The sequence below is a fragment of the Haliotis rufescens genome, unplaced genomic scaffold, assembly GCF_023055435.1.
Source record: "Haliotis rufescens isolate VD_foot unplaced genomic scaffold, xgHalRufe1.0.p SCAF_1, whole genome shotgun sequence".
NCBI lineage: Eukaryota > Metazoa > Mollusca > Gastropoda > Lepetellida > Haliotidae > Haliotis > Haliotis rufescens.
This window is the reverse complement of record NW_025963779.1, coordinates 46,856,897-47,130,703: the sequence shown is the minus strand read 5'-3', so window position 1 is coordinate 47,130,703 and position 273,807 is coordinate 46,856,897. Positions and strand designations below refer to the sequence as shown.

At 39.8% G+C, this 273,807-nt stretch overlaps 5 protein-coding genes, 4 long non-coding RNA genes, 2 other non-coding genes and 1 pseudogene across 31 annotated transcripts; 6 read left to right on the top strand and 6 right to left on the bottom strand.

The window, feature by feature from the left end:
* Positions 1-30,411: 30,411 nt before the first annotated feature.
* LOC124136463 lies at positions 30,412-45,668 on the bottom strand. Its single transcript, XM_046502379.2, has 2 exons — positions 45,539-45,668; positions 30,412-32,033 (listed from the first exon to the last, which is right to left on the bottom strand). The coding sequence occupies exon 2, from the start codon at positions 31,934-31,936 to the stop codon at positions 30,797-30,799; it is 1,140 nt and encodes a 379-aa protein (XP_046358335.1). The 5' UTR covers positions 31,937-32,033; positions 45,539-45,668; the 3' UTR covers positions 30,412-30,796.
* Positions 45,606-94,935, top strand: LOC124136462 (dolichyl-diphosphooligosaccharide--protein glycosyltransferase subunit 2-like). The gene is made up of 20 exons (XM_046502377.2): positions 45,606-45,726; positions 47,300-47,493; positions 51,961-52,056; positions 54,322-54,430; positions 55,077-55,140; positions 55,375-55,489; positions 55,774-55,863; positions 62,990-63,097; positions 67,248-67,316; positions 67,425-67,552; positions 74,911-75,028; positions 75,192-75,283; positions 75,677-75,791; positions 76,854-76,943; positions 83,207-83,311; positions 83,814-83,897; positions 85,024-85,119; positions 90,245-90,320; positions 93,629-93,758; positions 94,741-94,935. Exons 1-20 carry the CDS (start codon positions 45,717-45,719, stop codon positions 94,751-94,753), a joined length of 1,902 nt encoding a protein of 633 aa, XP_046358333.1. The 5' UTR covers positions 45,606-45,716; the 3' UTR covers positions 94,754-94,935.
* Positions 66,910-67,123, top strand: LOC124136503. The gene has a single exon (XR_006861390.1). It is a non-coding gene; the product is annotated as a small nucleolar RNA SNORA73 family (small nucleolar RNA).
* On the top strand, positions 83,962-84,187 carry LOC124136501. The gene has a single exon (XR_006861388.2). It is a non-coding gene; the product is annotated as a small nucleolar RNA SNORA73 family (small nucleolar RNA).
* LOC124136502 lies at positions 89,795-89,979 on the top strand (annotated as a pseudogene).
* A 24,042-nt stretch (positions 94,936-118,977) lies between the features above and the next one.
* LOC124136464 (tumor protein D54-like) lies at positions 118,978-167,968 on the bottom strand. Of its 6 annotated transcripts, none has more exons than XM_046502385.1 (8): positions 167,820-167,968; positions 156,765-156,889; positions 154,015-154,163; positions 145,378-145,437; positions 135,802-135,903; positions 129,349-129,409; positions 125,175-125,210; positions 118,978-121,195 (listed from the first exon to the last, which is right to left on the bottom strand). In XM_046502385.1, exons 1-8 carry the CDS (start codon positions 167,869-167,871, stop codon positions 121,067-121,069), a joined length of 714 nt encoding a protein of 237 aa, XP_046358341.1. In that variant the 5' UTR covers positions 167,872-167,968; the 3' UTR covers positions 118,978-121,066. The 6 variants fall into 6 exon arrangements, with proteins under 6 accessions (XP_046358341.1, XP_046358336.1, XP_046358337.1 ...); XM_046502380.2 differs by lacking the exon at positions 167,820-167,968 and adding an exon at positions 158,667-159,667; XM_046502382.2 differs by lacking the exon at positions 167,820-167,968 and adding an exon at positions 158,667-159,673 and having other exon boundaries at positions 121,021-121,414.
* LOC125380985 lies at positions 121,602-125,168 on the bottom strand. Its single transcript, XR_007221566.1, has 2 exons — positions 121,920-125,168; positions 121,602-121,852 (listed from the first exon to the last, which is right to left on the bottom strand). It is a non-coding gene; the product is annotated as an uncharacterized LOC125380985 (long non-coding RNA).
* On the bottom strand, positions 125,314-128,361 carry LOC125380986. Its single transcript, XR_007221568.1, has 2 exons — positions 128,092-128,361; positions 125,314-128,057 (listed from the first exon to the last, which is right to left on the bottom strand). It is a non-coding gene; the product is annotated as an uncharacterized LOC125380986 (long non-coding RNA).
* A 5,283-nt stretch (positions 167,969-173,251) lies between the features above and the next one.
* On the top strand, positions 173,252-207,999 carry LOC124136465. The gene is made up of 2 exons (XM_046502386.2): positions 173,252-173,436; positions 205,406-207,999. Exon 2 carries the CDS (start codon positions 205,428-205,430, stop codon positions 206,517-206,519), a length of 1,092 nt encoding a protein of 363 aa, XP_046358342.1. The 5' UTR covers positions 173,252-173,436; positions 205,406-205,427; the 3' UTR covers positions 206,520-207,999.
* On the bottom strand, positions 179,393-179,914 carry LOC124136495. Its single transcript, XM_046502416.1, has one exon. It carries the CDS (start codon positions 179,912-179,914, stop codon positions 179,393-179,395), a length of 522 nt encoding a protein of 173 aa, XP_046358372.1.
* Positions 208,000-232,210: 24,211 nt separating the features above from the next.
* On the top strand, positions 232,211-241,011 carry LOC125380978. Of its 12 annotated transcripts, none has more exons than XR_007221558.1 (6): positions 232,211-232,266; positions 233,137-233,222; positions 233,595-233,687; positions 236,244-236,280; positions 238,756-238,890; positions 240,796-241,011. It is a non-coding gene; the product is annotated as an uncharacterized LOC125380978 (long non-coding RNA). The 12 variants fall into 12 exon arrangements; XR_007221559.1 differs by having other exon boundaries at positions 232,217-232,266; positions 233,140-233,222; XR_007221556.1 differs by lacking the exon at positions 232,211-232,266 and adding an exon at positions 232,364-232,382 and having other exon boundaries at positions 233,140-233,222.
* A 5,440-nt stretch (positions 241,012-246,451) lies between these two features.
* On the bottom strand, positions 246,452-255,849 carry LOC124136452. Of its 5 annotated transcripts, XR_007221542.1 has the most exons (6): positions 255,253-255,526; positions 255,082-255,132; positions 254,598-254,664; positions 253,587-253,686; positions 250,703-250,769; positions 246,452-246,936 (listed from the first exon to the last, which is right to left on the bottom strand). It is a non-coding gene; the product is annotated as an uncharacterized LOC124136452 (long non-coding RNA). The 5 variants fall into 5 exon arrangements; XR_006861362.2 differs by lacking the exons at positions 253,587-253,686; positions 255,253-255,526 and adding an exon at positions 255,781-255,849; XR_006861361.2 differs by lacking the exons at positions 253,587-253,686; positions 255,253-255,526 and adding an exon at positions 255,617-255,774.
* Positions 255,850-273,807: the final 17,958 nt, after the last annotated feature.

Below are 273,807 nucleotides of genomic sequence, written 5' to 3'. Positions count from 1 at the left end.
TCTTAACATTAGCAATATTGACCCATAGCATTCAGATTCTCCTCACAGGTTTGAAATGTTATTTACTATCATCAGCCAAGAAGAAATCTTAATATTCCATTAATTGTAGATTTTAAAGGTGTTATCCCATTTCTGGTCAAGGTTATATGAATAATAATATAGTAAAATAATCTTTTAAAATTAGAAATCTTGACTCAAAGTGTTCAGGCTTTGCTCACAGGTTTGAAATGTTATTTACTGTCATCAGCCAAGAAGAAATCTTAATATTCCATTAATTGTAGATTTTAAAGGTGTTATCCCATTTCTGGTCAAGGTTATATGAATAATAATATAGTAAAAAAATCTCTTAAAATTAGAAATCTTGACTCAAAGTGTTCAGGCTTTGCTCACAGGTTTGAAATGTTATTTACTGTCATCAGCCTAGAAGAAATCTTAAGATTTAATTAATTGTAGATTTTAAAGGTGTTATCCCATTTCTGGTCAAGGGCAGATGAGTGATGATATAGTTAAAAATCTCTTAAAATTAGAGGGGGCACAGGTGGCCGTGTCTGTGCAGAGTTGCGTCCCTTGGATCCGCCAGCAACCTATGATGGTTGGTTCGAATCCCGGTTCACCCCAATAATGCTTCTAGGTTTGTCAGCACCATCACTTGGGCTTTCCTCCCACATTAAGCTGACACACCGTGATATAACTGGAATAATGTTAAAAGTGGTGTTAAACCCAACTCACTTAAAAATTAGAAATATTGACCCATTGCATTCAGAATCTGCTCACAAACTAGAAATGTGCTTTGCTATCAGCAGCCAAGAGAAAATCTTAAGATTCCATTAATTGTAGATTTTAAAGGCGTTATCCCATTTCTGGTCAAGGTTATATGAATAATAATATGGTAGAAAATCTCTTAGAATTAGAAATATTGACCCATTGCATTCAGATTCTGCTCAGAAGTTTCAAATGTTATTTACTATCAGTAGTCCTGAAGAAATCTTCAGATTCCGTTAACTGTAGATTTTAAAGGTGTTATCCCATTTCTGGTCAAGGTTATATGAATAATAATATAGTAAAAAAATCTCTTAAAATTAGAAATCTTGACTCAAAGTGTTCAGGCTTTGCTTACAGGTTTGAAATGTTATTTACTGTCATCAGCCAAGAAGAAATCTTAATATTCCATTAATTGTAGATTTTAAAGGTGTTATCCCATTTCTGGTCAAGGTTATATGAATAATTATATAGTAAAAAAATCTCTTAAAATTAGAAATCTTGACTTAAAGTGTTCAGGCTTTGCTCACAGGTTTGAAATGTTATTTACTGTCATCAGCCTAGAAGAAATCCTAAGATTTCATTAATTGTAGATTTTAAAGGTGTTATCCCATTTCTGGTCAAGGGCAGATGAGTGATGATATAGTTAAAAATCTCTTAAAATTAGAGGGGGCACAGGTGGCCGTGTCTGTGCAGAGTTGCGTCCCTTGGATCCGCCAGCAACCTATGATGGTTGGTTCGAATCCCGGTTCACCCCAATAATGCTTCTAGGTTTGTCAGCACCATCACTTCGGGCTTTCCTGCCACATTAAACTGACACACTGTGATATAACTGGAATAATGTTAAAAGTGGTGTTAAACCCAACTCACTTAAAAATTAGAAATATTGACCCATTGCATTCAGATTCTGCTCACAAACTAGAAATGTGCTTTGCTATCAGCAGCCAAGAGAAAATCTTAAGATTCCATTAATTGTAGATTTTAAAGGCGTTATCCCATTTCTGGTCAAGGTTATATGAGTAATAATATGGTAGAAAATCTCTTAGAATTAGAAATATTGACCCATTGCATTCAGATTCTGCTCACAAGTTTCAAATGTTATTTACTATCAGTAGTCATGAAGAAATCTTCAGATTCCGTTAACTGAAGATTTTATAGGTGTTATCTCATTTCTGGTCTAGGGGATATGAGTAATAAAATAGCAAAAAATCTGTTAAAATTAAAAATATTGGTCAATAGCATTCAGATTCTGCTCACAAGTTAGAAATGTGATTTACCATCAGTAGCCAAAAGAAAATCTTAAGATTACCTTAATTGTAGAGTTTAAAGGTGTTATCCCATTTCTGGTCAAGGCAAGATAAGTAAGGATATAGTCAAAAATCTCTTAAAACTAGAAATATTGATCCAAAGCACTCAAATTCTGCTCACAAGTTTGAAATATGATTTACTATCATCAGCCAAAAGAAAATCTTAAGATTCTATTATTTGTCGAGTTTGTAGGTTTTATCCCATTTCCGGTCAAGGTTATATGAATGATAATATAAATTTTAGTAAAATAATCTCTTAAAATTAGAAATCTTGACTCATAGCCTTCAGGCTTTGCTCACAGGTTTGAAATGTGATTTACTATCATCAGCCAAGAAGAAATCTTAAGATTCCATTAATTGTAGATTTTAAAGGTGTTATCCCACTTCTGGTCAAGGTGATATGAGTATTAATATAGTCAAAAATCTCTTAAAATTAGAAATATTGTCCTATTACATTAAGATTCAGTCCACAAGTGTGAAATATTATTTACTATCATCAACCGAGAAGAAATCTTTAGATTCCATTAATTGTAGATTTTAAAGGCATTATCCCACTTCTGGTCAAGGTGATATGAGTCATAAAATAGCAAAAAATCTGTTAAAATTAAAAATATTGGTCAATAGCATTCAGATTCTGCTAACAAGTTAGAAATGTGATTTACCATCAGTAACCAAAAGAAAATCTTAAGATTACCTTAATTGTAGAGTTTAAAGGTGTTATCCCATTTCTGGTCAAGGCAAGATAAGTAAGGATATAGTCAACAATCTCTTAAAATTAGAAATATTGACCCAAAGCACTCAAATTCTGCTCACAAGTTTGAAATATGATTTACTATCATCAGCCAAAAGAAAATCTTAAGATTCTATTATTTGTCGAGTTTGTAGGTTTTATCCCATTTCCGGTCAAGGTTATATGAATGATAATATAAATTTTAGTAAAAAAATCTCTTAAAATTAGAAATCTTGACTCATAGCCTTCAGGCTTTGCTCACAGGTTTGAAATGTGATTTACTATCATCAGCCAAGAAGAAATCTTAAGAATCCATTAAGTGTAGATTTTAAAGGTGTTATCCCATTTCTGGTCAAGGTGATATGAGTATTAATATAGTAGAAAATCTCTTAAAATTAGAAATATTGTCCTATTACATTAAGATTCAGTCCACAAGTGTGAAATATTATTTACTTTCATCAACTGAGAAGAAATCTTAAGATTCCATTAATTGTAGATTTGAAAGGCATTATCCCACTTCTGTCAAGGTGATATGAGTCATAATATAGTCAAAAATCTCTTAAAATTAGTATTATTGACCCATTACATTAAGATTCTGCTCACAAGTGTGAAATATTATTTACTATCATCAACCGAGAAGAAATCTTAAGATTCCATTAATTGTAGATTTTAAAGGCATTATCCCACTTCTGGTCAAGGTGATATGAGTCATTATATAGTAAAAAATCTCTTAAAATTAGAAATACTGACCCATTACATTTAGACCTTTGTTCACAGGTTTGAAATGTTATTTACTGTCATCAGCCAAGAAGAAATCTTAATATTCCATTAATTGTAGATTTTAAAGGTGTTATCCCATTTCTGGTCAAGGTTATATGAATAATAATATAGTAAAAAAATCTCTTAAAATTAGAAATCTTGACTCAAAGTGTTCAGGCTTTGCTCACAGGTTTGAAATGTTATTTACTGTCATCAGCCTAGAAGAAATCTTAAGATTTAATTAATTGTAGATTTTAAAGGTGTTATCCCATTTCTGGTCAAGGGCAGATGAGTGATGATATAGTTAAAAATCTCTTAAAATTAGAGGGGGCACAGGTGGCCGTGTCTGTGCAGAGTTGCATCCCTTGGATCCGCCAGCAACCTATGATGGTTGGTTCGAATCCCGGTTCACCCCAATAATGCTTCTAGGTTTGTCAGCACCATCACTTGGGCTTTCCTCCCACATTAAGCTGACACACCGTGATATAACTGGAATAATGTTAAAAGTGGTGTTAAACCCAACTCACTTAAAAATTAGAAATATTGACCCATTGCATTCAGAATCTGCTCACAAACTAGAAATGTGCTTTGCTATCAGCAGCCAAGAGAAAATCTTAAGATTCCATTAATTGTAGATTTTAAAGGCGTTATCCCATTTCTGGTCAAGGTTATATGAATAATAATAGGGTAGAAAATCTCTTAGAATTAGAAATATTGACCCATTGCATTCAGATTCTGCTCAGAAGTTTCAAATGTTATTTACTATCAGTAGTCCTGAAGAAATCTTCAGATTCCGTTAACTGTAGATTTTAAAGGTGTTATCCCATTTCTGGTCAAGGTTATATGAATAATAATATAGTAAAAAAAATCTCTTAAAATTAGAAATCTTGACTCAAAGTGTTCAGGCTTTGCTTACAGGTTTGAAATGTTATTTACTGTCATCAGCCAAGAAGAAATCTTAATATTCCATTAATTGTAGATTTTAAAGGTGTTATCCCATTTCTGGTCAAGGTTATATGAATAATTATATAGTAAAAAAATCTCTTAAAATTAGAAATCTTGACTTAAAGTGTTCAGGCTTTGCTCACAGGTTTGAAATGTTATTTACTGTCATCAGCCTAGAAGAAATCCTAAGATTTAATTAATTGTAGATTTTAAAGGTGTTATCCCATTTCTGGTCAAGGGCAGATGAGTGATGATATAGTTAAAAATCTCTTAAAATTAGAGGGGGCACAGGTGGCCGTGTCTGTGCAGAGTTGCGTCCCTTGGATCCGCCAGCAACCTATGATGGTTGGTTCGAATCCCGGTTCACCCCAATAATGCTTCTAGGTTTGTCAGCACCATCACTTCGGGCTTTCCTGCCACATTAAACTGACACACTGTGATATAACTGGAATAATGTTAAAAGTGGTGTTAAACCCAACTCACTTAAAAATTAGAAATATTGACCCATTGCATTCAGATTCTGCTCACAAACTAGAAATGTGCTTTGCTATCAGCAGCCAAGAGAAAATCTTAAGATTCCATTAATTGTAGATTTTAAAGGCGTTATCCCATTTCTGGTCAAGGTTATATGAGTAATACTATGGTAGAAAATCTCTTAGAATTAGAAATATTGACCCATTGCATTCAGATTCTGCTCACAAGTTTCAAATGTTATTTACTATCAGTAGTCATGAAGAAATCTTCAGATTCCGTTAACTGAAGATTTTATAGGTGTTATCTCATTTCTGGTCTAGGGGATATGAGTAATAAAATAGCAAAAAATCTGTTAAAATTAAAAATATTGGTCAATAGCATTCAGATTCTGCTCACAAGTTAGAAATGTGATTTACCATCAGTAGCCAAAAGAAAATCTTAAGATTACCTTAATTGTAGAGTTTAAAGGTGTTATCCCATTTCTGGTCAAGGCAAGATAAGTAAGGATATAGTCAAAAATCTCTTAAAACTAGAAATATTGATCCAAAGCACTCAAATTCTGCTCACAAGTTTGAAATATGATTTACTATCATCAGCCAAAAGAAAATCTTAAGATTCTATTATTTGTCGAGTTTGTAGGTTTTATCCCATTTCCGGTCAAGGTTATATGAATGATAATATAAATTTTAGTAAAATAATCTCTTAAAATTAGAAATCTTGACTCATAGCCGTCAGGCTTTGCTCACAGGTTTGAAATGTGATTTACTATCATCAGCCAAGAAGAAATCTTAAGATTCCATTAATTGTAGATTTTAAAGGTGTTATCCCACTTCTGGTCAAGGTGATATGAGTATTAATATAGTCAAAAATCTCTTAAAATTAGAAATATTGTCCTATTACATTAAGATTCAGTCCACAAGTGTGAAATATTATTTACTATCATCAACCGAGAAGAAATCTTTAGATTCCATTAATTGTAGATTTTAAAGGCATTATCCCACTTCTGGTCAAGGTGATATGAGTCATAAAATAGCAAAAAATCTGTTAAAATTAAAAATATTGGTCAATAGCATTCAGATTCTGCTAACAAGTTAGAAATGTGATTTACCATCAGTAACCAAAAGAAAATCTTAAGATTACCTTAATTGTAGAGTTTAAAGGTGTTATCCCATTTCTGGTCAAGGCAAGATAAGTAAGGATATAGTCAACAATCTCTTAAAATTAGAAATATTGACCCAAAGCACTCAAATTCTGCTCACAAGTTTGAAATATGATTTACTATCATCAGCCAAAAGAAAATCTTAAGATTCTATTATTTGTCGAGTTTGTAGGTTTTATCCCATTTCCGGTCAAGGTTATATGAATGATAATATAAATTTTAGTAAAAAAATCTCTTAAAATTAGAAATCTTGACTCATAGCCTTCAGGCTTTGCTCACAGGTTTGAAATGTGATTTACTATCATCAGCCAAGAAGAAATCTTAAGAATCCATTAAGTGTAGATTTTAAAGGTGTTATCCCATTTCTGGTCAAGGTGATATGAGTATTAATATAGTCAAAAATCTCTTAAAATTAGAAATATTGTCCTATTACATTAAGATTCAGTCCACAAGTGTGAAATATTATTTACTTTCATCAACTGAGAAGAAATCTTAAGATTCCATTAATTGTAGATTTTAAAGGTATTATCCCACTTCTGTCAAGGTGATATGAGTCATAATATAGTCAAAAATCTCTTAAAATTAGTATTATTGACCCATTACATTAAGATTCTGCTCACAAGTGTGAAATATTATTTACTATCATCAACCGAGAAGAAATCTTAAGATTCCATTAATTGTAGATTTTAAAGGCATTATCCCACTTCTGGTCAAGGTGATATGAGTCATTATATAGTAAAAAATCTCTTAAAATTAGAAATACTGACCCATTACATTTAGACCTTTGTTCATAGGTTTGAAATGTTATTTACTATCATCAATCAACAAGAAATTAGAAATCTTGACTCAAAGTATTCAGGCTTTGCTCACGGGCTAGAAATGTTATTTACTATCATCAGCCAAGAAGAAATCTTAAGATTCCATTAATTGTCGAGTTTATATACTTTATCCCATTTCTGGCTGAGGGGAGATGAGTAATGATATTGTAAAAAATCTCTTAAACTTAGAAATATTAACCCATAGCATTCAGAATCTGCTCACAAGCTAGAAATGTGATTTACTTTCCGCAGCCAAAAGAAAATCTTCAGATTCCGTTAACTGTAGATTTTATAGGTGTTATCCTATTTCTGGTCGAGGGGATATGAGTAATAAAATAGCAAAAAATCTCTTATAATTAGAAATATTGACCCATAACACTCAGGTTCTGCCCACAAGTTTGAAATGTGATTTACTATCATAAGCCAAGAAGAAATCTTAACATTCCATTAAGTGTAGATTGTATGATGATATTGTGTATAAAATGTCATAGGTTGATTATGACCTGTGAACATCTGTATAGATTGATGTATTACCACCTTCCATGGATATGTGTATTTGTCTATTTCTAGACTTGCTAAAGCCAAACTGGGGAAAGTGGAAATTGATAGTTTATACTGAAGGGTTCATTGGTCTGTTGAGGGCTCAAACAACTGAATACAGGCGAGCTACTGCTAGCACTGACCTGACACACTAGCCATAAACATGTCACAAGATGATTCCCTAATTACTACTGACTAGTTATCTGTTCAGATCTCTTACTGCTCAAGAGATTGTTGATACTTGAATTCCAAGGAGGAACTATCTCTATGAAGGGTGTGAGAACCTCAGTGTAAATTTAAGCAAGGTCATAAGCTCATATTGTTAATGTTGTAGCAGAAAAAAATAATTTTACTTTACTGGAATTATTTGAATTATACCTTGCTTCAAACCATCCATTCTGTCATTAGCCTTAGATATGTACGAACCCATGTAATCCTGTGACACATTAAAAGCTGCTTCTTCAGCTCTCATTCTGTTTGATAAGATATTGATATGTTGTCGTATTATGTTCACGTCGCTGTCAGGGCGGCACCAAATAAATTGGGTGAGAATTCACCAATCAAGGTAGCAATGCTCTCTTGGAGCGAGTTTGAGAACCAACAATTTGACCTTGAAGAATAATGTTTCTGATCAAAGTAAGCCCTCCTAACATGTCTTTGAAAGTGTCGTCATGTACGCGATAAGTAAAATTCAATATAGCCCTCATATTTTCATCACAGGACATATGATTCGCCTGAAGACTAATTCTTACTAATACTTTGTACACCATGTCTGAACTCCTGAAGCAAAGACAAAAAGAAACTATTCTGCCTGACATAGATTATCAATATGTACATTTTACCTCAACATTCAAGTAGATCTCTACATTAACTATGGTAATAAGCAGTACTTCTTTGTTCTCGTTTCATTTGCCAGGTACTATACTCAACAACAAAAGTTCCTGTGACACCAATATTTTAGTGTATTTTTCAAACAAGTAAAGTTTGGTTTTCAATATTGTAGTACATGTATGGAATCTAGTCACAAAAATGCAACTGCGACAGAAAAGCATGCATTCGATGCAAAAGTTGACTTTTATGCAAGCCCCATGCATTTCACTACCAAAGAATGGGTATAAAAACATGTGCGTTAACTGGATTCCATGTGCATTGTTTAGCATCATGCTGACAACAACTACTCAGAAAAACAACAAAATTACGCAATTATTCCACATTACGAAATGCCACGCTTGTCCGAAAATGAGCGCCTGTGAGCAATTTGGTGTTTATGGCAACATTGGCAACAGACGAATGCAGTCAGACACAATCCTCAGAGTGGCAGGCCATGCGTAACCATCAATCGACAAGACAACTTGATTTGAACAATACACCTACGAAATCGATTCCAGCCAGCAACAGTGACTGCAAGAAGCATCCCTGGCCTTTGACGAATATCTTCACAAACCGTACCTCACCACCTCAGATGTGCAGGGATTGTCGCCAGAAGACCCGCCAGACGTCCCATTTTGACAGGAAACCACCGTCAAGCATGTCTACACTGGTGTAGACAGCGTCTACGCTGGACCGCCATGCAGTGGGGACAAGTTCTATTCACTGACGAGTCTCGTTTTCACCTCAGCCAAAGCGATGGACGGATTCGTGTGTACCTACGTCAAGGTGAATGTTACTTCAATCGTTGTGTTATGGAAGAAGATTGGTTCGGGGGCGGCAGCATTATGGTATGGGGTGGGATTACAGCAAGACAGAGGACCTGTTTGATAGTGGTAGAGGGAAATCTCAATTGACAGCGCTACCGCGACGAGATCATCGGCCCTGTTGTTCTACCGTTTTGTCGTCGTCATGGCCCAGGCATTACCTTTCAACATGACAATGCCCGGTCTCATATTGTTCGACTTGTTCAGGATTCTCTTCAACAAACCAACGTAATTGTCATCCCCTGGCCGGCTCACTCCCCAGATCTCTCACCAATCGAGCACATATGGGATGAGATGGATCGGCGCCTTCGACGTCAACCACGTGTTCCACAGACACAGCAGGAACTTCAAACATGCTCCAGCAGATATGGACAGATATCCCACAGGACTTTGTGCGATGCCTGGTCTATTCCATGAGACGAAGACGTGTTGCTTGCATTGCAGCCAGAGGTGGACACACACACTATTGATTTGTAAATTGACATTTTGGCATGTTCATGTTTTTTATGAAATCACGCATTTTCTATCAATCTTTATTGTATGAAAGGCCATTGGCCCATATACACATACAGATAAACAATATCATTTACAGCTGTACAGCGCATTATATAATTATTGGATAACTAATATGATACTTGACATGTAAAAGAGGTATTGTAATAACAGTGGTAATAACCACAGTGGCAGCAGTAGTAGTATAAAATACAAAAGGAATGGAATGGAAATATGAAGTTTTACGTCGCAAAAGCTTTCAGCCATAGCACGACGTTCAATACAAAAGGATCTATCAGTAATATACTCATCATGTCATGACAATTTGACAATTTAAATGTATATGCATTTCTAGTAGAAACAAACCGACAAAAATGAAATGTAGATACTCCTGATCTAGATGCGAAAGTTTCAAAACAACTAATTATTTCTGGACATATCGGATTTACTAAGTAATTTACTACGCACTCGTAGACTTTGATAGATGTATTGTAATATCTTAGTTAATTTTTTACTAGGGATACCATTAAAAGATAATATTTTGTTCATGGAATAGTGGTTCTTAGTGATATCAGGCATATATTTCAATCTTAGGTTGTCGTAAATTGGACATATAAACAAAAAGTGTAATTCGTTTTCAATATGATTTTCGCAGAATTGACAAAAACGCATATCCTTAGGAATAGAAGAGAAGCGCCCCTGTTGCACATCAAATCATTTAACCCTAGCCTGAGTTTAATAAATGTGTCTCTAATTTTTCTCTCTGTTATAGTATGCAGGTAAACCTCTGGTGTTAGACAATATTTAAAGGTTTTATAGACGTCGTAGCGTGTACTGTTATCTAGTGACGACCTCCAGTTTTGAGTAAACATATCAATTGCTACCTGCTTAAAAGAGCTAAGAAAATACATTTTGTCTCCAACGCTTTGATTTAGCCAAACATATCCAAATCCGTGAGAGAAGAGTAAATGCTTAATGTTTGATGCCCAGGTTACGTAACCAACACTTTCACGATAGACAATCATTTCGTAGCATTTTCTTGGGATTCGTTCCCGCGACATCTCTGTTATTTTGAGCCAGTATCTGAGTAAACGTAAATATGAACAAATATATAACGGGTATCTACCACATTCGCCATAGACCATATGACTTGGAGCTGATTCAGAAACATTTAGTATGACAAATTAAACCATTTGAACATTTACAGGAGTCTTTTATCTGTTGCAAACAGAAATTGTTTCAGATTTGGTAAAAAACATAACTTTGCATTAAATCTTATTTAATGTCACAGGAACTTTTGTTGTTCAGTATATATTATTACTTATATGGCCTTGACCAGAAAAAGGGAGAACACCTGTAAAATCTACAGTTAATGGAATCTTAAGATTTTCTTTCAGCTGATGATAGTAAATAACATTTCAAACTTGTGGACAGAATCTGAATGTAATGGGTCAATATTTCTAATTTTATGAGATTTTATACTGTATTATCATATAATGGGTAGGTTTCTCAGCAGAATAAAGCCAATGGATAAAAACGATATCCGTTGGGGTCATATGCGGATAGAGATGCAATTGTCAAAGGTCAAGTTGGGACTACTTTCACTGTTTATAAACAAACATGGTGATCAAGTCAGAATTAACCATCGGGAATCTGGAGAAATATCAATTACTATGTATTTAACAAGCCAAGGCTCGCTAAATACAATGTTTATTCCTAATACAGGATATTTACCATCCCAAAACACACTCGCGTGATAACCTCTATTTATCACTCATATCACCTCAACCATAAGTGGGGGCGGTCGGGTAGCCTAGTGGTTAAAACATTGGCTCGTGATGCCGAAGACCTGGGTTGATTCCCAATATGGGTACAATGAGTGAAGCCCATTTCTGGTGTCCCCCAGTGATATTGCTGGAATATTGCTAAAAGCAGCATAAAACCATAGTCACTTACTAGCTCAACCATAAATGGAATAACACCTTTAAAATCTACAGTTAATGGAATCTTAAGATTTGTTCTCAGCTGATGATAATAAATAACATTTCGCACTTGTGAGTAGAATTTGAATGCAATGGGTTAATACTGTTAATTTTACAAGATTTTTGACTATATTAAGACTCATATTGCCTCGACCATAAATGGAATAATGCCATTAAAATCTACAATTAATGGAATCTTAAGATTTCTTCACGACTACTGATAGTAAATTCTTGTGAGCAGAATCTGAATGCAATGGGTTAATATTTCTAATTTTAAGAGATTTTTTACTATATTATGACTCATATCACCTTGACCAGAAATGGGACAATGCCTTTAAAATCTACAATTAATGGAATCTTCTTAAGATTTCTTGTCGGTTGATGATAGTAAATAACATTTCAAACCTATGAACAAAGGTCTAAATGTAATGGGTCAGTATTTCTAATTTTAAGAGATTTTTGACTATATTATGACTTGTATCACCTTGACAGAAGTGGGATAATGCCTTTAAAATCTACAATTAATGGAATCTTAAGATTTCTTTTTTGGTTGATGATAGTTAATAATATTTCACACTTGTGGACAGAATCTTAATGTAATGGGTAAATATTTCTAATTTTAAGAGATTTTTGACTATATTATGACTCATATCACCTTGACCAAAAGTGGGATAATGCCTTTAAAATCTACAATTAATGGAATCTTAAGATTTCTTGTCGGTTGATGATAGTAAACAACATTTAAAACCTATGAACAAAGGTCTAAATGTAATGGGTCAGTATTTCTAATTTTAAGAGATTTTTTACTATATCATGACTCATATCACTTTGACCAGAAGTGGGATAATGCCTTTAAAATCTACAATTAATGGAATCTTAAGATTTCTTGTTGGCTGTAGAAAGTAAATACCATTTCACACTTGTGAGCAGAATGTGAATGCAATGGGTCAATATTTCTAATTTTAAGAGATTTTTGACTATTTTATGACTCATATCACCTTGACCAGAAGTGGGATAATGCCTTAAAAATCTACAATTAATGGAATCTTAAGATTTCTTCTCAGTTGAATATAGTAAACAACATTTAAAACCTATGAACAAAGGTCTAAATGTAATGGGTCAGTATTTCTAATTTTAAGAGATTTTTTACTATATTATGACTCATATCACCTTGACCAGAAATGGGATAATGCCTTTAAAATCTACAATTAATGGAATCTTTAGATTTCTTGTTGGCTGCAGAAAGTAAATAACATTTCACACTTGTGAGCAGAATCTTAATGTAATGGGTCAATATTTCTAATTTTAAGAGATTTTTTACTATTTTATGACTCATATCACCTTGACCAGGAGTGGGATAATGCCTTTAAAATCTACAATTAATGGAATCTTAAGATTTCTTCGCGGTTGATGATAGTAAATAATATTTTGCTCTTGTGGACAGAATCTTAATGTAATGGGTCAATATTTCTAATTTTAAGAGATTTTTGACTATATTATAACTTGTATCAACTTGACAGACGTGGGATAATGCCTTTAAAATCTACAATTAATGGAATCTTAAGATTTCTTGTCGGTTGATGATAGTAAATAACATTTCAAACCTATGAACAAAGGTCTAAATGTAATGGGTCAGTATTTCTAATTTTAAGAGATTTTTGACTATATTATGACTTGTATCACCTTGACAGAAGTGGGATAATGCCTTTAAAATCTACAATTAATGGAATCTTAAGATTTCTTTTTTGGTTGATGATAGTTAATAATATTTCACACTTGTGGACAGAATCTTAATGTAATGGGTAAATATTTCTAATTTTAAGAGATTTTTGACTATATTATGACTCATATCACATTGACCAGAAGTGGGATAATGCCTTTAAAATCTACAATTAATGGAATCTTAAGATTTCTTCTTGGTTGATGATAGTAAATAACATTTCACACTTGTGAGCAGAATCTCAATGTAATGGGTCAGTATTTCTAATTTTAAGAGATTTTTGACTATATCATGACTCATATCACCTTGACCAGAAGTGGGATAATGCCTTTAAAATCTACAATTAATGGAATCTTAAGATTTCTTGTTGGCTGCAGAAAGTAAATAACATTTCACACTTGTGAGCAGAATGTGAATGCAATGGGTCAATATTTCTAATTTTAAGAGATTTTTGACTATTTTATGACTCATATCACCTTGACCAGAAGTAGGATAATGCCTTAAAAATCTACAATTAATGGAATCTTAAGATTTCTTCTCGGTTGAATATAGTAAACAACATTTAAAACCTATGAACAAAGGTCTAAATGTAATGGGTCAGTATTTCTAATTTTAAGAGATTTTTTACTATATTATGACTCATATCACCTTGACCAGGAGTGGGATAATGCCTTTAAAATCTACAATTAATGGAATCTTAAGATTTCTTCGCGATTGATGATAGTAAATAATATTTTGCTCTTGTGGACAGAATCTTAATGTAATGGGTCAATATTTCTAATTTTAAGAGATTTTTGACGATATTATAACTTGTATCAACTTGACAGACGTGGGATAATGCCTTTAAAATCTACAATTAATGGAATCTTAAGATTTTTTCTCGGTTGATGATAGTAAATAACATTTCACACTTGTGGGCAGAATCTTAATGTAATAGGTCAATATTTCTAACTTTAAGAGATTTTTTACTATATCATGACTCATATCACCTTGACCAGAATTCGGATAATGCGTTTAAAAGTACAATTAATGGAATCTTAAGATTTCTTTTTCGGTTGATGATAGTAAATAATATTTCAAACCTATGAACAAAGGTCTAAATGTAATGGGTCAGTATTTCTAATTTTAAGAGATTTTTGACTATACATGTATCATGACTCATATCACCTTGACCAGAAGTGGGATAATGCCTTTAAAAGTACAATTAATGGAATCTAAAGATTTCTTGTCGGTTGATGATAGTAAATAATATTTCACACTTTTGGACTGAGTCTTAATGTAATAGGTCAATATTTCTAATTTTAAGAGATTTTTGACTATATCATGACTCATATCACCTTGACCAGAAGTGGGATAATGCCTTTAAAATCTACAATTAATGGAATCTTAAGATTTCTTGTCGGTTGATGATAGTAAATAACATTTCAAATCTATGAACAAAGGTCTAAATGTAATGGGTCAGTATTTCTAACTTTAAGAGATTTTTGACTATATCATGACTCATATCACCTTGACCAGAAGTGGGATAATGCCTTTAAAATCTACAATTAATGGAATCTTAAGATTTCTTGTCGGTTGATGATAGTAAATAATATTTCAAACCTATGAAAAAAGGTCTCAATGTAATGGGTCATTATTTCTAATTTTAAGAGATTTTTTACTATATTATGACTCGTACCACCTTGACCAGAAGTGGGATAATGCCTTTAAAATCTACAATTAATGGAATCTTAAGATTTCTTGTTGGCTGTAGAAAGTAAATACCATTTCACACTTGTGAGCAGAATGTGAATGCAATGGGTCAATATTTCTAATTTTAAGAGATTTTTGACTATTTTATGACTCATATCACCTTGACCAGAAGTGGGATAATGCCTTAAAAATCTACAATTAATGGAATCTTAAGATTTCTTCTCGGTTGAATATAGTAAACAACATTTAAAACCTATGAACAAAGGTCTAAATGTAATGGGTCAGTATTTCTAATTTTAAGAGATTTTTTACTATATTATGACTCATATCACCTTGACCAGAAATGGGATAATGCCTTTAAAATCTACAATTAATGGAATCTTTAGATTTCTTGTTGGCTGCAGAAAGTAAATAACATTTCACACTTGTGAGCAGAATCTTAATGTAATGGGTCAATATTTCTAATTTTAAGAGATTTTTTACTATTTTATGACTCATATCACCTTGACCAGGAGTGGGATAATGCCTTTAAAATCTACAATTAATGGAATCTTAAGATTTCTTCGCGGTTGATGATAGTAAATAATATTTTGCTCTTGTGGACAGAATCTTAATGTAATGGGTCAATATTTCTAATTTTAAGAGATTTTTGACTATATTATAACTTGTATCAACTTGACAGACGTGGGATAATGCCTTTAAAATCTACAATGAATGGAATCTTAAGATTTCTTGTCGGTTGATGATAGTAAATAACATTTCAAACCTATGAACAAAGGTCTAAATGTAATGGGTCAGTATTTCTAATTTTAAGAGATTTTTGACTATATTATGACTTGTATCACCTTGACAGAAGTGGGATAATGCCTTTAAAATCTACAATTAATGGAATCTTAAGATTTCTTTTTTGGTTGATGATAGTTAATAATATTTCACACTTGTGGACAGAATCTTAATGTAATGGGTAAATATTTCTAATTTTAAGAGATTTTTGACTATATTATGACTCATATCACATTGACCAGAAGTGGGATAATGCCTTTAAAATCTACAATTAATGGAATCTTAAGATTTCTTCTTGGTTGATGATAGTAAATAACATTTCACACTTGTGAGCAGAATCTTAATGTAATGGGTCAGTATTTCTAATTTTAAGAGATTTTTGACTATATCATGACTCATATCACCTTGACCAGAAGTGGGATAATGCCTTTAAAATCTACAATTAATGGAATCTTAAGATTTCTTGTTGGCTGCAGAAAGTAAATAACATTTCACACTTGTGAGCAGAATGTGAATGCAATGGGTCAATATTTCTAATTTTAAGAGATTTTTGACTATTTTATGACTCATATCACCTTGACCAGAAGTAGGATAATGCCTTAAAAATCTACAATTAATGGAATCTTAAGATTTCTTCTCGGTTGAATATAGTAAACAACATTTAAAACCTATGAACAAAGGTCTAAATGTAATGGGTCAGTATTTCTAATTTTAAGAGATTTTTGACTATATTATGACTCATATCACCTTGACCAGGAGTGGGATAATGCCTTTAAAATCTACAATTAATGGAATCTTAAGATTTCTTCGCGATTGATGATAGTAAATAATATTTTGCTCTTGTGGACAGAATCTTAATGTAATGGGTCAATATTTCTAATTTTAAGAGATTTTTGACGATATTATAACTTGTATCAACTTGACAGACGTGGGATAATGCCTTTAAAATCTACAATTAATGGAATCTTAAGATTTTTTCTCGGTTGATGATAGTAAATAACATTTCACACTTGTGGGCAGAATCTTAATGTAATAGGTCAATATTTCTAACTTTAAGAGATTTTTTACTATATCATGACTCATATCACCTTGACCAGAATTCGGATAATGCCTTTAAAAGTACAATTAATGGAATCTTAAGATTTCTTTTTCGGTTGATGATAGTAAATAATATTTCAAACCTATGAACAAAGGTCTAAATGTAATGGGTCAGTATTTCTAATTTTAAGAGATTTTTGACTATACATGTATCATGACTCATATCACCTTGACCAGAAGTGGGATAATGCCTTTAAAAGTACAATTAATGGAATCTAAAGATTTCTTGTCGGTTGATGATAGTAAATAATATTTCACACTTTTGGACTGAGTCTTAATGTAATAGGTCAATATTTCTAATTTTAAGAGATTTTTGACTATATCATGACTCATATCACCTTGACCAGAAGTGGGATAATGCCTTTAAAATCTACAATTAATGGAATCTTAAGATTTCTTGTCGGTTGATGATAGTAAATAATATTTCTCACTTGTGAGCAAAATCTTTATGTAAGGGGTCAATATTTCTAATTTTAAGAGATTTTTTACTATATTTTGACTCGTATAACCTTGACCAGAAGTGCGATAATGCCTTTAAAATCTACAATTAATGGAATCTTAAGATTTCTTGTCGGGTGATGATAGTAAGTAATATTTCAAACCTATGAACAAAGGTCTAAATGTAATGGGTCAGTATTTCTAATTTTAAGAGATTTTTTACTATATTATGACTCGTATCACCTTGACCTGAAGTTGGATAATGCCTTTAAAATCTACAATTAATGGAATCTTAAGATTTCTTGTCGGTTGATGATAGTAAATAACATTTCAAATCTATGAACAAAGGTCTAAATGTAATGGGTCAGTATTTCTAACTTTAAGAGATTTTTGACTATATCATGACTCATATCACCTTGACCAGAAGTGGGATAATGCCTTTAAAATCTACAATTAATGGAATCTTAAGATTTCTTGTCGGTTGATGATAGTAAATAATATTTCAAACCTATGAAAAAAGGTCTCAATGTAATGGGTCATTATTTCTAATTTTAAGAGATTTTTTACTATATTATGACTCGTACCACCTTGACCAGAAGTGGGATAATGCCTTTAAAATCTACAATTAATGGAATCTTAAGATTTCTTGTTGGCTGTAGAAAGTAAATACCATTTCACACTTGTGAGCAGAATGTGAATGCAATGGGTCAATATTTCTAATTTTAAGAGATTTTTGACTATTTTATGACTCATATCACCTTGACCAGAAGTGGGATAATGCCTTAAAAATCTACAATTAATGGAATCTTAAGATTTCTTCTCGGTTGAATATAGTAAACAACATTTAAAACCTATGAACAAAGGTCTAAATGTAATGGGTCAGTATTTCTAATTTTAAGAGATTTTTTACTATATTATGACTCATATCACCTTGACCAGAAATGGGATAATGCCTTTAAAATCTACAATTAATGGAATCTTTAGATTTCTTGTTGGCTGCAGAAAGTAAATAACATTTCACACTTGTGAGCAGAATCTTAATGTAATGGGTCAATATTTCTAATTTTAAGAGATTTTTTACTATTTTATGACTCATATCACCTTGACCAGGAGTGGGATAATGCCTTTAAAATCTACAATTAATGGAATCTTAAGATTTCTTCGCGGTTGATGATAGTAAATAATATTTTGCTCTTGTGGACAGAATCTTAATGTAATGGGTCAATATTTCTAATTTTAAGAGATTTTTGACTATATTATAACTTGTATCAACTTGACAGACGTGGGATAATGCCTTTAAAATCTACAATTAATGGAATCTTAAGATTTCTTGTCGGTTGATGATAGTAAATAACATTTCAAACCTATGAACAAAGGTCTAAATGTAATGGGTCAGTATTTCTAATTTTAAGAGATTTTTGACTATATTATGACTTGTATCACCTTGACAGAAGTGGGATAATGCCTTTAAAATCTACAATTAATGGAATCTTAAGATTTCTTTTTTGGTTGATGATAGTTAATAATATTTCACACTTGTGGACAGAATCTTAATGTAATGGGTAAATATTTCTAATTTTAAGAGATTTTTGACTATATTATGACTCATATCACATTGACCAGAAGTGGGATAATGCCTTTAAAATCTACAATTAATGGAATCTTAAGATTTCTTCTTGGTTGATGATAGTAAATAACATTTCACACTTGTGAGCAGAATCTTAATGTAATGGGTCAGTATTTCTAATTTTAAGAGATTTTTGACTATATCATGACTCATATCACCTTGACCAGAAGTGGGATAATGCCTTTAAAATCTACAATTAATGGAATCTTAAGATTTCTTGTTGGCTGCAGAAAGTAAATAACATTTCACACTTGTGAGCAGAATGTGAATGCAATGGGTCAATATTTCTAATTTTAAGAGATTTTTGACTATTTTATGACTCATATCACCTTGACCAGAAGTAGGATAATGCCTTAAAAATCTACAATTAATGGAATCTTAAGATTTCTTCTCGGTTGAATATAGTAAACAACATTTAAAACCTATGAACAAAGGTCTAAATGTAATGGGTCAGTATTTCTAATTTTAAGAGATTTTTTACTATATTATGACTCATATCACCTTGACCAGGAGTGGGATAATGCCTTTAAAATCTACAATTAATGGAATCTTAAGATTTCTTCGCGATTGATGATAGTAAATAATATTTTGCTCTTGTGGACAGAATCTTAATGTAATGGGTCAATATTTCTAATTTTAAGAGATTTTTGACGATATTATAACTTGTATCAACTTGACAGACGTGGGATAATGCCTTTAAAATCTACAATTAATGGAATCTTAAGATTTTTTCTCGGTTGATGATAGTAAATAACATTTCACACTTGTGGGCAGAATCTTAATGTAATAGGTCAATATTTCTAACTTTAAGAGATTTTTTACTATATCATGACTCATATCACCTTGACCAGAATTCGGATAATGCCTTTAAAAGTACAATTAATGGAATCTTAAGATTTCTTTTTCGGTTGATGATAGTAAATAATATTTCAAACCTATGAACAAAGGTCTAAATGTAATGGGTCAGTATTTCTAATTTTAAGAGATTTTTGACTATACATGTATCATGACTCATATCACCTTGACCAGAAGTGGGATAATGCCTTTAAAAGTACAATTAATGGAATCTAAAGATTTCTTGTCGGTTGATGATAGTAAATAATATTTCACACTTTTGGACTGAGTCTTAATGTAATAGGTCAATATTTCTAATTTTAAGAGATTTTTGACTATATCATGACTCATATCACCTTGACCAGAAGTGGGATAATGCCTTTAAAATCTACAATTAATGGAATCTTAAGATTTCTTGTCGGTTGATGATAGTAAATAATATTTCTCACTTGTGAGCAAAATCTTTATGTAAGGGGTCAATATTTCTAATTTTAAGAGATTTTTTACTATATTTTGACTCGTATAACCTTGACCAGAAGTGCGATAATGCCTTTAAAATCTACAATTAATGGAATCTTAAGATTTCTTGTCGGGTGATGATAGTAAGTAATATTTCAAACCTATGAACAAAGGTCTAAATGTAATGGGTCAGTATTTCTAATTTTAAGAGATTTTTTACTATATTATGACTCGTATCACCTTGACCTGAAGTTGGATAATGCCTTTAAAAGTACAATTAATGGAATCTAAAGATTTCTTGTCGGTTGATGATAGTAAATAACATTTCACACTTGTGAGCAGAATCTTTATGTAATGGGTCAATAATACTAATTGTAAGAGATTTTTGACTATTTTATGACTCGTATCACCTTGACCAGAAGTGGGATAATGCCTTTAAAATCTACAATTAATGGAATCTTAAGATTTCTTGTCGGTTGATGATAGTAAATAACATTTCAAACCTATGAACAAAGGTCTAAATGTAATGGGTCAGTATTTCTAATTTTAAGAGATTTTTTACTATATCATGACTCATATCACCTTGACCAGAAATTGGATAGCCCTTTCAAATGTACAAATAATGGAATACTTGTAGCTGATTTTTATTAATTATCGATTAGATATTTACCCTTGTATTACTGTAATTAAGCCGTGCAGAAGCGGCATAACACCTTTAAAATTTATTAACTGTTGAATATTTATAATTAATTTTAGCTTTTGAAAGTGATTAGGACCACAAACTTAGCAAACATTGAGGGAGGTCATGATTGGTACTTTTATAGGGAATATTATACCAGTAAGTGTGTTACACAAGGAGTGTCAGAATTCAGAAATTCTTGTATTTACCCAGTGAGGGTGAAGGTAATACATGGATTCTTACATGAGTTTTGTAAAACAGAATATGTACTGTGTTTATCCACCTTTATCCACGTAATGCCAATCGCCAAGCACGGGTACTATCTTATTCCGTGTATTTTAACTTCCGCTGTCAGGGGTGCAATTGGTTAGCCTATTGGTCAAAGCGTTCGCTCGTCACGTCGAAGGCCCGGTTTCGATTCCCATCATGTGTTCAATGAGTAAACCCTATTTCTGGTGTCCCGTGCCATGATACTCCAGGAATGCTGCTAAAAGCAGTGTAAATACATATTCACCCACTTACTCACTCCTTCTGCAGACGTCTATCCACTAGACCACTCAGGCAGTTGATTTCGTGTAGAAGGGGTCCCCAGCAACACATGCTTAATTTTAATTGTCTTACTAGGTGACTTCATGGATCGGAGGTTCAACGTCCTCCGACGTGCTGGATGTTTGCTTATAATATCCATCACTATTTTGCTCTCTGCCCATGTGGACCAACATTTTACTGCAAGAACCAGTAACAGCAAAGCTGACCATGCAGGTAATATTCACTTGATCGGATGGGGAGTCCGGCTTAGAATCGTAAAATGAGAGGCAACTAACGAGCCTCGGGTAGTCAGGTTCGTTATTTGGTTGATTGCCAGACATCGTACATGTCGGCGTGGGACGTTGTTCATACTTAAACCAATCGTTTATCTACATGTATTTATATCGGGGTACATGACACACAATTAACGAAGTCACTATACAAGCATGCCCACCCGGTCCATGGATTGTGGTGCCCGTGAAGACCCGGGGTAGAATAGGTCTTTTCAGCAACCCATGCTTGCCCTAAAAGGCGACTATGCTTCTCGTAAAAGGCAACTAACGGGATCGGGTGGTCTGGCTCACTGACTTGGTTGATGCATGTCATCGTATCCCAAATGCATGGGTCGATGCTCATGATGTCTATCACTGGATTGTCCGTGTTGTCTGGTCCAGACTCGATTATTTACAGACCGCCGTCATATAGCTGGAATATTGCTCAGTGCGGCGTTAAACAACCAACCAACCAACCAACCAACCATCGATTGTCGCCTAACGTGACAAGCGAAGCGGTGGGTATATTTTAAGCAATGCCCAACATAGACATACACAATGCACTGTCCATGGATCCTCGTGATTTTAGGCTAGATATATAAATATATTATTTCGACTTGCTTCAATATATCTTTCCTTTATTTCAAATTGAAGCTGCCTGGTTCCTAAAACACTATGGAGTAACTATATACTCCTTTCTGTTAGGTCTGGTTTACCGGTGCATGCATGCATGCATGCATGAGGAGTCATATCCGTCTTACCGCTTATATCTGTTAGTTATACATTTATATTTATACATTTATTATAAATTTGCACACCAAACTTCTGAGCTTGCATTACCTGCATCATGTATATGTGATAGGGTTAAGTTAAGGAGGTATTTGAGGTTACCACTAACTTGTATATGTGGGTAGAAAGCCATTCTGAAACAATCGTCAATATCCAGCTTAGATACTTCTTAGCATGTTTCAAAGCTTACATTGGTCTGCATCTACAGCATTCTGAAGTATGTATAATATAATACATCCGATACAAACCCTCTATCGTTATCTATCGTTCTGAGTGATGTATAGTTTATATCCGATATACATACTCCCCCGCGTCTTTCATTTATAATGATGTCTGATATACAACACCCCGCGTTTCATTCTGAGTAATGTATATTTTATGTCCGATGTACCTGTGTACTTCCCCGTAACTTTGTAAAGAAGAATTATAAAACACTTTCATCTTGTGTAATTTTCGCCTCAATCTTCTGGCAAACCATATACAATTAACCCATCAAACTAATTAAAAGAAGTGGAAAGAGCTTGTCTAAATACAGAGGCAAGTGAAATAATTGTTTTGAAATTATATAAATATGATTTCTCACATCTACTCATGTGTGAATTACAAGGATTCCCTTCAGCACAGTTACATTAAATAAATTAATGAGGATACATGTTTTGCATTTCTATTCACATCGTGGGATTGGAGGAGACCGCACGTTAAATTGGCCCACAAACAACAGAATACGGAAAATTGTTTACAGTTACAAACAAAACAAAATCTAAATGGAATGCAAAATGTGTCGGGGCTCTTTTATTTAACGGCCACAATCCGAAATATTTCAGAAACCCCTCGAGTTACCGCTTTTACTTTTGTAATATGGCCGATTCCATTACATTCTATACACTATTGTGACCACAATGTGATGTAGAAACACATCCTTGATTTCAATTATTGATCTAATTATAACATAATTTGTTAAAAGAAATATCGTACAGACACAGTGACATTTGTGCATAAATGTGAATTGCCGCACAGAAAGGCGTGTGAATATTTGTCAAGTACAAAATAACAAATAATAATAATAACTAAAGATGTTTCCAATTTATAGTGAAGAATTTAATGTGCGTTATTTATTTGGAATGGGACATGGAAATATACAAAAGATCATATTCAGTACGGTCCCCCCCAAAAATATAAACTAAATCATATTCCAGATATATATCGCCATGTGTTTTAGAGCTAACCGAAAGCATTACCGCAGTAAATGGGGTTTTGCGAAATTGTGGACCGTTTATCCGAGTTCTGGTCGTATCCCAGTTCTGGTCGCTACAGACGATTACATGCGATCGCACGAAAAGTTGGAAATAAAAACTAAGATGTCAGTTTGGCAACTTTTATAGATATATTTTTGATGATTTTATTACTTTGTAAATAAAGACGTTTCAGCACGTGGAACGTCTTTATTTTGCTGTTTGACATGTTCGAGGAGGACTCATTGTCGAAGTGTGTCCGAGAATTTTATTTTCAATAACATTGCGGGGAAATAGTGTCTAGTGAATACATTTTTGATCTATAGATAAAGAAATGATAAAATCAGACATTGTGAAATGTGATAGATTTAATAAATGAATGATATGACAAGTAGGTTAATATAATTATAAACTATTTTGACGTGACTTGGACGGTCTACCGTGCGGTGTGACTTGTGGCTTTGAACGGCCAACAGTGTTGAAATAGTTAAACTGGTCACCACTGCGCTTTGCGTTGACAAGCTATGATGGTATTAGAGAAGGATCCCAGCAAGAAATATCAGAGTGACTTCTCTTTGCTTTACTCCCGCGAGGAAATGAAATCTTTTTTTTTGTTTGAACTTTTTGTCGAAAAGATCGGCGGTAAAAAAAAAGAGGGTAATTTTCATTTTTTATTTTTTTTTAACATTTGGACTTTGAAAGAGCGGCGCATCCGTAAACCAAGAAATCAAAAAATTGTCGCCTTAGATATATCAAATTATATGCCTTTCAAAGGTGGATCTTATTTAGATTTACCCCCGTATTATAAAAAGAAAAAAGCCATAATTAATGTAAAAAACAATCCGATGACTGTTTAAAAGAATGATGATAAGATCTGCATTGTTCCCCGTAGATTCTAAAATTGCAAATAGACCTTCTAGCTATCCTCAAAACGATGGACTCAACTTTGATGGCATAGACGAACCTACACCAATATCACAAATTGATAGGGTGGAAAAGCAAAATAATTTAGCTATAAATGTTTTCGGACATTCTTCTAAAGGAATTGTTGTACACAGGATAACCTCTGCTCCAGAACATATTCCCAGAATCAATTCATTTCTGATCGAAAAAGATGGAAAATATCATTATACATGGATAAAGAGTTTAAATAGGCTATTATACGATCAAACAAAACATAAGGAAAAGAAATATTTCTGCGAAAGATGCCTGCATGGGTACAGTAGACAAGATCTATTAGAAGCCCATAAAGAAGACTGCATAGGTGTTGGACAGAATGCTATCAGGATTGATATGCCTAAAGAGGGGAAAAAAATATATTAAAATTTGAACATTATTGTAATCAAATGCCAGTACCGTATGTAATTTACGCTGACTTCGAAGCACTTATCAAACCTATAGAAAATACTGAATGCAATACTGATAGTAGTTTTACGTACAAAACTCAAGAACATATTCCTTGTGGGTTTTGATATATAGTTGTAAGTTATGATGGGAAAACAAACCCGCCCGTGATTTACAGAGGTCCCGATGTAGATGTTCCTAGAATGTCTACAAAATGAAGAGAGAATAATCAGGGAAAAGTTATCGCGTAAGAAACCCATGTGTATGACGAGAGATGATTGGAGGGCCTATAAGAGGTCAACGAGTTGTCATGTTTGTAATAAACCCCTGAATGGGGATTCCGTAAGAGATCATTGCCACGTCACGGGTAATTATCGGGGAGCCGTGTACAACGAGTGTAACTTGAAACTAAAAATGAATTCTCAAACAATACCCATCCCCGTTGTGTTTCATAACCTTAGAGGATATGATTCACATCTCATTATGCAAGCTATCTCAAAGACCGACGGCGGCTTAACATGCATTCCTAATAATATGGAAAAATACATATCGTTCTCGTTGACTAAAACTATACATTATACGGACAAGGATGGGAAAGCCAGAATAAAGCAAAGTAATGGGCTTAGATTATCATGATTATAGACTCCGTACAGTTTCTGTTATCTTCCCTGGACAATTTAGCTAATGCAAACAATCCCGATGACTTTGCAATAACAAATCAATATACTGATCGGTTAACTCGTCATTTGTTGCTGAGAAAAGGTGTATATCCTTACAAATATATGGATGATTGGTCTAGATTCGACGAAACTAAATTACCACCTCTTGAATCATTCTATAGTAACTTAACAGAATCTAAAATAACCGATGCCGATTATGAACACGCTCTGACGGTGTGGGATAAATTAGGTTGTAAGAATTTAGGTGCTTATCACGATCTGTACTTAAAAACCGATGTACTGTTACTCGCCGATATATTCGAGATATTTAGAAAGACATGTTTAAAACAATACGGCTTGGACCCGGCATGGTACTATTCCAGTCCCGGACTATCGTGGGATGCATTGTTGAAGAAGACCGGCGTGGAACTAAAACTACTCACAGATTAAGATATGCACTTGTTTATTGAGAAAGGGTTAAGAGGTGGTATATCGATGGTAGCGAAAAGGTATTCTAAGGCTAATAATAAATTAGTGGAAGGATATGATCCGAGTAAACCCGACACGCATATATTATATCTCGACGCCAACAATTTGTATGGATGGGCTATGATTCAACTTTTACCCACAGGTGGTTTTGAGTGGATCGATGTGGATCATATCGAAGTGAATGATGCGAATAAAGGGTACATACTAGAAGTTGACATGGAATATCCAAATTCGTTACATAAAGACCATAACAGTTATCCACTATCTCCCGAAAGATTAATGGTGAATAAAGATTGGATGTCGGAATATCAACACTCCTTGATGGGTAATACTAGGTTAGCTAACGTAGAAAAACTCGTACCAAATTTGTTGGATAAGACAAAATATATAGTTCACTACAGAAATCTCCAGTTATATCTATCGTTAGGTATGAAACTAAAGAAAATACACAGAGTTCTAAAGTTTGATCAAAGCCCTGATATATAAGGCTGATAACAGATTTAAGAAAGATAGCTTCCAGCGATTTTGAAAAGAATCTATATAAGCTCATGAATAACTCAGTATTTGGTAAAACTATGGAGAATCTAAGGAAGCGTGTTGATGTTAAATTAGTCAGATCTAATGAGGAAGAAAGACTCAGGAAACTTATAGCCAGTCCAGCTTTTAACAGAAGCAAGATATTCGATAACGACTTAGCAACGTTGCATATGCAGAAGAGTAATATAAAATTCAACAGACCAGTGTACGTTGGTATGAGTATTCTTGACTTGTCAAAACACTTAATGTATGACTTTTATTACAATGAACTTAAGAAGCAGTATGGCAATAGATGCGAGGTGTTATATACCGACACAGATTCTTGGTTGATGGAAATACAAACCGAGGATGTGTATAAAGATATGGCAGAAAAAATAGATATGTACGACACGAGCGATTACCCAAAGATACTCTGCACAGTGAGTAAATAAAAAGGTATTAGGTAAGATGAAGGATGAATGTGCTGGGACTCCTATAGCGGAGTATGTCGGATTAAGACCCAAGACGTATTCTATAAAGAAGTCCGATAATGGGGAGATAAGAAAAGCTAAAGGCGTTAAGAAGTATGTGGTAAAAAAGCATATCAAACACGAACAGTATAAAGAAGCATTATTCAATGGTAGAACGTTCAAACATGAGATGAACTCTTTAAGAAGTTACAATCATAAGATATATGGATTAAGAATGAACAAGACATCATTATCCCCCTTAGATACAAAGAGATGGATTGATAAGGATGGCATGGTTCCCACTGCCACTGGAAAACCTGGAAATGTGTTGGAAAAATTTCCAGTCAGGGAAATATCAGGGAATTCACTAAAAACTTCAAAATCAGGGATTTATCAGGGATTTTTTGCTCTTGGAACTCATACTCTCTATTATTTAATGGTTGTGGCAGCCACTCAAATTTAAGCAATGGAGTTTATTCGTTTGAAAAAGAGGTATTTGTCAAATTTTACTATATCAAGGTCAAGGTCAATGTGGCTGATAGGGATTTGCGCCCCTTACCTCCAGAGCTAACTAAATTCTAAATTTAAAATATTTTGAGTAAAATATTACATTGCCTTGGTATTAGTTTACCATTTGAATTTCAGAAATCAATTTGAATGTAAAATTTCAAATCTCATAAAGTTCTACTGTTCAAGAACAAACAAAATAATGCAATTAGGATTCTATAAAGCTCTTTGTTAATGAAAAGTGTATCAGTGTTAGATAAATCATTGGAAAAACTTAGGGTGACTTCAGTTGTGGTTATAATTATCTATTCCCTGGTGACCTTTTATAAGTGCAGATGTATATTTGAATGGTTAGTTTGTGAAATGCTGTGCATGAATGTTGCACTGAAAGTAGTGATGGTATTTACTTTATTATAATGTTACTAATTAGTTCATGTTCATGTTTCTAAAGTTGTGAGATCCTAGTCCTGAAGTCCATTTTCAAAAATTGTAATACTTGTTTTGATTAGGCAATGATTGATGGAGTTAATTTGTAGTTTGAACTCTTTAAATGGTGGCAGATGGATGGCCTTAAGGGGAGGATAATTACTTGGTGACTTAGTTTTCCTTAAACCAAACATAACACACTTTTGTACAGAAATATCTAAAAAAAAGACGTTTCCATTGGTCTATTTTAAAGCTGTTTATATAATAAAGTTAAAACACCACTCCCAGTTGTTATAATGGAGGCCGTGTAATGCAGTCTGGAAAAGTTCTAAGTTCTCTGGAAATATCAGGGAAATGTCAGGGAATTTTTCGGAAGAAAAAAAGTGGGAACCATGGATGGTGTAACGACCTATGCTTATGGTTATGGTGGTAATACTGTATCGTCGGGAACTATGAGCAACTCTTCTCGTACAAATGCCCTGCCCGGTCCATCTTTAAGATAATAAAGAATAGGCTCTCCTTCTTTCATAACCAATCGACTAATGTTATATGTCTTGAGGGACCAAATCGGATCGGTTGCGCAACGTAGGCCTCCTTCGAGTTCACCGGGCTGATATAAATATTTTACGCTTACTCTATCCGGAAGTTTTTGTTCTTTGCCTCTCCTCGGCGCTGAAGATTCGGAAGTCACGGATTTCATTTTAATCGCATCGGATGGTTTCTTCCGGATTAATCTCGTTACTTCATTATTCAGCGCTGATACAACAGCTGATAATCGTGTCACCCATTCGGTTGATCTCAATCGTTCCGATTTCATTTCGATCCCATTCTGATAGCCAAACAAACGTTCCGCTAATGTCCGGTTAAATCTTTCGACGATAGCTTCACTACGGTGGGCCTCTTTTTCACCACGCCTGATTTCGACATCATGCTTTGTTAACAGTTTAGTTAACGATCCCATAAACTTGCGACCAGGATCTACTTGAAATAGCTTAGGCCATTTTAGTGGTCTGCGTTTATATATGCGACTCAGTGCATTAGCTACTTCTGTTGAATCTTTTGAGGTTAATGGCTCTGCCTCTTTGAATCGACTAGCCACATCCACTACGGTTAAAGCGTATTTATACGTTTTGGGTCTTACCTTATCATGGGGAAGAAACAAGAGGTCAGCCAGATGAACTTCATTCGTTGTAAAAATATCAAACTTCTTCCTCGGTATATAACGCGGTGCCGGTAAGTATATTTGCCACATCGCTTGTTTCTTTAACCAATCCTCCGGCTACATCTTTAGATACCTTAGACGCCTTGGCTAATTTTTGTATTGCTCCTATACCTTTCCAATATCCTCGTGGGTATAGTAAATTTTATTCATTATTAATTAATATTGATGTTTCTTTTAATACGACTTATGACGATCGTTAAATCACAGTAGCGTTTATGCATAAAAAATTCCCCCTGTAGTGGTGGTATAGGTATATAAATCTGGCTCCAGTGGAGTTGCAGCAGAACCCCCATTACCTATACTACTCCTGTAATTGATAGTGTGAGCAATGATCCATGCCATTGGGGTGCAATGACACTATCAACCAAGTCATGGAATCAGACTACCCAATCCATTAAGTAACGGGTTAGAAAATGTTTTTAGGCGACTAAAGGGGTCGGGTGGTGAGACTCACTGACTTGGTTGATGCATGTCATTGCGAAGATCCATGATGCTCATGATGTCATCACTGGATTATCTTGTCCAGACTTGATTATTTACAGACTACCACCATATAGCTGGAATACTGCCAAATGTGGCATTTAACAACAAACATAACATACTCTCACACCCAGTTTAGGTTGCTGGGACAATCTTTTTATTAAGTGGTCAAGTCCCAGTGTAGGACTCACCATAATAATAGGTTCAGCTATGTAAGATCTTAATATTTTTCACAATATGATTGTTACCAAAAAATAAAGTGTTGAAATAATGCTGTTGGTTTATTTCTGCAGACTATTTCAGAAAAGACCCAATGTGTTAGGGTACACTATCTATATCCCCAGATGTATCGTGAATTTTGAGTGAGTGAGTTGGGTTTAACATTTTTCCAGTTATATCACGGTATGTCAGTTTAATGTGGGAGGAAAGCCTGAAGTGATGCAGGTCTCAGACGTTTACCACTTTGGTGAAACCCACGAGCACGGGTATGGAAACATAATCCCGGGTGAACCGGGATTCGAACCCACAATCATAAGTTTTTGGCGTGTCCAGGGGACGATACTCTGCTCAGCGAATCGGGGCGCCTTAGGCGGCTGGGCCACCTGTGCCCCCTCGTGAATTTTGAGGTCATAAGTTAATGACTGATGATCCATAAAACTTTGGTTCTGGAAAGCTAATAATTAGTTTGGCCTCAAGTCTGAAATTTGTATGTTTAATGGTTTCAAGATGATATAGTTCAGAAACCTGCTTGTGTCATGGATACCAAAGTCATGGCAAAAACAAATGTACTAAATCTGTAGCCTAATGCTCTCCCTAAAAGTTGTCAATAATACACATCAACAACCTGAAACTTCAGGCAAAAGGCAAGAAGAATTACTGGTAAACATATTGTCGGAACCGTTCCTTGCTCATTTTAAGGATTGCAGCTGTCACTGGAATGTGTTGATCAACCAGCAGTTTATACCTCACCTGCAATGTACTGTTCCCAAAACCTAGTACCAGTGCATTACTCATAATGTCTGTTGGTTTTAATTCACAGACATTCAAGAGGAAGTCCAAATTTTGTTTCAACTTTGGCACATTGACAGTGAGAAGACGTCTGTACTGTTGAAGCATATAGTTTAAGTCCTCAGTGGTACAGTCAAGACGGGTTAGAACATAATCAGTTTTATTCTTACAGTTAACCTCCCGAAGGATCTCTCGATCCACCAAAAGGTTGTTCAAACACTTCTGGAAGTCACCTCTGTTTGACTGAATTAGAGTCATGAAAGCTTTAGAGTACTCAGGGTAAAACACTCCTTTCTTTTTCAAAATTGTCAACTGTTCTTCTAAAGTTTTATGGGAACTAATAAGAACATACAAGCGTTCAAGTATTGCTTCACTTGGCACTCCATAATTCTTTAAGATCTCAATATTATTCTTCAATGTGAGAAGCTTTGATTTTCTGAACCAGCCACGGTCCTTGAGGGCAGCTGCCGCTTCTTCACGTGAGCACTCTAACAAACTGCTTAACAAAGCTTCATGATCTTTGAACTCCAGCTCAGCATCCCTATCAATTACCAGTCTATTTACGCGTGTCTTGAACTTGGATGTTGACAAGGTGACAAGACTGAGCCTTGGCTGCATGCCTGACCTCTGCAATGATTCCATGCGCTCTTGCAGTGTGGAAACACTGCATCTGAATACACTTGGGTAGCTGAACATTTCCCTTGCTGTTACCCCATGAGATGTAAGAAGCAAAGAACAAGTTTGAAATTTGCCCCTGCTCATGGAGAATACTTGAAAATTTGATCTCAAGAAATTTTCCATTTCTTTCTGAGGTAGGTGAAAATGTTTTGACAAGAAGGAGGCCCTGTACTCCAGTTCAGACTGCTTTGATGCCTCTGAATGATTCTGAGAGGATCCATTTGTACATTCCACAGGCAACCTGGAAGACTGTCTCAACAACCTTGGCAGGATAGTCAGGAAGCAACTGTCAAGGGGCACAAATCTGACCCGCAGAGCAAGGCTCATTTTTCTCGAAATGGTGAAAATGGTCGCAAAACCATTTCCTAGGGATGATTTGTTGCATGAATTTCCTTCATCCGCATGATGATAGATGACGGTCAATCTGTAAAAGAAATAAGTTCTAGAAGGGTATTTGTTTCAATGTGTGCCACAGGGAACATCAGGAAGATGTTAAGGTCTGCAATTTGGTATTAAAGTGAGCCAACAACAGGAACGCTTTTGATAAAAAAACAACATTGTTATTTGTCCAACAACCGTATTTTCTGGGCCCTTAAGCAGGAAACTATGAGCTGGACAATCAGATGGAATTTAGGAAGTTTGTCCTCCTTCGGTCTCCCTTAGATTGATAATACAGTGATCTCTCACTATTGCGCCATTCGATAAAGTTCCAACTCGTTTACTGCGTGTGGTAATGCATGGCTCCCCAAATTTATGTTCATTCTTAATACTCAAAGTTTTACACCAACCCGATTGTATTGTTGTTCATGTTTCATTTGTACTTGATGGTTCTCAAAGCATATGAATGGAGCCCTAATATTACGCTTGAAAGCAACCGCGACAAGTCCTGGAAATATGATTGTTCTACAAGTTAACTTGTCACACAAAACATCCTTTGATCTTTGAAGTGCATGCTTGCAATAAAAGTGTAACACCATCTAAAGTTTCTGATTCAATGATTATTTTCTGAATTCTACTGAACATCAAGGGTGTTCATATGTTCATCATTTTCCTATATTTTCCTTTGTTTTGTTCAAGTTACCTGCATAAACATGAAAAAAGAACATTTATCACTCGCTCCATATAATACACATCATTACTTATATAATTTTATTTTTGATTTCTAGGTGTGCCCTTTTGGCACAAGGGACATATCTTAATTGTGCCATCTATGATTCTAACTGTACCACCACCAGTCTCATATCGGTGTCTGACATAGCTGCTTGCCCATTTTCCTGTGGCTGGTAACATATCTGTTGGGACAGGTGAAATGTATTCCTTCGTGTCTGACTGTCAAGGAGAAAGGTTCATTGGTACACCATGCTTAGAAATTAATACTTATTTTCTCTAGTCCACACACATGTTCTGCTACAGAGTTGCCTTCTAACTGAGGGTGGGGTGGTGGGGTAGCCTTGTGGTACAGTGTTTGCTCGTCACGCCAAAGGCCCAGGTTCGATTCCCCACATGGGTACAATGTGTGAAACCCATTTCAGGTGTCCCCCGCCATGATACTGCTGTAATGTTGCTAAAGGCAGAGTAAAACCAAACTCACTCACTCACTCTAACTAATGGTATAAGTGGTAGTCTTTCATGACTTTTGCTAGTCTCAGAAAAGTGGAATTATGTCCATTTCCAGCCCTGTACACTGACAGTTATTATTTGGAATCAGACATTGATATTTGGCTCACCTATCTGAGAGCGAAACTTGCAGTTAAAAGCTGTAAATGTTAAAAACAGAAGGAAGAGTAAATGTGAGAAAAATTATGATTATCTACTCAAGCAAGTTTTTACCAGCAACTTTTAAGACAGGCTGATTACTTTCAGGAACCACCAGATCACCTGGCTTGTTGAGAGCAAAAGACATTTCAAACGCTGACTATCAAACAAGGAAATATGAACTTGAATTTACTCTGTTTAATCAGGGTATCATTAGGTGAGGTGAAATTGGGTTTTACGTCGCGTCCAAGAATATCACACTTGTATAGCGATGTGCGTGCGTGCGTGCATGCGGCTGCTCGTACTAGTCCGGACTGATGCCGATTTATAGTGCTAGCTCACTGAGATACCATGCCGCAGTTTAACATGAATATCCCACTCAGACACAGTATACTGACTCCGAGCCGACCAGTCCTTGTTTTATCCCCCTAATGCCAAGTGCCAGACAGGGTAACAACAAGTACCATCTTTTAACATCTTTTAACATCTTTTGGTATGATGTGGCTGGGGATCGAACCCTGGACCTTCCGCTCTCCGGGCGGACGCTCTACCTCTAGACCACGGAGGCTGTCTATCATTAACTACAGGACTGACATAAGATCAAACTAAACCAAGTCTAGTTTCATTGATGTCATATGGAAACAACAGAGGAGGAAAGTTTCTTTTGAAAAAAATAAATCACAATTATTTTGAAGAAATGATTTCATAGACTCAGTGTTAGTCTAGACTGGTATACATGACACATTTGGAGGTTGCAGGCAAAAAGATTGAAGTCAACAAGGAATGTGAGGGAGATGCACTGTGGCAGCCAATCGGAATTCTTTTCAAATGAACAGTTTACTTTGTTATCTTGGTTTTAGCTAGTTCACACTTTTTTAATTTTATGTTTCACAGATTTATTCCAGCTTTTCCACACAGTCGATCAAAATAATAATCAAAATAAAAAAACTTTGTCAAATCATTTATTTATTTATATGAAAGTCATTCTGACATGGAATTAAAACTGCAGCTGCCTTCTTGAATCACTGATTGTGATGTTGAAATGGAATTTGTATATAGCATTTTTCATTGTATAAGAGGGTCTATATTACTAGCAGGAGACATAATATAAATATATATTTTTATGTGTTATTTAATTCTTGGACTGGCTGCTTTTCAGTGGTGATTTGTTTTGTAGATTAGGAACAGAAGAGGTTTTAAGTTTCTATTCTAACAAACAGGTGATGATGGAAGTTAAGGTGAACACACCAAGGTGTTCAAATACACATGAAGATTGAGTCTCAGATATACCATGATAATGATATGAATACATTTGCCTATCTTACTACTTCAATCTGAACCATCCCTAGGCGTGCAACAGTTGATTGAACTGTCAATGACAAGTTCAGATATTGAGAGTTACCATCACTGCTGAGCTACACGGTTGCTTGAACTGTCAATGACAAGTTCAGATATTGAGAGTTACCATCACTGCTGAGCTACACAATTGATTGAACTATCAATGACAAGTTCAGATATTGAGAGTTACCATCACTGCTGAGCTGAACAGTTGATTGAACTATCAATGACAAGTTCAAATATTGAGAGTTACCATCACTGCTGAGCTACACGGTTGCTTGAACTGTCAATGACAAGTTCAGATATTGAGAGTTACCATCACTGCTGAGCTACACAATTGATTGAACTATCAATGACAAGTTCAGATATTGAGAGTTACCATCACTGCTGAGCTGAACAGTTGATTGAACTATCAATGACAAGTTCAAATATTGAGAGTTACCATCACTGCTGAGCTACACGGTTGCTTGAACTGTCAATGACAAGTTCAGATATTGAGAGTTACCATCACTGCTGAGCTACACAATTGATTGAACTATCAATGACAAGTTCAGATATTGAGAGTTACCATCACTGCTGAGCTACACAGTTGATTGAACTATCAATGACAAGTTCAAATATTGAGAGTTACCATCACTGCTGAGCTACACAGTTGATTGAATTATCAATGACAAGTTCAGATATTGAGAGTTACCATCACTGCTGACCTACACAATTGATTGAACTATCAATGACAAGTTCAAATATTGAGTGTTACCATCACTGCTGAGCTACACAGTTGATTGAACTATCAATGGAAAGTTCAGATATTGAGAGTTACCATCACTGCTGAGCTACACAGTTGACTGAACTATCAATGACAAGTTCAAATAGTGAGAGTTACCATCACTGCTGAGCTTTACAATTGATTGAACTATCAATGACAAGTTCAGATATTGAGTGTTACCATCACTGCTGAGCTGAACAGTTGATTGAACTATCAATGACAAGTTCAAATATTGAGAGTTACCATCACTGCTGAGCTACACAGTTGATTTAACTGTCAATGATAAGTTCAGATATTGAGAGTTACCATCACTGCTGAGCTACACAGTTGACTGAACTATCAATGACAAGTTCAAATATTGAGAGTTACCATCACTGCTGAGCTACACGGTTGCTTGAACTGTCAATGACAAGTTCAGATATTGAGAGTTACCATCACTGCTGAGCTACACAGTTGATTGAACTGTCAATGACATGTTCAGATATTGAGAGTTACCATCACTGCTGAGCTACACAGTTGATTGAACTATCAATGACAAGTTCAAATATTGAGAGTTACCATTACTGCTGAGCTACACAGTTGATTGAATTATCAATGACAAGTTCAGATATTGAGAGTTACCATCACTGCTGAGCTACACAATTGATTGAACTATCAATGACAAGTTCAAATATTGAGAGTTACCATCACTGCTGAGCTGAACAGTTGATTGAACTATCAATGACAAGTTCAAATATTGAGAGTTACCATCACTGCTGAGCTACACGGTTGCTTGAACTGTCAATGACAAGTTCAGATATTGAGAGTTACCATCACTGCTGAGCTACACAATTGATTGAACTATCAATGACAAGTTCAGATATTGAGAGTTACCATCACTGCTGAGCTACACAGTTGATTGAATTATCAATGACAAGTTCAGATATTGAGAGTTACCATCACTGCTGACCTACACAATTGATTGATTTATCAATGACAAGTTCAGATATTGAGTGTTACCATCACTGCTGAGCTACACAGTTGATTGAACTATCAATGACAAGTTCAAATATTGAGTGTTACCATCACTGCTGAGCTACACAGTTGATTGAACTGTCAATGGAAAGTTCAAATATTGAGAGTTACCATCACTGCTGAGCTACACAGTTGACTGAACTATCAATGACAAGTTCATATATTGAGAGTAACCATCACTGCTGAGCTACACAGTTGATTGAACTATCAATGACAAGTTCAAATATTGAGTGTTACCATCACTGCTGAGCTACACAGTTGATTGAACTATCAATGACAAGTTCAAATATTGAGTGTTACCATCACTGCTGAGCTACACGGTTGATTGAACTGTCAATGACAAGTTCAGATATTGAGTGTTACCATCACTGCTGAGCTACATGGTTGATTGAACTATCAATGACAAGTTCAAATATTGAGAGTTACCATCACTGCTGAGCTACACAGTTGATTTAACTGTCAATGATAAGTTCAGATATTGAGAGTTACCATCACTGCTGAGCTACACAGTTGACTGAACTATCAATGACAAGTTCAAATAGTGAGAGTTACCATCACTGCTGAGCTACACGGTTGCTTGAACTGTCAATGACAAGTTCAGATATTGAGAGTTACCATCACTGCTGAGCTACACAGTTGATTGAACTGTCAATGACATGTTCAGATATTGAGAGTTACCATCACTGCTGAGCTACACAGTTGATTGAACTATCAATGACAAGTTCAAATATTGAGAGTTACCATCACTGCTGAGCTACACAGTTGATTGAATTATCAATGACAAGTTCAGATATTGAGAGTTACCATCACTGCTGAGCTACACAATTGATTGAACTATCAATGACAAGTTCAGATATTGAGAGTTATCATCACTGCTGAGCTTTACAATTGATTGAACTATCAATGACAAGTTCAGATATTGAGTGTTACCATCACTGCTGAGCTGAACAGTTGATTGAACTATCAATGACAAGTTCAAATATTGAGAGTTACCATCACTGCTGAGCTACACAGTTGATTGAACTGTCAATGACATGTTCAGATATTGAGAGTTACCATCACTGCTGAGCTACACAGTTGACTGAACTATCAATGACAAGTTCAAATATTGAGAGCTACCATCACTGCTGAGCTACACGGTTGCTTGAACTGTCAATGACAAGTTCAGATATTGAGAGTTACCATCACTGCTGAGCTACACAGTTGATTGAACTGTCAATGACATGTTCAGATATTGAGAGTTACCATCACTGCTGAGCTACACAGTTGATTGAACTATCAATGACAAGTTCAAATATTGAGAGTTACCATTACTGCTGAGCTACACAGTTGACTGAATTATCAATGACAAGTTCAGATATTGAGAGTTACCATCACTGCTGAGCTACACAATTGATTGAACTATCAATGACAAGTTCAAATATTGAGAGTTACCATCACTGCTGAGCTGAACAGTTGATTGAACTGTCAATGACAAGTTCAGATATTGAGAGTTACCATCACTGCTGAGCTACACAGTTGACTGAACTATCAATGACAAGTTCAGATATTGAGTGTTACCATCACTGCTGAGCTACACAGTTGATTGAATTGTCAATGACAAGTTCAGATATTGAGTGTTACCATCACTGCCTAGCTACACAGTTGACTGAACTATCAATGACAAGTTCAGATATTGAGAGTTACCATCACTGCTGAGCTACACAGTTGATTGAACTGTCAATGACAAGTTCAGATATTGAGAGTTACCATCACTGCTGAGCTACACAGTTGACTGGACTTTCAATGACAAGTTCAGATATTGAGTGTTACCATCACTGCTGAGCTACACAGTTGATTGAACTGTCAATGACAAGTTCAGATATTAAGTGTTACCATCACTGCTGAGCTACACAGTTGACTGAACTATCAATGAAAAGTTCAGATATTGAGAGTTACCATCACTGCTGAGCTTTACAATTGATTGAACTATCAATGACAAGTTCAGATATTGAGTGTTACCATCACTGCTGAGCTGAACAGTTGATTGAACTATCAATGACAAGTTCAAATATTGAGAGTTACCATCACTGCTGAGCTACACAGTTGATTTAACTGTCAATGATAAGTTCAGATATTGAGAGTTACCATCACTGCTGAGCTACACAGTTGACTGAACTATCAATGACAAGTTCAAATATTGAGAGCTACCATCACTGCTGAGCTATACGGTTGCTTGAACTGTCAATGACAAGTTCAGATATTGAGAGTTACCATCACTGCTGAGCTACACAGTTGATTGAACTGTCAATGACATGTTCAGATATTGAGAGTTACCATCACTGCTGAGCTACACAGTTGATTGAACTATCAATGACAAGTTCAAATATTGAGAGTTACCATTACTGCTGAGCTACACAGTTGACTGAATTATCAATGACAAGTTCAGATATTGAGAGTTACCATCACTGCTGAGCTACACAATTGATTGAACTATCAATGACAAGTTCAAATATTGAGAGTTACCATCACTGCTGAGCTGAACAGTTGATTGAACTGTCAATGACAAGTTCAGATATTGAGAGTTACCATCACTGCTGAGCTACACAGTTGACTGAACTATCAATGACAAGTTCAGATATTGAGTGTTACCATCACTGCTGAGCTACACAGTTGATTGAATTGTCAATGACAAGTTCAGATATTGAGTGTTACCATCACTGCCTAGCTACACAGTTGACTGAACTATCAATGACAAGTTCAGATATTGAGAGTTACCATCACTGCTGAGCTACACAGTTGATTGAACTGTCAATGACAAGTTCAGATATTGAGAGTTACCATCACTGCTGAGCTACACAGTTGACTGGACTTTCAATGACAAGTTCAGATATTGAGTGTTACCATCACTGCTGAGCTACACAGTTGATTGAACTGTCAATGACAAGTTCAGATATTAAGTGTTACCATCACTGCTGAGCTACACAGTTGACTGAACTATCAATGAAAAGTTCAGATATTGAGAGTTACCATCACTGCTGAGCTACACAGTTGATTGAACTGTCAATGACATGTTCAAATATTGAGAGTTACCATCACTGCTGAGCTGAACAGTTGACTGAACTATCAATGTAAAGTTCATATATTGAGAGTTACCATCACTGCTGAGCTACATAGTTGACTGAACTATCAATGACAAGTTCAAATATTGAGAGTTACCATCACTGCTGAGCTACACAGTTGACTGAACTATCAATGACAAGTTCAGATATTGAGTGTTACCATCACTGCTGAGCTACACAGTTGATTGAACTGTCAATGACAAGTTCAGATATTGAGAGTTACCATCACTGCTGAGCTACACAGTTGATTGAACTGTCAATGACAAGTTCAGATATTGAGAGTTACCATCACTGCTGAGCTACACAGTTGACTGAACTATCAATGACAAGTTCAGATATTGAGTGTTACCATCACTGCTGAGCTACACAGTTGATTGAACTGTTAATGACAAGTTCAGATATTGAGAGTTACCATTACTGCTGAGCTACACAGTTGATTGAATTATCAATGACAAGTTCAGATATTGAGAGTTACCATCACTGCTGAGCTACACAGTTGACTGAACTATCAATGACAAGTTCAGATATTGAGTGTTACCATCACTGCTGAGCTACACAGTTGATTGAACTGTCAATGACAAGTTCAGATATTGAGAGTTACCATCACTGCTGAGCTACACAGTTGACTGAACTATCAATGACAAGTTCAGATATTGAGTGTTACCATCACTGCTGAGCTGAACAGTTGATTGAACTATCAATGACAAGTTCAGATATTGAGAGTTACCATCACTGCTGAGCTACACAGTTGATTGAACTATCAATGACAAGTTCAGATATTGAGAGTTACCACCATTGCTGAGCTACACAGTTGATTGAACTGTCAATGGCAAGTTCAGATATTGAGAATTACCATCACTGCTGAGCTACACAGTTGATTGAACTATCAATGGAAAGTTCAAATATTGAGAGTTACCATCACTGCTGAGCTACACAGTTGACTGAACTATCAATGACAAGTTCAAATATTGAGAGTTACCATCACTGCTGAGCTACACAGTTGACTGAACTATCAATGACAAGTTCAGATATTGAGTGTTACCATCACTGCTGAGCTACACAGTTGATTGAATTGTCAATGACAAGTTCAGATATTGAGTGTTACCATCACTGCCTAGCTACACAGTTGACTGAACTATCAATGACAAGTTCAGATATTGAGAGTTACCATCACTGCTGAGCTACACAGTTGATTGAACTGTCAATGACAAGTTCAGATATTGAGAGTTACCATCACTGCTGAGCTACACAGTTGACTGAACTTTCAATGACAAGTTCAGATATTGAGTGTTACCATCACTGCTGAGCTACACAGTTGATTGAACTGTCAATGACAAGTTCAGATATTAAGTGTTACCATCACTGCTGAGCTACACAGTTGACTGAACTATCAATGAAAAGTTCAGATATTGAGAGTTACCATCACTGCTGAGCTACACAGTTGATTGAACTGTCAATGACATGTTCAAATATTGAGAGTTACCATTACTGCTGAGCTACACAGTTGACTGAACTATCAATGACAAGTTCAGATATTGAGTGTTACCATCACTGCTGAGCTACACAGTTGATTGAACTGTCAATGACAAGTTCAGATATTGAGAGTTACCATCACTGCTGAGCTACACAGTTGATTGAACTGTCAATGACAAGTTCAGATATTGAGAGTTACCATCACTGCTGAGCTACACAGTTGACTGAACTATCAATGACAAGTTCAGATATTGAGTGTTACCATCACTGCTGAGCTACACAGTTGATTGAACTGTTAATGACAAGTTCAGATATTGAGAGTTACCATTACTGCTGAGCTACACAGTTGATTGAATTATCAATGACAAGTTCAGATATTGAGAGTTACCATCACTGCTGAGCTACACAGTTGACTGAACTATCAATGACAAGTTCAGATATTGAGTGTTACCATCACTGCTGAGCTACACAGTTGATTGAACTGTCAATGACAAGTTCAGATATTGAGAGTTACCATCACTGCTGAGCTACACAGTTGACTGAACTATCAATGACAAGTTCAGATATTGAGTGTTACCATCACTGCTGAGCTGAACAGTTGATTGAACTATCAATGACAAGTTCAGATATTGAGAGTTACCATCACTGCTGAGCTACACTGTTGATTGAACTGTCAATGACAAGTTCAGATATTGAGAGTTACCATCACTGCTGAGCTACACAGTTGACTGAACTATCAATGACAAGTTCAGATATTGAGTGTTACCATCACTGCTGAGCTACACAGTTGATTGAATTATCAATGACAAGTTCAGATATTGAGAGTTACCATCACTGCTGAGCTACACAGTTGACTGAACTATCAATGACAAGTTCAGATATTGAGTGTTACCATCACTGCTGAGCTACACAGTTGATTGAACTGTCAATGACAAGTTCAGATATTGAGAGTTACCATCACTGCTGAGCTACACAGTTGATTGAACTATCAATGACAAGTTCAGATATTGAGTGTTACCATCACTGCTGAGCTGAACAGTTGATTGAACTGTCAATGACAAGTTCAGATATTGAGTGTTACCATCACTGCTGAGCTACACAGTTGACTGAACTATCAATGACAAGTTCAGATATTGAGAGTTACCATCACTGCTGAGCTACACAGTTGATTGAACTGTCAATGACATGTTCAAATATTGAGAGTTACCATCACTGCTGAGCTGAACAGTTGATTGAACTATCAATGACAAGTTCAGATATTGAGAGTTACCATCACTGCTGAGCTATACAGTTGATTGAACTGTCAATGACAAGTTCAGATATTGAGTGTTACCATCACTGCTGAGCTACACAGTTGATTGAACTGTCAATGACAAGTTCAGATATTGAGTGTCACCATCACTGCTGAGCTACACAGTTGATTGAACTGTCAATGACAAGTTCAGATATTGAGAGTTACCATCACTGCGGAGGTGAACAGTTGATTGAACTATCAATGACAAGTTCAGATATTGAGAGTTACCATCACTGCTGAGCTACACAGTTGATTGAACTGTCAATGACAAGTTCAGATATTGAGTGTTACCATCACTGCTGAGCTGAACAGTTGATTGAACTATCAATGACAAGTTCAGATATTGAGAGTTACCATCACTGCTGAGCTACACAGTTGATTGAACTGTCAATGACAAGTTCAGATATTGAGAGTTACCATCACTGCTGAGCTACACAGTTGATTGAACTGTCAATGACAAGTTCAGATATTGAGTGTTACCATCACTGCTGAGCTACACTATGGATTGATAGTATGTTTGTTCTTTAATGGTGCACTCAACAATATTACAGCTATATAATGGCTGCCTGTAAATAATCAAGCCTTGACCAGACAATCCAGTCATCGAAATTGTGAGCAATGATTCATGTTTTCAGGATACAATGAAACACCGACGTCGGGCCAATTATTGGCCCCTGGACAGGTCTAGATAAATCTCAGCATTACAAAAGAAGAAATAATCTATATTTTTAATTTCCTAAACATTATAGGTCTATCCATAATCCAGTGTATATAATACATCCTATGATGATAAGTACCCTGAACCTCTACGCCCCTATAGTTTTATTTTGAGGCTGATTAAAAAAAAATGGCTCTACATTTAGTACAAATAGCAGTTCAATCAAATGTTACTGGTTATTGGAACTCTGTACAGGGGACACAACTCTTGAATCACACTTTTCAAATACAAATCTATGCCCAACTCTTGTCATTTTGATTGGTTGTTACAAACACATGAGTGAGCGAGTGAGTAAGTTTTGTATATTTATTTCATCCTGGAAGATTATTGTACATCACCGTGTGTCATAACCATGAGGAGGAAAGCCCAAAGTGATGTAGGTCTTCAGTGTTTACTACATTGGCATGGTGCTGATTCGACAAACGCCCCAACCCGACCCCCCCACCCCCATGTATGAGAGAAATTCTTTAGGAGTTGAGAGAGATGGTAAAAACGAAGCAATGGTAGTGAGTGGGTCTATGTAACAGGACTGGGACGGGTACGTCGGGTACTCGGGTCGGGTGAGTACTGAGTAGGACATAGGATATTGTCTAAATACAATAACAATAAAAGTCGCTTATCTTTGCATTTCTTTCTGGCTATGCATGTCTTGTTTCTGACTTTTACATTACAGATATTATATTCAGTGTATGCATGATCTGATCGTTTTATACAGTTTCTAAGTAGCATTTGCCAGGGCTCTAGTAAAACAATTCCTAATTGGACATTATGGACTCAACTCTTGAGACCGACAGTTGGTACCCAGGTAGGGTCGGGGGCCTACCTTTAGAATACAGTACCACAAACTTTTCAAACATGTGACATTACCCTATGACGTAATTTGTAGTATTTTGTTGCCAGTCACACTGGCAAAACAATGCCCTGTGACGTCAGGGGTCATCGAGTGTGCATAAGCTCCTCCCAGTGATCTATCATTTCCTCACATAATGTCATTGAATACGCCAAACGGTGTTGAGAGTTGAAAATTTGTTTACTAAATATAGCCTGTGGTGGGGCATTTTATAGCAAGCGCTAGTTTACGAAAGCTGGGCTTGGATTATGGAGTTACATTTTGGCTGGGCTAACGAGTCTATGCATAGTCCAATCAAAATCCTGCACCAAAATCGAAATCCGGTTCGTAAACTGTCATGCAGAGTTCGGTCGATTGCAGGATTTGCAAAGCATGTGCATCGCCAACTCGTTGTCAACAGATATTTTCCAAATCTTTTCATGTTTTGATGTACTTCACGAAGTAAGAACCGTTTTATCACAAAATAGATCTTGATGGTCGATCAGATCATCTTGACTGGGCGCCACCATTTTGTTTGAAGCAAATGCATGTGATACGAGAGGTGTAATATGATTGGTCCATATGGGAGAGGTATAGAATGGACATAACTCGTAATAGCCACTGGTGGCGCTACGATCGAGCCCAGGAATTCCAGCCAAGTTAGGCAAGGGTGGAAACTGGACTTTTATAGTCAGTTAACTCTCTTGCCTCGGGAAGATGAATTCAAGTGGCTAAAATGGTTATGAATGGGAACTAATATACACATGTTATTTTTTCGGTTCATTAATTTCCATTATTATGCACAAGAATGCAGTTTATTAGGGATATTATATTGGTGCTGAACACATTCAAATGTTGCCAGTGTTAGGGTAGGCTACCCCAAACTCTATCCTTAACCTTGGATCCCCTTTACGATCAATCACCCCTTTACAATCATCAGGGTTAGGTACCCGTTTAGAGGCTAAGTGTCTGCAGACTAAAGTCACGAGACACCATGCCTACCCATAACCTTCATAAGTGTCCGTCACCTATTCAACCCTTTTCGTTCAGTTCCGTAAGGGCGCAGGTATGACTTGGTAAATTCACAGTGTGGACGTAGCTCAGTCGGTTAGGCTAGCTGTCGGGCTAACAATCCGAAGATCGCGAGTTCACGTACAAAAACTGGTTGCTTGTCTTTGAGACATGTGGCCTACGGCAGAGGTCTCGATAACTTGTGGTACTGTATTCTAAAGGAGTTCCGGGTCGGGTAATAGGGAGTCGAGTACCAGGGAGGTAAATTTGGACTCATCCGAGCCCTTCTATGTAACCACATCTGCTGGTGAGAATTGGTCTCCAGCAGCCCATGCAAGTCGTTAGAGGCGACTACTACAGCATATGGTGGTCTGGCTCCAGATTCGCTTATTCACAGACCGCCGTCATAGAGCTAGAATATTGCTGTTTGCGGCGTTAATTTTTTAACAACAAACAAAAATCTGCTGGGGACGAATAATACATTCTCATTGAGTGTTGCTGATGTTGCACTGGCCTTCACGAGCTGTGTTTGAGTGCATATAGTAGAATATAGTAGACATGATTTTAAATGTAACAAAATATGGACATCTTTTTAGAATTTGAATATCTAGCCATGATAGTTGTACGTACGGGTGTTACCCTTTGTGTTAAGTTAATGGACATCTGCCACGTCCCACAAGTTGTCAAACACACTTGCCCTTGTTTCATTCGCAGATGTAAACGTCCTTCAACTTTACCACCGGAAACAACCTTATAATTGACCTCCATGACCTCTTGAATAGACCCCGGATGAAACTCGTGTATCAACATGGCGTCGGGTAGGTGTGAGCGGTCATTTGTGCCGGTTTATTTAGTAATACAGATTTTTGACACGTTAGTCTTTTAAATTTGTCGTACAAGTATTTCGTTTTGACTGCAAAATAGCATTTACCTTCATTTGTGTTTGAAAAGCATCTTCCGAAACCGGCTTTCCGCCATATCCATCAGGCCGTCCGTTTGCCACGTGTAAAACGGAGATTGAAAGTTACATAGATTCTGGTTGAAGAAGTGCAAAATATATGTTTTGATTTAAAGTAATAAATGACATGTAAAGCTTTTTGATTTTACTTATGTGTTTGCATTTTTTAGGCCTTTTAAGAGCAGGCCATCTGATTTACACTTCATATTAGGACTATCTGAAGAGTGGAGTGTCAACGATAAAAGAACCAAGTATCTATTTCACTCAGGATGTCTTTGACTTTTACATATATGCAATACCTGACGTAAATGTTTCTCTTCAATAAGCAAACACCTTTGCATGTGTCGGAGGAATACTACCATTGCCTCGTATTACTTTGTACATGTATGGTGTGGTGTGGGCAAGGCGTCGTTAATTTTCTAATCACAAATTCTAAGTTACGTTTATACAGCGTTAGAAATAGGCACTAGTCCCATAGTCCTTGACAAACTGCCATTAGTCATTAGGACTAGTAGACATTTGCCATTTTTATAGATATTGCTATATGTTATCCTTGTAAGGACTAGTGGACTAAAACTGTTAGTTTCTAAGGGTGTATATATTCATTTTTTGTGATTACAAAAAGGGTTTTAATGAGAATGTGAACACGTTTGTACAGCCTACAGTACAAATGCATTTTGCTGACATGCATGTTTGATTCTAATATAGCCTGACATGACTTTTAAAAAAAGTTCAAAATAAGCAGAAACAATTATTTTTGCATGTGAATGGTTTGATATGATTAAACCACAAAAGTGAATATCAAATCAATTCATATGAATCAAAATTGGACCTCAACATCGAAAAAGTGCTTGAAAATTGAAATGACAGAATGGTGTGCGAAAACCTCATCACCACATGTCAACAAATACATAGTATTTCTCATTAACTTACAAGACCGTGTTCGTGGTCTGGTGGACATAGCGTCTGCTCTAAGAGAGCAGAAGTTCAGTGTTTCGATTCCTGGTCGCGTCACACCAATAGACATTAAAATATGGTACTTGTTACCTTGCCTGGTGTTCAGCCTTAAGGGGATGAAAGTGTGTGATGTTTTTTTCATTTTGAGATGAACTTTTTCGCAGTTGTTGGTTCCAAGTAAAGATTTTAATTATCAATGACTGACATTTTTAAGAGTCAAAGGGTCATGATAAAGCAGCTGCACTAATCCCTACAACTCACATGTTTCTCAAATGAGCCATAATCCCCAGATTGGCATATTATGCACCAATCTGTAGTTATCCCCCTAATCGTAATGTATGTATCAGGTTGACCAATCTGAAGACTCATTTTCCAAAGTGGGGTGCAAGAGCACATACATGACGTTATACAATAATGCTGCTGTTATTCAAGAGCTTTTTCTCTTTTATTAAGGATGCCACTTCTTATATTGACAGGTTTCACAATATTGATCCTCTTTGCGGTAGCAGTTGTTGGTCGTGCATTGACACCATCAACATTCCTCACCACAGTAGACAGACAGAGATTGAAGTCTGTATTCCAGGCTGCTCAACCATTTCAGGATGCAGCTAGCGCCCATTACTCGATTTTGGGACTTCAGTTGCTGGGTGCAACTCTGCCCAATGCTCAGGTAATCAACATGATCAATGATTTCTGTTCTTTTAGCTGTAATGCATCCTTTAGTTTTCATTGTACATGTGTATCAATTTATAGTGTTAATCAGCTTTGTTTATCTACATTGTAAACATGAAGTCAAAAATCCTCTGATCAAGCTCAATCTGAAGCAGTATTCAAAATTTATAATTGTTGGTCAAGATATTTCTTGTGATTTGAACTTGATGAAATTTAGCATGTTATGAAGCCTACTGTGATGTACTCCATTGAGATGAAGTGGTTTTACCTGTCTTGCTTCAGAAATGGAACGATATGGCAATTTTCATGGGTAAATGGCTGGGGCCCTTTCGCAATTAGTTAATTGGCATATATATGACAGTGTGGTTGTAAATCCATATTTTTAAACTTATCCTATCTCACACTTTGCATATCCTCTTCTTCTTAGGTCCTATTTGGAAACATGCTTGAACCATGTTTCCAGCTTCTAAAACAAACACATTCACCCAAACATACCCCAGCATCTCCATAGTTGCGTCCAGCAGCTGGGTCAATTACGTGCTCCCGTGCATGGCATGCTTGTTCGAGCTGACCACGTGTATACCTCTTCCAACTCAGTCTTTCTTATCGCCAGATTGTTGACATGTTTGACAACTTAGAGAATTATTTGTTTGTGTTTGCTAAGTGGCTGTGAATTAACACAGCCTTCACCATAGGTGAAAAGGACAGAGAGCGTCCTTCATGTTCAGAATGCAGAGGCACATACTCTACGTAGGACCCTCACTCCTTGTGCTGTGATTGTTGAGGGCAGTGCTTGTTGGACTGACAAAGTGCAGAGTGTCATTCTGTGTCAGATTCTGCTTTCTGCATCTTCCCCCAGCAGTGTCGTAGGAGATTGTTTGACCGTCATTCAAAGAAATCATCTACGAAACCTAAAGCGAAAAGGATGATAGCTCTACTGTTCGTGCCTCAGCTACCACCTGGGATGCTCCCGATCATCACTCTCAGGATCGTAGGCCAAGAAGACACAGGATCAACGATCGGCTTCTAATGACAAGGATCAACGCTCCTGCTCACATGATCGGCTTTCAATATCAAGTTTTACTCCTTTGTAAAAGTAATTTCTACAGTTTTAGAGCTCAGGTATCTCCCCGACCTCCCAGCCTTCAGATTCGGCTCCAGTTCCAGTTACCGTATATAACCACAGATAAGCCGACCCCGGAGATAAGCCAAGGTATCAACTCATATTGAAAGAATATGAAAGAACATGTTATGACCTGTAGATAACTCGAACCAGGAAGTGAAAGGCAAAGACACACCGCAAAGTTGGACTGCAAGACTATATGGGTACTTGCAGATATTCAATCATATAAGAAGGAAAACGTTGTAATTAAATTGAAAAAGTCCTTATAACTTCTAATGAAGATTTAACAAACCAGTTATCCACTCACCTAATGTTGGAAGCGGTTTCTGTTGTCTTTCTTTTAACCTCATAATGATCGTTATGTTCCCATCAACGAGTTGAATCAGTGTATATTGAATTATGAATGTCTCAGCTTGAGCGACGACTCAGTTTGAATGCACTATTGTGAGCATGGCGTTTTCGTTTCAAACTCATGATGAAAATGTCAGTTAGTAAAAATATACCAACTGTTATACCCCTATGCAGCAACTCACCAATTTGCTTCAATTCAACATCAAACATTGCCGCCACTAATGCATGTTAATCCAATTGAACTAAAAAACTATGAACACATTGAATGACCATCACTTACTCACAGGCTTCTCCAGTTTATTAAACTAATCTCTCGAAAACAAAGAAATATAGCCCCTACTCCCAACACAACCGCTAAGCACCCACAACTTGAAAGTGTTTGTGTAACATAACATATCAATACCAAATCGGCCCCGTTATTATCAGTGCTCATTTCCTTGTGTACCGTGTTACTTTTTCAACAACAGGAAGCAATCAGTGTTCACTGTTTGTGACGTCACAGGAAACAGCTGATCACATGTTTTTGCAAATGGCGAACGGAATAACTTTCTGTTCTCCACTCACTCTCACGTGGACGCATTGCTTCGAAGAGTGATACTCCTTATGCAGGATAAACTCCTGGACCTTCTGGCTCACCATTCTGGTTCCATTACAGCTCTTCTTCCATGACAACATTATACCTGGGAAGATCAATTCAAAGCTAAACTTTACCAACAACTATGGTCTGCCCCCACCCTGTTTGCAGATGCGATCCAGCAGGTGGCTCAAGAGGTCCTGCCTCCGAATAACTGCAGATCTCTGCGACTCCAGAGGCGACAACTGGAAGATCGAGATCAGAAAGAGCGGAACTGTCAAATCCCTGCCCAAGGTGACCTTAGAGAATTTCTCTCCTCCCAGCCTAATTCCTTTTAGGACACAGAAGAGGAGGAGGGGGACAGCAAGGTTCGAGACCCTATGCAGGACGAGCCTTCTCTTAACGGTACATTACTAATAAAGTACATGATTGCATGTCTCAGCCCACTTCCCACAAACCAGGGTTTTATTCTCCCATCTTCCTTCTCCCCAAAAAGGACAGTCAAAAACTCTGGCTCGTTTTCAACATGAAGGTATTCAATGCGACGTACTTAGAAGTTCCAACACATTTTCGAAGGACATCTATCTCGCTTCTTCGCACGCTCATTCATCCCGGCAATTTTGTGGTCAGTCTAGATCTCCAAGATGTGTATATGTACGGTCCCATCCACTGGAATTCTACATCTTGATGCGTCTCGCCATGCAGACTCTCTCCAAAGAGTCTTTTCATCCCACTCTCGACTGCATCTACCTCGGAAATTTACTGAACTGTGCGTTTTTTGGCTGCGCTCCGAGCATATATAGTTTCACTGGGCTGCCTCCACCTACGTCCAATCCTCATGAGACTCGAGCAGTACTTTCTAACATGGCTCGACACAGTAACTGCACCCTCTCAAGTATCATGGAGGGTGCTTCTGGAAGTCCCAATAGTTTCCTCCACTCACAACATTTGCAACATCTCAGTCACAGATGTCCAAGGGCTCCACAAGTTCGGCCCTTTGGTGTTGGCACAACACTGCCTCGCCCCAGCTCATGCAGATAACCTGGTATACACACAGGATCCTTACATGTTTTAGGTTTGTATATACTGAATAAATCACTGAACATTTACTTTGGTGTTGTATTTTTTTATTGTTCAGGTTTTCTCAGATCGAGTCCTTTTTGGAGGTTGGTTTAACTGAGGAGACTTTTTAGTCTTCATCTACGGAGCTGCCATTGGGCCCGGACGTTCATAAAACTAAGAACGGTGTCCCCAAACTTTATTCCGCAACTTTATTCCGCAACTTTATTCCGCTCACCTCTACCTTGGCTATTTGTGATATAGGGTCTTAGTTCAAAGGTCCTTGCTATGGAATATTGTCGATCGTTTCGCTTCATTCACTCGAATGTGTTTGATAACCTTGACGAAGCGTTGAGAGATTTACCAAACCTGGCACACTCATGTGTCAATGGAAGATAGTGTTGTTTTGTTTTGAAGAATTGATGGCTGTCCAGGGTCGGTTTTAAGTAGTCACCCGTTTCGCTTATGTGTTTACAGCAATGCGGTCATTCTATAAAGAATGATGACTTTCAGGGGAAAAAACGTTCGGCATGTTTTCCTGATCTCATGCTGTTTTTTGTTTGAGTAACCTATCAGTATTGTTAACACCCGTTCATGATGTGTTTTTTCCCCCGCTCACGAGTTTGTCTTTTAGACATAAGACAGTATTTTCAAATTTATAAACAAATTCAAAATTACACTGTCCAGAACCAGCTTCTTCATGTATATCTGACGGTTGTAGTCTGTACAGGCTAGGGGGCGGTCGGGTAGCCTAGTGGTTAAAGCGTTCGCTCGTCAAGCCGAAGACCCGGGTTCGATTCCCGACATGGGTACAATGTGTGATGCCCATTTCTGGTGTCCCCCCGCCGCGATATTGCTGGAATATTGCTAAAAGCGGCGTAAAACCATACTCACTCTCTCACTCACTGTACAGGCTAGGGTATCTGCGGCTCACCCTCCAACCATGTGATAAAATGCAAAGTGTGAGATGGATATGTATAAAAATTTTGAAATTTTTGTGTAAATTGTATATTTATATACTTATCCCATCTCACACATGATATGCTTGACCGACCATCCCTGCAACTCAATTCCTCTAGCCTGATAGCTCTGCGAAAGAGAATGGGTTGGCAGAGGTATACATGTGGCCTACCCGAGCAAGCTTGTCTTGCACAGCACTTAATCGACCCAGCGGATGGAAATAACCATGGAGATGCAGGGATGTGTTCGGGTGAAAGTTTTTGTTTTAGAAGTTGGAAACATGGTTCAAGCGAGTTTCCAAATAGGATCGAAGAAGAAGATATGTAAAGTTTGAGATAGGATAAGTATATAAAAATAACAATGTATACTAAAATTTCCAAGGTTTATTTTTCATTCAGGACACATGCAAGACGCTAACATCTATTGTGGATGCAGGCAGCTTAGCATCATTATTCCATGCTTCTACTGCTGCAAAGGCTCTCAGTGGCTGCAAGGTAAGAGGACTTGAGCATACTGAGAAGACAAAGGTTTGAATTTCAAAACATAACAGTTATTGAGTATCTATTGAATTTTTGCAATCAGTAACCAAAGGGACATAAACATGATTGATGACAAATTGGATGTTCATTTAACTGATCAGTTATTAAAAGATGTTTTGTAATTAAACATGTTAATTTTTTAACTTTTCCTGCAACACTCCTTGATGCATTTCTGCTGGGTTCTGACAGAATGACGAAGTTGTGAGAAGTCCAGCTGAAGAAGAAATTGTTCTGACAAGTATTGTAGCAATATCCTCACACAGCTACCATGTGACCTGGAAGTGGTGACGTTACATAAGAGCACATTAGTGCTTAGAACATAACATCTGAAGACTTCGTGGGGAGGTAGCACTGCCACAGGAGGGCACTTAGACGAAGTAATGCAGGATAAGTATACAAATACATACATGCAGGATAAGTAGATGAATACATACAAATATATACTTATCCTGCATTACTTCGTCTTAGTGCCCTCCCGTCGCAGTGCTACCTCCCCTCGAAGTCTTCAGATGTTATGTTCTAAGCACTAATGTTCTCTTATGTGACGTCACCACTTCCAGGTCACATGGTAGCTGTGTGAGGATATTGCTACAATACTTGTCGGAACAATTTCTTCTTCAGCTGGACCTCACAGCTTTGTCATTCTGTCAGAAACAGCAGTGAATGCATTTAGGAGTAATGCAGTATAAATAAACAAATGTAAAAAGATATTTAGATTTAACTAAATGTATTTGAACATAGCATACTGTGTTTTCAATCAAGACATGGTAGAGCCATGTTACCTGTAGATCTATATAAAGGTGCTTTAATTTTTTAACGAAACTGTGATTCACCACTTAAAATATGTTACTAAAAATGACTTTTTCATCAACACAATCAATGTTCTTGCTTACATACATAAAACATCAAAAGTGTGTGACATCACCATCTTTGTTAGCATGCCCTAAAGTAAATAAAGTGAACTTTGCAAGGTATAACTTTGCACTTTATGCCATGATGCTGTAATGACAGATGTCTTGCATTGTGACTAATAGATGTGAAGTCATTGTCCAAGAATATGGAATTTCAAGCTTTCTGGTGTCCTCAAACATTTACTTTCCCTAACAATGTCCATATCCTAAATGTATTACCTTCCAAAGTGATTTGGTCATGATTTTAGCTGCATTCATCAGAGGCAGACCATTGTGACTTGAAACCCGTCATTCAACTTGAGCAGAATGGCTCCCCAGTACCCCATGCTGGTTATATATCTGACATGAGGACCATGTCAGTGTGCCGCTTTGTTGATTGTTCTCTCTCCCTCTTCTGTTGAATATGATGACCCTTTGCTACAACAATCATACCCTAAGGTGTTGATCATTGCTCATGCCGTCATCACTAGTGTCTGGTTTGCCTGGTCCACAGGCATGTCCAGAGTATCGACACTAGAAAAGTAGAGCCGCCATGATAAAGCTGTAGCTTTGCTCACTATCATGTTTGATAAGCAACACTCACTCTCAAAAGCTCATTGACAAATCAGAATCAAGTATGTCCCAAGGTCATGGTGGAATAGATTAACAATGAAAGTGACTTGCAACTTGTCTTCCTTGAATCCTCGAAGTTCCACCCCACAGACAAGAAGTACACATCATGGCCGCTTGCATCATGACACCCCCCACATCATGGCCCCTCACATCAATAGATCTTCAGCAACCCATGCTTGCCAGTAAAATACGACTATGCTTGTCAAAAGAAGCAACTAGCAGGTTTGCTGACTTGGTTGATGCATGGATCGATGTTCATGATATTAATCACAGGATTGTCTGGTCCAGACTCGATTATCTACAGACCTTTGTCATATAGCTGGAATATTGCTGGGTGCGGGGTTAAACAACAAACAAAACATCATGACCCCCCACATTGTGGCCCCTCACATCGTGCCCCCCACACACACACACACATTGTGGCCCCTCACATCGTGGGCTCCCCCCCACTTCATGGTCCCCCCCCCCCCCCCCCCCCCCCCCCCATCGTGGCCCCTCACATTGTGGCCCCTCACATAGTGGCCCCCACATCATGGCCCCTCACATTGACGCCACCCACATCACGGCGCCCCACATCGTGGCCTCATACACATCATGGCCCCTGTACAACTCAGTACAAGTCTTCCTTAAGATAGCAGTGTTTGTGCATGAGGACTGTAATACAACGGAGGCTGTATTAGAATTGTGTTATTTTCAGCTTGGTGTCAGCAATGTACAGAAGCTCTTGCAGGATTCCATAAAGCAGGATGCTGCAGTAGTTGATATCTTCTATGCATTTTTTGCCCTAAAAAACCTGAATTTGAAAGGTAGGTAATTGTGAAGTGAAGACATTATGCATTTTGCATTTATACAATTGGCTTCAAAGATACCCCAAGGTCTAGTATCATGTCTATTAAGAATTTAACATTTCTGGTTAAAATACATCCCTCAATTAAGATAGTCATATAATATTTCATACTTTTGTTTTATTCATCTAGCTGATGGCATGACAATACTTGGTAGATTCCAATAACATCAGTAGAGGATGTACATGTACGCGAGATAAGCCCTGTTACCATAGTTACATGTTCAAGTGACTTCCAGAGAGTCACTACCTGTCCATAGACCACAGATTTCTGCTTGTTGCACAAAATCACAAGCAATTTATCAAATTAATAAAACACGATTAAATACAGTTATTGATAATTATTCCAGTTATCTAATGACATGAATAAAATTGAAAACAAAACAAAAATTCAATGGTTAAATTTGGATTGAAATGTGTGATTTTAGCAATATTAGCAGTTTTTTACAGCAAATTTCTCCTATGTTCATATTTTGCAGAAATGTAAATTCAGTATTTTCTAAAAGCTTATTTATCGTAGGGTTACAATATTGCAATATTTACATGCATCTGTACTTAAAATTCTGAATTTCTATACATTAATCATGTTTATTGTTTTTAACTTTCAGTTGACAACGCTATGATCAGCAAATCATTATTGGAATCATTGAAAAAGGATGATTCTCCATTGAGGCAAGCTAAGCATGTTAAGATCTTGTTTAATAACACTAAAACAAATGTTCTATCAGTACTGAGACATGATATTCATGCTAATCAGCTGTGTGTTATTGTACAAAATTAAAATTTTGAAGAATTGAATAACATAGAACAGTTGCTCACTTAAGACCCATAGACAAAAGGTAAATGATATTCAGTGTCTAGCTATGGAAGTTGGACATGCTCTAAAACATGTACTTTATTTTACAGCCATGGCTATGCATTCTTGGTTGCCTCTGACATGTCAGGGGATGTGAGCAAATTCTTTGACAGCATTGAAGATGTTGTTGCACAAGCTGATGAAGTAGATGAAAAGTATCTCCAGGTGAGCAGTCACTTGATTCAGTCTGCATGTCATTGTGATAAATGTGGCTGTGTCCCTTGAGTGGCTTCCTATTCAGGACTCGCCAAGTATTCTGGCCTAATAAACAAATACTAGAACACAATAATAAGGAAAGGACCAGCCATTGTTTAATCATGTCCATTTGACTGGTAAGTAAAAGAATTCAATTGTCACTCAGTCTTGTTTGTTGTTGTTGAATGTCAAATGTATGAGTACAATTTCCCTATTTTTAAGGTGAAATCTTACGTATAGCTATTTGTTTGTAGTTTGAAGGTGGATTGTTTGTCAGCTCTCTGGTTGTTGATGGGGCATACAAGCTAGCTCAGAAAGCCAACAAGGCCCCTACTATTTCCCAGGTAATGTAATAAAGACTAAACTGTTTATTACTTTCATACGGGCGGTCGGGTAGCCTAGTGGTTAAAGCGTTCGTTCTTCACGCCGAAGACCCGGGTTCGATTCCCGACATGGGCACAATGTGTGAAGCCCATTTCTGGTGTCCCCCGCCGTGATATTGCTGGAATATTGCTAAAAGCGGCGTAAAACCATACTCACTCACTCACTCTTACTTTCATACAGTTTCTGTTCAGTCATGACCTTTCTTTTATCATGTTTTCCCGGGTTCTGGTATGAGGTGGTAGGTTGGATGAGTAATTCTTGTAATTGTTTCTTATTCCAGATTTATCACTACAAAAACTGTCTAGAACAGGCAAACAAAACGGTGTACAATAACAGAAAACATTTGCAGAATAGTTCAGAATAGGTCTACAGTACCGCATGTTTGTCACAAGAAACAATTTTGATGGATTGTTAGGCACTGTAATCTGGCTGTGTCATCACACGTCGTATCCCATTTTTTTATTGTTGGGATAAATCTGGAATATTGCTGAATGCATCTTAAACAGCACTCATAAATGTAATGGCAAATTGCATATGTTTTCTCTCCAGCGGATATAGGGGGGGACTTTCTTTTTGATGAATGTTTTCTAATACAGACCAGTCATTTTATTCGAAAGTTGAGATCCTAGTCACCCATGGATGAATTATCCTCAATTATATTTGTATCACTACTGATATTTTATATAGAATTAGAAGTATCATTAAGTAAATCATGTCTGACAGTAACCACACATCTGATATTTCATTGATGTTTTTTTGTTTTTTTTAAGTCCATTATCATGTTAATGAATTGGAGATTTTGTTGAAACTCGATAATCTTATTTGACACCTAATTGCCAATTTTTAAACTTACCCTGCATTACTCCTTAATGCATATGCTGCTTGTTCTTAGGGACGGTCGGGTAGCCTAGTGGTTAAGGCATTCGCTCGTCACGCCAAAGACCCGGGTTCGATTCCCGACATGGGTAAAATGAGTGAAGCCCATTTCTAGTGTCCTCCGCCGTGATATTGCTGGAATATTGCTAAAAGCGGCCGCAAAAACCATACCCATCATCACTGCTTGTTCTTGACAGAAATAAGAGTGAGTTGGGTTTAACGCCACTTTTAACAGTATTCCAGCGGCTGAAGAAGTGGTTCCAACTGGTTGTGTGGCTAATCCCATCACACAACTCCCACGTGACCACGGAAGTGATGACGTCACAAATCACCACACAACTGCTGTCACTCAGAGAGAACTGTCACCTGCTTTGAGCTCTCAGCTTTATCCTTTACAATCCTTTGCATGTTATTACAACACTATGGTTTGTGTATTCATATATTTCATCCCGCATTACTACCTAAAGCTTCTACTGTTCTTTGACATGGAGGCGGAGCTGTGAGAGAAACTGGCTACAGAAATTGTTGTACCAACCAGTTGTATGGCATACTTCCTCCCACAGCTACCATGTGACTGGAAGTGGTGACGTCACATATAAACACATCACTGCTAGTCATGGGACTGTACAGACGTTTGAGAATGAAGCTCCCATGTTTGAAGAACCAGATACCATCCTTTGGCTATCCTTTTGCTTGTCCTTTGATAACCAATATGTTCACAACTGTATATATTATGGTCTTGTGTACTGGGGTGGTCTTTTCAGGCCCACCTTAGTGTAATTGTTGCCTGACTTTGGCTCTTTCCTGTACTTATTCTAGCGTGTGTTGTACCTGTCGCCATCTTGTTGCCACATTGTCATGTATACATGTCCTGTGCTTTGATAATTCAATATATCTATCTTAGCTCTTGTTCATGTGCTATATACTTTTCTATTCTGGGCTTTTTAGGTGTGTAATTATGCTCTTTATATCATAATTTTCTTGTGAATTTTCTTAATTTAAGACATGCCCGTCTTTCCTTGTTGACATGTGTGTCTATTCTGCTTGCAAAGTTTGTGTATTTCCTTGAAATTGTCACGTTGCTCAAAATACTAGGGCAGTAAATCAGCCAAGGATCCACATCCCCAGTGCGCTGACTGTACGGTTCCCTGTTACTCATCGTCGCAGTGAGATTTTGCCAAGTGATTTCACCTCAGGGTTTTGAGGAAACGACACACCCAACATGCCTGCAGTCATCCCCAGCTGGCTGACCACAGAGACACTTCTCGGAATGATCATATCGACACTAATGGAGCAGTGCCCTTCTTCCCACGCCTGCATGGTCTGCTCCCACAACCACTTCTTCGTCATCGACTCCGGCACGCCCACTGCTGCTGCCTCTCATGCTTCCCAGTTTCAGCTCATTCCCTACACCATATCTGGATCCCGCCTGGGTTCATTGTGGGGGGGGCGGAGGGGGGGGGGGGGGGAAAGACATCTGGAGGACCAGAGTGCTTCCGGGCTGTGGTCAAACAATCAGCTCTGGTGGCACATAAACAATCTGGAATTCAAAGCACTCTTCCTAGCCGTGTCTCACTGGCAGTCTCGGCTTCAGTGCAAAGTAATCACAATATCCAGAGACATTACAGTCAACTGGTGTCTTCGCAACCAGGGGACTCCTCATTCGTCATCCCTACTGTCTCAGACCTTCCGGTTCTTTCAGTTAGGATGAGCTTCATCGTGCAGCACATCCCCGTTGTCGCAACATCCTGGCAAACACACCTTTCCGGTCGGACCAAGTAGCTCCTACAAAGTGGATACTCCAACCTAATGTCTTTGACCCTGGTGTGCCAGTTGTTCGACCTGCCACTGATCGGCCTATTTGCCACAGCCAGAATTATCAGCTCCAGACCAATATCTCCCCAGGCTCGGACCCTCTGGCTTGGGTGGTCAACGCATTCAGTTTTCCCTGGAAAGGCCAAAACGTGTATGCTTTTCAAACACCTGTACTACTTACCAGGGTTCAGCAAAAGATAAAAAACACACCGATTGTATCACTGTTTTCATCACACCTAGGTGGCAGACTCGGAATTGGTTCATGGATCTTCGAGAACTCTCTAGCTCCCAAGGTGGCCATGCCTACTGGTGCTTTCCCACAGTCAGTTGCCACACCCAGCTCCAGACAAGTTTCGTCTGCACATCTCCACCAGGCTAAAGGTGCTAAAGGTTACTCGGCTAGAACGGCGAAGCTGAGCACGTAGACTAGGGCAGTAAATCAGCCAAGGATCCACATCCCCAGTGCGCTGACTGTACGGTTCCCTGTTACTCATCGTCGCAGTGAGATTTTGCCAAGTGATTTCACCTCAGGGTTTTGAGGAAACGACACACCCAACATGCCTGCAGTCATCCCCAGCTGGCTGACCACAGAGACACTTCTCGGAATGATCATATCGACACTAATGGAGCAGTGCCCTTCTTCCCACGCCTGCATGGTCTGCTCCCACAACCACTTCTTCGTCATCGACTCCGGCACGCCCACTGCTGCTGCCTCTCATGCTTCCCAGTTTCAGCTCATTCCCTACACCATATCTGGATCCCGCCTGGGTTCATTGTGGGGGGGGCGGAGGGGGGGGGAAAGACATCTGGAGGACCAGAGTGCTTCCGGGCTGTGGTCAAACAATCAGCTCTGGTGGCACATAAACAATCTGGAATTCAAAGCACTCTTCCTAGCCGTGTCTCACTGGCAGTCTCGGCTTCAGTGCAAAGTAATCACAATATCCAGAGACATTACAGTCAACTGGTGTCTTCGCAACCAGGGGACTCCTCATTCGTCATCCCTACTGTCTCAGACCTTCCGGTTCTTTCAGTTAGGATGAGCTTCATCGTGCAGCACATCCCCGTTGTCGCAACATCCTGGCAAACACACCTTTCCGGTCGGACCAAGTAGCTCCTACAAAGTGGATACTCCAACCTAATGTCTTTGACCCTGGTGTGCCAGTTGTTCGACCTGCCACTGATCGGCCTATTTGCCACAGCCAGAATTATCAGCTCCAGACCAATATCTCCCCAGGCCCGGACCCTCTGGCTTGGGTGGTCAACGCATTCAGTTTTCCCTGGAAAGGCCAAAACGTGTATGCTTTTCAAACACCTGTACTACTTACCAGGGTTCAGCAAAAGATAAAAAACACACCGATTGTATCACTGTTTTCATCACACCTAGGTGGCAGACTCGGAATTGGTTCATGGATCTTCGAGAACTCTCTAGCTCCCAAGGTGGCCATGCCTACTGGTGCTTTCCCACAGTCAGTTGCCACACCCAGCTCCAGACAAGTTTCGTCTGCACATCTTCACCAGGCTAAAGGTGCTAAAGGTTACTCGGCTAGAACGGCGAAGCTGAGCACGTAGACCTTCGACACATACTCTGTATGATGACAAATGGTGTTCCTTTGAATCCTCCTGTAAGGATAAGAAACAGGACTCAATGTAGGCTAAAATTCCTTCTCCATCTCTGCAACAAGCTTCACCTTAAAGGAAGTACATATCTGGTAGCCCTCAATTTCGATGTTGGCAGTTCCTACAGATTGTAGAATGACAAAAATCCCGCAAGTTCAGTTACTATTGCGATTGTTTCATCTGGAAGGTCAGTGTGACAAGCTTCGTCCCCCAGCCTGGGATTTGAACATGGTATTGAAGTCGCTCTGTACAGCTCCTTTTGAACAAATCCACTCTTCGTCTTGCTTCAATCTTACTAAAAAGACAGTGTTTCTCTTGGTGTTAGCTACGGGGCTCAAGTATGGTGATGTCTATCTTGGGCTGTACTGGGATTTCATTGCTAACAATCAACTCCCAGGACAGCCAGACCGATCCTTCACCGTTCCCCTTAACGATAGTGGGTTCTGAGGACGAGGATGAACTACTTCTGTACCAGTTCGAGCCTAAAGGGTTTTCTTCCATTGATCCAAGACACAACATGAATCTCGGAAACGACTTTTCATTCCATTATCGTCTACATCCCAGACAGAAGTTAGTCGTAACACTGTCGCTATGGCTGCACTCCCTTACTCTGTAGGCTTACAACATCGCTTGTATGGAACCGCCTAGACCCAACAAAACTCATTAGATTTGAGCCGTTGCTTCAACCGTGGCTCTCCACAGCAATTGTTCCATCAAATCCATCATGGGTTGTTTTGGGCGCTTGGATACTGTCTTCCCAGTCTAGTTTGGTGTTTGCGTGCTCCCACATTCGAGCCTCTCCAGCTACATCGTTTCATAACCTCACCAAGAAGACAATATTCTTTTTGGCAGTGGCAAAGGTGGCAAGGGTTAGTGAGCTTCATGCTCAAGACATTACCTGTGTATGCACAACGCTGTTCACCTCTGGCTGTGCTGAGATTTCATCGCCGAGAATCGCCTACCAGGACAACCCGACTGGTCCTTCTCGAACCCACCTCTATAATAATAATAATAATAATAATAATAATATCATCGATTGTGGGAACCGAAGACGACGAGGAACTTCTATTGTACCCTGTGCGTGCACTGTGAGTGTACATCCGTCACTCCAGGACTCTGCATGGTGCTCGGACACTCCTATTTATTCCCATCTCCCAGACCTTCATGACTGAAGTCAGCCGCAACACTGTATCATTATGATTGTGCGCCAACCTTGATTCACTGGGAGCTAACAATCCTCATGTGATCCTGGTGGTTGCTTCTACGATGGCTCTAAACAGCCAGTGCTCTATTACAACCATCTTGGAAGGATGCTTTTGGAGATCAGCGCTGTCTTTGCAAGCAATGATTTGAGGATTTGGCCTTGGAAGATGTGGAAGTCGTTCAGTTTTGGCCTTCTGTTTGGCTTGGTAAATCAGTTTCTAGACTTTTAGCGCACACTAATTTATTTGCTGCTTTTAACCTGGATGTCGTCATACTCTTGTACCATATGCGGACAGGATTGGCTGAAGTAGATGCAGATCTGCACAAGAGATGCGCTCAACAACTGCCGTGAACTTATGGAGAGTTTGTCGTTGAGGACCGCATCACTTCCGTGGTCACGTTGGAGCTGTGTGATGTGATCAGCCACACAACAAGTTGGGACAACAACTTCTTCAGCAAGACATCACACAGCACTTGATTCTGTCAAGAACCAGCAGTAAATGCATCAAGGAGTAATGCAGGATAAGTTAAAAAATTGTAATAATGATAAAAATAATGCAGAACAGTATAGATCTATTATTTGATATTTGATAAGTATATAAATATAGAAAATATCTAGATTTTACTAGAGTTGACCGAATGTTTTCCCTTCTTTGTGGTTTGGGGGATTTTAAACGGTTAGTTCCCAGTTAGCTCAAAATCCCCCATTCAGAGTCGATGGACACCCAGTGGTATGATACAGACAGTTCCAATATGTCGTGTCTTTCTGGCTGGTTTTTTGTTTGTGGTATATTGATAGTCAGCATGAGCCAATATTCTATCACCCTTAGTGTGAGGAATAAACTGGACTTGAACTTGGGCGTTTGCCATAATGGTTATGACCTACACTTCGTAACTTGATCTTAACATACCTGGCCGTGATTTTTGCTCACTTTAAGTAGCAGCAACAGATAGTTGATTATCAACACACGAATGATGCACGTGACAGGTAATCAAATCTTTTCTAGGGGATCACCAGAATTCAACTGTCTATTGCTAACTTCACCTTCTAAGCTTTTGAGCTAACCAGTGTTCACCTGTCAGGAACAGAGCCTAATCCCCTTAATCCTCCTAAATTTTAGAACTGAGCTAACTGGGGAGACCCCTTTTAAGGCTATTCAGTTCTAATCTGATTTTTTGGATTGCTTGTTTTCGTCTGAAATAAGGCACATTAATGTTATGTTACTCTGTACGTACCAACGTTGACATCTTATGGTCAGGCGTAGCCTGTTAATAATATAATGGATGTCTGTGTGGCAGATTGGAGCTGAGAGCCCCCTGGGTGTGATGTATATTCCCTTTTCACATCGTTGGAGAACAAACCAGTCCCCCCCATTGTTTGTTGGTTGATGGCTGGCTCCTGCATATTCCATAGACTTCCTTAAGCCAGTGTGTGGCAGTGACAGGGGAGACATGTTAAAAAACTTTGTTTAGGACAAAATGAAACGTTGAGTCTTCTTTTAATAGTAAAGTGGTGTTTTTGTTGTTGTAGGTGAATTTTTACAACATGTGTATGACCATCTATTTTGTGTTTAGGACAAAGTGATTAAATTTTCCAACTACTTTTTGAGCCGCAAACATGTCCACCAACTGCGAAGTGCATACTACTTCTTGTCTGTAATCAGCACTTTGAAAGATAACAAGGTAAGTCTCATGTCAATGAGCTTAATCATATTTGTTCTCTTTATGTATTTGAATAACATTGATAGTAGCGGAATGTTTACCCTGGGGATGTTATTATCCCCCGCCACGAAGTGGAAGGGGGATATAGGAATAGGTGCCGTCCGTCCGTCACATTTCGTTTCCGGAGCAGATCTTGAAAACCGTACCATATTTCTTCACCAAACTTGGCACATAGATAGGTCTAGTGGTGAACTGGTGCCTTTTGATAGTTTGGGATTTAAAAAAAATATATTTTTTGAGTTTCCATGGCAACAACTTTGATTTAGACTGAAAATGGTGGTAGTCCTCGTTTCCGGAGCAGATCTTGAAAAGCGTACTATATTTCTTCACTAAACTTGGCAAATAGATAGGTCTAGTGGTGAACTGGTGCCTTTTGATAGTTTGGGATTTAAAAAAAATATATTTTTTGAGTTTCCATGGCAACAACTTTGATTTAGACTGAAAATGACGGTAGTCCTCCTTTCCGGAGCAGATCTTGAAAACCGTACCATATTTCTTCACCAAACTTGGCACATAGATAGGTCTAGTGGTGAACTGGTGCCTTTTGATAGTTTGGGATTTAAAAAAAATAATTTTTGAGTTTCCATGGCAACGACTTTGATTAAGACTGAAAATGGTGGTAGTCCTCGTTTCCGGAGCAGATCTTGAAAAGCGTACTATATTTCTTTACCAAACTTGGCACATAATGTCATCTCACAGTATTGAATACATTTCCTTTCTTGTTGGTAAGTTCTGCATTGCTTGAGTGTATGTTCCTCCAAAAGTGTCATGGACACAGTTGTTGCATTCACTGACTAACTTCATACAGAAACACAACTCATTACAAATACAACAGTGTAACTGATCTTAAACCTACTCAACTGTATAAACAATATATATTCTTGTCAACCATACTCTATACTTCACTTGCTTGATAATGGTGTTAGAACCTACACCGAAACCTTCGCTCCCAATTGTAATAAAGAAGTTGTTCGTCCATATGTCTCATCCTTACTCATTACAAATTCAGTAACATATTCTATCATAAACTGCAGATAGAAAAACAACACCAGTAATAACTTTTTTTTAGTGCTGCAATTAGGCCATTTACAAAAAGGCCCAGTGAACATAGTTCACAGGAGATAATGCATTGCACACACCCGACATGTCATTGGCGGGGGATGTGAGTATTTCATGCTTGTTTACTTCTCTAAAATGACATGTGTTTCCGTTTTTATTTAAGCATAACACATCCGTGGTTATCCTGGGTTAGAATAGGTACCAGCAATCTATGCTTGTCTTATGAGGTGACTTGATGGAGTTGTCAGACTTGTTGACTTGGTTGATTGACGACATACCTGTTTTCGTGGGATGTTGCACTTAAAATCAAGCACTTCTTTGACCGGCCGAAACTCAATTAATTTGAGACAGCCCTCATGTAGCTGAAAACTTTCTGAGTGCAGTGTTAAACAACAAACAAATAAACACAGGGTTTTAAGTTGTCCTGGGTGTACAGGTTACTTGTTTTGACATCCCACCTCATTGATGACACCTTGCCTATCAATGTATCGTGGCTTACACTATTCACTCACTCAGGAAAGGATTTGTAATTATCCCCCGCCCCAATGAAGGTGGTGTTCGTTTCCAGAGCGTAACTCAAAACCCAATTCAATACTTTGTAACAAAGCTTTGCATGTTTACCAGACACAAATGAACTGGTGCCTTTTGCTATTGAGGAATTTTAGAATTTTTTATTGTTTGTTTCCATGACAAGTTGGATTTAAGTTTTAATATAGGGTGGGTTCACTTATGGAATATTACAAATAAACTGTTAAATATTTCCTTGCCAAACATTGCGGGTCTATATATACTGAACACCAAAAGAAACGCGAATCAAGAAGGTATAGGAAACATGATGTATTTTGTTTCAGCTGGTATAAACATAATAATGATGGATACAACACAATTCGTTAGCAATAAGAAAGAGTCAGTTCTCTGGACATCAGACATCTTCTGTATCCATCAACACAACACCATGTGACCATGCTGAAGTCAACTGAAGTATGGGTACACCTCAATACCTGGTATGGCCCCCATTTGCATTCACAAGCGCGACACACCGTCTGTGCATGGAGTGAATAAGACGGTTGATAGTGTTCATGGGGATGTGACGCCACACCTGCAGGATGGTAACCTCGAGCTGTGCAGCTGTCCCTGGCCTCGAACGCGCCCTGTCGAAACGTCTCTGCACTTCATCCCACAAGTGTTCAATAGGGCTGAGATCAGGACTAAGAGCCGGCCAGGACGTGGTGTTGATATTGTGCTGTTGCAAGAAGGCTTGAGTAATCCTGGCGGTGTGGGGACGAGCGTTATCCTGTTGAAATTGGAAGTTGCCATGTATTGCAAAAAACAGTACAACCTGGGACCTCAACACCTGATCGATGTAACGCTGAGCAGTGACACCATTGTCCCTCCAGCTCCAATGTTCTGAAAGATTACAAGGTCAGTTCTCTGATTTAACCCTATTCCACCCCAAACCATGACACTAGGACCACCCCTCGAGTTCCGTAGAAGGACACACTGGTCATGATAGCGCTTACCGCGACGTCGCCATACTCTAACACGTCGCCATACTCTAACACGTCCATCGGCACGATCAATACAATACCAACTTTCATCAGAGAACAGAACTCTTCTCCACTGCTGATGACGCCAATTCAAGCATGCTTGGGCCCACTAGTCTCAGGAGACGGTGACGTTGAGTGAGAACAGGACCTTGTGATGGTCGCCTACACTGAAGCCCTCTGTCACGAAGTCGCCGTCTTACTGTGTTGGAACTTAGAGCCCTCCCGTGGTTTCCAACGACGTTCCTAGCAGTTTCACTGGCCGACAGGAAATGTTCTTGCAGATGTGACCTGTGAATGTGACGGTCCTGACGTTGTGTTGTCACACGTGGTCTGCCGGTACGATGCCTGTCTCTGGTGCTGTTGGTTGTCTGGAATATTTCCTGCGGACGGTAGATGGTGGAAACGTGGACGTTAAAGGTGTTTGCAACTCTCTGAACACTCTCACCAGCTTGAAGTTGCCCAATAGCTCTCTCTCGATCGATCTGTAACAGTCGTGGCATTGTCACTGATGTTGATGAGTGAATTATTCACAGTGACACTTTCTTGGCTTTTAAAGACAACATCTTCGTGGACAGTTTTTTGCGGCATAAGCAGCACAAGCAGCACGTGCATTTCGTGCGTATCCATCCAACACTGACTTCAACGTCCGTGCGTTTGAGCGCTGTGGATTAAGAGTTCACTGCCCTTAACTCTGGTTAGGGTCATTTTGAAACAATTAAAGCCCATTACAATGGAACCATAGCAGCCAACTGTTTTCACAACCATTTTCCTATATTAAATAGGAACTTGAAGATTTCGTGTTTCTTTTGGTGTTCAGTATATAAAGCACATACTGAACTGGTGCCATTTGATATCAAGGTGTTATTAGAAATGTTTATTTTAGAATTTCAATTGCAGCTATTTTGACATGGGCTAAAAGAAATGTTGGGTCAGTTACCTGGTTTGGGACCATAACGGGTTAAAATGGTCGCAAATATAGGATATCATCCTGGAATTCATAGCTTATTTGGTGTATTTCTTTAGTTTGCTGTGTATAATTTAATTCATCTTGTCATTTTTTTAAGTAAAGAAAATGCAACCAGGAATTGACTTGCGTCAAGTATCTTTATGATTAAAGGAAAAAAACTTTAAATTTTATATTGATGATAAAAACTTGTTCAATCAATACCAAAGTTGACATCCTATGTTCAGGCCTAGCCTGTTACAATGGATGTCTGTGTGGCAGATGGGAGCTGAGAGCCCCTTGGGTGTGATGTATATTCCTTTTCCACATCGTTGGAGAACAAACAAGTCCCCCATTGTTTGTTGGGTGTGGGCTGGCTCCTGCATATTCCATAGACACTGGCAGTGACATGGGAGACAAAACATGCACGGGACATTTGTTTCCAAGATAACATGATATTTGAGTGAATGACTTTTTTTATAATGACTTGATAATCATAAGGTTTTACTTATGTAAATGACTTGGAAATATACATATATTGAGAATATTGACTATATTTCAGTATCACATCCCCATTGCTGTTACCCTTGCCAGTCCTGTTGCTGTCAGTCAGTCATCGTCCAGCATACAGGTAAGGCAGCTGCTCGGCTAAATGTCCTTCTTTCCACAAACTGACCTCAAGTCTGGCTTTCTCAATGAATGTTATGTGTTGACACACTTGTCCATTGTTGTATTACAGGTGCGTGTGACCAATCTGATGGGAGGTCTTCTGGGTCAGCTGACTGTAACCGCCGACAGTGCACGTCACTTGGGAGATGAGGCCATTGTTCTCAACAAGAAACCTTTCAAGGCCTCCTCCTCCGACAAGTCAGTGTTATATGTGTTCCCCATCTCACCTCTCCTGCTACATATTTGTTGACACACCTTCCATGCATTTCATACCTTTACTCCTCCTTAAACTTAAGGTACTGCATTTTCTTATGACCCAAGTTGAGATTGACCAATCGGAGAGCAGAACTACATGACCCCACATGAGCCCAAGATGGTTGTTACTGACCTAATATGAGACAGTATACCGTCAGTAACAGCCATCTTGGATATGCCAACACCCACCTCACATATTTCACATGGAAATTCTGGACTGAAATTTGTTATTTGACACTGTTTTGTGTTTTACTATCATTAATTGTGATGTGCAAGGACATTAATCTGTCTTTTAGATCGAGTTTGTGACTTTATTGATATTAATTATTTTTAAAATTGTCAGCAAGGTTTGGTCTCTAAGGTTTGAAGAGTTGTCAAGTTTTCATTTTGACATGACACGTGCGATATGGATACCAGAGAGTGTAAACTTTTCGGCTTAATAAATTTGTTATAGTGTCTTTAGTTACCATACGATGTCATATTAGGTTAGCAGAAAAATATTTGGCCTATAACTAGCATACCATCAGTAAAAGTCCAAGATGTCTATTCTCAAATGAGACCATATACCATCAGTAACAGCCATCTTTGATTTTCCAACACCCACCTCACTTATTTCACATGAAAATTCTTGTTTAGAAATTTGTTATTTGACACTGTTTTGTGTTTTTATATCATTAATTGTTATGTGCAAATACATACATATTTTTAAAAATCATGTTCGCAACTTTATTAATAAAGATAATAGTTAAAATTTCAACAAGGTTTGGTCTAAGAGTTGAATGGTTGTAAGTGTCAAGTTTTCATTTTCACATAGTGTAACTCAAGGTTTTTTTAAAAATATATACAGCTGTGAAGAGAGTTATGCATTATACAGGCAGACAATGAATTCTGAATATTCTTCCCAATGCAAAGACATGATCGTGAGCACGAAACGTGAGAAATACCATGTATACATCAACAAATGTGTACTGAAGTACATAAGTTCCTCCTGTTATTTCACTATCTGCTAAAAGTGTTCACCTGACTGAGAGTCAAGTGAGCTTATGTCATGGCCTGCTTTGGGACTCAACATGTATGTTCCGTTTTTCATTTCACATTTGGACCTTGAGTTGAATTGTGCCCTTTGACTAGCCTGACTATTTACTTTATGTGATACAATATAATACGATATAGTTTTGACTGCACAATATATACGAACTAGCTCTTTTTCCAAAACTTCAAGGATGCATAGTCAAGTGTGCACTATTCAAAAGAAATTAAAGTAAATCATGTTTACCTTACCTGATGCTGCACAGTGCTTTAGCTTCCCTTCCTTATACAGTGGTCCCTCGCTACAACGCTACCAATGGGGTCCAAATAATTGGTGGGCGTTATAGACGATGAGCTGTTTAACCGAGGCGGAGGCGGGGAAGCGCGCTCGGCCAATCTCACGATCTTCGCCTTGTCTCGCACATTGCAATGATACAAGTTGTTTACGGTTCATAGTGTAAAAAATATATCCATTATGTTTGTTATTATTTACAAGTCAATGTGAAAGTACTCTACTTACATGAAAATATCGATTGATAGTTGTAGTAACAGACGCTATGAGTGAAGAGCCAATCACAATTCATTACGCAAGTACAGCGTGTTTCAGTGGCATTGATTGGTCATGTTGCTTAAAATACGGAAAACGAGAGTTTATTACATGTGCGCATTCATACACATTCATACAAATAAAGATACACATTCAAGCCAGATTAATTGGTTTGATACGGTTACTTGATCCGAATCAAAAGGAATGACCATCGTGTTGTGACAGCAACTACATGTGAGTTGACAGTGTCGCCTCAAATTGGATTGCCCACTAATTAAGAATATGAACTTCGCTTGTGGTTCTCTTTTATTGCATGCATGCGCTTCTAAGATCAAAGGATGTATAGTGTGAAAAGTTAACTAGCAGAACAATTGTATTTCCGGGACTTGCCACGGATGTTTTCAAACAGATTATTAGAACTCCATTCAGCGATAAACAGTTGATTATGCAATGAGAAGCGTTATGTGCAAATGAACAACGAACAACAATACAATTATGTCTGTATAAAAAGTGTACATAAATTTTGGGAGCCATGCGTTACCACGCGTAGTAACCGAGGTAGCGCTTTATCTAAGAGCACAATAACGTGAGCCCCTTGATTAAAAGCATGAAAAGATTTAGAAAATATCTGTTGACAATGAGTGAGCGGTGCACATGCTTTGCAAATCCTGCAGTCGACAGAAATCTGCATGACACTTTACGAACCGGATTTCGATTTCAGTGCGCGATTTTGATTGGACTATGCATAGACTCGTTAGTCCAGCCAAAATGTAACTCCATAATACCAGCCTAGTTCGGCAAAGGTGGAAACTGAGCTTTTATAGTCAGTTGACTCACTTGCCTCGGGAAGATGCCTCTCCGTTGAATCTGGCCCCTCCGACTTCGAATCCGAATACGCCAACGATGGTTCCTTCGGATGCTCCTCCCCAATCTGCGCCATCTGCGCCGCTTGATTTTATGAATCCTACAGCGATTCGTGCCTTTTGGGAGCAACTACTTCAGCATCGTCCAGACGATCTGCTTTTGCCCCCCGTCAGCTCGGATCTTGCCAGCTCCCGCTTCGTCCCGCCATTCTTCTGGTCTCCGTCACCGATCTCATACTCCTGACGACTCAACTGCTGCCTCCACTTAGGTCAAGCGCCGTCGTCAGCTATCGCAGGGACAGTGTCACTAGTTGCCAACTCGGCCATCCAGGACTGTTTGGACAAGAATCCATCAGAGGCGAATGACCTGCTCCTCTCGGTCCTGGATTGGTATAACGTCAACTGGTTCATATGTCAACTTACATTCAATACTGGATCATTCACCATCACAAGACGTTCTGCTCTGCTCTGCTCAAGCAGTCCTCCTGGGATCCAGCGTTCAAGACAGAACTAAAGCGCCAACCTTGGTCTGGGTCAGCGCTCTTCAACGGCCAGATGACGACTGTTGCTAAGGAGTTGGGATACTCATCAACAACAGTTTTGACTCCTTAGCAATATGGACCGTCTTTCTTTTTCCTTTCTTCACAACTATCTCAGCAGCAAAAGTCATATGTTGGGAAGAGGACCAGTTTGAAGCGGAAGCCCTCTTCTTTTCCGCCCAAACGCCAGTCCCCCAGCAAAGATCGGTCCTCAAAGCCTCCCCGCCGAGGACGCTTTTCCGGCGGGGACTGGCGACGGAAGTGACTTTCTTCGGATGCCCGACAACTGGCAACTCCCATCGCTTGAGACTTCAGACCTACTAGAGGAATTGGCAGCTGCTCCAGGATCCGTTCGTTACCTGGATCCTCCGCCACGGTTATCGACTGCAGTTCCGTGCCGTTCCTCCTCTGACTACTACCCCCTTGGAACCTCCATATCGTGCCGGATCTTCAGGCCAATATCGATCTACTGATCGCCAAGAATGCAGTAGATCTCTTGGACACCGCATTCCATCTCTCCAGGGTTTCCATTATCTCGTGCCTCCGCCAAATTTCCAGATGATCTCCATCTGATCTCTGTGCCACCTCCTTCAACCGATGGACTACCTCATCAGTCTGGATCTCCAGGATGCCTACTTGCACGTTCCCATTCAGACAACACATCGTCGTTTCCTCCGCTTCATCTTCCGGGGCCAGCACTTTCAGTGGAAAGTGCTCCCATTTGGCATTTCCACGGCTCCTTGGTTATTCACACATATAACCTATCCCATCGTTGCGTTCCTTCATCGCAGAGGGATTCGGTTCCTTCCTTCGGAACGTGTGTGGCACATCAACAATCTGGAGTTGGAGGCGGTCATTCAGGCGATTTGTCATTGGCGCCAGATCCTCCGCAACAGCTGTCTCATGGTCACCTCAGACAACTCCACGGTGGTGTATTACATCAAGAGGCAAGGGTCAACTCGATCTGGAGCAGACCTTTCGCCCGTTTCATCTGGCCGACAGTCTTCCTCTTCTGATACGAGCCCGTCACATTCCAGGTTGTCACAATGTCTTAGCCCACTCCCTGTCAAGACCCGATCGTCCGTCCCCAAAAGAGTGGATGCTCCACATGGAAGCCTTCCGGTTCTTGTGCGATCGCCTGGGGACTCCCAACGTGGATCTCTTCGCAACGGTGTGCAACCACCAACTGCCGGTGTATGTGTCTCCAGTCCCGAACCCAGTTGCTTGGGTGGCAGACGGCCTGGCCCTGTCCTAGGTCGGCCTAAGCGCGTGTGTTTTTCCACCCAAAGTTCTTCTCCCCCAGGTGATTCAGAAGGCGACCCGGACCTGTCCTCTGGATCTGCTTTTGGTCGCGCCTTACTGGCCGTCCCGGATTTGGTTTCCCAAGCTCCTTCAGCTCGCAGGAGAGCCTGTGTTGCATCTCCCGGCATGGCAAATCTGCTGCTCAATCCTCACACCAGACAAGCACATCCAGACCCCGATGGTTACAGTCTGTCGTTTGGCGTATCTCCAGAAGTCACTGACTGCTAAAGGATTTTCAGCTCTTGCTGCGGCGGCTATTTCCAGAGCTCATTGACCCTCCACTCGCTCCTTATACGATGACAAGTGGCGGTCGTTCCAGGCCTTCTGCTTGTCCAGGCACATCGTTCCAGTGGAGGCCACCGTTCCACAAGTGGCTGAATTTTTTTTTTTCCATGCCAATCCCGTCACTGGGCTGGTTCCACGATTGTGACCTATCTTGCTGCGCTCAATTCTGTCCTCAAGATCGCTAGAGGTTCCAGGCTATCATCGGTCCCGGCCCTTTTTGCCATGGTCGGAGGTTTTTGACTGGTGGACCAGACTAAGAAATATGGCCCCCCAGCTTGGGATCTCAGTGTTGTTCTGCAGGATTTACGCCGGGCTCCGTATGAGCCACTTGCCTCTGCCTCGTTTGAAGATCTCACCTTGAAGACTTGCTTTCTCCTGGCCCTTGCAACAGCTGCCTGTTTAGCGAATTTCATGCCCTGGATGTGACCATCTGGCCTTTGTTGGGACTTTATCGCCAAAAACCAACTGCCCGGCCAACCCGATCGTCATTTTCACGTCCCGTCTCTTTCGGAGATCGTTGGCCCTGATGATGACCTGGTGCTCACCCTCTGCCCAGTTCGGGCCCTCCGACATTATCTTCAGGTGTCTCAGCAACATCGCAAGCAGCGTCAGCGGCTGTTCATCCCTCTTTCCAGCCGTGGCTCTGCAGAGATCTCTCGTAATAGTCTCCCTTTGAGTCTGCTATCCTGAGGGCTTATCATCGTGCTGACCTACCACCACCTACAGCCTCCAATCCACATGAGATCCATGCCCTGTCTTCTTCTCATTTATGAGCCGGAGACTGGAATCTTATCCACTTGCCTACCGTCCAGGGAGCCGCTACTTTGCTGTCGCCTACTGGGTTTTCCTGCTGGATGGTTTTGGTGTGCTTTTTCAGTGTGTCTGGCGCTTCTCACGGTAAGCCTGCCTTCCATCAGTCGAATAAATCACTGTGTAGCGTCAGGTAAGGTAAAACATGAGCATTTCTGATTAAATGCAATGCTTTTATACTTACCTGACGCTACACCTATAGGTCCACTCGGACTCCATCCTCCTCCTCCGCCTTACCGTTGGCACCACCTGTGTACACTACGTCTGAAGTCATCCAGTGAAGAATATGAGGAGTAGGGGCCAAGGGGGATAACTCGTGGATGCCGAGGCACGGGCTGTGGTCTGCTTAAACTGTCTTTTCGTTCCAGTACTGTCTGTTTGTATGGGGTAGGGAAGCTAAAGCACTGTGTAGCGTCAGGTAAGTATAAAAACATTGCATTTAATCACAAATGCTCATTTATGTGTATTCAGCCAAAAGTTACTGCGACATGGATTTCACTTTCTATAACCCCAAATGTTTATATGGGGCTTTTGAAAAACCTTCAAGCACAACCTACTGAAACTTGCAGATGCTGCATTTTAGGAGAAATTGCTTCCGAAAAACACCACAATTGATTATTTTAATGTGATTTCATCATGATTCGTCAAATTAATAACAGATGGCGAGGCATGAGAGGCCCCCAGCCACAAGGCAAACCCTGACTGAAAGAACATTAACATAGATTTCTCCAGTCGTGCACAACAATGTTCATTGAGAAGCACCTCTTAAGTGATGAGTCTTCTTCTCTGATCAGATGGCAGAACATGTTCACAGACGTTGAGGTGAACATTGTCTTGAAGGCGATTGTTTGTAGTCCGACTCATCATTCCTCACACATGGAATGCCATTCGCCAGCCCTTTCTTTGAGGTGGTCTCAATGAGGCACGATGTAAGGCCTGCTTCAGTGCACAAAATGGACGTGTGAAATATTTTTATTTTGACATTTTTTATCTCCTAGATTCTCTCATTGACCACACTCCTAGATTCTCTCTTTCACAACATGCCTAGATTCTCTCCATACGCCTAGATTCTCTCTTTCACCACATGCCTAGATTCTCTCCATACGCCTAGATTCTCTCGTTCACCACGTGCCTAGATTCTCTCATTGACCACACTCCTAGATTCTTTTTGTGGCCATTTTCAGTCATATTTGGTCAAATTGTTATTTGTTTAGCATGTCTAGTTAGTTGTTGGATTCAACGCATAAGTTCGGTTTGTTTGTATTTTTTAAATTTTGACCATTTTTAGACCATGGTCTTATATCAGTGTGTACAGAACGTTTTTTAGTGTCTCTCATCAATATTTTATTGTGTTGATTGCGTATCCATTTGAGCTGCAGTGCTGTGGCATTATTCTTTGTGTTAAAATAAACTTTTACCTGTGAGTATAAATGCTAAAACGTGATTTGGTGTGTACAGTGATAAATTCTGAAGCTTGTGTTAAGCTGTCAGTAATCCTTTGACATTTTGACTTTTGTATTTGTGTTACACACTTGCTGGAGACACAAACTGTCATACTTGGACTCTGAATAGAGTGTGGGACTTAAGCTGGTTTAGCCACCCATTCAAAGCCTGACTACGTGAATTATCTCTGTCTGATGGGAACAGCTACCAGAGCCCTCTTGAACAAAGTGATCTTAGTGCTACGACTGTTGTAAGCGTATGTTAAAATATGGGAGTTACGATCATCTTAGCAGTAAGATCGCTTTTTGCAAGTGGGCCCAGGTCATGATACTCTGCATGTCTATACTAAATTCTACAAACATTGACAACTTCAGGCAAGTTGCTTCAGAGGTTTTTACACACTGTATATAGTAGTAAATCAGCTGATGCGTCTGTACTGTACATGATGTAGTCTTGCCTTATATACGTTTAATGCAATTTTAGGTCTCTGTATGAGCTTGACTTCATGCAGTCCAAGCCAGCTCGGGGCTTCTACAAGTTGACAATATCCATTTCCCCCCAGAAGGCCGACAGTCGCCTTATTGGCACATCAGGAGCTGAGGTAGGTGTCAGATTGCCTGGGCACTTCAAGTAGATGCTTTGCTCTAATATGATAATGCAGTTGGAAAAAGAGATTCATATTGCTATGGATGTTTTTATTAGCAATAAGCAAGTATATTTTTGTGAAGGGTTTTCATGCATTGAAATGTGTTGATGTTTGTCAGGTGGATGTGAAAGTGACAACTCAAGTGTCTGTTGAGAATGTGGAGATAGGCGTAGCCGACAAAGACCAGACCACTGCAGCCAGGACCACAAAGTATGCTCCCAGCTCAACAGCCTTTTTCTTCTGTCTCTTGGCAATATAGCTTTTGTCCGTCTTTTGTCAGAAACATTATCTCAGACAATATATTGCTAATCATTATTGATTTTAAAAGATGAAAATATTAAATTATTCGTTAATATTTCATCAGGACAAGTGTTTAGATTCCTGGTATGTATGTTGATCCACACAAACTAATTCTTGTCGTGAGATGCCGCTGAATGGATCAAGCTCAGTGACATGGTTGATTGCGTGTCATTGTGTCCCATTTGCATGGATATATTCTCATGATGTCAATCACTAGATTGTCTGGTCCACACTGCTTTCCTTTTGCTGGATTATTGTTGAGTGCAGTGTTAAACAACAAACAAACAAAACTTATTTCCTCAGGATTGTGCACCCAAGCAAGGCAGCCAAAACTCAAGAAGCTGACTCCCACCAGAAGATAATTATGAAGTTCCAGTTGAAGGACAAAGTATCTGGCAAACTCATCACAGCTCACCAGGTAAGTGGCTTGCTTTTAAAAAAACCATAAAACAGTGTTATACCAAGGCAGCACCCTGTGCATTAAAAATGCTATTATTGGATCATTGGGAGTGTTCATGTAGCTAGGTTTTTTTAATAATGATCTTTATCACTGACTTTCCCGAATGTTTTACATCACTTGCACAACTGTTTCAATTGTTGGATATAAACTTCCTGTTTTTTGTTGCCCTATGTGTCTCCCTCTACTATCAGTGCATTTCATTGGCTGCAAGTCCCAAATGGTTCAATCACTATCAACAGGGTGCAAGGGTGAAAAGACCTTGAATTTATGCTACTTATGTATGAAGTACAAACGTGCCTGTAAATGTCCATGAACATATGCAATAATGATGCACGATATCAAGTTATGTAAACTTTGTAGCTGATTTTGCATACATCGTTTGCATGATTGCTTGAATTACAAGAGTTCTACCAAATGAATGCAATTGCAATCTGGGATGAGTTACTTCCCCTTTTAATTTGGTAGTGCATGTAAGGAAACTACTGCACATGCAGGCCCCTTACTGTCTTTTAAATGCAATCAATGCCATGTTTTGAAAATTATGCATGAATTGCGCATAGCTTTCCCAATTTCTGCATTTTGACAGTTTGCATTGGTTCATGGACCGAACATGATCCAAGAGCAAACAGTTGGAAAAGGTTCAGATTTGGGTCAATATTATGTTTCCTATTGTACTCAAAACAGCTTAAGTTTCTTAAGAAACTTTCCCCTGTCTTTGTGAAAGAAATATGAGACATTTTCTAATTTTAGAATGAGAACCTTAGAGAGACATGCTGGCAAGTAATCACAAACAAGCTATTGATATTTAATATATGAAATGAGACATTGCTGCAATTCATAAAATTCCATCAGAGAACCCATGCAAAACATTGTGTGTGTTAATGACATTTCATGCGGTTAGTGATTCTGCATCAACAACGTGTATCAGGTTATACGCTTATAATTTTATACACTGGTATTACTTGTGGGAAACGTAAACTGGGGTGCATTGTAATCCTATTTCTCCTACCACATTTGCAGGCTTTCGTCAGACTGACCAATGTGCAGACCAAGCAGGAGATCATCTTTGTGACCGAAGCAGATTCATCACAAACCATGAAGTTTGACTTGGTATGTTAGAACTTAAGAAGTGGTTTTCACATGAAACATGTACATTTTGCCAAAATAATCTATTTTTAACTTATCCTGCATTACACATTGCTCTTACTAATGAAGTCCTAACTAGAAATGAATGACGATCTAGTAGCGTCTTCAGTATTCTTTTGCCCAACATGACATCCATGACATCCGGGCCCTTTTCTGAAGAATCTATTCTTTTGAGGTGAGATCTCTGTAAAGGCGAGAAATCGGCGAAGGACCCTCATCTAAACTGTCCGGATTTCCCGACTCGTGTCTCCCATCCAGCTTGTGTCCCATTTGCGTCTCTCGTTCAGACGCAGACTTCCTCACCTATCTCAGAGTAGATAACAAAAGGAAACAACAACAGGCTTGTCGCAGGATGTCTGACCTCCTCTGCTGCTTCATCGCCTCGTAATGATGGTCGAGCCTGAGACAAAGACTCATGCAGTCACACTTCCAGTCACACATCAAGTTGAAGCGCTTCCTCGTTCCAGTGGATGTGCCTCCTTCCTGGGCGCTTGACCTCCTCAGAAAATTCCATACCCTCTCCGACGTACCCTACCGACAGCGGCATCAACTATGCAGGGCGCAGACCCCCAGAAGGCATGTCACATTGAGGGTGGGCTCCATTAATCTGCCACCGGACACATTCATCCAAGAGGCATTGGTTAACCTAGACGAGGTTTTCTTGGCATTAGACAGCCATTCCACTTCCTCTCAACCACCTAAGCATGCCAGGAAGCATTGGAAAAGCACAGAAAGCATGGAACATTGCTGTCCATGGACAAGGACTTGTCTAGAATGACTGGCTCCTCCAGAGTTGGATCTTTCAAGAACACAGATCCCCAGATCTCGTCCCTAGATAGGGAATAACGGAGGACACTTTCCCACCTGTTGGCGTGCAGTGTGAATACCATACTGATGATAAACAGCAACTACAGTCTGTACTGTCCTGGATGTTGGCATCACTGACTCTACTGAGACAGGGCTATCTAGCTGCTTGAACATTGGATCCACGTTTTAAAGCGATGTTGATCAACCAACCATGGACATCGTCAACTATGGACATTTAACAACACCAAAGCCCCAGTGGCTGAGCAAGTGGAGAGAATAGAGGACAGACAAGCCATACTTTCTACCCTTTCGGGCGATGAAAGACAATTTCCTACCAGCTGCATTGGGACTTCACCACGAGCCAAGAAACGACATGACAAGGACTCCTTTAGTGGAAACTGGGTCCAACCGTGGAGGCCCTTCCGGTTTCTCCAGGAGGAGGGGAGACAGGAAGTGACTCCCCAGAGGACAGACACGACTGGTAGCTTCTCCCTCAGCTGTTCCTGTCCCCGCCTCACCAGTTGGGGGAAGACTGTCTCGATTTTGGCAGAACTGGACTCTCCTTGGGGGCTTGTTTGTAATAAATATACTAAAACACGGATACCAACTCCCCGTCATAGAAGGCCCCCACTGACATCCACTCTGTCATCAGTGGAGTACAGTCAAGACCATGCCTAGCTCCCCGCCATCATCATCAACAGCTTGCTGGAAAAGAAGGCCATAGTCGAACTGGACCAACAAAAACTTGACCATGTTGGCGCTGCTACGTATGTCGGTCCGTCCAGACAACCACCTCCTATTCTAAGACATTTACCTCAACATCCTGATCCACCAGGCGCACAGGAAGTACCGCGGGCTGTTCTTCTGTTTGGAATTTGAATGCCCCAGTGGCTATTCACACGCATTACGAGTCCTATCATCTCCTACCTACGCTTAAGGAGGCTCGGCTTCATGTCATACATGACTGCCTCTTGAATCACCAAGAGAGGCAACTACTTCTTCAGCATTGGGATTTTACGATGCACCTGCTTCTCCAACTGGATTGGCTGATCAATGCCAGGAAGTCGGTGTTAACACTGGCCCATAGGAGGCTTCTTCAATACCCCCAACAGCCTCCTGCGCCTCCTACCAGACCAATGGGACAAGATAGTCAAATTTGTCCAGCTGGCTCTGGCAGGCCCCCAATCAGGCAACCAGTGGCTAGTTCTGCTAGGCCTACTCACAGTGACTCAAGACCTCACAGGCAGGAGACAGCTTAACGGCAGACCGCTACAACTGTTTCTGGCTCCAGCAAATATAGAGCCTAGTTATGATGCCAGACCATCTACGCCAATACCTCTACTGGTGGTCGGTCTCATCGAACGCCTGAGGTGTCTCCTTGACAGTTTTCAAGTCGTCCCATCACCTTTTGTAGATGCCTCACTCAAAGGATGGGGAGCCCACTTCTTAAATAAGACAGTGACAGGGCTGTGATCTTCAGAACAAACACAGCGGCATATCAACAATCTGGTACAAGAAGCTGTCACCCTGGCAGTACAAAACATAGAGCTCCACAATGACCAAGGCCAGGTTGATGATCGCCATGGACAATAAAATGGTTATCTGGTTCATCAACAAGCAGGGATCAACCCTGTCTACGTTCCTTTTGAACCAGACATTCCGTTTTTACCACCTCATTGACATGATTCCTTTAAAGGCCAGTGCGAGATACAAATCCAGAGCAGGAACATCACAACCGGACCGCCCATCCACCACAGAGTGGAAGCTGCATCTACTGTGCTAACAGTTGGGCAACCGAATTATCTGTTTGCCACAAGCCACAATAAGCAGCTGTCGAAGTTCTTGTCACCAATGCCGGCCCTTAGGCCTGGGAGGGTTGTCTGCAGAAGGTGCTAACAGCCATGGGTTACTCAAGGAGAATCGCCCAAGGCATAGCCCAGCCCCCTAGACCATCCACCAGTGGACCATATAATGACAAATGGTCTTCCTTTGAGACCTTCTGTAGGCTAAAAGATGTGACCACACCAGATGCAATGGCGCTTTTCGTAGCCGACTGCTTGCTCAACCTAACATTATTAAAGAAACATCTCAAGGGTAGTACCATAGCTACGTACCTGTCCGCCATCAACACCGTCTGCGCTGTTGCCCAAGACAGGAAGCTATCCACGATACCGGAGTTGACGGCTATTACAAGCTGTTTCAGGTTGAAGTGCCGTCCTCCTGCATGAACATCGTATTTAGACAACATCCCTATGAACCACTCGACAGGGCTTCTTTTTGACACCTGACTCAGAAGTCCATCAGTGGGAACAACATCCCAGAGGGTCGGTTCATCTTGGTTTGTGCTGGGATTTTATTGCCAAAAGTCAGCAGCCTGGCCAACAAGATAGACATTTTACCATATCTCCCCTCCATTCTATTGTCGTGGTGGAGGACCAGGATGAGCTTCTGCTATGTCTTTTCTGTACCCTCAGAGCCTTCATGGAAGCAGCGAGGCCCAGAAGGACGAACCGGTGCCGCTTCTTCATTAACACTTTGTTGACTTGTAAAGGAGAGATATCCAGGAGCACCTGGCTAAGAGCAATAATCCTACAGGCACATAATGCAGCATCCCAGATCCAGGAACCCCCATGACATCTAGGTGCTGGCTTCAACTATGGCTCTTTACAGAAATTGTTCCATCCAGTCCATTGTTTCTGGAGCTCTACCACTGTCTTTGCAAGCCATTACCTCCGTAATGTGTCTGTGGGAGACGTGGAAGACATGCATAGTTTTGGGCCTTTGGTGGTTGCTCAGCAATAATGCAGCCTACCCCCATGCCCCCTCGGTCAGACCATTCACAGGTTTGAGGAGGGGACAGGTTCACCATTACAGCGCAATTCCAGACTTGGTTATCCAACGATTAACCTTGGTCTCCTTGCGAGAACTGAAAGTTATCTCTGGTTGTTCACGTCTGCTTCTGTTGCAGGTGCCGACTGCAAAAAAGTAACGAAGACTAACCACCTCGTGCAAGCCCAACCTACAGTACCACTCTACGTAGTATTATGTCTATTTGATATACTTATCCTGCATTATCCAAGGGCCCTCGCATGCCAGACGTCTTCCTTCCTGGCTGTACCACCAGTCCTGAGGGAAGTATGCGAAGACAATAATGACATGTAGGAGGTGTGTCAACTACATTGTCATTCAATCCCAGTTAGGACTTCGTTGGTAAGAGCAATGTGCAATATGTACAGCAGGATAGATATATAAAATAGACATAATACTCTGATTATGTAATAATTAGGGCTGCACGGTATTACCGGTATACCGGTATACCGCAATATGAAAATGAAACAATTACATATCTCGATACGTTTGTGATGTACCGGTATATTGACAATGATTTTGTGTTTTCAAATTCAACTTCCTTATGCCTAATTATTATTACTCTTTCAACACCGTAGGCCCGTAATACCGGCCAAGAAGCATTCCCAGACACCGTAGGCCGGTAGACCGGCCAAGCCGTAGTCACGTCAAAATAGTATTTATTTTTTTAAACCTACCAGTCATATCTTTCATTTATTAAATCTATCACATTTCACAATGTCTGAAATACGTATTCCATTTCAATTTATCATTTTTTATCAATAGATTAAGAAATTATTCACTATTTCCCATAATGTTATTTAAAATAAAAATCTCGGACACCCACTTCGAAAACGGGTCCATATCAAACATGTCAAAGAGCAAAATAAAGACGATTCAGGCAAAGCTTTGAATATAGTATACAAAGTTATAGATACAATCAACAAAAATATATCTAAAAGTTGTCAAACTTACTGCTAAGTTATTATTTCCATCTTTTCGTGCGATCGCTTGTAATGTAAATCAAATGACATCTCAGCATTCGTCGCCTAAATTCTCGGCTCGGACACGATGTTTAATGCCAAAATATATGCATGAAAAATCTTTGTCACAACTCGTAACCTAGCACGATACATCAACAAAGCACCATATTTTTAATATAAATCGCGATTTCCTGCTTGAGATGTTCAGAATGGCAGGATTAACAAAAAGATTTCGTCAAAATCTAAAATTCATACCACAACTGTAATTTGATTGACTGCCTTAGATCACATGCTCAAATTTGACCAATCACAAACCTTGTAGCAGATTTTGGCGCCAAAGCGTCATTAGAAACCAATTTTTATCCAATAAAATCGATTTTTTTTAACTACGAAAAACTCCAGGCGATGTTACGAGCGTGTAGATGAAAGAATGAGCTTTCTAGCGATGTGTCATATGCCAGTCTTCGACGAACGTGTTATTCATACGAAGCCTCGAAAACAGTGGTATTTCTTCATGTGAGCGGACAGGCGCTGTTATCGGGAAATAGGTGATGACAGATACTATTGATAATTCTTTTTAAAATGCTTTTCCAATAACATAAACTATAAAAATAAAAAGGAAATAGGTAAGTGCATTTTATGAAATCGTATATTTGCTGAAAATCGTCAAATTTTCGCTTCCTTGGTCCTTAATCTGGACGTTATGAATGTGTTAGCTTACAACTTTTTTAATTACAACGAACATAATTAAGTTGTAAATGCATTATTTAAATAATGTGATCAACATAACTTTCATATTTATAAACAATAGGATCAGACCTTTCAAATGGTGTATAACATATAGTAGCAAAGATGTTTTACAAGCAGATATTTTCTTTGATAAATGTTGGTTTCACCCATCACACAGGAATCTCTGGTGACTGGGTGTCACAGCAGTAAACGCTTCTGGTTGACTGGTGTTGAAAGAGTTAAAACAACTAATATTGTCTATATTTTTACCTGCAATGTCATTGGGATGAAACTGCACGAACAGCTCTTTGATAAACAATTACAAACTTATGTTACCACAAACACTGGACCCATATTATACATAAATACCTCCAACATTTCTTCCTGAACCTATGAGCTAAACGCACCCATGATGTCACTGAGTCTGGAGAATTGATACCACTAATATTTACTGCATGTTGGACTTTACCATTATGGTGTCTTAAACAGCTATTCTTGAGTCAAATAGCACAGCCAGTCAGACACAAATACAATTGTCTGTTTTGTCTGAATGTTCTGGTTTTTCCCTTTTTTTTACTTTGAATAAAGCTTAACTTTGTATGATTGTACTGTGATTCAATGTGGAGGTAAGAGAATTTTAAACAGTGGACAGAACTCAATAAGTTTTCTTCCACAATATATTGCAGTACGTATTGCAATACAGAGGAATGTATCGCAATATATCGCAATACGAAATTTGGGGCAATACCCAGCTCTAGTAATAATGATGTTATGCATTTGCCCCCCAAAAGAATTTTCAATTACTAGTTCAGTATGTAAACATGCTTACATGTCGTATATGTCTTGTGTGATTGTTGACAGGATGTTGGAGCCAGTGCCAAGGAGTTTGGGTACCTGTCAGGGAAGTACAGCATGGAGCTGATTGTTGGTGATGCTGTTATTGAGAATCCTTTCTCATGGATTCTGGTGAGATATCTGCTAGTACTGTAGGCGTGTTAAGCAGGCAAGGAGGGCTTGTTTTTTGTTTTTAGGAGTTCAAGTTCTGGCTAGATTTATGAATGACTGTTCAACATATACAGACTTTTATTCCCTCCAAATGTAATGGCATATGAGTATTTTAGTATTGTTATTCTGTAAGTGTAATGTTCGGGGACATGTAACATAAGTGTTGATTCAAAAACAGAATTCTACGATCTTGTCGAAGTGTATGTTTTTCATGCTTCATAATTCAGAGAGTGGTGTTATGTGTTATATTGAAAGGAAATCCTAAAATGTTGTTTCCAGTTCAGTTCTGCAAAATGTGCTTAAAAACATTGATTGAAACCTGTTTTAATTTAAATCTATTGTAGTAATGATATTATCACCACTCAACAAACACAATGTTACATTGTGTATTACATTGTCTATTCTAGCATGTAGCACCCATGTGGTTAGTGTACTTGTCTAAGCATGATTTGTTGTATGTTAGGCGGATGTCCAGCTGACCTTCCCAGAGGGAACTGCATCAGCACGAGAGGCACAGAGCCAGTATGCCAAGAAACCCGAAATCAAGGTATGCCGAGATCTGTTGGCATGGTCAAATCTTTACTGCAGTATATTTGTATCATCTTGCTTGCTCAACATTGTCATCCTATGTTCAGGCCTAGCCTGTTACAATGGATGTCTGTGTGGCAGATAGGAGCTGAGAGCCCCTTGGGTGTGATGTATATTCCTTTTCCACATCGTTGGAGAACAAACCAGTCCCCCATTGTTTGTTGGGTGTGGGATGGCTCCTGCATATTCCATAGACTTTCCTGAGCCACTGTGTGGCATTGACAGGGGAGACAAACCATGCATTAATGTGAAAAAGGACAGCAAAATAAGATGCATAGATACATACAATCAAACCTCATTATGTGGAATTGGGCTGGGACGGTTAACTCGGGTACTCAGGTTGGGTGGGTACTGACTAGGACCCAAGTACCCTCAGGACTACCACGACCCTTGGTTAGTCATGTGACTAAATTGTTTAATGGCAAATTATCTAGAATTCGATGGTTACACTATAAGTGACAAATGTTCACATTTCTTTCTGACTTATTATGTTTGCATTAAGTCAACAATGCATGACCAGATCGGTTTATATGTGTATCTAAATACATTTTGACAGGTGTAGAGTCAATCGTTTCCCAATTGGCCATTTTGTACCTACCACTTGAAACCTACAGCGGGTACTAAATTTGGACTCGTCCCAGCCGTGTGTTGAACTTGGTTGTGTCAATCTTGGTTGTCTGAAACTCACCTTTCGGTCCCTGCGAATTCCTTTAATACGTATCATCATTTATTCTCGGATCTGTCAAACTGGATGTGTCAAAATCCCGTTCAGGAAACCTAACAGAATGCCCAATGTCAAATCAAGCCTAATTAACAAGCACACCTCACATCAATGGTCCAAGCTGATTACTGTATTCACATCGGCCACTAGTTACTCCTTCTCTGATGATCAGTAAAATTGATTGAGGCTATGTTAGTGAATCAGTTATTGGAGATATGACTTCAACAATGACGGAATGTTGTTAAAAAGAGAATGTCTAATATGGTTGATTTTTCTAGTGAAACCTGATGTAGGGGAATATACCAAATGGTTGTTAATGATGTCCAGCTGACGATTTAGGTGAAATGTTTTCTTGTCTCTGCAGCATGTGTTCCACCCTGAAGAGAAGCGGCCACCGACGGTGGTGTCCATGGCCTTCACAGCACTGGTGCTGCTGCCCATCATTGTGTTGCTGGGCCTGGTCAGTAATACACCAGTAGTTTTTAGTGTCACAGTAATACACTGCTAGTGTAGTGTCACAGTAATACACCGCTAGTGTAGTCTCACAGTAAAACACCGCTAGTGTAGTCTCACAGTAAAACACCGCTAGTGTAGTCTCAGTAATACACCGCTAGTGTAGTCTCACATTAATACACCGCTAGTGTAGTCTCACAGTAATACACCGCTAGTGTAGTCTCAGTAATACACCAGTAGTTTTTAGTGTCACAGTAATACACCGCTAGTGTAGTCTCACAGTAATACACCGCTAGTGTAGTCTCAGTAATACACCAGTAGTTTTAGTGTCACAGTAATACACCAGTAGTTTTTAGTGTCACAGTAATACACCAGTAGTTTTTAGTGTCACAGTAATACACGGCTAGTGTAGTCTCACAGTAATACACCGCTAGTGTAGTCTCAGTAATACACCGCTAGTGTAGTCTCAGTAATACACGGCTAGTGTAGTCTCACAGTAATACACAGCTAGTGTAGTCTCACAGTAATACACCGCTAGTGTAGTCTCAGTAATACACCAGTAGTTTTTAGTGTCACAGTAATACACCGCTAGTGTAGTCTCACAGTAATACACCGCTAGTGTAGTCTCAGTAATACACCAGTAGTTTTTAGTGTCACAGTAATACACCGCTAGTGTAGTCCCACAGTAATACACCGCTAGTGTAGTCTCACAGTAATACACCGCTAGTGTAGTCTCACAGTAATACACCGCTAGTGTAGTCTCACAGTAATACACTGAGACTCACAGTAATATACCAGTAGTTTTTAGTGTCACAGTAATACACTGCTTGTGTAGTCACACAGTAATACACCGCTAGTGTAGTCCCACAGTAATACACTGAGACTCACAGTAATACACCAGTAGTTTTTAGTGTCACAGTAATACACTGCTTGTGTAGGCCCACAGTAATACACTGAGACTCACAGTAATACACAGCTAGTGTAGCCTCAGTAATACACCACTGGTTTTTAGTCTCACAGTAATACTCTGCTAGTGTAGTCTCACAGTAATACACCGCTTGAGTATTCCCTCAGTAATACACTGAGACTCGCAGTTATACAACGCTAGTGTAGTCTCACAGTAATACACCCCTAGTGTAGTCCCACAGTAATACACTGAGCCTCACAGTAATACACCGCTGGTGTAGTCCAACAGTTATACACTGAGACTCACAGTAATACCCCGTTAGTGTAGTCTCACAGTAATACACCGCTAGTGTAGTCTCACAGTAATACACAAGAACCGTGAAGATTCGGGGGTAGAATAGGTCTTCAGCAACCCATGCTTGCCGTAAAAGGTGACTATGCTTGTCGTAAAAGGCGACCAACGGGATCGGGTGGTCAGGCTTGCTGACTTGGTTGATGCATGTCATCGATCCCAATTGCGTGGATCGATGCTCATGATATAAATCACTGGATTGTCTGGTCCAGACTCGATTATTTACAGACCGCCGTCATATAGCTGGAATATTGCTGAGTGCGGCGTTAAACAACAAACCAACCAACCAACCAACCACAGTAATACACCGCTAGTGTAGTCTCACAGTAATACACCGCTAGTGTAGTCTCACAGTAATACACCAGTAGTTTTTAGTGTCACAGTAATACACTGCTAGTGTAGTCTCACAGTAATACACTGCTAGTGTAGTCTCACAGTAATACACTGCTAGTGTAGTCTCAGTAATACACCGCTAGTGTAGTCTCACAGTAATACACCGCTAGTGTAGTCTCACAGTAATACACCAGTAGTTTTTAGTGTCACAGTAATACACCGCTAGTGTAGTCTCACAGTAATACACCGCTAGTGTAGTCTCACAGTAATACACCGCTAGTGTAGTCTCACAGTAATACACCGCTAGTGTAGTCTCACAGTAATACACCAGTAGTTTTTAGTGTCACAGTAATACACCGCTAGTGTAGTCTCACAGTAATACAGTAAACTGCGGTTATAATGAACACGCTTACAACGAACTGACGGATATAACGAACTTACTTTTTGGTCCCGACTATTTGCTGTAGTTATGCTGTATATATGCTTATAACGAACTACGGTTATAACGAACTATAATTAGTAGTCCCTTTGAGTTCGTTATAACCATACTTTACTGTACACCGCTAGTGTAGTCTCACAGTAATACACCGCTAGTGTAGTCTCACAGTAATACACCAGTAGTTTTAAGTGTCACAGTAATACACCGCTAGTGTAGTCTCACAGTAATACATGGCTAGTGTAGTCTCACAGTAATGCACAGCTAGTTTAGTCTCTCAGTGGTACACCACTAGTGTGGCCTCACAGTAATACACCGCTAGTGTAGTCTCAGTAATGCACCTCTAGTGTAGTCTCACAGTAATACACCGCTAGTGTAGTCTCACAGTAATACACCGCTAGTGTAGTCTCACAGTAATACACCGCTAGTGTAGTCTCACAGTAATACACCAGTAGTTTTTAGTGTCACAGTAATACACTGCTAGTGTAGTCTCACAGTAATACACCGCTAGTGTAGTCTCACAGTAATACACCGCTAGTGTAGTCTCACAGTAATACATGGCTAGTGTAGTCTCACAGTAATGCACAGCTAGTTTAGTCTCTCAGTGGTACACCACTAGTGTGGCCTCACAGTAATACACCGCTAGTGTAGTCTCAGTAATGCACCTCTAGTGTAGTCTCACAGTAATACACCGCTAGTGTAGTCTCACAGTAATACACCGCTAGTGTAGTCTCACAGTAATACACCAGTAGTTTTTAGTGTCACAGTAATACACTGCTAGTGTAGTCTCACAGTAATACACCGCTAGTGTAGTCTCACAGTAATACACCGCTAGTGTAGTCTCACAGTAATACATGGCTAGTGTAGTCTCACAGTAATGCACAGCTAGTTTAGTCTCTCAGTGGTACACCACTAGTGTAGTCTCACAGTAATGCACAGCTAGTTTAGTCTCACAGTGGTACACCACTAGTGTAGTCTCACAGTAATACACCGCTAGTGTAGTCTCACAGTAATACATGGCTAGTGTAGTCTCACAGTAATGCACAGCTAGTTTAGTCTCACAGTGGTACACCACTAGTGTAGTCTCACAGTAATACACCACTAGTGTAGTCTCACAGTAATACACCGCTAGTGTAGTCTCACAGTAATACATGGCTAGTGTAGTCTCACAGTAATGCACAGCTAGTTTAGTCTCTCAGTGGTACACCACTAGTGTAGTCTCACAGTAATACACCACTAGTGTAGTCTCACAGTAATACACCGCTAGTGTAGTCTCACAGTAATACATGGCTAGTGTAGTCTCACAGTAATGCACAGCTAGTTTAGTCTCTCAGTGGTACACCACTAGTGTAGTCTCACAGTAATACACCACTAGTGTAGTCTCACAGTAATACACCGCTAGTGTAGTCTCACAGTAATACATGGCTAGTGTAGTCTCACAGTAATGCACAGCTAGTTTAGTCTCTCAGTGGTACACCACTAGTGTAGTCTCACAGTAATACACCACTAGTGTAGTCTCACAGTAATACACCGCTAGTGTAGTCTCACAGTAATACATGGCTAGTGTAGTCTCACAGTAATGCACAGCTAGTTTAGTCTCTCAGTGGTACACCACTAGTGTGGCCTCACAGTAATAATAACACCAACAATACGGGCTCACAGCTGTAAACTGCTATAAGCCAATAGTTTTAAGTTGCATTGTGACTCTTTCTGTGATTGATGTGATCAGGTAAGTAGGCATGATCAGTAGGGAAAATGCTTTTAAGCTGTTTGAACTAAACATTTCACATTTCGCACTAATTAGGAACCTACAGTAGGGTGAACAAGACAATAGTAATGCTCAACATGTCAGGTTATATTGATTTAAGATGCCGGTTATTCTCAACTCAAATGATTGAAGGCATCCTGAGTTCCGTTCAAGTTGCATTAATATTATCCGGGTGCCGTCGGTTTTCGGCACATAAGAAACATTGCCGCACCCTAACATTGGATAAATAAATATGGAATCTAAGTGTTATCGTACCTGTTAACTAGACTTTTATTGATATTTTGCACAAATCATGATCATTTTCTCCCTAGTAATAACAAAGTGTTTGCTGCCTGCTTCAGCTACCAAAACAAACTTCTTGAAAGTGACATAATCGGATTTTAGGTCATATGATTGGTTGACCAACAGTGGCAAATGTAATGCGCTTGGAGGGCTACAAATTTTATTGTTGTCGCAAGTGATCTATATAATGAGTATTATAAATATATGTACAAGTTACATACTGGTGAATAAAAAAACCGACCCATCCAAACAATTTTCAAATACTGTGCACATATGTACATATTTCCGGTGTCCTATTAATTCATCTTCTTTTTCATCGCAAAATGGACACCAGAACTCAGTGCACACGTACTACCCTCAGAGGGGTACACTCTTTCAAATGTACCCAATGGTGACAAAGAAGGGTGCGTACACTGGGCCCATGACACAAACATAATTGACGGCCATCCTTCTGTTGGAATTTGTGGCACTGGCAGCATTGTTCCTATGAGTCGACTTTGTCATTTGAATCAGAAAATTCAATGTTGGGACGACGCGAGAGTAAGCCTGATGCGCTAGGCTTCGGGTCAGGAGGTTTATTGTTGGTACATTGAACACCAGGCAAACCAATGTTGACATCCTATGTTCAGGCCCAGCCTTGGGTGTGATGTATATTCCTTTTCCACATCGTTGGAGAACAAACCAGTCCCCCATTGTTTGTTGGGTGTGGGATGGCTCCTGCATATTCCATAGACTTCCCTGAGCCACTGTGTGGCATTGACAGGGGAGACAAACCATGCAGGGGACATGTTCTTTGACAATAACTCAACTTCAGTACTGACTGAACAATAGTTTCTGTATAAATGTCCTCACAAAGCGAATTACATTTCCTATTTAGTTTGTTTCAGCAGTACCTGTAATGTCTATTTGTAGATAAAAGTAGATTTTCTGGAATGTTATTGACTTAAGTGTTTTATTGGAATGGATGTGTTCAATGTGAACCTTTGTGCAGGCAATAGTTGTATGTGCAATGTTATTAATGTGACTGGGGAATGACCTCTCACTTGCTGTTTCAGTGGCTCAAGATAGGCGTAAATGTGTCCAACTTCCCAATGTCATTGAGCGCCATTGGGTTCCATCTCTGCCTAGGAGGTGAGTTAACATGAGTGACTTGTGTGCTGCATTGTGTAAGTTTGACTGTTTACTTGAAGTTGAAAGCACAAGCAAGCACTGCCTAAACCTGATCTTAAGTGAAATTATTGTTTTTTGGTTCACCAGCAATGAATATCCATGCTGGCTGATAACATGTCTGTCTGTCCTGCCAGGGGTCAACTGCAATTTTAACTTTCAATTAATTTAATTACCTCAAGAATATGAAAATTGAGAAATTACCTAATGAATGGTAAAACAGGCACTTGAAGCTGAAACTGGGACATTCCCGAAAATGTTTGTAAGTTTCATTGTTTGAGGAGGGTCTTGCAAGAAAACCTCATGGTAAAGGCAGCTGACACTATTGGAGAATGTGCAGAAATGTCATGGACATGGATTGGGCCTGTTTAGAAGAAAAGTGTTAATACCCTTCACAAAAAGCCAGACATTCCTCACCTTATGGCTGTAAATATCCCTACAAAATGGATAGAATTACCATTAAACCGTCCACATGTTATCAGAAATGAGTGGGCCACTGTAACTTGATTATGTCCTTATATGGCTTCACGATGGGCCATTATCACGCCCGTTGTTAGGGATAGGGAAAGGTGACGTCACGTTCAATAGTGACGACATCTGGTTTGTTCTATGACGTTTCCAAATTTGTAAAAAGTGGGTCAGCGAAATTTGTGTAGATTGCAGTAAATGTTTCAAAACCAATTTATTTTTATTTGATAACAAATTTTATCCATTTTGGCTATAATAACGGTGACGCTATTTTTCAAGGCATTATCATTTGCAGAAGCCCTTGCTTTTTTTAACTGCCCTCCTTCATCTGGCAGTTAATGGAAGACCTCAGGCTTCTGCAAATGATAATGCCCTGGAAAATAGCATTGCCCTTATATTATTATTTATTCTACCATGACATTGATGAATGCTTGATTCTGATTGGTTAAAAAGAGGTTTCCTTTTTGCTGCGGAAACCCCTTTCAAATATATTAAGCCTTTTCACAAAAAACGTGCGTATGAATACAGGGATAGCCTCCATGTCGATTCATGGAAAATGGCTGCCGATTGATCACCCCCATATGAACTGTTAACCATATCTATATTTCCTCTAATACATGCTGGGTCTCTAATACCAGCCAGGTTTCTAATACACGCTGAGTCAAGGACTTTCGCGAAATTAACAGACGGCGTAGTGTCAAATAGAGGAAATACGGTAGTTTGATATTGGATGTTTTGGGCGTTGGTTAGGCTGCAGCAACCCTGACTGCTTCGATGATGACATTAAAAGATTTAACGAAGGCATATCTTTTGCATATAGATTAAATGTTTATGAAACTGTTAGGGAAATGTTCTATGGTGACCAGAACGGGAACAATTTAAGCTATTTCCTCATTGAAACAACCGACAATTAAAGTAAAATATAACATTATAAAAATTGTTTGAAAAAACTTTATTCATGACAACATGTTGTTTACAAACCTTTTTGTGATCGCTATTCGTCGCTATCATTCCATTCACACTCGGGCTTGGAATCCATGAAATCTTGAAATTGTCAGGTCACACCATGCAGATACTGAGATAGGCCCTACCTCGTGTCAAATGTCCGGCTCGTCTGCAGGTTAAAAGGCGGCTGTTCAGTCATACTCAGTTCCATTGGTAATCATATTGTACCAGCAGGCTAGGCTCGATCATTCCCAGTAAATCTACTGGTTAATATTGAACTACATCATAGATCGGGGTTGTCATCTTGCTTAATTTAACTAGCAACAGAGAATTAAACACAAGATTGTCAGCCATTGACAGCTGCGAGGTGTGAGTAACCGTGATGTACCGTTAGGTCAAGTTCTGCCACATCCAAGTTTGGGGTGGAGAGGCATTTATTTTGATGTTATTATTGTTTACTGGGGGTAATTGCTAACTAACTAATAACACTTACACATGTTAAATGTATAATAGAATGTTAATTAAAAAAGTTTGTTGTAGAAATATATTCGTTTCGCAATTTCATTCATTTTTCTACAACCTGTCACACCTACAATAGAAATGATGGCATGTTCGATTTCCAAGAAATGACCTCGCAAAATTCCACAGTGTGCAACAGTGTACAACAAGTTGGTAGAAATTAAACCATCTCTCTTTGGACTAAGTTTGGAGTGTTATTTGTCAACTTCTTTTGAAAAACTATGTGCTTTGAACACTTATTTTGTACTACTCACGACTATGGTGTTTTTAATCTTGAACTTAAGTAATAATTGTTACATATATAACTACCTGTGACCACTTTTCGGAATGTTCTAAGATTGCGGATCTGAGTGCCTGTGTGGTTACGCGTTGCAAGAGGGCGCCGTTTTCAAAGCGTTGTTGCCGTCATGGTAGAATAGAGATAAACCTACTGTCTTTTGAAATTTGATGTAGACCCACTGTAGAGTAGATACCTTGGTTCAAAATCTACTCTACAGTGGGACAACATCAAATTTCAAAACACAGTAGGTTTTCTCCTAATTATTATTATAGTCACTATGTAAGTGCAATAATCCTGGACGCGACGTTAAACCCCATTTCACTTCACCTAATTATTATTTATTATTCTGCTGATTGTATTGAAAGTTAGCAGACAGTTATGGTGCCATGTGGACCTCATTTTTTGTTCTTCATTGCATGTTAAGAGTAACACAGCTTTTGCTGTTATATTTGATTTTTTTAAGGAAGCACCTCATGAATATACAATTAACCCCCATTCACTAGCTTTCCAGAGACTCAACAGCAATACCCAGTTTTGTCGCAAATGTCTTTGGCATTATGTATACTACCCTTGAGGATCCGGATTAGAATAGGTCTTCAGCAACCCATGCTTGTTTTAAGAGGCGTCTGGGGATTGGATGGTCAGGCTCGCTGACTATATTTAGATTTTACTAAAATATCCGATCTGACTTGATACCCATCTGTGAAGATCTGACTACCTCTCTGTAGGAAACAGCAATGTTTGGTATTGGGGTAAAAGATATGTTATGATGATGTCATTGGTAAATGCTAGGATTGTTTAATTTAAGTGAAGTTTATGCAGAGTCTCAGAAGGCATTTGTTTGACAAAATGTTATATAGTATTACATTTTACATTGTGGCATGATTGAAAGACGTTAGAAATGTAATTCTTTGAACTCCTATTTGTCAGTTAGTACCAGATATTAATATTATAAATATCCATATGAGCTAAATTACTGATCCATTTTTTTTAAGAATTTTCCAAGAACTGGTGTGTATGAAATTGTTCTTCTGTGTTGACTGTGATGTGTTTGTTGCAGCTATCTTTGGTCTGTACTACTGCTACTGGACACAGCTGAACATGTTCCAGACACTGCGCTATCTGGGCTTACTAGCTGTACCTACATTCCTCTTTGGCAACAAGCTGCTCAGTGGTTTAGCTTCTAAAAGGTGAGTAGTCATATCTCACTATGCTCCCAGTGCAGTCATTATCACCATCAAGTCATGTTGGCTATTCTAGATACTGTGCTCAGAATTAAGTAGTCAAAGGCCTTTTCAGGGGGTACCTTATGTTTTCACTTCTAAGTTTGGGGTGTAGTGGAGGAAGGGGGAAAGCTATGAATTATCTTCAGTGAGGGGGATGAAGTCAGACAAGGGGTGGTGTGGTCTTAACCTGTCTGAAGGTTGGTGATTCATCTACTGTCCTACATGGAGTGTTACACCTCTCACCTTGTAGCCAATTGGGGGCAGCTGCATGTTGTCATAACAATAGTCATGACTAGGTGACCAGGAATGAACATTTGAAATGTGTTCATAAAGATTGGACAGTTGCACCAAACAACCATACAATCATCACCAATGTTCCTTTTCATGCAGTCATCACCAATGTTCCTTTTCGACCCGTGAAGATCCGGGGTAGAATAGGTCTTCAGCAACCCATGCTTGCCGTAAAAGGCGACTAATGGGATTCGGTGGTCATCGTATTCCAATTATGTGGATCAATGCTCATGATGTCAATCACTGGATTGTCTAGTCAAGACTCGATTATTTACATACCGCCGTGATATAGCTGGAATATTGCTGAGTGCGGCGTTAAAAAACAATTAAACAATGTTCCTTTTCACGGTGTAGAATTTGACAACCAAATTGTAAGACATTTTTTCATATGCTGTGTGGCATGATTGAAGTGAAGTTGGAAATTGTATACTTTTATTGTGAATGTCCAAATTATTATATATTGACATTTTCTATGGATCATTGTTTCTTATTGAAAATGGTCCTTCCATGATGTCATAAAGTAATTTCCTCCACATGTGGTGGGCCAGCTTACATGGTTTAGAACACATGTGCTTGAGACATACCGTCATCTCATTTGTGACATTAAGTTGTCTCGATGTGCCCTTACTGACTATTCCATTTTATTTGATTTCAGAAAAACATCGTAGATGACAAGAAGAATTTAGTGAAACATTTCTTAAGTTTATTCAATCATGAAAAAAGTCTGACATTTATGCGACGTACATCATTATGTTGACAAATTGTGGAAATGGGAGTTTCCACGTCATGCTTACAATTGTTGTCTATTTTCAAGGTGTCATCTTACATGTATAAAACATTTTTAATTTAATCCTACTTTGTTGTTTGTATTGTTGCACTAACTGATGTGATGAAGAAACATCTATGGGAGTCCCGTTATGGAGTTGTTGATGATGCAAACATTGAAATGAGTTCTCAGGCCAATAAGCTTTCTGCAGTTGGCTTTCTTTACCATGAGTGAGTTGGGCTTAATGCTGCTTATAACAGTAGTACACTTATATCATGTGTCAGCTAAATGTGTGTGCAGGTCTCAAATGTTTGCCACTTTGGTGAAACCCATGAGCATGTGTATGCTGAAAATATCAAGAAACTTAATTGGGGCGAACCTGAATTCGAACCCCAAATCATAGGTTACTTGCATGCACAAGGGACGCACCTCTGCTCCCTCTGTACCATGACCTGACAACAGAAGTTAGAAACTTCACTTACAGGTCAGGAGATTGTGGAGGGCTGTGTGCCATGGAACCAACCCTCAGTAGCAGATTTTTATCCTTCTCCTTGTTTACGGAGTACTTTAAATCCAAGATAGGCATGTCTCATACTTCTGGAACTTGGAACACGTGCCACAGCATTAAATCACAGTAGTGTAGTGCATCATACTACTTGTCTAAACTCACATCTCACCTTTAAAAACATGACATGTTTGTACTACAGCAAACTGATTCTCATACTAAATGGAAACCATAAATTGCCATATTCCCCTTTAGTAACGTACCTAAAAATTCTTACAGAATCTGACTTCAGCAACCTCACAAAGCACCACACACTGACTTTTGTCTTCACCCCTAACAAAAGTGATGTCCAAAATCTATAATAGGGGAAGTGCTAGTCATGGGTTTTCTGCACTCAAACAGTTTCGACAGTTCAGTGTTGGTTGAGGATCATTGCACCAGGTACTTTCAACAGTTCAGTCCTGTGTAAAGATAACAAGACATAAACATATATTGTCAGTTTAATTGAATTAATGTAACAACTGTTTTGTATAGTATACTCTGCAAATAAAAAAAGGAACGCAACATTGATTTTAGATGTATATTTTATGCATCATATAAATAATGATACTTTGGTAATCGATTGTTCAAAATTGGCACACATCACTGTCATTGACCCAGGTTCAATATGGCACACATGGGACAGTTGATTTTCAAGGTGAAGGTCATCTGTTCTCAATATCTTGTATGGCCACCATTAGAGTCCACAACTGACTGGCATCGTCGTCCCATGGAAGCAATCAGATCACGATTTGTGGCCTGGGGAATGTTCACCCACTCTGCCTGCAGTGCCTATGGCAACTGTCGGAGGTTCTGTGGTTGTTGCTGAAGTAACTCTGGATACCTAGAGGGCAATGGCAGGACCTGGATGTTGTGATTCCTGAAAAAGGTGGTTGTGAATCTTGCCGTTTGAGGTCGGACGTTGTCTTGTTGAAGATGACATTCAATTGTTGCATAATGAGAAGGACATGTGGCTGAAGAATCTCATCCGTGTAATGTTGTGCCGTTAAATTCCCCAAAACTTGCACCAAGTCTGTTCTACCAGTGTAGGATATGGCCGCCCACATCATAACACTACCACCACCAAATATGTCCACTTCTTGTAGAAGCCGACCATGCAGGTGCGTGAAAATGACACCTTGAACTGGTCGTATAGGGCGAATACCTTCAGCATGTAAACGATTCCTCAGTCTTGGCTGATGTCCAACTCAATTCTGCTATTGCCATAGTTAGAGGTGGCCATGGATTGTTCTTTCACGTAAGTGATGTAGCCGTATGAATCTGACCTGTGCTCTAGTTGCGATACGTGGTCGACTGGAAGGGTCTGTGTGTCTGATAATGGTTCCACAGTCTTGTAATGGTGCTTGGTGTTATGTGGAACACCTGGCTACGACTGAAGAGGAGTCTCCGGTTTGCAGTCGGCCTGTTGCGTTGGGCTTCCGTCAGTCATGGCCTGTTTTCGCTGTTCACTTGCTGTAAGATTGTGATAGCATGCAAATGAAAACCCAGCGTTTACCTAGCCAAACAATGTATGTTGCACATTCATGTCAGATCACCAAATTTCTGCAGTCGCTCATTCTTCCCACACAAATCAATCCCAATCCATGCAGAAATGACCACTTTATTTATTTGTATTAATATTGTAGGGATGTCGGCAACACTGGCAGACATTAACAATTATACTTATTTTGTGTTTTTTTTGTTTGCAGAGTATATTACAGTTTTCAATCATTATAGAGATGATGTGAGTTCATATGCACTGTGCTGGGAAAGCAATCAGTCTAAACTGATCAGGTGGTCGAAGGTTGTCCGGTTTTGTACTCACCCACAAGACCTAGCTTCTGGACACATCGCCACATACTGGGTATAATGAAAGAAACATCCTCGCATTTGGGAGTTCCGATGGTTTTGTGTGTAGCTTTCTCAAAGTTAAACTGGACACAGGTGTAGGTCTTCTCTGTACTGTCTGGAAGTAACATTTATCACTTTTACCTTATCAGTATGAATATTTTGACTTTTATCATTCTTAAAGCTATATTTATTTTGACTTTTACCATCTAGTAGATAGAGGTTGGGTGTAGAGAAATGCCAACGAAGCCATAAGTTAATTCAGTACCTCTAATTGTTTTACTAATCTCTTCTGTCCCCTTCACATTGTCGCCAGTTGTTTTGTTTATTCAATCTTAAGTAGGGAGAAGAGAAATGCTGACAAGGCCATTAATAGACCATTTTTTAAGGTATCATGAACCATGAACCAACAAAAAGAATAAGTCCCAAGCGAAATCGACGTAAAGGGAAGAGATGCACTCAACCTTTTTTTTTTGAAGGATCGGATCAACTTCATTCTAGGTATTCGACCAATCGGGGATGTAACCTAGGATAGGACCCTGCTTTGAAAAGGCTTGGGTCAAGATTAGTCCAAGCTCAAGATTTGATGTTATTGTAGGTTTAGACCTCCTCTGTGGTCTTGTGGTAGAACGTCTGCCCGGAGAGTGAAAGGTCCAGGGTTCAATCCCCGGTCGTGTCATACCAAAATAACTTAAGAGATGGTACTTCTTGTTACCCTGCCTGGCGCTCTGCATTAAGCAGACAAACTAGGACTGGTCGGCTCGGAGTCAGTATACTGTTTCTGAGTTTGGTATTCATGTTAAACTGCGGCATGGTATCAAAATGGGCTGGCACCATAAAATGGGCACTGGTCCAACGAGTCCAAGCAGCCACTCACGCACGCACGTACGTACTTCGCTATGGAAGTGTAATAATCTTGAACGCGACGTTAATCCCCATTTGTCATGAAAGTAATTTTGGTTGAGCAGCTTGTGAAATGTAATATACTCTTAATGAAAAGAAGCATTACGCTGGACATAAGTCTGGTAGCCACATAATATTGCTACAGTTAGTTGTATGCACACAAGAAAAACAACAATCCAGCAATTTTAAAAGGGCCCGTGGATCCGCCAATGTACACAGGTGCAGAGTCTGCAATGTTTTTGAACACTTGACTGGACAGAAAACGAGCAAGAATTACCAAAACATTTCTCATCAACAGGTACTGAAATTCTGTGCTCTTCTCCTGTGTGCATCCACTGATAGGATTGGACTTCAAAATGTGGCCGGATGATGTCATGCAAATCGACCTGTCTGACATAACGATCCGATGAACATCTCCAGTGGTCGGCTCTTATTGAGGAATTGGATGTAAATGAGGGTGCCTACAAGAAACTTGCAATCATTTTCTTTCACACTATTAAAGTTTGATCATCTGGGCTCCATTCTAGTGCTACACCGTCTATGAAAATATCTGCTCTCTAACACTGTCCGATGCTCAATATTTCATATTTCATATTTCAAGAATACTTCTTCAGGTTATAAAACATGATTACATTTGTCGATAATATGCCCTAACAAAATGGGAGATACTAAGATGTTGCTGGAATGAACAGGTCTGAACCCCATTGTGTTGCCACACATTGCATAAATGTTGCAGATTCCTAAATCTTCTCTAAGAATGTGATTGTTAAATATTTTTCACAGTTGTTTTTCTCTAATGAACTTTTTAGATTTATTTTAGCACACCTCATTTTAAGTCAAGTGAGCTTTTGTCATGGCCTGTTTGTCCAGCATCCATTGTGTGTCATTCATCATAAACACCACCAAAAGCTAAAACTTCACATACTTGTTCCCACCATGGATCATGGCACCCATCAGAAAAACCAATTCATGGGCATTACTCTGACATTTTTGTTTAAAATGTAATGAAATTTGGAACATGCAGCAGGGCTCAACAGATCTTTTCTGTTTTTCGTGACATTGAAAATCTTAACCTATATTTGGCCATTGCACTTTGACAATACTAGTTCCACTCACTGTACACAGCTCAGAAACCACTGGACCAGTTGTTGTTCGTCATAGGGCTCAACATACATGTCCCTTTGTTTTGTGATATTTTAAATTTTGACCTTGACCTGACCTTGACCTGACCTTCGAGTTCAACCATACTGAAATTTAAAACTACTTCGAAGTAGAGTGAGTGAGTTGGGTTTAACGCCGCTTTTAATAGTATTCCAGTTATATCACGGCGTGTCAGCTTAATGTGGGAGGAAAGCTCGAAGTGATACAGGTCTCAGACGTTTACCACTTCGGTGAAACCCACGAGCACGGGTACCGGTGCTTCGAAGTAGAAACTAGTAGTATAAGTAATGATGGTTCTTGACCACTTCCACTGGAGCCAGATTTATATACCTATACTGCTACTACAGAGGGATTTTTTTATGCAAAAAAGATGATGTGATTCAATGATCGTCATGATACTTAGCTAAATTGGCTCTAGCTCACCACCACAGAGGTAATTTTTATACAAAAAATTATGATGTGATTAAACTAAATTGTAATGAAAATATTCTCTATTATTTTTACTCATACGCATACCATTATTTTGAACAAAGTGATACAATATTTTTACTAAGTTCTTCGTTCATTTTACTAGGAGACCAGACTATATACTCTTTTTTCGAAATTGGAAAGAAACTATTGATGATACAATATATACCCTGTGGTAATTCTCACCATTTGATTGGCTTGTAGTTCTCCATCATTATATACTTATGTAAGCATTCGTCTAAATTATTGTATTTTTATGTGGTGTGATCCAACGATAGGAAACATTCTATTTTTGATCTCCAACCAGTTCTTTGGTTTTGGCAAGGAATAATTGACACACTTGTCTCCCCTGTTCTATGAACTTTTTTTTATCGTGTTCGCTAATACCACTGGTCTTACGAGAATTGGATCGAATCTCCTGCTTCATTGTCCCCCGCCGCGCGAAAGCGCAGAGCAGGGGATATAGTATTCACGACCGTCCGTACGTCTGTACGTCCGTACGTCCCACCTGTTTGTTGCCGCGATATCTCAAGAACTAAACGCTGGATTGTCTTCATATTTGGAACTCTGGTGTATATAGACTCTGCAGACACCAGTCGGTTTTGGTGACCTTGACCCCATTTTCAAGGTCACAGCAGGCAAATCTGCTTTGGGAGTTGGAAAACGGTGTTGCCGCGATATCTCAAGAACTCATCGCTGGATTGTCTTCATATTTGGTACTATGGTATATATACAGGCGGGGGACATTTCGTCACTTTGTGACAAATACTTGTTGTATTATGAAATTATTATTGTTCTGTTTGAATGAACCAAACCTTCCAAATGGCGTGCTGGTTTTCTTGGGGGAATTAGTCAGCAAAGAGCCGGAGTCACAGGAGACTAATCACAATTTTATTTACAAGAACAATTAACAATGAACAATTTACAATATCTTAGATCTGCTTGGTTAGAGCATCAAACCCCTTCTGCTTAACATTTGGCTTCTGTATGTATTTAACAAAAATTAGAACAATAAAAAGGAATATGATTGGTTGATACACGTTGGGTTGTGCCCTTTGCTAAATGAATGGCTAGACAGAGGGGAATACTTAATCCTGTTAATCCTGTTGGACTGGCACTAAACTTGTTGACATATTTACTTGGTGCTTTGAAAGAGATTATGGTGTCACTATAGACGAGCTTGTATTGGGGCTAATCCTTAACGCACTATAGACAAGCTTGTATGGGGGCTAATCCTTAATGAGTCTAAATTGAAGTAATTGCTGAATGTTAATCTAATATAGGTGATGACAGATTTACTTAAATAAAATAGTTCAAGGTAATCTATAAGACTATGTAGACATATCTTTTGTCTGGGAGATGGGGTCTTGATACCTTAGGCTAGCATTTATCTAAAAGCTTCAAATCTATTAAACTATGTAGACATAACTCTTGTCTTATTGAATAGTATGTCTAGGAGATGCGCTCCCGTTACCTTAGGCTAGCATCTATCTAAAAAGGTATGTAGACATATCTTTTGTCTGGGAGATGGGGTCTTCAAATCTATTAATCGTTTCACTCCTGGCCGCTCAACCCTAGATAACCTCGCCCGACTAGAGCAAGATATTAAGACAGGACAACTAAATAAACAATATACCACAGGTATCTTCTTAGACTTCTCTAAAGCTTTTGACATGATATGACACGACGGGCTAATACAAAAACTTTAAAAAATAGGACTCAAAGGTCAGATAATAAACTACATCCAGGACTTCCTAAACAATCGTAAAATAACCGTGGGTATAGACCAAACACTATCGGACCAATGTCCCCTAGAAAATGGCACTCCCCAGGGCAGTATCCTCAGCCCCACCCTCTTCAATATAATGATAAACGATCTATTCAAGGGCCTATCCCCTAAACTAAACACATCAAAATTCGCGGATGATGGAGCCTTCTGGATCCGCACTAAAAGCATTAAAATGGCTTAAAATTTACTCCAAAAATCTCTAAATAAAATACAACAATGGGCTGACAAATGGGGCTTCTCCCTTAACTCAGAAAAAACAACAGGAATAGTATTCAAACATAAAAACATGAAACCCGCCTCCCCAATCCTCCAGCTAAACAACCAAACAATCAAATTTCAAAAACAAACCAAATTCTTAGGACTTATTTTTGATGAACATCACTCCTGGGATGCTCACATCCAAAACCTAACAACTAAATGCAGTAAAGACCTAAACACGCTAAGATGCCTAACTGGCTCTAACTGGGGAGCCTCCAAAGATACCCTCCTCTCACTCTACATATCACTAATTAGATCAAAACTAGACTACGGCTGCGCCATATACAAAACCCCCTAAATAACTCTCTATCTAAAAAACTTGACTCAATACAATATCGGGCTCTCAAGCTAATTACACGCACCCAACATGGCACCTCCTACACTTCACTTCAGGCCTTAACAGGAGAAATGCCACTAAGTCTAAGCAGGTAACAGCTAAGCTTAAATTTCTGGGCCGCGTCCCAATCAAACCCTCTCATCCAAAACTTATTAAACCAAAACATCAGCCCCAAAAACCAAGCTCTAGCTCGTAAACACCCCTTACTTACCCCAATATCCCAAAGAATAACAAACTACCTAAATGAACACCAAATTAAAAATCTTAAACAAAACTGCTAACAATCAAATATCTTCACCCCTAAACTTAAAATACCCAAAGTAGACACAACACTAGCCAGCCAAGTAAATAAACAAACCGACCCAAACATAGCTAAAACTACCACACTAGCATACATACACGAAAATTGGCCAAATTGGTGTCACATTTACACGGACGGATCTTCAGATCTGACCTCCAAACACACAGGTTTCGGAGTCCATACCACACAACCAACTAAAACCACACAATCCTTCCGACTCCCAAACAACCAATCAATATTCCCAGCAGAACTAGTCGGCATGGCCTCAGCCCTCCATAATCCAGAATCCAAAAACCACACAAAATCCTAATACTTACCGACTCCCTAAGTGGACTGCAAGCCCTCCAAAACAAAAATACAAAAAAACAACCTAAATTAATAAATCAAATTCTTAAAAGCTCCAACCACCTAACTAAGGCAGGCAAACAAATAACATTCTTATGGATCCCAGCCCACGTAGGAATATACGGTAATGAAAACGCTGATAAAGCAACTAAACTATCCCTCAAAATCCCAGAAATAAGCTTAAACTTACCCATCTCAAAATCAGAAATTAAAAGTGTAAACAAGCAAAAAATCACCAAAAAATGGCATAACCTATATCTAAACTCAAATAGCCAAATCAAAAGTACTCAGTAACTAACCAAACCAAAAATTCTCCATCCATCAAGAAATATCAACAGAGTAATCACCAAACTCCAAACAGGACACACCAACCTAAATAACCACCTAAAAAAAATTAAAAAAAATTAAAAAACACACTACAGGTAACTGCCCTTACTGCAAACAACTAGAAACCCCAGAACACGCACTCATCCACTGCACACACTACCTAACACATCGAACCGCATTACAAACCACCCTCAATCTAAACAAGGCTCTCACTCTACAAGCAATACTAAACCCACAAAATAAACTAGAAAACTTCAAGGCCTTAGGCGTATTCTTAATCAAAACGGAACTAATAAAACGCATATAAAAACACAATAATCTACCAAATCAAAATCATATAAACAAACAAACATCCACCATACCCAGCTCCCTTAGTTCCCCTCCCCAACCCCATCGGCATCTATTCCAAATCTTAAAATTCCCAAATTCTATATAAGCAACCCCTAAAGCCCACTCTTGGGTTGCACACACCACTTCCGCCCCTTTCGGAAACACATTAAATGGCCTGGCCGGGCCCGTGTGCGAAATACGCATCAGTCGGAAAGCGCACGTTAAATCTCCAAAGTAAGTAAGTAAGTAAGTCTATTAAACTATGTAGACATAACTCTTGTCTTATTGAATAGTATGTCTAGGAGATGCGCTCCCGTTACCTTAGGCTAGCATCTATCTAAAAAGGTATAACTGAAACTACTGATATTTTATATGTGCATTTTACCTGATGATAAGTTTTACTTGCTGAACTATAATTATATGAAATGATGTATATATATATTACACCATGATAACTCATAAAAGCACTTGATGTGGAACTAATTATTACAGGATAATTTAGAATAAATGTTATATCATGATAGTATTGTATTTGGTTAGTTCTGACAACACTAAACGAAACTCCTTCTCGGATATCTTACAATCAGCCAGTGCTGTTGAAATATGATCCTCAGTGCTGTTCGACTTTGCTTCAGCGAGTATCCGAATATTATCATGTTTTAATGCTTTCTTTTGCAACCTACAAGAAATAAATTTTATTGCTATTCCTGCCAGTCCTGAGACTCCGGTTGTTACTTCCATACCAAGTACGATAGGCGCGGTGATTATAGTTGATAATACCGGCTACACCGAGTCCCATGCCAGCTGCTACAAGCACAGTGTCAACTCCGTCGTCGAGAGCATTCACAGCTCTGCCATACTTTTTATACAAATCAAGTCTCCCTCTCCTTTTCTATTCAATGTTATATGTCGATTATTTGATGTAATCGAAATCCACCAACAGTATCCATCTTTTCAGGTACTTCATCGAGCGCCATATACAAACCCATAATGTATATTATTATATCATATAATAGTCTTTAATTGGTCTTGCTTCAATGTTTTGAGAGTATACATCAGACTTATTAAATGTATATTTTATACGGCATAAATATCGTAGTAAGCGAAATGCTTTCACTTTTATTAACTTGGACTCCCTCAAGGGTTGCAACGGGTGATACTCCTATATAAACAATACTGCAACGTTGACGCTCGTGTTTCTTGAGCCATATTATTGATAGACCTAGTAATATTTCAAAGGCCTCTACCGGTGCATCTCCAAACAAGACTTCAATAATAAGTGTAGAAAGATCAGGTATAGCATTCAAGTTATCTTTTATATCATTGAATTCAGTAACCAAATTTAAACTGACATTTTTTAATGCTGGACGACTCAATAACATATGACCTGGGCGACTAACACACTTTTTCGTTTTGAGGGGATATAAGCCCCGAGTACGATCCCACTATTCATTATCTTAGTTAATTGATGTCCCTTACCCGTCGTCACATATGGTGGAGCAATGACGTTATTCAGTAGCCACTCGAATTTTGCTTCGACCATAGTCCATTTATTATCATCATTCGGAGTAAAATTGTATGAAGTGTTTTTATTGAGTCTACTAACGTCGACATCATTTAAATCTCATAGATTACCTGTGAATGTAACTTCTTTCCGCTTGTATACATTATCTTGAAAGTGTAAAGCATATAATTTGCCCTCGATACCTGCTTTATCAAATCCTTCTGTGTCTCCAAGATCGGAAAGCGCAATTGTATTACATTATCTAAGGTTATGCGTTCCAGGGAATCAACCATTATTTATAATATGGAGTGTTACACTTAAGTATCCTATATGTACAGGTTGGTGTTTTACATCTAATACAGAAATTTTGAGGTCTGAAATAATACCCCGCTCTAACTTTTTATATTGTAATGATGAGAAAGATTCTGTTCTACCGCTATTGTATTTTTCATCTTTGACTGGAATAGCTCTTAGCAGAGTTGAAGGACTTTCGAATTGAATATTATCCGTTGTACTGATCTGATCAAGATGGATGCACAACTCTTTATAGGGAACTAAATCAGGCAATTTAACTCCATGCAATGTTGTGTAGGGTGGTATATCAATTGTTTCAAATGCAAGTGTGGGTACTAAGTTCTCTTGAAGAACTACATCCTTTTTTCCACTTTTGAATCATTTTGTGTGAGACTAGCTCCCAAAGGCTTAAAAGTTTCATCATTGAGTGAGCATACGCTGTAATACCCATCAGGTATAGTATGCCATTCTATACCTAGTAATATCTTATTATTTTTCTCGAAGCACTTATATTGGTTCACCGCGGGTAATACGTTACATCGCAGAGAGCAACTTCAAGTTGCCCAGCCAAGTTATAGATAGTATGAAGCAGTTGAATAGACTGGCCATTTGTTTTTCCCAGGAGTCTAACATACATATTAAATATACAAAGATACTATATCATAACTTAAATATGAAATCAACTTACATTACGAATCAGTCGATTTTAGTAAGTGCCTCTGGTGCTTAGTTTTTTGTTAAATTCCCAGATATCTTTGAAAAATACAGGGTCACGGCAACTAGCGATATAATGGTGCATGATTGGTTCCACAATCCAATGCAATTTTGGCAGAATCAGTTAAACTTTGTCATATGGTGTGCAACAACAGGATGTGGTGTATCTCTTTATGCCCCAGGATTTGAACTAAATAAGTCTGTTTTATCATTTCACGTGTACTATCAGATTAAACGTATACTTAAAGAAATTAGTGTTCCATTACCGCAGGATCGAGCATGGAATGCATCAAATAATCCGTACAATAGGTGGGCATTTGAACGTATTTGTCAGGAATTTAATATTTCTATGAGTAAAGATTGGCGGCTGAGTGGAGTTCACCATGGTCTAGGTATTCAATACGCTGGTGCACACTCTGTTAAAGAAGTCAGTGATGATTTACTGAAAAGAGGTCGGCTTCTTCCGAGCTTTGCTCTCTCGAGTAACGAGTGGAGAGACGATCGTATGAACTTTAAGGGTGGTGTTGCTTTCACCGTCCAAAAGTTTGTGCAAATAAACGATATCGCAAACGCTTGGAATGAATTTCTTAATGATAAAACAGAAAATAATTTTAATAACCCAGGATTTGAAAGAGTTAATGAATCAATAAGAACTTATGTATGGGCAATTCTTGGTGCACAATTGAAAACACGAACGTCCATTATCGGTTCTGGGACGGCGCTCGATGCACAAAAACAGTTTGTTGCAAACGTAGAGGATGCTATTAATTCACCAGTTGACATACCATCTTCTATAAGACGTTATCAAGATGTATTACAGTACGCTCAATCCAAAGTAGACTATGTTTATGGGGCAGGACTATACATGTCTCCAAGTAATATTGAACTTAAGATCGGCCAAGTGATCGGCTATAATACTAAAATTGTGGTTGTTACCGATCAACAAAAAACAGGTTTTAATTCAGATATTAACACCGAATTAATAACGCAAACAAACGCAGGCAAAACGGGAATAGTCAAGCCAATGTCACCACAGTCATCTACTGACGCACAACCACAAGTGCTATCACATATTGCAGCTAAAAATCAACAACATATCGATGAAAAAAAAGCGCTCATAGTAGGTGGAGTCGCGGCTGGTGTACTCATGATTTGGATAAATAGTCTTTAACGGATAAGTACAACATCCCGGTAATTGCTACGATCAGTGCCCACAAGATTTGACTAAGCCAAGTGGCGGTCTTAGCTAATAAATTCAAGAGCAGGAAACAATACTCCCTATTATCCCGGGAAGTGCAGACGCGGCTTTCCCCCCGAACTTTACCAGTGCTTATCCTAATGCTTTTAAATGCTTTTTTATCCACTCTTTTACACCATCCTTATCACTAGGAGGTGGTGAGGGTGGTGTGGGTGGACCACCACCACCGGTTAATGCGAGAGTCAAAGTCGATATAATAAATCCCAATGTGGTAAAAATACTGGCAATGGTTATCCCCTGTTCTCTGAACAGTGTTTTAATCTTATCGGCCAGTGTAGTATCATCGTTGAGGACTTGATCGATAATTTCTCGAATTCGACTGATTTGTGAATGAAGTGCCTTTCTATTACTCGAAGCAGCTTCAAGGCGGGCTGATCTTTCGTCTTCTAAGTTACGCAATCTTTCCGCAACGAGACATCTACTGAATTCATCCCCCGCCTGTTCAAGTTTTGTTTTCTCATATACTATATGCTTGTTGAGTTCAGATAGCTTGGCTGTATTATTGATGAGTTCTCCCCGCATTGTTTGCATTGCCTCGTCAAGGCCTCATAATTCCCTAATACTGAGCTCCGAGGATGATGGTACCTGTAACGGGGGATCATGAATGGTGGTAAAGATTTTTTCCGTCTGAGGCCAACTTCGAGCTTTCTTCCAAATTATCTTTATCTATGGCACCGAGTTCAGTACGCACAGTCTTAAGAACCTTAGTAGTCTTCGCAGAAAGATTTTCTCGTGAGTATTCTACAAAACCTAATTCATTACGAACAATGTTGATGCCATGTTTACTGGTCATCGTAGACAAGGCTAGGGGCTTACGAGTATGAGAATTCATAAGATCAATATCCGGAGAGCCACACAGTCGCAATATTCCTTTACTATCTATCATAAACTTATAAGGTTACATAATTTCAATATAACAATGTCTTCGCAATAAGGACCCAAGTTAAATCCACAACGTAGACTTCGGGATCCATTAGAGGTCAAAGCAATTTGTCAGTCTATAACTAATAACCCGAGGCTATTGATCAGAATCAAACACTTCTGGTTCGCTTTCCTAATCTTGGAGCTCACGATGTGTTAGTTCCAGGAACTGCCCGACTATCATTTACGATTAATTTGACTTCTACTAACACTGCAAGGGAGCTTGTTCAGAACAAAGGTCGTGCAATTGTTAAGAAAATTGCGATTAAAATTAGCGGTAATGAAATTTTGAGTATTGACGATAGTGATGTATACTTCTGTTACATGGATCTCTGGAGAACGGCTAAAGAACGGGAAACCTTACAGTACCAAGGTATTTGTAATCAGAACACATTGAGACTGCATGTGGGTGCTTCTTCTAGCGATAATACAATTGTAGAAGATAAAGCCGTTGCTGATGCATTTGGTAACCGAATCTATATTGCTAGATTTATGAATTACTAGATAGTCACATGCCCTTCTATCAAGCATCCCTAGGCGATAGGTTAGAATACGAACTCACTTTCAATGACTACGGCAGAGTAATCAAAGCTACTGAAGATGCTAGCTATTCTATTGACAATATCTCACTGGAGTATGATATGATAACAGATTCTGAATTAGCCAGCCAAATTCGTAACCAGTATACCGGAAGTTTAGCCATTTTGTACGATCTTGTGCTTCGACACTGAAAGATCACCAGGAACAAAAGAGATACGACGTGGAATGTTAATCTAAACGTCCCCGCGAGATCATTGAAGGGTATTTTAATGTTGTTCGAGGACCCCTCTGAAGCATTTCAAAGAGATACCGAGAAGTTCTACAATCCCAAGATTACAAAAGTAGAATTGACTATCGAGGGCGTGCCTAATCAACTATATCGTCAAGGCATGCGAGCATATCAACAGTGGGATGAGATTAAAAGTCTCCCTTCTATAAAACAAAGCCCAGAAGTTAACGTTGTCGTGAAAGATTTCTCTCTTGGGGATGTATCGATTGCTGAATTCCTTACCACTAAGTATGCGCTATGGCTCGACATGCGAACCACAGACAATGACCAACTACACGGTAGTGGGCGGAGAATAGAAAATGCCAGCGAGGGTGTTACTATATAGATAACAAAGCCCTTCGAAACGGCTGGTAAATTAAACATATATTTGTATGTGATTATGGACGCGCAGCTTAATTTACAGAATGGAAGATTTGTGCAAGCAATCTATTAATAATCTTTTACCTATCACTGCGCTATCATCTGCAGGCAAATGGGTTGCGGAAAAACAGCTTTTATTCTAGATATTTTACAAAGTCATTATCGGGATGTTTTCAACCATATTATTATTCTGTGCCTGACTATAAGCGTTAATAAAACATACCTATCGAGAGATTGGGTAATGAATGATCCCGGGGTGTACAAAGTTCATCCGGGCGATCGTTTACAAGACTGTTTACAAGAAAGGTCACGAAAACTACAAAGGAGATTCAACCCTTTTTATAATAGATGACTGCAGCGCGAGTAAAGAACTTACCAAAAAGAAAGATATGCTTTCATATTTAGCATTCTCCGGAAGACATACTCAGCATAGCGTTTGGGTACATATTCAAACATACAACTCTGTCTTGAAAGATCTGAGAGAGCAGACCAAATGGGTAGCCCTATTCCATTGCAAAGACCGAGATTCATTTAAGGAATGTCTACATGATAATGATGTTATTTCTACCAAGCTCGAACGAGATAAAGTCAGAAAACTGTTAGCAGAAACGAAGCACTGTAAACTCGTATTAAAAACCGATCAACCAGCTGCTTATGCAATTGCTTAGCAAAAATATAGCAAAAATTGCAACTGCTGAGCATAATTATAGCAAAATTATAGAAAATTATAGAAAAAGTATAGCAAATTATAGGAAAGATTTAGCAAATGTAGCTAAAAAGTACGATAAATTGAACATTAGCGTTTTTTATGTAATAATGTGGTTTGAAATCCTCATTCTTTTGCAACAGTTTATTATTTCGGGCTGTATTGGATATGCAATATTTTATTATGTTAGACTTAAATATCTCCTCAGGTATTACGTTATGGAATGCGATGAACTTATCGAACAAATGCTCCAAGATGAGCCAGAACCTATGGTAGATAAATCTTTAGATAAACATAGAGAAAGACTTGCGGCTTTGGTAGCCGGTGGAAAATGTTCCCAATATTTGGGGGGAAATTATACCACTGGAAAAAATTGATAACATGACCGATGACGAAATTAAAAAACTGTACACGTGTTACGAGTCTAGACTGGGAGCTACCATGACTAAAACAATAGGTTTGGCTATGTTACAACTATACACAGTTGTAGCTCGTACGTTTCTTCCTATCCGGGCAGAAAATCGCATGTATTTATGCGAATCTCTAGAGAAAGACCCATTCATCAAACACACTATAAGCACAGTAAGCTGTGAGTTTTATCATAGATACGGAATATTCTTAGTGCCACTTACCACCACTATAATAACGGCTATTCATTGTCAATTTAAACATACGTGCCCACTTACTAATAATGGAGACGGAAATACAACAAGCACAATTCCCGATTGCACAACAAGGGAACGAGGAAACGCCGATTGCACATCCACCACAAGCGATTGCATCACAAGTCAGAGTGACTAAGAATCCTCGCAAAGTCGCAGCTGGTAGGAAGGGTGCGCCAGCGAGGAAGGCAAAACTAATACACAATACTGAACATAGCACGATTAAAACTTGGGCTCCCTATGTACTAGGAGTTGTTGCTATAGCAGCGGTATGGTTTTATAAGACCGGAGAAGAGAAAACACCACAAGTTCAAAAATTAGATGAGGTTCAATTAGAGTTAAGCCCTCATTTAATGTTATAAAGCAATGACTACTCCAGTTACAGACAGTAAAATGTTGGTAAACACAACGTATCATTCAGCGGTGGTCAGTGGCTTGGCCCGTATAGCTAAAATGATTACTAAAGCCACACCACCCAAGCTAGATTTTAATGGTTATGATATCGGTATGATGGTTCTAGATGTAGGACCAGCAATGGCCACAAAAGATATGCTAATACAAGGGCTTATCCCAGAAGAGATAACTCAGTGTCATGACTGTGAGTTTGAATGCAAGCTATATAAGAAGACACTAACTGGTCTGTTTACACTGTCATTTGTGATGTATTGTGTGACCATTCTGCATTCATTTGTGTTTTTAACTTATTTAGTAACTTGTGGTTCTGGTTGATCATTTCAACATTTGATGATGTGTTGCAATGAATAAAGTATGTATGTATTATTTATACTTATTTTTGCGTTTTTAATTTTTGCGATTGAGTCTCATTCGCAAAACTCGCAATACTCAAACGGTCGCAAAAAATTCCCTGTTTACAGTATTTATTTTCTACTCTGAGGGAATCAAACGCTAAAGAAATTGAAGAGGAGCGTAAATGACATAATAAAGCATTAGAACAACTCAAAGAAGCCCAGACAGAGGATGTTGAGATTAGATTTTATTAATGATGAACTGCGTAAACAAGGACATTCAAATCAAACGTTTAAGAATGTTGAATCTGCCATGCACGAATACTTCCTTGTTTATGGAAAGAAACTTGAACCAATACCAAGACCAACAATAAGTTTATACACTGTCAGAGGCTCAGAAAGACCGCGAGATAGTATTTTTAATGTTTGGGCTGTCGGTAGTTGCAATTTTCACCTACAGAAATACGTATTAGCTATGATTTATCAGCTATTAACCCTGACTGCTGTGTCTATTTTTAGCTACACAATTACACATAAGCTATGATCTATTACTTATCGGCGATGACTCAACTGCTCACCAGTGGAGATGTGATTTGCATTTAGACAAATGATATGATATATAATCATGAATCTGTGCAGATTTACACTCATGGGAAAACAAATTCAATGCAACCGATGTTGCGTCGGTACATACTGCGGTATTCATCCTTATTACATCAGACAAGGAAATGTAAATTATATGTGTTCTGTATGTGGGATAGGGGTCAAAGGTCGTTATTGTTTATGTAAGAAACACGGCGCTGATAGGGTCAGGAACCAGATTATTAATGCTAGGAAGAGAGATTAGATCAACGAGAGGAATAGGTTTGGGAGAACAAGTGTTTAGATATATGAAAAAGGTGAGGTGAGGTGAAATGGGGTTTAACGTCGCATCCAAGATTATTGCACATATATAACGACGTGCATGTACGTGTGTGTGTTTGTGTGGCTGCTTGTACTAGTCCGGACTGATGCCGATTTATAGTGCTAGCTCACTGAGATACCATGCCGCAGTTTAACATGAGTACCCCACTCAGACACATTTTACTGACTCTGAGCCGACCAGTCCTTGTTTTGACCCCTTAATGCAGAGCGCCAGACAGGGTAACAACAAGTACCATCTTTTAACATTTTGGTATGACGCGGCCGGGGAACGAACCCCGGACCTTCCGCTCTCCGGGTGGATGCTCTACCACTAGACCACGGAGGCGGTCGATATATAAAAAAACAACCATTTAGACATTTGACTCATTTTGCATATACCATTAAATCACCATGGTTTTTGTCAGAGAGTTGAAGGCTTTGGCAAAACAACGTGGTCTACATGGTTATTCTTGAATGAGAAAAGCTGATTTGATTGATTTACTCGGTTTGGAATACAACAAACCTCAGACTGTCAGAGAACTCAAAGTTCAAGCGAAAAAAAGTTGGCTGAGAGGTTATTCTCGAATGAGAAAAGCTGAATTGATTGATTTACTGAATGTTGATAAAAATCAACCAGTTGATGTTGATAAAAATAAACCAGTTGAGTTAAGATTTGTTCCCACAGCCGGCGTTGGTAAATACCTAAGAGGTTGTAAGATGGATTTTAATTCCAACATGGATGTTAATGATGCTAAACCCATTGTTTCGAGCAAAATTAACGAGGAGTTAGATGATTTAAATAGTATAAAATACCAGTTGACGGTTAAAATGTCATTGAGTAAAAATGACACAGAATATACCCAACCTTATTTCCATAGCAATGAAGAAGTTATAACCAAATCTGAGCCTATAAGCGCATCATTAGATGCTTCAATTCAACGGATACAAGAAACTTTAGAACGTTGGACTAATAGAGGTTCGGGTTTGTCGTGTGGATAGAATCTATAGTTTATATTTAGATATAGCAAATTATATGCCTTTCAAAGGTGGATGTTATATAGATTTACCCTTGTATTATAAAAAGATAAAAGCTATAATTAATGTAAAAAATAAAGGCGATGACTGTTCAGAATGATGATATGATCTGCATTGTTCCCCGCAAACAAACATCCTTCGAGCTATCCCCAAAACGATGGACTCAACCTTGATGGTATAGAATGATCTACACCAATCTCGCAAATTGATAAGGAGGAAAAGCAAAATAATTTAGCTACAAATGTTTTCGGACATTCTTCTAAAGGAATTGTACACAGGATAAGCTCCACCCCAGAACATCTTCCCAGAATCAATTTATTTCTGATTGAAAAAGATGGTAAATATCATTATACGTTGATAAAGAGTTTAAACAGACTATTATACGATCAAACAAAACACGCGAGAAAGAAATATTTTTGTGAAAGATGCCTGCATGGATACAGCAGACAAGATCTATTAGAAGCGCCTAAAGAAGACTGCAGAGGTGTTGGACAGACTGCTATCAGGATCGATATGCCTAAAGAGGGAAAAAATATATTAAAATTTGAACATTATTGTAATCATATGCCAGTACCATACATAATTTATGCTGACTTCAAAGCACTTATGAAACCGATAGAAAATACCAAACATAATACTGAATGTAGTTTTACATACAAAACTCAAGAACATATTCCTTGTGGGTTTGGATATATAGTTGTAAGGTATGATGGGAAAACAAACCCGTCCGTGATTTACAGAGGTCCCGATGCAGCGTGAAAGTTCCTAGAATACCTACAAAATGAAGAGAGAATAATCATGGAAAATTTATCGTGTAAGAAACCCATGTGTATGACGAGGGATGATTGGAGGTCCTATAAGAAGTCAACGAGTTGTCATGTTTGTAATAGACCGCCTCCGTGGTCTAGTGGTAGAGCGTCCGCCCGGAGAGCGGAAGGTCTGGGGTTCGATCCCCGGACGCGTCATACCAAAAGACGTTAAAAGATGGTACTTGTTGTTACCCTGTCTGGCGCTCGGCATTAAGGGGCTAAAACAAGGACTGGTCGGCTCGGAGTCAGAATACTGTGTCTGAGTGGGGTATTCATGTTAAACTGCGGCATGGTATCTCAGTGAGCTAGCACTATAAATCGGCATCAGTCCGGACTAGTACAAGCAGCCACACAAACACACACATGTACATGCACATCGCTATATAAGTTCAATAATCTTGGATGCGACGTTAAACCCCATTTCACCTCACCTCATGTTTGTAATAAACCCCTGAATGGGGATTCTGTAAGAGATCATTGTCACGTCACGGGTAATAATCGGGGAGCCGCGCATAATGAGTGTAACTTGAAACTAAAAATGAATTCTCAAACAATACCCATCCCGTTGTGTTTCACAACCTTAGAAGAAATTATTCTCATCTCATTATGCAAGCTATCTCAAAGACCGATGGCGGCTTCACGTGCATTCCTATTATATGGAAAAGTATATATCATTCTCGTTGACTAAAACTATACATTATACGGACAAGGATGGGAAAGCCAGAAAAAAAAAGTAATGGGCTTAGATTCATAGACACCGTACAGTTTCTGTTATCTTCCCTGGACAATTTAGCTAATGCAAACAATCCCGATGACTTTGCAATAACAAATCAATATACTGATCAGATTACTCGTCATTTGTTGTTGTGGAAAGGTGTATATCCTTAAGAATATATGGATGATTGGTCTAGATTTGATGAAACTAAATTACCACCCCTTGAATCATTCTATAGTAACTTAACAGAATCTAAAATAACCGATGCCGATTATGAACACGCTCTGACGGTGTGGGATAAATTAGGTTGTAAGAATTTAGACGATTATCACGATCTGTACTTAAAAAACGATGTACTGTTACTCACCGATATAATCGAGATATTTAGAAAGACATGTTTAAAATAATACAGCTTGGAACCGGCATGGTACTATTCCAGTCCCGGACTATCGTGGGATGCATTGTTGAAGAAGACCGGTGGAGAACTAAAACTACTCGCCGATTACGATATGCACTTGTTTGTTGAGAAAGGATTAAGAGGTGGTATATCAGGACGGCGAAAAGGTATTCTAAGGCTAATAATAAATTAGTGGAAGGATATGATCCGAGTAAACCTGATATGCACATATTATATCTCCACGCCAACAATTTGTACGGATGGGCTATGAGTCAACCTTTACCCATGGGTGGTTTTGAGTGGGTCGATGTGAATGATATCCCCACAGATTCCGTTGCGAATAAAGGGTACATACCAGAAGTTGACTCGGAATATCCAAAAGAGTTGCACAAAGACCATAACAGTTATCCGCTAGCTCCCGAAAGAATGGTTAATAAAGATTGGATGTCGGAATATCAACACTCCTTGATTGGTAATACTAGGTTAGCTAACGTAGAAAAACTTGTACCAAATTTGATGGATAAGACAAAATATATAGTTCACTATAGAAATCTCAAGTTATATCTATCATTAGGTATGAAACTAAAGAAAATACACAGAGTTCTAAAGTTTGATCAAAGCCCTTGGATGGAGCCCAATATAAGGCTGAACACAGATTTAAGAAAGATGGCTACCAGCAATTTCGAAAAGAACCTGTATAAGCTCATGAATAACTCAGTATTTGGTAAAACTATGGAGAATCTAAGGAAGCGTGTTGATGTTAAATTAGACAGATCTAATGAGGAAGAAAGACTCAGGAAACTTATAGCCAGTCCGGCTTTTAACAGAAGCAAGATATTTGGTAAGGACTTAGCCGCACTACATATGCAGAAGAGTAATATAAAATTCACCAGACTGGTGTACGTTGTTATGAGTATTCTTGACTTGTCAAAACACTTAATGTATGACTTTTATTACAACAAACTTGAGAAGCAATACGGCGATAGATCCGAGGTGTTATAAACCGACACAGATTCTTTGTTGATGGAAATACAAACTGAGGATGTGTATAAAGATATGGCAGAAAAAATAAATATGTACGACACGAGCGATTACCCAAAAGATAATCCACTGCACAGCGTAGTAAATAAAAAGGTGTTAGGTAAGATGAAGGATGAATGTGCTGGAACCCCTATAGCGGAGTATGTAGGATTAAGACCTAAGATGTATTCTATAAATAAGTCTGATAATGGGGAGATAAGAAAAGCTAAGGGTGTTAAGAAGTATGTGGTAAAAAAGCATATCAAACACGAACAGTATAAAGAAGCATTATTCAATGGTAGAACATTCAAACACGAGATGAACACTTTCAGAAGTGACAATCACAGGATATATGGATTAAGAATGAACAAGACAGCATTATCCCCCTTAGATACAAAGAGATGGATTGATAAGGATGGTGTAACTACCTATGCTTATGGTTACTTAGGGTGGTAATACTGTATCGCTGGGAACTATGAGCAACTCTTCTTGTACATATCCCCTGCCCGGTCCATCTTTAAGATAATAAAGAATAGGCTCTCCTTCTTTCATAACCAACTGACTAATGTTTTATATCTTAAAGGACCAAATCGGATCGGTTGCACGACGTTGGCCTCCTTCGAGTTGACTGGGCTGGTATAAATATCTTACGCTTACCCTATCCGGTAGTTTTTGTTCTTTGCCTCTCCTCGGTGCTGAAGATTCGGAAGTCACAGATTTCATTTTAATCGCATTGGATGGTTCTTCCCGATTAATCTCATTACTTCATTATTCAGCGCTGATACAACAGCTGATAATCGTGTCACCCATTCGGTTGATCTTAATAGATCTGATTTCATTTCAATCCCATACTGATATCAAAACAAACGTTCCGCTAATGTCCAGTTAAATCATTGAACGATAGCTTGACTACGGTGGGCCTCTTTTTCACCACGCCTGATTGTGACATCGTGCTTTGTTAACAGTTTAGTTACTGATCCCATAATCTCGCGACCAGTATCTACTTGAAATAACTTGGGCCATTTTAGTGGTCCACGTTTATATATGCGACTCAGTGCATTAGCTACTTCTGTTGAATCTTTCGAGGTTAATGGTTCAGCCTCCTTGTAGCAACTAGCCACATCCACTACGGTTAAAGCGTATTTAAATGTTTTGCGTCTTACCTTATCATGGGGAAGAAACAAGAGGTCTGCTTGATGAACTTCATTCGTTGTAAAAATATCAAACTTCTTCCTCAGGATATAACGCGGTGCCAGTACCCCGGTAGGTCTATTTGCTACATCGCTTGTTTCTTTAGCCAATCCTTGGCCACATCTTTAGATACCTAAGCCGCAGTGGCTAATCTTTGTATTGCTCCTATACCTTTCCAATATCCTCGTGGGCTATAGTAAATTTTATCCATTATTAATTAATATTGATGATTCTTCTAATACAAATCATGACAATCATTGAATTGCATCATCATTTATGCATAAAAAATTTTAAGACTTTACAAGCTTTGAGGAAATGGTGGGAGATGAGCCTGTTTCTGTCTTTGCAAGCAGTCCTACTAAATAACGTCTGGGGAAAAACTGGGAGAATGATACTAAATAATAAAGTGTATTCTATGTATTCTACCCGTGTTCTTGAACTTATTAAAATAAAGTGCTATTACTATTACATACACCACAATTCTTTTTAAATGTTGAATCTGCATACGAAATGCAATTTTATTTTATTCCAACTGACACGGTGGTCGACACTTAGTCTTTGGAGGATACAATGTAAATTTGATGCTAATGATGTAAATCCCTGAATTGTCTGGTCTAGACTCGATTATTTAGAGACTGCCATCATATAGCTGGAATATAACAAACAAAACTTAACATACGACCCATGAAGATCCGGGTCAGAATTGGTCTTCAGCAACCCATGTTTCTTGTAAGTGGCGACTATGCTTGTAAGAGGCGACGAACGGGATTGGGTGGTCAGGCTCGCTGACTTGTTTAATGCATGTCATTGTATCCCAATTGCGTAGATCGTTGTTCATGATGTCACTCACTGGAGTGTCTGGACCAGACTTGTTTATTTACAGACCGCCATCATATAGCTGGAATATTGCCGAGTGTAGCGTTAACAAATAAACATTTCTTAAACAAACTTGTCTGTAATTACCATTAGGTCTGCTTTGTTGCACTTATTTTTTTGTTATTTTTGGCTGTGTTTTACTTATTTGTACGCCATTAACATGGATATTACGATCATACCAAACTGAGAAAGATATGTTTTATTGACTGACTGCACTGAATTATTTAACTCCTGGACGTCTGATGAAACCTCCCGGACTCTCATGGATGATTCTGGATGCCCCCCAGATGTTCCAGGACAAAAACACCTATAAATTTTACTCTGAGTGGTTTCAGGGTTAGAATATGACCTATGACCACGGGCTTGAATCCTGGTTCACCCTGATTACGTTACTAGGTTCGTCCACACCTACACCCAGTTGACACGCCCTGATATAACATATTTGGACAGGTGCTCTTCTAATCACTTGAGGCCATATTTTCATTATTTATGCAAGAAAGTTTCAAAGGATTTTGTGTTACTGTTCCCTATTCCATATGCATTCTTGTAGGTAAAACAGATTCACAATTCAAGAACATATTGCAACATTTTATTCCACATAGGCCACAAGACAAAGTTGTCCTCTTTTGGTGAGACTTAGTTCTCACACCTGGAATGTCTTACTTGAGGCAGTACCTGTGAACCATGAGGCCCCCTAAAGCAGGTGATGAGGGAATAAGCCACACATGAGGCTGTTTCTGCCAACATAGTCTGATTCCCATGTTATTCGTACATTATGTTATTTGGGTACACAAGTCTTTCTGGTTCCCTAGATGACATGGCTTCAGCTGCCAGCTCATAAATGGCTACAGGAGCTGAGATCAACAGCTTGGACACATCATAGGTATGTATAAACAGTCTCTTGGTTCACAGGTACTCAACATGACTAAAGTAATATCAAATGCTTTAACACTCATGCAGATATAGGGCACAAAGAACACTGTCTTGAACTGTTATTATCATCAGTTTTGTAGTATTATACAAGTACTTACTGTCTTCCCTCTCCCAGTCAGATGTAGCATTTCACTGTCATACTTTCCAGTGATTAGTAGCAACATTTCGCACTTTGGTGAAGCATCATGAATGACATTTGGAAGTCATGCAACATGAACCATATTCCCAGTTACATATCTACAACATCTATATATCACATGACAGAATTCCAATATACATTTTGCACCATATACATGTGGCAGAGGATATCTCAGTTGCATCCAGTGAGGACATTTAACATACATCCATTAACATCATGGAATCATCTAAAGGAAATAGTGTAAATAACATAAATTATCATGGTAATTCAAAATAAATATGTTTGATTTACTATACTTGTGACAAAAACACATAGAAATGGGTTTGATAACAATGTCACACAAGGCCGTGTGCAGTTCACCTCACATGAACAAGAGTTACAATTTATGGGTAATGCATGCATACTCTTGAATCAGAAATATCTGCCCATCTACACCAATAAACACACTTAGCCCATCAAGAAGCACTGTGCTTTGTCAACAATGAATGTAGAAATGAGAAAGATAAAATGCTTGTTATGGCTGGCAGTATAATTTCATACAGTTCAAAGCATATTTACAGAAGAGGACCAGTCATCAGTGTGGCACAGGAACCACCACATACATCTCATCTCCAATTCCAACACATCTGCGTTTTCAGCAAATCTGTGAGGTGGTATCAACCTTTGAACTGAGACATTTAGCATCTTGCCATGGTTACATACTAGCACCTGACCCTAGTGAGGTCAGACAATATAAGAAAATTTAAAGGACATTAGCAACTTCGAAGAAACAGTAAGAAAAGAAATTTCACATAAGCTCAGTGTGGAAATAAGCCAAAGTCAAAAGTGTTTCTTTTTAGGGTTAAATATGTGAAGCAAATGTTGAAACACAGTATGTACACTGTATTTTCATTATGTTTATAATATTGCTTTTAGAACCTCTTCAACACGAATACCATACCAATGGAAATCCTGCAGAAACACATTTAATACTGACATTTCAGTTGGACACATACAATGTGACAGCATCTACTACTAATTGCAAATCCTACATTTCTATATGAAATCAATAGCAATAAGTGCATAAAATACTTGTGGAAATATACAATTATCTCATAAGTTTAATGCCTATGCCTCTTCTTTTACAGATTTCTGGGCCGCAAACAGAAGGGGGTGGGGGTGGGATGGCGAGGGGTGAGGGCGAGGTGTGAGGGCGAGGGAGAGGGGTGGGGGAAAAGGGGATTACATTGTATTTGTGTTTGTAATTTTGAAAATGTGTTGATTATCAGCACTTGTTTCACATTCTTCCCAAAGGTCTTGAATTAGGTTCTAGTACATTAAAACAAACCTACTAACAAGCAAGATTTTAAAGAGGCACACATTTAATTTAACAGCATTAAAACAAACAAAAAATCTTTAGTTAGGGAAAATGAATGTACTTTCAGCAAAAGAAAATGGCCTAATTACGACTTCTCCTCAGTTTGAAATAATTGAGCTATATATTGTCTCATAGTAAATCAATCATACACATAATGTGTTTGCTTTGTAAAGTGGGTTATTCTAGCGAGAATCTGGAAGATGCCAAGTGTAGAGGATGTATGGCACAGCATAGCTCAGAGGGGCACCTTCTCCTCAGGGAGGCTCCCAGGAGTGGTGGGGGACTGGACTGGATCATCATCCCCAGCTGACTCACTCAGCTGCTCATCAATGCTGGTGCTGGAGCGACTGCCAGATACACGGGCCTGCAACAGTCACTGACACATCACACACACGTTCATCAATGCTGGTGCTGGATCGACTGCTAGACACACGGGCGTGCAACAGTCACTGACACATCACACACACATTCATCAATGCTGATGCTGGAGCAACTGCTAGACACATGGACCTGCAACAGTCACTGACACATAACACACACGTTCATTAATACTGGTGCTGGAGCGACTGCCAGATACACGGGCCTGCAACAGTCACTGACACATCACACACATGTTCATTAATGCTGGTGCTGGAGCGACTGCCAGACACATGGACCTGCAACAGTCACTGACACATCACACACACGTTCATTAACGCTGGTGCTGGAGCGACTGCCAGACACATGGACCTGCAACAGTCACTGACACATCACACACACGTTCATTAATGCTGGTGCTGGAGCGACTGCCAGACACATGGACCTGCAACAGTCACTGACATATCACACACACGTTCATTAACGCTGGTGCTGGAGCGACTGCCAGACACATGGGCGTGCAACAGTCACTGACACATCACACACACGTTCATTAATGCTGGTGCTGGATTGACCGCCAGACACATGGACCTGCAACAGTCACTGACACATCACACACACGTTCATTAATGCTGGTGCTGGAGCGACTGCCAGACACATGGACCTGCAACAGTCACTGACACATCACACATATGTTCATTAATGCTGGATCGACCGCCAGACACATGGACCTGCAACAGTCACTGACACATCACACATATGTTCATTAATGCTGGATCGACCGCCAGACACATGGACCTGCAACAGTCACTGACACATCACACATATGTTCATTAATGCTGGATCGACCGCCAGACACATGGACCTGCAACAGTCACTGACACATCACACATATGTTCATTAATGCTGGATCGACCGCCAGACACATGGACCTGCAACAGTCACTGACACATCACACATATGTTCATTAATGCTGGTGCTGGAGCGACTGCTAGACACATGGGCGTGCAACAGTCACTGACACATCACACACACGTTCATTAACGCTGGTGCTGGAGCGACTGCCAGACACATGGGCGTGCAACAGTCACTGACACATCACACACACGTTCATTAATGCTGGTGCTGGAGCGACTGCCAGACACATGGACCTGCAACAGTCACTGACACATCACACATATGTTCATTAATGCTGGATCGACCGCCAGACACATGGACCTGCAACAGTCACTGACACATCACACATATGTTCATTAATGCTGGATCGACCGCCAGACACATGGACCTGCAACAGTCACTGACACATCACACATATGTTCATTAATGCTGGATCGACCGCCAGACACATGGACCTGCAACAGTCACTGACACATCACACATATGTTCATTAATGCTGGTGCTGGAGCGACTGCTAGACACATGGGCGTGCAACAGTCACTGACACATCACACACACGTTCATTAACGCTGGTGCTGGAGCGACTGCCAGACACATGGGCGTGCAACAGTCACTGACACATCACACACACGTTCATTAATGCTGGTGCTGGATTGACCGCCAGACACATGGACCTGCAACAGTCACTGACACATCACACATATGTTCATTAATGCTGGAGCTACTGCCAGGCGCACATTTGATTGTATATTATTTTAGAAATTATTAAGCATAATAACAGATAAATATAATATATTATGTATGAATGTATGATGCTTTGTTTGATTAAGCAATATCCAATCCATATGATGGTGATCCCAGCAATTTCATAAGCTGCAGTGACACAATCAAACCAGTCAACAAGGCAGTTGGGGGGGAGCTTTTCTAATCTATCTTTCTGAGGCAAGGGAGTTATTTGACCATAAAAACCGAACTAGACTGGAATTTCTGAGTTATATTTTTCTGGACTAACAAGTTCATGCATAGTCCAATAAAAATTCTGACTCATAAACGAACATGGCGACAGACGCAAAAATCTTATTATGTTTTTAATCAAGGTGCTCAAGTGATCCGATGCACTTTGTCATGAAAAACCCGTTCTTTTATGAGGGCTGGTCAAAAGGTTTGAAGCCAAACAAACTAAACCAACAATTGTGAAAGTATTTTTAATTTTATTTTTCAAAATAATCTCTCTGCTTTTCAATACACTTCTCATAGCGATAGTGAAGCTTTTCAATTCCAGTCAGCAAGAAGTTTTCTGAAGCCAGCCTGAAAAGTCCATTCACAACAGTTTTGAGGTCATTGTTGTCGTCACAGGGCTTTCTACGAAGGTGTTCTTTCAGTTTAGAAACAGGTGGAAATCACTTGGTACCAGATATGGCGAGTATGGAGGGAGAGGAAGTTCTTTGAACCAACATTGTCACACAGCAGCCTTTGCAAGTCGAGAGGTGCGAGAAGAGGCATTGGCATGAAGTAGTAGAACTCCAGCAGTCAGCATTCCTCGCCGCTTTTCTTTGATAAAATCTCTTAGGTGGTGAAGCAAATGAGCAGTAGTAGGCACTGTTACTGGTATTTGTCCTTCGACATTCTAAGTAACCGACGAGGATTGTACCCATTGCATCCCAGAATACAGTGGCCATAACATTCTTCACTGATCTTGGAAGACTTGAATTTCTTTGGTGCCAGAGAAGTGAAATGATGCAATTCCATGGATTGATTTTTTGACTCAGGATCATTGTGGTAGACCAAGGTTTCATCACTTGTTACTAATCTCTTTATGAATTTGATGAAATCCCCAATTAGCTCTAAATTTTCTCTGGCAACGTCAGTTCTTTTATCCTTAAGATCAGAATTTAGAAATGCTGGCACCCAAAAAGCAGATATCTTATTCATCTGTAAATGTTCATGAATAATGATTTCAATGGATTCATTGCTCAGACCTGTGTCTTCTTCAAGTTCAGCGATGGTAATACATCAGTCTTACAATAGAAGTTTTTCTGACTCCTTGATGATATCTGCATTGATGAAAGTTGAGGGACATCAAGACCTAGAGGTATAATCAAGGCATTTTCTACCAGCCTTAAACATGCCCAACATTTAACAGTGGAAAAGCTATACACTTGTGACATACGGTCATGAATTTCTTTGTTTGAAGCAAATGCAACAGATATGAAAGGTCAAATTTGGTCAGTACAAGGGACATAAAAGGGATAGAACTCATAATAGCCACTGGTGGCGCAACGACCGTCCATGAAATTCCAGCCTAGTTTGGCAAAGGTGGAAACTGGACTTTTATAGTCAGTTAACTCCCTTGCCGTGAGAATATAATTCTAATCCAGAATACCTACAGAATTGTATGATGTATGATTTTGATGATCATACAAAGTTTCATTCAGCAATAATGAAGAGGAGTTATATTCTGGAAACCCAATAATCTAAAAAATGACAATACTCACGAATACAGACACCAGTGGAGCATTTGCCTGGTGTGTATAGAAGGTTTCACAAAGAAATATTGAACAGTTTATGAATTATGTTCCAGAAACGAACCATGACGAACAGACAGAGCCTGTTACAATATGAATGTTTAACTGACAACTACTGTGTGTTATTTGTATCCTCCCAGTTAATCATATCCATAATGCAAGGATGCGGAGTCCAATGTATGCAACAAGAATATATATCATATCATAATTCATGACACATATTCAGGTTTTAAGTGCATAGTGCTATGTAATCAAGTGCATTTTAGTTAAGAAACAAATCCATGAAACAACTGTCAACACTGAATGACACATTAGTCCAAAAATATTCATGACATCCATTACAACAACAATCATGCAATACTGGACTCAATGGCTACTTGTACTGTGAACATGCTGATGAGATGAAGTTAGTTGTAGCAACAAGACTCCTCTACACACAATGTTGTACCCACAGATAGACATCCCTTGGAGGATCACTAAATTTAACCTCGAGCTGGTTAGGTTGTGCTGGCAAACAAAGGAAATTGTGCGCTTAAATCTACAAGATACAACATACACACTCACCAAGCGATCCTTTAAATTTTCTATTGAGCGGGATGTCTAGAACAGATTCATAAACTATGTTCAATCTAACAGGGATCTTCTCTGTACTTGGACTGTTATCCACAATCCTCATTCAACATGCTTCTTTTTGGAGACAAGATTTCATAAAACTATATTGCTTATATTCTGTAAATCTGGTATGTATCTGTAAGTGGGAAGCAGCCTGCCAGTGCCCTGCAACACTGACTGCCCCAAGCATACTGCTGCTGCTGCTGCATCATGTCTGCAGCCATGGTAACTACTTGTCTTAAACCTGCCAGAAGAGGGTCAAGTAAATGTTTACCATGTCAGCCTGGTGTCATGTTTATACTGTCAAAATAGTACTTGCCATATTTTAGAGTATTTTGACTTGTAATTTGTTGAAAGGTATTTGCATTATAAGACAAAAAAAAACAGTCCCATTACTCCCAGTGCACTGTTAGTAATGATGGTTAAAATAGATTATTTCATATTTCATGTTAAAGCAGTAGCAGGGACTAAGACCATACTTAATTCTGCAAACAAACCACTAGCTCTGTAACTTAATAATAAAGTTATCTACATTTCCAGTTTGAAGGTATGGGAGGAATCACATGCTTTGTTTTTTTCATTCAAGCAAATCTTCCTGAAGTTTTTTGGCTTGTTGCTTGATGTGATCTATTGTGAACTTGTACACATACATATGTCGATGTTGTTTAAACTTGGTCAAATTCCTATCATAAAGATTAAATCAAAAATATATAAAGTCACACAGTAATTTGCTGACTGTTTTCTAAATGAGTGACCTTCACCCTCAACTTCATTTGGTTTACGTCAAAACCGATGTCAATGGTGTGTAGAAAGACACAATAGTCATGAAGTCTCTGTAACATTTGTTGTCAGCTTGTGGTCGAGAAAACTCTTATTTGAGTTAACACATTAAGTAGCCTGAGTTTCATCAGAAATCTATATAATTTCTAAAGGAATCGATAACATGTCATGAAAGCATGATTCTGGTTAGTTACTGTTGACATAAAACTGACATGCATGCTGCGGATGCCTTCAATACATGTTCAAAAGTTAACCACCATTTCACCATAAAATACTCAAAACAATTTAACATCATTGGTTCTTATCACAAACCCATTAAACATCATTGGTTCTTATCACACACCCATTAAACATCATTGGTTCTTATCACACACCCATTAAACAGCATTGGTTCTTATCACAAACCAATTTGACATCATTGATTCTTATCACAAACCCATTAAACATCATTGGTTCTTATCACAAACCAATTTGACATCATTGATTCTTATTACAAACCAATTAAACATCATTGGTTCTTATCACGAACCCATTTAACATCATTGGTTCTTATCACACACCCATTAAACATCACTGGTTCTAATCACAAACCCATTTAACATCATTGGTTCAAATCACAAGTCTCTTCTACCATATACTGGACAAGCTCTCATCAATATCCAGTCAACTGCTCCTTTTGGTGCTGGGTCTTGGGATGTTGTCCCCACAATCTGGTCTCCACCAGGATGGCAACACTCGCCACAGCAGCAGCACAGCAAGCACACACAGGTTAAAAACATAGCTTGAAATATGCCTGTTTACCCAGCATCGATCGGGAATCCGGTTAAATGAAATGGTGAAAATTTATCCAAAAAAACACCAGCTTTTGAGTATATAAAACATGTACACACTAATGATGGCATTACCTTTGCCATAAAGTGCATTACATCCATTAAAGTTGGCAGTGTAATACACTACAATACACAATATATTGTACATTATTATCAATTGCACTACATGTTCAAGGTAACAATAATATAAATAAATGCCTTATTGTACAAGAAAAGAAATAGCGCTATATTAGAGAAGACAATGCACAACCTTGCCCCTCAACCCATCCCTCACAACACCCTGACTCCTCACAACACCCTGACCCCTCACACCATCCCTCACAACACCCTGACCCCCACACCATCCCTTACAACACCCTGACCCCCATACTATCCCTTCCAACCGCCTGACCCACACACCATCCCTCACAACACCCTGACCCCCACAACACCCTGACCCTCACAACACCCTGAACCTCACAATACCCTGACCCCCATACCATCCCTCACAACACCCTGGACCTCACAACACCCTGAACCTCACAACACCCTGACCCTCACAACACCCTGACCCTCACACCATCCCTCGCAACACCCTGAACCTCACATCACCCTGACCCCCACACCATCCCTCACAACACCCTGACCCTCACAACACCCTGACCCTCGCACAATCCCTCACAACATCCTGAACCTCACATCACCCTGACCCCAACACCATCCCTCACAACACCCTGACCCTCACATCACCCTGAACCTCACAACACCCTGACCCTCACACCATCCCTCACAACACCCTGAACCTCACATCACCCTGACCCCCACACACCCTCCCTCCCAACAACCTGACCCCACACACCATCATTCACAACACCCTGACCCAACACACCATTCCTTACAGCACTCTGACCACCACACCATCTCTCACAACACCTGACCCCACACACCATCCCTCACAACACCCTGACCCCACACACCATTCCTTACAGCACTCTGACCCCCACACCATCCCTCACACCACCCTGACCCCACACACCATTCCTTACAGAACTCTGACCCCCACACCACGCATCAATACACCCTGACCCCACACACCATCTCTCACAACACCTGACCCTACACACCATCCTTCACAACACCCTGACCCTCACACCATCCCTAACAACACCCTGACCCCACACACCATTCCTTACAGAACTCTGACCCCCACACCACCCCTCACAACACCCTGACCCCCACACCATCCCTCACAAAACCCTGACCCTAACAACACCCTGAACCTCACAACACCCTGACCCCCACACCATCCCTCACATCACCCTGACCCTCACAACACCCTGACCCCCACACCATCCCTCACATCACCTTGACCCTCACAACACCCTGACCCCCATCCCATCCCTCACAACACCCTGAACCTATACACCATCCCTCACAACACCCTGACCCCCACACCATCCCCAACAACATCCTGACCCCCACACCATCCCTCACAACACCCTGAACCTATACACCATCCCTCACATCACCCTGACCCCCACATCATCCCCCCTGACCCCACACACCATCCCTCACAACACCCTGACCCCACACAACACCCTGACCCACACACCATCCCCCCTGACCCCACACACCATCCCTCACAACACCCTGACCCTCACAACACCCTGACCCCACAACATCCCTCAATTCACCTTGACCCTCACAATACCCTAACCCTCACAACACCCTGAACCTCACATCACCCTGACCCAACACACCATCTCTCACAACACCCTGACCCCACACACCATCCCTCACAACACCCTGACCCCACACACCATTCCTTACAGCACTCTGACCCCCACACCACACATCACAACACCCTGAACCCCACACCATCCCTGAAAACACCCTGACCCCCACACCATCCCTCACAACACCCTTACACCCACACCATCCCTCACAACACCCTGACCCCACACCATCCCTCACAACATCCTGACCCCAACACCATCCCTCACAACACCCTGAACCTCACAACACCCTGAACCTCACAACACCCTGACCTTCACACCATCCCTCACAACACCCTGAACCTCACATCACCCTGACCCTCACATCACCCTGAACCTCACACCATCCCTCACATCAACCTGACCCTCACACCATCCCTCACAACACCCTGAACCTCACAACACCCTGACTCCCACACCATCCCTCACAACACCCTGACCCCCACACACCATCCCTCACAGCACCCTGACCCTCACACCATCTCTTACAACATCCTGACCCCCACAACACCCTGACCCCCACACACCATCCCTCACAACACCCTTACCCCACACACCATCCCTCACACCCTGACCCCCACACCATCTCTTACAACATCCTGACCCAACACACTAATTCTTGACTTGTCTAGTTCACTTGACTGCACACCATTGCTACCTTGATCCCACTTGCTATGGCTAACCTCTGTATCACGGTCACCTATCCCCACCACAATGCCCAGATCTCCTTCATGATGGGTAGAAGACTACATTTATTCTCACCCTGACACTGGCGTAGGTACTTCCAACACTCTCTTCCAGGGACTTGAATGTTGAAGAATTCCTGAAATTCACATTTGGTCAAATGAAATTATTGATAATTGATAATTCCTGCGAAAACAAAACATTTTTTTACATCACTGCCAGAACATACCAGAGGGACTGGTGGGACCTGACATATTGTAATCCTTGGATAGTTAACAGTTGTTTGTGGATACTAAAAGAGTTCAAAACCCTTAACAATGAGTATTTTAACTTGTGTGAGTTGAAAGCTCGTTTTAAACATTTAAATGTATATTTATTTCATTTTGAAGTGATGTTAACTTTTGTATTATTTCTTACCGAAAGTGTCTGTCTGTAGATTTACACAAGTGATTCACTTCAAAAAGGTATTCTGTCTGTGTATAAGTTTGTCATAAAAATGCCTGCCACAAGTCAAACAGTTGCAAAACAACAAAATTTACGAAAACTAAGCTTAAAAGTTGCAGAATTGTGTGCAGAATTATTAAAATTTGATGGCTAAATTTACAAAAATTGAAAGAAGTGTTGACAGTAAGAAAGACGGAATACTTTTTATGTAATAAGTGTATTTTTATATTTAATGACCAAAATACAGCTTTTATGGCAATGATGCAATTGCATAGTCTTTGTGTTAAGAGGAAAAACATCAAAACTCATTGTCATTACTAATTTATTATGCACACCCCCAACTACACAGGTGTATCTTGTTTTTTAAAAAGTGTGCACAATACACAAGAAAATATGGTAGTCTGTGGGGTGCTTTGGGAAAGATTAAGTTTTTTATTTTCAAATCAATGGTGGCCACTTGGCTGCCATACTGAAACTGCAATTTGAACAAACTCAAACCCCTCCTCATTATAACAAACATCCACACTAAATTTCATCTGAATCGATCAAGCCTTTTTGTGGAAGAAGTTGAAAACATAAAAAGAGTATGGAAGCCCCTGATGATATAAGCTCACACATCTCCCCGAGGCAAGTGAGTTAACTGACTATAAAAGTACAGTTTCCACACATCTTCCCGAGGCAAGTGAGTTAACTGACTATAAAAGTACAGTTTCCACACGTCTTCCCGAGGCAAGTGAGTTAACTGACTACAAAAGTGCAGTTTCCACACATCTTCCCGAGGCAAGTGAGTTAACTGACTACAAAAGTACAGTTTCCACACATCTTCCCGAGACAAGTGAGTTAACTGACTACAAAAGTACAGTTTCCACACATCTTCCCGAGGCAAGTGAGTAAACTGACTACAAAAGTACAGTTTCCACACATCTTCCCGCGGCAAGTGAGTTAACTGACTACAAAAGTACAGTTTCCACACATCTTCCCGAGGCAAGTGAGTTAACTGACTATAAAAGTACAGTTTCCACACATCTTCCCGAGGCAAGTGAGTTAACTGACTATAAAAGTACAGTTTCCATCCTTGCCGATGGCTGGTATTATGGGGTTACATTTTGGCTGGACTAACGAGTCTATGCAGAGTCTATGCAAAGTCTATGCAAAATCGCGCACCGAAATCAATATTCGGTTTGTAAACTGTCGTGCAGATTTCTGTCAATTGCAGAATTTGCAAAGCATGTGCACCGCCAACTCATTGTCAACAGATATTTTCCAAGTCTTTTCATGTTTTTAATCAAGGTGCTCACGTGATTTGTCGACTTCGCTATGTAAGACCCGTTCTATCACAATATAGATCTTGATTATCGATCAGATCATTTTGACCGGGCACCGCCGTTTTGTTTGAAGGTGGAATCTGATTGGTCCACATAAGAGGCTTAGAAGGGACAACCACTGGAATTCCAGCCTAGTTCGGCAAGGGTGGAAACTGGACTTTTGAAGTCAGTTAACTCCCTTGCCTCAGGAAGATGAAGTTCACATGGCTTTTAGTCCAGGTGAGACCATACAAGTAAACAATTCCTGAATCGATGTTTGTTAACACCACACTCAGTAATATTCCTGAGTACATATTCCTAGCAATAGGATGCAGGCCTGTAAATATTCAACTTGCTATTATTTGAGCAACGTATCACGTTACACAATCAACCATGTTACCTAGCCTTAACACCCTGATCCATTGACATGGAAAGGCTACTGTATTTTCTTGAGTATATTGCACACCCGAGTATAATGAGCACCCCCCTCTAGCGGATGCAGTATTTTGGAAAAAAAACATTTGAATATTATGTGTAGAAAAAAAATACACCGTACCCCTTCAGCGAATTTCAGTAAACGAACGGGTGATGAGAAACTTGGTCAGTGCAAATTTGAAATCAGAGATAAAAAAAATCACCAGACATGTTGATTTACCGTGTAAATTGTATTTTTTGTTCTGCTAGGCATTGTTTTACGTCCATGGATTAAGATTAGCATGTGTATTTTCTCGTAAACTAAGCTGGACACAGCAATCAGCTGTGCACAGATTCTTGGAATCTACCGGTGATTCGGTCAAGACACACCCAATGATATAACTTTACAGGATTTTAATGCAAGGATCAGCAAAAATTGTATCTGAAACTATTTTTTTTATTAGGAATAATATATTCCAATATCTTGTTATTTTAGTTGCAGATTTTACTAAATATATTTAAAATAATTATAATCCTAAGCAGCTGATCGCTATTGCCGGTTATTGATTTTCACATGGAACCAGTTTGGCCAGTCACCGTCGAGGCTCTCTTGACGTGATCGCCAGAAATCCGTGTTGACATGGAATCGTCAATCTATGACAAATATGACTTTTAACAAGTCAAAGTATGGCATTTATGATATATGCATCCATTCTCTGTCAACTAAAGTTCGTTTCAAGGCGTCAATAGCGGTAATCTGACCGTGGTTGCTGTTATTAACGGTGAGTTGTGCAATCTTCCGATCGCTTCACACATGATTTCGCCGAAATTAATTAAAACAATATGAAAAGGAATTTTTAATTAAATTTATGAAATAAGTTACAAACATAAGTCTAGATATACAAAGAACACTTTTTATAGACAGACTGTGTAATTACATGATTAATTTGCATACTTCAGTATGGATTTGTTGACATGATAGTTCCGGTGTTACGTGCTCACGGTAATGTCTTTCCGTTTGCGGGAAAAGACATCAAAACTCATTATTGCGCGTATAATTCGCAACCCCTTCTACACAGCTGTGTCTTTTAGAAAAAAAGTACGCACTATACTAAAAAAATATGGTATATATATGTGTATATAAATTTTACAAAAGGAGCATTTCTGATTGAATGCAATGTTTTTATACCTACCTGACACTACACAGCTTCCCTACCTTATACAAACAGACAGTACTGGAACGAAGAGACAGTTGAAACACAGTTGAAACACAGTTGAAACACAGTTGACTACAGCCCGTGCTTCGGCATCCACGAGGCCTCTACTCCCTCATATTCTTCACTGTATGGCATCAGACAGTACACAGTGGCACTAAAGGGTATGGCGGAGGAGGACGGAGTCTGGGTGGGCCTGTAGGTGTAGCATCAGGTAAGTATAAAAACATTGCATTTAATCAGAAGTGCTCATGTTTTACCTTACCTGATGCTTTATACACAGTGCTTTATTTGACTGACATGGAAGGCGGGCTTACCGTGAGAAGCGTCAGGTTCGCTGCAGAAGCACAACAAAATTTTCGGGCAGGAATTTAACCCAGCAGGCAACAGCAAGGTAGCGGCTCCTGGAACGGCAGGCAAGGGGATAAGATGCAGGTCAAGCCCTCTCGGAACAGAATGGTGGTCTGAAGATAGAGGATGAAGGTGGTCTGCCAATCGGGTTGGCCAGGCAGTTGGTTTTTTGCGACAAAGTCCTGGCAAAGGCCAAAGTGAACCAAGCCGTGAGGACGCTGGTTGAACCGGACATGGGTCACATCCAGGGCATGAAGCTCACTAACCCTGGCAGACTGTATCTGTATGGGTCTGGATGTGGCTGTCTATTCTGAGGATTGAGCAGCAGATTTGGCCATGCTGGGAGACGCAACACAGGTTCTCCGGCGAGCTGAAGGAAACCAAATCCGGGACGGCCAGTAAGGCGCGACCAAAAGCAGATCCAGAGGACAGATCTGGGCCGCCTTCTGAATGACCTAGAGGAGAAGAACTGGGGGTGGAAAAGCGTACCCAAACAGGCCGACCCAGGACAGAGCGAGGCTGTCTACCTCCCAAGCAGCTGGGTCCGGGACAGGAGACACATACACTGGCAATACTGCGTCAAAGAGATCTACGTTGGGAGTCCCCGGGCGATCGCACAAGAATCTTTAAGGCTTTAAGGTCAAGCATCCACTCCATGGGGGACGGACGATCGGGTCTGGACAGGGAGTCGGCTAAGACATTGCGACAACCTGGAATGTGATGGGCTCGGATCAGAAGAGGGAGACCATTGGCCAGATGAAACAGGCGAAAGGTCTGGTCCAGGAGAGAAGCAGACTTAGTCGACCCCTGCCTATTGATTTAATACACCACTGTTGAGTTGTCCGATGCGACCATGAGACACATGTTGCAGAGGAGCTGACGACAATGATGAATCGCCCGAATGACCTCATCCAACTCCAGATTGTTGATGTGCCATGCACATTCCAAAGGAGTCCAAAGACCGGCAGCAGTTTCCTGGAGAAGGTGGGTGCCCCATCCTTGTAGAGTCACGTGGACATGATGGGTGGCCTCAAAGCTGGTCATAGAGGAACCAGTAAAGACATTCGATGGGACTAGCCACCACTCCAGGAATGGACATAATTCCCTTGGCAGAGGAAGGAGGTGACCCGACAGGTCTGAGCGCAGAAAGAGAAGGAGAATTCGCTGAAGGAGACACAGTTGAAGCGACCCCTGGACATAAGATCCTGAGCTGAAGTGAACAGCCTGAGAAGGCCCTGCCACTGATGGAGATCAAGAGGTTGAGAGAGGGCTCTCCTGACCCTGGAGGAACCTGTATCAAGGCAAGTTCTGTCGGAAAGTGAGGTGGTGAGGATTGGGGTCCAATTTCTCCATGTTGATCATCCAATCATGGAGAAGGCAATGGGTGAATTTGGGCTGAAGAACCAGGGTCTGAGGGACGCCGTGACTGAGGATGCAGTCGTCGAGGTCGTCGAGGTAGGCTCTGAACCGAATCCCCCTGTGGTGAAGGAACGATTGGATAGGTTATACGTGTGAATAACCACGGAGCTGTGGAAATGCCAAATGGGAGCAAGTGCTGGCCCCAAAGATGAAGCGGAGGAAACGACGATGTGCTGCATGAATGGGAACGTGCAGGTAGGCATCATGGAGGTCCAGACTGATGAGGTGTCCATCGGTTGAAGGAGGTAGCGCAGAGAACGAATGGAAATCATCTGGAAATGTGGCGGAGGCGCAAGATAGTGGAGGTTGAATAGTGTCAGATTGTGGATCATTCATAGTTTTGATGAACCCTTCTTGGGCACCAGGAAGACTGGAGAATAAAAAACTGGAGGGATGGAGTCAGCGTCCAGGAGATCCACTGCAATCTTGGCAATCAGTAGGTCTATATTGGCCTGAAGAGCAGGCACATCGAGAGGCGGATATCGAGGTTCCAAAGGCGTGGTAGTTAGAGGAGGAACGGCGCGGAACTGCAGGCAGTAACCATGACAGAGGATCCGGGTAACAAGCTTCCAATTCCTCCATTAGGTTTGAAGTCCGGCCTGGCGAAGCTAATGTGGGTCTTTCCCCGACTTGAGCCTTTTACATAAAGCACAACATATAGAGTAGATTCTGCAAAAAAAATGTAAACAGCGCATAAGTGTAACAAGCAGAATCACATATGAAGCAAAACACGTTACTTGGCAAATAGGTGAACCAAGCGCACAAACACAACCAGAGTGTAAAGAGCGACTGGTAGCAAAATTGCGACCAAGGCACGAAACATGCTTAGTTATGCAGCCACAAACAAAAATCAAATTTACATGGTATAAACCGCAAACAAGACAAAATTTGAAGACAAAACAAGGTAAGTCGTAACTCTAGTACACGTCTGTCCGTAGAGTAGACAGAGAAGAATATGAGTGAGTAGGGGCCAAGGGGGATAACTCATGGATGCCGAGGCACGGACTGTAGTCTGTTTCAACTGTCTCTTTGTTCCAGTACTGTCTGTTTGTATGAGGTAGGGAAGCTAAAGCACTCTGTAGCGTCAGGTAAGGAAAAACTGACAATTTTTCTGTAAAATTAAGAATCATAAGTTTATACCCTTTATGCCAAACCCCTCAATAAATGATTCTGACCTTTACCTAAGTTTTATCATGTATGAGTGCATATATAGGTTCAAACTGAATTTTGGACTGTATGTGAAAATATGACACTGTCGGACAAAACCATCATCGCAAATCACAATGACCTAGGCATAAGAGATGGGAATTGTGGTTGTGTTGTTGTGAGTGACTCTGGCAGGTATATACTGGGTCATTGACATACATCACCGGAGTTCCACTCACCTGAGATCCCCAATTTTCCTTGACATTGATGAGCCAATGTTTGAGAAAGCAGCTGATGTCTTCTCTCCAACTGTCTTGGTTACAGCTGCAGTCTTCTGATAGCTGCAACAACACACAGGAAACATCTGGATTTACCATCTTACACAAAACAGTTCAAGAACCTTAATCTACACAAAACTAAGGCTGTTAGAAGTTGATACTAGACAAGCAAAATGCATCTTTTCACATTCACAATCAGCATTCAACATAATAACAAGTTCAACCGACAATAAGACGAAAGTGTAGCCTCTTCCTATCCTTGTCTACGTACATACTAAGACACTTAATGTCAACACACCTCAGATACGCGACTACCGGTATCACGAGTTGCAAAAACTAACTTACTATTGGAAGTAGCCAGTCTGTCTGTGTGTCCCCCTCACCAAGTTGACAAGCGCAATGTCATGTTGAGTGGTGTATATTAAATGCCATAGAAGTCAGAAGGAGTTCAGAGTTATCATGGTTGCAGAGTGTGGTTGTGTGAGAGTGTGAGCAGATAAGCTTGGAGAATTACCGTGACAGCATGAGCAAACAAACAAGAAAAATGGCGTGAGGCAATTACAAAGTGCCACCCGTGTTTACAGAATCATATGATGCATATGATGTTTACACAGAGTTTGACAGGTACAAGAGATCAAGAGATCAGTCTATGGACTAATATGTCACTGAATTTGAAAAATTATACATTAAAGCAAAACAATTTAACATGACCCTTCCAGAATTAGTGCTTGCTTTCAAGTCACTTGATAACACTTGTCTTGAGTATAAGGACAGACGATTTGTTCTCACTGATGTCAACTTCGAAAATCACACAACATTGTTTAAACAAACAGCCATGTCCTTAAAGAAATTCTTTGGCAAGCAAGCAATGCCGCCATCTGAGGGGAATGGTGGTATTCAGATAAAGACAGAACCAACATATGTGGCAACAAACACAACCAATGTGGAGGAAGAGAAAACTGCCTATTTTACTCGAAATAGAAGGGGTAGACATGGATATGGTTTCTTTGGCAGAGGAAACAACAACCATTCTAGCAGATCACAGGCAAGAATTAAGCACGGACGCAGGTTCCGAAGTGAACCATATGACAACCAGCGAATACAAAATCCGATTGGACATGATGGATGCCCTCTTCGATTCAAGGTTTGTGAGTGAGTGAGTGAGTGAGTATGGTTTTATGCTGCTTTTAGCAATATTCCAGCAATATCACGGTTTGGGACACCAGAAATGGGCTTCACACATTGTACCCATGTCGGGAATCGAAACCGGGTCTTCGGCGTGACGAGCGAATGCTTTAACCACTAGGCTACCTGACCGCCCCCAAGGTTTGTGAGTCAGGTGATCACTTCATCAAAGACTGCCCATACTATTATGAAAATATGGAAAAGAGAAAGTTTCAAGACAAACAAGAAAAATTTGTGTTGTTTTGGGCAAAAAAGGTGAGTTCTAGTTAATGAATCTTTAAACACTGTAGTCTTGGACAGTTGCAGGTGAAGTTTGGATGAAATGCTATATAGAAGATACACTTGATGATAGCAAAGTAAGACAAGTGAAGAGAAACAAAAGTGACTATGTTCAAGTTCAGGTAACTTCTCAAATCTATTGAAAAAGTACCTTTTCCATGTGCAATAGCAGGTGTCTACTGTACAATAACTATTGATGTTGTATGAAGTGATATTCCTCTTCTCCTTGGAAAACCACCTATGAAAGTGGCGAAAGTAGTACTGGATTTAGAAAATGATACAGCTTCAATTTTTGGAAAGGAAATTAATCTGCTGTGTACATCTTCATGGCACTACTGTTTCCCAATATTATACATTCTACAATGCCGGTGAATCAAACCTTCAAGGTCCTGTATTCCGAAAGTAAGCAGTCAAAGCAAGTGAAAGAGAAAAAGACTTTGAAAGTTTGAGCATCCATCAAGTAGACGACTTTTGATGCTGCTGGAGGACGCTGGGATCAAGGATGATACTTATCAGGCACTGGTTGATGAGGTAACACAGGATTGTGCTGTTTGTCTTACATTCAAGAAGTCACCAGTTCGACCAGTCGTTTCTCTCCCTCTTGCGACAAAGTTCAGGCCAGGCGTTTTATATTTTATATTTTTCGGAAATTGTTTCGTTTTATATTTTTTTAAATAAGATTTTCATTTTTTTCACCCCGCCGACAGCTGCGTAGTCAGTTATTTTATTTGTTGTCATCACCTTTTAATAAACTTGTAAAGAGAAACATAATCGATCTTTGTTGATCTCAAAGACAAACATGAATAGACTCCCTTGACAATTGTCTGTGATGTAAGTGGTAGAATTTTTATTGTTACAAAGGGCTTTATCGTTACAAATGGCGGTCTTTTGAGCACAGAATATGTTCATAAAGTATGCCAGAGGCATTCTGCATTTGCCTGCATTGCCTTGCAAACATTTGAAAACATCTACCGGTAATTAACATTCAGGATACGAACAACTGCATTGAGGATGTTATTTTAACCTTAGTAGATGAACAGTCGGTTTTATGTCGGTACATACATCAACTCAAGAAACTTCAAAAGATGACATGTTGATTGAACTTTTCTTACATTGTTGGAGTTTGAGAATCGCAGATATATTCACGTCAAAACGAAAACCACCGATAAACTGTGTGCAAGTGCAACGGTTGATGACCCCAAAACGGAACAGTGACAGATATGTATATTTTCAGTATTATTTTGATTATGTGTTTTTTGGAAGATGGTAATATCTCAGTGGTGCTACTTTCAAGTTCTTCTGACAAAACAGTGGCCAAGTTACTATGCGATATTTATTTTTTATATGTAATTTGCAGTGTTAGAATTAACATGAACAGTGACAGATATCATTATTTTCAGTATTTTGTTTGTTTTGTGCATTTTTGAAGACATTGAAGATCTCAGTGGTGCTACTTTGAAGTTTCTTCACGACAGTGGCTTTGACACATTAATCACTTATTAGTTTTGTGATATCAGGAAAAACAGGTTGAGTTTAATATTAATGTTTGTTTTATTTTTGTTACACTCTTAGTTTTTTAAGTGAATCACTCTAATGCAGCAGAACTTGTAGCAATATTATGCTGTTGGCTCTATGATCATTTGGACATTCAGTATGTGAAGTTTGTGCTGAGGAGAGACTGTGCTGCAAAATACACAATAAACTTTCATGAAGTCATCAGTCTTTTTTTCTTTTTTTGCATCTGGCCCTTTTTTTCCCCTTCTCCAACCCTGGATTTTGGGCTGAAAAATCCGAAATCCTAAAAATAAAAAAAGCCTGGCCTTAACAAAGTGGTGGCAATGGATCTGAAAGTTTTGAAGACTGGTGTTTACTTCCTCCACCTCATAAACATGGCCACAAGATTTAGTCTTGCTGCTGACATAAGGAAGAAAACTCCAGAGGTCGTAATCGACCCAAATTTGAAATTATGGGTCAGATGGAGTCCTTTTCAGCTCGTATTTGGAGCTAACCCAAACCTACCATCTACCCTTGTTGATAGACCACCTGCATTGGAAGGTACCACTGTAAGTGAAATGTTTGCAAAACACTTCAACTAACTACATGCTGCAAGGAAAGCCTTCATTGAAGCTGAATCATCTGAAAGAATCAGACAGGCCTTACGACATAACATCAGGTCATCCTATCAAACTGGTGATAAGGTCTACTTCATGAAGGAAAAGCAGTGGAAAGGTCCCGGGCAGGTGCTGGGTCAAGATGGTTGAAAGTGACATGTTATCAGAGGATGAACACAGTCCATCAAGGAGAAATAGCCCACCTGAGGTAGTTGAAGATCACACAGCTGAAGGCTTAACAAATCCACCAAAGGTCAAGGACAAGGTGAAATATCTTCTCAAGGAAGATCATATGTGAAGGTAAGATGAAGTTATTAGCAGAAGAGGAAAAGCAACTGGAAAATATCATGGAAGGTTTAATGTCTGTGGGAGCGTTGAATTGGATATGAAATCAGTGAACTTTGAAAAAGATGTCAGTTAGATGTCAGTCATCAAGTAGATGCAGGTATTTGGGGAGGCGGGAGGGATTAATTCCTGATGCCAGTATTCTTAGAATTATACAGAATAACAACTGTTAGATCATTCTTGTGAATACCTTACTTCTATTACATCATAGCCTGTATACACCAGAGGGACCGGTGGAATCTGGTATCTAGTATCCCTTAGGTAGTTGGCTTTTGTGAAGAGGGAATACATGAATTTAACAAAAGGGACCAAAAAGGAATGTTTTCATACTCAAGGCTAGATATAGATAATGTCCTACTACTCAAATAATATCCATATTTTAGCCATCAATGTGATACTTAGACATATTATGACGTCACTTCTGGTTGTCAATTCTAAGACCTCGTTTCAAGTTATATGTCTTCTATGACATCATATCACTTCTTATGATGTAATTTTCGTTATGCCCTTTAGGATAGTGATATTTTTAAAACTTATATAAGTTCCCGAGAGAAGAAGGTGTGGCAAGGCTACTTTGAGACCACCACCATCACTGCCACCAAGGGTTCCAGTGTGTATAGTCCATCCAAATCGGTCTGCATGTCTTGTAAGTAAAAGTTACACCGTGTTATGGGACTTCCATTGGCAGCAAGCTACGACTTGTTCAATGGAGACTGTATTCCATGTGGCTAGACTTGTTGCAAGAGCTCTGATCTCGTGAGGTATGCAGCTTCCCCAAGTTGATGTGGAGACATGTGCCAGTCTGTAGCTATCTACAATCACCAAACTGAGCCATCCCGCTACAGTATCCTTGGTTATGTCCTTTTCTGACGAGGGTTTGCAAGAGATAAAAAGGTGTTTTCTCTGCTTTCTGTGGGTTTGAGTTGCTGTAATGAAGTATCTCAAGGCTCTTATGGGACAAAGTAATCTGTCCGGATAGTCCACACATTTACTTAAGGCTGGTATCGTATCTTGCCTGTGTCCAAGTGGTCTGAAGGTCGATGACTGGTTTTGGGCAATAAAATCCGGAAGTGATCTGAACGACACTGATTCCATTCTTGCATATGAGTTACAGTGGAAATGTCAATAGCATGTAATTCTGATACACGAGCTGCAGCAGCCATGGCTTGGAGAAAAGCAGTTTTCAACAAAGGCTGAGGGTTTGTGCCCCCCTGGTACTGTATGTAGGCAACCACAGTCGAGTTGTCTGTAGCAGTCTTTACTGACGAGTGGTGCAGACGAACTAGCCATGCTTCTAGAGCTAGATATATCGCTCTCATTTCTAGGCAGTTGATGTGTAACTCCTTTTCTTGGGTGGACTATTTTCCCTGTACTCTAATATTGTCCACATGGGCACCCCAACCCTCTCCTGACACGTCTGTGTAAAGTTGATGTAGAGGGGGGGGATATGAGTGTGGAATACCGGGCATGACATTCTGACGAGTGAGCCACCAATATAGTTCTGAGATTCATACTGGTAAAGGTTGAATTAGTGTTTCTAGCTCTAGGTCTTTGGTGAAGTTCATCCAGTTTTGCAGGGGTTGTAACTGTAGTCTGCCTCTGCAGGTCAGATCTTGGATGGAGGTGAGCGTGCCTAGGCAAGACATCCATCAGCGTCTTGATTTGATGGGCCGGTCGAGTGCGATTGATATCATGTCTTTTACTCTTGAATTCCTGTCCTCTGGAGGGGCTACTATGCCCATGTTGAGTAGAAAGCTTGCACCTATGTAGGTGATGTCCTGTGTGGGTCCTGTGTGGGTGTAACTAATTCTGATTTTTGAGGATGAACCAGGAAACCCAAGTGCGTGAGTAGCTGAATAAGGCACACTGTATTTAGTCTGATGTGCGACTTGTCCTGATCGGCCGATAGGAAGTCGTCTATATATCCATGTAACCTTATGAGTTTCAGGTGGGCGAAGCCGATGACGGGATTGGTGATCCTGTTGAATAAGCATGGGACAATGTACATGCCGAATGGAAGTACCCTGAACTTGTATCTTTAACCATTGACTGCGAAGCGCAGATATCGACGATGACTTCGATGGATGGGTACATGAAGATAAGCATCCTGGAGATCTAGGCTTATCATCCAATCTGCTTGTCTTAAGGCATTCTTTAACTTCTTGATAGATTCCATCTGGAACTTGGGAGGTTTTTCCAGATAATCTTTGTTTAGGGCTTTTAGATCTATGTTAAACATTACAGACATGGAACTGGTTATCTTTTCCGTGAACTCATTTAAGTTAAAGCGGAAATGTGGCATAAGGGAGAGATTGGTTGCTTTTTCCAAGCCTAGATTATCCGCCTTACCAGATGTTTCCAGATGTACGTGACTGGTTACATTTAAACCTGAAAGGTACATCGGTTCCTTACCGTATATGACCGCGGATAAGCCGACCCCGTAGATAAGCCGAGGTGTTAACTTGACCATTGAAATACGAAAGAAAATGATATGACCCGCAGATAAGCCGAACCAGCAATTGAAAGGCAAAAAACACTGCGAAGTCGGACTGCAAGACATGTGCCGGTACTCGCAGATATTCAAAAATATAAGATGAAAAACGTTGTAATTATATTGAAAAAGTCATTATTATTTCTAATAAAGATTTAACAAACCAGTCATCCACTTTCATAAAGTGGAAAGCTGTTTCTCGTGGTTTTTTTTAATCTCATAATGATCGTTTTATGTTGCCATCAACAACGAAGCGCCATTTTGTGAATCGGTGTATATAGAATTATGAACCCGTGAGAAAATATATCGGCTAGAGCGAAGACTCGCAGTTTGAATTCAGCATCGTAAGCATGGCGTTTTTGTTTCAAACTCATGATGAGAATGTCAGTCAGTAAAAATACCAACTTTTATAACCCCCTTTATACCACTATTGTATGTTAATCCAATTGAATTAAATAAACTATCATACTATGAACACATTGAATGACCATCACTTACTCACAGGCTTCTCCAGTTTATTAAACTAATCTCTTGAAAACAAAGGAATAAAGCCCCTACTCCCAACACGATACCAATCGGCCCCTTATTATCAATGCTCATTTCCTTGTGTACCGTGTTGCTTTTTAAACAACAGGAAGCAATCACAGTGGTCACCGTTTGTGACGTCACAGGAAACAGCTGATCACATGTTTTTGCAAATGGCGAACGGAATAACTCGACGATACAGTTGTTTATTTGCCTCTTTCAATAAAGGTAGACACTTGTTCACTATCAATTTATGAACTTTGCAAAATGTACGTAATAGCTATTGGCGATTTCATCTGGGGATTATATATTATAGCTGTGAATTACATATATTGTTACATGTAAAGATCGCGGAGTTTAGAAGAACGATAAACTTTGAACATTCAATTGAAAACTTATTATCGGAAGTAGTAACATGCATAACATTTTTTTAATAATGACAACATTGGTGTATAATAATAACTTTATTGATAATTTATAACAATAATGGCTCTAGTCATGGCAACTTCCAAACTTTCGGGAAGTTGTAATCTATCGGACCGTCATTCAGGCGATGTTTCTGACAGATCACGATCTGAAAAATACTATCATGAAAGCGTATCCCGTGGATAAGCCGACCCCTTTCTACAGAATCTTTTTTTCTGGTCCTCAAAATTCGGCTTATACGCGGTCATATACGGTAACTATATTGGGAGAGTGGGATGAGCGACGAGACACACGCTTGTCACCCACATGATTCTCTTTAGATGTCACAACGGACTGAATCACTTTCCCTTTTTTACAGGAAGCAGATGATGATTTTACTGATGCTCTAGTGTTCTTTATAGTCAGGATCGTTGAACCATGCCTTAGAAAGTTTTTCAAACTTCTTCTTGGACAAAGGGTCGCAATAACGGCACCTTGATTTTTGTGTGCAAGTGCTTTTCTTGCATGATAGGCACCTAGGATGAGGGTCACCAGTGATTTGATGCTGCCCACAACCTGAACAGTCTGTTTTGAGGACGAAGTCCTCATCCCACAACACATTCTCTTAAGTAAGTAAGTGTTGAAAATTTATTAAAAATTTGTAGTGTGGTTCTCAGCATAAACAGGAATTTATGGCTATGATGTAAAAGAGGTAGGGTATTCACAAGAATTATGTATATTCACCAGAAGAAGAAGTGTATCTAAATACTTGACATATAATGAACTAGAGGACACAAGTAAGTTTTAGATTTAATTTATCTTAGTAAGCACGCCAGTCAAAATGAATAAGCTTACTTATTGTTATGGAATGCATGACAAGGTATGTTACTCTAACCTAATGACCTACAGAAACATCAATCAATAGCTCAATGAAAGATGCTCATTGGCCAAGTTTAAAAAAACCATCTCAACAGTTAAATTTCAGACACAATACAACCACAATTTTGATGCACGTACTAGAAATACTATGCTTAGTTGCAAGATAAGATGCCAAACAATGTGTAATACACACTAATGCTAAAATAGTACAATTTCTACATGGATTAGCAGTAAAGTCAAAAATTGAGAACAGGGAACAATTATGATATTTAACTCAAAATATATCATCCTTACAGACCAACATGTCATCCTATCATTCCTGGCAATGCACATCTGAGCCAGCTGATGACTTGAGTGAGTGAGTTTGATTTTACTCCACTTTTAGCAATATTCCAGCAATATCACGGTGGGGGACAACAGAAATTATACACTCCATCATTCGTGTACCATTATACATTACATCATTCGCATACCATTATTTACCTCACTCATGTACAATTATATATTATGTCATTCACGTACCATTATACACTCCATCATTCACGTACCATTATACATTTATGTCATTCACGTACCATGATGGCAGGAAAGACGACAAATACACGAAACAGACAAGATACCAACTGATCAATATTATAAGACACTTGTGTCTGACTATTACATGGGTACAGAATATAACATTTCACATTTTCAAGAGGATATGAACCTGTAAAGTAAAATACCGTAGGTCCGAGAGTATTTTTAAAATTATGTTCACAAGTTTTAGTTCTCTTGTCAGAAAATCATCGAGCAAACTTTCATCCATAGATCTATTACTCATGAAGTCATTCAAAGTCTAGCTAACTTTGAAGATTATGAGAATTTAATTCCAAGATGACAGACACCCTGTGAGTTTCAGTCCTGTATTCCGGTTATCCTCCAAACATGAACCGAGAAGATAAAAGTCAATGGGAGGAAGGCCATCACCCATCACATTGTCCTGAATATACCCCTCACACTTTGTCGCAATTAAGGGATTGTATACTAGGTGAGGGTTGTTCTAATATTAAATCAAGAATATTTAATATTATTAAGAATATCAAATAAACCGCATTTGAGCAGCAACTAGTCCCTGGCTAAGAGCCGTATATAAATGTGAAATAAAAAGGTATGATGATTTCTGTTTCTCAACAGCTAATATAAAACAAATGTAATGTCAGCACTGCTTTTACTTGTGTGAACAGACAGCCCTTCACAGAATCCACAGCCCCACAAAGCAAATTGTAGAGATACAGGGAAGAAGAGAAAGCAGGAATAGTTTCAGCATTAGTTACTCACGCTGAAGACTGTACTATCTTGTCATTTATTTGATGAAGCTTTTCATTTGTTTTCTGATACCTGCAATAACAGTGACACACTTGATAAAGACAACTCATCATAGATTTGGAAAATGTCAGTCAAAAAGTCAGAATCAGAAATTTGTTTACAACACTGCCAGAAGTTGCTCTGTCATTGCAAAATTGTCTTCACCAAACAACAATGAGGAGGTTAAACAGAGACAATAAAATTAGGTATTTCACAGGAGCAGCAACTACAACATGCTGGAAACAGATCTTTGTTCATGTTCTGTTTGTGCCTGCCAAATGCAAATTATATCATAAGAATTGGTCGTAGTATCTACATGTGCACTGATCTCATTCAGATAAATGTCTAAGACAAAATCAAAACCTGCTGATTGTGGGTACACAAGAAGACTATGTATTTTCAGATGGTTGCAAGTACCATTTACAAACATTCAAGAAGCACAGAAAGCACAGAAAGCAGGAAACTTGAAAAGGTAGTCAAATAACTATTGCTAAGGAACAACTACAAAACATGTCCCCAGATAATCAATTTTGGTTCAATATGAGAATGCCAATTTGTAAACACACACCCCACCAATTTGACCAATCACTGTCGATGCTCCCGTGCTCACAATAGCGAAAACTTTGTGTTGAGATAAAATAGTCGAACTACAACAAATATGAATTTCAGCAAGTCAATGTATGGCATTTGTTTTATATATATCCATTCTCTTTCCATAAAGTTTGTTTCAAGGCGTCAACATTGGTAATATGACCTTGACTGCTGTAAACAGAAACAAGAGCTGTGAGAGGTCTTGCTGCAGAAGAAGTTATTCCAAGTGATTGTGTGGCTGATCCCATCACACAGCTCCCATGTGACCATGGGAGTGATGATGTCACGTATCATCACATTACTGCTACATCGTAACATCTGAAGACATTGTGGGGAGGCACTTCGGCAACGGACAGGCCACTATAGACAAAGTAATGTAGGATAAGTATACAAATATAAAAATTATCTAGATTTTACTAGATTTTTTAACTTATCCTGCATTACTCCTTGATGCATCGGATGGTACGGCGGAGGGCAGTCCACAATGACATAAACTCTCCAAAAGTTTGAGTCAATCGGTGAGCGCATCACTTACATCTGTTACTACCTCCACCAATCCTACGAGAATATGAGGACGTCCTGGTAAAAAGCAGCAATAGAAATTAGTGTGCACTAAAGTCTAGAAACTGATTTACCAAGCCAAACGAGCCGCAGGTAGTGCATTCTTCCAGTATGGTTGTAATAGAGCAATTACTGTGTAGAGCCATTGTAGAGGCAACCGCCCCAATCACATGAGGATTGTAAGCTTGTGTTGGGTCAAGCTTGGCAAACTCATAGGCCTGAAGGATGATGGCGCACAATCATAATGATACAGCGTTGCGGCTGACTTCAATCATGAAGGGAGACGGGAATAAACAGGTATGTCCCAGCACCATGCAGTGTCTTGGAGCCACGGATGTAAATCCTTGCCGCCTTACCCAGGTCAATAAGGTGATCGCCTTTTTGGTGAGGTTTTAAAATAATGTAGCATGAAGAGGCTTGAATGGGGTAGCACGCAAACATCATAGTAGACATTCAAATAGGCAAAACTTGTCCTTCTGATCTTCATGACACAATGAACGACGGTAGTTCCAGGATCTTGATGATTATTTTATCTTCCTGAACTGCCAACACCAATTGACGGCAGCCAAAATAGGTAGTAATGGTGCTGCTTTTCAGGTGCCGCTTGCAACGCAGATAAGGGAGATATTCAGCCAAGATTTGAGGAGACACAATAGAGGGGTCATGATCCTTTCCTTAACAAAAGGTTCTGTTGGATCGACACCTATCAATCATACAGGTCCTGAGTCGAAGGTCATTGTGCCATAGCAATGGTCTTAACTGCCTGTGCGAGGTAGTGGATGGTTTCCTGCAAGACTACTGAGGTCTATGAACCACCTTCTCACAAGTCACCAAGGTGCGATCACAATGAGAGCGAGGCTCTTGGTTACCCTGATCACCCTCGGAAGAAGTACTGGTGGCGGAATAGGGTAAGATCTTAGCCCTTGCTACGGGATGCTGAATGCATCCATCGCCAAAGCCTTCTGGTCTGGGATTGGAGAGACAAAGGTGTGGTCTGGTAGTTCTGGCAAGTGGCGACGAGGGTAATGTTGGGATGACCTAGGTGTTGACACACAAGATGAAAGCCTTCCATTCCGAGGGAGCTACCCCTTCTGGCCTGGATTGCTTCCAAAATGTCCCGACATCCAGGAATGTGCTGGACCAGAACACGTAGGCCAAGCCGATCTAAACAGGAACGTCTGTTGAAGGATAGAGTTAGTCGGCCCTGATGGCACAGGCACCATACCACCGTGAGGTCATTGGTGGTTGATGAGTTGTTGATGTGCAAAGTGTGCTTCAGCAAACCCATGGCAAATCTCATGTAGATGAAGGGAGGTGCCTCGTTACACCGCCTGTAGTCATTGGATGTCGACGGAACAGTCGTGAGAAGAATGATAAAATTGACGCTGTATCTAGTCGATAAGGCTAAATGCATATAACTCCTTGGTCTGACAGATCATAATGTACAAAGTAAGAGGATCGTTTTCATCCCCTGAGCGTTGTATAAGCGGTCCTGTTCCAAAAAGAGGTGCCAGTGAGGAGTGGTGCCTCTTTACTGGGCGTGTTGGCATCGGAAGTCTACTGAAGTTTGTGACTGTCACATTCATGTACAGTGACAGGCATCTGATTGAGTGGTTGCAGCTTAACGTACAAGTAAGCATGCAAATCAGTCCATACAAATACACTGGATGGCTCCCAGTAAGTCAGCTGACCTAATTCTGTTTGGAGATGTTTACAGTCAGAGAGTTCTTGACATGTGACGCAGTAATCTGGAATCCCGCATTTTGTCAGAGACAAGGTTCAAGCTACACACATGGACAATCCCTTGTGGTGTTTCTGAGTTTCTGTGTAGAATGTGTTACATGGCCGGTGTACGGTCAAGTTGATCACCATGATAAGTGTGACGTCTGGTCCTGTCTTGTGAACGATTGGTACCCGGTAGCATATGACGATTCAGTCAAATGTCGAATCGGCCATGAATCTTTTGGTGCAGATCAAGCCAACTAGATGCCACAGGAAAGAAATTCTTCCACCCTCTCTGTGGAATCGTTTAGCCAATGTTGAAAACATAGAGAAAATTGGCAGAAAGTTTCACAGAACCCTAACTATGAGGCCAGGCGCTGCCATGGACTTGAAGAAAACATTCGACCTCCAATATATGAAAGCCAATCGTGTGTCCCTGGTGAGGGTTGTTGGCCCTGGGGGGAGGGGATCCAATCCGGTGGTCTCATAGCGTTTGTAGAATGAGAGAACGTAATCACAAGGAGATCGTGTTACGGCTAACTTCTGACTGCAAGGTCAACCCAGGTGTGTGTTATGTCCACCGCCTGCAAAGCATGGATGGGGAAATCATCCTTCCTCAACCAAGGAACCTTGAAAGCTGATGATAGGGCGAATATCACAATTCTTCGTCCAAAGTTGTGACTAGATCCTTCAGCATCGGGTCCGGCGGAATGGGGGGTAGGCTTGGACCAATAGTGTCTTGTTTATATAGGCGGATATCCAGGCTGGCGTCCGCTGGAACATGGACTGCTTCATTCGCAACCAGAATAGACCCATATAAGGAGCCTGGATGAGCTTTTTAGGTGCCAACTGGAAGGGTGGGGTTCGAATCCGGCAGGCACCGGTCCTGGGGACAGTTGGTACTCTTGGGCGAAGGTCAGCACTAGGGTATTCATAGAATCCAGGAGGCGAAGTAGTGTAGTTTCTCAGGAGCAAGGGCCGAAAATCAGAGGCGCTGAGGACGGCGCCGCCGATGATGCCCATAGCAGCTCCTCAGTAGCATTGCAGACATCTTCCCAAGGCAAGAGAGTTAACTGACTATAAAAGTCCAGTTTCCACCCTTGCCAAACTAGGCTGGGATTTGGAGTTACATTTTGGCTGGACTAACGAGTCTATGCATAGTCCAATCAAAGTCGAGCACTGAAATCGAACTCCAGTTCGTAAACTGTCATGCAGAGTTTGGTCGATTGCAGGATTTGCAAAGCATGTGCATCGCCAACTCGTTGTCAACAGATAATTTCCAAATCTTTTCATGTTTTTAATCAAGGTGCTCATGTGATTTGATGTACTTCGCAAAATAAGAACCGTTTTATCACAAAATAGATCTTGATGGTCGATCAGATCGTCTTGACTGGGTGCCACCATTTTGTTTGAAGCAAATGCATGTGATATGAGAGGTGAAATCTGATTGGTCCATATTGGAGAGGCATAGAATGGACATAACTCGTAATAGCCACTGGTGGCGTTAGATCGAGCCCAGGAATTCCAGCCTAGTTCGGCAAGGGTGGAAACTTGACTTGTAAAGTCAGTTAACTCTCTTGCCTCGGGAAGATGCATTGCAGAGGGCATTGAAGGCATGTGGTACGTTTGCGGGAAGGTGTGGGACCAGTGCCAGGGCGGTCATAGACATGTAGTCATCAGTGTGGTCATTGGCATCTGGAGTATTGTCGTACAGGTGAGGTGTTTGCCCGTCAATGTAGATAGAAGAGACAGCGGGGAGGCCGATCTTAGAGGGTAAGACGTTGTAGCAGTCTCAGAGGAGTAAGACATCTTTTTAGCTTGTCTACAAGCTTGCTGCGAATGGAGCTTCTGAGAGACCCTCAGGTTCTTGGAAAAGGCTGTGGGAGAGAGGGATATGCAAAAGCTACATTTGTAGCTGTCGAACATATATCTGTCTGTCTGTCAGGACACAAAGGGTGGGGGTTCCAGTTAGGCTTGTTACTAACAATAAATAATTAAAGATATCTTAAATTCATTTCTGATATCCATAATACAATTACTGATTTCTTAAAATGTTACGGTGAAATAAATTCAAGATATTTTAAATTCAATTCAAGATATCTTGAAAAAAGTTATACATCCACAAATGCATTACAGATATCATTTATTCATTTCAGATATCCTTAATTCAATTAGAGATATCTTTACTTCAATTCAAGATATTAATTCTGATTGTTACTGATATAAAAAATCCAATTAAAGATATTAATAATTTTGAAGATATCTTTATACCAATTATTGATATCTGTTATCTAATTTAAGTACCATGAAGGAATTACACAAATTATTCCAGTCCCCAAAATGGCGGGAAATGATTTACAGATATCTTCAAATACTTCCTGTCCGGCTACATATCCCACATTACTTAACAGACAGACGTATTTGATGATATCTGTAAATAAGCGGAAGTCTTTAATAATGTCAACAATTTAGTTTCAAGATATCAGGAATTGAATTGCCGATATCATAACAAAACGTGACATTTTGATATCTGCTCTGCTCCGGAAACAAGCATTACCGAAATTTTCAGTCTAAGTCAAAGTCGTTGCCAGGGAAACTCGAAAATCTTTTTTTTTTAAATCCCAAAGTTTCCAAAGGCACCAGTTTTTCACTAGACCTATATCTGTGCCAAGTTTGGTGAAGAAATATTGTACGTTTTTTAAGATCTGCTCCGGAAATGAGCACTACCACCATTTTCAGTCTAAGTCAAAGTCGTTGCCTGGGAAACTCAAAACATATTTTTTTCAAAAATCCCAAACTATCAAAAGGCACCAGTTTACCACTAGACCTATATATGTGCCAAGTTTGGTGAAGAAATATTGTACGGTTTTCAAGATCTGCTCCAGAAACAAGGGCTACCGCCATTTTCAGTCTAAGTCAAAGCCGTTGCCATGGAAACTCGAATTTTTTTTTTTTAAACATCCCCAACTATCAAAAGGCACCACTTCACCACTAGACCTACCTATGTGCCAAGTTTGGTTAAGATATCTCTCATGGTTTTTGTATTCTGCTCCAGAAACGAAACGTGATGGACGGACGGACGGACGGCACCCATTCCTATATCCCCCTTCCACTTCGTGGCAGGGGATAATAAAACACTTTAAAAATCATAGGGAAGGATAGGTACAACAATGTACAAGAAGTACCAAGCAACACAAAGAATACAAAATGCATGACACGAAAAAACTTGAACACAAATTTAATTCAAAATGGCTAATTGTAACAACAATACACCTGATACTTACCGTGACAAAAAGTCACCCTCAAGCATTAAATATTAATGCTACGGTAAAGATCATATGTAATATATGAAGACACAAACAAATAGGGAAGATACAATTCACGTAAAACAATAGTTTTATAATAACACGCAAAGGATTGTAATGGATAAAGCTGAGAGTACAAAACTCTCTGAGTGACAGCAGTTGTGTGATGATACGCGACTTCATCACTTCTGTGGTCACATGGGAGCTATAGTCTGGAAGGTAATTTAATATAAGGTACCAACTTTTACTACAATATCTGAAAAACTATCGGACCTACTCCAGTCAAAGTTGGTATGAGCCCAACGCTAACACCGTATTCGTGCGTGCGAGATTCCCGTGCACCCTTTCAAGTTGAGTTGATTGGTTCAACTGTGTCATATGGCCCTGTGACGCAGGGGTAGCATTATGCAGATGGCTGTTTCAATGAATGCTCGTTCCATCCATGACGAACAGGTCTGGCTGTTGATGAAATATAGTGATAGCTAAATAGACAGATTTTTTATTCATGCACCGATTGTCTTTAAATGTAATATCCAGTTATGTATGAGTGTTTAATAATCTCATACCAACTTTGACTGGAGTGGGTCCGATAGTTTTTCAGATATTGTAGTAAACGTCGGTACCTTAAATTACCTTCCAGACTATATGTGATGGGATCAGCCACACAACCAGTTGGAACAACTTCTTCAACAAAACCTCACACAGCTCTTTCTCTGTCAAGAACAAGCAGTATATGCATTAAAGAGTCATGCAGGATAAACAAGAGTTTGCCACAAACCCTAACCTTTTTTAACCGAGGTTGAACTTGTCATGGAAATTGTAAAAAAAAGATGAGTTTGGAACCTCAGTCCATCTTGTTGCCATGGAAACGTAAAAAAAAAAATTCTAAAATTTCTTAATAGCAAAAGGCACCAGTTCAGCATGTACCTGACAGACCTGCAAAGTTTGATGAAAATATATTGAACGGTTTCTGTGTTATGCTCCGAAACGAACCCTACCCTCACAGAACCTAAAGCCATCTTGTTGCCATGGAAACGTAAAAAATAAAAAATTCTAAAATTTCTAAATAGCAAAAGGCACCAGTTCAGCATGTACCTGACAGACCTGCAAAGTTTGATGAAAAAATATTGAACGGTTTATGAGTTATGCTCCGGTAACGAAACGTGACAGACGTACTTACGGACGGACGGAGCCCGTTTCTATACGGGCGGGGGATAATTAAAAAATTAATGATTTGAACAACATATGACATCACCATAAGGACAAATATGCCAAAGTAAAGCATAAAGGTTTTTCAATATGATTGCCATGGCAGCCATATTGAAAATTGGATTTGAAGCTCTTGGAACAGATTCAGGTGTCATCATTGGTGCAAAGAAGCATGTGAAGTTACAGCTTCAATTGGACAGTGGTTTCTAGGGAGATGGTGTAAATAATGTAAGGAAATGTATTTTGAGACAATTTAGGAGCATGGTCACAATGTGAAGGTCAAATCAATGTAAAACAGACTATACTTGTTGAGCCCCACTACAAACTAATCAAGTACCAAATTTCATTACATTTTGAACAGAAATGGCTGAGTAATTACAAACCTCTCATGGTCATTACTCCACCATTGAGTTGAAAATGTAATGAAATCTGGTACTTTTGTAGTTTGTAGTGGGGCTCAACATGCAAAGGTCAAATTAATGTCAAAATTCTAAATATATCAACAAATGGAACATATATTTGAGATTTGACTTGTTATGTGTCATCTACAACGTGATGCTATAAGCATGCTTCAAACTGGTAGAACAATGTGTTTCAGTCTGTGATTTGCTGACTTTGGAACAGGTTTCTGCTGTATCTTTCTGTTTATGATCAGCCCCTCACAGGGCTACCTTCGTCACCAACACAAGTTCAGGATCAATTAATCACAAACCAAGCTTCAAGAATTTGAGCACAAACAGCCAATCAAATTGCTGTTTACTTGTGCCCCAGGAGTTCAATTTAATGACCAGGGCCCCGTTGCACAGAGCGATCTTAGCGCTAAGACTATCGTAAGCCTATGTTAAAGTATGGGTGTTACGATCATCTTAGCGCTAAGATCGCTTTGTGCAAGTGGGCCCAGATGATTAGGAAATGCAATAAGACATGATTCTACAGTACTCATCATTGCTCATTTCTACCTATGAATACTATTTATATGTCAATAACATGTATCTTGTGATATTTCCCCAATTCTCGGAAGGTGGTCCTGAAGTTTGACATGCGGGTCTGCCATATATAATGGTCTTTTAATGTGTTAAGTGTAAAGTATCCCAACATTGTGACATAGACTTCTTTCACATTAACCTTAACTGTGAACTGCTACCAAGATGGCAGCCACACAGGTCAGGCAACTGATCAGATCAATGTGAAGCCAACTGTCAACCACATGACAACTACTTACGAATCTGAAGATCTTATCTGCTGAATGCCAGAGCTCACATCTGTCTTGAATTCCTGGAAAGGTGTGATGCCCATCTTCCTCTTCAGTTCTGAGGCATGACGGACCTTGGTTCCTAGCACCTGCTTCAGTGTGGCGATCTCACCCTCAACCTGACACAGAGTGTTACATACTCAAAATATATTTTTCAAATCTAACCATGCTAGCCTTCCTTCATAATTCATAATAGAAATCCTTGTTTTCAGTACATCCTAAGTTTTTTGGTTTTGGTTTGTTGTTTTACGCCGCACTCAGCAATATCCTAACTATATGACGGCGGTCTGTAAATAATCGAGTCTGGACCAGACAATCCAGTGATTTACATCATGAACATCGATCCACGCAATTGGAATCGATGACATGCATCAACCAAGTCAGCGAGGCTGACCACCCGATCCCGTTAGTCGCCTTTTACGACATCCTAAGTACACACAATAACATGCACATGATCCTATACAGAAAGATTACACGTGAAACTATCTGTACTTTTTGGAATGAGCAAGGCAGGAAACTTCCAAGAGACTCTCCAACCATCCAATGCCAACTGAGCTCAACATCTCAGCCAAGTTTACCCAACCTACCACCCCACACCTCACCCAACATCTCACCCAGGTGTCCCCCACCCACACCAACACCTCACCCCACCTAACACCCCATACCGAGCTCAACACCTCACCCACGTGTCCCCCACCCACCCACCACCCCACACCTCACCAAAGTGTCCCACACCAGCACCTCACTCAACATCTCACCCACCTACCACCCCACACCGAGCTCAACACCTCACCCAAGTGTCCCGCACCGAGCTCAACACCTCACCCAAGTGTCCCCATCTACCACCCCATACCGAGCTCAACACCTCACCCAAGTGTTCCCCACCCACAATCCCATACCAAGCTCAACACCTCACCCAAGTGTCCCCACCTACCACCCCATACCTAGCTCAACACCTCACACAAGTGTTCCCCACCTACCACCCCACACCTCACCCAAGTGTCCCCCACCCACACTTCACCCAAGTGTCCCCCACCAAGCTCAACACCTCACCCAAGTGTCCCCACCTACCACCCCATACCTAGCTCAACACCTCACACAAGTGTTCCCCACCTACCACCCCACACCTCACCCAACATCTCAACCAAGTGTCCCCCACCCACACTTCACCCAAGTGTCCCATACAGAGCTCAACACCTCACCCAAGTGTCCCCCACCTACCACCCCACCCCCAGCTCAACACCTCACCCAAGTGTTCCCCACCCACCATCCCACCCCCAGCTCAACCCCTCACCCAAGTGTTCCCCATCCACCATCCCACCCCCAGCTCAACACCTCACCCAAGTGTTCCCCATCCACCATCCCACACCAAGCTCGACACCTCACCTAAGTTTTCCCCACCCACTATCCCACACCGAGCTCAACACCTCACCCAAGTTTTCCCCACCCACTGCACCATACCGAGCTCAACACCTCACCCAAGTGTCCCCCACCTACCACCCAACACCGAGCTCAACACCTCACACAAGTGTTCCCCACCAACAATCCAATACTGAGCTCAACACCTCACCCTAGTGTCCCCCACCTACCACCCAACACCGAGCTCAACACCTCACCCAAGTGTTCCCCACCCACAATCCCATACCAAGCTCAACACCTCACCCAAGTGTCCCCACCTACCACCCCATACTGAGCTCAACACCTCACACAAGTGTTCCCCACCTACCACCCCACACCTCACCCAACTGTCCCTCAACCACATCTCACCCAAATGTCCCCCACCGAGCTCAACAGCTCACCCAAGTGTCCCCACCTACTTCCCCATACTGAGCTCAACACCTCACCCAAGTTTTCCCCACCTATCACCCCATACCTAGCTCAACACCTCACACAAGTGTCCCCCGCCTACCATCCCATACCTAGCTCAACACCTCACACAAGTGTTCCCCACCCATCATCCCACCCCCAGCTCAACACCTCACCCAAGTGTTCCCACCTACCACCCAACACCGAGCTCAACACCTCACACAAGTGTCCCCACCTACTTCCCCATACTGAGCTCAACACCTTAACCGTGTCCCAACTTACCACCCCACACCGAGCTCAACACCTCACACAAGTGTTTCCAACATACCACCCAACACTGAGCTCAACACCTCACACAAGTGTCCCCACCTACCACCCCACACCTCACCCAACATCTCACCCAAGTGTCCCCCACCGAGCTAAACACCTCAGACAAGTGTCCCCACCTACCACCCCATACCGAGCTCAACACCTCACCCAAGTGTATCCCAAACCAAGCTCAAATCTCATCCAAGTGTTGCCCACCCACTATCCCACACCGAGCTCAACACCTCACCCAAGTGTTCCCCACCCACTATCCCACACCGAGCTCAACACCTCACTTAAGTTTTCCCCACCCACTGCACCATACCGAGCTCAACACCTCACCCAAGTGTTCCCCACCCACTATCCCACACCGAGCTCAACACCTCACACAAGTGTTCCCCACCCACTATCCCACACCGAGCTCAACACCTCATCCAAGTGTTCCCCATCCACCATCCCACACCGAGCTCAACACCTCATCCAAGTGTTCCCCACCCACTATCCCACACCAAGCTCAAATCTCATCCAAGTGTTGCCCACCCACCATCCCACACCGAGCTCAACACCTCACCCAAGTGTCCCTGATATGCTGAGATTGACTACAGCACCTTGAGCAACTCCTCCCTCCATTCGAGCATCTGCCTCTCCCTCTCCAGAGGGTCCTGGTACACAGGCGTGGTGGCATCAGACTGGGCAGCAGCCTCATAAGTGGGTGAGGACAGACTATCATCATCTACAAACAAGCAAGTAATTGTTGTTTATATGTCTATCCAAACTACAGGAACAGTTTGGTCTGCATTGCCAGTTGATGTAGAACACATCTAATGTTACTATGAATGATAAGCAGCAATGAGATAATGCTATTTAATTTGTTTCTGTGGTTTCAGCTGATACGGAATGTTGCTTACAATCATCTCTGGTTACCACGGTTACATGGTTAGGATATAGATATATACATACTGTCACACAACCAAGCACAATGCTGATAAATCTGGCAGTGAATAAGTTTCAGTTTTATTTGGAGACATGGTCAAAAGGAATTGCATAATCTTGTGAAACAAAGAAGACAACTGTAAGTTAATGTTTTCATTACACCAAAAGATCTTGTGTGGATGAAGGAGTTTTGACAGGCAAGACTATCTGGACTATTCAGCAAAATTGTCTGACTGTAACATGTACTGTAGCCACATGTCAAATAATGAATAGAACAGGGCAACTCAACGATCCGACAGTGCTCGAAACAGCTGTCTGCAAACAACAATTACCAAAATAGCATACCAAAACTTAAACCGCTTTTACAATTAACATTCCATGTATGGTACATTCACCATCCTGACCAAATGACATTAGTCACACATTATCCTAACATAACTGATTGAAGTGGCACTACGTTTCAATGTGGTATGTATTCCTGTACGTGCCCATGAGCTATTCCTATCTAGCTAAAGCAGTTGTACTGGTTCTACACAGTGCCCTTGGCCAACATACCTCAGTGTGTGTGCTAGTGCACTCGACCAAGCTATCATCTAAGTATGAATCATGGGCATATGCTTTCTGATACTGTTATCATCCGTCACAAAATGTCTCGCATAACTGTCATATTGGGTGCTCTGACAAGACATCTTCAATTGATAACACACACTGCACATGCTGATCAACCTTCTCCAGTTCACAATCCTTCATATTAAATTAATTGGTCAGTTTTTGTGTCCATGTGTCTATGTGTTTTCCATAACTGATATCTCCATAACCAACTGTGTACCATATTATGTGTCACTGTCCATTAAAAGTAAGAGGCCCCATGTGAACATATTTTCCAGTATTTGCATAAATAAGACTAAGCGCAACGATAACAATAAAACAGCTTGACCAATCAGACAATATTATTAAGTATTGAAATTGAAACTCGCTGCTATTGATGTTCATCTTTTATCATCTGTTGTGTCTAAAAGTTCAGGACAAGGACTTTTGATTTGGAGCATTAATTTGCAAAGTATCATTATCAACACAATTATTCCAAAACATCCCTTCAACTAATAGTCTATACCAAGGAAACTAATGACGGCAAGATCAAAGATTACCATTAGCTTATTACAGAGGTAGGTGTGAGAAAGTTGTGAGCACACTGGTGCCTACATGTCATAATGGCTGACATTCACCACCCAAGACAATAATCACTGTAATACCATAACAATTGACTATGGTCTGCCACTATGTCCTTGTTTCTCCATCATGCTCAGCAAGAACCTTGTTACGATGTAATAGACCACTTACGTCCAACATGTTTCTTTCCAGAAACCTTCGAACCATGTTAGTGTATTTGTCTGCCATGGACATTAATTATTACACATTACATGTACTTCAAGAGACATAAGTAAATAAACATGTGTCACCCATGTGCTGAGACTTCAAGCATCAAATGCCTGATCCTGCTGCTATCTCCCAATAGATGTTACAAGGCATGACAGCATCATGTTAAAAAGTACATTGTTTTAACATTGTTTCCTCACCTCTACCATTAGAACGTAGCTCTGCATCAAAGTCCTCCTCATAGATCGAGTCTGAGTGGAAAAGCTGCAGGAATTTGTGGTAGTTAGTGTCAGAGCTGATCACTGGTCGATAGTCCTCCTCCCCATCCCCACTACTCTCAACATCAGCCTCATTCAGGGCAGAGTCCCCCATTGGCAGGATAATACTAACTTACTGTCTTCAGTCAGTCTGTATATACAGATTGCTGTACCCAATAACAGTTTCTGTAATACAGTTGTAGAAAGCACTACTCAGATATATATGTATGTACACTTTCTTGCAGGGATAACCAATGCTATGAATACATGATCAGACTGTGTTAATAGAGCTGATTAACTTTGGATTTCTGTACATAAATAACATATAGGGCAGGGTCAAATGATACAACGTTCACGACACCATGGTTTGACAATAGTTGAGAAATGACTCTGTATAGTCTTCAGCAGCAAGATGGAAACATCATCAGTAGACACATAATTTGGAGATGAGATGGTGTTCACATATGCCAGTGTGTCAGATGAATTGTAATGATCAATAATATTGACACTATTAATCAATCATTTCCTGGGAAGTTGACTCTGAACAGAGAAACAAACTTTGACACAATGATGAACAAGATCTGAAATCCATTAATTCAATCCAGCAAATAAATCCTTCACAATGGGCACAGGTGTGCCGGTCATAACACATTCAATACATCGGATCACAAGAAGGGACAAGCACAGTTCCAGACTATTTCCCTGTTACTGATCCACTTGAATAAAGCCTGGTTGTTAATCTTTCCGTCAGCACATCATCAGCATGTGATTGTTGGTGAATCTGTTCACTTCAACCAGGTAAGACCTCGTAAAACACTGAGCGGACAATACCGGGACAAGCAGCAAGCTGCTGGCAATCCAAACAGCAGGCGAGCCAGAACACAAATGTATTGACCCGTAGCTTTGATAAAGGTAGTGCAGCGTGAGCCACGTTGACTGGGAGAGTGATTGTGACCCCTTGCCACACACCTGGCAGTTTTACCAGTCGATGATGTCATCCAACCCAGGGTCAAAGGTCAGACAGTGTACACGCCTTTAGGTGTAGCTGAGATTAGAGTCCTGTCATATTACACCATCTGTACTGCAGTCTCTATTGTTCTGTGTCCTGCTCACAACAAACCTGCAGCACAAGGGCATAATCCATCACCAAGATGAATTGTCACTCATTGTGAAGTATCTGCCTGTCAGTATAACACACACATCAAATCTAGTAACCATTACGAAACCCTGTAGCTTGTTCACTTTACATGCACATGATTTTCTTGATATCTATTCAATCTATTATGACTTGTCTATAAGAAACATGAGCTTAAATTAGAAGAGACAGTAGATCTTTAAACAGGATAGGAAGCAATACTTACAAAGAGTATAACAAGCAAACTAACTTGCATCTTATGCTCATAACACAAGTCAATATCAGTGTACCAAATGAAGGGGACTTCTGGGGTCACTGAGGTCTTCTGCTATGGTATTTTAATCTAGCCCCCCTATATCTATAGCTTTTAACATTGGGGAGTATTTCTAACACACTACAAGTATAGAATTGGTGTGTTGGCAGGTATGTGCACCATTAAGACAAGACCGCTTATTTCTTGGAGTACAATTTCTTTCATAAAACAAGAGACGAAATCATGTGAATATGTTGCCATGTGAGCGAAGTTGGTTAAACTTGCCTTCTCAAACTTGCAAACCTGATGTACATGATGTATGCACAATTTTGTTGTTTGCAATACTGCTTGTCAGACACTAGTTTGTCTGAATTTTGTTTGTTCAAAAAGTAGTGAATATGCATGGAGAAAGAAAGGGAAACTCCAGAAAGAAAAAGATTACGTCATCAATTTTTTAGCTTAGTCTTGGCAAGTTCTCTAGAACTTTTTGTGAGTGGCCTAACTGCAAGCACTTAAAAAATGATTAAACCCACTGCGAGGAAGTAGGCTGGTTCAGGTGTTATTGTGGTTTGTGTTATTTTTCACCATTCACCATATACCTTGTACGAGTTCGTTTGTCAAGTGTTATACAGCTGAATTAGGTATTTATGGTAATAGTTCTCAAACCCTGGGTAGAACTTTTTGTAGAAAAACAAATCGCATGACAATTTCAGTACTGTGTTAATATGGGTATAAAGCATAAAAATTATGGATATATGATTAAAAAATGAACACATTTAAAACAACAAGTATTCTACGATTAAAATCCAGGAAAATGAAACATACTTTGAATGAAGTGGGACTTACATACCCTCTCAAGGGGACAACTATTTTATGATACTTCAATCACCGAAAAGCCTGAGGACTAAAGTCTCTTCCCAATGTGTTTTAACTAACTTATGAACTGTTGATATGCAAGAAATATAAGAGAGAATATGATTTGTTTATTTGTTTGTTAGTTCTTAACACCGCACTCAGCAATATTCCAGCTATATGACGGCAGTCTGTAAATAATTAAGACTGAACCAGACAATCCAGTGATTGACATCATGAGAGAATAAGAAAACATTGGGATACCTCATAGTGAAACAATAACATTGTCATGGTATGAAACAAATTTCATGACAGCAGGCAAGAGAAAGACCACATGCACTATGATGCAGCAAGCAGACAAGTGAACAATGCTGAAGTCAGTCATATGTAAGACTGTACATCCTTTCATCACCTGCCCAGGTGGCTCAGTGAGAAAACAGTGGGTTGCAATATTAAACATTATGTCAGGCTGTAGGTTCGATTAACATCATGGAATTTTCATGTGAAAAGTGAAAAAAATTGTGACTTTTAACCAGTAAAACATCAACAATCGATGCATATTAAAAGGCTGTTAATACAATTCAACTGCAAGATCTAGGTCTTACAATTCAAACGTAAAACCTCTCAGCAGGTCTCAATTGAATGTAGAACCTTTCACAAGGAAATTGTGAGATAGGGGCATTAGGTTAAAGCATTCGCTCGTCACACAGAAGACCTGGGTTTGATTCCCCACATAGGTACAACAAAACCAACGTTGACAAGTTCCTCAGAGATAGCATCCACATTAACATGACAGTCACATTGCCATTTGGCACTTCTTGTACAATGTCCACACACAGATTGTAGCATCTCAGACAAAACTTTTGAAGCAAGAACACTTTCATCATCAAATATCAGAACTAAAGAGTCATTATTCATAATTTAGTGACAGTCACTGTCCCGTCTTCATTTTCCAAATGATTGGATCTTTCAAAGTGTTTCTTTAGATGTCTGTGATTAATCAGCTGAGATCTACCATGCCCCTGACAAGGACGAATCTTGCATGTAGTTTGTCCAGTTTTAGTTTCCACTTTGAAAGTCCCTTCCCATCCTTCAGACACAATTTTCTTGCTGGTTTTAGTTTTAGGTTTAGGGTGGTATACCCAAACCTTCTCCTTTTTTTTGGAGTGAAAAGTGAAGCCGACCTTCTCCCATCGAGCTTCATTTCATTCACCTTGTTCCTTCATAACCTTCTCTTTAACTCTCTGCTGCAGAAATCTTGATGTGTTTGGCAGCACCGCAAAAGCACAACCATTTTGTCATGTGCATGTTTCCCAAATACCACTCTACAAGATCTGTTGGAGTTGTTTCAATAGCAGATAAAGCTGCAGGTAATTTCTGATCCCAGTCATTCTGATCTTGAGCTTCTGTCAGCATTGAAATTCTTTCTGCTAATATCCTATTCATCCGCTCTACTTGTCCATTACATTGGGGATTGTATGGGGTTGACCAAAACTGCTTCAAAATAAGTACTTGGCGGAGTTCTTGCAAAAGTTTGGACCTTCTAAAGGTTTAGCCCCTCTGGAGGTCCATACCTACACACAAGGGCATGATGGGTGCATTATCAAAATTGTCCCTGTTTGCTTGAAATTCAAATATTGCAGCAAAAGGTTGGGAAACTTGGAATCAAGTTTACTAACCACACCATATTTTGCAATCCGTAGACAGATATAACATATGAAAGACACAGTGTTAAAACTGATATGATTGGGATGATGACAGTTATTATGTTGATTTTGAGCACTCAGTAATCATGACTGATATCTTAATTCCCTATGACGTAAATTGTGAAATCTTGTAGCAAGATACACTGGTGAAACAATGCCCTCTGACGAAAGCCAAACAACAAGGTTGCTGAGGGTCATTGAGTGTGCATAAGCTCCTCTCAGTGATCTATAGTCTCTACATGCAATGTCATTGAATAAGCCCAGTGATGTTGAGTTTTTAATATATGTTTACTAAAAATAATGTTTATGAAACCATTTTTATATTTAACATATTTTTGCTTTTGGTGTCAACTTAATTCATTGAACTAAAGGGGTATTATCAATGGAAAATAATATACACACTATAATTATTTATTATTATATTTTCGATTTAGTGTTTTTCTTTGTAATGTTTATTATGCACAGTAATGCAATTTATCATGTTGTTGATTAGGTATTTATTTACTGACGCTGCACAAATCCAAATATTGTAGGTTCAAACAATATTTATCTACAGTGGGCCATATTTCGCAATGAATGAATTAGGTTTGTAATGACAAGGATGGATAATCCCCTTCTCATGCATTTGAAAGAAATGGAGGCGAAACATCGAAACATGCAAATTGCCAGGTATTCTACTTTCTAGTTCCTTTTATTGCTTTCAAACTTTCAGTTGCATTTATTCTTCACACAAAAACATTGAGTGAGCAGGATGAAATGGTTTGAATCAATTATTTTGGCTACAAGAAACTGTCGTGGATCTTCCACCAGAGCCACTAATACCGTATTCGACGTAATAAGCGCCCCGTTCTAATAAGCGCCCACGGCTAATATATTGGGTAGAGAACAATCCCAATTAGCACCCCTTCTGATTGATCAATGTACACAAGACTTATCTATTTGTGTATAATACGTGTGTTATATGCATCCTTAATTGTGGGAAATTAAATTCTGGAAAAATATATCTGTCGTATATAAACATTTCAGGCTGTCAGCATAAACCACGCAATTTACCATCTTTCAACTATGTTTTTTCTCTCACCAAAATTATATTCTAATAAGAGCCCCCTATTTCTAATTTTGAGAGCGCTCTGAGCGCTTATTACGTCGAATACGGTACTCACAACATTCTTCATTGTTACACCTCTATTAAGAATCTTGCAATTTCATTGGTTAATCTGTACAAGACGAAACAATACATTTCAATGTAGACCCCCAAATCATGAACACCAAACACACAATAGATATGTGTACCCTACTCACACACAGGAGTCCCAAAGAGGGACAGGTCAGTCGAAATTGCTTAGGCAGAAGGCTACCTCTTAAACACTTTATGCAACAACATAATCATGTTTCCGACACTGACCTCGAAAATATAATAATTGACTCGTCACATGATCAGTATTGACCTGTCACATGATGAATATGGACTCGTCTGCAACACAACAAGATTGCGTCTGATACAAACACTTCACGGTTCGCAGCTAATTACTGTAATGAAACAGAGGACAGTGAAAGGCTTCATAAACTTTAAAGTGACTTTTGGTGTAACAAAACGAATGATTACTCGGATCCTTGTTTTCCTCTCAAGCATCAGTGGATTTATATCTAAAGAAAATGTTCTGTGTCAGCTTTACAGGAGAATCCTCATCCAATCTTACATTAATCCAATCACACACCAAATAGCACCGCTTATAAGTGCTGAGTAGAGTACTTCAGCTAAAACAATACGTGTGCGCTGGCTCATGTCGGCCTTTGATGCAGTCGCAAAGAACATAGACACCATGTTGGGTGGCGTCTGTATGGACTTGCAGGTGTGATCAGTGATGACATAAGTGAGTAGGACTCTTGTCTTGACCCCGCAGTGACAATTTACAGGATGTAATTAGTGTTTGAATGACATTGTTTATATACTTGTAACAAGTGCTTCTCATAAACAGTGATGTGGAATACATAGTTGTTTGTTTTCAGCATATGTCTAAGTTGGTATTTCTGCTATCCAAAATGTCTTATTGTTGATATAAATACGATATTTAATAATCGAGCAAAGACCACTCACAATTTTTGCATTTAATACACTCTTGTGCTAATTTCAAGATTTACAGTATTTGTACAGTAATGTCCATAAATAAAAAAGCCAACTCACCCTTGTGGCATCTATAGCTATGCCCATGCCTTCCTCATTCCTTACAATGAACCATGTTATTCTCACAGAGTTCCATTCCATATTTTTCTTTCACAAAACCAGTCAACGAATTATTAAAGGGGCACTGATCTAAAGCAATTCCCCGGGACTGGTTGTTGCCTTTGTTATTGTTTTTCCCCCGTGAGTACCCAGATGATATGCAACGCAACTGAGCGTGACAAGAGACTGGGCTACCGTCTGCACGGACAGCTAAATAAACTTATTTGTTTTACTCATTTTTGAACACTGATTGGTTAACCGTGATCTATAAAGATTTTGACAAAGGGCGCAGGTTAATTAATTTCTTCAGCCCAAACAAACAGACAAAAAGAACGGCGGAGCTCATCGGATGTCGTCATTTGGAAATACCCCTGATTGTTATAGTTTAATAATAAAAAAAAGTATCCATGCAGTGAAAGCATCCCTTCTTGTCATCCACGTTTTCTGGTATAACCCTATTTGTCATCATTCACTTGATGCTCAGTTAATGAATTTATTACAGGTGTCATTAGTGGTAGCACCACTCAGAATACCTGACAAAGGTTCCCATTTGGCATTTATTGTGTCTGGGGTAATTATTCAATCTAAATCCAGGTTTGAAGTGAGGTGAAATGTGTGTTTTGTAATCTTACGTGGCAGCCCAGCAAGAGATGAATGATCAGTTGATTTACTTTTTTGTAAATCAACGGATCTTTCCTAGTCAAAGGATTAACAGAAAACATATTGATTGATTAATCACTGTTATCTTGCACAGTGGATATGTCAAAAGTGGGTGTTTTCATGTCTAGGTTTACTAAAACAAAGGGAATACACTCATATCATGGCGTATAGTGCCGATGTAAAAACAACATACTTTGTTCAAAGGGTTAACCGATAATACGTTAATTGATTGTTCATTGTTATCTAACTCATTGGATTTTTTTAAGGAACCATGGACGTTATGAAAATAGTTGTCACGTGGGCTTTCTCAGCCTTGACACCTGTGTGAAACACCTGAAACAATCTAAGTGATCAGTTGAGAAACGAACACGGGTTATAATATCCCGAAACGATATACATGTATATATATATTTTAAAATATTTGATAGTTACAGAGAAACGTGACATCAAATAAGTTTCTTTGTACAGCTGCAGACGTGTGGGATATTGTTCCTGTGTGGATATTGACGGGTACATGCCTCGAAGAAGGAAGCTGCCTAAAATTATACATATAAATTTGGTAGGTTGTTAATATGATATTTGCATTTTGTTTTCCTTCATTTGCTGTAGCATTGGACAGATTCATTCTTGTTCCCCTACGTCTTGGTTAGGAAATTCTTCGATGCACGATAAACGTTGTTTTCACAAGTCTTTTCCTTTGAGAGCGTGTATATATTACAGTAAATTTGTAAAACGTGATTCTCTCAGGCAATTTATAAAATGTGTAAATATTTCAGTCATTTTGACTGAAAAATCTGTCCGTTTCTTTAACAGATTGACTAAAATTGATTAAGACGATTAAAAGGGCCTAAGAACATCACAATAGATTATTATGGAGGCTAGAAGCCAAATAATATAGAAATGTACTTTTAATCGTATCATTTTCAGTCTCTTGGTGATGATATTAAACATAAAAATGTTTGGAATAATAATACAGATGGGCATATTTTTCAGTCAATTTGTAAAATAACTGAATATTTAGGCGTTTAATAAATTTTCTAATTTTTGACTGTAAAAATATAAACACGATAAAATAAGCAATGATCAGGAGAAATATTTACTTTGTGTTGCAAGTCAAAATAGTGTAAATGAAAATCGCACAATTACCAAGCAAGAGACTTATCAAAACCTCGTCACCATTACCAATGCTACCCACAAAGATACCTACATTTCCTTATTATTTCCAAAACTGTATTTCATTTTGTTGATCAATGTGACCATACGCCCTTATATTATCAATAAAAGTAACAAATTGCGCAGCACATGTCGCGAACTAGTTAAGGTTTCTGCTATACTATCCGGGTACTCAACAATAACAAAGGCATCAACCAGTCCTGGGGAATTGCTTTAGATCAGTGCCCCTTTAAATATCGTCAATCATACCTGCTCATGAATTTTTATGTCTGACCCCTGGAGCCGTTCTTGTTAATTATGGAATAGAACGAGTGTGCCAAAGTCATCGAGATCACTCATAAGTGTCCGTAGACTCGTCACAAGACACCATGGCTATCCGTAAACCATCATAAGCATGATAAGAGTCTGTCCTCATTTTGTCACTTTCAGTAGCCGTTTAGGCATGACTAGGAACATTTGCACTAATGTTTGGATATAGCTTAGTTTGTTTATCGGGGTAACAAGCCAAAGGTTTCCAGAATGACTCCAACAGATTCTTACGAAAACAGGTTGCTTGTCACAAGAACTTGTGGTGCTGAATTCTAATCCTGTGTACTAGAACCCTGCAATCGATTTGTTCAATGAGAGATCAATGTATTTTCCCTTGCCTTCCCTCTATATAAGTTAAGGCAGGGGTTAACATATGGTAGTCTAACAGTCAAAACATCTTTGAAATTGTGCATACATGATAACCTATTGAATGTGATCGTTATATTACTGTAAAGGACAGTCTGATGAGAAGACTTGAGAGTGGAGTCAAATAACACTACGACCTGTACAGTTTCCGTTGGCATGAAAACAGCTCATAACTAGATTTGTCTACTGTCCCTCGTGTTTTTTCGATATTCTATATGGACCTTTACAACTTCGGGCCCCCAACTTAATTCGAAGCAACATCACGACGTGTACCGGACATCACACGGAAGCAGGAAACACAGGATTCACAACAGAGCAAGCAGCATATGACCAACATCCACCTGACTTTCCGTCTGCTTTCTTTGCAGCAGAACAATTTCGAATGACATGTATGTGTTGAATAAAGACCTCGTCTTACCACCCCCTTTACTTGTTTCTAGAAGATTTTCCTCGTTTGTTGGTGTAGACATTTTCCAAATTATGAGAAATCTGTATCTTTGAGTTGGCAGGAGCAGACACCTTGTATGTGTAAAACGTCACAGTACATGTGTACATCAATTTGTGACGTCAAGCACAGTTCTTTTAAACACAATTCCATTTATATATATTCCTCACATATGATCTAAAGACGTGACTTCTTCAGGTGTATAAGGGACTAGTCATTTAAATTTTGTTTTTGTTTGTTGTTGTTTTTGTGTGTTTTGTTTTGTTTTGTGTTCAGGTGTATAAGGGACTAGTCATTTAAATTTTGTTTTTGTTTGTTTTGTTTTGTTTTGTTTTGTTTTGTTTTGTTTTGTGTTTTGTTTTGTGTTGTGTTCAGGTGTATAAGGGACTAGCCATTTAAATTTTGTTTTTGTTTGTTGTTGTTTTTGTGTGTTTTGTTTTGAGTTTTGTTTTGTTTTGTTTTGTTCTGTTTTGTTTTTTGATTGTTTGGTTTGTTGGTTGTTTTTTGGTGTGTGGTTGGTTTTTCTTCTTTTTTTTTGGGGGGGGGGGGGATGGGGGGATTCAGGTATTATGAAATCCTATCAACAATCCCGTTGATACCCGATTCAAATTGTTTAAGATGGGATAAGGAAAGAAGTATGGTTTATGTGACAATGATATAAACGTAGACGCCATACTTATGTTATTAACAAGCGCCAAATTCGACACATGTATGAAGTCTAAAGAATTCAGTGCCTCAGACTGTAAACGGGAAAACTGCTGAACTTGTGAATATATAGTTAAAAATTCATATACTTACCTTAAAAAACAGGAAGCAACTAATTTTCATGTAAACTTTAACCTGAATTATGTTATAAGGGTAACGCTATTTTTTTCAGGGCATTATCATTTGCAGAAGCCCGAGGTCTTCCATAAACTGTCCGACGAAGGAGGGCAGTTGAAAAGACCGAGGACTACCGTTACCGTTATTATAGCTAAAAAGGATGGAATTTGTTATCAAATAAAAAGAAACAACAATATCGGTTTTGAAACAATCAACACGAATGTCACTGACCCACTTTTACAAATATGGAAACGTCATAGAACAAACCAAATGACATAACTATTGAACGTGACGTCACCTATTCCTATTTTATGACGTCACCTAAAAACGGGCGTGATAATGGCTCGTCGTCAAGTTGGTTGTTTAACGCCGCACTCAGCATTATTCCAGCTGTATGACGGCGGTCTGTAAATAATCGAGTCTGGACAAGACAATCCAGTGATATCATGAGCATCGATCCACGCAATTGGGATTGATGACGTGCATCAACCAAGTCAGCGAGCCTGACCACCCGATCCCGTTAGTCGCCTTTTACGACAAGCATAGTCACCTTTTACGGCAAACATGGGTTGCTGAAGACCTATTCTACCCCGGATCTTCACGGGTCTAGTCGACAAGTAATATGAGGGCATTATCAAGTAACAGTGGCCCGCTCTTTTCTGATAACATGCGGGCGGGTTAAAGGATAAGTCTATCCATTTTAGCTATAATATGAGGGCAATGCCCTGAAAAATAGCGTTACCGTTATTATAGCTCAAATAGATGGAATCTTTTATGAAATAAAAAGAAACAACAATATCGGTTTTCAAACATTTACTACAATCAACACGAATGTCACTGACCCACTTAACAAATATGGAAACGTCATAGAACAAACCAGATGACGTCACTAATGAACGTGACGTCACCTATCCCTATCCTATGACGTCACCTAACAACGGGCGTGATAATGGCCCGTCGTCAAGAAATATGAGAACATTATGATAATGCCCAGAAAAATAGCGTTACCGTTATTATTCCTGTCATGGACAGGATTTGTTATCAAATAAAAACATCGGTTTTGAAACATTTTCAACACACAACGAATGTCACTGGCCCACTTTTACAAATATGGAAACGTCATAGAACAAACAAAATTACAAAATGACGTCACTATTGAACATCAATATGAAGTTACAGTGGCTCGCTCATTTCTGATAACATGCGGGCGGTTTAATGATAATTCTAACCATTTTAGCTATAATTTAAGATAATCCCTGTCTTTAAATGGATAACTGTTGATGCAATGCACCGTAAAATTGTGTCCACCATAAAATAGGTTACGCAATGTTTATTACCTACGAGGGCAAACATATCGGGGTTCATAAAAAGCATATGTGCACTAGGGTCATATCACGTCACGAAACAACAGTGTATTGTTTCCGTCATCCGGACGGCATTGTTGACGTCATTCGAAACTTATTGTGACGTAAGGTCGGAATGACGTCACACTAGAAACGACGTCATAGCTGATGATTGTAGACGTCATTCAACAAATCTTAGGGTGCGTTGCAAAGCGCCAATCGCTTGCAAGCGATGTACAGCGATTCGCCTAACAACAGTGCCCTAACTTTACGCCGCTTGCAAGCGAAACAATCGCTGGCTGAGGTCGCTTCGTTGTCAAACCAAAATGGCGGCTGACTTTGACAGCGGAAGAAGAAATTCTTGATTGGATCAGCGATGAAATGAGCAGAGGCAGCTGATCCACATCGGTCGGATCCACATCTTCAAAGTAGTCATAAACTTGATCAGCTCGTCATCGAGCCTCTTCTATTACGTTCTTCATTACGTCAAGGCAACCACGTGGTGGTTGCGCCGCCATTTTGGAAGAGTGCGCAAGCGCTTCGAACTGTTGCAGACCCCGGGGTGAGCGAGTAAGTTGCTTTCTCTAAGCGATTGGTGGCTTGCAACGCGCCCGTAGTTCCGCTGCTGTTGCGACTTGCTGTCCTTATACGTAAACACTACAATTCGTCTCTGTATGTAGACATCTTAATATAAATAACTCAAAAGAGTTTTGGACTGTGCTAAAGAAATATACAAGCAAGTCGTCAAAAAAGGACAATGTAAATATATCAGAATGGTTTTCGTATTTCAAGAACTTATTTGAAGAATGTGACGGTAATTTGCCAGAACAGACTGAAAACTCTGATACTGACTGTAATGCTGATGATACGGCCGCCTGTATACTGGACTCGCCGACCACTCAGGAAGAGATACAAGAAGCAATCTATGAACTAAAAAACTCTAAATCTCCAGGGGAAGATAACCTTATTTCAGAATTTTGAAAATCCTTCTCCGATATATTGTTGTCATACATGGAATTGTTGTTTAATGACATTTTTGAATCATCTTATTTCCCTGAATCATGGAGTACAGGTATCATAGTCCCTTTGTTTACGTCAGGGGATAAATTTGATCCTAATAATTATAGAGGTATTTCCCTTTTAAGCACTTTAAGTAAACTTTATACATCAGTTCTTAATGCAAGATTAATTAGTATTTTGGGCAAATTCGTACGACAAAATTAGCGAGTCGCAAGCGGGATTTCGAAAAGGATATAGCACAATAGATACTATTTTCATTTTACAAACTATTATTCAACACTACCTTTCAAAAAGGCCTGGTAAGTTGTATGCGTTTTTTTGTGAAAAGCTTTCGACTTTGTTAACAGATCTAAATTATGGTTTATATTAAAATACAGGGGAGTTTCACCCAAGATGTTAAATGCACTTGAATCTATCTATAGTTGTGTGAAGGGATGTGTTAAATCAAATAACATATTATCTGAAAGTTTTGATTGCCCTTCGGGCCTCAGGCAAGGCTGCGTGTTAAGCCCCTTCTTATTTTCTATTTTTGTAAATGAGCTTGCTGAACAAATAGAATCTTCATGTGCGCCAGGGGTGCAACTGCATCCTGATATCAAACAGGTATTTTTGCTGTTCCTTGATGATATCGTCCTTTTTGCAGATACTGTCTATGGGCTACAAAAACGAATTAATGCTTTAAGTTCTTTTTGTGATAAATACCATCTGTCTGTTAACTTAGCAAAAACTAAAATCGTTGTTTTTAAAAATGGTGGAATTTTATCAAGAGTCGAAAAGTGGTATTTTAACGAGCACCAGCTTGAATGTATTTCATGCTACAAATACTTGGGATTTTTATTCTCTAGATCACAACTGTGGTCTGCTCATGTTAATAGTGCATCAACTCAGGCAAAAAAGGTTATGTGTGGAATTATTAAATCATTATATATATATGTTAAATCCATTACCTCATGGTCTATTTTTTTTAAATCTTTGATTCCAAAATCAGCCCAATTTCTTTTTTATGGCTCTGAAGTTTGGGGTGTTCATAATTACGAAGAAATAGAAGTTGTACAAATGTTTGCCTGTAAGAGATTTTTATGTGTTAAGCAGTCATCCGCAAATCACGTTGTTAGAGGAGAATGCGGAAGATACCCAATGTACATATTTGCATTTAAACGTGTTGTTAAGTATTGGTGGAAAATAATTAATATGCCTGAATCACGTTTGGTAAAGAAATGTTATAACTTATTATTGTTAGACTGTAGTAATGGTAAAACTAACTGGGCATCAAGAGTAAAACACATGCTATTCTCTACTGGTTTTGGTTACATATGGGATCAACAATTTATAAGTAATATCTCCAGCTTTCTGTCGGAATTTATACTCCGTCTAAAATTATCTTATGAACAAAATTGGCACGCAGCTCTTTCATCAAGCTCAAAATCAACTCTTTACAGTTTATTCCAAAAGAAATTCGGCTTAGAAACATATTTAAAAGAATTATCAATATTTGAATATAGGCGTGCCCTTGCGCAATTTAGATGATGTTCCCACCAGCTCCGAATTGAGACTGGGAGGTATAAAAAAAGAGTTAAAATCTGAAAGGTTGTGTCTGGCTTGCAATCTAAATCAAATTGAAGATGAATTTCATTTTATAATAATTTTTGATCGATATGTGCATTTAAGGCGAAAATATATACCTGTACCCCTCAATACATACGTTTAATATTTTAATGGCATCAAATAATGTAATAATCATTCATAATCTGTCAGTATTCATTTATAAAGCAATGAAACTACGTCTTGTGTAAATTACCTAAAATTTTGTATTCTAATGTTTCTCTCTCACTGTATACTCTGTAATGTATAATGGGCCTGTGGCCTACAATACATAATGAATAAAGACTTTATAGTATTTATGTGAAGTTGCATTGTGACGTCATAATTAAGAAATAATGTTGTGTAATAAATTATAGTTTTGCCCTGAGCTATTATAGTAAAGCACGAGAACGCCTAAATGTTGATAAAAAACAATATATTTTGTACTCCATACTCAAATCACCATGTCATTATTGATCACTGAATTATGTTTTCTGGAGATTGTTTTCCAATTCAGTTTCAAGTATATTTTAAGAATTGAATACAAATGATACCATAAGCTGGGTCTCGTCTCTTGGTATCACATGTGTGCCACGTCATAAACTGGCTCCACTGTTGGTACACGCCGCAAGCTCAGCACTCTCACAAGCTTCTCACACAGCGACGTCCCGTTCGCGGTCGATGTTAACGGGAGTGTAACGAAGGTGTCACGCGCTGGGAAGGGAGCTTGGCATTTTTAGTCTTGGTAGACAGAAGCCCAGTCAAATACGGTTATCAAAATACAGATCGAGTGGACAAAACCTGAAGCTGTCAAAATGTTACAGGTGTGAATATAGTCTTTTGAAGATAAATTTGTAGAATGCGTGACTTTTAATCTCATTAAAATCAGATCTAGGTTCTCGCTGCCGCTTTGTTTAGCGATAGCAGGAACTAAGATCTGATTTTAATGAGATTGGACTTTTTTTTAACTATGTGTTCGAAATCAAATAATGGCTGGCAAAGGAAGTCAATGATATTTGGTTTGCAGTAGGCCTAATTAATCATAAATGTAATAATTCTCACAATCAAATGCAAAAGTAACAACTAGCATCAAGTGTTGACTTGGTTGATGCATGTCATCAAATATCCCAATTGCGTGGATCGATGCTCGTGACATCAATCACTGGATTGTCTGGTCTGTCTGGTCCAGACTCAATTAATGTTCAGACCGCTGCCATATAGCTGCAATATTGCTGAGTGCTGCGTTAAACAACAAACAAACAATTTGGTCTGTATTGGATAAACTTCAAAAGTATTCTAAAGATATGTTTCACAGTGTACAGATACTATAGTTATTAATCTGTGTTATTTGATTTACTTCAACACTGAAATCTGTCAATGGCATTACAACAGTATGAACTGTATGTTTCTACAAACAAGGGTAATTGCTGGTCAGTCAACTTCATTCATTGCGCATGTTTAGAAGCTAAAAGACTCAGGGGAAAGCAGCTACTCTGAGTGAGCAATGTGACATGGATGTACATTAGTTGCATTAAAGTAAGAGCTTTTACTTATAGATATTGTATGAGATTGATGTATGCTCCACCTGTAATGGTATAATATTCCATACCACATGAGGTATGGTAACATAATTAAACACCAATTATAGAGATGAATGGCTCATAAATGTTTACCATTTGTCACATAAACGTTTACCATTTTGGTGATAGAGCAGATTTGGGCATGATGAACATGGATGCATGGGAGCCTTTGGGTGAAAGATTAATCTGTTACAGTGTTCAGTCCCTGGGGACAGACAATTTATAATTTCAAGTTTAGTGAAAGTTTATCTATATATTTCTCATTGTAATTTAAAACAAAAATCAAGAATGCCAATGACATGTCAACATGGTGAACACAACAGGGAAACTTGATTGAAGTCAGTGTTACTAACTATTTGGAGATTTTACGTGCACTTTCTGACATTATGCATATTTCATGTACGGGACCACCAGGGCCAAGATTTTCGAAACGATCATAGCTAAGATATATCTTAACAACTTACGTTCAAATATAAGATATCTTAAGGTTAAGATAAGATATATTTTCGAAACTATCATAAACCTGTCGCAGATCGTTCAGAGTTACTATACCTATCATAACTCTGACAGAGACTCATTTGTGTTAGAGATTGAAAAAGCGGGGTGTTTCCAGAGCTCCAGATAAGCTGCGTATCTGCGTGAAATACGCATCAGAAATGCAGAAATACACAGTAAAATATAATCCAAGCGTATCAAATACGCAACGAACATTACAGATACGCTACAAAAATAAAACTTGTGCGTATCATCAAAATATTGTGAAGTAACCCTGCGTATTCGATTAGCAAATCAGCAACTTATTTTGAAATTATAAAGGGGCATTCCGTCAACCTTGCCAAACTCCACGATGACAGTTACATCATGATCATTTGCCATCACACTTTCTTGTGGAAGTATCTAGGTATTTTTGAGTCCTATAAAGCTCTCGAACCCACGCGACACCAGTTTGCAGGGACTAGATGAATAGTGTTTTTAAATATTTAACTTAAATACCCACATGTGTAAAAACTAGTGGGTAACAGAAATTTGAATACGCAGGTAGAATTACTGATACCCAATGATTTTAAAATGCATGGGTAAAATACCCACAACACCAAAAGCTTATCTGGAGCCCTGGTTTCCCAATGACGTCACGGGGATTTCCTAGCTGCTGACAATAACAACAACATAGATAAGTGGCACGGAATTCATGATCACATTGTCAGGTCACATTGTTTAACACGCACATATTTGTGTGAAAGTCTGTACAATCCTACATATGTCATACATGTAGACGTGTTGTTCTTATGATAAATAATGCCATGACTATCCGAACACAAATAGCATTCGTGTGCCATGCAATAGCATTTTTCAAAACCAATAAATGTCATAATCAATAAGTGTAGTGTTACCACACTTTAGCTATTAGAATTGAAATAATGTGCCAATAGATACTTCACTATTTTCCCTTCAAATGGTCCTCTCGTGAGCGAGCAGAACTTTATGATATAAACACATCGCGTACAAAGTCAAGGACGAAAGTAAGGGACGTTATTCTAAATGACAATGATGAGACCTTTGGTCAAAAAGCATATGCGTTCAGCATTTAACATGCGTGTTCAAGTCTGATGTTAAGTGAAGTATACTGTATATGTTTGTGTTTATGTCAAAAATCAAGTTTATATTAGTGTAAACACCAACATTATACGTGGAAACACTCAAAACAAAAATTGTTCTGGAAGCAGCGCACCCACAAGCAGGTTTCTATGACAATCTAAGCTTGTTAAGTTTGTTTTGTTGTTTATGTATCCAATATATTTCACAAATTAACCAAGGACTTAAAACAATATCAAGCTATTAGTATTTAGATGATGAAATTATTTTTATCTATCTAGATCCATAATTCTTTTCAAAATTTAAAAGTGACACTAATTTTGGTTCGCAAAGAGAGATAATTTAGGAATTGTCAAGTTATGTTGTCTAATGGAACACGACATGTTTTAATGTGAACATACATATCATGTAGTCATTTTCTATCCTTTTAAATTAAGTAGAGCTAATAATTGATTTGTCTGATTTCATTTAAATCTGGCTAAGGAGTGAAATACTTTGTAATGTGTCAAATCTATTCATGTTTTTTTTTAATTATGTAGATTGATATAATTTTATAAATGCAAATTAAAGACTAAAGCATCGACACAAATGCGATCCATAAAATATAACAGCATAACTCTGCGCTTTATGAAAACTGTAACATTGAGCAAGGTATCCCGGGCGAATACAAAGGGAAACCACTCTCAACTAGAGCATGAACTAAGATTAGCTCCCCCTGAGTTATCAATAAAGTCATGGTCATTACTATAGCCTGCCGACACCTTCCATTTTTATCCTTCACAAATTATCGAAAAGGTACGCTGTTTCATACTTCCTTCAACATGGACTTGGGTAGAAATATATTTTAAGCTATTGACTCCATAGTTTTGTGGATCGATGTCGCGATTAAGAACATTTCCGATGTAGAATCATTGATGTGTTTTTCGTGTTTTCGAAGTGTCAATTTGAATCACTCAGTTTAACAAAATGCAATGTCAATGTTTGAATGTAAAGCAGACTAATTGTTTGGCAAAATATCTATGGCAAAGTATGCCGCCATCTTGGATGAAGATAAAATAAACTTACGACAGGTATGGGGCTATCTTAGATTTACGACAAACTGGTTTTGGTTTTGTTTGTTATTAGGTTTTTCGATTAGTGGTAATTTAATTTTGGGGGTAATTATAAATGGCCTAGAAGGCTAGTTAATTAGAAAGGTGCGTATTCATTTCAAAACACTCCAACGAGGGCAAGGATACAAAGGAATTTTATTTGTTTGCCTAGTTTGTTTAGTTGAGTGCTTTTAAGTATTTGAGTGGTTTATTAGTTTAGGTCGTTTTTTGATGTTTTTGTTTTTGCTTGTAGCTCTTTTATCGAGTCTGTTAGAATTAGGTGTTTTTTGATTTTGGGGTTGTGTAAGGCCGTAGCCATTCCCATAAGCTCGGCTGTGAAGATTGACTGTTTATCCGGGAGCCTATAGGATTTTGATTGGTTTATTTGTTTGGGTTATATGGATGCCGAATACTGTGTGTTTTGAGACTGGGTTAGAGGACCTGTCTGTGTAGATGTGACACCAGTTTGGCCATTTTTCATGTATGTATGCGCGTGTGGTAGTCTTTGCAGTGTTTGGTTCTGTTGTTTTGTTTATTTTAATGGAGAGTGATGTATCGATTTGGGGGGTTTGTAATTTGGGTGTGAAGATGTTATTGGGCTAAGGTTGTTTTTGATGAGGGTGTTTGATTGGGTTGCAGCCCAGAAATTTATGGTTAACTGTCCTCGATGTAAATCCAGGAGGATTTCGCCTGTTAGGGCTTGTAGTGAGACAACTCACATATACAGGTAGCTCACCAATTAAATTACAAATTGCCAAACCTTGTTAAAACAGAAAAATCTAAAAATTGGTAACACAAAATAAAGCATCACACAGACGCCAGAACTGGCGCAAAATACACGCAATCCGAGAAAGCACCAAATATTAATAACTCAACAAACCCCAAACAAAAAGTAAACAACCTAGCAAAACACTTCTTAGCAATAACAACCTCAGTGATACTGACCTCCACACGACATTGGAACAAACATATGATGTATCTGTTGATTTGCCACAGTTGAAAGTAATAGCATCTCAAAATTATTTAGGCATTTATACCCTATTAACCAAAGTAAGTGAATTTACATTAGCTGTGGTCATCATATTAGTAATGTTTATTTAAGTGACTATGTGAGTGAACTCATACAATATAGTTGAACTCACTGATTGGTTGTGAGTAAGCTCAAGCTCAAGTTATTTGAATCATTTTTTCTGAACACAGTTGCACCTTCTACTTGCCCAGTGTAAAAAATGATTATCCCTTATCCCTTATAACAACATCAAATTGCCTGGCAACATCAGAGCAATTTATACTATAATCACGAAGGTCAAATAGGAACGTATCCCTTGCTGTCATTAATATCATTTTATCCAGACATTTTGGAGTATATTGTCACGGACGGAAACAATGACAGACACGTATACAACAAAGCGCACAATAAACAGTGTAATTGGGTGCTAGATTTGACAGTTGCCAGCTGTGTATGACGGCTTCTTGTCTATGGTAAACTTGTCAAATATTCTTATAATTACATGTACAAGAAAAACACTGCACACCTACGTTGTTAAATTTGTGAAGCTATAATTCACTCCAATTGCTATCACTCAGTACTATATCATGGATTCTTAAGCCACCCTGACACTTGCACGATTTTCGTTCCCGCAATGACTCGCACTTCGGCGTGCCAATGATTAAAGTCTTCGGGAACGAGCGTGAGGAGTGTGTGAAGGGTGCGGGGTGCGTGCCATGTCGTAGAGAGAATTTTGAAATGTTCAAAAATTCGGCACGCATAAATTGTCATGCCATGTGCGTGCCACTTGCGTGAACCATGCGTGAACACTGCACGAACTCGGCGCAGCACTGCCGACGGTGCGTGTCAATGCATGCCATGGGAATCCACTACACGCTCTGACACGCCATGCCATGCATTGGTCACGAACTGTCCACGTTGTGGGCGTGCCTGTTCGCGCCGCGTTCACGCATTCGAGCGTGTCGCGGAGGGATCGTGCGGTCGTTAGGGTGTTGTCACAAGTTGTTCACATGATCATGGATCGACCAGCTCACGCATAGGTCGCGCACGTCACGAACCATTCGCTCAATGCACGAACTGCTCAGAAAGTGTTTACGCATTGTTCGCTCGTAGTTCCTGACCAATGAGCGACGACGGCGCTCGCGTCAATGCGTATGTAAGCAGGTCCTGGCCATTCTGCAACTTGCTAGCAAACAGACAACATGCCTTACAAGGAGAAAGTCCATAGAAGAAGGGTAAGACCAGTGCAGAAAAGACAGGAAGAGGACAGACCAGAGACAGAGATTGCAGTCAGGGAGAGGGATCTTTCTCCTCCTTCCTCCTGCTCAAGTGTGGATGTTGTTCCACAGACACATTTTGAAGTTATTACAGAGACTCAAATAGAACCGCCAAGTGAAGAAGAGCCCACAGTAAAACAGAAGAAGAGAATCGAAGTGTCTAAGAGAGAACTTCCTGAGTATAAGTGGACAGATGAGGGTACAATGAAATTAGCAGAATATGTAAAAGACTACCCACAGCTGCATGACAAGAGACAGAAGGACTGGCTCAATGGGGCACCACCCTCTGTCCCAACATCAACATACAAGAACTTATACCCAGCATCTGCAACTGCCATGAGTACAATGCTGTGGAAGCCCTTGTAATTATAACAGAGGGAGCCTGCTTTGGGTGGCTTCTTCATAGCAATGTGCTTGCCGTCCAGGGCCCCCAGACAGTTGTGGTAGCTCCATCTGGAGCTGAACAGCTCAGCAACCTCCTTCCACTCTTCTTCAGTTTTGGGGCAGCTGAGCACTTCGTCCCTGAAGACCTCAATGATGGCTTTGCACACCTCTGGTAAGAACTTGCAGATTGTACTTGCTTCAACTCTGAAGCTGTACTGTAGCCTTGGATAGGAATTTCCAGTGGCTAGGAAGCGGAGGGTGGCAGCCAGCTTGAGTCCAACTTCAAGCGGTTCTCTCATGAATGTGGTCTGTTTCATAAGGTGAGGGGTTAACTTCTCCACCATCTCTTGGAACAGGTCGAGTGTCATTCTCAGGTAATTCCTGTAGACTCTGGGATCTTCGTTGTGGAGTTCTATCAATAGTTGATCATAATGTCCGAACTCATGTCTTCTAGCCAACCATTGCCTATCTCACACTGTCCTTGCTTTCCTAGTTCTAGTTAGGGTTGTCTCTTCTTCTTTCTCATGCTCTTCCTCTTGCTCTTGCTCTTGCTGCCTTTTCTCCTGCTCTTCAAGAAGTAATAGTCCTGCAGCTGCCAGATAGAGACACCTTCTCTATTCTGCAATAACAGTGTTTCTGGTATTCAGCATGTTGTATCGTCCACAGCGAGTCGAGGAATGAAGCGTCTCTTCACTTTGGAGTTTATATACATACGCCAACAGCAGGATTTGAAGCGTGCCGTCAAGCGTGACAAAGCGGGACCAAAAATTGCCACGACGACTTCACGCATGCGCGAAGTCGTCGGGGCAATGCGTGGCAATGCGGGAAAACAGCGGGAACTATGCGTGTCGTGTGAGACACTGCGGTACGGTAGACGTGAACAATGCGCGAACAATACTAAACCTATTCATAAACAATTCGTGCCATTGCGGCCCATTTTTGGCCGTGCATTGCGTAGACATTGCGTAAGTTATACGTGTATGGTGCGTGAACAGGGTGCAAACGTGGCTTCACGCTCCACTGCGTACCACCGAAATGGCACGCCTTGCCACGACGCATTGCGCGGCATTGCAGGGACAAAAATCGTGAAAGTGTCAGGGTGGCTTAAGTCTCTAGTCTTGATATTGTTATTTGCTGTTTATTTTCTATAGCTCTAAGGCAGGGCTGCTCGCATTAAGTTTATACACATTTAATTAATATGCAAGAAAGAAATGAAATGTTCGAAAATATCTTTGATATCACAGATGCGAATACCTTTGTTGACCTTTGGTCAAATGATGATGATGTTATCATGTCTTTCCTCTTAGGCGGACTGCCTGATTGCATGAAAGACCTTGAGCTTGAGATATGGGGCGAAACTATGTTACTAGTCTCTCATTACATTAACAAGTGGCAACACTTGTTCATACCCCCATGACATGTAACTACTTTGTTTAGTTTTAATCTAATTCATGTATCTACAATGTATCTTATATAATGTATCTTCAGTACTGGAGGAAATAAAGACAATCTATCATGGATTCTAAGTCTATAGTCTTGATATTGTTATTTGCTGTTTATTATCTATAGCTCTAAGGCAGGACTGCTCGCATTAAGTTTATGACACATTTTAGACCAGAGGTTGACACTCTTCTTACTTTGGTGATGCTTTCATTTGATGATTAAATTATTAAACTAAAAGTTCTTTTCACATACATGTGACCTATCAACTGATCATTCTTATTACCACCATTTATAAAATATTCATATTTTCTTATAAAATTAATGAAACACATTTATTATAAGATATATTTCAGAACATTTTATATTTTGAGAATTTTGCATTGCCTGCTTTATTGATGTGTATTGATTCCGAGTTAGAATAGATACCCAGCAACCTATGCTGGTTGTATGTGCCAACCAAATGGACTGGGAGGTCAGACTCCTGATGTGTTTGACTGCATGTCAAAGCACTCCAAAAGCGTGGATCATTGCTCATAATATCAACCACTGGATTGTCTAGTCTAGACTTGATTATTGACATGATGCTGTCATATAGCTGGAAGTTTTCTAACAAACTTCAGGCTTAATTTAATTACCTTTTCTATAAAACGTATGGGTTATATTTGAAATATAGACCCCATTTAACTTCCTCAAGCAGGACCTGTCCATTTAACATTTGTCAGCCAAGCATATACATTGAGCAGCCTTATCTGCCATTTTGAATTTTGAATACATTAGGCCATTTCCATGTGGATATATGCATGAGAAAAAGAGCATTTAGAGTTTGGGTATTGCTGTATGAAACTGGTGTGGAATGCAAATGAGAGTAAGTTTATATTCCTGTTATTACATGTCATGTATTCGATAAGTGTCTGAAGCTTTTTTTTCTGGAAACACTCTGCTGATGAGCCATATATATATTGACGGACATCATACGTTTGCGGACGACCATGTTTATCACCATTACTTGCGCTAAAACCAGGGGGGTGTTTGAGGAAATTAATTGTGGGCTCTATTTTAAATAAAACCTATAAGTTCTATAGAAAATGTATTAAATTAAATCTGTTGAAAACAATAAATTATTCTTAAGCGTCCTAAAACCCACAACACAGAGATATTTGTGTGTTTACAAACTGAAAAGGTGTGAAGGTAAGGTCATTCTTGTAAGGTCATTGGGCTCCATATGTTTGCATGACAAGGTATTGACATCATCAAAATGATGTTACGGCATGGATTTACTTCTTTAAACTGTCTATTGATCCATCCTGTCGCCTGGCTTATAAACTTCAAAACTATCAATAACATAATAATAACCCTATTAAACATGTTCGACATGAGTGAGGATAAACAGCCTACTATGGACATTGAAAAATTCAAAATGGCCACCCAGCAGCATATTTTGTTGAAAAAATAAAACAATCGTGCCATCTATTTTTGTTAAAAACAATATTGTTTGCAACTGTTAAGGAGATGTTCAGATCCTTCGTTATAAAGAAAACTTCCTCTGAGGTGTAGAGAGCGTCTGCCCAGAGAGCAGCAGATGGTGTTCGATCACCTGGTTAAAAGATGGTACTTGTTACCCTGCCTTGTGGTTAGCATTAAGGAGACAAAACTATGAGGACTGGTCGTCCCAGAGTAATGTGTCTGAGTGGGGAATCTATGTTAAACTGTGGCATGGTATCATAGTGGGCTAGCACTATGAAATCGGTATGAGTCTGGACTAGAACAAACAGCCACAGAAACTCAACATGCACATCGCTAAACATAAGTGAAACAATTTCTGAACAAATGTTACTGGTAATAGAGTGTAGTCTTACCAGAATGGCACTTTCATCAGTAAACAACACTTAATTGTCTAACCTTTATATTTGTCATGCATTAGACATTGTGCTCTCCCCAAATGGGTGTGATGTTGCAGAACAATTTGTGCATATAACTTTAAGTATGGTGCTCTCTGGTGGTCAGGGCTGCCATGTGGTAATATGTACTCCCTGGTGGTAATCTGGGCTGCCACCTAATACTCCCTGGTGGTAATCTAGGCCAACACCTAATATGTACTCCCTGGTGGTTATCTGGGCTGACACTTAATACTCCCTGGTGGTAATCTAGGCCAACACTTAATATGTACTCCCTGGTGGTAATCTAGGCCAACACCTAATATGTACTCCCTGGTGGTTATCTGGGCTGACACTTAATACTCCCTGGTGGTAATCTAGGCCAACACTTAATATGTACTCCCTGGTGGTAATCTGGGCTGACACTTAATACTCCCTGGTGGTAATCTAGGCCAACACTTAATATGTACTCCCTGGTGGTAATCTGGGCTGACACTTAATACTCCCTGGTGGTAATCTAGGCCAACACCTAATATGTACTCCCTGGTGGTTATCTGGGCTGACACTTAATACTCCCTGGTGGTAATCTAGGCCAACACTTAATATGTACTCCCTGGTGGTAATCTAGGCCAACACCTAATATGTACTCCCTGGTGGTTATCTGGGCTGACACTTAATACTCCCTGGTGGTAATCTAGGCCAACACTTAATATGTACTCCCTGGTGGTAATCTGGGCTGACACTTAATACTCCCTGGTGGTAATCTAGGCCAACACTTAATATGTACTCCCTGGTGGTAATCTGGGCTGACACTTAATACTCCCTGGTGGTAATCTAGGCCAACACTTAATATGTACTCCCTGGTGGTAATCTGGGCTGACACTTAATACTCCCTGGTGGTAATCTAGGCCAACACTTAATATGTACTCCCTGGTGGTAATCTGGGCTGACACTTAATACTCCCTGGTGGTAATCTAGGCCAACACTTAATATGTACTCCCTGGTGGTAATCTGGGCTGACACTTAATACTCCCTGGTGGTAATCTAGGCCAACACTTAATATGTACTGCCTGGTGGAAGTCTAGGCCAACACCTAAAATGTACTCCCTGGTGGTAATCTAGGCCAACACTTAATATGTACTCCCTGGTGGTAATCTGGGCTGACACTTAATACTCCCTGGTGGTAATCTAGGCCAACACCTAATATGTACTCCCTGGTGGTAATCTGGGCTGCCACCTAATACTCCCTGGTGGTAATCTAGGCCAACACTTAATATGTACTCCCTGGTGGTTATCTGGGCTGCCACCTAATACTCCCTGGTGGTAATCTAGGCCAACACTTAATATGTACTGCCTGGTGGAAGTCTAGGCCAACAACTAATATGTACTCCCTGGTGGTAATCTAGGCCAACACTTAATATGTACTCCCTGGTGGTTATCTGGGCTGCCACCTAATACTCCCTGGTGGTAATCTAGGCCAACACTTAATATGTACTCCCTGGTGGTAATCTAGGCTGACACTTAATATGTACTCCCTGGTGGTAATCTGGGCTGCCACCTAATACTCCCTGGTGGTAATCTGGGCTGACACCTAATATGTACCCCCTGGTGGTTATCTGGGCTGCCACCTAATAGTCCCTGGTGGTAATCTAGGCCAACACTTAATATGTACTCCCTGGTGGTAATCTAGGCCAACACTTAATATGTACTCCCTGGTGGTAATCTAGGCCAACACTTAATATGTACTCCCTGGTGGTAATCTGGGCTGCCACCTAATATGTACTCCCTGGTGGTAATCTAGGCCAACACTTAATATGTACTCCCTGGTGGTAATCTAGGCTGACACTTAATATGTACTCCCTGGTGGTAATCTGGGCTGCCACCTAATATGTACCCCCTGGTGTTAATCTGGACCAACACCTAATATGTACTCCCTGGTGGTAATCTGGGCTGCCACCTAATATGTAATCCCTAGTGGTAATCTAGGCCAACACCTAATATGTACTCCCTGGTGGTAATCTAGGCTGCCACCTAATATGAACTCCCTAGTGGTTATCTAGGCTGACACTTAATATGTACCCCCTGGTGTTAATCTAGGCCAACACCTAATATGTACTCCCTGGTGGTAATCTAGGCTGCCACCTTATATGTACTCCCTTGTGGTAATCTAGGCTGACACCTAATATGTACTCCCTGGTGGTAGTCTAGGCCAACACCTAATATGTACTCCCTGGTGGTAATCTGGGCTGCCACCTAAAATGTACTTCCTGGTGGTAATCTAGGCCAACACTTAATATGTACTCCCTGGTGGTAGTCTAGGCCAACACCTAATAAGTACTCCCTGGTGGTAATCTGGGCTGCCACCTAATATACACTCCCTGGTGGTAATCTGGGCTGCCACTTAATATGTACCTTCTGGTGGTAATCTAGCCCAACACTTAATATGTACTCTCTTGTGGTAATCTAGGCCAACACCGAATATGTACTCCCTGGTGGTAATCTAGGCTGTCACCTAATATGTACTCCCTTGTGATAATCTGGGCTGCCACCTAATATGTACTCCCTGGTGGTAATCTGGGCTGCCACCTAATATGTACTCCCTGGTGGTAGTCTAGGCCAACACTTAATATGTACTCACGGGTGGTAATCTAGGCTGCCACCTAATATGTACTCCCTGGTGGTAGTCTAGGCCAACACCTAATTTGTACTCCCTGGTGGTAGTCTAGGCCAACACCTAATATGTACTCCCTGGTGGTAATCTGGGCTGCCACCTAATGTGTACTCCCTGGTGGTAATCTGGGCCAACACTAAATATGTACTCCCTGGTGGTAATCTGGGCTGCCACCTAATATGTACTCCCTGGTGGTAATCTAGCCCAACACTTAATATGTACTCTCTTGTGGTAATCTAGGGCACCACCTAATATGTACTCCCTGGTGGTAGTCTAGGCTGCCACCTTATATGTACTCCCTGGTGGTAATCTAGGCCAACACCTAATATGTACTCCCTGGTGGTAATCTAGGCCAACACCTAATATGTACCCCCTGGTGGTAATCTAGGCCAACACTAAATATGTACTCCCTGGTGGTAATCTGGGCTGCCACCTTATATGTACTCCCTGGTGGTAGTCTAGGCCAACACCTAATATGTACTCCCTGGTGGTAATCTAGGCCAACACCTAATATGTACTCCCTGGTGGTAATCTGGGCTGACACCTAATATGTACTCCCTGGTGGTAGTCTAGGCCAACACCTAATATGTACTCCCTGGTGGTAATCTGGGCCAACACCTTATATGTACTCCCTGGTGGTAATCTGGGCCAACACCTTATATGTACTCCCTGGTGGTAATCTAGGCCAACACCTTAAATGTACTCCCTGGTGGTAATCTGGGCTGCCACCTAATATGTACTCCCTGGTGGTAATCTAGGCCAACACCTAATATGTACTCCCTGGTGGTAGTCTAGGCCGCCACCTAATATGTACTCCCTGGTGGTAATCTAGGCCAACACCTTATATGTACTCCCTGGTGGTAGTCTAGGCTGCCACCTAATATGTACTCCCTGCTGGTATTCTAGGCTGCCACCTAATATGTACTCCCTGGTGGTAGTCTAGGCCAACACCTAATATGTACTCCCTGGTGGTAATCTAGGCCAACACCTAATATGTACTCCCTGGTGGTAGTCTAGGCCAACACTAAATATGTACTCCCTGGTGGTAATCTGGGCTGCCACCTAATATGTACTCCCTGGTGGTTATCTAGGCCAACACCTAATATGTACTCCCTGGTGGTAATCTGGGCTGCCACCTAATATGTACTCCCTGGTGGTAGTCTAGGCTGCCACCTAATATGTACTCCCTGGTGGTAGTCTAGGCCAACACCTAATATGTACTCCCTGGTGGTAATCTAGGCCAACACCTAATATGTACTCCCTGGTGGTAGTCTAGGCCAACACCTAATATGTACTCCCTGGTGGTAATCTTTGCCAACACCTAATATGTACTCCCTGGTGGTAATCTGGGCTGCCACCTAATATGTACTCCCTGGTGGTAGTCTAGGCCAACACCTAATATGTACTCCCTGGTGGTAATCTAGGCCAACACCTAATATGTATTCCCTGGTGGTAGTCTAGGCCAACACCTAATATGTACTCCCTGGTGGTAATCTGGGCTGACACCTAATATGTACTCCCTGGTGGTAATCTAGGCCAACACTTAAAATGTACTCCCTGGTGGTAATCTGGACCAACACCTAATATGTACTCCCTGGTGGTAGTCTAGGCCAACACCTAATATGTACTCCCTGGTGGTAATCTGGGCCAACACCTAATATGTACCCCCTGGTGTTAATCTAGGCCAACACCTAATATGTACTCCCTGGTGGTAATCTAGGCCAACAACTAATATGTACTCCCTGCTGGTATTCTGGGCCAACACCTAATATGTACTCCCTGGTGGTAATCTAGGCCAACACCTAAAATGTACTCCCTGGTGGTAATCTAGGCTGACACTTAATATGTACTCGCTGGTGGTATTCTTGGCTGCCACCTAATATGTACTCCCTGGTGGTAATCTAGGCCAACACTAAATATGTACTCCCTGGTGGTAATCTGGGCTGCCACCTAAAATGTACTCCCTGGTGGTAGTCTAGGCCAACACTAAATATGTACTCCCTGGTGGTAATCTAGGCCAACACTAAATATGTACTCCCTGGTGGTAATCTAGGCCAACACCTAATATGTACTCCCTAGTGGTAATCTGGGCTGCCACCTAATATGTACTCCCTGGTGGTAACCTTGGCCAACACCTAATATGTACTCCCTGGTGGTAATCTAGGCCAACACCTAATATGTACTCCCTGGTGGTAATCTGGGCTGCCACCTAATATGTACTCCCTGGTGGTTATCTAGGCCAACACCTAATATGTACTCCCTGGTGGTAGTCTGGGCCAACACCTAATATGTACTCCCTGGTGGTAATCTAGGCCAACACCTAAAATGTACTCCCTGAGGGTAATCTAGGCTGACACTTAATATGTACTCGCTGGTGGTATTCTTGGCTGCCACCTAATATGTACTCCCTGGCGGTAATCTAGGCCAACACTAAATATGTACTCCCTGGTGGTAATCTGGGCTGCCACCTAAAATGTACTCCCTGGTGGTAATCTAGGCCAACACCTAATATGTACTCCCTGGTGGTAGTCTAGGCCAACACCTAATATGTACTCCCTGGTGGCAATCTTGGCCAACACCTCATATGTACTCCCTGGTGGTAGTCTGGGCTGCCACCTTATATGTACTCCCTGGTGGTAATCTGGGCAGCCACCTAATATGTACTCCCTGGTGGTAGTCTAGGCCAACACCTAATATGTACTCCCTGGTGGTAATCTGGGCCAACACCTAATATGTACCCCCTGGTGTTAATCTAGGCCAACACCTAATATGTACTCCCTGGTGGTAATCTAGGCTGACACTTAATATGTACTCGCTGGTAGTATTCTTGGCTGCCACCTAATATGTACTCCCTGGTGGTAATCTAGGCCAACACCTAATATGTACTCCCTGGTGGTAATCTAGGCCAACACCTAATATGTACCCCCTGGTGGTAATCTAGGCCAACACTAAATATGTACTCCCTGGTGGTAATCTGGGCTGCCACCTTATATGTACTCCCTGGTGGTAGTCTAGGCCAACACCTAATATGTACTCCCTGGTGGTAATCTAGGCCAACACCTAATATGTACTCCCTGGTGGTAATCTGGGCTGACACCTAATATGTACTCCCTGGTGGTAGTCTAGGCCAACACCTAATATGTACTCCCTGGTGGTAATCTGGGCCAACACCTTATATGTACTCCCTGGTGGTAATCTGGGCCAACACCTTATATGTACTCCCTGGTGGTAATCTAGGCCAACACCTTAAATGTACTCCCTGGTGGTAATCTGGGCTGCCACCTAATATGTACTCCCTGGTGGTAATCTAGGCCAACACCTAATATGTACTCCCTGGTGGTAGTCTAGGCCGCCACCTAATATGTACTCCCTGGTGGTAATCTAGGCCAACACCTTATATGTACTCCCTGGTGGTAGTCTAGGCTGCCACCTAATATGTACTCCCTGCTGGTATTCTAGGCTGCCACCTAATATGTACTCCCTGGTGGTAGTCTAGGCCAACACCTAATATGTACTCCCTGGTGGTAATCTAGGCCAACACCTAATATGTACTCCCTGGTGGTAGTCTAGGCCAACACTAAATATGTACTCCCTGGTGGTAATCTGGGCTGCCACCTAATATGTACTCCCTGGTGGTTATCTAGGCCAACACCTAATATGTACTCCCTGGTGGTAATCTGGGCTGCCACCTAATATGTACTCCCTGGTGGTAGTCTAGGCTGCCACCTAATATGTACTCCCTGGTGGTAGTCTAGGCCAACACCTAATATGTACTCCCTGGTGGTAATCTAGGCCAACACCTAATATGTACTCCCTGGTGGTAGTCTAGGCCAACACCTAATATGTACTCCCTGGTGGTAATCTTTGCCAACACCTAATATGTACTCCCTGGTGGTAATCTGGGCTGCCACCTAATATGTACTCCCTGGTGGTAGTCTAGGCCAACACCTAATATGTACTCCCTGGTGGTAATCTAGGCCAACACCTAATATGTATTCCCTGGTGGTAGTCTAGGCCAACACCTAATATGTACTCCCTGGTGGTAATCTGGGCTGACACCTAATATGTACTCCCTGGTGGTAATCTAGGCCAACACTTAAAATGTACTCCCTGGTGGTAATCTGGACCAACACCTAATATGTACTCCCTGGTGGTAGTCTAGGCCAACACCTAATATGTACTCCCTGGTGGTAATCTGGGCCAACACCTAATATGTACCCCCTGGTGTTAATCTAGGCCAACACCTAATATGTACTCCCTGGTGGTAATCTAGGCCAACAACTAATATGTACTCCCTGCTGGTATTCTGGGCCAACACCTAATATGTACTCCCTGGTGGTAATCTAGGCCAACACCTAAAATGTACTCCCTGGTGGTAATCTAGGCTGACACTTAATATGTACTCGCTGGTGGTATTCTTGGCTGCCACCTAATATGTACTCCCTGGTGGTAATCTAGGCCAACACTAAATATGTACTCCCTGGTGGTAATCTGGGCTGCCACCTAAAATGTACTCCCTGGTGGTAGTCTAGGCCAACACTAAATATGTACTCCCTGGTGGTAATCTAGGCCAACACTAAATATGTACTCCCTGGTGGTAATCTAGGCCAACACCTAATATGTACTCCCTAGTGGTAATCTGGGCTGCCACCTAATATGTACTCCCTGGTGGTAACCTTGGCCAACACCTAATATGTACTCCCTGGTGGTAATCTAGGCCAACACCTAATATGTACTCCCTGGTGGTAATCTGGGCTGCCACCTAATATGTACTCCCTGGTGGTTATCTAGGCCAACACCTAATATGTACTCCCTGGTGGTAGTCTGGGCCAACACCTAATATGTACTCCCTGGTGGTAATCTAGGCCAACACCTAAAATGTACTCCCTGAGGGTAATCTAGGCTGACACTTAATATGTACTCGCTGGTGGTATTCTTGGCTGCCACCTAATATGTACTCCCTGGCGGTAATCTAGGCCAACACTAAATATGTACTCCCTGGTGGTAATCTGGGCTGCCACCTAAAATGTACTCCCTGGTGGTAATCTAGGCCAACACCTAATATGTACTCCCTGGTGGTAGTCTAGGCCAACACCTAATATGTACTCCCTGGTGGTAATCTTGGCCAACACCTCATATGTACTCCCTGGTGGTAGTCTGGGCTGCCACCTTATATGTACTCCCTGGTGGTAATCTGGGCAGCCACCTAATATGTACTCCCTGGTGGTAGTCTAGGCCAACACCTAATATGTACTCCCTGGTGGTAATCTGGGCCAACACCTAATATGTACCCCCTGGTGTTAATCTAGGCCAACACCTAATATGTACTCCCTGGTGGTAATCTAGGCTGACACTTAATATGTACTCGCTGGTAGTATTCTTGGCTGCCACCTAATATGTACTCCCTGGTGGTAATCTAGGCCAACACTAAATATGTACTCCCTGGTGGTAATCTGGGCTGCCACCTAATATGTACTCCCTGGTGGTAATCTAGGCCAACACTTAATATGTACTCCCTGGTGGTAATCTAGGCCAACACCTAATATGTACTCCCTGGTGGTAATCTAGGCCAACACTTAAATATGTACTCCCTGGTGGAAGTCTAGGCTGACACTTAATATGTACTCGCTGGTGGTATTCTTGGCTGCCACCTAATATGTACTCCCTGGTGGTAATCTAGGCCAACACCTAATATGTACTCCCTGGTGGTAGTCTGGGCAAACACCTAATATGTACTCCCTGGTGGTAATCTGGGCTGCCACCTAATATGTACTCCCTGGTGGTAATCTAGGCCAACACCTAATATGTACCCCCTGGTGGTAATCTAGGCCAACACCTAATATGTACTCCCTGGTGGTAATCTGGGCTGCCACCTTATATGTACTCCCTGGTGGTAGTCTAGGCCAACACCTAATATGTACTCCCTGGTGGTAATCTAGGCCAACACCTAATGTGTACTCCCTGGTGGTAATCTGGGCTGACACCTAATATGTACTCCCTGGTGGTAATCTAGGCCAACACTTAAAATGTACTCCCTGGTGGTAATCTGGACCAACACCTAATATGTACTCCCTGGTGGTAGTCTAGGCCAACACCTAATATGTACTCCCTGGTGGTAATCTAGGCCAACACCTAATATGTACTCCCTGGTGGTAGTCTGGGCCAACACCTAATATGTACCCCCTGGTGTTAATCTAGGCCAACACCTAATATGTACTCCCTGGTGGTAATCTAGGCCAACACCTAATATGTACTCCCTGCTGGTATTCTGGGCCAACACCTAATATGTACTCCCTGGTGGTAGTCTAGGCTGACACTTAATATGTACTCGCTGGTGGTATTCTTGACTGCCACCTAATATGTACTCCTTGGTGGTAATCTAGGCCAACACTAAATATGTACTCCCTGGTGGTAATCTGGGCTGCCACCTAAAATGTACTCCCTGGTGGTAATCTAGGCCAACACTAAATATGTACTCCCTGGTGGTAATCTGGGCTGCCACCTAAAATGTACTCCCTGGTGGTAATCTAGGCCAACACTAAATATGTACTCCCTGGTGGTAATCTAGGCCAACACCTAATATGTACTCTCTAGTGGTAATCTGGGCTGCCACCTAATGTGTACTCCCTGGTGGTAACCTTGGCCAACACCTAATATGTACTCCCTGGTGGTAATCTAGGCCAACAACTAATATGTACTCCCTTGTGGTAATCTGGGCTGCCACCTAATATGTACTCTCTGGTGGTAATCTGGGCTGCCACCTAATATGTACTCCCTGGTGGTAATCTGGGCCAACACCTAATATGTACTCCCTGGTGGTAATCTAGGCCAACACCTAATATGTACTCCCTGGTGGTAATCTAGGCCAACACCTAATATGTACTCCCTGGTGGTAATCTGGGCCAACACCTTATATGTACTCCCTGGTGGTAGTCTAGGCTGCCACCTCAAATGTACTCCCTGGTGGTAGTCTAGGCCAACACCTAATATGTACTCCCTGGTGGTAATCTGGGCGAACACCTTATATGTACTCCCTGGTGGTAATCTAGGCCAACACCTAAAATGTACTCCCTGGTGGTAATCTGGGCCGCCACCTAATATGTACTCCCTGGTGGTAATCTATAGGCTGCCACCTAATATGTACTCCCTGGTGGTAATCTAGGCCAACACCTTATATGTACTCCCTGGTGGTAGTGTAGGCTGCCACCTAATATGTACTCCCTGCTGGTATTCTAGGCTGCCACCTAATATGTACTCCCTGGTGGTAGTCTAGCCCAACACCTAATATGTACTCCCTGGTGGTAATCTAGGCCAACACCTAATATGTACTCCCTGGTGGTAGTCTAGGCCAACACTAAATATGTACTCCCTGGTGGTAATCTGGGCTGCCACCTAATATGTACTCCCTGGTGGTAATCTAGGCCAACACCTGATATGTACTCCCTGGTGGTAATCTGGGCTGCCACCTAATATGTACTCCCTGGTGGTAGTCTAGGCTGCCACCTAATATGTACTCCCTGGTGGTAGTCTAGGCCAACACCTAATATGTACTCCCTGGTGGTAATCTAGGCCAACACCTAATATGTACTCCCTGGTGGTAGTCTAGGCCAACACCTAATATGTACTCCCTGGTGGTAATCTTTGCCAACACCTAATATGTACTCCCTGGTGGTAATCTTGGCTGCCACCTAATATGTACTCCCTGGTGGTAGTCTAGGCCAACACCTAATATGTACTCCCTGGTGGTAATCTAGGCCAACACCTAATATGTATTCCCTGGTGGTAGTCTAGGCCAACACCTAATATGTACTCCCTGGTGGTAATCTGGGCTGACACCTAATATGTACTCCCTGGTGGTAATCTAGGCCAACACTTAAAATGTACTCCCTGGTGGTAATCTGGACCAACACCTAATATGTACTCCCTGGTGGTAGTCTAGGCCAACACCTAATATGTACTCCCTGGTGGTAATCTGGGCCAACACCTAATATGTACCCCCTGGTGTTAATCTAGGCCAACACCTAATATGTACTCCCTGGTGGTAATCTAGGCCAACAACTAATATGTACTCCCTGCTGGTATTCTGGGCCAACACCTAATATGTACTCCCTGGTGGTAATCTAGGCCAACACCTAAAATGTACTCCCTGGTGGTAATCTAGGTTGATACTTAATATGTACTCGCTGGTGGTATTCTTGGCTGCCACCTAATATGTACTCCCTGGTGGTAATCTAGGCCAACACTAAATATGTACTCCCTGGTGGTAATCTGGGCTGCCACCTAAAATGTACTCCCTGGTGGTAATCTAGGCCAACACTAAATATGTACTCCCTGGTGGTAATCTAGGCCAACACCTTATATGTACTCCCTAGTGGTAATCTGGGCTGCCACCTAATGTGTACTCCCTGGTGGTAACCTTGGCCAACACCTAATATGTACTCCCTGGTGTTAATCTAGGCCAACACCTAATATGTACTCCCTGGTGGTAATCTAGGCCAACACCTAATATGTACTCCCTGCTGGTATTCTGGGCCAACACCTAATATGTACTCCCTGGTGGTAGTCCAGGCTGACACTTAATATGTACTCGCTGGTGGTATTCTTGGCTGCCACCTAATATGTACTCCTTGGTGGTAATCTAGGCCAACACTAAATATGTACTCCCTGGTGGTAATCTGGGCTGCCACCTAATATGTACTCCCTGGTGGTAATCTGGGCTGCCACCTAATATGTACTCCCTGGTGGTAATCTGGGCCAACACCTAATATGTACTCCCTGGTGGTAATCTAGGCCAACACCTAATATGTACTCCCTGGTGGTAATCTAGGCCAACACCTAATATGTACTCCCTGGTGGTAATCTGGGCCAACACCTTATATGTACTCCCTGGTGGTAGTCTAGGCTGCCACCTAAAATGTACTCCCTGGTGGTAGTCTAGGCCAACACCTAATATGTACTCCCTGGTGGTAATCTGGGCCAACACCTTATATGTACTCCCTGGTGGTAATCTAGGCCAACACCTAAAATGTACTCCCTGGTGGTAATCTGGGCTGCCACCTAATATGTACTCCCTGGTGGTAATCTAGGCCAACACCTAATATGTACTCCCTGGTGGTAGTCTAGGCTGCCACCTAATATGTACTCCCTGGTGGTAATCTAGGCCAACACCTTATATGTACTCCCTGGTGGTAGTCTAGGCTGCCACCTAATATGTACTCCCTGCTGGTATTCTAGGCTGCCACCTAATATGTACTCCCTGGTGGTAGTCTAGGCCAACACCTAATATGTACTCCCTGGTGGTAATCTAGGCCAACACCTAATATGTACTCCCTGGTGGTAGTCTAGGCCAACACTAAATATGTACTCCCTGGTGGTAATCTGGGCTGCCACCTAATATGTACTCCCTGGTGGTAATCTAGGCCAACACCTAATATGTACTCCCTGGTGGTAATCTGGGCTGCCACCTAATATGTACTCCCTGGTGGTAGTCTAGGCTGCCACCTAATATGTACTCCCTGGTGGTAGTCTAGGCCAACACCTAATATGTACTCCCTGGTGGTAATCTAGGCCAACACCTAATATGTACTCCCTGGTGGTAGTCTAGGCCAACACCTAATATGTACTCCCTGGTGGTAATCTTTGCCAACACCTAATATGTACTCCCTGGTGGTAATCTGGGCTGCCACCTAATATGTACTCCCTGGTGGTAGTCTAGGCCAACACCTAATATGTACTCCCTGGTTGTAATCTAGGCCAACACCTAATATGTATTCCCTGGTGGTAGTCTAGGCCAACACCTAATATGTACTCCCTGGTGGTAATCTGGGCTGACACCTAATATGTACTCCCTGGTGGTAATCTAGGCCAACACTTAAAATGTACTCCCTGGTGGTAATCTGGACCAACACCTAATATGTACTCCCTGGTGGTAGTCTAGGCCAACACCTAATACGTACTCCCTGGTGGTAATCTGGGCCAACACCTAATATGTACCCCCTGGTGTTAATCTAGGCCAACACCTAATATGTACTCCCTGGTGGTAATCTAGGCCAACAACTAATATGTACTCCCTGCTGGTATTCTGGGCCAACACCTAATATGTACTCCCTGGTGGTAATCTAGGCCAACACCTAAAATGTACTCCCTGGTGGTAATCTAGGCTGACACTTAATATGTACTCGCTGGTGGTATTCTTGGCTGCCACCTAATATGTACTCCCTGGTGGTAATCTAGGCCAACACTAAATATGTACTCCCTGGTGGTAATCTGGGCTGCCACCTTAAATGTACTCCCTGGTGGTAATCTAGGCCAACACTAAATATGTACTCCCTGGTGGTAATCTAGGCCAACACCTAATATGTACTCCCTAGTGGTAATCTGGGCTGCCACCTAATATGTACTCCCTGGTGGTAACCTTGGCCAACACCTAATATGTACTCCCTGGTGGTAATCTAGGCCAACACCTAATATGTACTCCCTGGTGGTAATATGGGCTGTCACCTAATATGTACTCCCTGGTGGTTATCTAGGCCAACACCTAATATGTACTCCCTGGTGGTAGTCTGGGCCAACACCTAATATGTACTCCCTGGTGGTAATCTAGGCCAACACCTAAAATGTACTCCCTGAGGGTAATCTAGGCTGACACTTAATGTGTACTCGCTGGTAGTATTCTTGGCTGCCACCTAATATGTACTCCCTGGTGGTAATCTAGGCCAACACTAAATATGTACTCCCTGGTGGTAATCTAGGCCAACACCTAATATGTACTCCCTGGTGGTAATCTAGGCCAACACTTAATATGTACTCCCTGGTGGTAATCTAGGCCAACACCTAATATGTACTCCCTGGTGGTAATCTAGGCCAACACTTAAATATGTACTCCCTGGTGGTAGTCTGGGCCAACACCTAATATGTACTCCCTGGTGGTAATCTGGGCTGCCACCTAATATGTACTCCCTGGTGGTTATCTAGGCCAACACCTAATATGTACTCCCTGGTGGTAGTCTGGGCCAACACCTAATATGTACTCCCTGGTGGAAGTCTAGGCCAACACCTAATATGTACTCCCTGTTGGTAATCTAGGCCAACACCTAATATGTACTCCCTGGTGGTAGTCTGGGCCAACACCTAATATGTACTCCCTGGTGGTAATCTGGGCTGCCACCTAATATGTACTCCCTGGTGGTTATCTAGGCCAACACCTAATATGTACTCCCTGGTGGTAGTCTGGGCCAACACCTAATATGTACTCCCTGGTGGAAGTCTGGGCCAACACCTAAAATGTACTCCCTGGTGGTAATCTAGGCTGACACTTAATATGTACTCGCTGGTGGTATTCTTGGCTGCCACCTAATATGTACTCCCTGGTGGTAATCTAGGCCAACACTAAATATGTACTCCCTGGTGGTAATCTGGGCTGCCACCTAAAATGTACTCCCTGGTGGTAATCTAGGCCAACACCTAATATGTACTCCCTGGTGGTAGTCTAGGCCAACACCTAATATGTACTCCCTGGTGGTAATCTTGGCCAACACCTCATATGTACTCCCTGGTGGTAGTCTGGGCTGCCAACTTATATGTACTCCCTGGTGGTAATCTGGGCTGCCACCTAATATGTACTCCCTGGTGGTAGTCTAGGCCAACACCTAATATGTACTCCCTGGTGGTAATCTGGGCCAACACCTAATATGTACCCCCTGGTGTTAATCTAGGCCAACACCTAATATGTACTCCCTGGTGGTAATCTAGGCTGACACTTAATATGTACTCGCTGGTAGTATTCTTGGCTGCCACCTAATATGTACTCCCTGGTGGTAATCTAGGCCAACTCTAAATATGTACTCCCTGGTGGTAATCTGGGCTGCCACCTAATATGTACTCCCTGGTGGTAATCTAGGCCAACACTTAATATGTACTCCCTGGTGGTAATCTAGGCCAACACCTAATATGTACTCCCTGGTGGTAATCTAGGCCAACACTTAAATATGTACTCCCTGGTGGAAGTCTAGGCTGACACTTAATATGTACTCCCTGGTGGTATTCTTGGCTGCCACCTAATATGTACTCCCTGGTGGTAATCTAGGCCAACACCTAATATGTACTCCCTGGTGGTAGTCTGGGCCAACACCTAATATGTACTCCCTGGTGGTAATCTGGGCTGCCACCTAATATGTACTCCCTGGTGGTTATCTAGGCCAACATCTAATATGTACTCCCTGGTGGTAGTCTGGGCCAACACCTAATATGTACTCCCTGGTGGAAGTCTAGGCCAACACCTAAAATGTACTCCCTGGTGGTAATCTAGGCTGACACTTAATATGTACTCGCTGGTGGTATTCTTGGCTGCCACCTAATATGTACTCCCTGGTGGTAATCTAGGCCAACACTAAATATGTACTCCCTGGTGGTAATCTGGGCTGCCACCTAAAATGTACTCCCTGGTGGTAATCTAGGCCAACACCTAATATGTACTCCCTGGTGGTAGTCTAGGCCAACACCTAATATGTACTCCCTGGTGGTAGTCTTGGCCAACACCTCATATGTACTCCCTGGTGGTAGTCTGGGCTGCCACCTTATATGTACTCCCTGGTGGTAATCTGGGCTGCCACCTAATATGTACTCCCTGGTGGTAGTCTAGGCCAACACCTAATATGTACTCCCTGGTGGTAATCTGGGCCAACACCTAATATGTACCCCCTGGTGTTAATCTAGGCCAACACCTAATATGTACTCCCTGGTGGTAATCTAGGCCAACAACTAATATGTACTCCCTGCTGGTAATCTGGGCCAACACCTAATATGTACTCCCTGGTGGTAATCTAGGCCAACACCTAAAATGTACTCCCTGGAGGTAATCTGGGCTGCCACCTAATATGTACTCCCTGGTGGTATTCTTGGCTGCCACCTAATATGTACTCCCTGGTGGTAATCTAGGCCAACACTAAATATGTACTCCCTGGTGGTAATCTGGGCTGCCACCTTAAATGTACTCCCTGGTGGTAATCTAGGCCAACACTAAATATGTACTCCCTGGTGGTAATCTAGGCCAACACCTAATATGTACTCCCTAGTGGTAATCTGGGCTGCCACCTAATATGTACTCCCTGGTGGTAACCTTGGCCAACACCTAATATGTACTCCCTGGTGGTAATCTAGGCCAACACCTAATATGTACTCCCTGGTGGTAATCTGGGCTGTCACCTAATATGTACTCCCTGGTGGTTATCTAGGCCAACACCTAATATGTACTCCCTGGTGGTAGTCTGGGCCAACACCTAATATGTACTCCCTGGTGGTAATCTAGGCCAACACCTAAAATGTACTCCCTGAGGGTAATCTAGGCTGACACTTAATGTGTACTCGCTGGTAGTATTCTTGGCTGCCACCTAATATGTACTCCCTGGTGGTAATCTAGGCCAACACTAAATATGTACTCCCTGGTGGTAATCTGGGCTGCCACCTAATATGTACTCCCTGGTGGTAATCTAGGCCAACACCTAATATGTACTCCCTGGTGGTAATCTAGGCCAACACCTAATATGTACTCCCTGGTGGTAATCTAGGCCAACACTTAATATGTACTCCCTGGTGGTAATCTAGGCCAACACCTAATATGTACTCCCTGGTGGTAATCTAGGCCAACACTTAAATATGTACTCCCTGGTGGTAGTCTGGGCCAACACCTAATATGTACTCCCTGGTGGTAATCTGGGCTGCCACCTAATATGTACTCCCTGGTGGTTATCTAGGCCAACACCTAATATGTACTCCCTGGTGGTAGTCTGGGCCAACACCTAATATGTACTCCCTGGTGGAAGTCTAGGCCAACACCTAATATGTACTCCCTGTTGGTAATCTAGGCCAACACCTAATATGTACTCCCTGGTGGTAGTCTGGGCCAACACCTAATATGTACTCCCTGGTGGTAATCTGGGCTGCCACCTAATATGTACTCCCTGGTGGTTATCTAGGCCAACACCTAATATGTACTCCCTGGTGGTAGTCTGGGCCAACACCTAATATGTACTCCCTGGTGGAAGTCTGGGCCAACACCTAAAATGTACTCCCTGGTGGTAATCTAGGCTGACACTTAATATGTACTCGCTGGTGGTATTCTTGGCTGCCACCTAATATGTACTCCCTGGTGGTAATCTAGGCCAACACTAAATATGTACTCCCTGGTGGTAATCTGGGCTGCCACCTAAAATGTACTCCCTGGTGGTAATCTAGGCCAACACCTAATATGTACTCCCTGGTGGTAGTCTAGGCCAACACCTAATATGTACTCCCTGGTGGTAATCTTGGCCAACACCTCATATGTACTCCCTGGTGGTAGTCTGGGCTGCCACCTTATATGTACTCCCTGGTGGTAATCTGGGCTGCCACCTAATATGTACTCCCTGGTGGTAGTCTAGGCCAACACCTAATATGTACTCCCTGGTGGTAATCTGGGCCAACACCTAATATGTACCCCCTGGTGTTAATCTAGGCCAACACCTAATATGTACTCCCTGGTGGTAATCTAGGCTGACACTTAATATGTACTCGCTGGTAGTATTCTTGGCTGCCACCTAATATGTACTCCCTGGTGGTAATCTAGGCCAACTCTAAATATGTACTCCCTGGTGGTAATCTGGGCTGCCACCTAATATGTACTCCCTGGTGGTAATCTAGGCCAACACTTAATATGTACTCCCTGGTGGTAATCTAGGCCAACACCTAATATGTACTCCCTGGTGGTAATCTAGGCCAACACTTAAATATGTACTCCCTGGTGGAAGTCTAGGCTGACACTTAATATGTACTCCCTGGTGGTATTCTTGGCTGCCACCTAATATGTACTCCCTGGTGGTAATCTAGGCCAACACCTAATATGTACTCCCTGGTGGTAATCTAGGCCAACACCTAATATGTACTCCCTGGTGGTAATCTGGGCTGCCACCTAATATGTACTCCCTGGTGGTTATCTAGGCCAACATCTAATATGTACTCCCTGGTGGTAGTCTGGGCCAACACCTAATATGTACTCCCTGGTGGAAGTCTAGGCCAACACCTAAAATGTACTCCCTGGTGGTAATCTAGGCTGACACTTAATATGTACTCGCTGGTGGTATTCTTGGCTGCCACCTAATATGTACTCCCTGGTGGTAATCTAGGCCAACACTAAATATGTACTCCCTGGTGGTAATCTGGGCTGCCACCTAAAATGTACTCCCTGGTGGTAATCTAGGCCAACACCTAATATGTACTCCCTGGTGGTAGTCTAGGCCAACACCTAATATGTCCTCCCTGGTGGTAGTCTTGGCCAACACCTCATATGTACTCCCTGGTGGTAGTCTGGGCTGCCACCTTATATGTACTCCCTGGTGGTAATCTGGGCTGCCACCTAATATGTACTCCCTGGTGGTAGTCTAGGCCAACACCTAATATGTACTCCCTGGTGGTAATCTGGGCCAACACCTAATATGTACCCCCTGGTGTTAATCTAGGCCAACACCTAATATGTACTCCCTGGTGGTAATCTAGGCCAACAACTAATATGTACTCCCTGCTGGTAATCTGGGCCAACACCTAATATGTACTCCCTGGTGGTAATCTAGGCCAACACCTAAAATGTACTCCCTGGAGGTAATCTGGGCTGCCACCTAATATGTACTCCCTGGTGGTATTCTTGGCTGCCACCTAATATGTACTCCCTGGTGGTAATCTAGGCCAACACTAAATATGTACTCCCTGGAGGTAATCTGGGCTGCCACCTAATATGTACTCCCTGGTGGTAATCTAGGCCAACACTAAATATGTACTCCCTGGTGGTAGTCTAGGCCAACACCTAATATGTACTCCCTAGTGGTTCTCTGGGCTGCCACCTAATGTGTACTCCCTGGTGGTAACCTTGGCCAACACCTAATATGTACTCCCTGGTGGTAATCTAGGCCAACACCTAATATGTACTCCCTGGTGGTAATCTGGGCTGCCACCTAATATGTACTCCCTGGTAGTTATCTAGGCCAACACCTAATATGTACTCCCTGGTGGTAGTCTGGGCCAACACTTAATATGTACCCCCTGGTGTTAATCTAGGCCAACACCTAATATGTACTCCCTGGTGGTAATCTAGGCCAACAACTAATATGTACTCCCTGCTGGTATTCTGGGCCAACACCTAATATGTACTCCCTGGTGGTAATCTAGGCCAACACCTAAAATGTACTCCCTGGTGGTAATCTAGGCTGACACTTAATATGTACTCGCTGGTGGTATTCTTGGCTGCCACCTAATATGTACTCCCTGGTGGTAATCTAGGCCAACACTAAATATGTACTCCCTGGTGGTAATCTGGGCTGCCACCTAAAATGTACTCCCTGGTGGTAATCTAGGCGAACACTAAATATGTACTCCCTGGTGGTAATCTAGGCCAACACCTAATATGTACTCCCTAGTGGTAATCTGGGCTGCCACCTAATGTGTACTCCCTGGTGGTAACCTTGGCCAACACCTAATATGTACTCCCTGGTGGTAATCTAGGCCAACACCTAATATGTACTCCTTGGTGGTAATCTGGGCTGCCACCTAATATGTACTCCCTGGTGGTTATCTAGGCCAACACCTAATATGTACTCCCTGGTGGTAGTCTGGGCCAACACCTAATATGTACTCCCTGGTGGTAATCTAGGCCAACACATAATATGTACTCCCTGGTGGTAATTGGCTGCCACCTAATATGTACTCCCTGGTGGTAATCTAGGCCAACACCTAATATGTACTCCCTAGTGGTAATCTGGGCTGCCACCTAATGTGTACTCCCTGGTGGTAACCTTGGCCAACACCTAATATGTACTCCCTAGTGGTAATCTGGGCTGCCACCTAATGTGTACTCCCTGGTGGTAACCTTGGCCAACACCTAATATGTACTCCCTGATGGTAATCTAGGCCAACAACTAATATGTACTCCCTTGTGGTAATCCTGGCTGCCACCTAATATGTACTCCCTGGTGGTAATCTGGGCTGCCACCTAATATGTACTCCCTGGTGGTAGTCTAGGCCAACACCTAATATGTACTCCCTGGTGGTAATCTAGGCCAACACCTAATATGTACTCCCTGGTGGTAGTCTAGGCCAACACCTAATATGTACTCCCTGGTGGAAGTCTAGGCCAACACCTAATATGTACACCCTGGTGGTAATCTGGGCTGCCACCTAATATGTACTCCCTGGTGGTAACCTTGGCCAACACCTAATATGTACTCCCTGGTGGTAATCTAGGCCAACAACTAATATGTACTCCCTGGTGGTAATCTGGGCCAACAACTAATATGTACTCCCTTGTGGTAATCCTGGCTGCCACCTAATATGTACTCCCTGGTGGTAATCTAGGCCAACACTAAATATGTACTCCCTGCTGGTATTCTGGACCAACACCTAATATGTACTCCCTGGTGGTAGTCTAGGCCAACACCTAATATGTTCTCCCTGGTGGTAATCTGGGCCAACACCTAATATGTACTCCCTGGTGGTAATCTGGGCTGCCACCTAATATGTACTCCCTGGTGGTAATCTAGGCCAACACCTAATATGTACTCCCTGGTGGTAATCTGGGCTGCCACCTAATATGTACTCCCTGGTGGTAATCTAGGCTGACACTTAATATGTACCCCCTGGTGTTAATCTAGGCCAACACCTTATATGTACTCCCTGGTGGTAATCTAGGCTGACACTTAATATGTACCCCCTGGTGGTAGTCTGGGCCAACACTTAATATGTACTCCCTGGTGGTAATCTGGGCTGACACTTAATATGTACCCCCTGGTGTTAATCTAGGCCAACACCTAATATGTACTCCCTGGTGGTAATCTAGGCTGACACTTAATATGTACTCCCTGCTGGTATTCTGGGCCAACACCTAAAATGTACTCCCTGGTGGTAATCTAGGCCAACACCTAATATGTACTCCCTGGTGGTATTCTGGGCCAACACCTAATATGTACTCCCTGGTGGTAATCTAGGCCAACACCTAAAATGTACTCCCTGGTGGTAATCTAGGCTGACACTTAATATGTACTCGCTGGTAGTATTCTTGGCTGCCACCTAATATGTACTCCCTGGTGGTAATCTAGGCCAACACTAAATATGTACTCCCTGGTGGTAATCTGGGCTGCCACCTAATATGTACTCCCTGGTGGTAATCTAGGCCAACACTTAATATGTACTCCCTGGTGGTAATCTAGGCCAACACCTAATATGTACTCCCTGGTGGTAATCTATGCTGCCACCTAATGTGTACTCCCTGGTGGTAATCTAGGCCAACACTTAATATGTACTCCCTGGTGGTAATCTAGGCCAACACCTGATATGAACTCCCTGGTGGTAATCTAGGCTGCCACTTAAAGTGTACTCCATGGTGGTTGGTGTTCTATCCATTTTTGCCTGGTACAGATTTATGACTGGATCGTGTAGTTTTCTAGTCGGTGCTCTATCCATAAGCCTGGTACAGATTTATGACTGGATCCTGTAGTTTTCTAGTATTTGCTCTATCCATAAGCCTGGTACAGATTTATGACTGGATCCTGTAGTTTTCTAGTCGGTGCTCTATCCATAAGCCTGGTACAGATTTATGACTGGATGATGTAGTTTTCTTGTCGGTGGTCTATCCATAAGCCTGGTACAGATTTATGACTGGATCGTTTAGTTTTCTAGTCGGTGCTCTACCCATAAGCCTGGTACAGATTTATGACTGGATCCTGTAGTTTTCTAGTATTTGCTCTATCCATAAGCCTGGTACAGATTTATGACTGGATCCTGTAGTTTTCTAGTATTTGCTCTATCCATAAGCCTGGTACAGATTTATGACTGGATCCTGTAGTTTTCTAGTCAGTGTTCTATCCATAAGCCTGGTACAGATTTATGACTGGATCATGTAGTTTTCTAGTCGGTGCTCTATCCATAAGCCTGGTACAGATTTATGACTGGATCGTTTAGTTTTCTAGTCGGTGCTCTATCCATAAGCCTGGTACAGATTTATGACTGGATCATTTAGTTTTCTTGTCGGTGCTCTATCCATAAGCCTGGTACAGATTTATGACTGGATCGTTTAGTTTTCTAGTCGGTGCTCTATCCATAAGTCTGGTACAGATTTATGACTGGATCCTGTAGTTTTCTAGTCGGTGCTCTATCCATAAGCCTGGTACAGATTTATGACTGGATCATGTAGTTTTCTTGTCGGTGCTCTATCCATAAGCCTGGTACAGATTTATGACTGGATCATGTAGTTTTCTTGTCGGTGCTCTATCCATAAGCCTGGTATAGATTTATGACTGGATCGTTTAGTTTTCTAGTCGGTGCTCTATCCATAAGCCTGGTACAGATTTATGACTGGATCATGTAGTTTTCTAGTCGGTGTTTCTATCCATAAGCCTGGTGCATATTTATGACTTGATCATTTGTTTTCTAGTGGGTGTTTTTATCCATAAGCCTAGTACAGATTTATGACTGGATCATGTAGTTTTCTAGTATTTGCTCTATCCATAAGCCTGGTACTGATTTATGACTGGATCATTTAGTTTTCTAGTCGGTGCTCTATTCATAAGCCTGGTACAGATTTATGACTGGATTGTTATGAATTTCTACAATATTACACCGTACAATCATTGATGCAAATTGAAAAACACTGTAGAAGATTGTTTTGTATATGTATACAGAGCATATTTGAATATTGATGCTGACTAATGCTGAACTGTTGGTTGCATATCCAGATGAGCTACAGTGCTGTGGTTCTATTTTTGTGTTTAATTATAACAGCACTATTTTGTTTGCTGTAAGAGTTGATTCACCTCTTGAACTGCATAACCTATTTGTGTGCTTTATAATTATAGGTCTACAACAAACATACCAGCCATGAATGTCCAGCTGGATAATTCCTGTGGTTTCTTCCTTCCTATGTTAACAATGAAGCGGTGTCTACGTCTCTTATTCATTGCGACAATAATACTTGGTGTGTTTAGACTGTTGTACATACTATTTGCCAAACAAGTGTATGGCGAGCCCAAACTCCACCCACGTCTGCTCTGGTCAAAGCGCTACCTTCCGTCTGAGGGCCACCAGAAGGGAAGTTTCAGTGTTCAGCTAATAAACCTGAGAGTTATTGTTCTCACCTATAATCGAGCAGAAGCTTTGACAAGGTGCCTGGCATCGTTGAATGAGGCCGAGTACTATGGTGACACGGTTCACATTGATGTTTGGATCGACCGCTCAAAGAACGGAGACATAGATGATTATACCTATACAGCAGCCTTGCTGTGCCAGTTTAAGTTTGGCACTATTACTGTGCATAACCACACACGCCATGTCGGAATATACGGACAGTGGATTGGTACATGGAAAGTAAAAGAGCAAACTGAAGAAATCGCTATTTTCCTTGAAGACGATCTCACAGTATCGAAGTACTTCTACAAGTGGCTGAAGGCAGTTCATGCAAAGTATGACTCAGTTGCCAACATAAATGGCTATTCCACACAGGGGATGAGCATGAAGCACTCTGGTGATCCTGGATGGCTCCAGGTACCGCAATCAGAAGTGGTCTTCAGCTATCCAGTATTAGGGACTTGGGGATTTTCACCCAGCCGGAAGAATTGGATTGGATTTTTGAATTGGTATCAGATTGCAGCTTCTAATGCTTCTTTTCATCCATTGGTGCCTGGTCTGAAACCGTCTGAATGGTACAACAGTTTTATCAAGTCAGGCAGGACTGACTCGATGTGGTCAATGTGGCACATCTATTATGCACACATGAATAATGAGCTCACAATATATCCGAATTTGCCTCTCAGACAAGGCTTGACAACGAATGGGAACGAAAAAGGGTTGCATTTCTCTGCGAAACAGAAAACACAAGCAGGCACAGCCCTTGATAAATGGAATGATAAATACAGTGCCCTTCCTGCAGTCCCAGTCCAGCTTGACACTCACGGCAGAGTGGTGAGGTCATGACAGTACCAGTATGTTTCTTGATCTGCTGGTCCATTCAGTGTTGTTGCGAAGGACATGCAGCTTGTCAGGTCTTCACAGAACTAATACTTGGTACATGTGGCTTGTCAGGGCATAACAGAACTAATACTTGGTACATGCGGCTTGTCAGGGCATTACAGAACTAATACCTGGGACATGCGGCTTGTAAGGGCATTACAGAACTAATACCTGGTACATGGGGCTTGTCAGGGCATAACAGAACTAATACTTGGGACATGCGGCTTGTCAGGGCATAACAGAACTAATACCTGGGACATGTGGCTTGTCAGGGCATAGTAGAACTAATACTTAGGACATGTAGCTTGTCAGGGCATAACAGAACTAATACCTGGGACATGTGGCTTGTCAGGGCATAACAGAACTAATACTTGGGACATGTAGCTTGTCAGGGCATAACAGAACTAATACCTGGGACATGTGGCTTGTCAGGGCATAACAGAACTAATACTTGGGACATGTAGCTTGTCAGGGCATAACAGAACTAATACCTGGGACATGTGGCTTGTCAGGGCATAACAGAACTAATACCTGGGACATGCGGCTTGTCAGGGCATTACAGAACTAATACCTGGGACATGCGGCTTGTCAGGGCATAACAGAACTAATACTTGGGACATGTGGCTTGTTGGGGCATAACAGAACTAATACTTGGGACATGTGGCTTGTCAGGGCATAACAGAACTAATACCTGGGACATGTGGCTTGTCAGGGCATTACAGAACTAATACTTGGTACATGCAGCTTGTTAGTAGGTAAAGACATTATTTTATTCACTTTCAGCACTTCAGGCACTTTGAAGTCAGGAGAAGAAGACCCCTGTTATGTCATTTATTTAGTTTTGTGAAACAAAAGCGAACACATTACCGCTGGCATGTTAACACAGAAAATAAGATGTCATTGTAAATGGTTTTTATGAACGTAAACTTCCCAATTGCCCTGGTGCTTTCTACAGCAAGAAACTGTATGTATGTCTCCTTACTGACTCTTACAAAGTAAGAATATGTAGCAGTGGAATGACCAGATATGCGAATGTATTTTAGTATTGACAGAGAGGGCTGTTAGAAATTAACAGAATTATTAAGGTAAATGCATGTATCGCTATAAGAACAGATTACTCACCACATGCTACACAACACACGCAATAGAGGCCGACAGTGGTTGATATTAGATTGGAAACGCTCGAATGATGAGTAATTAATCACTAATCGAGGTCATATTGTATACATCAGTAAAGGAGGAAAAATCTAGAAATATTTATCCAGAATTTGTATGTGCAAGAAATTGTTTGGTAGACAGGGAAAAAACTAATTTGCAAAGGGTTGTTTCGGATTTTCTCTCTACTTCAAAAGTACTTCTTTTATATACGTTCTTGTGTGTATTCCTATTTGGGAGTCAATATGTAATATTGTAATATTACAGTGGAATAAAAATGATCATGTTCTCCAAGTTTGTTTATTTCCACTTCTCATTGCCTCTATGAAATGTGTAGTTGCTGCTTGATTGGTACCATGAGACTATGGTGAAATATGGAGTAATGATGGTTCACATTCAAAGTCGGACAGTAAATAAGGAAGTGGTTTTGATCACTTTTCAGTAGATTGTACTCTGTATGTATTGGGCTGTCATACACTCAGCTGACAAGATGGAAAGAAAATTGTAAGATTCACATGACACAACCTCGAGGGAACTTAAGAACATGCTGATTCCTGAGTTTTGCATGATCAGTACACATGGATAAATGTGATGAAATGCAAAGTGTCAAGTAACATCTGTGAAATTCTATACTCACACGCAAAAGGAACGCAAGTGGTTTTAAGCAAATAGGTAACAAACATGGAACCTTAAATTGATACGAGTCTTAGCATGTAGTGAAGACTGATGTTATCAATATTTTTGGTTGCATTTTGGAAGCCCCGAGTAAAAACGCAACATAAAAAACGAATCGCCAAAACGCACCAATGAATATGTGGGTATGATGCACCCATTTCTCACAAAATCGAAAATGCACGAACTGTAGTGGGTATAAAACTGTGGCCGATTCTTAGACCTACCACTCCTTGGTCAACGTTAACATGACCACAATTTACCGTCTCCTGCATCGATACAATGCTACACAGACCACAGATGACCTTCCTCGGAGCGGTCGTCCTAGGGTCACCACACCTCGACAAGATCGGCAGATTACCTGTCAACACCAGCGACATCCGTTCCTAACTGCAAGTGAAAGTGCTCGACAGACCATAGGAACACATAATCGACACATTAGCCAGGACAGTGTGATCCGACGTCTCCGTTCCAACAACCTCAGATGTCGCCAACCTGCACTTGGTCCTGTTCTCCAACCACAGCATGGACAAGCAAGACTTCAGTGGGCACAGGGTCATCGCAATTGGCGTCATCGTGAGTGGAGGCATGTCATCTTCTCTGATGAAAGTTGCTTTTGTGCCTCCGATGCAGACGGAAGAGTCAGAATTTCGCTGACAGAAACGTTGTGGAAAGGGATCCATGGGTTGGACCTAGCGTCATGATATGGGCAGGGATTAGACTTAATGCGAGACATGGACCCATGTGCTTTCCAAATGTTGGTCAAGGTCAGGGACACGGCGTTACTGCTCAGGGGTATATCGACCAAGTGATCAGACCCCATGTTCCATTTTTTGCACATCGACAACACATTTTCCAGCAGGACAACGCTCGTCCCCATGTTGCCAGAGCTACCATGGCCTTTCTGCAGCAACACAACATCCGTTTTCTACCATGGCCAGCCCTCAGCCCTGATCTGAACCCCATCGAACACTTGTGGGATGAGGTTCAAAGGCGTCTGCACAATGTGCGCCCAGTCCCTATAACTGCCGATGAACAACTACGCACAGCTGCTCTGGATGTGTGCAGGAGGATCCCTAGGGCCTTCACAAATCGTCTGATCCATTCAATGTACAGGAGATGTGTGGCAGTGATCAATGCTAATGGTGGTCACACCAGGTATTGACTGACATTTGGGGTATTGACCCGAAACTGTGTAAGCCCTTAACATTTGAAAACAATTATGTCATCTGCCTCTTAATCCATTAAACTGTCTTCAGTCAAATTTTTGTCAATCTTACCCTATTAGTATTTCTTGTCTTTACTGTTGAAAATAAATAACATGTATACTGCATTCTCGACTTGCATTTCTTTTGCGTGTGAGTATATTTTAGAAATGTGTGATCATACTGGTGAGTGAGTAAAATGCAATATTCCAGCAATATCACGGCGGGGACACCAGAAATGGGCTTCACACATTGTACCCATGTCGAGAATCGAACCCGGGTCTTCGGCGTGACCAGTGAACCCTTTAACCATTAGGCTACCCGACCACACCTTTTGGTGAGGTGAGGTGAAACGGGGTTTAACGTCACATCCAAGATTATTGCACTTATATATATATATATATAGTGTGTGTGTGTGCGCGCGTGCTTGTACTAGTCGAACTGATGCCGATTTATAGTAGTAGTATAGGTAATAGGGGTTCTGGACCACTTCCACTGGAACCAGATTTATATACCTATACTGCTACTACAGATAGAATTTTTTATGCAAAAATGATGATGCGATTCAACAATCGTCATGAGTCGTATTAAAAGAAACATCAATATTAATTCATAATGAATAGAATTTACTACAGCCCACGAGGATATTGGAAAGGTATAGGAGCAATACAAAAATTAGCCAGTGCGGCTAAGGTATCTAAAGATGTGGCCAAGGATTGGTTAAAGAAACAAGTGAAATGGCAAATATACTTACAGCACCGCGTTATATACCGAGGAAGAAGTTTGATATTTTTACAACAAATGAAGTTCATCAGGCTGACCTCTTTTATCTTCCCCATGATAAGGTAAGACGCAAAATGTATAAATACGCTTTAACCGTAGTGGATGTGGCTAGTCGATACAAAGAGGCTGAGCCATTAACCTCGAAAGATTCAACAGAAGTAGCTAATGCACTGAGCCGCATATATAAACGCGGACCACTAAAATGGCCTAAGCTATTTCAAGTAGATCCTGGTCGTGAATTTATGGGATCAGTAACTAAACTGTTAACAAAGCACCATGTCGAAATCAGGCGTGGTGAAAAAGGGGCCCACCGTAGTCAAGCTATCGTTGAAAGATTTAAGTGAACATTAGCAGAAGTTTGTTTGGCGATCGGTATGGGATTGAAATGAAATCAGAACGATTAAGATCAACCGAATGGGTGACACGATTATCAGCTGTTGTATCAGCGCTGAATAATGAAGTAACAAGATTAATCGGGAAGAAACCATCCGATGCGATTAAAATGAAATCCGTGACTTCCGAATCTTCAGCACCGAGGAGAGGCAAAGAACAAAAACTTCTTGATAGCGTAAGCGTAAGATATTTACACCAGCCTTGGGTAACTCAAAGGCCTACGTCGTGCAACCGATCCAATTTGGTCTCTTAAGATATATAACATTAGTCGATTGGTTATAAGAGAAGGAGAGCCTATTCTTTATTATCTTAAAGATGGACCGGGCAGGGCATTTGTACGAGAAGAGGTGCTCATAGTTCCCAAAGATACAGTTTTACCACCATAACCATAAGCATAGGTAGTTACACCATCCTTATCAATCCATCTCTTTGTATCTAAGGGGAATTATGATGTTTTGTTCATTCTTAATCCATATATCCTATGATTGTGACTTCTTAAAGAGTTCATCTCGTGTTTGAATGTTCTACCATTGAATAATGCTTCTTTATACTGTTCGTGTTTGATATGTTTTTTTACCACATACTTCTTAACACCCTTAGCTTTTCTTATCTCTCCATTATCGGACTTCTTTATAGAATAAATCTTAGGTCTTAATCCGACATACTCCGCTATAGGGGTCCCAGCACATTCATCCTTCATCTTACCTAATACCTTTTTATTTACTACACTGTGCAGTGGATTATCTTTTGGGTAATCACTCGTGTCGTACATATCTAATTTTTCTGCCATATCTTTATATACATCCTCGGTTTGTATTTCCATCAACAAAGAATCTGTGTTGGTATATAACACCTCACATCTATCACCGTATTGCTTCTTAAGTTCGTTGTAATAAAAGTCATACATTAAGTGTTTTGACAAGTCAAGAATACTCATACCAACGTACACCGGTCTGAAACTAAAGAAAATACACAGTTCTAAAGTTTGATCAAAGCCCAACAATTCCTAGTGCATAGGGAGCACAAGTTTTAATCGGATGACTATGTTCAATATTTGAATTATGCATTAGTTTCGCCTTCCTCGCTAGCCCACCCTTCCTCCCAGCTGCCATTTTCAAAGGATTCTTTGTCACTCTGGCTTCTGATTTCGCAATCGCTGGTATTTCCTCATTTACTTGTTGTGATTGTGTCTCCACAATCTGTGGTGTCACTTGAGTCTCCATTATTAGTAAGTGGGCACTTATGTTTAAATTGACAATACCTAGCCATTATTAAAGCGGTGGTTACCGGAGCTAAGAACATTCCGTATATATGATAAAACTCACAGCTCACTGCGCTTATAGCGTGTTCGATGAATGGGTCTTTCTCGAGAGATTCGCATAAATACGGGCGATGTTCTGCCGGGATAGGAAGAAAGGTACTAGCTACGACTGTGTATAGTTGTAACATAGCCGAACCTATTGTTTTAGTCATGGTAGCTCCCAGTCTAGACTCGTAACGCCAGTACAGTTTTTTAATTTCTTTGTCGGTCATGTTATCAATTTTTTCAGTTGTATAATTTTACCCCAAATATTGGGAATATTTTCCAACAGCTACCAAAGCAGTGAGTCTTTCTCTATGTTTATCTAAAGATTTATCTGTATGTTCTTCTGCATGTTGATCAGGTTCTTTGAGCATTTGTTCGATGAGTTCATCGCATTCCATAATGTAATACCTAAGGAGATATTTAAGTCTAACATAATTAAATATGGCATATCCAATACAGTCTGAAAAAATAAACTGTTGCGAAAGAATGAGGATTTCAAACCACATTATTACATAATAACCACTAATGTTCAATTCATCGTATTTTTGCTATATTTTTGCTACATTTTTGCTTAGCCGTTGCTATAATTTTGCTTAGCAGTTGCTATTTTTGCTATATTTTTGCTTAGCAGTTGCTATATTTTTGCTTAGCAGTTGCTATTTTTGCTATATTTCTGCTATTTTTGCTAAGCAATTGCATAAGCAGCTGGTTGATCGGTTTTTAATACGAGTTTACAATGCTTCGTTTCCGCTAACAGTTTTCAGACTTTATCTCGTTCGGGCTTGGTATAAATAACATCATTTTCGTGTAGACATTCCTCAAATGAATCTCGGTCTTTGCAATGAAACAGGGCTATACCCATTTGGTCTGCTCTCTCAGATCTTTCAGAACAGAGTTGTATTTTTGAGTAAGTACCCAAACGCTATGCTGAGTATGTTGTCCGGAGAATGCTCAATATGAAAGCATATCTTTCGTTTTGGTAAGTTCTTTACTCGCATTGCAGTCGTCTATTATGAAAAGGGTTTATTCTCCTTTGTATTTTTCGTGACATGCTCGTAAACAGTCTTGTAAACGATCGCCCGGATCAACTTTGTACACCTCGGGATCATTCATTACCCAATCTCTCGATAGGTATGTTTTATTAACGTTTATAGTCTGGCATGGAATAATAATATGTTCGAAAACATCCCGATAATGACTTATCTAGATAAAATATAAAAATATAAAAAATATCTAGAATAAAAGCTGTTTTTCCGCAACCCGTTTGCCCGCAGATGATAGCACAGTGCGGTTCTTTAGGTAAAAGATTATTAATAGATCGCTTGCACGAATCTCCCATTCTGTATATTAAGTTGCGCATCCATAATCACCTACAAATATATGTTTAATTTACCAACCGCTTCCTGGTGCTTCGTTATCTGTATAGTAACACCCTCGCTAGCATTTTCTATTCTCCGCCCACTGCCGTGTAGTTGGTCATCGTCCGTTGTTCGCATGTCGAGCCACAGCGCGTACTTCGTGGTAAGGAATTCAGCCATCGATACACCCCCGAGAGACAGATCTTTCGCGACCGCGTTAACTTCTGGGCTTCGTTTTATAGAAGGGAGTTTTTTAATATCATCCAACTGTTGATATGCTCGCATGCCTTGACTATATAGTTGATTAGGCACGCCCTCGATAGTCAATTCTACTTTTGTAATCTTGGGATTGTAGAGCGCCTCGGTATCTCTTGCAAATGCTTCAGAGGGGTCCTCGAACAACATTAAAATACCTTTCAACAATCTCGCTGGGACGTTTAGATTGATATTCCACGTTGTATCTCTTTTGTTCCTGGTGATCTTTCGATGTCGAAGCACACGATCGTACAAAATGGCTAAACTTCCGGTATACTGGTTAATTCAGGCTAATTCAGGATCTGTTATCATATCATACTCCAGTGAGATTTTGTCAATAGAGTAGCTTTGATTACTCTGCTATAGTCATTAAAAGTGAGTTTGTATTCTAACCTATCGCCTAGGGATGCTTGATAGAAGGGCATGTGACTATCTAGTAATTCAAAGTCAAATATAGAATCGGTAACCTAATGCGCCGGCAACAGCGAGATCTTTTACAACGGTATTATCACCACTATCAGCACCTACACGCAGTCTGAATGTGTTCTGACTACAAATACCTTGGTATTGTAAGTTTTCCCGTTCTTTAGCCGTTCTCCAGAGATCCATGTAACAGAAATATACATCGCTGTACCGATTTTCTTAACAATCGCACGACCTGTGTTCTGAACGAGCTCTCTGCTAGCGTCGGTAGAAGTCAAACTAATTGTAAATGATAGTCGGGCGGTTCCCAGAACTAACACATCGTGTGCGCCTAGATTAGGAAAGCGAAGCAGAAGCGTTTGATTCTGATCAATGGTACTCGGGTTATTAGTTATAGTTACAGACTGACGAATTGCTTTGACTCCTAATGGATCCCGAAGTCTACGTTGTTGGTTTAACTTGCGTCCGTATTGCGAAGACATTGTTATATTAAAATTATATTTACTTATGTTTAATATAAAAATGGATGATTTTAATCAAGATAGCTTTGATAACCCCGAGTACAAATGAAGAGGGTACTGATGAAACCAGCTTTTTGAATCTTAACGATGGCTCTCTGGATATTGACCTTAGGAATTCTCGTACTCGTAAGCCCCTAGCCTTGTCTACGATAGCCAGTAAACACGGCATCAACATTGTTCGTAATGAATTAGGTGTTGTACACTACTCACGAGAATAACTTTCTGCGAAGACTACTAAGGTTCTTCGGACTGTGCGTACTGAACTCGGTACTATAGATAAAGATAATTTGGAAGAAAGCTCGAAGCTGGCCTCGGACGGACTCGGAGAAATCTTGGATACCTACTATGATAATTCCACGTTACAGGTACCATCCTCGGAGTTCAGTATTAGGGAATTACGAGGTCTTGACAAGGCAATGCGAACAATGCCGTGTGAACTCATCAATAATATAGCCAAGCTATCCGAACACGACAAGCATATAGCTTATGAGAAAACAAAACTTGAACAGGCCGGTGATGAATTCAGTAGACGTCGCGTTGCAGAAAGATTGCGTAACTTAGAAGACGAAAGATCGGCCCGCCTCGACGCTGCTTCCAGTAATAGAAAGGCACTTCGTTCACAAATCAGTCGAAATCGAGAAACTATCGATCAAGTCCTCAACGATGATACTACACTGGCGGATAAAATTAAAACATTGTTCAGAGAACAGGGGATAACCATTGCCAGTATTTTAACCGCATTGGGATTTATTATATCGACTTTGACTCTCGCGTTAACCGGTGGTGGTGGTACAGGAGGTGGCATATAAATGGTGTAAGAGAGTGGATAAAAAAACATTTAAAAGCATTAGGAGAAGCACTGAGAAAGCTCGCTGGGAAAGCCGCGTCTGCTCTTCCTGGTATAATAGGGAGTATTGTTTCCTGGCTGTTGAATTTATTAGCAAAGACCACCACTTGGCTTAATCAAAACAAAGCAATTGCCGGGCTGTTGTACGTATCCATTAAAGACTATTTATCCAAATCATGAGTAAACCAGCCGCGACTCCACCTACTACAAGCGCTGTTTTTTCATCGATATGTTGTTGATTTTTAGCTGCAATATGTGGTGGCACTTGTGGTTGTGCATTAGTTGGAACGTCAGTAGATATCTGTGGCTTGACTATTCCTGTTTCGCCTGCGTTATTAATTCGGTGTTGATATCTGAATTTATACCTGTTTTTTGTTGATCGGTAGCAATAACAATTTTATTATTATAACCGATCACTTGACCGATCTTAAGTTCCATATTACTAGGAGACATGTATAGTCCCGGTGCATAAACGTAGTCTACTTTGGATTGAGCGTACTGTAATACATCTTGATAATGTTTTATAGAAGATGGTATGTCAACTGGTGAATTTATAGCATCCTCTACGTTTGCGACAAACTGTTTTTGCGCATCAAGCGCCGTCCCAGAACCGATGATTCCCGTTCGTGTTTGCGATTGTGCACCAAGAATTGCTTGCCCATACATAAGTTCTTATTGATTCATTAACTCTTACAACTCTAGGGTTAGTAAATTTATTTTCTGTTTTATCATTAAGAAATTCATTCCAAGCGTTCGCGGTATTGTTCAGTTGCACAAATTTTGTAACAATATAAGCTAAACCACCCTTAAAACTCATAAGATCTCCTCTCCAATCGTTACTAGAAAGTTACCAGCCATGATTAAGATTATGCAATCTTACAAAAAGATTGTTTTTCTGCAACAGCTTAAATGGATCGAATGGTTGATGAATTTTTTAAACTAAATCATCGCTTTCGTCTTTAACAGTTTTTTGTCCACTGTACGGAACACCTAGACCATGGTTAAGTCCTTTAATACGCCAATCGTTACTCATAAAATATTAAATTCCTGACAAATACGCTCATACGCGGACCTATTGTACGGATTATTTGATGCATTCCATGCTCAATCCTGCGGTAATGGAGCACTAATTTCTTTAAGTATACGTCTAATCTGATAGTACACGTGAAATGATAAAACATACTTATTAAATCCTGGAGCATAAAGAGATACACCACATCTCGTTGTGGCACACCATATGGCAAAGTTTAACTGGATCTGCCAAAATTGCATTGGATTGTGAAACCAATCATGCACCATAATATCGCTAGTTGCTGTGACCCTGTATTTTTCAAAGATATCTGGGAATTTAGCAAAAAAATTAGCACCAGAGGCACTTACTAAAAGCGACTGATTAGTAATGTAAGTTGATTTCATATTTAAGTTATGATATAGTATCATTGTATATTTAATATGTATGTCACACTCCCGGGAATAACAAATGGTCAGTCTATTCAACTGCTTCATACTATCGATAACTCGGATGGACAACTCGAAGTCACCCTATGCAATGTAACATATTATCCGCTGTGTACCAATATAAATGATGTGAAAAGAAATAATTGGTTAAGCATGGGTAAAGTAAAAAAACATTATTATACCGGATGGGTATTACAGCGTATGCTCACTCAATGATGAAATTTTTAAGCCTAGGGGAGCTAGTCTCACACAAAATGAGACGAATGGGATGCTGAAATTAAGCGCTGGAGAAAATGGTATATTTTTTGGATGGGGTATAGCAGATACAATTGGATTTGAAGTCGACTTAGTAAAAAGAGCAATATCAATCAACACAACATTGCATGGAGATAAATTACCCGATTTAGTTCCCTATAAAGAGTTGTGTATCCATCTTGATCAGATCAGTACGATGGATAATATTCAACTCGAAAGTCCTTCTACTCTGCTGAGTACGGTGGCCCATAAGGGACACGGAGTCTGTTTTTCAATATTTTGATATTTCACTTACATTTATCGTAACCTTTTGCAAATTAACACGATTTGTCTTACAAATATGTGATAAATCATGTGTAAAGAAGATATTGAATCGCTGAAAAACGAAACGAAAATGTCAAAAACTAAAATGAAAATGTCAAAAACACAAAATGAAAATGTCAAAAACTGAAATGAAAATACAGAAAACTATTTCCACCGCGGTGTAAATATTATCACCGCGGTGTAAATAGTTTTCACCTCGGTGGAAATATTATCACCGCGGTGTAAATAGTTTTCACCTCGGTGGAAATATTATCACCGCGGTGTAAATAGTTTTCACCGCGGTGGAAATATTCCCACCGCGGTGATAATATTTACACCGAGGTGAAAACTATTTACACCGCGGTGATAATATTTACACCGCAGTGGAAATAGTTTTCTGTGTATTCATTTTCGTTTTTGACATTTTCGTTTTATGTTTTTGACATTTTCATTTTAGTTTTTGACCTTTTCGTTTTGGTTTTTGACATTTCCATTTTAGTTTTTGACATTTTCACTTCACATTTCAGCGACTCAAAAGCTACTTAAAAGTACATTTTCTATGTTTTCGGATGTTTTTATACATGATTTATCACATATTTGTATGGCAGATTGTGTTAATTTGCAAAAGGTTAAGATAAAAGTAAGTTAAAGATCAAAATATTGAAAAACAGACTCCATGTCCCTTATGGGCCACCGTAGCTGAGAGCTATTCCAGTCAAAGATGAAAAATATAATAGTGGTAGAACGGAATCTTTCTCAACATTACAATATAAAAATTAAAACGGGGTATTATTTCAGATATCATGATATAACATTTATACTAAGTTATCCTATAATAATTAGATCCACATCAAGTGCTTTTATGAGTTATCTTTGTGTAATAGATAGATGCTAGCCTAAGGTAACGGGAGCGCATCTCCTAGACATACTATTCAATAAGACAAGAGTTGTGTCTACATAGTTTAATAGATTTGAAGCTTTTAGATAAATGCTAGCCTAAGGTATCAAGATCCCATCTCCCAGACAAAAGATATGTCTACGTAGTCTTATAGACTACCTTGAACTATTTTATTTAAGTAAATCTGTCATCACCTATATTAGAATAACATTCAGCAATTACTTCAATTTAGACTCATTAAGGATTAGCCCCCATACAAGCTCGTCTATAGTGCATTAAGGATTAGCCCCCATACAAGCTCGTCTATAGTGACACCATAATCTCTTTCAAAGCACCCAGTAAATATGTCAACAAGATTAGTGCCAGTCCAACAGGATTAGGTGAGGTGAAATTGGGTTTAACGTCGCGTCCAAGATTATTGCACTTATATAGTGACGTGCATGCACGTGTAAGTGTGTGTGTGGTTGCTTGTACTAGTCCGGACTGATGCCGATTTATAGTGCTAGCTCACTGAGATACCATGCCGCAGTTTAACATGAATACCCCACTCAGACACAGTATACTGACTCCGAGCCGACCAGTCCTTGTTTTAGCCCCTTAATGCCGAGCGCTAGACAGGGTAACAACAAGTACAATCCTTTAACGTCTTTTTGTATGACGCGGCCCGGGATCGAACCCTGGACCTTCCGCTCTCCGGGCGGACGCTCTACCACAAGACCATGGAGGCGGTCCCCAACAGGATTAACAGCATTAAGTATTCCCCTGTCTAGCCATTCCTTAACCATAAGGCACACCCCATCGTGTATCAACCAATCATATTCCATTTTATTGTTCTAATTTTGGTTAAATACATACAGAAACAAAATGTTAAGGCAGAAGGGGTTTGACTCTCATACCAAGCAGATCTCTCTCCCACAGCCCCGAGGGTTGTACCGACTCTCTGTGGCACCCTCAGCTATTTTCTAAGATATTGTAAATTGTTAATTGTTCTTGTAAATAAAATTGTAACTAGTCTCCTGTGACTCCAGCTCTTTGCTGACTAATTCCCCAAGAAAACCAGCACGCCATTTGGAAGGTTTTGTTCATCCGAACATTCCATGATACAGACCTCAAAATTTCTGTATTAGATGTAAAACATCAACCTGTACATATAGGATACTTGAGTGTAACACTCCATATTATAAATAATGGTTGATTCATCAGGCCCTGGAACGCTCAGACAATGTAATACAATTGCGCTTTCCGATCTCGGAGACACAGAAGGATTCGGTAAACCCGGTACCATAGGCATGTTATACGCTTTACACTTACAAGATAATGTATACAAGTGGAAAGAAGTTACATTCACAGGTAATTTAAGCGATGTCGACGTTAGTAGACTCAATAAAAACACTTCATACAATCTTCCTCGTAACGATGATAATAAATGCACTATGATCGAAGAAAAAAAATCGAGTGGCTACTGAATATCGTCATTACCCCACCATATGTGATGATGGGTAAGGCACATAATTTAACTAAGATAATGAATAGTGGGATCGTACTCGGGGCTTATATCCCCTCAAAACGAAAAAGTGTGTTAGTCTCTCCCCTGCCAGAAAACCCAGGTCATATGTTAATTAGTCGTCCGGCAGTAAAAAAACGTTAGTTTAAATTTGGTTACTGAATTCAATGATATTAAACAGAACTTGAGTGCAATGCCTAATCTTTCTACGCTTATTATTGAAGTCTTGTTCGGAGATGCACCGGTAGATGCCTTCGAAATATTACCAGGTCTATCGATTAAATGGCTAAAGAAACACCAACGTCAACGTTGCAGTATTATTCATATGGGAGCATCACCCGTTGCAACCCTTGAGGGGGTCCAAATTATTAAAAGTGACAGCATTTCTCTTACTAAGATATTTATGCCGTATAATATACATCTAATAAAGCTGATGTATACTCTCAAAACATTGAAGCAAGACCAATTAAAGACTATTATATGATATAATAATATAAACTGAGTTTATATCCGGCGCTTGATGAAGCATCTGAAAAGATGGATACTGTTGATGGATTTCGATTACATCAAATAAGCGACATAAAACATGGAATAGATAAGGAGAGGGAGTTGAGACTTGGATTGTCTAAAAAGTACCCCAGAGCCGTGAATGCTTTCGACGGAGTTGACACTGCGCTTGTAACGGCTAGCATGTTGTAGCCGGTGTTGGTTTATTATCAACTATAATCGCCGCGCCTATCGTACTTGGCATGGAAATAGCTGCCGGAGTCTCAGGACTGGCAGGAATAGCCATAAATTTTATTTCTCGTAAGTTGCAAAAGAAAGCATTAAAACATGATAATATTCGGATACTCGCGGAAGCAAAGTTGAACAGTGAGTGAGTGAGTGAGTTAATGCTTTACGTCACATCGGCAATATCCCAACCATATCGTGACGAAAAATGTGACAATTTGAATACATACATTTTTAACTAAATTAAAACCTGTCATCGATGGACAGTAAAATTACTAGAATATCACAGTTTATTATTTAAAACTAGCATACAACTATAAAAAAGATAGCACTATAAATTACGGTACAATATAAAAAAGGGCTATAGATCGCCAGCAGCTGAAGGTAGATCACCATGCTAGGGTCCATGGGGACTTACAGTACTTTTGCTACCTGCATGGACCCCAGCCGGATTTACATCATCCCTTCCGCTGTTGGCGATTAATGACAAATGTAGCCAGAATAAATGAACATATTTTCTACGATTAAAATTGTGGTGAAAAAACATTGCTTTGAATGACGTGTTCTGACATACCCTCTCAGGGGGACAATCATTTTACACTACTTCAACCCCAATCAAGGGTAAAGCCACAAACAATCTCAGTTAACAATTATTCCGCTACCAATACTAAAATATGTATTATTTACAGAACATAGCATCAAAATTTATGTAATAATTCTATTTCTTTTAAAAACCCAATAATTAAATGACTACTCACGTGAGTAAAAAGATGCTTTAGCGATGAAACTTTGAAATACTTATCCCTTGTGATGGAAAAATCAACACAGTCAAGCAGGACATGCTTGACCGTGATTCTTTCATCACAAGGGATGCAAAATGGAGGATCTTCACCTTTTAAAATATGTTCATGAGTGTACCTTGAATGGCCAATACGACATCGTCTTAAAATGACCTCTTCAAATCTGGACTGACAACCCAAGTAGGTGTAACCGATATTTGCTTTTATTGCATGTAATTTATTTATACCCATTTGGGTGTCCCACTTCTTCTGCATTAGATCTTTGATGTAAGATCTAATGACAGGTTTATAATCACTGTATGGTAGCAGAAGTGGTGTCACAGATTTGTTGAGAGCTGCTTTTGCAGCAGCATCAGCCATTGTATTACCAACAATTCCAACATGGCTGGGTAACCAACAAAAAACGATGTCATATTGGCCAGTCGCAAGATCATTAAATAACTCAAGAATTTCAATTAAAAATGGATGCTTACATGACATATTTTTGATAGCCTGAAGGCACGAAAGTGAATCTGAAAAAATAATGAAGTCTTTATATTTGGAATTGTTCTTGATATATTTTAGTGCTGTTAAAATTGCGTGCGCTTCTGCTGTGGAGATGGAACTATGATTGGGTAATCGTGAAGATACTGTTCTGGATCCAATGATGGTGGCACTAGCAACTGCGCCACCATCCTTGGATCCATCTGTAAATATAAATCTATATGTGTCTTAAGTGTTTCTTAATTGATTGTATTCTTGTTAGAAATGAGTGGATTTGTATCAGATTTCTTAAGTTTAGTTAATGGGAGGTCTACAGTTGGTCTTACCATCTGCCAAGGAGGCGATGAAAAAAGTTTTGTGGGAGCTATATCCTGAAAGTTAATGTTCGCAGCAGAAACGACTGATTTAATTCTTATTCCTAGGGGAGGAACAAGAGATGTTTTCTTATTGTAAATATCTTCGTACAGAGGATTAAATACGCAATTAAAGGCTGGATTTGACTGATTGGAATATAATTTAGTGATGTATTGTAAAGAAAGTTTCAAACGGCGTTGTTTTAGAGATGGCTCATCCGCCTCAACAGATAGACTTGGAATAGGAGAAGTGCGAAAGGCTCCAAGGCAAAGCCTCAGTCCTTGGTGATGGATAGTATCAAGTTTTTTAAAATTACTTTTACAGGCTCCACCATAGACGATGGAGCCATAATCAAGTTTGGAACGGATCAGTGACCTGTATAAGTGTAGGAGGGTAGTCTGATCCCCTCCCCACTTGGAATTAGAAACAACTTTCAACAAATCGAGTGCTTTCAGGCATTTAGCTTTAAGAGATTTAATGTGTGGTAAGAAAGTTAAATGGCTATCAAAGATGAGTCCCAAGAATTAGGCCTCTTTAACAACTTTGATAGGGGTGCCATTCAAAAATAATTCAGGGTCTTTATGCGGCTTATATTTTCTGCAGAAGTGTATAGTTAGTTGTAGACATAGAAAATTTGAACCCGTTTTCGAGAGACCACTTATGAATTTTATTGAGACAGATTTGTAACTGCCTCTCTATGGTATGCATATTTTTACCACGACGAGATACATTAAAATCATCCACGAACAGTGATCCATCCACTGAATCACTTAAAACCTTGGACAAACTATTAATTTTAATACTAAACAAGGTGACAGACAAAATACTGCCTTGTGGGACACCCTGATCCTGATTATAGTGATCAGACAGGGTGGTACCCACTCGGACTTGGAATTGTCTGTCTGTTAAAAACTGAGATATAAAATGAGGTAAACGACCTCTCAAACCAAACTCATGTAAATCCTTTAAAATGCCATGCTTCCAGGTAGTATCGTATGCTTTCTCAAGATCAAAGAAAATTGATACTACGTGTTGCTTATTTACAATAGCATTTTTAACAAAGAATTCTAATCGAACCAAATGGTCGATAGTACTTCGATTTTTTCGGAAACCACATTGAATATTGGTAAGAAGATTGTTGGTTTCCAAATACCATACTAATCTATTATTTACTATTCGTTCCATGGTTTTGCAAACACAACTGGTTAACGATATAGGACGATAATTTGAGGGATCAGTATGATCCCGGCCAGGTTTGGGTATCGGTACCACAATGGCATTATGCCATGAAGGAGGAAAATTCCCTGATGTCCATATGTGGTCAAATATATCTAAAAGCGTCTCAAGACATGATTCAGGCAAATGCTTGAGTAACTGATAATGGATATTATCATCCCCTGCAGCAGTATCATGAGCTTGCTCAAGAGCAGTATGTAGCTCATGCAATGAAAATACTTCATTGTAGTCTTCACCATTATTTGAATCAAAATTAACCTTTTTCTTTTCCTGTTGTTTCTGATATCTCTGAAACTCGGGAACATAATTTGATGATGAAGAATTTTTGGCAAGAGTCTCGCCAAGTTTATTTACAATGGCAGATTTATCAGTTATTAATTTGTCACCGTCTTTAAGATGGTGTACAGACGATTTAGAACCTTTACCTTTTATTTTTTTAACCATGTTCCACACCTTGGACATGGGTGTGCGTGAATTAATTCTGGAGACATAATTCCTCCAAGATTGACGCTTATTATGTTTATAAGCACGTCGTGCCTTGGCACTAGTAAAATTTTAACAGTATTCAAGTTATGTACTGTAGGATGTTTACGGAAATATTTTTCCGCTGTCTTCCTACTCTTTCTTGCTTGTTTGCATTCATTGGTAAACCATGGTTTACGAATGTGAGGATTTGCAGAGGACTTTGGAATTGTTTGGTCAGCAATATCATGGAGTTGACTTGAAAACAACTGGATGGGATCTGGTACATTAGTGAAATGATCCGGTTTTAATTTTTCAGCACATAATGTTTCATACAAGGACCAATTTGCCTTTGTAAAATTCCACCGTGACGAAGGTGGGTCATCATTCGGTTTCATTGCTTGTAGGACAGTAGGAAAGTGATCACTTCCACAAAGGTCATCATGTACAGACCATTTGAACTCATTGTAAATATTTGAATCAGTGACAGACAGATCGAGTGCAGAGTAAGTTCCTGTGGCAGGATGTAAATAGGTGCTGGAATCGTCATTAAATAAACATAAATTATTATCAGATAGAAAATCCTCAATAACTTTCCCTTTATTGTTTGTAGTTGTACCTCCCCATAAAGGGTTGTGCCCATTTAAATCGCCCATGATGATGCACGGCTTAGGGAGCTGATCATACAAATGCTGAAGATCAGACAGTCGAAGTGTAGACGAAGGGGGAATATACAAAGAGCACAAAGTGAATGCAATGTGCAAGGTAAGGCGGATAGCAACAGCTTGAAGAGTTGTATTTAAAGGAACAGCACTATGTATGATGTCCTGCCTGATTAAAATAGTAGAGCCTCCAGTGGCTTTGTCACCCAGAGGAGAAAAAGAATGATGACAATTATACTGCCTCAGATCAAATGTATCAGTATGTTTAAGATATGTCTCTTGGAGACATATAGCTGACGGTTTAAAATCTTGAACTAGTACATGTATCTCATTAAAATTCTTACGAAGTCCTCTGCAATTCCATTGTATAAAGTTTTGAGAGCAACTCATGGAGGCTCAATTGGAGAACGTGAACGGGGTGAAGGTCCCTTACGCTGTAACGACAACGATAGAGACACTTCCATATCGAGAGGTTCAAAGGTGTTGTGAACCTCGACAGGGATTGTTGAAGGCGCCTTCAGATGTTTCAGGGTCCTTAATTCCTTTTTTTTCATTTGTTTTCTCTCTTTCCTTGTTAAAAGATGAGGTTCAAGCTCAGTCTCAGACTCAGGCTGTGGTTGAGTCTCAGGCATAGGCTGTGGTTCAGGTTCAGGTTCAGGCTCCAGAGAGGGAGGGGTTAATTGGCTATCAGTCTGAGTTTCAGACGACGACGTTAATTCCTCTGTAGTGGAATATAACACTGTCTGTTGATCCAAGACCCAGGAAATATCTGTTTGACAAGCATGATCAACAGTTTGCTTAGGAGAGGAGACTATGGCAGTGTAAGATTTTGATCGTAAACTGTTTTGAGGTTGTTCCTTTACCAATTTCTTTGCATCAGAAAAGGAAATATTGTTTGTGTATTTGATCTTTATTATCTTTGTTTCTCTTTCAAAGACTGGACACTGTTTGGAGGAGGACATGTGCTCACCGTTGCAGTTCGCACATCTGATGTCACCTGTGCAATCAGAGCTGTCATGATTCTTACAGCAACGGGAGCAGACTGCAGAGCCACGACAAGACTTGGCGCCATGACCAAACTGTTGGCACTTGAAACCTCGCAGCGGATGTGGTATATACACATCCACGCCGATGTTAAAATAGCCAGCTTTGATTGAGGTTGGGAGCTTCGATAGAGCAAATGTAAATAAATAAGTGTTAGTGTTTACAACACTATCATGATCTTTTCATGTAAAGCGTTTTACAGCTGTAACACCTTGAGATTTTAGTTCTTCAGCAATCTCCCCTTCTGACATGTCAGACAGGCATTTCGCTCGGTCGCGGACAATGCCCCTGCATGAATTCAAAGATTTATGGATAGATACTGTAACTGCAGTATTGGCAAAATGATGAGCATTCAACAAATTTATGGATTGTTGACTCTTGGAGCATTCTATCAAGAGAGAACCAGATCGAAGACGAGTGACGTTTTTAACGTCACCACAAATTCCTTGAACAGCCTTTGAAACTACAAAAGGGTTGATCTTGAGAGGTAGACCATCAATGCCTTCTACAACTAGAAATCTTGGCCATGAGTCACTGTTGGTTGTAGAAGATTCATCACCAGAAGATGAAATATTATCTACATCAACATGTCTTCTCTTGTTTTTGCTACCAGTGTTTTGTGGGGTATCCATAATGAGAGAAAAAGTTTCAACACCCCTGCTCCCCACCCACCATGGAGTGTCAACAGGGACGGTGCCACAGTGGAAGCCAGGCTGCAACACCAGGGCTACAGGGATGTTATACTCCAGAAATAAAGACATGAATAGCTGTCGTTAATAAAAAGAAGAATGTCAGGCTGGTTCGGCCCATGGCAGTTTCCTATAAAAACACAGAATTCAGCGGTCCAATCGGGCCAATTCTACCACCCGTCTAGGTGAAGTTAGGGTCAAAGTGGTGTGTTGGGCAAAAGGAACACTGTTCCTGGCTCCAGTGCCCTCAACCACCAGAATCCCTTCCTCCACCGACACAGGGGCGCAACCCACGGCAAACAGGTTGCCCATTTTAGTCGCCTCATACGACCAGCAATGGGAGGCTGTGGAAATATTCTGCCCCGGTTCCACACGGGGGAAGAGCTATTAGCGCTACCCAGCACTCACCACGAGGAGGTTGCTCTTCACGAGTGCCCAAAGTTGAACAGCATTGAGGATCATATTTCAACAGCACTGGCTGATTGTAAGATATCCAAGGATGAGTTTCGTTTAGTGCTGTCAGAACTCACCAAATACAACCCAATGAAGCAGGAAATTCGATCAAATTCTCGTAAGACCAGTAGTATTAGCGAAGACGAGAAAAAAAAGTTCATAGAACAGGGGAGACAACAAGCGCGTCAATTATTCCGTGACAAAACCAAAGAACTGTTTGGAAAATAAAAATAGATTGCTTACTATTGTTGGATCACATTTAAACGAAAGCTTACATAAGCATATAATAATGGAGAATTACAAACCAACAAAGGATGAACTCGAAAAAGCTATCGAAGCATTTATGCTCAGGGACAAAATTATCAAATGGAGAGAATTACCACAAGGTATATATTATATCAGTGATATCAAACAAACCAAATACGATCATCAATTGTTTCTTTCCAATTACCAAGAAGAGTATATAGTCTGGTCTCCTAGTAAAATGAACGAAGAACTTAGTAAAAATGTTGAGTATCACTTTGTTAAAAATAATGTAAACGTATGAGTAAAAATAATAGAGAATATTTTCATTACAATTTAGTTTAATGTCATGACGATCGTTGAATCGCATCATCATTTTTGCATAAAAAATTCCATCTGTAGTAGCAGTATAGGTATATAAATCTGGCTCCTGTGGAAACAACAAAACAACAACAACGGAAGTGGTCCAGAACCCCTATTACCTACCGGTATACTACTATAGTGCTAGCCGCCTGAGATACCATTCAGCTGTTTCTCTTCCAAAACCTCGTCAAGCCAGATATACAAACACACAATGTGGCTTCCCCTGTGGCACACGCCGAGGCATTTACTCTGCATTGAAATTTCCTTTTACAAACACCAGTGGCGTCACTAGCCTTGATCCATATGATCTCAGAACCACGCCAGTCACCGACACTGTAACATCTTACTGTAAGATACATGCATGTACCAGGTACCATCCATGCTTTGTGGTTCAGAACCATACTCGTCACTGTGACGACATTTGTCTTGCAGCAAGACTGCCAACACCTGACAACAGAAAATGTTCATAACCATAACGCACAGGACAAACATAAAATAAACAGACCGCACTGTAACGGCGACACCACAGGAGAGATTGAACTACCCGGGCTTTACAATTCCTATATATACCCCACACGGTGCGCCCTCTACCGTGAATAACCTCCCTTTATATCTGGCTTTACCTTCAAGAGAAATCTGCCCAATCAGAAAATCTCTTGAATCCCAAGTTGTATGATCTCACTGTAGAGGCAGATCTAGCCTCATTTAATAATATGCTCAAACCTTGTACGTTCGGTTTTAAACTTTCTGGGAGGGTAGATATAACATCATGATATACACTGTCTAACACATCTGAAACAGAAGAAAGCATTTCAATAACCAAAATCGATTTTCAACGCTAACATTGAAAATTTTAAATCTGTTTCACCAAATAAACCTCCCCCAATACGACTGGGAACATAAGCTTCTTTGCAAGACGGCAAATAAACAAAGTCTCTTACTTCTTTGAAAAATGTACCTTGTTTGCATAGCAAATGCCAGAAACTTGCCGAGTACCACTGAGGTACAACCAACGTACCCTTTGCTCTGTATTTGCGCATATGGCACAACACACGAGAGACCAGATACACTGGTGGTACTATCCAGTTCACCTCGTTACTCCAATCTGAAGAAAAAGTATCCACATTCTCAGAATTAGGGTTCCAGTACCTAGAATCGAAACGGTTTATCTTGTTGTTGTAGTAAGAAGCAAAAAGATCTATTGAATGTGGTCCCCATGTTTCATCAAGTTCATGAAAAACATAGTCTGCAACTGCCCAGTCATCTCTATCAGTGAGCTTGCTCAGAAAATCGGCTTGATCATTTTGTTCTCGGGAATCCAGTCTACTTCCAAACGTATACAGGATCTCAAACACAACTGCCAGATAACCAAAGCAAGATTTTGTAAATGTGTCTTCATGCTACGCTTTTTAATAATAGCACATACATTGTTATTATCCGTAAACCACTTGACTGAGTGAGAACCAAGAAAAGACAGAAAACTTGATTCATTTCGCTTTCGGACCACTGACCATGTGCAAACCTTCCACCAAACTGAACACAATAGCCACCGTAACCTACACCACTTGCATCGCTATAAACAACCCTGGTAGGGGAACTGTCTGAACACAACGATCGTGACTTGAAATGTTGAATATTGTCCCGCCAAAACACTAACTGATCCTTACTTTGACCTGATAAAACAATCCAGTCATTCCACGAGTTAGCCGTCAGACAATCTATACTGAGTGACCTCGTCATAAGTTGACTAAGTGAACCAACAACTGGTTTCATAGCAATAATTTGACCAAATAGTGAAGATACATCACGAACATACACAGACCTAGCGTTAGGGACTAAGAGAGATGTGATGCAAATGAAAAGCTTCTCCAACTTCCTTTCCGGTATAGCTAAAGTAAAATGTAAAGTGTTCACGTGAAATCCTAGCCATTCCAAACTTTGTGAAGGCGTCCATAAAGACTTTTCAACTTTAGGCTCAAATCGAGAACTGATGAGGTCATCCTTAACCCTATCTGATACAACAGCACAAGTTGACATAGAATTTTCAACAATAATTCCATCATCAAGAAACATAACGTTCTTGTAACCGAGGTAACGCCACCATTTTACCAATTGTCGAGTTACCTTTGTAAAGACATAGGGCGCAGATGACAAACCAAATGGTAAAACCACAAACTTGTAATACCTCCTGCCCCATGGCCAAATCCATGAAAAGCCGAGAAAAGTTGTATGAGGAGTATGCATTTCAATATGATGGTACGCGGAATGTATATCGTATTTAACTAACCAATCACCAGCTTTGATATACATAAGAGCAGTTTTCCAGTCTTCGTATTTGACTGAAAGTTTAAACACATGCTTGTTCACCACGGACAAATCAAGAATTAATCTTTTCTTTCCAGAAGAAGCAATAGACACAGACAACGGATTAACAACACGAGGCCTCTCCTCACATTCCTCCACTAAATTTTTCCGCACAAGATCTGTAATAGCTTCACAAACAAAATCAGAATGCCGCAACGCCGACATGTTGTTTTTTAATTCCATAGGTGTCGGAGTAGAATAAAATGGTATCTTGTATCCACTTACAATAACATCAATCACACATTGAGTAGAACCAATGTCACGCCAAAACTGTATGCAGCGTCTTAGACGACCCCTCACTAAGATTTCAGCATTTCCACGCTCATATTCATAATAATCGTTTGTAAGTTCAACTGTACCTTGTTTACTCTGAGACTGTGGTCTTGCTTCCCGGTCGACGTGTCGGCGTGACTGTTGAGTTGACATACGGACAGTCTCGTCTCCAGTGGCTGAGTTCTCCGCACGCAAAACACGTGCCGTTTCTAAGTCTCGGGCGAAATGAACGTCCTTGAGATGGTCCCACTGGATAAGCCCTGCCCCCAACTGTAGCCTGCGTGACAGTCGCTGTCGGTCTAGAAAACTTAAATGGGGCATATCTTGACGATTTTGATTTCTTTTTGTCAAGTTTCTGGATAGCTCTGGATTCCGCTCTGGAAATACGCCGATCATCGCCAGAATCATCAGCAAGATCATTACAGTCATATTGGCGAACAGTCTCCCACCTCCATCTGATGAGTCGGCAAGCTTAATCAGTTTATTCCTACGCTCAATGCGCGAAACCTCCGCGCACAGTAAATCTTGCAAATAGTCCAATTTTTAGTAAGAAATAGCAAATTTAATTTGTTTCAGATTTTCAAGGGTCTCTGAATTGAAACAAGCGTATAGTTGACAAAGTCATCTATATCCCCCGCCCATTTTAACACGTTATGGTCCCAAACCAGGTAACTGACCCTACATTTCTCTTAGCCCATGTCAAAAAAGCTGCAATGGAAATTCTAAAATAAACATTTCTAAAACTCCTTAATATCAAATGGCACTAGTTCAGTATGCGCTTTACATATAGACATGCAATGTTTGGCAAGGAAATATTTAACAGTTTATTTGTTATACTACTTAAGTAAACCAATCCTATATTAAAACTTAAATCCAACTTGTTGTCATGGAATCATAAACAATACAATTTTCTAAAAGTGCTATATATCAAAAGGCACCAGTTCAGTATGTGCCTGGTAGACATGCAAAGTTTTGTAAGAAAGTATTTAACGTTTTTTTAGTTACACTCTGGAAAGTCCAACTTATTGCCATGGAAACGTGAAAAATAAAAATTTCTAACATTCCTAAATAGCAAGAGGCACCAGTCCAGTATGTGTCTGGTAAACATGCACAGTTTTTGTTGGAAAGTATTAAATGGGTTTTGAGTTATGCTCCGGAAACAAACTCTACCCTATAGAACCTAAGACCAACTTGTTTGCAATGGAAACGTAAAAAATAAAAATTTATAAAATTCCTAAATAGCAAAAGGCACCAGTTCAGTATGTGCCTAGTAGACATGCAAAGTTTTGTAAGAAAGGATTTAACAGTTTTTGAATAATGCTCCGGAAACGAACACCACCCTTATAGAACCAAGTCCAACTTGTTGCCATGGAAACGTAAAACATAAAAATTTATAAAACTCCTAAATAGCAAAAGGCACCAGTTCAGTATGTGTCTGGTAAACATGCAAAGTTTTGTAAGAAATTATTTAACGGTTTTTGAGTTACGCTCCGGAAACGAACACCACCCTTATAGAACCTAAGTCCAACTTGTTGCCATGGAAACGTAAAAAATATAAATTTATAAAATTCCTAAATAGCAGAAGGCACCAGTTCAGCATGAGTCTGATAGACATGCAAAGTTTCGTAGAGAAATATTGAACGGTTTCTGAGTTATGCTCCGGAAACGATTTCGGGACGCACACACACACGCGCGCACACACACACACACGCGCGCGCGCACACACACGCACACACGCGCACACACACACACACACACACACACACACGGACGGAACCCATTTCTATATCCCCCGCCAACTTCGTTTGGGCGGGGGATAATTATACTGAAGGCGGTGCCCTTCCCGTTTCCATACGAAATCTTTTTCAGTTTTGAGTTTCTGAATATCAGCCGCTGTTCGAGCCACGTTATCTTGTTAATTAACAGACCCGTCAACTTCTTCTCGACATGTAGATAACTGCTGATATTATCAAGTTTCTTGTTAATATCTTCAGATAGCTCCATAACAAAATGGCGATAGAACACGTGGCAAAGTTAATAACGATATAAACAGACCGAACTGTAACGGCGACACCACAGGAGAGATTGAACTACCCGGGCTTTACAATTCCTGTATATACCCAACACGGTTGCGCCCTCTACCGTGAATAACCACCCGATCCAGGAAATATTACCTACTACTAGCACAGAGTTGTTAGCAACTATGACCTGCTACTAGTAGGTACAAAGACGGTCTCTACGTCTCTGGAGACTAACATTTACTGCTACTACTACCTAACGGCAAAAGAGCATGTCTAAAATGATTTTCATTGGTCAACGAGTCTACGTCGACGGTATGCAAGCCAGGCTCTGTCTCAACAGAAAAATAAATAGATTACCGCAGAGCAACTTCAGCCTGTAACCAGCTAGCTTTCTAGTTGTAGAAGTAGCTTCGTAATGGTGAAATGCGCCATGCGAACCTTTCAACCACCATTCCAGTATGTTCCCAGTCACCTGAAATTACAAATAGAATCTACATTATCATGAAGAAAATTATACGGTAACCGTTGATAATTACATCACCAGCTGGTCACATGACCTCGTCATGCATCATCATCCGCCGCCATTTTGTGTAAGGTCACGTCATTTGTTCCACTCAACCTAGGCCAAGTTTAGGCTAGTTAATTGTGTCTTTTCTCTAAATAGAGCACAACAAACGTGGGTGTTTTCATAACTCTTCAATATTCCTACCATTGCCACAAGTGGGAACGTAATGTCGTGCGTGTTTTCTACAGGTAGCCTTGCGTCCCTAGAAACAACGTCGACGTGCACAAGCAAGGTCACGCATCATAAATGCCGTTTATTCTAAAAGAAAGAGTGCTTTACCGAAACAGTATGTCCTACAGTACTACCTATCGTATATTGTATTGGAGTTGTTGCCTGGTATCAAGCGCCCATGTTTTGACGCGAATCACTTGCATCCAAAGACGATTGGGTCACGTTCCTTTTCAGAATCGCTCGTTTCTTTTAGTCCAACTGGTAGTAATTACTAGTAATTAGTATTTACATATATATACTATTATATGTCGTATTTTGTTTACATTTCAGCAGTATGCATCGGAGGCAGAAAATTTATTCAAGCTCTGAAGTCCCAAACAACTGAAAATGCTCCAAAACACCATCACGTGACCCAGGTATTCTCAAAGTGCTGGTGAAAGTGTTTGTTTTGTAGGCCTAAATGTTTGTTGATAGTAGAGAGGCTGATTGATAGACTTTATAACCAGTCATGATCAACATTCCCCAACTGTTAGTTAATTACACTGGTCAGTCTACATCTGTATTGTTTCTTTGCAACCTCTGTCAACAAACTCAAATTTATCCATTTATACCAGAATAATTGTGTTGTCATATTTTAAGATTATGACTAGGCCTACAGCATCTAACTAACTGTAATCCTCTGATAACTAAGTGTCTGAAGGCAAAATACCATTTTATTGATGAATATATCTCCATTTAACTCATACAATTTAGTGTAGGGTGTAATGTTGGAATGTTTTTGTTGACAGTAGCAGACACTACATCTGCCAATGAGCAATGGACAGAACTGAGAATACCATATCATGAACCGTAGTGAACACTGCTGGCAACATCCTGTTTTAGTAAGTATAATTGAATCCCCAATTATAATGTCATTGTACATACAAAAAATGACATAGTGTTGTTTTTAAATAGTGATCTGTTTGGCAGTGTTTTATATATTGTATATTTTTCTTTTCACTTTGTCTACTGGCCTGCATTTGTCCTTGTCATTTTCCTGTTATTTCTGATACATTCCAAAATAAGATTTGTCTGTACAGTACCAGCACACTTTAATAAGGACTAAGAGCAAATGTGCATATTTCTCAGTGTTTTAGACAATTTGTGTTGTACCCAAATAGAGGGAATATTGTTACTGTAGTTCTTGTCATTGTCTTGGTGGCAAGTGCCACATGATCATGGGCACTACTTCAGCATGTTTAGTTATACACATTTACCAGTGAAGATCAGGGTCAGAATAGGTCTTCAGCAAACCATGCTTGCTTTAAGAGGCGACTATCCTTGTCATAAGAGGCGACTAACGTGATTGAGGGGTCAGGCTCAGAGACCATGTTAATGCATGTCATCGTATCCCTTTTGCATGGATTGATGCTCATGATGTCAATTACTGGATTGTCAGGTCCAGATTTGATTATTTACAGGCAGCTGTCAAAGCACGAATATTGCTTAGTACAGCATTAAACAACAAACAAACAAAGTTATACAGTTCAATTTTTTAAATAATCTTATACTCTAGTATTATAGTGTGCTATTTTTATTGATTATTATGAATACAGACTGTTTGTATCAGTTTGTAAGAGACACAAACCAAGGTTCCCACAACTATCTGCACATGCTTTGTCGTAACACAATTATATGGTATCTTCAGGTTATGTATGTTTGTAAAATGTGCTAGAAAGTGTCCACTTTAGTTGTAAAATCAGTATCTTCCTCACAACAGAGCTAATGTGCACTACCTTGTTGTGGTATTTTTTGTTGAACTCGTCTCTGTCTTTCTCAAGTTATGATTGTGCAAGGTGCCTACCTGGTGTATTGATAATATTACCTGACAAGAGTCAAGTTTGCTCATCATATTCTGAAATAAGTGTCTCCAATCTAATAGAAATGGGAAAAGTAATACAAGCGAGTCACCATCATTTTAACCGGTGCTAGGGATGTCAGCATAAAGTATATGTTTTTTTATTAATATTATAAATATTAAAACTCTTTGCACCTGGATTGGAAGAATTGAACATTATAAGAAAACTGCTATGTTCCTTTTCAGCTGACAGGCTGTTTGTGGAAGATGTAAGGTCAAGTGCTAGGGCCCCCTGTTTAGTTTAGACCTACATTGTAAATGTTGTGCACTGGACCATGGAGCCTGGTCACTACAGGGTTTACCCAAGCCTCTTAAAACTGGGGACAAATTCAATTTCTAATCTTAAAAATATCATCTTGATTCTCTAATCATACTGTTAAAATTATGTTTTACGTACTTATCTAATCTCTGTGGAATTCCTAATCCAATTAAATAGTAATGTCCAATATTTTTTAATATATTTGCAGATGACAAATTGCTATAGACTAATAAGGCAACTGCTATATTATATTCTGACTCTTTACTGGACTCAGCAGACTCTGCACTGTATACTACTGAACACAATGAAGTATCAACGGGCTAGTTGACCCATCATTTTGGGGCACAGACTGCTCATGTAATTCAATATATGGTGACAATGTTGCACGAGGTTCTGTTGTGTGTATTTCAATAACTTGCACATTTATGAACTTTAACCTTAATGTAATCCTTGAATCCAGTGATGCTTTATTTTTACATTTCTTTAATAACCTACAATTGTTATGAAGCTGTCATTTTTTGTGTGGTTCCAGGAATAAAGTCACCAGAAATGTATTAAAATTTTTTATTTGAGTTTGAGCATGACAAACATGGCAGATATGTTTAAAATGTTGTTTTCTTCCACTACTCAGACATGTAAGTTATTGTACAGTAAGTCATCTATAGTGTAAAAAACATGTTGATTCTTTTGTTTGCATATTTAGCTATTCCAGAACTGTTAGATGATATTAAATTGCTGTAGAAGGTATTTATTTCCATCTATAATGTCATTATGGTATACCAGTGTGTATGACAATTGTTTTGAAATTCATCAATATCTTCAAATATGATCTATTGTATCCAGTGACTGACATGTAAGAAAGAAGGAAGTTAGGCAGCACCCAATCAGAGAGCGTACCATTAGACCCATGTGATCAAAGGGGTTCCAATTCAACACATTGCCCTTACGTATGATGGTCACTGTCAAACGTTTTTCATGGATCTCTGTGGTTGAAAACCAACTCATCCTGATAATAGGTTTCTGATTATATTGCCTATTCACTTACACAAGATACACAATTTTGAGTAATAAACAGTTGAATGTAGAAATCTGTTAATGTTGACAGGAAGAGAACAATCATTACCTTAGGGTTATGTTAAATATCATTAACATGATTAAGGCTTTAATGACTTATTGATAAATAAGAAATATACGCAGCAAATTCTGTCATTGTCATTGTAGTATTTGTCTATACTATTACTTAAATACTACATTAATAGCCATAATCACATTCAATTACAGGGATCGATTTCTCTACATACAAGCCCCACCAGTGCAGGTAAAAACATTGCTGGGTCCACTTGCACAGAACCATCTTAGCACTTCAATTATTGTAAATCCTTAAGATCACGATCTTAGGCTTCAGCTACAATCGCTGTCCAATTGATCAAAGGGATTGTAGGCAATGATCAGTGTAAGCTACAAGCGAAACTTACAATTGGTCCAAACCAATCTTAAGTAGCTAAGATTGTTGTGGTCCCTGAATAAACTTGACAAAATGGCGCGCAGGACCTCATCTAATTCACATATATATTCTGCCTTATGTTCAAATATTGCCTCGTTATTTTGTTAACTTTATGATTCAAATCAACACTTTAATTTAAGATTTAACGTCAGAAATATCGTTAATTGCAATAGTGAACCACTTAACTATTGAATCGATAGCTAAAAGTAAAAGTACTATACCCACCGGACTCAATGCTGAAAGAAGTGTGAAACAACATACCTTTTCACTAATCAAGGGAAGGATAAAAAGTTGTATGCAAGCAATTAGTAACGTCCGTGACCTTTTCAATAACTCAAGGGCAGCTAATCATAGTTTATACTCTAGATGAGAGTGGTTTCCCTTTGTGTAAGCATGTAGCGTAGAATCTACCTTGCCCAGTGTATTAATGTTGTAGAATCGCTGAGCTCCCCCTGTTATTCTTTTCGGTCCCATTCGTGTCAGTTATTTTGTCTTTAGTTCATCATTAAATTAATCTACAAATAAATATTAGATGAAGTCAAACATGTTTAAATCTAAAATCGAGTTGGCAGGGGACAAGGGATTTTAAAATCTGAATTAAAAAGAAAAGAAAAGTATTTATTAAACAAGCAAATACACATGATGAGACATTTGAAATTTGTGTAAAATATCCCATAAATAGCAAAAGTAAAAATTACACCTTTTAAAAATAATTATCAATATAATTAATACAGAGTGAATATATATTAAACAACTGCTTTCTCAAAACATTATTCATTATTATTATTTTTCATGCATTCTTGAAATCCTGCGTCTTCCTGTGTTTTGAAAAGGTACTCATAACATCCTTTGTCACAGCAACAAAATGAAAGCATGAAGGATATATTTAGGATTTTACGAAAAGCTTCTCCCTGTTATGTTATTAGGAAATATTTTTAGTATTATTGTCCCCCGCCGCGCGAAAGTGCGAAGCGGGGGATGTAGTATTCACGTCCATCCGTACGTCCCACCTGTTTGTTGCCGCGATATCTCAAGAACTAAACACTGGATTGTCTTCATATTTGGAACTATGGTGTATATACAGACTCCGCAGACACCATAGGTTTTGAGGACCTTGACCCCATTTTCAAGGTCACAGCAGGCAAATCTGCTTTTGGAGTTGGAAACGGTGTTGCCGCAATATCTCAAGAACTAATCGCTGGATTGTCTTCATATTTGGTACTATGGTGTATATACAGGCGGGGGACATTTCGTCACTTTGTGACAAATACTTGTTTATTTTAATTTTCATAATGATTGTGTCACTAAATAATATATTTATTCATATTTCAATACTTTTGATAAAAAAACATGAGTAGGTATTTCTCAAGTTGCAACAGATAACAATTCCTAAATCATGACACTATTAATGCCGACAAAAATATATGCCATCATTCTAGTAATCGTTTCCTTCAAATAATTGGCACCTTTCTTGAAACTGTGCAAGGTCCCATGGAGGGAGGTACATGTTGTGTCGTGAACAGTTCCACTTATTGTATACGCAGCAAGCTATGCGCGTTTGCAGACAACTGTAGACAGGAGTCGAGTTTAAGATATTTGTACCTCCACCGTTGAAGATTTCAATCTTAGATGAGCCGTCTTACAATCACACTAAGATGGGTTTGTGCAAGTGGAATAGGACAATTGTATGGTGATTGTAAAATTGATTGTAGCCGCCTAAGATCGATTGTAGTTAAGATTGTTCTGTGCAAGTAGGCCCAGGTGTCGGTAACTTTTAGGTGAGGTTAGGTTGCACCCAGTGCAGGTAACATTTCCAACCATAAGTGGAAAACTGAATTCTTTTAGAACTGGCTGCAAGTCTTTTCGAATCCAGGAAACAAAAGTTCATGAAAATAGTGAAATACACAGGTGGTCTGAATGCATTGAACTTGCAGGACTCATTCTTCACAATTACCACTAGAACAGTCACTCATGAGGTTACAATCACAACAGACACTTTGAGACTTCTGTTTAAGGTTGTTTACTCGATATCATGATATGAAAAGGCATGTTCAGATTCACCTCAAAATAAATTCTGGAGCACATTCTCAAGGGTTTTTTTTCTTTGAATTTATTTAAAATTCAAAATAACAGAAGATTTTGGTGGTGCAACCTGCTTAGTTCACTTTGTTGCACCTGGTGCAGGTGGTAAGACAGAATGAAATCGTACCCTGAATTATAGACCAAGGCCCCGATGACAGTATGACTATGGAGTAGCATTGATTATCATCGTCGTATTTTTTATTTCAGTTGGCACACAACAGCATCCCTCCTGATCAAGTGAAAAGGAATCCTATGACACCGCTTGATCTTTGTCTGACATGGAAATCTGCAAATCAAATAAGGTGGAAGAATAACATCTGGTTAAAAAATTTATGTGGAAAAGTAAGTTTTTCAACATTTTGGGTAAGATTAAACTTCCAAATTTCATCAGGGGTTTGAAAATTAAAGGATGATAAATTCCTCATGGCTTGTTATGTGTTATTTATCCACTGTTTCCTTTGTGTGGACTTTTATTTTTATAAAATATACATTAAATGTAAAACTAGGCAAAAAGTCAGCAAAATCAGTCAAAATCAAGAAGGTCCGAAATCGCAAACATAACTGCATTAAGGTGGGTGTCTGAGTTGAAGCAAATATTGATCTGAACAATAATCTGTCAGCAGGTCAGAAATCACCCACGTAACTGCTGTTATCTGAACACAGTTCAGGTTTGAGATTCACCATGAACTTTTCAGGTATTGAGGGGCTGTGGGGTCCAAAAGTCATCTGAAAATGATTGAACACATGAATAATGGACATGAAATTTAAATTACAACATAAAATAGAATGGTCATGTGTGTAAAGACATGTTATGTTCAATAGTCACTTTCAAATTTATCTTCCTTTAAGGTGGTCGAAAATAACATGGCTGCGAATATAACGACACAAAACATAGACCAATGTTGATATATTTTAAACAAATTCAGTCTGTAGATGTGTTATGTGTTCAGGTACCAAGTGTTGAAGTCAGCTAATGTTAGCTTGCATCAACCTTCAGTTGTTTAAAACTTTTACTTTAATGACAATCCAAGAAATCCAAGAATCACAAAAATCAGTCCATCGTGGTGATTCTGTGTTAGAATAGGTCCACTGCAACCTATCCTTGTTATAAGGGACGAGTTAAGTGATTGGGTGGTCAGGTTCGGTGACTTGGTTAGTTGCTTGTTATTGTAACAAGATGACAGTGATAATATCTTGATTCTAAATATGGCCACCATGTCAACCATATTGAATTTGTCGTCGATGCTAAATTATATTACATTGTACTTTGGGGCATAGTATTATTTTTTTAACTGCTGTTACTTTAACTGCACATACTTCACATGTGCCCCCTTATCTACATTTACTGCATTTTCGTTTAGTCCTTTTGGTTTTATGCATATACCGGTAAATTCGAGTGATGAATGGAAAATATCAACACTGTAAATGGTGACACAGGAGTGTATTAAATGTTATGAATTGATCTAAGTGTTAAAATGAAAATGATATTGAGAAAACAGCCACATAATAAAATATATAAGTACCCTTTATCAGAGCGGCAAATCAGTTCAAGAAATGTGAATTTTATTGGGATTCCAAACTGTATATTTGTTCAAGATAAGGATTTGAAATATCTGATGTTGGTTCTTTTTGCAATGCTGCAACATAAACATAAATACAGTCATCCCTTGCTAAAACACCCTTCATGAAATACCACAGATTGGGTTAAACTTCAGGTAAAATACATGGGTCCCATACATTTAAATACTTCCCCCACAAACGCATTTTTAGGTCATCTGAAATAGCAATTTTAACAAATCTGCTCTGAAATTATGCAAGTTAGTCCTGTTGTAAGGATGCACAGATGTTCTTGAGAAGTGTTCATTGTATATATCTAGACTTATGTTTGCAATCTATTTGATTAAGTTTAGTCATATTTTTTATTTGAAACACTATGTGCTTCTAAAACACTTGCCTTCAACTATTTGTTCTTATGTTTTTGATCATGCAACCTTCTATGTACTTATTGGGTTGGAATTAACAAAAGGGTAGCAGTTTTGGGGCACCATTGCTGAGCAATATGCCAGAAAATAAATCTTGAAAGTGTGCTTTCACTAATTGTTGTTAATAAAGTGTATAATGGGCTGAGAAATGTGTGAATTTGAAATTTTGAAATATTTTATTTGAGGTTTGAGATAAAATGCAAATTTTACAGTATTTTAACAGAGCTCCAGATAAGATTTTTGATTCATTTTTTTGTGGTTTCAGATATCTGCTTTAAAGTGATGTCATGAACTGGACGCTGCACTCTTGATTCCAACACTAATATTGTCAAGTTCATATTCAGCAAGTTGAAGATAACTGACACCATCTTTAAGTATAAGTTTCACAAATATGGTATTCAGAAGTTTTTTGTTTTCACTACTGATGTATATATAGTATAAAAAAATGGATTTCTGTAATAGAATAAAGTATTGGAATACATGTGATACTAGTTGTGTTTCCGTCACCACAATCTCATTAAAATCAGACCTTAGTTCTCGCTACCACTAAACAAAGACCTGAAGACATCCCATTAGGAGTCACGTCAGAACGACTTTTCATTCGACCGATCAGAGCGTCGCTAACCAGATCATGAAAGTGACAGTCAGAATGTGATTTCTAATCATACAACCTCGAAAACTTTTAACACGGGGTATTCGGAAAGATAGTTGCAGGTTTAACAACTGAATCCATACAATCTAGACCATCTATTAGCCACTCCAGAATGTTCTTTTGTTTAGTTTTCAAATTTGTAATCGAGAATTTGTCCAAATATTTTTCGAAGCGTAGTCGCCAATTTGAAATTAGTGCCGTAAAGCACGAGAAAGCTGCCTTCTGATTGGTCATTCTATTGGTCGGTCAAAGTTCGCACAAGGTCGGTCTGACGTGACCCGTACTGGGATGTCCTCAGATCTTTGTTTAGCAGTAGCAAGAACTAAGGTCTGATTTTAATGAGATTGTCGTCACCATAGTGTGGATGTTTTATGCTGTTTGAGAGAAAAGTTGGCCTAATGGTCTTAAATGCTTCAACACTGCAGAGTTGTGTCGATTGGTTATGTGAGGATCCATTCTGATCACTGGTTTGGAGAATAGTGACCTTAAGCTGAACAGATGGACATGTGGCAGTGTGATTTGAAAGTGAGACACAAATTTATGCAACCACAAGAGGTATTGTGGTGCTGAAACGAAGGTTCATATTCTGGATTTGAACCCATGACCAGTACATCAAGTTCCATCAACCATGACAATTGGGACACCTGTACACCCAAGTTTCTCTCACTCTACTCCAGCAAAATTGCAGTACCATAAAGGCAGAAATTAATAAGTAGGGTCTGTGTGACTAATAAAGCAGTTTCTTGTCACTTTTCGGCCCACTTTTATATCACAATTAGACATATATTGGGTAGGAACACTAACCCTAGAACCTTACGATTCTTGTTCTTTTGAGATTCCGTAACAGCTGCGTCTGATTCAAGAATAATCCAGTTTTACATCATTGTCGGACATACATTGGGAAGAAGCCCAAACCCAAGCACCTTACGATTCATGTTTCTGTTGAGATACGATAACATCAGCGTCTGTATCAGAAATAACCCACTTTTATATCACAATTAGACATATATTGAGTAGAAACCCTAACCCTAGCACCTTATCATTCATGTTTCTGTTGGGATACGAGAACATCAGCGTCTGTATCAGGAATAACGCAGTTTTACATCACAATTAGACATATATTAGGTAGAAACCCTAACCCTAGCACCTCACGATTCACGTTTCTGTTGAGATACGATAACACCAGCGTCTGTATCAGGAATAACCCAGTTTTACATCACAATTAGACATATATTAGGTAGAAACCCTAACCCTAGCACCTTATCTTTCATGTTTCTGTTGGGATACGAGAACATCAGCGTCTGATTCAAGAATAACGCAGTTTTACATCACTGTCGGACATATATTGAGTAGAAACCCTAACCCTAGCACCTTATCATTCATGTTTCTGTTGGGATACGAGAACATCAGCGTCTGATTCAAGAATAACGCAGTTTTACATCACTGTCGGACATATATTGAGTAGAAACCCTAACCCTAGCACCTTATCATTCATGTTTCTGTTGGGATACGAGAACATCAGCGTCTGATTCAAGAATAACGCAGTTTTACATCACTGTCGGACATATATTAGGTAGAAACCCTAACCCTAGCACCTTATCATTCATGTTTCTGTTGAGATACGAGAACATCAGCGTCTGTATCAGGAATAACGCAGTTTTACATCACAATTAGACATATATTAGGTAGAAACCCTAACCCTAGCACCTCACGATTCACGTTTCTGTTGAGATACGATAACATCAGCGTCTGTATCAGGAATAACCCAGTTTTACATCACAATTAGACATATATTAGGTAGAAACCCTAACCCTAGCACCTTATCTTTCATGTTTCTGTTGGGATACGAGAACATCAGCGTCTGATTCAAGAATAACGCAGTTTTACATCACTGTCGGACATATATTGGGTAGAAACCCTAACCCTAGCACCTTATCATTCATGTTTCTGTTGGGATACGAGAACATCAACGTCTGATTCAAGAATAACGCAGTTTTACATCACTGTCGGACATATATTGAGTAGAAACCCTAACCCTGGCACCTTATCATTCATGTTTCTGTTGAGATACGAGAACATCAGCGTCTGATTCAAGAATAACGCAGTTTTACATCACTGTCGGACATATATTGAGTAGAAATCCTAACCCTAGCACCTAATCATTCATGTTTCTGTTGAGATACGGGAACATCAGCGTCTGTATCAGAAATAATCCAGTTTTACATCACAATTAGACATATATTAGGTAGAAACCCTAACCCTAGCACCTTATCATTCATGTTTCTGTTGAGATACGAGAACATCAGCGTCTGTATCAGGAATAATGCAGTTTTACATCACAATTAGACATATATTGAGTAGAAACCCTTACCCTAGCACCTTATCATTCATGTTTCTGTTGGGATACGAGAACATCAGCGTCTGATTCAAGAATAACGCAGTTTTACATCACTGTCGGACATATATTGAGTAGAAACCCTAACCCTAGCACCTTATCATTCATGTTTCTGTTGAGATACGAGAACATCAGCGTCTGTATCAGGAATAACCAAGTTTTACATCACAATTAGACATATATTAGGTAGAAACCCTAACCCTAGCACCTTATCATTCATGTTTCTGTTGAGATATGAGAACATCAGCGTCTGTATCAGGAACAACGCAGTTTTACATCACAATTAGACATATATTAGGTAGAAACCCTAACCCTAGCACCTTATCATTCATGTTTCTATTGGGATACGAGAACATCAGCGTCTGTATCAGGAATAACGCAGTTTTACATCACAATTAGACATATATTAGGTAGAAACCCTAACCCTAGCACCTTATCATTCATGTTTCTGTTGGGATACGAGAACATCAGCGTCTGATTCAAGAATAACGCAGTTTTACATCACTGTCGGACATATATTGAGTAGAAACCCTAACCCTAGCACCTTATCATTCATGTTTCTGTTGGGATACGAGAACATCAGCGTCTGTATCAGGAATAACGCAGTTTTACATCACAATTAGACATATATTAGGTAGAAACCCTAACCCTAGCACCTTATCTTTCATGTTTCTGTTGGGATACGAGAACATCAGCGTCTGATTCAAGAATAACGCAGTTTTACATCACTGTCGGACATATATTGAGTAGAAACCCTAACCCTAGCACCTTATCATTCATGTTTCTGTTGGGATACGAGAACATCAGCGTCTGTATCAGGAATAACGCAGTTTTACATCACAATTAGACATATATTGAGTAGAAACCCTAACCCTAGCACCTTATCATTCATGTTTCTGTTGGGATACGAGAACATCAGCGTCTGATTCAAGAATAACGCAGTTTTACATCACTGTCGGACATATATTAGGTAGAAACCCTAACCCTAGCACCTTATCATTCATGTTTCTGTTGGGATACGAGAACATCAGCGTCTGATTCAAGAATAACGCAGTTTTACATCACTGTCGGACATATATTGAGTAGAAACCCTAACCCTAGCACCTTATCATTCATGTTTCTGTTGAGATACGAGAACATCAGCGTCTGATTCAAGAATAACGCAGTTTTACATCACTGTCGGACATATATTGAGTAGAAATCCTAACCCTAGCACCTTATCATTCATGTTTCTGTTGAGATACGGGAACATCAGCGTTTGTATCAGAAATAATCCAGTTTTACATCACTGTCGGACATATATTGGGTAGAAACCCTAACCCTAGCACCTTATCATTCATGTTTCTGTTGGGATACGAGAACATCAGCGTCTGTATCAGGAATAACCCAGTTTTACATCACAATTAGACATATATTAGGTAGAAACCCTAACCCTAGCACCTTATCATTCATGTTTCTGTTGAGATACGAGAACATCAGCGTCTGTATCAGGAATAACGCAGTTTTACATCACAATTAGACATATATTGAGTAGAAACCCTAACCCTAGCACCTTATCATTCATGTTTCTGTTGGGATACGAGAACATCAGCGTCTGATTCAAGAATAACGCAGTTTTACATCACTGTCGGACATATATTGAGTAGAAACCCTAACCCTAGCACCTTATCATTCATGTTTCTGTTGAGATACGGGAACATCAGCGTCTGTATCAGAAATAATCCAGTTTTACATCACTGTCGGACATATATTGGGTAGAAACCCTAACCCTAGCACCTTATCATTCATGTTTCTGTTGGGATACGAGAACATCAGCGTCTGTATCAGGAATAACCCAGTTTTACATCACAATTAGACATATATTGAGTAGAAACCCTAACCCTAGCACCTTATCATTCATGTTTCTGTTGGGATACGAGAACATCAGCGTCTGATTCAAGAATAACGCAGTTTAACATCACCGTCGGACATATATTGAGTGGAAACCCTAACCCTAGCACCTTATCATTCATGTTTCTGTTGGGATACGAGAACATCAGCGTCTGATTCAAGAATAACGCAGTTTTACATCACTGTCGGACATATATTGAGTAGAAACCCTAACCTTAGCACCTTATCATTCATGTTTCTGTTGAGATAAGAGAACATCAGCGTCTGATTCAAGAATAACGCAGTTTTACATCACTGTCGGACATATATTGGGTAGAAACCCTAACCCTAGAACCTCATGATTCGTGTTTCTGTTAAATACGTTAACAACAGCGTCTGTATCAGAAATAACGCAGTTTAACATCACCGTCGGACATATATTGGGCAGAAACCCTAACCCTAGCACCTCATGATTCATGAAATATGATAACATCAGCGTCTGTATCAGAAATAACCCAGTTTAACATCACTGTCGGACATATATTGGGCAGAAACCCTAACCCTAGAACCATGTGATTCATGTTTCTGTTGATATTTAGCGACATTAGCGTCTGATTCAAGAATAACACAGCTTTATGTCACTGTCGGACAAATATTGGGTAGTAACCATTACCAAAGCACCTCGCGATTCTTGTTTCCGTTGAGATAATATGGTGACATCATTATTTTGGTACTGTCTAACTTACCATCTGTTTGGATGTAAAATCATAATCTGTAGCATGGATTGCCAGGATTGTAATGTAAGCTATAGCATGGTGGCAGGTAAATGTATTGTGGACAAGGCAAATCAGTGGCTGACAAGATCAGCAAAACCTGTGCAATTGGGCATATTAACACAATCAGCCATTTGACATCATGTCGTTCGGTGATGAATACCTGAACACATTCATGCCTACATAATACTGTTTATCCTTGTCATAATCAATCAACTACAAACAAAATTCATCATTTTGCTAGTTCTTTATTGTTGAGGAAACAATAAACATAAATGTAACACATGAAAAGAGTTTTGCCTCAAAATGCTGAAAACAGTGTAAGTGAAGAAATTCCATGCACAGTATATTTGTAAGATGCTAAATTCACCATATATGATAATTGATATTTTGAATGAAAAAAACACACCTCACATTATGAAACAATATATAATATGAATCATGTGTTTAGATGTACAGTACTGTCCATGAGTATAGGGAGAAACACTGTCCCTCCACACAGTAGCGAACTGATGCTACTCCCTGCTGATCTTTTCACTACTCAGGATGCCAATGCTGACTTCAACACAGAACTCTTCTCAACACTTCTTCTTTCCAGAAACGTACAGGGCATAGTTGCTCTCCCTTCTCAAAGCACACTGTATTGGGAGCTGTATATGTAGTTTAGCGTTGGTGTAAACTGATACCATCAAGTTTCATTACAGCATGGTAGTTGCCCTGAAAAGGTTGAAAATATTCACATAAGTGATGTCATCACCATTGATTGAACATTTTTCATGGAAAAATAACTTATGATTTAACTTCAATATAAATAAATCCACGTAGTACACCTTATTTTTACATTTATACCCACATTAATTTAAAAGTATATTGGAGTCAATTCTTTTAAATAAATATGTCAATATCAACAACTTCATAGACTCCTTCTTTAATTACTTACATAAAAAAACAGGAAGACAACAATAGAAAATCAGTGACATTGTTAAACCCAATATAATGAAAAACAAGCCCCTCCCATTCTATTATCAGCCAATCAGGAAACAGTTGACCGTTTGTGGGTATAGCATACATTTATTTTAGGTTCATGGCAACATCAAGTTATGTTCCATTAAAAATGCCTGTAAAGATATTATAGTTTAATATCATGTTGTCTCACTTAAATTCAAAACTTAATGGGAAGTTATAATTTTTAGTTATCTCAACTGGCAAGGAATTTTTCTCAAGCCAGTTAAATGTGTCCAGGATACAAAATTAAGATGGTGTTATTACCACAAATATTTTCTTGAACAAAAATGAAAATATCTGATGATAATTTGTACTTTTTGTAATTCACATCCAGAAACTGATATGCATTTATTTTTTGGTAAAAGATTTCTGGCTTCTGGACACAGACTCATAATTTGTATCTGGATATTCGTGTGAAGGAAAATGTGATAACAGATGATAATTTGATCTGATTTTGTTATTTACAAAGTATGTAAGTGTAAGGTTCTTAAAATACAACCAAATTTCTAACATTTTGTGAGGGAGATGACTGATACAGTTAGACATGAATTTCGAAAAAATATATACTTCAACAAAAACATGCATACAAATTTTATACACAGTATACTGACTCCGAGTGGACCATTCCTTCTTTTAGCCCTTACTACCGAGAGCAAGACAGGGTAACAACAAGTACCATCTTTTAACGTCTTTTGGAATGATGCTTCAAGGGATCGAATTTCTGACCTTCCGCTCTCCGAGCAGACACTCTACCAGTACACCATAGAGGCAGTCAATCAGACTTGGAATTTGATGAATTTCAATGAGTTAAAGTAACTAAGTTGACAATCCATCAGTTTATTGTTATTTTCTGAGAACTAACAATCAACAGTACTTTTCTTATGTTCACCATTTTGTTACTTTTGTTCATTAGTGTAGAAAATTCTGGATGGGAAGCATTTTATCTGGACAGGAATATTTGCAAAGTTGCCCTTCCGGGAATTTTATACGCTGCTGTTACATAGCGACACGCTTAACATCAAATCACAATTCTGACATCATTGCTGGGATGATTCAAGCCAAGTTTCAGCTTCATAGGCTTTGTAGCTCTAGAGGAGATGTTGAAAGTGTAATCGTTAACGACATACATACTAGCAGAAAAAGGTAACTTTTCTTAATAAAAAGTCCAACAAAACTCAATCTCATTAAAATCAGATCTTAGTTCTCGCTACCGCTAAAACATGATCTGAGGACATCCCATTATGGGTCACGTCAGCATGACCTTTCATCCAACCAATCAGAGCATCACTTACCAGATCCTGAAAGTGACAGTCAAAATGTGTTTTCTAATCATGCATCCTCGAAATATTTAACAGAGGGTATTCCGAACGACATTTACGGGTTTTATGATTATATCCATACAATTTAGGCCATCTATAAGTCATTCTAGAATGTTGTTTTGGTCAGTTATAAATTTATTTAATCGAGAATACGTCAAAATATGTTTCGAGGTGTAGTCGCCAGTTTGAAACTAGTGCAGTAAAGCTTGAGATAGCTACCTTCTGATTGGCAAATGTCGATTTCAGTCATTTCATTGGTCGGTCAATGATCGCAAAAGGTCGTTCCGACATGACCCGTAATGGGATGTCCTCAGATCTTTGGTTAGCGGTAGCGAGAACTAAGATCAGATTTTAATGAGATTGAACAAAACTAAGTTTAATCTGAAATTAAATAATGCATCTTTCAATATGCATATTGATGAAGACATCTCCTCAGTTTTAAGGTCGTGATTCACAATTTGCATGCAAATGTTTATGGACTGCGCATAATTTGTGTGTTTGCATGTTTGTTGGGAGCAAGGTATTTACACACGTTTTCATAATGTAAACAGCACACAATGATTGTTTAGCTCTCTGGGTCTAATAAAATCTTTTTTCTTTTTGTTCAACTGTAATTAATAATGCTGTCACGGCTTGATGACATGTTGCAAACACGAAATGCGCAAAACGAAGTTGCCAAACATTTTTAATGTTCATCGAATCACAAATATCATCTGCCACATTAATAATCGGACAATTCTTGGGTTAAGACGAATTAGTGGCAGAACTGTACATTACCGGTTGAGAGAGCACAACATCCGGTCCCAACATTCAGCAATATGCCTAATTTTGCTTACACAGGACTATCAGTCACACTTGGTGTAGACAGCATCTGAGGTTCAGAAGAAAAACAGGGACAGTACACTGTTCACAAATGAGTGAGGGTTTCATCTGAACAGCTCTGATGGTCGTGCAAAGGTCTACATGCATACTGCAGAATGTTTTAGCAACTCTTGCATTACTTATCATCATCAGTTTTGGGGTGGAAGTGTAATGGTATGGGGTGGCATCACAACTCATGGGAAAACACAACTCATCATTGTTATGAGGACATCGTTTGAGATCATGTTCTTGCCTTTGTGCACATGCAGGGACGTAATGTCATGTTGCAGCAGGATAGTGCCCGCCTACAAGTTGCACCCCTCTTTGGGGGCGTGTCTCTCCGTCTCCAATTACCTGGAATGGATTTTGTCAAGGAATTTGTTATGATAAAACATTGATGAGACAAAAGACCAAATATTATGTTGTAATTTACAATAACATAACATTTACACTACTTAATACACAGCAGTTACTTTTTTCCATTAGTATAGATGAACACAGCCATGACATAAGCTTATTTGAACCATCGCTTTGTGTAAGCTACAAGTGATCATCATCATTTCTACAAAGTTAAGTTTCAGCTTCCTGGAGAGTGTAGTTTCTCTTTTTTTATTTTCATTCTTAATTGTTTTTCAAGAAGCAATTTCAGCCCCTCCATTTCTCCAATTTGAATCCCCACCATTGGAGAATTGATTCCAACCAAATATGGTTGATATCTATCTCTTAGTTCCAGAGAGGAAGTCGTTTAAAGCAATATAGCCAAATTACTCCTATTTGGCCCTGACCCTTGGGGGGTCAGCCCTCTCCATTTGTACAATTTTTAATCCCCAGCATTGGAGAATGCTTCCAACCAAATATGGTTGATATCTATCTCTCAGTTCCAATAAAGAAGTCGTTTAAAGCAATATAGCCAAATTACCCCCATTTGGCCCCGCCACCCAGCCCTTTGGGGGGTCAGCCCCACCATTTGTACAATTTTGAATCCTCACCACCTAGGGATGCTTCCAGTCAAATTTCGTTAATTGTCAATTTGTGGTCAAAAGAAGAAGTTTTTTGAATAAATCGTTGACATACGGACGACGGACCCCACGGTATGGCATAAGCTCACCTTGGTGAGCTAATAGTTGTGTCAGGATGACAAACACCAGACAAGCAGGCCATGTTGTTTGTATTCAAAAAGTATTTTGTTTTATTTTGTATATTTGTCTTATCTGGAAAAATAGTCTATGCTATATTACAACCAGTTTGTTTAACGACATGCAGACATGAATCCTACGTTTCAAGGCGATCAATGTTACCTTTGTTGGGTGCAACTGGACCAAACAAGCTATTTACACCAGGCTTCTTGTAACTGGACAGTGAAACCTGTGAACATGGTATACGAAGAATGAAAATCTTCATAAGAATAAACACAACACATGACACCACAGAACTGAATGAACAAATTGTAAAATAAAACACTGGGACAACTACATAACTTAATCCGAGTCCCATTGTGGTGCTACACATGCCAGGTGTCATTAAGTTTTAGTTTCCTTGGTTTCTGAGAAGAAAGTTCTTAAAGTTGAACAAATCAGAATTGGAAGCTACAAAAATACCTTTGCAAATGAAGGTTAAAAAAGTGTAATAAACATCCATCAACCTCTTCATGACAACATTGCTAAGGTTATCTAGGATAAACAAAAATATGCCTCACTACGAACCGTTTGAATGGGCCTGAAACTGATCAGAATTTATTTTTAGGGAATTAAATACTGGTAAAGGTCATCATAAATAGATTAACAAGATTATGCAGAAATAAGTAACAAATGTTCAGATACACCAAATGATATGAATATTTAATAATGATTGACAAATGAGGAAAAACGAGTGAATTGTTTATGACCACTTAAAATAATGGTGCTTGGTCCAGGCAGGCAAGAGGTTGATAGCACTAACAACTATCCATGTAATTGGGGTGTAATGTCACCAAATCAGCCACGTCACACAAAACTGACATTCCATGTAGTTGCCCTTTGGGAATGTTAAGAATCAAATTCTGTGACTACGTTTTTGAGACTGATTTACTTGGATCATGTCCGTAACAATCCAAACAGTGTAAGTATACCTGTAATCTAGATACAAGAGTGCATGCAAAGGGTATGACCATGGCATGATAATCTGAATCTGAAATCTGAAAAGAACAGTAGATCTATTTTATACCATTGTTGGAGTGCATGATAACACACATATATAACCAATCATAGCTTCACTTCCAAAAAGATTCATAGGAAATATTGCAGGTACAAGGTTATTACACTTACTGGTACATTCCATTATTAGGACACAAAAAGGTGAAAGATGATGACATGACCAAATGGAACATATGATCACTGAAACATAGCACATTGGAGATTGAAATATAGTATTACAGCCTGTTAAATGAATAACACCATGATACATGAGTACCTGGTCAAAATAACATTCAATATGGCTGCAATGTCATCACCCAAAAAAATCACAGACACAGTTTACCAGATTCAACCTAATGGAGGCCAGATGTGCCCATTGTATTGGTACCATAAACTGACTCATGTAACAGAGCTCCAGATAACTTTTTGAGCAATTCAGTTTTTACTTTAGGGTTTCTATTTTAATTGGGTTATTACATTTTTCATTCGGTAACCAATATTTTTTCACTCGTCGTTTCATCACTCTCTTGGGTCTTTCCCAAAATTAGTGAACATTTTAAGATTTCAAAAAAATGAAATAATGTTCTAAATACATAGGTTTGACTGAGAAAGTAAATTAGCTTGTAATTGTGTTTCAGAAATTAGCTCCTTTGTATGCATGCTGAAAAAGCTTCATTGGGCATTTACGCGAGCTGTTTTAATAATTTGAGTTTTTCATTTAATGCATGCGTTTCTGTACACAAGTTAATGGAAAGTAATTGGGTTTTAAATAATTTTGGGGGGTATTTTACACAAATACGCTGCTTATCTGGAGCTCTGATGTAATAATTTTTCCCTTCATTACCTTTTGGCTGTCCCCTCACATGACTGACAGAAATACTGTTCTAACAAACTTCCCTGGGTATAGGTGTTAAAATGGCTCTGTAGCTTCCCTGTACTTTTTCACGGAATATATTATTACAACAAAAAGGCAATACAAGGGTATAATAAATAAGCAAAAGAAACAAAACTATTTATCTACAGAACAGACTTTCTCACAGCATCTTGACCAATTAAAAGGATGACAGTATATGCAAGAAGACAAATTCACCATTATCCCCTACTTGCTATGGAAACTAAATATCCCAAATTATCAAAAGGCACCAGTTCAACACTAGACCTATCTATGTGCCATGCTTGTTAAGGAAATATTGTAAAAAAAATTTAATCTGCATAGAAAGGAGCACTACCCTCATTTTCAGTATGAGTCAAAGTTGTGGCATCTCAAAATATTAATTTAAAAAAAATCCTAAACTATTAAAAGGCACCAGTTCATCCCTAGACCGATCTGTGTGTCAAGTTTGGTGAAGAAATATTGTAGATTTTTAAGGTATGTTCCAAGAACGATCACTACCCTCCTATTTCAGTCAAAGTTGTTGCCATGGAAACTAAATGGATACATTTTACAAAAATCCAAAACTATCAACAGGCACCAGGTCACCACTAGGCCTATCCATGTACCATGATTGGTGAAGAAAATAGTAAACGTTTTTTCAAAATCTTACACAGAAGTATGAATGCAAGGACTGACCATGTCCATTTTAATACCCCTGCAAAACATGTTGTGGGGGATAATAATTGGTAATGAAACGAGTCAAAAGAACACATTCATCATGACTGCTGCAGCAGCACATGAAGACAAAATGTTGCAGTTCCAAATATAAGAAAAACTTGCAAAATATGACACTGTGGTTGGGTTTACCAAATAATTACTGTATATCAAATTTCATAATGTAAATGCAGAAGTGGCTTTCTAAAGGGTGAAAAGTATATGTTCAATATGGTTGCCATGTCTTGACAGCTTGAAGTTGTATTGGCATCATGTTAGTGGGATCAAATACACAAAATCTCAGCTTATTGAAAATATGATTTTCAGAGAAGATATTGAAAACACAAACAAACTTCATAAAACGAGGTATGTGAAAGTTTAAGGCCATAGAGGCACAGGTAATACAGTCATCCAAGAAGCCACCTCAATTTGCTGGGCAGAGTTGCATCCCTGTCTGTCTCACAGTCCTTGAACCATATTACTTTCCCTTCCGCCCAGCCCATCTCACTGGGTCTACTTTAAACTAAAATGAATATAAAATGTTTCTATCAATATTTTACATTTTCAGAGACTAAGCTGCATCCCTTTCATATGCCAGAAATCTATGACAATGGGTTCAAATCCCATAATTACCATGATTATTTTCCTTGGTTTGTCGGCACCATTTCCACGCTGGTGGGTCTCATCAAGTGGTAAATATCTAAGATGTTCCTCCCAGATCAAGCAAAAAATACACCAATGTAAACCCCATAACACATATCAAGTTTCATAATGCCACATCTGAAATGGCTGTGTAATATGCAAAAGTGATATTTTGTAAATGGCCTCATGTTTTAGAATATCATTGCTGAGATTTCAGTTTCATAGGCCTTGTAGATTCAGAGGAGGTTTTGAAAGTGTACAAGTTAGTTATGGACAGATGACAGATAATGCACCATGACATAAGCTCATTTGACTTCAAATTGGATATTCCTGTATTCATGATAGCCTGTAGTTTGATTACAGTATACCAACTCACACCTCATAACTTAATAAATGGCCTAAGGTCTGAGGGAAAGTAATACTTTCACAATTGCCATAATCAGGTCAGTAAGTTTGCATAGTGAATGGTTGAGTTGGCTTAATGCAACTGAGAACAGTGTTTCAGTAATATCACAGTGTGTCAGCTGATGATCCAGTGAGGAAAGACTGATATAATGAGGTACCGATAATACTACATATGTGGTATTTCATATCATGACATCCATGATTTAATTTGATGTATGATGATTCCTCTATTGTTATCCCTGACTTTATCATGGGGGTGCATAAAGATAAATGTTCACAGCACCTGTGCTTAGCTTGTGCTAAATCTATACAACAGTAAATTAGCCTTAGTATAATAAAATAAATTAATGTAATTCCCAACATGTATAGGGGTAGAATACAACATACCTGATTTCCTACAAGGGTTGCACCTCAAATTTCCTGAATGTGGCAGGACACAGCCCACTTGGATACCCTGGGAATAAAAAAATGTGTAAATTGGTACTGATATCTTGACATATTGGTTGCAAAGGGAGGTAATCAATGATATATGTATAGTTTACTATAAATTTGCCGGATGCACAATAATCTTTATGATCCTTTATTAATCTCATATGTCTACATATTCCCTCAGTGTTCATCATAACAACAACAACAACAACAACAACAAAAAACAAAAAAGAGGGCATGTAGACTAGTGAATTAGAGCGTGGGCCTTATCTCACAATGGAGCGAACGCCAGAAATGGACCTCACTTTGAACCCAGAACACAGACCTTTCAGCAAAACAAGTTAATTAACACTAATAATCTAGATGAGATTTGATGCTTCCCCGATAATATATCTATGTTAGTCCTACACTCATTCTAGGCCTACATACATAGAATACAAACATGCGTCATGTGCAGGGTCAGCAGGCACGTTGACGTTCTCCATCTCAGTATCTGAAAATAAAAAGTACCATAGTGAATGGTTGTAGACTGTAAATTATGTTTGCACAAAGACTAGATAACATTATGACCAACGAACAAGTAAGAACAGATAAACAAAAAGCAAGATCTAACCGATAAATGTTTGATCGAAAACCGATCGCTATGCCGGCCAAGGGGGATAACTCTTTCTGACCACGTCGGGACGATTTTTCCGAAGACAAATTTTAACCTTGTTTGCCAATATATTTTGTAACGATCAGTTCTTATAAATATGTGTAGTTCTATCAAACAAATACACATACAATGGCATGTATGAATGAAATCTTCTATTAAGACCGGATTACTATATATCTATAGATCTATCTATTAATTGGTTGTTAAAATTGTAATTAGGTGATGTATAAAATACATATACCGTATGAAGATATTAAATCTAAGTCTAGCCTGTCTAGACCGGAGATAAAAAACAACAACAAAATGATGACAGACATCCTACCATCTGCTGAATGCTGTGTTGGACACTGCATGTTCCAATATGGCGTGAAATGCGCCCCTGTGAACATACATCCTAATATGGTTATGCTATTTAATTGTTACTGTTAGGTAGTAGTAGCAGTAAATGTTAGTCTCCAGAGACGTAGAGACCGTCTTTGTACCTACTAGTAGCAGGTCATAGTTGCTAACAACTCTGTGCTAGTAGTAGGTAATATTTCCTGGATCGGGTGGAATAACCTCCCTTTATATCTGGCTTTACCTTCAAGAGAAATCAATTTCAGTCTAATTCACTCTGTTCAACCGAATGAAATTTCATTTAACATGAATACCCAACTCAGACACAGTATACTGACTCCGAGCCGACCAGTCCTTCTTTTAGCCCCTAAATGCCAAGCACCTGACAGGATAACAACAAGTACCATCTTTTAAGTCTATTGTACCGGATCGAACCCTGGCCCTTCCACTCTCCGTGCGGACGCTATACCACTAGACCACGGAGGCGGTTGTCATCATACTGACACTCATGACTTCTTACACATATCCAAGAAAAATTGTAAACATTGAAAAACTGAACATTCTCAGTAGTGTGCTTTTCCCAAGCATTTCATATTCATAGTGTTTGTTCAATGCCACACTTAGCAATGTTCGAAGAAGACTCTTTTCGGAACTTGAGTAGGTCCATGGGATAGGAATGCTGCTTTCCAGGCATGCATCACCAGCATCTATGTCGTGACTAACAAAGTCGGTACCACCAGGTGCATCAGCAAACAAACTTGTGAATTAAATCTGACAACTGTCTCTTTCTCTGAAATAAGATGAACTAACTTCTCATCGAGATTGTTTAACATCTCAGAATGTTTACACCTAGGGCTGGCGAGCCTTCTCACTCATTCATAAAACTTCGCATGCTCACTTGTAAACACAAAACTCATTATATTCTATGGTCATATTCACATGACACAACCAGTTTTTTTGGTTTTTTTTATAGGGGCGGACTGGATTTAATACAATGTAAACCCTATTACCTGTGCTGAATATTCTACAAATGCGGTCGAAAGTGCTCATATACCAGTGCCTGGAGTTTCAGGATCATCTCCCTGTGAACATATGAACTCCAAGAGAGTACATGGCCAGAACAGTGAAAATGAGCTGTATCGCTTCAAACAAAAGTACTCTGGTTTGTAGAAAAGATATACTGAAGAATGAGTGAGTTTGGTTTAACGCCGCTTTTAACAGTATTCCAGTTATATCGCGGCGTGTCAGCTTAATGTGGGAGGAAAGCCCGAAGTGATGCAGGTCTCAGACGTTTACCACTTCGGTGAAACCCACGAGCACGGGTATGGTGCTGACAAACCTAGAAACATAATCGGGGCGAACCGGGATTCGAACCCACAATCATAGGTTTCTGGCGTGCCCAAGGGACGCAACTCTGCACAGTGAATCGCGGCGCTTAGACGACTGGGCCACCCGTGCCCCCGTATACTGAAGAGAATGATTCATGAAAGATCATGAGTGCCATTTGTCTCATCTGAAGTCTGATGTGAGATGTTGATAACCATGGAAGCACATGAAGGAAATATGCCTGGAATTTGTTTGTTGGCTCAATACTAACACATGGATCACCCAAAAACGTAAACCTCTTATTATAAGCAAGGCAAGGACAGGAACTAACAGATGTCACTTCCAAAAATGGCAGGACGCCCTCTAACAAGTGCTCCTCCCCAGCAGCAGCAGACTTTGGTAGTGTTATACTCATCCCCTGTGTTATTGCCATTAGGAATGGACTGGGACTTGCATGTTAACAAAAGCCTGGGGAGAGGTTTGTGACATTTTGTGGCTGAGTTTACAGCACTTTTAAATAAAATAACCTGTTTTGTGACAATATCCTCATCTAACACCTGATGACAAACCTGAGTCCTGTTTTGGACCAACAGGAGTATCTGATTTCCTAGGGAATTGATCTTCAGATTTATTAGGATTTGAACCCATCTGAACAAATCTAGCTGACCTTTCCTGTCTTGAATTAACTAACTTGTCTGCCTTGAAAAGTACCCTGAACATTTCTTGGAGAGTAACTATACTGTCTGAAATAACCCTTAAGAGTAAATATTAACGTCAATGGCCAAGAACAATCCGTTTCGACCATTCGACTCCATGGGGCGCAAAAGGCAAAACTACATGAATGGACCACCGAAAATCAGTGATGACAGCAGGTGCTTATGATAAGGGCAAGCATGTCCCACCCGAGTAATCATCTGCCAAGATTGCAGCCTGGGTAAATGATTCACCTTCTGTTCATCAAAATAAGACTTGATCTCACTATGCACACACTGCTTGAAAAATCTTCCAACAAGATCAACTGATCAACATGTTGGCCAATAACCCTTGATAAGCACCACCTATCAAACAAAGTCCCTCTTTCTTAAGCAAATTCCACATAAGTATGACCACCCCCCTTCTTTAACTGCCTAATTGTTTGCATATGGGTACCAACTTATAAGCTTTTAAAATAGCCTTTTGCACTTTACTATAAACACACCAAAAAAGTAACTGTGCTTGCTTATATAGTGTAAATGTTATTGAAAATAACAACATAATATTTGGTCATTCGTCTGATCAGTGTTTTAACTTAACAAATTCATTGACAAAACCCATGCCAGATACAGGAGGGGTGGTGTAACAACTCAATTAACAATATCAATAATGGGTGTGACCACTATTTACTCTGATGCAGGCGAAACAGTGGTCTGCATTGAAGACAGACAGGTGATTGAAAACAGCCCTGGGCGTGATCTTCTAAATGTCAACCAAACATTGGCCCAAATGAGACAGCGTTCCCGGTTTCTACTGGTCCTGTCGTAGGTTTCGTTTCATCTCATCCCAGACATGTTCTCTTTGGGAGAGGTCTGGACTCTGGAGAAACAGCCGGACATGGCAGTACAGCAATGTTATACTGCCTCAAAAGTCTGTTACAACATGTGCAACATGTGGGCGGGCATTATCCGGTTTTATCACGCCCGTTGTTAGGTGACGTCATAGGATAGGGATAGGTGACGTCACGGTGAATAGTGACATCATCTTGTTTGTTCTATGACGTTCTATTTGTAAAAGTGGGTCAGTGACATTCGTTTTGATTGCAGTACGTTTCAAAGCCGATATTGTTGTTTCTTTTTATTTAAGAAATGAACGTCAGTTTGGATGAGTTCATTGATGTGTGAACGATTTAAAAGCGCTGGTTAAACTGTGTGAACCTCCGAGCTTGCAGTAAACACCGATCGAGAGTTCGGGGAAACCCTGGAAAGTAGTATAGGTAATAGGGGTTCTGGCTCACTTCCACTGGAGCCAGATTTATATACCTATACTGCTACTACAGGGGGAATTTTATATGCAAAAATGATGATGCGATTCAACGATCGTCATGAGACTAAACTAAATTGTAATGAAAATATTCTCTATTATTTTTATTCATACGTATACCATTATTTTTAACAAAGTGATACTCAACATTTTTACTAAGTTCTTCGTTCATTTTACTAGGCGACCAGACTATAAGCTCTTCTTGGTAATTGGAAAGAAACAATTGATGACCGTATTTGGTTGTTTTGACATCACTGATATAATATATACCTTGTGGTAATTCTCTCCATTTGATAATTTTGTCCCTGAACATAAATCTTTCGATAGCTTTTTCGAGTTCTTCCTTTGTTGGTTTGTAATTCTCCATGATTACATATTTACGTAAGCATTCTTCTAAATGAATGTATGATTTTATGCGGTGTGATCTAATGATAGTAAGCAATCTATTTTTAATCTCCAACCAGTTCTTTGGTTTTGGCACGGAATAATTGACGCGCTTGTTGTCTCCCCTGTTCTATGAACTTTTTTTTCTCGTCTTTCGCTAATACCACTGGTCTTACGAGAATTTGATCGAATCTCCTGCTTCATTACGTTGTATTTGGTGAGTTCTGTCAACACTTAACGAAACTCCTCCTCGGATATCTTACAATCAGCCATTGCTGTTGAAATATGATCCTCAATACTGTTCAACTTTGCTTCCGCGAATATCCGAATATTATCATGTTTTAATGCTTTCTTTTGCAACCTACGAGAAATTTCCATGCCAAGTACGATAGGCGCGGCAATTATAGTTGATAATAAACCGACACCCCGGTTACACCAAGTCCCATGCCAGCTGTTACAAGCGCGGTGTCAACTCCGTCGAGATCATTCATGGCTCTGCGATACTTTTTATACAATCCAAGTCTCAGCTCCCTCTCCTTATCTATTTGATGTTTTATGTCGCTTATTTGATGTAATCGAAATCCATCAACAGTATCCATCTTTTCAGATGCCTCATCGAGCGTCAGATATAAACCCATAGTGTATATTATTATATCATATAATAGTCTTTAATTGGTCTTGCTTAAATGTTTTGAGAGTATACATCAACCTTATTAAATGTATATTATACGGCATGAATATCTTAGTAAGAGAAATGCTGTCACTTTTAATAATTTGGACCCCCGCAAGGGTTGCAACGGGTGATGCTCCAATATGAATAATACTGCAACATCGATGCTCATGTTACTTTAGCCATTTAATCGATAGACTTGGTAATATTTCGAAGGCATCTTCCGGTGCATCTCCGAACAAGACTTCAATAATAAGCGTAGAAATATTAGGTATTGCACCCAAGTTCTGTTTAATATCATTGAATTCAGTAACCAAATTTGAACTAACATTTTTTACTGCTGGACGACTATATAACATGTGACCTGGGTTTTCTGGCAGGGGAGAGACTAACACACTTTTTCGTTTTGATGGGATATAAACCCGAGTCGGTCCCACTATTTATTATCTTAGTTCAATTATGTGCCTTACCCATCATCACATACGGTGGGGTAATGACGATATTCAGTAGCCACTCGATGTTTGCTTCGACCATAGTCCATTTATTATCATCGTTGTGAGTAAGATTATACGAAGTGTTTTTATTGAGTCTACTAACGTCGACATCGCTTAAATATCCTAGATTACCTGTGAATGCAACTTCTTTCCGCTTGTATACATTATCTTGTAAGTGTAAAGCGTATAACTTACCATCGATACCAGGTTTACAGAATCCTTCTGTGTCTCCGAGATCGGAAAGCGCAATTTTAATACATTCACGCACACCCATGTCCAAGGTGTGGAACATGGTTAAAAAAATAAAAGGTAAAGGTTCTAAATCGTCTGTACACCATCTTAAAGACGGTGACAAATTAATAACTGATAAATCTGCCATTGTAAATAAACTTGGCGAGACTCTTGCCAAAAATTCTTCATCATCAAATTATGTTCCCGAGTTTCAGAGATATCAGAAACAACAGGAAAAGAAAAAGGTTAATTTTGATTCAAATAATGGTGAAGACTACAATGAAGTATTTTCATTGCATGAGCTACATACTGCTCTTGAGCAAGCTCATGATACTGCTGCAGGGGATGATAATATCCATTATCAGTTACTCAAGCATTTGCCTGAATCATGTCTTGAGACGCTTTTAGATATATTTGACCACATATGGACATCAGGGAATTTTCCTCCTTCATGGCATAATGCCATTGTGGTACCGATACCCAAACCTGGCCGGGATCATACTGATCCCTCAAATTATCGTCCTATATCGTTAACCAGTTGTGTTTGCAAAACCATGGAACGAATAGTAAATAATAGATTAGTATGGTATTTGGAAACCAACAATCTTCTTACCAATATTCAATGTGGTTTCCGAAAAAATCGAAGTACTATCGACCATTTGGTACGATTAGAATTCTTTGTTAAAAATGCTATTGTAAATAAGCAACACGTAGTATCAATTTTCTTTGATCTTGAGAAAGCATACGATACTACCTGGAAGCATGGCATTTTAAAGGATTTACATGAGTTTGGTTTGAGAGGTCGTTTACCTCATTTTATATCTCAGTTTTTAACAGACAGACAATTCCAAGTCCGAGTGGGTACCACCCTGTCTGATCACTATAATCAGGATCAGGGTGTCCCACAAGGCAGTATTTTGTCTGTCACCTTGTTTAGTATTAAAATTAATAGTTTGTCCAAGGTTTTAAGTGATTCAGTGGATGGATCACTGTTCGTGGATGATTTTAATGTATCTTGTCGTGGTAAAAATATGCATACCATAGAGGGGCAGTTACAAATCTGTCTCAATAAAATTCATAAGTGGTCTCTCGAAAACGGGTTCAAATTTTCTATGTCTAAAACTAACTATACACTTCTGCAGAAAATATAAGCCGCATAAAGACCCTGAATTATTTTTGAATGGCACCCCTATCAAAGTTGTTAAAGAGGCCTAATTCTTGGGACTCATCTTTGATAGCCATTTAACTTTCTTACCACACATTAAATCTCTTAAAGCTAAATGCCTGAAAGCACTCGATTTGTTGAAAGTTGTTTCTAATTCCAAGTGGGGAGGGGATCAGACTACCCTCCTACACTTATACATGTTTTACATCTAATACAGAAATTTTGAGGTCTGAAATAATACCCCGCTTTAATTTTTTATATTGTAATGATGAGAAAGATTCCGTTCTACCGCTATTGGATTTTTCATCTTTGACTGGAACAGCTCTGAGAAGAGTTGAAGGACTTTCTAGTTGAATCCGTCGTGCTTATTTGATCAAGATGGATGCACAACTCTTTATAGGGAACTAAATCGGGCAATTTAACTCCATGCACTGTTTTGTTGGGTGGTATTACTCCTCCGCATGCAAATCCAAGTGTAACTTCTAAGTATGGGAGAAGCTTTACACCCTTTTCTCCAGCTTTTAAAATCAGCATCCCATTCGACTCATTTTGTGTAAGACTAACTCCCAAAGGTTTAAAAATTTCATCATTGAGTGAGCATATGCTGTAATACCCATCAGGTATAATAATGTATTTGTCTCCATCTATTATACCTAATATCCATATCTTATTATTTTCTCTCACATCACCTATATTGATCTACCGCGGGTCATACATTACATCGCATAGAGCAACTTCAAGTTGTCCATCCGAGTTATCGATAGTATGAAGCAGTTCAATAGACTGACCATTTGTTATCCCCGGGAGTGTGACATACATATTAAATATACAATGATACTATATCATAACTTAAATATGAAATCAACTTATATTACTAATCAGTCGATTTTAGTAAGTGCCTCTGGTGCTAATTTTTTTGTTAAATTCCCTGATATCTTTGAAAAATACAGGTTCACGGCAACTAGCGATAAAATGGTGCACGATTGGTTCCATAATCCAATGCAATTTTGGCAGAATCAGTTAAACTTTGCAATATGGTGTGCAACAACAGGATGTGGTGTATCTCTTTATGCCCCAGGATTTGAACTAAATAAGTCTGTTTTATCATTTCACATGTACTATCAGATTAGACGTATACTTAAAGAAATTAGTGCTCAATTACTGCAGGATCGAGCATGGAATGCATCAAATAATCCGTACAATAGGTGGGCATTCGAACGTATTTGTCAGGAATTTAATGTTTCTACACGTAAAGATTGGCGTCTGAGTGGAGTTAACCATGGTCTAGGTATTCCGTACGCTGTTAAAGAAGTCAGCGATGATTTACTGAAAAGGGGTCGGCTTCTTCCGAGCTTTGCTCTCTCGACTAACGAGTGGTGAGATGATCATATGAACTTTAAGGGTGGTGTTGCTTTCACTGTCCAAAAGGTTGAGCAACCACCTGGAAATGTTTGGAATGAATTTCTATATGATAAAACAGAAAATAAATTTACTAACCCAGGAGTTGTAAGACTTAATGAATCAATAAGAACTTATGTATGGGCAATTCTTGGTGCACAATCGCAAACACGAACGGGAATCATTGGTTCTGGGAGGCGCTCGATGCACAAAAACAGTTTGTTGCAAACGTGGATGATGCTATTAATTCACCAGTTGACTTACCATCTTCTATAAAGCGTTATGAAGATGTATTACAGTACGCTCAATCCAAAGTAGACTACGTTAATGAGCCCGGGACTATACATGTCTCCGAGTTATATGGAACTTAAGATCGGTCAGTGATCGGTTATAATAATAAAATTGTTATTGCTACCGATCAACAAAAACCAGGTATAAATTCAGATATTAAAACCGAATTAATAACGCAAACAAACACAGGTGAAACGGGAATAGTCAAGCCACAGACACCACAACAAATCTACTGACGCACAACCACAAGTGCCACCGCATATTGCGGCTAAAAATCAACAACATATCGATGAAAAAACAGCGCTTATAGTAGGTGGAGTCGCGGCTGGTTTACTCATGATTTGGTTAAATAGTTCTTAGCGAACTGATTTGGTTAAATAGTCTTTAGCGGATACGTACAACAGCCCTGCAATTGCTACGATCAGTGCCCACAAGTTTTGACTAAGCCAAGTGGTGGTCTTAGCTAATAAATTCAAGAGCCAGGAAACAACACTCCCTATTATACCAGGAAGTGCGGCCGCGGCTTTCTCAGCGAGCTTTCCCAGCGCTGAACCTAATGCTTTTAAATGCTTTTTTATCCACTCTTTTATACCACCCCTATCACTAGGGGGTGTGGGGGGTGTGGGTGGTCCGCTGCCACCGGTTAACGTGAGAGTTAAAGTCGATATAATAAATCCCAATGCGGTTAAAATACTGGCAATGGTTATCCCCTGTTCTCTGAACAATGTTTTAATTTTATCAGCCAGTGTAGTATCATCGTTGAAGACTTGATCGATAGTTTCTCGAATTCGACTGATTTGTGAACGAAGTGCCTTTCTATTACTCGAAGCAGCTTCGAGGCGGGCCCATCTTTCGTCTTCTAATTTACGCAATCTTTCTGCAATTCGGCGTCTACTGAATTCATCACCAGCCTGTTCCAGTTTTGTTTTCTCATAAGCTATATGCTAGTCGAGTAGCTTGGCTATATTATTGATGAGTTCTCCCTGCATTGTTTGCATTGCCTTGTCAAGACCTCGTAATTCCCTAATACTGTACTCCGAGTATGGTGATACCTGTAACATGGAATTATCGTAGTAGGTATCCGTCCGAGGCCACCTTCGAGCTTTCTTCCATTATATCTTTGTTACCGAGTTTAGCACGCACAGTATGAAGAACCTTAGTAGTCTTCGCAGAAAGTTTTTCTCGTCGTGAGTAGTCTACAAAACCTAATTCATTACGAACAATGTTGATGCCATGTTTAGCGGCTATCGTAGACAAAGCTAGGGGCTTACGAGTACGATAATGCAGAAGGTCAATATCAGGTTCCCCGCGTATTCTCAATATTCCTTTACTATCTAATTCAAACTTTGAATAGTCACGACCAATTGGGCTAACATCTTTAAAGGTATCGTAATAATCATTAACGGTTGATTGTAAAAGTTCATCGCTAAGATTCATGCCACCAAAGCTGGTTTCATCAGTACCCTCTTCGATTGTACTAGTATCAGTTATGTTATCTAGATTAATATCATCCATTTTTATATTAAACATAAGGTTACATAATTTCAATATAACAATGACTTTGCAATACGGACGCAAGTTAAACCCACAACGTAGACTTCAGGATCCATTTGGGGTCAAAGCAATTCGCCAGTCTGTAACTATAACTAATAACCCAAGTACCATTGATCAGAATCAAACGCTTCTGGTTCGCTTTCCTAATCTTGGCGCACACGATGTGTTAGTTCCGGGAACTGTCCGACTAGCATTTACGATTAGTTTGACTTCTACCGACGTTAACAGGGAGCCTGTTCAGAACATAGGTCGTGCTATCGTTAAGAAAATCGCGATTAAAATTAGTGGTAATGAGGTTTTGAGTATTGACGACAGCGATGTATATTTCTGTTACATGGATCTCTGGAGAACGGATAAAGAATGGTAAAACTTACAGTACCAAGTTATTTGTAATCGGATCACATTGAAACTGTGTGTGGGTGCTGAAAATGGTGATAATACCGTTGTAAAAGATCTCCCTGTTGCCGGGGCATAAGGTAACAAATTCTATATTCCGCTAGACTTTGAATTACTAGATTCCCACATGCCCTTTTATCAAGCATCCCTAGGCGATAGGTTAGAATACGAACTCACTTTTAATGACTACAGCAGAGTAATCAAAGCCGCTGAAGATGCTAGCTATTCCATTGACAATATCTCGCTGGAGTATGATATGATAACAGATCCTGAATTAGCCAGACAAATTTGTAACCTGTATACCGGAAGTCTAGCCATTTTGTACGATCGCGTGCTTCGACACCGAAAGATCACAAGGAGCAAAAAAGATACGACGTGGAATATCAATCTAAACGACCCCATGAGATCGTTGAAGGGTATTTTAATGTTGTTCGAGGACCCCTCCGATGCATTTAAAAGAAATACCGAGAAGTTCTACAATCCCAAGATTACAAAAGTAGAATTGACTATCAAGGGTTCTTAATCAACTATATAGTCAAGGAATGCTAGCGTATCAACAATGGGATGAGATTAAAAAACTCCCTTCTATAAAACAAAGCCAAGAAGTTAACGCGGTCGTGAAAGATCTGTCCCTCGGGGATGTATCGATGGGTGAATACTTCACTACAAAGTATGCGCTATGGCTTGACATGCAAACCACGGACGATGACCAACTACACGGTAGTGGGCGGAGAATAGAAAATGCTAGCGAGGGTCTCACTATACAGATAACGAAGCTCCAGGAATCGGCTGGTAAATTAAACATATATTTGTAGGCGATTATGGATGCACAACTTAATATACAGAATGGACGATTCGTGCAAGCAATCTATTGATAATGGTTTACCTAAAGAACCGCACTGCGCTATCATCTGCAGGCAAACGGGTTGTGGAAAAACAGCTTTTATTCTAGATATTTTAGAAAGTCATTATCGGGACGTTTTCGACCATATTATTATTCTGTGCCCGACTATAAGGATTAATAAAACATACCTATCGAGAGATTGGGTAATGAATGATGACGGGGTACACAGAGTTGATCCAGGTGATCGTTTACAAGACTGTTTACGAGTATATCATGAAAAATACAAAGGAGAATCAACTCTTTTCATAATAGACGACTGCAGCACGAGTAAAGATCTAACCAAAAAGAAAGTTATGCTTTCATATTTAGCATTCTCCGGACGGCATACTCAGCATAGCGTTTGGGTACTTACTCAAAAATACAACTCTGTCCTGAAAGATCTCAGAGAGCAGACCAAATGGGTAGCACTGTTTCATTGCAAAGACCGAGATTCATTTAAGGAATGTCTACGCGAAAATGATGTTATTTATACCAAGCTCGAACGAGATAAAGTCAGAAAACTGTTAGCTTCAACGAAGCACTGTAAACTCGTATTTAAAACCGATCAACCAGTTGCTTATACAATTGCTTAGCAAAATTATAGCCAAAATATGGCAAAAATATGGTCAAATTATAGCAAATATACAAAAATATAGCAAAAAGTAGCAAAAATACGATAAATTGAACATTAGCCGTTATTATGAGATAATGTGGCTTGAAATCCTCATTCTTTCGCAACAGTTTATTATTACGGGCTGTATTGGATATGCCATATTTTATTATGTTAGACTTAAATATCTCCTTAGGTATTACATTATGGAATGCGACAAACTCATCGAACAAATGCTCAAAGAACCTGATCAAGATGTAGATAAATCTTCAGATAAACATAGAGAAAGACTCCCCGCTTCGGTAGCCGGTGGAAAATGTTCCCAATATTTGGGGTAAAAATTATACCATCGAAAAAATTGATAACATGACCGATAAAGAAATTAAAAAACTGTACGGGCGTTACGAGTCTAGACTGGGAGCTACCATGACTAAAACAATAGGGTCGGCTATGTTACAACTATACACAGTCATAGCTAGTACTTTTCTTCCTATCCCGGCAGAACATCGCCCGTATTTATGCGAATCTCTCGAGAAAGACCCATTCACCAAACATGCTATAAGCGCAGTAAGCTGTGAGTTTTATCATAGATACGGAATGTTCTTAGCTCCACTCACCACAGCTTTAATAACAGCTAGGTATTGTCAATTTAAACATACGTGCCCACTTAATAATAATGGAGACTCAAGTGACACCACCACAGATTGTACAACAAGTGAACGAGGATGCACAGCGGATTGTGAATGAGGAAATACCACAAGCCAGAGTTATTAAGAAGAACCCCAGAAAAATTGCCGCCGGTAGAAAGGGCAGGCTGGCGAGGAAAGCGAAACTAATGCATAATTCAAATATTGAACATAGTCGTCCGATTAAAACTTGGGCACTAGTAGGAGTTGTTGCTATAGCGGTGGTATGGTTGTTTTATAAGACCAGAGAAGAGAAAACGTCACCCCCGATGTCACAACAAGAAGTTCAATTAGAGGTTAGCCCCCATATAATGCTATAAGAATCATGACTACTCCAATTACAGACAGTAAAATGTTGGTAAACGCAACGTATCATTCAGCGGTGGTCAGCGGCATGGTCATTGGCTATGCCCGTATAGCTAAAATGATTACTAAAGCCACACCACCCAAGCTAGATTTTAATGGTTATGATATCGGTGTGATGATTCTTGATATTGGATTAGCAATGGCAACAAAAGATATGCTCATCAAACAAGGGCTCATCCCGGAAGACATAATGAAGTAATTAAACATTTGAATATTTCATATTCATATAAACATGGCATCAATTGCGATGATGGTCGGTGGAGCTGTTGTTAATGCTCTAGCTTTTTCGGGGAGTAATTTTTTTATTTTCTAGTATGAGGGAATCAAACGCTAAAGAAGTTGAAGAGGAGTGTAAACGACATAATAAACAATAGAACAACTCGAAGCAGCCCAGTCACAATGGACCAGACAGAGGATATTAAGATTAGATTTTATTCATGAAGAACTGCGTAAGCAGGGACATTCAATTCAAATGTTTAAGGATGTTGAATCTGCCATGCACGAATACTTCCTCGTTTATGGAAAAAAACTTGACCCAATACAGAGACCAACAATAAGTCAGTTTTATACACCGTCAGACGAACAAAAAACCGCGAGATAGTATTCATAATGTTTGGGTTATCAGTCATCGCTATTTATAGCTACACAATAACTACACATAAACCATGACCTAGTTAGGTCGAGTCTTATCAGCCATGTCACCCTGACTCACCAGTGGAGATGTGATTTGCATTTAGACAAATGATATGATAGATGTATAACCATGAATCTGTGCAGAATTACACTCATGGGGAAGCCGACTCAATGCAACCGACGTTCTGTTGGTATTTACTGTGGCATCCACTCTTATTACATCAGGCAGGGAAACATTAACTATACATGTTCTGTGTGCGGGATAGGGGTCAAAGGTCGTTATTGTTTATGTAAGAAACACGGTGCTGATAGGGTCAGGAACCAGATTATTTAGATTATAAGATAGATTACATCAATGAGAGGAATAGGTTGGGGAGGATACGTATTTAGATATATGAAAAACAACCAATTAGACATTTGACCCATTTTGCATATACCATTAAACCACAATGTTTTTTATGAGAGAGTTGAAGGCTTTAGCAAAACAACGTGGTCTACATGGACATTCTCGAATGAGAAAAACTGAATTGATCGATTTACTCGGTTTGGAATACAACAAACCCCAGACTGTTAGAGAACTCAAAGCTCAAGCAAAAAACAGTGGGCTGAGAGGTTATTCTCGAATGAGAAAAGCTGAATTGATCGCTTTACTAGATAATAATCAATCCGATGATAATAAATCAGTTGACGATGTTGATAAAAAACAAGAATTAAAATTTGTACCTACATCCGCCGGCATTGGTACATATCTAAGAGGTTGGAAGATGGATATTAATTCCAACATGGATGTTAATGATGTTAAGCCCATCGCATCGAGCAAAATTAACGAGGAATGAGATGATTTACATAGTAAAAATACCAGCTGACGATTAAAATGTCATTGAGTAAAAGTAGCGCAGACAATAGCACCGAATATACCGAACCATATTTCCGGAGCAATCAAGAAGTTATAACCGAATCCGATACTATAAATGCATCATTAGATACATCAATTCAGAGGATACAGGAAACTTGGAACGCTGGACTAACAGAGGTTCGGGTTGGGGTGTGGATAAAATCGATAGTTTATATTTAGATATAGCAAATTATATGCCCTTCAAAGGTGGATCTTATATATATTTATCCCCGTATTATAAAAAGAAAAAAGCCATAATTAATGTAAAAAATAAACCAATGACTGTCTCAGAATGATGATAAGATCTGCATTGTTCCCCGTAGACAAAAATCCGGATAGACCTAGCTATCTCCAAAACGATGGACTAAACCTCGATGGTATAGACGAACCTACACCAATATCACAAATTAATAAGTTGGAAAAGCAAAATAATTTAGCTATAAATGTTTTCGGACATTCTTCTAAAGGAATTGTTGTACACAGGATAAGCTCCGCTCCAGAACATATTCACAGAATCAATTCATTTCTGATCGAAAAAGATGGAAAATATCATTATACATGGATAAAGAGTTTAAACAGGCTATTATACGATCAAACAAAATATAAGGGAAAGAAATATTTCTGCGAAAGATGCCTACATGGGTACAGCAGACAAGATCTATTAGAAGCGCATAAAGAAGACTGCAGAGGTGTTGGACAGAATGCTATCAGGATTGATATGCCTAAAGAGGGAAAAAATATATCAAAATTTGAACATTATTGTAATCAAATGCCAGTACCGTATGTAATTTACGCTGACTTCGAAGCGCTTATCAAACCTATAGAAAATATTGAACACAGCAATCAAGATAATCAAGATAGTTTTACGCACAAAACTCAAGAACATATTCCTTGTGGGTTTGGATATATAGTTGTAAGGTATGATGGGAAAACAAACCTGCCCGTGATTTACAGAGGTCCTAATGCAGCGGGAAAGTTCCTAGAATATCTACAAAACGAAGAGAGAATAATCAGGGAAAATTTATCGCGTAAGAAACCAATGTGTATGACAAGGGATGATTTGAGGGCCTATAAGAAGTCAACGAGTTGTCATGTTTGTAATTAACCCCTGAATGGGGATTCTGTAAGAGATCATTGCCAAGTCACGTGTAATTATCGGGGAGCCACGCATAACGAGTGTTACTTGAAACTAAAAATGAATTCTCAAACAATACCCATCCCCGTAGTGTTTCATAACCTTAGAGAATACAATTCACATCTCATTATGTAAGCTATCTCAAAGACCGACGGCGGCTTAACGTGTATTCCTAATAATATGGAAAAATATATATCGTTCTCGTTGACTAAAACTACACATTATACGGACAAGGATGGGAAAGCCAGAATAAAGCAAAGTAATGGGCTTAGATTCATAGACTCCGTACTGTTTCTGTTATCTTCCCTGGACAATTTAGCTAATGCGAACAATCCCGATGACTTTGCAATAACAAACCAATATATCGATCGGTGCCATCATTTGTTGCTGAGAAAAGGTGTATATCCTTACGAATATATTGATGATTGGTCTAGATTCGACGAAACTAAATTACCACCCCTTGAATCATTCTATAGTAACTTAACAGAATCTAAAATAACAAGCCGATTATGAACACGCTCTGACGGTGTGGGATAAATTAGGTTGTAAGAATTTAGGTGATTATCACGATCTGTACTTAAAAAACGATGTACTGTTACTCTTACTCGCCGATATATTCGAGATATTTAGAAAGACATGTTTAAAACACTAAGGTATGGCATATGCCAGTAAACCCGACACGCATATATTATATCTCGACGCCAACAATTTGTACGGATGGGCTATGAGTCAACCTTCAACCACGGGTGGTTTTGGGTGGGTCGATGATATCGAAGTGAATAATATCCATAATATCAATGTGAATAAAGGGTACATACTAGAAGTTGACTTATATCCAAATTCGTTACATAAAGATTATAACAGTTATCTGCTAGCTCCCGAAAGATTAATGGTGAATAAAGATTGGATGTCGGAATATCAACACTCCTTGATGGGTAATACTAGGTTAGCTTACGTAGAAAAACTCGTACCAAATTTGATGGATAAGACAAAATATATAGTTCACTACAGAAATCTCCAGTTATATCTATCATTAGGTATGAAACTAAAGAAAATACACAGAGTTCTAAAGTTTGATCAAAGCCCTTGGATGGAGCCCTATATAAGGCTGAATACAGATTTAAGAAAGATAGCTGCAGCGATTTAGAAAAGAATCTTTTTAAGCTCATGAATAACTCAGTATTTGGTAAAACTATGGAGAACCTAAGGAAGCGTGTTGATGTTAAATTAGTCAGATCTTATGAGGAAGAAAGACTTAAGAAACTTATAGCCAGTCCGGCTTTTAACAGAAGCAAGATATTCGATATATACGACTTGGCAGCGTTGCCTATGCAGAAGAGTAATATAAAATTCAACAGACCGGTGTACGTCAGTATGAGTATTCTCAGCTTGTCAAAACACTCAATGTATGACTTTTTTCACAACGAACTTAAGAAGCAATACGGTGATAGATGCAAGGTATTATATACTGACACAGATTCTTTGTTGATGGAAATACAAACCGAGGATGTGTATAAAGATATGGCAGAAAAAATAGATATGTACGACACAAGCGATTACCCAAAAGATAATCCACTGCACAGCGTAGTAAATAAAAAGGTGTTAGGTAAGATGAAGGATGAATGCGCTGGGACTCCTATAGCGGAGTATGTCGGATTGAGACCTAAGATGTATTCTATAAAGAAGTCCGATAATGAAGAGATAAGAAAAGCTAAGGGCGTTAAGTATGTGGTAAAAAAGCATATCAAACACGAACAGTATAAAGAAGCATTATTCAATGGTAGAACATTCAAACACGAGATGAACTCTTTAAGAAGTTATAATCATAGGATATATGGATTAAGAATGAACAAGACATCATTATCCCCCTTAGATACAAAGAGATGGATTGATAAGGATGGTGTAACTACCTATGCTTATGGTTATGGTGGTAATACTGTATCTTTGGGAACTATGAGCAACTCTTCTCGTACAAATGCCCTGCCCGGTCCATCTTTAAGATAATAAAGAATAGGCTCTCCTTCTTTCGTAACCAATCGACTAATGTTATATGTCTTAAGAGACCAAATCGGATCGGTTGCGCGACATAGGCCTCCTTCGAGTTCACTGGGCTGTTATAAATATCTTACGCTTACTCTATCCGGAAGTTTTCGTTCTTTGCCTCTCCTCGGTGCTGAAGATTCAGAAGTCACGGATGTCATTTTAATTGCATCGGATGGTTTCTTCCCGATTAATCTCGTTACTTCATTATTCAGCACTGATACAACAGCTGATAATCGTGTCACCTATTCGGTTGATCTCCATCGTCCCGATTTCATTTCAATCCCATACTGATATCCAAACAATCTTTCGACAATAGCTTGACTACGGTTGGCCTTTTTTTCACCACGCTTATTTGACATCGTTCTTTTTTAACAGCTTAGTTACCAATCCCATAAACTCGCAACCGGGATCTACTTGAAATAGCTTAGGCCTTTTTAATGGTCCATGTTTATATATGCGGCTCAGTGCATTAGCTACTTCTGTTGAATCTTTCAAGGTTAATGGCTCAGCCTCTTTGTATCGACTAGCCACATCCACTACGGTTAAAGCGTATTTAACGTTTTGCATCTTACCTTATCATGGGGAAGAAACAAGAGGTCAGCCTGATGAACTTCATTTGTTGTAAAAATATCAAACTTCTTCCTCGGTATATAACGCGGTGCCGGTAAATATATTTGCCACATTGCTTGTTTCTTTAACCAATCCTTGGCCACATCTTTAGATACCTTAGTCGCGGTGGCTAATTTTTGTATTGCTCCTATACCTATCCAATATCCTCGTGGGCTATAGTAAATTTTATCAATTATTAATTAATATTGATGTTTCTTTTAATTAGTCTCATGACGATCGTTGAATCGCATCATCATTTTTGCATAAAAAAATCCATCTGTAGTAGCAGTATAGGTATATAAATCTGGCTCCAGTGGAAGTGAGCCAGAACCCCTATTACCTATACTACTCGGAAAGTAGTTCCGGCAAAAGTTCACACGATCAATTTCACA

What these genes read in the sequence shown, in the direction of transcription:
- LOC124136495 (XM_046502416.1), bottom strand. Translation starts at nt 179,914, where the DNA reads ATGACACTCGACCTGTTCCAAGAGATGGTGGAGAAGTTAACCCCTCAC.
- LOC124136463 (XM_046502379.2), bottom strand. Translation starts at nt 31,936, where the DNA reads ATGAGCCTTGCTCTGCGGGTCAGATTTGTGCCCCTTGACAGTTGCTTC.
- LOC124136465 (XM_046502386.2), top strand. Translation starts at nt 205,428, where the DNA reads ATGAATGTCCAGCTGGATAATTCCTGTGGTTTCTTCCTTCCTATGTTA.
- LOC124136464 (XM_046502380.2), bottom strand. Translation starts at nt 158,838, where the DNA reads ATGGGGGACTCTGCCCTGAATGAGGCTGATGTTGAGAGTAGTGGGGAT. An exon ending in GCTACGTTCTAATGGTAGAG is followed by an intron (nt 156,890 to 158,666) that starts GTGAGGAAACAA and finishes GCTTGTTTGTAG; the next exon opens with ATGATGATAGTCTGTCCTCA. An exon ending in GTACCTACGCCAGTGTCAGG is followed by an intron (nt 125,211 to 129,348) that starts GTGAGAATAAAT and finishes AATCTGTTCTAG; the next exon opens with ACATCCCGCTCAATAGAAAA.
- LOC124136462 (XM_046502377.2), top strand. An exon ending in AGGCTCTCAGTGGCTGCAAG is followed by an intron (nt 52,057 to 54,321) that starts GTAAGAGGACTT and finishes TGTTATTTTCAG; the next exon opens with CTTGGTGTCAGCAATGTACA. An exon ending in TCATTGTGTTGCTGGGCCTG is followed by an intron (nt 85,120 to 90,244) that starts GTCAGTAATACA and finishes TTGCTGTTTCAG; the next exon opens with TGGCTCAAGATAGGCGTAAA.